The sequence below is a fragment of the Mastigoproctus giganteus genome, chromosome 1 (assembly GCF_048544385.1).
Source record: "Mastigoproctus giganteus isolate SK-2022 chromosome 1, ASM4854438v1, whole genome shotgun sequence".
Taxonomy (NCBI): Eukaryota; Metazoa; Arthropoda; class Arachnida; order Uropygi; family Thelyphonidae; genus Mastigoproctus; species Mastigoproctus giganteus.
Window position 1 is genome coordinate 66,397,835 of NC_143575.1, and position 214,208 is coordinate 66,612,042.

Consider the following 214,208-nt stretch of genomic DNA (forward strand, 5'->3'; position numbering starts at 1 on the left):
TTATTATGTAATAGTCGTAATAAAATGCGTAAGTATTTTATTACGATTATTTATTGTGTTTGGTAATGTTTTGGTTACAAATGTGTGTTCAATCTTGGGTAGTCGGCACCTAACCCCATTTTTCCCATAGGGCCTGTTGTTTATACTGCACGATTTTGCATTGCACGAGGGTTTCTAGGAACGCAACTATCGTGCTATACGAGGACTGACTGTATATGCAATAAAATATTTTTTTCCAAAATGTGGGTGCATCTTATCATCTGGAAACTATAGTAATTCATTACTTACAATTTCTTCTATTGCAGGGTCTACTACTTCCACTCTGTGTAACATGACATGTCAACTGGTGTTGTGAAGCTTGGGCTAGTGCATAGCTGTATATCTGCAGTATCCCAAGCTGTAGCATGGGATAGCGTACATGTACAGCCATACACTAGCAAGGATAGGTGTTGTTCAACATCTGTCCCCATTCTTGTCTCCCTCAGGTTCTCTGACACAGTTTAGCTGATACAATATATTGCCGTCTGGGTGCAATTCCCATCAATGACGAGAAGAATTTCAAAATTCCTCTTCAACTCTCTTATTCCTCTTAAACTCTTTCATGAGTTTAAGCAGTGGTGGCTTTGATTTCCTGTTACACTTTTCAGTAGCATTTCAGAGCATAAAATTAACATTACAAACGACAGCAGATTCATTAAGAGTTGCTAACCAAGCTTTGGGTGACTATTAGTTTTATCATGTCCTTTAGCGCAGTACAATATGAGTCTTTTACATAACGAGATTGTTGAAGTGAAATAAATATAACGAAATATTTTGTACCTTACAAGTTATCCCTTTCAAAATAATTGCCTTGGTCTTGCCCACACTTTTTCATACATTTCTTCCAAACAGAAACATTTTTGGAAGTTATCTTCTGTAAGCCCTTTTAACAGTCTGTTTTTTTGTTTTTTTTTAATGAATATAAAAAAATTCATAAAAAAAAGTAGTGCATCTACATCCACAGGGATTTGTTTTTGGCCAGAAATTGGAAAACAGAGAGCACATTGTGTGGCGGAGCTTTGTCTTAACGGAACATCCAACCATTTTTCCAAAATTTAGGTCTTTTCAAAATTTTCCTACAGCCTTGTTAGAACTGAAGTGTAGTACATCTGATTTGGCAAGATGCATTGAAGCATAATAATTCCTTTAAAATCAAAGAAAACAAGAAGCACAGTTTTCATTTTTGATCTTGTTTTTTTTTTTTTTTTGTCTGGGAGGGATTGTTTTATCTTCCATTGCATTCACTGTCTTTTAGTTCTGGGTTGTAATGCAACAACCAGCTTTCACTGCAAGTAATTAGAGTACTCAGAAAGTCTAGCTCTTCTTCAGTTTTTCCCATAATATCTTCACAAACTCTGGGTCTTATTCTTTGATGTTCATTCAAATTTTTTGGCACCACCTTGGCGCACACTTTTTCTTGTGGCTTTCCGATGTAACCATTCTAATGCTTAAGCAGCAATCACTTCTAATTAATGTCCTTACTAAGTCCACATTTTCATCAGTTTTCATGGATACCAGATGGCCTGGTCATTCATTGTCTTTCACATTCTCTTCCTTCTAAAAATCTTTTTATGTCATTCAAACGCATGAGGCATTAGCATTAGTAGAGGCATATGATGAAAGAAAGCAAGCATAAATAGCATCAGCCAAAAAAAAAAAACCTACCCTCCCACTTCACCCATCCATTTGCTCCAAAAGTTTGTCCAGTTCTTCTTTGAATTTATTTAAGCTATCAACTTCCACAATAACAGATGGAATTTGTTCCAGCAATCAACTTCTCACTGGCTAAAGGCAAATTTCCATATATCTATTCTGCAACTGTCTTTCCTCAATTTTAAGTTTATGCCCCCCTCCGGTTTGTAATCTGAGCAAGAGGAAGAATTCCATTAGTATTGAGCCTTCTCAAACCATTCAAGTCCTTATCCACCTCAATCAGATCACCTCACAGGTGCCTAGTCTTCAGATGCTGAAACTTGCAGAACTTAAGCCTTTCTTGGTAAGAAAACTCATTTGTTCCCCTCCCTGTACTTGTTTTAGCAACACTACATCCTTCTAAAATGAAGCCTCCAGACCTGTATGCAGTAGTGAAGGTGTGGCCTGACCATTGCCTTATACAAAAGGATAATCACCCCCCTTAGCCCTGCTCAGAAAACTTTATATCTGATTGCATAACTACCCCCAGGTCTTTTTCATTCTCCACTACCCCAAGTGTAGTACCACACAGTTGATACGTTACTCTGTGGTTACTGCTACCTTTATGCAGTACTTTACATTTGTCAGTGTTAAACTTCAGTTGTCACCTCTCAGCCCATCTGCTCAATTTTTCTAGATCCTTTTGCAATAGCATACTGTCATTAACTTTGCCAACCTTTGTATTGTCTGCAAACTTGAACATTAAGCCTGATATACCTTCATCAATAAATACAGCAAATGACAATGGGCATAACACCAAGCCCTCGGGGACTCCACTAATAACATTAGTCCACGTTATTTTTATTTTATTTTATTTTTTTTTTTTTAGGAGCATTAGCAACTAAGGCCATATTGCTCTGGGATATGCGGTGGTCATTCCCTGACCTTTCCGCATCCTCCGTATTTGGTGGTGACGGGCTCGAACCCCGGTCTAATCAAGAAGCGTGTGCTATGCACTGCTGCTCCTTCCCACCTGGCTACGGAGGCGCCTTTAGTCCACGTAGAGCAGTGTCCATTGATTACCACTCTCTGCCTTCTCCCACTCAACCATCCTTTTATCCATTGTAGCAAGTTGCTCTTAATGCCATACTGCTCCAACTCGCACAGTAGTCTTCCATGTGCAACAGTATCAAAAGCTTTCCAGAAATCCAAGTATATGACATCAAAATTATGCAATCAAACATGAAGAACCTTGTTTGATTGCACTAAAGGAATATATTTTACATTACATTGTCCTGGTATGAACTTCCTGCTTGTCCCAATGTTGCATAACATGTTCTTCTGTCACACGGCTGTCCAAGAAGCACAACCACAAAAAACAATATTTTGTGGTTGTGCACAACCACAAAAAACAGCAAAGAACCCTCCCCCCCACAAACAATAAACCTTAAGATCACTGTGTATGCTCCAATGATAATCCTGATATTTTATAGCATGCAAAACCTTAGAAATGCTTTCATGACTTTCTTCAAGTTCAACTGAATGAAATATAGAAGCTGATGGAAATCTGTTACCATTATGAATCAAAACTGCTTTAAAACTTGATTTTGAGGCATTTAGCATTAGCATTAGTAGAGGCATTTGATGCAAGAAAGCAAACTTATGCAGCATCAGCCAAAAAAAATTAAATAAAATAAATAAATAAACAAATAAAAAAAAAATAAATAACCACTTCACCCCTCTGTTCATTCAAAATACTTGTCCAGCTGAGCCTTAAGCTTATTTAGGCTATCAACTTCCACGACAAGGGATGGAAGTCTGTTCCACCAACCAACCATCCGCTGGCTAAAGGCAAATTTCCGCACGTCTATCCTACATCTGTCTTTCCTCAATTTGAATTTATGCCCTCTCAGGTGATTATTCTGAGCAAGAGGAAGAATCCCATCAGCATTGAGCATGCTCAAACCATTCATGGCTTTATACACCTCTATCAGATCACCTCGCTGGTGCCTAGTCTCCAGACACTGTAATTTGCCAAACTTAAGCCTTTCTTCGTAAGAGCACCCCTTTGTTCCATTCACTACTCTTGTTGCCCCTCTCTGTACTCGTTCCAGCAGCTCTACATCCTTCTTGAAATGAGGCCTCCAGGCCTGTATACAGTACTCTAGGTGTGGTCTGACCATTGCCTTATACAAGGGAATAATCACCTCCTTATCCCTGCTAGAAAAATTCCTATATATCATTGACAATACACCATGAGCTACTCTTGCAGCCAGTCTACACTGCTCAGAGAACTTCATATTTGCCTGCACAACCACCCCCAGGTCCTTTTTATTCTCTACCACTGTCAGTGTAGTACCACAGAGTTGATACGTTGCTCTGGGGTTGCTGTTTCCCATATGTAGTACTTTACATTTGTCAATGTTAAACTTCATTTGCCACCTCTCAGCCCATCTGCTCAACATTTCCAGATCCTGTTGTAGCAGCATAGTGTCAGTAGTGTCCTTGACAACCCTGCCAACCTTCGTATAGTCTGCAAACTTGGATATTAAGCGTGATATACCATCATCAATATCATTTATAAATACAGAAAACAATAATGGACCCACTACTGAACCCTGAGGGACTCCACTAATAACATTTAGTCCACGATGAGCAGTGTCCATTGATTACCACTCTCTGTCTTCTCCCCCTCAACCACCCCTTTATCCATAGCAGCAATTTGCCTCCAATGCCACACTGCTCCAATTTGTGCAGCAGTCTTCCATGTGCAAAACAGTATCAAAAGCCTTTTTAAGATCCAAGTATATAATATCAAAGTTATTCCCTGCATCCAGTTATTTTGTGACTGCATCATAGTATCCAATCAAATTGGTCAGGCAAGACTTCCCCCTTAACAAAACCATGCTGTGTCCGAGCTATAACTGAAGTCTTGTCTAGATGATCCTGCAGTGCTTCTTTAACCAGTGCCTCCATTAATTTTCCGGGAACAGAAGTTAAACTCACAGGTCTATAATTACTTGTGTCAGCCTTTGATCCTCCTTTGTGAATTGGGGTCACATTTGCACATCTCCAGTCCATGGGTACCTCCCCTCAGTCCAAGGAAGCGCTCATAATTATGGCTAAGGGTTTGCTTACTTCCTTTGCTGCCTCCTTTAATATAACTGGATAGATCCCATCCACCCCAGGTGCCTTTCTTGTGTTTATCTTCAACAATTTCTCCTCCACTTTACTCTCAGAGATTACAAGATTCTCTAGCTTACTGCCAGAGTTGAATACACCTCTGGCATTCCCCTCGCTGAATGACTCCTCATGTGTGAATGTCGATGCAAAATATTCATTTAGTTTGTTAGCTACCTGAGCAGGATCATCAACAGTTGACCCATCGATATCAAGTGGACCAATCTGATTCATCCCCTTCCTTCTAGAGTTTACATAAGTAAAGAACTCTTTGCTGTTTTTCTTTGCATCCCTTGCCAAAGATTTCTGGTAATCTGCCTTCGCCTGCCTAACCTCCTTTGTAACTTGGTTACAGATCAACTTGTATCTATCATAGGCTTCTGTGTCACGTGTTAATTTGTATGTATCCCATGCATTTTTCTTCTCTGCCATATGTCTCACTAGTTCATCTGACATCCATTTAGGCCTAAACCTTGAACAATATTTCTTAGTTGGTATGTAAAGCCTAGTAGCTTCCAAGATAAGTTCCTTGAATGCTTCCCATTTTGAATTTACTGTTGGTAACATCATCAATTGGTCCCACTGTATAGAATTTAAATACTGTCTCAGTCCATCGTAGTCGCCTTTACGAAAGCAATAACCCTTCCCTTTACCCCTAATGGTAGTTACCTCTTTGAGTAAATCCCACTTCAGCACACTGTGATCACTGCCACCTAGTGGTTCATATATCTGCAGATTCTTAATGCATGAAGAATCACTACTGATAATCAAATCAAGAATATTACTCCCTCTAGTTGCTTCCTGAACATGCTGATGTAGAAAACAATCATCCAATAAATCCACAAAAGCCTTGCTAGTGTGTGAGTGACCAGCCCCCAAATACCAGTCAGTATCTGGGAAATTAAAATCCCCCATTATACATAAGACTCTCTGATCTGATTTACTGGTCCACTCTATTTCCCTGTACAGTTTCTTATTATACTCATCAGAGTCAGTAGGCCTATAGCACACTCCTACTCTCAATTTTGATCTCCCAATGCTTATGTCACACCAAACTGACTCGACACTGCACTGTCCAGCGATGTCGACTGGCTTCACTTCCTTGGATTTTATGTATTTCTTAACTAATAGCATAACCCCTCCTCCCTTCCTATCCTGTCTATCCTTTCTGTAGACATCGTACTCCCCACATTCCAGTTCTGTATTCCTTATATCTGTGTGACACCACGTCTCTGAAATCCCAACAATATCTGTCTTTGATGTTTTGAGCAATACCTCAAATTCATCAAATTTATTTACTAAACTCCTAGCATTTGTGTACACGCAAGTATACATGCACCTGTTCTTTTTCTTAGCTACTCTAACACAACCCATGTGTTTACTTGTACCCCAATGATTCCCAGCAGTCTCTGAAATATCCTGCATCTTATTTTCGAGGCTGCTCCTCATTCCAATAGAAGCAGTGCAAGAATCACTTTCACCTCTGCCAGTGGCTTCTGTTAATCTATTAGTCCTTGTATCCCCCCAATCTAGCAGTTTTCCGACCCACCTAACACTGCCTCGATAGCATCAGCAAACATTTTTACACCCTTTCTATTTAAATGTATCCCATCCCTGTAGAAGCAGTCTCTCCTGTGAAGCAGTTTCCAAGTATTAACTGATTGTTACATGTTCTCAGAGTTGTATGCCACATATATTTAGTACTTCTAAAAAAAAGCAAACACCCTATAATATATCCATTCCACACAGTGACGATTTGTCAGTACCAGTGCCCCCCAAAAATTGGGATAACAGTAGTGGGCAAGATAATAGTGATTAAGTTCTCTGATTCTTCATGCCTTTATGAATAAACACCATTCATCTGACTTATGTACAACACCTAGTTCTTTCAGTAGTTCAATAATGTTTCTGCAAAAACACATTGTCCTCCGCAGAAAAATATTTCGAAAACTTTGTCTTTTTCGAAACACTGAAATCTTTGTTCCTGCTGCGAGTATATTCCACTGCTGTAATGTAGAACCTAGCAGTTCAGTTTGTTCTTTCAGCAAATTTAAGTCTCAAACCAAATCATTCAACTCGTCTTGTTTGATTAAATGTACCTCACTACCTGAACTTAATGGCTGATAGTTGACATCTTGTGAAGTGAGGCTTCCGTGGAATCCTCAACTTGAACTTGATCACTATTATCTTGCCCACTACTGTTATCCAAATTTTTGGGGGCCACTGGTACTGACAAATCGTCACTGTGTGGAATGGATATATTATAGAGTGTTTGCTTTTTTTAGAAGTACTAGATATATGTGGCATACAACTCTGAGAACATGTAACAATCAGTTAATACTTGGAAAATCTTGGCACAGCCTACAAAAATCCTCACCAAAAAACACTGTATGCTCTCTTCAAATTGTAAATTTGACCTAAGAACCATAGGTAGAAGTCTGATTATGATTATTACAAGAAAACCAAAGCTAGAATCAACTGCTAAAATTAAAAGAATTAACTTATATATCACTTAAAATAAATCAGTATGTTATATACATTACCGGCTAGATTATGCAAAAATGGCATAATTTGGTAACTGTGACATGACGTGAAATTATCATGGTGATTGTCGAAATGTACACATAAAAATTGGTTAAAAACAGCATTTAAGTTCTTGGAGGTAAAAATCATATTGGCTAGCGCAATCAGAAATAATCTTTTGTAAAATGATGGATTATTTCTCTCTTTATCTCCACTACAGCTGGCAAAGAAGAGCTTGCTCTTGTTCTCTCACTCGGCCAATTTCTCCTTTATAGTGAGTTGATATTGCTCATAAAGCTGCTTTTTCTAATGTAATCAACTTTTTTTTTCATTTTTTTTTTTCTTTTAAGAATGTCTCAAAAGATTATCTAATTAGTTCAACAGGACCTGGACCAGGAACTGTTATGGACCATAAACAGTTTTAAATTCCTGAGCCAGGAATTGTTTTGGACCTTAAACAGTCTTATTTGTCTAGGTACCAAATCAGTGTGTTAAAGCCAAAAGGACATGATTCACATGGATTAGGACAGCTTATCACTGTTTCTATTTTTTGTTTTTCTCTGTGTTTACACACAATATACAAGCTGTTGACTATAGCTGGAGCGTGTTTAGTCTGTGATGTACTAACCTTTTAAGTGTATGTCTTTTCCTGATGAAAAACAGATATAGAATCTAAGTAAATTAAAAAAAAGTAGTGTAATTGTACATTGGAATCCAAAGTATTCTTTTGCTATAGCAGTAATATTCCAGTAGATGAGGATGAATGAGTGCACATAATTATTCATTCCACATGTGAATCCTCCACTGCTAATATTCTAGGCAACCAATGGGGTTGCCTAGAATAGCACACACACATGACCACTAATATGCATGTTATGAGATTGAATCCATACGAAATTACAAATATTCCATAGTTAACTGTGTTGCTGGTATATCAGCTGTCTTAGTCATATACAAGGAAGATATGACTTATGCAATATAGTGAAGAAGTTCCTGGACTCAGTGCATAGCACTGCGGTCAATATTTGCAACTCTTTTCAAATTGTATGTTTCCGCTTACATCTATGCATATGCAGAAATATGATAACCATTCAGCACATATTTACAGTTTTGTTGCAGTGTGCACCTGAAGTGCATTATGTTATGTTTCTGATTGTGAAAAATGGAAAATTTGGGCATCACATAAAAATCAAATTTTGTCAACACTGGGAATATCTGCTTCTGAAACACTGGAAGTGATGCATCAGGTTTAGAGAGATGATTCTCATCTCATACTACATGTTTGAATGCATTTAAACAAGGAGTACAAATCTACAGTATCCATGCTTGAAGACCTTTGAAAAAATTGAAATTGTCAGACAACTCATGAATCAAAAATAATGTATGACTCGATAAACTTATAAAAGCTTTAAAAAACTCACATAGACGCTGTCATGGAATTTCAAGTGATGATTTGAACATGTATTGGGTTGTTCAGCATATGGTGCCTCAGATGCTTACTTGTGATCAATGCAGTGAGTGGATGGCAAGTTGCAGTAACCATAATGGCATCCGATAACAAACCATTGTTCCTAGAGTCATCACCAGGGACAAGACTTGGTGTTTTCACTTTGACCCACAAACAGTGTGAATAACTGACCTGGAAATTGCATAATTCACTCCAGTAAAAAAGCATTTCACTTAAGACAGGTCAAAAAAGAAAGTGATCTTAGTTTTTTGACCATCATGGTATTGTACACTATGAATTCACTTCTAAAGGTGATATCATTTGCTTTAAATAAATAAAGTCAATTTTCTCAGCTGTTTGTTTTATAGCAAGTACCATCTTTGTCCATAATGTGCTAATAAATCTATATACTGCCCTACCATTAATATCAGACACCTGCATGTCCAGAAATAATCTTTATTTAAAGGAAAAGTAATGTGTTCTGAAACCTTCAGCCTCTAGCCTCTGAGGAACACTCTCCACCAGTTGGCCCTTCAAAGTGGTGACCAGTTCAACTGTTTTTTGGGTGGTGTCTCCTCACATGCAATCTGGTGATCCAGAGGTCAGGACCCTGTGCTAGTCATTTCAACTTCTTGACTCTCGTGCCATCAAACCAGTCTGTTACAACACTCCATGTCATACTACTCACATTGTGATAGACTGGTTCGAGAGCATGAGTGCCAAAAAGTTGGAATGGCCAGCACAGGGTCCTAACCTCTGGATTATCAGATGCATGTGTCCTGCTGATACAGTTATGGGCTTTCCTTGACATGCTGCCACAATTTAGCTAATGCATTATTGTCCAGGATGTCTAGGTGTATCACAGGATTCATGGTTTTGTCCAAAACAACAAATGGTCCCAAGCTAAACCATGAAAAACAGCCCATACCACAATGCTGATTCTGTCAAACTTCACTGTCAGGATGATACAGTTTGACAGATAGTTTTCTCTGGGCTCCACATTCAGGTATAACTGTAGGACCACGTAACATGACTCATTGTACGAAACACAGCTTTCCATTGGTGTCTGTGGGGCATGCACCAGGCTAGACAGCATCTGGAATTAATTGGAGCAATTAGTAGTTATGGTAACCCACATCATTCACCACTGTAGTGATGCCAGTATGTGTCACAACTGTCTCACCCAGGGCAGTGCGTGCTGTGACATTGTCGACCTGCATTCAAAGCAGATTATTCTTTGCAGAGCAGCAATTCTTTGGTGAGTCTTCTCACATTCAGTCAGCTTCAGAGGTTTTCTGGATTGCTTTGTGAGGGTTTTAGCACCAGTCTGCTTCCACTTGCAAATCACATCACCAATCGTTGACCTAGGGATCTTCAGTGCTGTTGAAATGTCACATACAGACCAACTGCTTATGTGACACCCTATTATCATTCTGTGCTAGAATCTGTTAACTCTATTGATTGCAGCATTTTGCATTCATAGTCGTACTATTGTCTCCTAGAAGGCCTATGAGCATATTTATACTTGTTTTGGACACAACTATAAATATATGCACACCCCAGCTATAAATATGCTCTGAGCATATTTATAGTTGGTGCTTGGGTGGGGAATTAAATCTCATTTGCCATTTTGTAGCCCATCTACCTGTTTCATCTAGATCTGCTTGACATATATCCTGATTAATGATATTAACCAGGCCATTCTGGCCATCTTTTCATCAGCAAATTTAGACATCAAACCTAATTCTTATATCAATATCATTAATAAATATTAAAAACAGTAAGGGGTAAACAGTGCCTGTGGTATCCCCCTCCTAACATTAATTCATGAAGGGCATTGGGCATTTATAGCTACTCTTTGCCTCCTACCACTTAACTATTAATTCACAGTAGTAAGTTGTTCACAATGCTGTAATGTTCTAATTTTTACTACAGTCAGTCATGTGAAATACCAAAGGCTTTACTGAAACCTAAAGTATGTGATGTCAAACTTATTCTTTGTATCCAGTTCCTGTGTGACAAACTCATAGTAGCTAATCATAATGCTCAGGCATGATTTTAACTTGTCCATACTGTTATTGCCTTATAGGTTCACTCATGTTAAAATGATTTCATATTGCTTTTTTAAACATTGAATCCAATATATTCTCAGGCATAGAAATCAGTCTTACAGGTCTGTACTTCACCCTTTGAACCAGCCTTGTGAAGAGGACCTACATTTATATATCTCCAATCTCTAGAGACTACTCTGAATGCACAGATCCTCTCAGTATTCTAGCTAAAAGTTTGAATGCCTCTCTTGCTGCTTATTTTAATATATTTAGAGAAACTCCATCAGCCCTAGGTACTCTGATCACATTCCACTGCAGCTATTTCTATTCCAGCTTTCTTTCAATTATCATAAAATCATTTAACTCCCAAAAAGTGTTACATGTCTGAAAATCTAACAACTTCATGTATGAATGTAGAAGCAAAATATTTATTCAGTTTGTTAGTAAGCCTGTATATGTACTGCATTCAATTTATAAAAAAAAAAAAAAAACTTATAATTAGACACTGGATTATATGTGTGTATTATGGCTACTTTAATGATTAGTGCATATAACAGGAAAATTACTAACAACACTACATATATTATTAATTTCATTATGTTTTTGGGACATTAAACTTGGAACCATGATTTCAATCATTGCAACCATCACATATTATAATAAAATAAGTGTGAGAAAATGTCAGTAGTGGTTTGCCATAATTCTTGTACCATCAGTGATGTTGGATGAAAGTACATTCTTTGAATATGTACAGTTAAGTTTTGCTATAAAAAGATTTACAGAATCTGAAGTTGGAACTTACATTTACAAATCAAATTTGTCACTAAACTTGGGGAATTGTGAATTGCCAATCATAGTAAACACATCACTATGGATTGCAGCACTTTTTTTTTTTTTTTTTTTTTTTTGTGCTTTTTTTTTTTTTTTTTTTTTGTGCTTATGAAAAGAACATTCCATGCAGAAAAAAAATTCCACATCAACCAACATGTGAAAGCTAAATTTCACATTATATCCAAATAAAGAAATAAGCAAGGAAAAATTGCCAGTCAGTTTTCAGTAAGTTAAGCAATCCACTTTTCAAACAATTCTTGAAATAAAACTTATCTTAATGTTATAATGATATTATTCATGAAATTCATCAAGACATCACAGTAAAGTGCACTTGGACATCTGTTGCCAGTCAAGCAACAGATGCTCACAGTTGTTATATTGTGCATTCATGGGAGAACCTTCTTGTTTGCATTTGCTTGTTTGTAAGGTTCTGGAATATGCAAATTGGTAAAATATTGCAAGGTCTATGAAAAATTCTTTGCAATTATTATGACCAAAAGCAGCTTTACTTGCTTAGCATGGCTTACATAGGCTGGGAGAATTTTGGCAAAGTTAATTCTTATGTAAAAAAAATCTTTGTAAAAGATCCTACATGCATAGTTATATTCAGAGGCATGCAGCTTAGCCTTCCTCTTCTATCAGAGCCTATTTTGACTTTTGACAAGCTGGTGAACATATCTACATTATTTTATGCCCAAAAACCTTGGTTTTATTAAAAAAAAAGTTGATGCTTTAGCTACTGGTGGTCCTAAGACACTTCTTTCTGATTCTTTCATTAGAAAATGTTTGCTGTCCGTCAAAACCCATTTTGCTTGGTTATCCAATTCTCTAAATGAAATTGAAAAAGTGAGGATCTTTACTGAGCAGTGAAATTGAAAAGATAGAGAAAGTCCGATTAGAAATTTAAAGCCATCCTTGCTTAAGATAAAGGAAAGAAGATAAGAAATAATTTTTTATGTTTATATAAAAAAAAAAAAAAAACCCTTTGAATTTCATATTTTAAGGGAAATAGCTGACTTTGTTAATGGCAATGAACAGGAACTTCCATTTCAATTGGAAGCCTTAAAAGCTGAATTTTTAAATTTAACCATCTCTGCCATTAATGTGGTGCATGTTTGTGTTAATTGCCAATGCAGCTAAGGCTGTAAGGCATCAATATATCGTATCTGTATCCTTCAGTCAGTTTGCTATACAAAAAAAAAAAAAAAATCCTGAAGATCTGGGGGGTGGGGGGCATACAACCCTTGCCTGAGAATGACTGACTTAACCATGTTGTGAAATAAGCCCATAAAAGTTCCTTGCATCAATTCAAGGGATTTGAACTCGGGCCTTTTTCCACTTGGTCTGCAAGGAACATTCTTTGCTAATGAATTAAAATCCACAGATTTATATTGGACCACACTGAAAAATTTGGTTTACTGTAACAAAGGTTATTTCACAAACAACTTGTAAGCCTTATTCTAACACTTTAAATTAAGAGGTTTGTTACTTTTAAGTACTGAATATAATGAAATTACAATTCACTAACTATGATAAATTATTAATAAATGTCAAAAATGAAACTTCATATAACATGGGTGGCCAGCTACATGACCTATGGGAGTCGCAATAGTGGAATGCATATTGGAAATAGCAATATAATAAAGTGCGTATATCTCCACAAGCCGACAGTACCAAAGCTTGATATTTCTTTATTCTCAAAATTCAAAAATTGTTACTTTTCTCTAGCAGTTTGAAAACAAATTCAGGGTAATACAAATATTGATTATTTTTTTAGTTTATTCTTGATTGTTAGAACTTGTTGTCATTTTTGTTATTTTTCAGAAATCCCCAGGAAAAGAAAAAGAGCGAAGCATCACAACAACTTACCCAGCTATACCACAGAAAACCCCATTTACTCGCATTATTGCCAAACGAATAGATAAAATCAGTCGGGTTGCTTTCCCTTTAGGATTTTTTGTATTCAACATGGTATACTGGCCTTATTATTTATGTTAGATGTGCTTCAAGTGCAAATTGTAGATATCCATTATTAAATTATCTACATCAGAGCCAGAATACAACCCGTATTATGAATTGTTGAAGTAAAAGTTACAAAATGTGTTATTATTTACTCTCTTAAGGATGAAATAAAAAAACCTGGAATTTAATAACATAATGTCTGTTATGACTCTTCATATTGAATTCATTAATTTAACTCATCTTCACACATTTCTAAACCAAACAGTAGAAGCCATATAACTGGTTCCTCTTAATAATATTTCCCTGAAAAAAAAATTTAACTTCAGTTAAGTTTTTGACCATCTCCCATAATGCAGATGCTACATTTTGTATTACGTTTCTAGTCACACAATAAGTGCTACATCTTCCAACACAAGTGAAGGTGTGTATTTGTTCTCAGGAAACCTAGCATAAATGTTTTCAGTCAATCAATGTGATGGGTAGGGGCAAAAGGAAAATTCTAATAGTGATTTTCCTGAATAAGTTTACATGGTTATGTAATTTATTTATCCAATTCTTTGTGAACTGTATTTCACCTATCTATAATGCATGACTTGATTCTGGTAAATAATGAAAATATGGAAGTACTAGTGACAAAATTTATTTGAAGCATAACATTACCAATCTCAAGAGTTTGAACATACTGAATAAGAAAAGAATGCAATCCTCTGATATAACAACATATATCAGAATAAGACTTTTGGGAATCTTGAAATATAGCCAGGCCTCGCATAACAAGAGTTCGATTAACGCGATTTTCAGTTAACGCTATTTGAAAAATAATACCACTTTTCACAATGAAAATTTCCAGTTAACGCAATTTTTTTTTATAATGTGATAGTTGAAAAAGATTTGAATCGCGCGTTAAGCTTACCGCAAGTCGTACGGTCAATTAAGAAACATTTGCCTGCTGCCCACCTTGGTGTGTTCCATCAACCATCGGAAGATGACGTGTTACTTGTTTGTCTCCTGTTAATAAAGTCAATGCACATTTGCATAAAAATTCAAATTTTTAAATGAGCCAGATAAAAATAAAAATTACCACGAAGGAGATAACGGTAAAAGAATTAGATGAAATCTTTCGTATCGCATAGAACCTCAAACAAAACATTTGAGGTTCTCTGCGATATTTATTTCGCCAAGGCCCAGAGAAGATTGTTGTCGGCTATCGGAAATTGACTGATGAAAAGAGAAAGTCAACACTGTTCAAATATTTCCGCAACAGTCATTTCTTCATTGTGTATTTTATGTCAGAGTTTCCCAAACTTTCTCGGTTCACGGCGCCCTTAGTGTCTCAGTAATTTTTTTCAAGGCACACCCAGACCAAAAGAAATACCTAACAGTTCTGCTTAGTGGTTAGGTCCAAACAGCTTAATAAGAAATGTTGAAACTGTGAACTATCTCGAGCTAGTAGTTCGTGCAGTTGTCCGACAGATGTCAAGTATCGCTGTGTTTCCCTCAAAAATTTAAAATATTCTGCAGCACAGTTTGGGAACCACTGTTTTATGCAATAAACATTTAATTCCATAATTATTTTCATTATCTTTTACATTGTATACAGTTAAAAAGTTATTTAAAAGGTATTTTTAAAATTCTTTATGGACATTCCGGAAGGTCGAGGACCAATTATAATTTTTCCTATTGATTATTATATCCGATTAACGTGTTTCCGTTTTGCACGATGCGCTTGCGGGACGAATTAACCGCATTAATGTTAATCGAGGCCAGCCTATATATGCTAGTTGAGAGATCATCAGCAACACAAGGAATGTTTTCTTGACCTTGCATATTGGTCCTCTGGGGATCATTAATTTGATGATCATAAACAACAGAGCCTGTTTCTCAAAGCTTTTAATGTACATCTAAAAATAGCACACAGAGGATTCTGCCTTTAGGAAATTAACAGCAATATTCTCTTTTAGCACTTGGGGAATGGGTTTTGTAAAATGAGCAGATATTATGATCTGCTCATGCACTAAATAAATTTAGTCAAAACAACCAAAGCAGTAATTGGTGTAGATAAAACATTCAAACTTCAAGAGGCTTTAACTCAGAAAGATGTTTTTGGATCTGTGCTTAGGATATTTCTTTATTACCGATTGTCCAAGATGCACTCAGTTGTGGCCAGAAAATTTGAATCACTATGTACAAACATGATGATGTTTTAAATCAACTTTTATTGTTACTATTATGTACATCTTCTATTTTGAAATACCAACACTATCGAACTGTTTCCACTACATATTTGGAAATGAATAATCCTTTATAAATGATTCATCCTGTTGACTTAAAGAATAACGTATTTCAGACATCAAATAAGGAACTCTCTCATGGTCCAATAGACTTTTCCAAATTTGTACATCTATCTGTGAAATAAAGGATCAAATATATACAATCTTAAAATGAAAAGAGCTTTAAAAAGCATCAGTTCTAATAAGCATAAAACATTTTAAACAAAATTATTTAATGCCTTTATTTTTCTCAGATTGTGATACTATCACCACACATTAGGACAGGGGTGTTCCTAGGGAATGGGGCACAAGGGTGCCAATTGCAATTTGGCACCCCCCTCAAAAATATTTATTATTTTGTTGTACTTTTATTCATATAATGATAATTAATAACAAAATTAAAACAATTATAATTATTAACAACAAAATTTACATAAACACAACTCATAAGTATAAAATAAAAATTAATTAGAAAAGAAATAGCGAAGTAAAGGTTATACATACAAATGTACTATGTTTATACATATAAATCATAACAAAGAAGAATACAATATCATAGTAAATAACTGTTTTTCTTGATTTTCTTATTGAAAAATCATTGATAATTTCAGAAATATTGAAACTGGAAAATATCTTTTTTCAATACTAATGAGACTCAGATTTGTTAATCTTTCTTGCATCATTGTTGATCTTAAATAGTTCTTTACCATTTTTAATTTGGAAAAAGCATGCTCTCCATGTGACAGGAAGAATGAAAAATATTCATATTGCAATAGAAAAATTAGGAAACATAGCAAGAAGATTGTTTGAAAAAAATATACTGTAACACATCATATGCTTCCATGTTTGGCTGTATAAAAATTGACAAATTTTCTATTTCTTCACACAAGTCAATAATAGCGTTGATGTAACTTTCTTTTACAGAAGGATCCGACAAATTAGTTTGTAAGTACATACAATTCTTAATTTTGGTTTCTTTGTTTAGAGATGGAAATGAATAAAGGTTCAATGAAAAATTAAAACTATTATTATTAGCATTAATAGAGACATATGATGCAAGAAAGCAATCTTATGTGGCATCAGCCAAAAAAACCCCTCCATTCATTCCAAATGCCTGTCCAGCTCAGCCTTAAATTTATTTAGGCTATCAACTTCCACAACAAAAGATGGAAGTCTGTTCCACCAATCAACTACCCACTGGCTAAAGGCAAATTTCCACACATTCACTCTACAACTGTCCTTCCTCAATTGGAATCCATGCCCCCTTAGGTTCGTAATCTGAACAAGTGGAAGGATCCCATCAGAATTCAGCGTGCTCAACCCATTCAAGGCCTTATACACCTTAATCAGATCACTGCGCAGGTGCCTAGTGTCCAGCCACTGCAATTTGCAGAACTTAAGCCTCTCTTGTAAGGATCCCTTCATTCCCCTCACCAATCTTGTTGCCCTTCTCTGTACACACTCAAATTAATCTACATCCTTCCTAAAATGAGGCCTCCAGACCTGTACGCAGTACTCAAGGCGTGGCCTGACCATTGCCTTATACAGAGGGACAATCACCTTCTCCCTGCTAGAAAAATTTCTATATATCATTGACCAAACCCCATGACCTGCCCTGGCAGCCTGTCTGCATTGCTCAGAAAACTTCATATCTGACTGCACAATTACTCCCAGGTCTTTTTCATTTTCTACCACCTTAAGTGTAGTACCACACAGTTGGTACGTTTCTCTGGGGTTACTTCTACCCATATGCAGTACTTTGCATTTGTCAAGGTTAAACTTCAGTTGCCACTTCTTAGCCCATCTGCCCAAATTATCTAGATCCTGTTGCAGTAGCACACTGCCATTATTGTCATTAACAACCCTGCCAACCTTTATATCATCTGCAAACTTCGACATTAAGCCTGATATAACTTCATCAATATCATTGATAAATATACAAAACAACAGTGGACCCAACACCGAACCCTGTGGGACTCCGCTAATAACATTAGTCCACGAAGAGCAACACCCATTGATTACCACCCTCTGTCTTCTCCCACTTAAACTCCTTTTATCCATTGTAGCAACTTACCCTTAATACCATTCTGCTCCAATTTGTACAATAGTCTTCCATGCGCAACAGTGTTAAAAGCTTTCCTGAAATCCAAATATATGATATCAAAATTATTTTTTGCATCCAGTTCCTTTGTAACCACATCATAATATCCTATCAAATTCGTCAGACAAGACTTTCCCTTAACAAACCCATGCTGTTTCTGAATTATTGCTGCAGTCTTGTCTAGATGATCCTGCAATGCATCTTTAACCAGTGACTCCATTATTTTACCCGGAACAGAAGTTAAACTAACTGGTCTGTAATTACTCGTGTCACCATTCGACCCCCCTTTGTGAATTTGGGATACATTTGCCCATCTCCAGTAGGTGGGAACCTCCCCTGAGTCCAATGATGCTCTCATAATTATGGCTAAGGGTTTGCTTAGTTGCTTTGCCACCTCCTTTAATATAACTGGATAGATCCCATCCACACCGGGTGCCTTTCTTATGTTTAACTTCAACAATTTCTCCTCCACTTTGCTCTCAGTTATTACAAAATCATTAAGTATCCTGCTACAATTTTCAAACCTTAATAATTCCTCATGTGTGAATGTAGATGCAAAATACTCATTCAGTTTGTTTGCTATCTGAGCAGGATCATCAACAGTTGAACCATCGATGTCAAGTGGTCCAATCAGATTCATCCCCTTCCTTTTAGAGTTTATATAAATAAAGAAATCCTTGCTGTTTTTATTAGCATCTTTTGCCAAGGATTTCTCGTAATCTGCCTTCGCCTGCGTAACCTCCTTTGTGACCTGATTACAGACTAGCTTATATCTGCCTTAGGCTTCTGAGTCGCTTGATAATTTATATGCATCCCATGCATTTTTCTTCTCTGTTACGAGTCTCATTAGATAACCATTTTGGCCTAAACCTTGAACAATATTTCTTAATAGGTATGAAACTTTTAGTAGCTTCCACAAATAATTCCTTGAATGAATTCCCACTTAGAATTTACTGCTGGTAACATCGTCAGTTGATCCCACTGTACAGAATTTAAAAACTGTCGGAGACCACTGTACTCACCCTTACGGAAGCAAAAACCCTTTCCTTTACCCCCTGATGGTAATTAAATCTTTAAGTAAATCCTACATCAGTACCTAGTGGTTCCTTTATCTGCAAATTCTTAATACACGAACGATCACTGCTGATAACCAGATCAAGAGTATTACTCTCTCTGGTTGCCTCTCGAACATGCTGCTGCAGAAAATAATCATCCAATAAATCCACAAAAGTCTGACTAGTGTGTGAATGACCAACCCACAAGTTCCAGTCAATATCTGGGCAGTTAAAATCCCCCATTATAAGACATTCTGATTTACTAGCCCACTCTATTTCTCTGTACAATTGTTCATTGTACTCATTCGAGTCATTAGGCCTATAACACACTCCTACTCCTATTTTTGCTTTCGCAGATGGAAGAAACATGACCTCACCCATTTTGCCTTTTCATGCACAATACTTCTTGACATTTGAAATAAAATCATCAGTAAACCATATCAGTGTTATGTTTAGTTAGTAATGTATGTATATTAATTAAGTTATGTATGTAAGGGTAATTAACTTGTAGATAATATTCTTCCGATTTTCACGTATCATTTCATTTTGTTAATTGATAAGGTAAAAAAAGCATAAGTTTGCTTTACATCTTCATTTTTATAGCCTTTGGATAATATTCATCTGATTTTCGCTTATTAGAATTGCCATTTAATAGAATCAAATTCAATTCGCAAACACAATGACTGGTGCTTAATGTAATTATTTTATGGCACGCACCAGCACTAAAAAAAAAAAAAAAAAAAAAGCTGGCTCGTTTGGATTATTGACGTTCAGATTTCCAACGATCCACTGTAATACCATATTACAAGAGAACAAATAAATGTATAAGATTTGATTTTTGTTATTAATGATTCAGCTACATTTCTAGAATCATCAATGTTAGGAAATATCTGTATAGATATTGTATAGAGCATTATATATTTTAACAAGATTGAATTTAAGGACTTTTATGGCCTCGATTCTATATTCCCTTTGCGCTTCACAAATAAGTTGAGTGCCATTGTTGGAAGTTCCTATTTTAAGACACTCGCAAAAATATGTTGATGCTGAAAAGAAAACTTTAATTTCATGGACAATGCTAAAAAAATTCCTGAAAAATTTCCTAGAAAGGTACTGTAAACAGCATTTTTGGAAATTTTTTTTTACCAAGAAATTACAACCAAGTAAAAAAAAAAAAAAAGCTGTAGTCCACCTGCACCTTGAGCAAGTAATGAAGGGTTAATTTATATAGTAAATTTTAGAGATGAAAGCATTATGCACACATCAACAAAAGGCCAGTAACATGTTTTAAAATTTTCTTCTTATGTGTATGTGGTTTCAGGTTTTTAGGCGCCTCTTAAACGTTGACACCCGGGTGCACCCCTTTGCACTCTCGGGATGGCCTGCCCCTGCATTAGGGCATGAATATGTAGAAAACAAGTCAGTTTTCTAGTTTGTTTGTTATTTGGTTTTTAGGAGCATTAGCAACTAAGGCCATATTGCTCCGGGGATATGCAACGGTCATTCCCTGACCTTTCTGCATCCTCCGTATTTGGTGGTCATGGGCTGGAACTCCAGTCTAATCAAGAAGCGTGTGCTATGCACTGCTGCTCCTGGCCACGGAGGTGCCCAGTTTTCTAGTAACTGATACTTAAGAAGCTTTAATGACATATTGAAGTTAACGAGAATACACATGGTATTAGTAACTATGGTTTTTGGTATCCCTACTTGACAAACAATATTCAAGAAAGGATATGGAAATGTGTTGGCAAGAAAAAAATATTTTTAAATTAGGTAATCTCACTCTTTGTGTCCTTTTAATTCACTAAAAAATAACATTTGGCAAATTTGTGCATTAGAATTTATAGGGCGTGAACTAGTTCTTTTTCTATTCACTTAAAAAAAAAAATGTACCATTTTCTAGGTCTCTGATTATTATGATTTCCCCCCTGCACATACAAGAAAAATTTTGGGTGCATGCCTGCACCCAGAATTTTTCTTGGGTGCACCCGGGTGTCAACGTTTAAGAGGCACCTAAAAACCTGAAACCACATACACATAAGAAAATTTTAAAACATGTTACTGGACTTTTGTTGATGTGTGCATAATGCTTGTCATCTCTAAAATTTACTATATAAATTAACCCTTCATTACTTGCTCAAGGTGCAGGTGGACTACAGCTTTCACACATGCAGAATGGCATATTTCTATTGGTTTTAATAAGCTTCTATGTGTCTGTAGTCAACCAGCTTTCTAAATGTTCCTACCTTTAATGATGTTAGTTGCCTTAGTGTAGTGCTACAAATAAACAGTGATAGCAGTGTACTGTGGCCATGGTTGCCAATGTGCCAGTAAACCCACAACAACGTTTATAAGGAGAAGGAGCATAATTTATCTGTAATGCAGTGACAATTAAATCACACATTGGCTAAAAATATTAGCTAAAAAAATACCACTAAAAAGCTTCACATCCACATTTCAGAAATGAAAACAAAGCCATAATTTAATATACTAAGATACTATAACCAAAAATTGCTTTGGTGTTATATTACAAGCAGCACTTTCCTTCTTAAAGGCATAATTTTCACTTGTCTGTAAAGGTTGATTACTATCGCTCCTAAGAAAACAGACTTCTGATTTCAATTGTTATTGGGAATATCAGTGCTGTATTAACAAGCCTGGCCATCTAAGGTACTGGCAATAACCACAAAACCAACTCTGAATGGTTATTTGGATATTAAATTACAAGAAAGAAATTATAATTATTGTAAGGAAAGAAAGTAATTCATTTATAGAACAATATGCAGCAATAACATCACAACTTCAGAGATCTCAAAACTGTCCTTCCATTACCCATGGGTAACAACACACATAACAAATAACATGCTTATCTAAGGAGAAGTATATTGCTATTCATGAGATGCACTGGACTAGACCACTTCTGGTGATTTTGTTTATATCATTATATTGTTCAAGGTTTAGGCCTAAATGGATATCAAGACCCATGGCAGAGGATAAAAATGCATGGGATGCATATAAACTATCAGGTGACACAGAATCCTATGGTACATATAAGCTGGTCTGTAATCAAGTCACATAGGAGGTTAGCCAGACAAAGGCAGATTATGAGAAATCCCTATCAAAAGATACAAAGAAAAACAGCAAACAGTTCTTTACTTATGAAAACTCTAGATGGAAGGGGATGAATCAGATTGGTCCACTTTATAGCAATAGTTTGATTGATAACCTTGCTCAGGTAACTGAAAAACTGAATGAGTATTTTGCATCTACATTCACACATGAGGGGATATTCAGGGAGGGGAATACCAGATGTTTATCAAACTTTGGTGGGAAGCTAAATGATTTTGTATTAACTGAGAGAAATGTGGAGGAGAAATTGAAGTTAAACATAACAAAAGCACCTGGGGTGGATGGGAGCTATCCAGTTATATTAAAGGAGGCAGCAAAGGAAGCAAGCAAACCCATAGCCATAATTATTAGAGATTCCTTGGACTCAGCAGCAGTCCCCATGGACTCCAAATGCACAAATGTGTCTCCATTTTACAAAGGATGACATGAGTAATTACAGACTTGTTAGTTTAACTTCTGTTCCGGGGAAATTAATGGCACTGCGAGAACTGAGGAAGAGAAGAGATTATCAAAAAGTTAAAAAGTCGCGTAATATAGCATGTGATGGCTCACAAAATAAAAAAATAAAAATAATACTGTAACGCTGTTTACTTGAGTAGTCTAAGTAATGTAAAATATAAACTAGAATAAATTTTGAGCAACTTTTTTTAATTTACAGTTTTCATCGTCATAAAATATCGAGGAAAAAACGGAAATTACTGTAAATGAAATCCCCAGGGGCTCACATCTGGTGAGTATAGCCTTGGCACACCCAGGGTCCTGAGCTGGATATCATAATTATTCTCTTTCTTGATGATTCTCTTCTACTTCTGACACTCTCTCTCTCTCTCTCTCTCTCTCTCTCTCTCTCTCTCTCTCTCTCTCTCTCTCTCTCTCTCTCTCTCTCTCTCTCTCTCTCTCTCTCTCAGTGTAACTGGGAAATTTTTTTTGGCTGGTGTAGCATAAGCCTCAGGCTTCCTTGCACTATATGGCTAGTAATAATAATAATAAGAAGAAGAATGCAGTTATAGTTTAGACACAATATGGGTTTGCTAAGGGGAAGTCTTATCTGACAAATTTTATTGGATACTGTGATGTGGTCATAAAGGAACTGGATGCAAAAAATAATTTTGATATCCTAACCTTGGATTTTAGTAAAGCTTTTGATACTGTTGCACATGGAAGCCCACAGTACAACTTGAAGCAGTATTAAATTAAGGGCAAATTGCTGCTATGGATAAAGGGATGGTTGAGTGGGAACAGACAGAGAGTAGTAATCAATGGATACTGCTCTTCGTGGACTAATGTTATTAGTGGAGTTCCACAGGGTTCAATGTTGGGCCCCATTGTTGTTTTCTATATTTATTAATGATATTGATGATGGTATATCAGGCTTAATGTCCAAGTTTGCAGACAATACGAAGGTCAGCAGGGTTGTTAATGACACTAATGCCAGTACGCTACTGCAAAAGGATCTAGAAAAATTGAGCAGATGAGCTGAGAGGTGGCAACGAAGTTTAACACCGACAAATGTAAAGTACATGTAGGATTCGGTCTACAGCGTGGTTAGGTTACTGAGATTTCTAGAATAAAATGAAGCAGCATAAATTGAAGCAAAATATAATGGGAACATATACTGAGTGATCACTGAATTATGACCACCTAACTAATACTTTGTAGGTCCTCCTTTTGCCCTCAGTACAGCAACTATCCGATGTGACATTGATTCAACAAGATGTCGGAAGCATTCAGGGAGGTATGGCTAACCAAGCTGTGTGTAATGCGGTCAGCAATGCAGGTATGGAGGTGATTAGTGTATACAGATGCCTGATATGCCTTTCCATAGTGTCCCACAAGTGCTCTATGGGATTGATATTAGGGGAGTTCGGAGGCCAATTGATATGCTGGAAGTCAGAACTGTGTTTCTCAAACCATTCCTGCACAACAAGTGCCCGATGGCTCGGTGCATTGTCATCTTGGAAGACACCATCACCATTCGGGAAAAAGTGTAACATAGAGGGGTGTACACAGCAAGCAGTTGATGATATGTTGTATGTATGTTATTTGGTTTTTAGGAGCATTAGCAACTAAGGCCATATTGCTCCGGGATATGCGGTGGTCATTCCCTGACCTTTCCACATCCTCCGTACTTAGTGATGACGGGCTCGAACCCTGGTCTAATCAAGAAGTGTGTGCTACGCACTGCTGCTCCTTCCCACTTGGCTACAGAGGCGCCAGTTGATGATAGTGGAAACCACTGATACGCTGTTCCACATGCACCAGGGGGTCCAAGTTCCTGCTGGTGAAACATGCCCCACACCATACAACCACCTCCACTGGCCTACACTTTTGATACTATGCACGATGGATCAAGAGCCTCATGTTGTTGATGCCAAATCCGTACATGACCATCCATGATGTGTGGAGTAAATAACGTGACTCATCCGATCAGCACACCTTCCAGTCTTCTAATGTCCAACTTGCATGCTCCTTGCACCAGGTGAGTCTTTTACGCCGATGACCTTGGTTATGAGAGGATGCTGTAGGGATCGTCTGCTGGTATAGCCCATACGTGCGAGTATGTGACGCATGGTCATGGCAGATATCGTTCTGGGTTGGCCCATGTTGTATTGGGTAGTCAACTCTTCAACAATGCTGTGCCTGTTAGAGTCGTCGGACCTGGTGTTCAACTTTATAACTTCAACCTTTCACTGACCTTTGAAGTTTTGCCGTCCGGTCACTGTTTGACCATTTTGACACCAGTCCTGGTACACTTTAACTACGGCAGCTCTCGAACATCCCACCATTTCTGCCATTTGGGAAATCGAGGCACCAACTCGTAGAGCACCCACAATCTGTCCTTTATCAAAGTCCGATAAATCCTTCCTTTTAGCCATCATGCTTGGAATTTTACTACCTACTAAACACCGACACCTTATCTGTGCTATGTAGGTCGACTAACTCCACACTCTCGTACCTCACATGATCAGTGGATTGCATTCAGTTTTCATAGGGGTGGTCATAATTTAGTGATCATTCAGTGTCAGTGTATGTAAATACATTAGGTTGCGTTCCAATATTTTCAGTAATCAACACAAAATATGTACACTTGAAAAAATGTGTTATTTTATGAAATTTACATATTGAAAATTATATAATGTTTTAAGAATATGAAAGAAAATTTACTGCTTTAAAAATGATAGAATAGACGTCTGTTTGGTTTTCTTCTTTTCTGATAAGTTATAGTATGTAACTTATCAGATAAGTTGTAGAACTGTCTCAATTCCTCTCTTGGGGTAACAGTTGAGCTCCCCTCCCAGTTGGAGTCTGTGCTACACAAGATCTCACATCCCTTATTAATAAGAGCAATAGCCTCTTGCATTGATTTCACTGTTAGTGTTCTAACCTGCATTGCAGAGTCAGCTTCACTTTCCTTTGTGTCTTCTTTGGACAGTTGTTCAGATAACTGTTGTAAATCTTCCACTGAAAAAGCTCTTCATCATGATTCTCAAGGTTCATGTTGTTTATGTCACCAACTTCTACGTCATCTAGTCCTATTTCCTTTGCTATCTCTGTCATATTCTGTTATTGACACAAGGGTAGTGTCGTGATCTTTCGAAACCAGAATGCAGTCAGGCTAAAGCTTATGTCAAATGCCATTCATACATGATTTTGATACCTCACTCCATGCCACTGGAATGTTGGAAATCCCTTTTAGGATGCCGTATGACTTCCCGTCAACATGACATTATCGAACACTTGAATAGCCTCAGAAATTCACTTGAGTGTTGTCCGTAAGTAATAAGCCTGGAAGGTGGATATTGCTTCTTGATCCATGGGTTGTAAAAGTGAGGTTGTGTTTGGTGGAAGGAAGACAATCTTGATCTCTAGGCCATTGGTATTCAAATCACTCAAACCTGGAGGGTGACCAGGGGCATTGTCCAGCAGCAGCAGCAAAACCTTGTGAGGAAATCTATTTTTCGTACAGAACTCCTTTGCTGCTGGACAAAATTACGACATGTACTGGTCACTAAAAATTGTCAGGCCCTTTTGTTGGAATGCCAGAAGACAGGAAGCTGTGTTTTCACGATTCCCTTCAGAGCACATGGTGTTTCTGAATGGTAAACTAATATAGGTTTTAATCTGAATGTTCCTGAAGCATTGCCACCCAACAACAAAGTCAAATGGTCCTCGGCTGCCTTGAACCCAGGGGCAGAGCATTCTTCACAAGCAATTAAGGTATGGTTGGGCAGCTTTTTCCAGTAGAGGCCCCGTTTTGTCTACATTAAAAATTAAGTCTAGAGTAAGCTTTTCTTCATTGACGAGTTTTTGAAAACAAATAGGAAATTCATTTGCAGCTGTAATATCAGCACCAGCTGCTTCTCCTGACATTTTAACATTATGGATTTTTTTTCTGTTTTTGAATCTAAAAAACCATCCTCTACTAGCAGTAAAATCATTAAAACCATCCTCTTCACCACTTAACTCATCAAACAAAGATTTTGCTTTATACCTGATAAGTGATTCTGTTAGAGGAAGATGACGCTGGGTCATGTTGTCAATCCACAGGACAAGCAGCTTTTCCATTTTTTCGACTGTTTTATTCCGGGAATAGGTATAGTAAGAGGGTCCTGCACCAATATTCCGCTGATTGGGAAGATTGCTTTGTGGTCTCAGCATTTTTCATTATAGTTGTTACAGTTGATGGTGCTAAATTGAAGGCACGACACACATCTGACTAAGTTTCACCTTTCTCCATTCGCCGAATAACTCCCATTTTTATTTCGATTGTCAATGATTACACTGTTTTTTAGTCTCTTGTCCAGATGCACTTGATAACACACATTTTTGGGGCATGGTGTTAGGTACGTACAGTATCTGTATTTGAAAATACATATTAATAAGAAAGAACATCTTGTACTCTAGACACCACAGCATGTTTGTCAGTTCGCTTGCAGTTCTTAGTCCGTCGTTAATGTAATTTGCTTTTTCTCATTTTTTGTTTAATTATTTAAATTTTAGGCTGTAGTTTATCATGTAGTATTATAGTTTTATTACAATGTCGGGACCATCTGTGTCTAGGATGTCGGGTGGAGTCATGACTCATCACCCCCTCCAATTGTGATCTATGAGAAGCACAAAAGTGAAGCAGTATAAACCGAGTCCTGCTTGTATTGCATAAAGGTAGCAGTAACCCCAAAGCAACACATCAACTGTGTGCTACTACACTTAGGGTAGTGGAGAATGAAAATGACTTGTGGGTAATTGTGCAGTCAGATAAAGTTTTCTGAGCAGTGCATTAAGTCTGCAAGAGCAGCTAATGGTGTCTTGTCAGTGATGTACAGGAATTTTTCTAGCAGGGATAAGGAGGTGATTATCCCTTGTATAAGGCTGTGGTCAGGCCACACCTTGAGCACTGTATACAGGTCTGGAGGCCTCATTTTAGGAAGGATACAGAACTGCTGGAATGGCTTAAGTTCTGCAAATTGCAGTGTCTAGAGACTAGGCACCTGCGAGGTGATCTGATTGAGATGTATAAGGCCTTGAATGATTTTAGCAAGCTCAATGCTGATGGGATTCTTCCTCTTACCCAGATTAATCGCCCAAGGGGATATAAATTCCCTTGGGCGATTAATCTGGGTAAGAGGAAGAATCCCCAATTTGAATTTATATCAATTCAAATTGATATAAATTCAAATTGAGGAAAGAATTGTAAAATAGATGTGTGGAAATTTGCCTTTAGCCAGTGGATGGTTGATTGCTGGAACAAACTTTCATCTGTCGCCGTGGAATTTGACAGCTTAAATAAATTCAAGGCAGAATTAGACAAACATTTGAAGTGAATGGATGGGTGAAATGGGAAGGTTTTTATTTATTTTTTTTTTTGCTGATGCTGTATAAGCTTGCTTTCTTACATAATATGCCTCTACTAATGCTACTAATGTTTAAAGCATTGCACAGAAAAACTTCCTTTTGCTACATACACAAATGAGGCTTTTGTCAGTTTGTACTTATGAATATTAAACTACAAATTTATGTTTATGTATCCCAATGCACAAAATTTATTTCAATACAAAAAAAAAAAAAAAAATTGAGCTATAAATTTTGTATTTTAAGTAGGATAACAAAACAGGAGAAATAAAAAAAAAATTGCAAAAAATGTCTGAAAATTTTCAATAAAGTGACATCGTTAAACTCCAGAAGAATCCTTCTAATACATCGGCCAGCACATACATTTTTGTATGTGCTGGCCGAGTATTAGTGGACATGGGACACTAACCTCCCTTAAGTTTAGTCTTGTGATATGACCATTTATGAATATTTCTCATATGTATAAGTTAGTGCAATGCATCATTCTTATGCATAGCAAGTTAAAATAACACAAAAACTAGATTTTAAAAATGGCATTCTTATTATACATCTCATATTATGAAATCCTTCATATGAGATGTAAATAGCAAGAATATTTATCTATTTATTTTTTGAAACAACTATTTCAGAACCAAAGTAGATTTTATGGCAATTTTTATATCACAATGTTAAAAGCCTATAATGAGTCATGGTAATATTTTAATGAAAACTTAAAACAATTCTCAAAATGTTTACAATGCACTGTGTATGTATTGACTGCATTACAAACATTTCTCAGTATGTTTTTCTCGAATGGCCAACAATACCACAATCATTGTATAAATCAAATATCATGTTGATTTTTTAAAATAATATATTTTTCATAATAACATTCTATTCACTTTGAGCAGCTTCATACATCATTCTGTCACAAAAATTCCTCTTCCTCTACATGCATTATATACAATAGACTGTCGAAATAACAGCACCCCAAATAACGGAACATTTGAACTAACAGCACCTTGAGGTCGGATTTTTGCATACTGCGCAGATGTCTTGCAGTGCCAAAAGAAGAAAACAGCAAGTCATGTGATTACTGTATTTGTTTACATTCGCCATTTTGAAAGTGAATTGAATTCTGTAGTGATATCACAGATTATACTGCTGTTTTACATTTATTTTAAATTAAAACCCCCTTATTATCCTGAAGATAAACCTCATACAGAGAAGAAAAGAAAAACATCAAAGCTTAGTAACAAACTTGATGTAATCCAAACTATTACATTAGGGTCACCCAGAAAGTTAATTCATATACCCATGTGTACTGTGTCTTTAAATTGTGTGTGTGTGTGTGCTCTCTGCTCAATTTGCCTGTTTTGCTGGACAAAAACTCCAGTTTCCAGGAGAAAAAACCTTGCTATCTACACCTGAGACCAACTAACTGAGCCATGGAGTGAAAAAAGCTCATTAAAGTTCTTTGTGTCATCGACAGGATTCGAATCCAGGCCTTTTCCACCTGGTGTGGGTAGGACGGTGACGACGTGTGCAGACTAAACTTGATGTAATAAAAAAATAGAATGGGGCTTAAGTAGGAGTGTATTAATGGCAGAATATAACATTGGATCGTCAAGATGCTTATGTTTTATATGCAGTTAATAAAATTGCATTCTTAATCTCTTTATTTCTTATTTAGTCTCATTATTTCTGCATTAAATATATTAAAAATAACACTTTCCAGATAACAGAAAAATCGAAATAACGGCACCTTGAATCCCGAAGGTACCATTATTCTGAAAGTCTACTGTACAACTAATTCACAAACCTGTCATAAGATGACATGGAAAAATTAGTGTGTAAACTCATCATATCATGCAATGATTGTGAATAATTATAATTCTATTTTGAATAAAACTCAGAGAACAGCAGATTTATCACATGATGCAATGGTCAATATATATTCAATCCTTATTGAAAAGCCAAATTCACTTATTAAACCTTTCATACTGTAACAATTTAAATTAAAAAATTTATAGAATTACGATCGGGGTGGGGAGACGGAAGGAAGTGTGCAGTTAATTAAAAACTCAAAGGCACTGTAAATCTGGTGTACTCCATCATACGATAACATGTCACCTCAATTAGCAACCTTGCGTTCGATGATGAATAAATGTATCAAATCTAAAAGTGCAGCCAAGCACTGTGCGGAAGAAAACTTCTGATTGAAATACTCAAATTCACTTATTAAAACTTTTTGTTATGTGTATAATATAACCCCTATTACTGAGCTGTGGTGGCTCAATGTAGCATTTCAATAAAAAGTGGGGTACTAGGTCAATGAAACTGAAATAACTTGAGAAAACAAAGTGTTGTTTTTCTGACAGAGGGTATTATTGTCTCTCCAGTGAGAGACTGCTGTCACTGGAGGGATAATGCACTGAAATTCAAATCAAATAACTCTGATACAATTACAACAGCACCTTTGAGTTTTTAAGGAATACAGTCACCATTTGTACATTATTTTTGAACACTAGAAGTTCTAGAAGTTGTTGTTGAGGAGCATTAGCAACTAAGGCCATGTTGCTTCAGGAATATGCGGTGGTCATTCCCTGACCTATCCGCATCCTCTGTATTTGGTGTAGTGACGGGCTCGAACCCCGGTCTAATCAAGAAGCGTGTGCTATGCACTGCTGCTCCTTCCCACCTGGCTATGGAGGCGCCCTTTTGAACACTAGTAAAACAATTGTATTATTAATCTAATGGTTCAAATTTTATCTTGATAAGTCAGTTATGGTGCACAATTTGCTCATTGACTTTTGTGCTCATTTTTTATTTTTTATTTTTATTTTTTTTTTTTGCTGGTGCAGACTTGGGCCAAACTTTTTATCCAAAATACTCCTGTTTTCTCCGACCATTTCTCTCACTGATGTTCTTTTTTTTTTTTTCCCCTAAAAAAGTTGAGAGCTTCAGAATAATTGCTTGTTCAAATTCCTGTGCATTTTCCTTAATGTCTTTTTGCTCACCAATTTGGATTGCTAGTTCTCACTATTACTTGTACTTGCTTTATTGGATGCAACTGATAAAGATTTTAAACAATGTACACTGAATTTCTATGTTGAAAATTTTTTTAATCCAATGTACTTGTAAGATAATACATTCAGTTCTGCTATAATGCACATTTTCGCAATGCGAACTTGCTCCAACGTGACTGATATTATTAGGGAATAATGCGATTTTCGTGTTGGCTCATGTGCGATTTCGTCTGCGAGTAACACCAGGTGAACGCAAAACCTGGCACCACGTGCAGCAATGCAATACAAGTTTACGAAGCTTAAAAAATGTCAGATGTGTGAGAGTTATATTTCTCATTTACTATAGTATTGTTCAGAGACACACTGTTATCATTTGCTGCATTCACAAGATAACACATGATATCGTGGGCCGACTCATGTTTTCAGGAGTTCAACATTTTTCTGTTCAAACAGAAATTTCGTGAGGCGTGATAGCATGAGCAGAGGAACACATTTCTGGAGGTCACCACCATAAAACAATAAAAACAATTTGCAGTTCTTGGTTTATTGGGCTTTTCAGTTAGTGCAAAAAAAAAAGGTAAACTGCAGCCATTATCAACCCACTGCAGGATGGAAGCCTCCTGTTAGTGCAATCTAATTATAAATGGGTAGTAAACTTGACCTTACTGCAATTGCAATAATAACGATAGCTGCAATTCTGTGGGTTTTTACGTTATTATGGTGAAATGTGTTTCCCCTACACTGAAATCTTCAATCATACAAAAAACATAAATAAATGTTCAGAATCTTCTCTTCATTCCTATTTTTTAAGCTTCGTAAACTTGTCTAACTTGTGCATCCCATGTTCTTTGTTATTGATTGCTTATCTTTTTTACTGTTTTAAATTTTACAATCCAAAAAAAGAAAATGTCAGTGAATAGAAATATCAATCAAGCAAACTTCATATCTTGTCAAGGTAAACTATTATATTTACTGTAATATTTATTTATTAGAAATTTAAGATGTTTAAACCTGTGTTAGCAATTTTGTTGGGTTTCTAACTTTTTTTAGTGTTTTACTTAACATACTGATTTTGTTTTTTTTTTTTTTTTTTTTTTTTTGAGTGCTCTACCCCTATCCTAATTTTACCCATAAGCCCTGTTGTTTATAATGTGCAAAATACCATAAAATTTTTAGGAACACATGTACCGCATTATAGCAGAACTGACTGTAACTGATACTAATAACTACATCAATATTTGGAGATTTATTGTATTTCTTATGCTTTACTTCTGACTCAGCAGACTAATAAAGACTGACAGATATTATTTCAGGTATTATATTTACTCAAAGGTGAAAATCTCTTCTTCAAAAATGGATGACTGTTACCTTGTGAATTCTGCAAGGACTTGACTTGCTTTGGTTCTGATTTAGGATTTATTTTGACTGATACTAATGTATCAATAATGTGCTTATGCTGTGATTGAGTGATAGTTTTGTTGGGGTATATGATAATATGGCTAATAATAATAATATCTGAATGCTAAAATGTAAATTAAATATGATGTAATCAACTAACAATATAATAAAAGTAAGCACTAATTTCTTATGGGGAATGAAAATGTGGTTAAATCGTTTCAGATTAAATTAAAAAAAAAAAAAAAAAAACATTTAAACCACAAAAAATTACAGAAAAATAATTAATGTTGTAGACAGGGTTATATGAAAAACAAGGTACTATTTTGCTTCTATGACCCCATACCGAAACAAAAAATAAAATAAAATTTTATTCTTTAGGTTTTTATGTTTATTTTTTGTTTTATTGTAGGAGGGGGGGGGGGTTCATGGGATAAGATAGCACCTTGCCTTAACTATAGGCAAGGTGTTGTTAGCCTATCAACAGCATTAATTACTTTTCTGCATTTTTTCATGGTTTAAGCGTATTTTAAAATTTAATCTGAAACAATTTAACCACATTTTTCTACAATAAACTGGTTACTTTGATTACTGTGATGAACATTGTCTAAATCTTTATATTAGCATTGAGTTGATGTTCTTTTGGATCTGTTGATTGGAGGAGTCGATGTCTGAATCTGCATATTGTTTGTTCTGTTTCCTTATTTATTCTATAAAGGACAGTAGCTATAGTGTATTTTATTTTGTTTGGCTTGTTACTTCTCATAATGTTCTGGGCATGTTGGGGCATCCACCAATAGTTTGCTAAGATAGCGATCAGTGATTGAAATATGACCCTTTTTTGGAGTTCATAAGTGCTAATATCCCTTGAAAATACAGTGCTTGTGAGCTCTTTGTTTCTTTGTGGTTTTCTTTTAGTAGTATATTTCATTTTGTAGTATTTCATTTGATAGTGCCCGTACCTCAGGGTGTATACACATGTCTCTTTGGGCAAGGAGTCGTGCGTTCATTTTGGGGGGGGGAGGGTGAGAATGTTGCCTTCGTTCTTTTTTATTCTTTACATTTTTTATGTTTGTTTTATTTTTTGTTTTGATATAAGGCCGGTAAAGTTCTGAGGAGAAAAACAGCACCTTGCCTTACCTGTAACCCTATCAACAGCATTAATTGTTTTGTGGTTTAAGTGTTTTTTAAAATTTAATCTGAAAAGTAAACACTATTATACTGCAAACAAAAAATTGCTGCAAACTGCAACAAATAATGCAAGAGAGGGTTTAGCTGCAACCTGCACACAAGCAATAAAATAAAAATAAAACCACATTAAAACTATGTAATGATAAAATAAAATAAAACACTAAAGTTAACAAGCAACCAGAAAATTTATATTTTGTTTATTCAGTTTGTTTGAGTTGACTTCCTAGTTATTGGGATAGTCATAATTAAGATATATTTTCTGTTGAATCTGTTTTTATCACTTTCACCTGAGTATTCAATGTCATTTTGCCAAATTTAGCAAGCCATAACAGAAGTTTTTGGGAATTTTCACAGTATCTGATGCCTCTGTAATGAAGTCATTAACAATGAATAATGAAATGCTGCAGACCGAACTGAAGGGTTGCATTTTTTTCCCCTCAGAAACTTGAGTTTTTCCTTCAACAAACCAACCCAAGGATACATCCTTAACCTGAGTGAACTGAATGTTACTGTGGTTCCCCTAAATTTTCTTTTGAGTCATTTTTCCTCTTAGTAGGTGTCTGTATTTTCCGATAGGATGATGCACAGAGGAGGATTCCTTGAGTTATTTCAGGCAGCAGACACACTATACTATTTTCAAATTCCATGCTGCTGTTTTCCCCTGGTAAGTATAGGTTGAGTTCTTGCTTATTAACTTTGGTATTTTTATTTTATATTTTAATTATGTAGTTTTAATATGGTTTTTTGTGGTTATAAGTTGCAGTTCTACCCTCTCTTGAATTATTTGTTGCAATTTTTTATGTGGTTAAATGTTTAATTTTTGTAACATTATTAACATTTGTATGGTTTTGTTAGCTGTGTTCCCGATTTTTTTTTCTCCCTTTTGCAAGGTAATCTTTATTTTGTAATAACTCCTCAGGGATATCAGTACCAAGTTATACAAATTATACTTATAGGTTTTTATTTTTCATTATGCTCAAGTAGGAAAGTATCTTAAAAAAAAAAAGGGTTCCATTGTAACCTTGCTCAGGAACCCTGAGAAAATTCAAATGAAAATTACTAAACATCACAGGACTTATTCTCAAAGAAATGTAGGATAGGGTTTTTGGCAAATGTTTACTGCGTACTTCCAAGAACTGTCAGAAAGCAATCCATAAATAAACAGAAAAATCAATTTACTGCTTAATGAAACGCATACAGATATATACAACAAATTAAAACAAGGAGTGTGGCTCATAAAATTGTTAAAATATTAGCAGAACGGCTAGTGTTGTAACAATTTTAACATAAGAATAAATTCATCATCATCATGTTAACTTTACACCACACTGAAACTTATTCCATAACACATACAGCTGAAACCCATTAAAATGAGATTCATTACAATGTGATTCCACTTATAACACAATGCAAGCATGGCTCCCATTTTTCATCAGTTGAAACATGTTTTTAGTCACTGAAGATCAACATTTTGGATTCCTTGTGAACACATACCGATATTTTCAGTTTAATGCAACTCCGCAATACACATTATCCTTTGATTTCTGCAAGAACGACTTGTAAATAATAAAAGACTTGTAACTTTACTTGTTGACTTGTATCATGGAGGCACTTGCTGGTTTGAAAACTGGAATTTCTTGAAACAGAAAAGGTAGATTCCCTTTCAATTTTACAGTGCACTCACTGGTTTGAAAACTGGAATTTCTTGAAACAGAAAAGGTAGATTCCCTTTCAATTTTACAGTTAAAACGCCATATTGATATTGCTAAAAAGAAATGCAATGAAGCAGTCAACCCTTGATACAGTTTTTTAAAGAAAATTAAAGACTTGAAAGAAATGACTAAAATGTGCAAAAGTTTGTTCGCTAATGTCTACTTAGTAGTTGAAAGAATATGGATATTATGTTTTCTTTTTCTCTCGAATTTTCGATTGTTTATTAATTTCAAAACACGAATGTAACAGTCAATACAACCATGTGGAAAAGCAGTTTTTGTGAGTATTAATATGTTTTTGTGAAAAAAGGTGAGAGTTTATGTATATTTAACAACATGTATATTGGTTTTTCAAATACTTTTTTGTACAATGCATCAATAAAAGATTGAAACAATGCAATTGCATATTATTTCCATTATTTTTTTGAGTGATTTTTCTTAGATATAGTTATGCAACTATCATGCAAAACAAAAAACGAGCAAAACTGATAGTACATATGGAGTTTGAATGCTGAAAAATGGCTAGAATTTTTTTAACGCAATCCCACTTATATCACGATATGATTCTTTGAACCCCAAGCATCGCATTATAACGGGTTTCATCTGTAGTACCTATTATATAGATGGCAAAATGTAACCAATTCCCTATTTTCCTTGCCTTGCAATTATCATCATGAAATTTCAAAGTCAAATACTTAATAGAGTTAATATTTTTCTATTAGAATCATGTTTTCAGCACAATTTGTTGTATGTTGAAATGTTAAAATGCAGAGGATTTGTAAAGGACAGAAAGAAATCAGGATTCTCTGGAACCAGTACCAAGGTATTCATAAAATATAGCATTTGAGAAGAATTTTAGGCAGCAGTTTTACTTTTACTGATTACTAAAATTTTAGTGATCACTTTTCATGCAGTTTATTTCACATTTATTTATTTTTTTATTTTTTTGTTATTCTTGAGATTGCATTTTGTGTGTATACACCATGTCTGAATCAGTAGATATGTCAGTAGTTAGAAACTTCTGTGAAACAAAATTTGTTACATTTTCTACTTCAATTTAACGAAGTTCATTAATTTTTCAATTTGAATCATTAGCATTTATTAAAACACTACTAGCATAGTTCAGACATGCAATCATTATGATTATTTCAGAAAAATGAATTTCCTTATGTATAATGCAAAATTTAAATACTGCAACTTAAGTTTTTATAATAAAAAAAAAGCATCACTACAATTTTAAATAAACTTACCACTACAGGACAGCAATCTAATTTGTTCAATGTCTGAAGCTTCAAATTCATCCATCCTTTAAGAACATGGGGATGTTTACAGTAACAGTTTTCACCTGATAAAATAATGCCCACCCTGTAAAACAAAAAAAAGCATATGTTAAGCTCACATAAATGCCACAATACTAAAAGAGTGTGTGGAAAATGCTATGACATAGGTTAAAATATGACTGTCTTCATAATCACTGATTTTCAACTTATATTGATTCACTGCCCACTTTTACTATGTTTTGCTATCTAATATAAGTTCACTGACCACTTTTCATATCAACTTAACAATAAAATTTTTGATAAACTGTCAAATGGTGCCCTTTTCATTTCTAGAGCCATAATTAGAAAGAGAATCAGGAAAGCTCTACTCCCATGTTAATGACATTAAAGCAAACATTCGATTCACCCCCTGAACTTGAAAACAATCATAGTATGCCCTTCTTTAATATGCTTGTCGAGATCTCTGATAAGTATTTCAACACAGCTGTTCACAGGAAACCCATGGACATCAAATTGATGAGTGAGTTTCAGTACAACCATCCAAATAGCATTAAAGCCATCAAAAGTGAAAGGAATGGCTGTCATCCCCTCCACATAAAATAAATATTAATTTATTGGTCACAAACTCAAAAATATTCAAATGCATAACAACAAATGAAGGCAACCTGCCCTGGATGTCTTACGGAATAGTGAAATATGATCATAAAAAAATAAAATCAATTATAAAATTCAATTACATTTATACAACAGAGATTACCAGACATATATTTGTCAGCAGATACACTTATAAATTCACTTATAAACAGACTTATAAATTCACTGGTAAATATAGTAGAAAAAGATAAATGCAAATATTATACCAGTTTTAGAAGACCTCACATCAAGATAATAATCTAATTGCTCACTTTATAAAAATATTCTTTAATCACAAAAATCTGAAAACATCAATATCATAATTATTTACTAATTTCATCAGTGGGTAAGGAAAAAATATCTGTCTAGAGATTTAATTGTTTTGCAAAGGAAATGCTTGATCAAAAATTTTTTCAGATTCTGAAACTGATCTTATCCAAAACAGGAATAAAAGGAATAACTGATACAGCATCTCAAGTGATTTGATAACAGTTAGGTTAGAAATTGTAGCCTACTCAAAAAGTTTTACAAATATCAGATCTAGAGTAAGTGAAAGAAAAACCAACTTTAATATTAGCCCATTTTAGTTAACAAGTTTGTTAACGTATGCAGTGCATTACATTTCAAATGTATTAGCAAACAGCAATAATTCATGATTTATAACAAAATAAATCTTGAATTATTAATGATTTTTTAATCAATTTAAACCCATTGCCATGAAAATTTTGTTAAAAAGATTTCTGAAATATTCTAAGTATGCATTATAATTTTGAAATAGATCAGAGCTCCTGTTCCAAACTCATCATTTCTGTAAGGAAACTTGGGAGGGAATGCTATGAAATCAGATGTGAACTTAGAACCATCCCAGGGACAAATGGAATATACATTGAAAATTTAGTAACAATCTGCATTTTTATTGTTGAATAATGCAAAAACACACTTTCATTTATGCTGAGGTGTGTGTGTGCGCGCGTGAGGGAACAACTGTGAGGTTGTTGTGAAATCGTAACTGGACCTGAAACTTTCCCAAGTACCAACAGAACATAGGTTGAAAGTTTAGCCTCAATCTGACTTTTCTTTTTGTTCTACTCTAATATGTGAAACATACTTTCATTTATGTAAACAGATTTCTGTGATCGGGGAAGGGAATAGGGAAGGCTATGTTTAATCTTAAATGCTCTCCAGGGACCAACAAAACATGCTGAAAATGTGATACTGATTGAGCTTGTCTAAACAGCTAATAACACACTTCAATTATACATTAATTAATATATGCAGTGTGTTACATTTCAGGTGCATTCCATTTTTCGCTTAAAATTGATTTTTTTTAACGTACTTTTTTAAATATTTTGTCTCTTATCCTCTATAATACATCATCATCAGTAGCTCTGATCTCCCCTCACCTCAATATTATGTAACAAAAGCTTTATGTCCCAAACCTCTTGTAACTTACATTCATTTCTTATCATCATCATGAACTTGGTCCAGCTTAGGTCTTTTAAGACCTGTTTCGTTGTAGCTCTTCGAGGTGGTCTTGATCTTGCCATCATTGTCTTGGTCGACCCACATCTCTCTTGCCTGTAGGTTTGTAGTTAAAGGCTAATTAAATCTCGCAAGCAATTTCATCCCTGTACATAAAATGCTACAGGAACTGCAGGAAGAGAATTTTCTTCTCAAGGAACAAAACAGTAGAATATTGCACACCCTTAAACGACTGGAGGAAAAGCTAGGATGCTTTGAATCCATCCTCATTGCATAAGGTGCCTCAGCGGCCCCTGTAACCGACGAATTGTGCTATACAAGGCAGAGCTACTCAAAGAAAAGTAGAAGTGAAATGCATGGATTGCACATGAGGGTAGAAAGCATTGAAAATCACAAACAGAAGACAAGAAATGAATGGAATTCGGGGGAAAAAACATATCAGACAGAATAGCAAATCTACAAGACAGCCAAATAATATGTGAATTTCAAGCCCAGCTGCGAACTGTCTGTTTGCGGCAGGACCTTGCAAGCAATAGCATCAAACCCAGTGAAACTTTAGGGGCAGCACAAGGAAATGACCTCACAGATTCCACTAGGAAAAGTAGAAACCAAAATAAAGAAGGATCAGAGAAATATTAAGACTACAGGAATCCACTGAAATGATTGGGGCATGCATGTATTCCGAGAGTACATGCCTTCTTTACCTCTTCCCCCTCAGATCACATTCCTGCAAACCCACTCACCTATGCACACATTGCTAAGCTACCTAAAATGCATAACACTTCTGAGGGTAGAAAAACCCGCCCATCCCAAAATTTCATTCCTGCTCTCACCGAGGACGTAATCCAGTTCACAGAGAAAGTATTAATATGTCTTCCTGTAACACACCTGAAACAAACGGTGTTTTTCTGAAATCTACATTACTTCTGTTGCAACCAGAGAGCAAATTTTTGTAGCAAGGCTGGGCCCACAACACAGCCCAGAAACATTAAAGCCATGTGTGAGGGGTGAACATGGGACAACTATGGAAGTAAAGCAAGTGAAAACACGACACTCAGCTTACTCCTCCTTTATAATCTCTTGTCCCAAATAAAGCAACTCGCCTACAAGATGTAAGCGCCTGGCCAGTAGGTACCTTAGCCAAGCCCTACACAGACAGATGGGCCAGACCACTGGTTAAAAACGATGCAAGGAATCGGGCTCAATAGCAATCAAAAGAACTCCCCCTAGCTGGGGATGCAGAACATCATATCCACTTGTTTGCACAAAATGTGAGGAGCATCTCAAATAAGCTCCACACCTTACAAACGATGATGATGTATGAGGACCTGGATTTCATTTGCCTAATCAAAACCTGGGATGGGAAATGGAAAACAGTTAGATTGGCTAACTGCAGCAGCAAGCTACAAATGTGTGGGAACTGGAAGAATAGATAGAAGAGGAGGGGGAGTTATAATTTGCTATCAAAATAAATACCAGCCTATAAGAGAACAAACAACCAATTCAAATAATTTGGAAGGAATTTGCGTTACCTTTTTAAAAGAGTACGTTAAAAAAACAATACAGTTATGCATCATATACCTCCCATCTGAGCACAAAAAGGAGACAAAAAATGAACTCTATGCGTGGCTTGCTGCAAATCTAAAGCTATCAGTTGACACAATAATAGCGGGAGATTTTAATTTCCCTCTTCCAAAACACAAGGAGGCCAAGAAAGAGCTGGATGCTACATTAGGCGCATTGCACTTACCACAGCTTTCGACACCAAAGACAAGGGGAATGCAGCAACTCGACCTATTGTACCATAGTTCATAAGACATAAGGCTACCGCAAAACTTCATAAAATTTAAGTCGGATCACAATCCCATTGAAGTAGAATTGAAGATCCATAAATACATGCAGGGTAAGCACATGAACCGGGAAAAGCAAAGTAAGTATCTTTTTTGTACGTGAAGTATATTAATGCAGAAGTCATTCTCAGTCATCTAACTAGTTACAACTGGAATGACCTGCAAGAAAAGCCAGTAGATAAAGCTTTAGAAATGATCACTAAAAAGCTATACCAAACAGCATTGAAAGGAGCAGCAAAAGAAATCAAAATATCTGAGAGAACAAAAGAATGATTCAACCCACAACTGAAAGCAAGTTTCCTCAGGAAGCAAAAACTGTATAGAAAATGGCAAAGAACACAGATTGTTCATGTCAAGTCATGGTTGTTATTTGGTTTTTAGGAGCATTAGCAACTAAGGCCATATTGCTCCGGGATATACGGTGGTCATTCCCTGACCTTTCCGCGTCCTTCGTATTTGGTGGTGACGGGCTCGAACCCCGGTCTAATCAAGAAGCGTGTGCTATGCACTGCTGCTCCTTCCCACCTGGCTACGGAGGCACCAGTGTCAAGTCATGGAAGGACGCCCTGAACGTTCAGCATCTTCGACAGATTCACATCTTTATTGGAACTGTTCTGCCCAATTGAAAATGTGTGGTTTTGACATAGTATCATTTCCATAAACTCTGGTCAACTTTTCAGAAATATCCGTTGACGATTAACACCATAATTAAGAAATTACTGATCATGCACAAAAGGTTAAAATTAAATAATCCAAACACCAAATTTCCTTATGTACATTGGATACCTAAGTTTCACAAATAGGATTTAGATTTACCACATCATGTAGGAACAGCTATCCCAAGCTCCCACATAAAAAACTGGAATCTCTACTCAACATTATATTAAGTAATATAAGTGTATCTAGGATCATTCTTAACAACACCCAATCTTAGAATGTTTAAATAACAACTCAATAACATAGAACATTTATAAGTACATTCGATGTTAAAAATTTATTTACTGGTATTTCCCATAATTTAAAATCTGTATTTAGTAATTATTATAAGGAGACCAAAACATATTACCATTCCAACAGAATTATTGGGACTGCATAATTAACTTATATCTATTCAGTAGCTACATATCTAATGATGACAGCATAAGTGACCAACTTAATTTGTGATGCAATCTACTTTTTTCCTTCAAATTGTGCCGCGATCGACCATCTCAAAAATTTCATTGCACAAAGTGCACAAATCGAGGGATGACTGTATATTTAAAATTCGTCATGATCAACTGAAATTAAATCCGTGATCGACTCATTGGCCACCCCTGAGGTATAGCAATGGGGGGGCCTGCAGCTAATGCTTAGTTGCTAACCTTTATTTGCATCATTTTGAAAGAAACTTAAATAAAAGCATAATACTCTACCGCTACATGGATGATCTAATAGTAATAAACGAACCCAACTTTCTTAATTGTTTTCCAGCTAATTCTGGGCGCTTTCGTAGCCAGGTGGGCAGGAGCAGCAGTTCATAGTACACGCTTCTACTAAACCGGGGTTCGAGCCCATGACCACCAAATACGGAGGATGCGGAAAGGTCAGGGAATGACCACCACATATGCCTGGAGCAATATGGTCTTAGTTGCTAATGCTCCTAAACAAAAAAAAAAACCTGAACCGAACCAGCTAATTCTATTGCAAAACATCTTCACAAAGACATTTTTATTGCTGTTAATAAATGGCACAATAATATAAATCCAAGTTACATCATAGCTAAAGTATGTTCTAAATCAGGCCTGGGCAAACTTTTGGGCTGAAGGGCCACAACAGGAATTCAAAAAGAAGGTGGGCCGCACGTAAAATACTATTTTTAGATATATATATTATTTGTTATTATGAAGAAGAAATATAACATAAAAAAATTATTCTCTAATAACCAAGGATTTAATGAGATGAATGGAACTGTTTACATCTTTTAGATTTTTTTAATTTCGGGTGTTAATTTTGTAGTTGAGATTCTTAAAACTGCTTGTAAATGTTCATCGGTGATGCTTGATCGTAAAGAATTTTTATTTAGATTCATGATGGAAAATGTTTGTTCACATATGTAGGTCGATCTTTTTCGAAGCGATAAGCGGTTAACCAAAAGAATGATTGCAAAAAAACTAAACATTAATCCGAAAAGTGTTAGATTAATTTTGACTGAAAGTTTATTGATGAGGAAAATGTGTGCAAAGCTGGTACCAAAAAACCTCTCTCATGAGCAGAAAGAAATTCGGTTGCAAAATTCTCAGGAGATGTTGAAAAGCATTGAAGATGTACCAGATTTATAGGGGATGAAAGCTGGGTATTTGTTTATGACCCCGAAACAAAAAGGCAAAGTCAACAATGGAAGGGAGCTTCCTTGCCAAGACCCAAAAAAAGCGAGAATGTCAAAGTCAAAAGTGAAAAGATGTTAATTTGCATTTTTGATCGGAAAGGAATCATCCACAAAGAGCTTGCTTGTTCCACCTAATGAAACTGTCAATCAACAATTTTACCTTCAAGTTTTGGAAAGGCTTCACAAGCGAGTCAACCGAGTTCGACCTGAAATTGCTTTGTCATGGATTTTGCATCATAAAAACGTTCCTGCACATTCTGCCATTGTAGTGAAAGAGTTTTTAACTTTGAAATCGATCACAACATTGCAGCACCCTCTGTATTCACCTGATTTGTCTCCTTGTGACTTCTTTTTATTTCCTCAACGTGAAAGGAAAGCATTTTCAGTCAGTTTCTAAAATTCAGAGTAATGTTTTAATGCAGTTATAAATGCATTAAAACATAAATCTATTTTAATGCAGGCATTAAAACAGATACCAGAAAGTGAGTACCAGAAATGTTATGATCAATGGATCCTATGCTAGAATATGTGTGTACAGTGTGAAGGGAACTACTTCGAAGGCAATGGCCTCACATCTCTATAAATTTCAAAATAAAATTTTTAAACGAATTATTCTCGAAATTTTATTGTCACACCTCGTAATGCTATAACTGTTGGCTGCTTTGTCTATAGTTGTTATTATGAATTTAGTTTGCAAATCCTTTAATTGCTGTTTGATTATAGACATATCAAATATCTTAGTAGGTTGTGTTTTGTTTAGCATAAAGCCTATATATATTTTTCTATAGCTTCATAGGTGAGAGTAATCCACATGTGGAAAGCTTCCAATGGTGTTTTATGTTTGTATGCCAGTTTTAAGCAAAACTGTATTAGGTCAATGTGTATTTGCTTATTAATTATATTTAATCTACTTTTTGTATACTAATTTGAATCCATAAGATAACAGGTTGCATAATTCTGTGTGAGAAATGATACTCAAATCCCCGGTAATGATGTGTTTGTGGTACTTTGAATACAGGAATTTTGCCATACAGGGAAAAGGAGGTGATTATCCCTTTGTATAAGGCAATGGTCAAGCCACGCCTTGAGTACAGGTCTGGAGGCCACATTTTAGGAAGGATGTAGATTTGCTTGGGCATGAACAGAGAAGGGCAACAAGATTGGTTATGGGAACAAAGGGGTCCTCTTACCAAGAAAGGCTTAAGTTCTGTAAAGTGCAGCATCTGGAGACTAGGCACCTGTGAGGTGATTTGATTGAAGTGTATAAGGCTTTGAATGGTTTGAGCAGGCTCAATGCTGATGGGATTCTTCCTCTTGCTCATATTATAAACCTAAGGGGGCATAAATTCAAATTGAGGAAAGACAGTTGTAGAATAGATGTGTAGAAATTTGTCTTTAGCCAGCAAATAGTTGATTGCTGGAACAAACTTCCATCTGTTGTGGAAGTTGATAGGTTAAATAAATTTAAAGAGGAACTGACAAACATTTAGAGGAAATTGTTTTGTAAATTTTTTTTTTTTTTTGGCTGATGCTGCATAAGCTCATACACTTGCTTTCTTGCATCACATGCCACTACTACTAATCCACGTAAGTTTTATATTGAGGCAGATGGCAAAAACATTCTGTCTTAATATCACTTTTCACTAGGTTGCAAGCCACCTGCTTGTAATTGCATATTGTTAGTCCTATAGGTTTATTGTAATTAAAGTGAGTACTGATATAGGAGTTAGTAATTGGTAGGGCATATTTAAATTTCTTGATAATTTGATCCGTTAGAATATTATCCAATACTAAGTTTCGGAATTTAAAAATGAGATATTCCTTGGTGACCTTAGACGTGTTATCTAATTTAAATTTTGAACATATTCAGTAAATGGTTTAAGTGTATGTTATTATAGCTATATGTAATACTTATTTTCAGTAATTAGTGCCATAATTATAAGATATAAAAGTGCTTAAATAAACAAAAAGCTCTGAAAATTTTTTAAATATAGAATCTTTCTTGCTCAAAAATTTAAATGGTTTTCGTAATGCTCACATAACATTAGATGAAGAATGGCAAAAATTAAGAGAATTTTAGTTGAAAGCTGCAAAAACTATGTGGGGGTATGATTTATGAGAGACGTATGATTTATAAAGACAAAAAATTCAGAATTCCATGGTGGACCAAGACGTTAGAGAGGCAGATAAATTAAAAGAAGCTTTGCTAAATCATTTAATCAGTTATAGAAACAAAAAATAAAAACATTTTTGGCAAATACAAGCATAAAAGAGGCTGAAGAAAAACTTTGGAAAGCTTTTGGGAAAGCTATGGAAAAGAAATAACAGAATGGCAGAAAAATATCAGAAGGGGAGGGAAACAATTAAGGTAAACAAATATTAATGGCAAAGTTAACACAAAAGAGAATGTTATTTTAGAAGTATGGAATAAATACTCTGAAGAACTGCTAAACAAAAGGGGCTGAAGATATCACTGAAGCAAAGAAAATGACAGAAATGGGAGAATTTTTGAATACTGATTCTGTTTACAAAGTAGAAGAGGTCATGAAAAAGGAACAGGTGTAAGTGAAATCATATATGAAATGATGAAAGCTGGAGGAAAAAACAGCATCATTATACATCACATTATGAAGAAGAGATTGTTTTTCCAAAGGTAAAGTTCAAAAGATTGAGTAAAGTATTAAATGCACCAGTATATAAAAGGGAAATAAAGTTTAATATGGAAAATAGAGAAGAATTTCATTCCTTAGTGTACTAGGTAAAACCTGTGTAAGTATTTTAGAGGACAGGACTATAAACACTGCTGTCAAGGAAAAAATAAGAAACTGTGCTTAGGACTTGCTGATCTTGAAAATGTATACAATAAAGTACCTAGAAATCTGCTCTTTCAAATTTAGGAGATATATACCATAAAGGACAATCTTTTAAGAGGGGTTAAAAATTTATATAAAAATTGTAAATTTGCAATGAGACAGGACTGCATCTTACATACTAACCCATCTGGTTTATAATTTTCACTGACCATTTAATAAAAGAATGTAAGTTATGACAAAGTTTAGAGAAGGAGATGCAAAAATCAGATCATATAGTGCTGTTAAATGACAATCTGCAAAGTATTTGAGAATTACTGAATAAATTATAAAAAATTGTAGAGAATTTGGTAATATTAGTTAGGTAAAACAAGTTATAATGCTAAGAGAGAAGGGAAATTTAAGAGTGTAGGCTAAATAACCAAAAATTGTAACAAGATAGTAATTTGTGTAAGCAGTGTTCAATAAAGTCTTTATTGAATTGATTCACCGTTCAATGAATTCTTTCTTATCATGGATAAAATGTACCAAAATGGTAGTTTATCCATGATGAGAAAGTTTCTTGCCTCCTTTATTCAGCTATAATGCACAGCAATCTCTCTCTCTCTCTCTCTCTCTCTCTCTCTCTCTCTCTCTCTCTCTCTCTCTCTCTCTCTCTCTCTCTCTCTCAAATAATAGATGTTTCATCCATTTCCCTTGAACTTTGTTGGCAGTCTGATTGGGCAGAATTTCATCAGATGATGAGTTGATGCTTTCCATAATGTCAAGTACATTGGTGATTTCCAGGAAGTAATCAATGCTACCATTATGAGTACTAAAATGCAGTCTTCATTCACATACATGTACATCACAAGTTAAAGAAAGTTTAGAGAGTTCCCAAAGTCCGAGAGCAACAACAGGAATATATACTTTGTGATCAGAGATATAAATATTAAGGGAAGCATTTGGGGAACTAATCACAGAAACTACTTTGCTTTTAATACCAATTAAAAGATACTGTTCAAGGATTAGACTTAAACAGATGTCAGATAAACTGATGAGACTAGAGGCAGAGAAGAAAAATGTATGGGATGATTATAAATCATCCCATGCATTTCAAACTATGTATAAACTAGTTTACAATCAGGTCACTGAGGGAATTAGGTAAGCCAAGGCAGATTATGATATGTTGTTCGCTAAGAATTAAAAGGAAAGGAATGAATCACATTGGCCCACTGGATATATATATGGGTTAATTACTGATGATCCTGTTAAGACTGCCGACAAACTGAATAAATATTTTGCATAATACATTCACATGAAGAAGTTTTAAGGATAGGAATACCAGAAGAATACCTAGTTATAACTGGAAGCTAAATGATTTTGTAATAACAGAGAAACAAAAGAAATTGTTGAAGCTAAAAGTAAATAAGGCACCCGGGACTATTGGAATCTATCCAATTATATTTAAAAACAGAAAAAGAGATAAGCAAACCATAATTATGAGAGTATCTTTGCATTTAGGGGAAGTACCTATGGTTAGAGATGTGCAAATGTCTCTCCTGTTCACAAAGAGGGATAAAAGGGTGAAGTGAATATTTACGGACATGTAAGCATGAATTCCGTTCCAGGGAAAATAATGGAGTCAATGATTAAAGAGGTATGTACTGCAGGATTATCTTGGCAGGAATGCAGTTATGTGAAAATCACAGCATGGATTTGTTAAGAGGAGATCTCATCTGACCAATCTGATTAGCTACTATGATGCAGTAACAAAGAAACTAGATACAAAAAAATAAATTTTCTCGTCATACTGTCCTCAATGTTGTGGTTCAGATGATAAAGGAGCAACAACAAACTAAAGAAAATGAAAACTGACTGCCAACAAAATAAAACAGCAATTTCAGAGTTCATGGGTGGTTCCCATTAAATGTTTACAAGTTCCAGTTCTCTAAATTCTGGTGTCTCCGTAGCCAGGTGGGCAGGAGCAGCAGTGCATAGCACACACTTCTTGATTACACCGGAGTTCGAGCCTGTGAACACCAAATACGAAGGATGCGGAAAGGTCAGGGAATGACCACCGCATATCCCCAGAGCAATATGGCCTTAGTTGCTAATGCTCCTAAAAAAAAACCAAAACAACAAAAACAAAAATCTCTAAATTCTCCACTATTAAAGCTGTCAGTATCAATTAAGAGGCAAAGGAAATCATTAAACTGGAGAGAAAAAAAATAAAAAAGACTATACAATTGCAAGAATTACTTGTATATATATATATATATAATATATATATTTCCCTTGAAATTAAAATCAGTGAGTTTAGAAATGTTTGCCTTCAAAGCTCTCTTTTTTTTTTTTAACAAAAAATACATTCATTATTCCTCAACCTTAATAATCAGTTCGAACAATTGTTCTATCTATAATTATCACTGTGAACAGTAATTAACATACAAAATTCAAACAATGTTTTGCATTTACACTTGACAATTGGCAGTGACATGATAAGCCTTATTCATAGAAGAAAACAAAATTCCTTTTTTTCAAAGAATACTCAAGTATACCATTCTAGTTTCAATAAAAAAATTTAAATATCTTCAGAATGATAAGGACAGTTGTACTGACCATTGTCTTTGTTCATCTAACAGATAATGTAACTGCATCCATGTTCAACCTCATGGAAATCATGATGAATATAGGTACAACTTTTTGACGAAGAAGAGCGGATATCATCTTTTAAGCACACAAAAGGTGATATAGTTGTACACGTTGGCACTAATGATATCAAGAGTAGGAGACTGGCAGAATTACTTAACAAGTACAGGTCACTGTTGAAAAAAAGCCGTGAATTAGGACTGAATTTGAAAGTGTCTGCAATTCTGCCCAGACACGATAGGAGGGAGTATATGATGAGAGCCTTTTCGATCAATTCGGCCCTGGAAAGATTGTGCAAGGTTCAAAGGGAAGAATTTTTTTCAGCCTGGACTGTATTTGTTAACAGGAGAGACTGCTTCTACAGGGATGGGATACACATAAATAGAAAGGGTGCAAGAATATCTGCTGATGCTATCAAGGCAGTGTTAGGTGGGTCGGAAAACTGCTAGCCTGGGTGGGAGACAGACTAATAGATTAACAGTAGCCACTGGCAGAGGTGAAAGAGATTCTTGCACTGCTTCTATTGGAATGAGCAGAAGCCTGAAAAACAAGATGCAGGATATTTCAGACTGCCAGGAGTCATTCCAGTACAAGTAAACACATGGGTTGTGTTAGGGTAGCTAAGAATAGAAACAGGTGAATGTATACTTGCGTGTACACCAATGCTAGGAGTTGAGTAAATAAATTTCATGAATTTGAAGTATTGCTCAAAACATCAAAGGCAGATATTGTTGGGATTTCAGAGATGTGGTGTCACACAGATATAAGGAATGCAGAACTGGATTTGGGGGATACAACGTCTACAGAAAGGATAGACAGGATAGGAAGGGAGGAGGGGGTTATGCTATTAGTTAAGAAACATAAAATCCAAGGAAGTGAAGCCAGTTGACATTGCTGGACAGTGCAGTGTCGAGTCAGTTTGGTGTGACATAAGCATTGGGAGATCAAAATTGAGAGCAGGAGTGTGCTATAGGCCTACTGACTGATGAGTATAATAAGAAACTGTACAGGGAAATAGAGTGGACCAGTAAATCTGAGAGTCTTATTTATAATGGGGGATTTTAATTTCCCACATATTGACTGGAATTTGTGGGCTGGTCACTCACACACTAGCAAGGCTTTTGTGGATTTATTGTATGATTGTTTTCTACATCAGCATGTTCGGGAGGCAACTAAAGGGAGTAATACTCTTGATTTGATTATCAGTAGTGATTCTTCATGCATTAAGAATTTGCAGATAAATGAACCACTGTGTGGCAGTGATCACAGTGTGCTGAAGTGGGATTTACTCAAAGAGGTAACTACCATTAGGGGTAAAAGGAAGGGTTATTGCTTTCGTAAAGGCAACTACGATGGACTGAGACAGTATTTAAATTCTATACAGTGGGACCAACTGATGATGTTATTACCAACAGCAAATTCAAAATGGGAAGCATTCAAAGAACTTATCTTGGAAGCTACTAGGCGTTACATACCAACTAAGAAATATTGTTCAAGAAATACTGTTCAAGGTTTAGGCCTAAATGGATGTCAGATGAACTAATGAGACATATGGCAGAGAAGAAACATGCATGGGATACATACAAATTTATCTGTAACCAAGTTACAAAGGAGGTTAGGCAGGCGAAGGCAGATTACAAGAAATCTTTGGCAAGGGATGCAAAGAAAAACAGCAAAGAGTTCTTTTCTTATGTAAACTCTAGAAGAAAGGGGATGAATCAGATTGGTCCACTTGATATAGATGGGTCAACTGTTGATGATCCTGCTCAGGTAGCTAACAAACTAAATGCATATTTTGCATCGACATTCACATATGAGGAGTTATTCAGCGAGGGGAATGCCCGAGGTGTATTCAACTCTGGCAGTAAGCTAGAGAATCTTGTAATAACTGAGAGTCAAGTGGAGGAGAAATTGTTGAAGATAAACAAAAGAAAGACACCTGGGGTGGATGGGATCTATCCAGTTATATTAAAGGAGGCAGCAAAGGAAGTAAGCAAACCTTTAGCCATAATTATGAGAGCTTCCTTGGACTCAGGGGAGGACTTGGACCCACAGATTGGAGAAGTGCAAATGTGACCCCCAATTCACAAAGGAGGATCAAAGGCTGACACAAGTAATTATAGACCTGTGAATTTAACTTCTGTTCCAGGAAAATTAATGGATGCACTGGTTAAAGAAACACTGCAGGATCATCTAGACAAGACTTCAGTTATAGCTCGCACACAGCATGGTTTTGTTAAGGGGAAGTCTTGCCTGACCAATTTGATTGGATACTATGATGTAGTCACAAAAGAACTGGATGCAGGGAATAACTTTGATATTATATACTTGGATCTTAGAATGGCTTTTGATATTGTTGCACATGGAAGACTGCTGCAAAAATTGGAGCATGTGGCATTGGTGGCAAATTGCTGCTATAGATAATGGGGTGGTTGAGGGGGAGAAGACAGAGAGTGGTAATCAATGGACACTGCTAATCGTGGACTAATGTTATTAGTGGAGTCCCTCAGGGTTCAGTATTGGGTCCATTATTGTTTTCTGTATTTATAAATGATATTGATGATGGTATATCAAGCTTAATGTCCAAGTTTGCAAGACGATACGAAGGTTGGCAGGGTTGTCAAGGACACTACTGACACTATGCTGCTGCAACAGGATCTGGAAAGGTTGAGCACATGGGCTGAGAGGTGGCAAATGAAGTTTAACATTGACAAATGTAAAGTACTACATATGGGAAACAGCAACCCCAGAGCAACGTAGCCGACCGGGCTAGCCGAGTGGGTAAAGTACCTGCCCGGCAGCCCAAAGGTCGCGGGTTCGATTCCCGCCTCGGGCTTGGATCAAAGTACTGCAAAAACCTTGGGAGGTGCAATATGGCCACAGAAGCCGATGCGCCAACAACTACCAAATAAAAAAAAAAAAAAAAAACAGCAACGTATCAATTCTGTGGTACTACACTGACAGTGGTAGAGAATGAAAGGGACCTGGAGGTGGTTGTGCAGGCAGATATGAAGTTCTCTGAGCAGTGCAGACGGGCGCAAGAGTAGCTCATGGTGTATTGTCAATGATATATAGCAATTTTTCTAGCAGGGATAAGGAGGTGATTATTCCCTTGTATAAGGCAATGGTCAGGCCACACCTAGAGTACTGTATACAGGTCTGGAGGCCTCATTTCAAGAAGGATGTAGAGCTGCTGGATCGAGTACAGAGAAGGGCAACAAGATTAGTGAATGGAACAAAGGGGTGCTCTTACGAAGAAAGGCTTAAGTTTTGCAAATTACAGTGTCTGGAGACTAGGCACCAGCGAGGTGATCTGATAGAGGTGTATAAAGCCTTGAATGGTTTGAGCATGCTCAATGCTGATGGGATTCTTCCACTTGCTCAGAATAATCACCTGAGAGGGCATAAATTCAAATTGAGGAAAGGGAGATGTAGGATAAACGTGCTGAAATCTGCCTTTAGCCAGCGGGCGGTTGGTTGGTGGAAAAGACTTCCATCCCTTGTCGTGGAAGTTGATATATATAATTATCATAAGGTGAATAAATTAATATAAGGTGAATACAATAATCTGTCTTCATGCCGAACAATTTTCTTAGCATTCAAAAGCTTTCTTTAGGCATTAATGAAAATGATAATTGACAAAAGTAGCTAAGTAGATTAATTAGTGTACAAAATAATTATATATCAATAATGCTTTTGACAATGATCTCCATGAAAGACCACAAATTAGAGATTTGTACAGCAGTCTTTCATATGAATCTCTCAAGCATAGTGGCATCTTTCAGGGATTAGAGCTGAACACCCCTACATGTCCATATCACCTTAAATTTTTCTCACTTGCCTTTGATTGGATATTTGTTAGCCAATTTTTTTTTTTTATGTCATTTATAATATGGCCTTGCTATTTCTTCCATCTGTTAATATAAATTATTTTTCCTAAACGTCTCATTTCTGAGGATATTAATTTTTGATTAATTCTTTATTTTATACTCAGCTCCAGTTCCATAGTTTAAAACAGACTTACAAAGTGAACTATAAACAACTAAATTTGTCTTTTGGATAATTTCTTTTGCTCCAAATAAATTTGTTTAATTAGCTTTCCATACTTCCTGCTTTTCTTATTATATTGTTAATTTCCAAGTATAATTTGCATATCCAATTCTTGCTATCATGTTTTACCAGCCACTAGAATACCATCTTACACTGCAGTGGGTACCACTTGAAGAAGCTGCTTCATATTAAATCACTGAATAATATGTCTAAACTCTTTTCTCATGTTTTGCAGGCCTCATCTATATACGATAAAGACAGATTGCATGTCCCTCTCCAGAAACAGCATTACCATTAGTAGAGACATATGATGCATGAAAGCAAGCTTATACAGCAGCAGCCAAATAAATAAATAAATAAATAAAATAAAAATACCTTTCATCCATCCAATCACTCCAAACGTTTGTCCAGTTCTGCCTTGAATGTATTTAAGCTATTAACTTCCACAACGACAGATGGAAGTTTGTTCCATCAATCAACTATCTGCTGGCTAAAGACAAATTTCTACACATCTATTCTACAACTGTCTTTCCTCAATTTGAATTTATGCCCCCTTAGGTTCATAATATGAGCAAAAGGAAGAATCCTATCAGCATTGAGCCTGCTCAAGCCATTCAAGGCCTTATACACCTCAATCAAATCACCTCACAGGTGCCTAGTCTCCAGATGCTGCAATTTGCAGAACTTAAGCCTTTCTTGGTAAGAGGACCACTTTGTTCCCATAACCAATCTTGTTGCCCTTCTCTATTCATGCCCAAGCAAATCTACATCCTTCCAAAAATGTGGCCTCCAGGCCTGTATATAGTACTCTAGGTGTGGCCTGACCATTGCCTTATGCAAGGGATAATCACCTCCTTTTCCCTACTAACAAAATTCCTGTATATCATTGACAAAACCCCATGACCTGTTCTGGCAGCCTGTCTGCACTACTCAGAAAACTTCATATCTGACTGCTCCTTTATCCCAGATCTTTATTCCATCAAAATACCAGACAGAAGCTTGCATTAATTTCTCTCTCTCTCTCTCTCTCTCTCTCTCTCTCTCTCTCTCTCTCTCTCTCTCTCTCTAACAGAATCTTCCCACTTGTCAAGTTCTTTGTGCCTCCTTTCCTAAAATTGATTTGGAACCTTAATACTATAAATTTTCTGTTTATACTCCGGCACGAAACCAAGTCAGTACAGTTTATAATAAATCGTCAATACAAATATTTATCGTATTTAGTAGTCACGGGCTTGAACCCCGGTCCACTCAAGGAATGCATGCTATGCACTCTCGCTCTTGAACACTGGGCTAGGCATTCCACGGAACTCTACGTGTCGGAATTTCCCCTGTGCTTGTGCACCAATGTGCTCACTGAATTGATTGAATCAAAAAAGAAATGTTCAGCGAACGAACATGTGAATAGAATTAATTACTGTATTTATTCAATTTTTTATCTCATGCGCAGGAAAAATTACAAAAGCGTGCAATTAAAAAATTAAAAAATTTCAAAAAAAAAAAAAAAGAGAGGAGACAGACAATGTCAGTAAGTTTTACCTCTAGAGCATCGTTGCCAGAATTGATGTCTTCAGCTGATAAGTATGCCACAGCGGAGGTTGAGGGCTGTGGAGATTTAGAAGGGGTCAGCCGGTTGTTCTTACGAACGAACATATTAATGGATGACTGGATGGTAGCTTTTTTCTTTTCATCATAGATTTCTTTGTAGCAAGCAAGCATATCGTTCACCCCTCTGTTATCTTTTAAGAATCGTTCACTGTCAGGATCCATCTTCTCAATCCTCACCATTACCAATGCAATTTCACGAAATGCCATTGCCATTCCTCTGGTGATGAAGCGTCTCGGCTCCTCATTTGATACATCTTGAGTTTCGTCAGCATTTTCTTCTTTCACTATCACTGCCTGCAAGTCAATAAGTTCTTTGTTAGATAATTCCTTCTCTTCTTCTAACTCCTCCACGTCTTTGTCAACAACCTTCAACTGAAGTATCTCTGCAACCTTTACAATCTTACCTGTAACCTCTTCATATGATTCGTCTCTTTGAAATCCTTCGAAGCCTTTTACGTGCCATGGGCATATTTTCTTCATTGCGCCATTTAAACAGCTTTTCAGTAATTTCCGCCCAGGCCTTATTAATGTTTAAGATGGCATGGTAAACATTGTAAGATTTCCAAAAGTCTCTTAACGCAAAATTTTTCTCACCGTCTACTTCATACAATGCCTGAGCAAATGTTGTGCATAAATAGTATGCTTTTAAATTCGAAAAGTATGCCACTCATTCAACCTGATTCATAGGTTGAATGAGTGGAGTCATGTTTGGTGTTAGAAATATGACTCTTGCGTTCGAATTGAAATCATCTAGATGTGTAGGATGTCCAGGAGCATTATCTAATAGAAGCAAAATCTTGAAAGGAACATCATTGTCTTTACAATATTTTTCAACCTCCAGAATGAAGCAGCATTTAAACCAATCCTCAAATAGATATATTGTTATCCATGCTCTCTGGTTCGATCGGAAATGCATGGGTAGGGTGGCTTTATTGATGCCCTTAATTAATCTGTAATCACCCAATTCATTAGCCCCAAGTAAGAGCATAGCCCTATCTTTTGAAGCCTTGAAACCTGGCATTGTCTTTTCCTCTTTGGCATTGTACGTTCGATCTGGCATTTTTTTCCAATACAGAGCAGTCTCATCAAAGTTAAAAATTTGCTGCATTGAATAGCCACCTTCATCAATAATATTTTCCAACACATCACAAAATTTCTCTGCAGCTGCAGAATCGGAACTGGCGACTTCACCGCATACTTTAACGTTGCGGAAACCAGCGTTATGCTTGAGCCTATTAAACCACCCATTGCTTGCAACGAACATGGGTTGGGGTTACCGTACTTATCCTTAATATCTTCATATATACTTCTTGCTTTTGCTTGACTGGCCATTGGACTCAGGGGCACTTGCTTCTGAATCTGATTTTCCATTTGTATTATTAATAGCTGTTCCATCTTCAATATAGCACCTGAACGATGTTTTGTGATCACTGTTGATTTTATGTGCGTTGATCCTTTGACGCGTTCTTTTATACGCAACACTGTCCTTTAAAATAGTATTCACTGTTGAAGCAGCGAGACCTAATTCCGTGCAATAGATGACAAACTTTGTCCTGCTTCGTACTTCTTAATTAATCATCTTCATTTTTAAATCAATTTTATTTCATTTCATGGCACTACCACCACTTGCACTTTTCGTTGGTCCCTCACCCTTCACCATTGTAATAAGTAAATAGGAATGAAGAGAAGTTTCTGAAAATTTATTTATATTTTTTATATGATTGAAGATTTCAGTGAAGGGGAATGCATTTCACCATAATGCTGTAACATAAAAACCACAGAATTTCAGTTATTGGTAATCGTAAATGCAATAAGATTGAGTTTACTACCCATTTATAATTAGATGCACTAACAGAAAAGCTCAATAAACCGGAATGTGCAAACTGTTTTTATTGTTTTATGGTCGTAATCTCCAGAAACGTGCTTTAGAAAAATATCACAAAGGCGTTCGAAATTGATTCTTATAATGGAACATATGATAATGATGAAAGGGTAGTGCAATTTCCATTATAAATATGACCTTTTAGAGAGATAAATAGCTTAGTAATATAGCAAAATTTTCAACTTCAAGGACTTTGAAAGAATTTTAAAAAAAAATGTGTTATTGGGTTCACATTATGATATTTTCACAATACCTCCATTTCTCCCTACAGATGTAAAATACGCTTCCATATTTTTTTCAATTTGCACCAGCCAGCAAAAACTTATGTAAAGTCAAATTTGCGCAAGTCGAGTATTACGTAAGTCGGGGAGTTTCTGTATTCTTATTTTCAGAAGACCACCAACAATGCAAAGAAATTACTGAAGCCATTCTTTCTGCTAACCTGTACTTACAGTCACTCCTGTGATTTTAATTATTTATTTTTGACATGAACATGATTTATGTAATTTTTTTTAATCTCTTGGCCTTGGACAATGCAAGGTAAATTGTTACCAGTTAATACTCATAATTTTTCTTGAATAACTAATAAACTGATATTTATTTATCCCACCAAAATTAACTGTTGGCAATGGCCACTCTACCAGGACCCCCAAAAAAAAGTGAGTCCTTCAGTCTGTGAACATATTTGGCATGCTTCAAGTCGTTCATAATATCAGTTTTTTCCAATGTGTGTTATGTTAATATCATATTGACACAAACTTCAAATGCAAACTTAGTTCCCTTTTCACTTGGAAATAAATAGAGATACAGGCAACGTGGTACTTCTACAACAGTTTCGCTCTAACATGATTGATAAACTGCAGCAATCCTCACACAACAAGGTTTTGCTCTAACATGGTTTGAGCATTGCAGGAAATCTCTCATAACATGGTATTTTTGAGCTTTTATGCTGGGAAACTCCTGCTATTATATTAGATGTAATTTTCAATGTTTCCATTCCTTTTTGTGAATCCCTGCTGTTGACTTGCTAGTTGTTATTCCGGTTTACTGGTCTTTTCTGCTAGTGTAATCAATTATAAATGGGTAGTAAACTTGATCTTCTTGCATTTGCTATAGTACCGATAGCTGGAATTCTGTGGGTTTCATGTTATCATGGTGAAATGTGTTTCCCCTTCCATGAAATATTCAATCATAAATAAATTTTCAGAAACTCATTACTCCGTATCATGTTTGTTGCAACTTGTGCGTGCCATGTTCTTTGTTATTAATTGCTTATCATTTTTACTGTTTTAAAATTTACAACAAAAAAAAAAAAAAAAAAATGTGATTATGTACCAGGTACATAATGAGTTGCAGCCACTCTACTCTGATAGTGTCACTGATAATGTCACAGCGGCAGCCATTAAAAACGTCTTTACTGCAGGAACTCATTATGAAATTAAAATTATATGTAAAGTTACCATTTTTCGTATATGTTCATGAAGACATGTTGTATTATAATTCCGATACTGAATTATTTTAGGAAATTGTCTTTTCACCCATCCCCCATTTCCTTTGCAATAATGAGCTTTATAATTGTGCAAGAGTTATATCTTTTAATGTTTCGCCCCATTTTTCATATTTATCAAAAATACTATCTTTCCATATATCCAAAGACTCACTATCAACTTGTTTTTGATTTACGTAATTTTTGATGCTCATGTGGCCATACCGTTGGCACACAGTCAATCACTCTTGAAGACAAGGATATTTATTGGGTATCATAATAAATACCAAGCTGCCTCGTGTGAATTAATCTCCATAGAATTCAATACATCTACACTTAATGCTTGTGTTAAATCAGTTATATCCATATCTGGATATTCTTCTTGTAGCTCTATAAATTTCCTTTGCAGGTTGCTTATTCCTGTTTGTTTTATTCACATATTCAACTACATATTCTTCTATGATAATAGAAGAATATGTAGTTGAATATTCTTCTATGATAAATTATAAATCCAAATTAGACTTGAGCACTCCTAAAATCCAAGGATTTTAATTATTCATAAATTTCTCTTCTATCTTGCATTTAAGAAATACACATCGTTTGATACCAGCCCTCAAAATATTTAAATATTCTTCTTCTGATTGGCATTGATTTGATTTAAAGAATTCTTTGAAATTAACATAATTATCCAATTCAAATGAGTTGTGCATTTTACGATATTTTTATGATAAGCTAATCTTCGATTGTCATCTGTGGCCATCGGTATTAATATACGAGTTTGCACCACTGGCCAAAAAGGTGCTTCAAATCGATATTCGCATCAGTCTGCGATATTATTTTTATAACAGGTAAAAGTATGTTTATGTTGCTGTAAATATGAATAATCTGAAGTTTTCTCTGTAGAACATAATGCATCTATCATTTGGATTGCTTCTTCCATCCAACCTTCTTTTTCTTCTAATGGTGCAGAGGGTGCATTGTTCATCCATAATAATATATGTGCATGTGGACTTACTCAATGTTGAAATTCAATGCATTTAAAGAAATTCACAACATAATATTTCCCAAAAGGACTACAGGTTTTTGATTTTAAAATTTTGAGTATACTCTCAACAATTTTATTAACGTATATGGCACAAGTTACGAGGTCTTCATTTATTAATGTAGCTCTTTACATGTAAGGTAGATCCATAACTTCATGAGTTGTAATTTCTTGTTTATATCTGAATTTGTATAAGATACATAGTAATATGGGCCATATTGGTTCACATGCACTCAACGTCAAGAAAATTGTAGGTTTACCTAATTGACAAATCATGGCGAATCACATCTCGTTTATATTGACTCCAATAATATGCTGAATTCGGAATTGATTTTAGAAATGCCAAGTTAGACTCTAGTGACTTGTTTATAAATTCTTTTGATTCCAATATAGAACGAGTAATGTTAGTTGTTATTCCTACTGATTTAAATGCAATTTGCAAATTTTCTGCAGTATGCATTCACATAATTTTCATTGCCATATACAGCAAATGTTGGGGAGTTACTCCACAGCGATCAGATCTACAAATTTCACTCAATGCCATCATAAAGGAAGTAATTTTCAATACATTTTTAAATTTTCATGCATGTCCCAAATATATAGCTGGTAAAAAAAGTTCTTCTGCATGTATATCAAATATGAAACTTGTTGGAGATGATTTCCGACCCGGTGGTATACATAAATATTTATCTTCAGATCATAATAATTTTTGTTATTGTCATTGACAGGTTCCACAATTTCATCTGAATGTTCCTGTTCACTATCATCATTTGTCCCCAAGAATTGTCACTCACTTTTATGCCACAAAATTTATACAAAGGTGAATTTATCAAATACCGTAACCATATTTTCACTATTTTCTTCTGCACACATCCTTGTAGATATGATGATTTATGTATGAGTCTTCGTTTTATATGTACATTAATGGCATTCATTAATTCTCTAGGTAATTGATGAGCCATCATATTTACATTAACTAGTACATTTATTAGTACTAGTTAACGTAACTTGTCCAACGATCCCATATTGTCCATATTCATAACGTAAACAATGAATTTGCATAAAGGGTAATCGTGGTGATATCAAATGCTCAGTTACAACATCCAGTGGAGGCAAATGAGTAGGACATGTTGGATATATAAATCCATTTGACGTGGCCATAGTTGGTATCTGTCCATCTTTTAATAAAGTATGACATGTATTACATGTCATGGAAGTACTCATTTCTTGTAAATGAAATTCATTTTGAAGTAATTCATATGAAGTTGTTGGAAATGGTTTCAAATCTAACTGAAACCATAAACGATCACAAACATTACAACTAAATCCAAATGGGTTTTTGTACACTAGTTTTTCAAACTCACTATCAGTTCATGTAGACACTATAGAGATGTAATCAGGAATTTCATTATTAGCCATTTCTAATTTTGCTTTTTTTCGTGCACAATATTCCTTCATTCATTCTGCTGGAGTTTTAGATTCCTGATAAGTATCAGGCATAGTAGAACTCTGTGGTTGAATTTCATTATGATTCGGAATAGTTTGAATTTCTAATTTCCCTTTCTTCTGTTCACGATATTCCTTCATTATTTCAGCTCGAGTTTTTTTTGGTGCAGTTTGAGAACTCCCAGGCATAACAAAACACTTGTTGAATTTCATCTGGATTCACATTTCTGTCCATCTTACTTTTCTTTCTTTCATGATATTCCTTCAAATTCTGGACTGTAGATTTTGGCACAGTCACCTACATATTAATCGATATGCTGGTATAACGGTGTATTTATAACGTAGTGCATCACTGCTCAATTGTACTTGTGTCACTACAACTTGTTGCATCACTGCACTTGTTGCGTCTGTCCATCTTACCTTTCTGTCCAATTGAGTTTTCTTGGGCACATACGTTGTACTTGTTTCGTGACTGCACGCAACAAGTACAACGCATATGCATCAGGTTTCATGACAATTTCTAGGTAACGTAATGCCTGTTTCCAAATAACGCCGGTAAAAATATTTTTACCGTCAAAAAAAGTCAGTGAACAGAAATATCAATTAGTTAATATGTACATATTACAATATGTATTAATTAAGCTATGTATGTAAGCATAAATTTATTTTTATTTTGCTAACAGGAAAATATTCTTCCGATTTTCACGTATCATTTAAAGCGGAGGTCCACTGTATTTTGTTGGGAGATCCATGAATTAGGTTCTGTACTATTGAACTTGTGCTTATTTGAGATCATAAAAAATAATCAACTTCGAAAAGTGCAGTTTGTGACTTTTAAAGAGAGCAGAAGGGACATAAAATCTAGATGCTGCAGAAGAGACTGTGCTTAGCAGCGATGAAGAGGAAGAAAATTAAATGAACGTACATTATCTCACATATAAGTATCACAGTTTGTAAAGTAAGACATTTGTTCAGTTATTACTATTTAAGTTACTACTATTATAAAAATAAAGTTATAATATTAAGTTATTACAACTATAAAAATTGAGTTTCTGATAGTTATATAAAAAAAAAAAAAGCCATATTTTTGTTAGCTTTTGGAACGTAACCCCCCCCCTTTTTGTACTGGTTCTTCATCCCATATAACACGGTTTCGCATTACACAAGATTTTGTAGGAACCAAACTACCATGTTATACAAGGGTTATCTGTATATCTATAAATCCAAGGAGCTCTGGGACTTTTAAATCCTCTTTTTGTAACATAGCCAAGTGGTCAGGAGCAAGAATGAAGCAGCACATGGTCTTTGAGCTGACCTTGGTTGAAGATCGCATGACTGAGAAATGTGATTAATAAATGTATTCATGATTTATTGTAAACTCCTTTGATGGTGGTTGAGCTGGAATACAAACAAGAACACTGTTATTTATATATTAATAATTCAACTGTTCACAAGTGCAAAAAGAATATATGATTCAATAAACAATTTGTAAGACTTTAAATGGTAAAACATGCTGAATGAAAAACATATAACCCTCTTTGCACCTATATAAGGAAAGCACCCCAAATGTACTATACATCTGAAGAAACAATATTCACAGAAAAGAAACTGGTTCTCAGGCAAGCTGCAAATTTTCAAAAATAATGATGATGATTACCCATTCACCATTGAACAAGTCACACATCACCTGCAGACACAGCTCACATCCAAGACAAAGAAACTGAAAGCATGTTATATACTGATATATAATTGACATTCTCGTATAACTGACAGTGATAGATAACAATAAGAAACTGAATAAGAACATTAAAAGTTATATGAATTTAAAACTATCTGCATAATAACATGGATAAAATTTAAAAAGTTAAAATGTGTGATTCCTTCCAAATATTGTCTGCACACAATATTTAGAAGAAAACCATTACAAAACTACACTCGTTCAGAACACCTAAATTATGAAAGAAACAAAAAATCAACATAAAAAAATTTTGAAACACATTGTCAAGGTTGAGCTTTGTATATTTATATCACTGATTATATAAAATAAGTTTCAAAAAATATGTACTTACAGTTTTGAATGAGAACCACAGTCAATGTCCTCCATATATTTTATGCATGTAGCACCCTCTGTCTTGATAGGTGCTGGAATACAACCTTTTCGCATTACCAAAATAAAATCTGAAATAAAAATATTCAATATCTTAGGCATGAAACAAAAATTTCATTCAGGATAAACATCAAGTGGTTTAATCTGATTTTTATATACCAGAATTAAAAACTGAATGCAAAAATTACAAATCTTCTCCTATAATAGGATCATCAACACTTTTTTAATTAGCTTACCAAACATTCTGGCTTATAAATTGACCTTTGAAGCACTAAAAAATCACCTAAAATTTTAAGGCCACATATAAAAGGTGTGGCAATAAAGTTCCCAGACTTTGAACCTGAAATGAAGTCACAATCAGCTCAGGTGGAAGCAACCATCTTTTCCATGCCACCAGCAACACAAAGGTAAAACAAATGGTCACCATTGCCAATGATTATGAGGGTATTACTGCTACTGATCATACCACCACTTGGAAGATCACTAACTGAAACACTACTATGCAACATTTCTTTGTCAGAAATTAAGCCCAAAAAATTCATGAGAATTCACAGATATTGGAAGCTAGTGTGCATGAACTCCATAACAATGCAAGGCCTCATAACATACAATCTGTACAGTTTGTTTTCATTGATTGCAAATGGGAAGCATTACCTCATCCCCCACCATGGTTCTAATATGAGTCCTTGTGATTACAATCTATTCCCCAAACTCAAGGAAGTACTGCAAAAACAAAGGGTTCTGTCTTTAGAAGCACTGAATACAGCCATAAATGAGTGCAGCATTATTGGATAGCATGTTATTTAAACAATATTATTTAAATAAATAACAGGCAGTTTTAAGAATATTTAGAACTCTCAAATGGTGTAACCGGAATCAGCATTAGCTGCTTTCCAGTTTTACCAATTATTTGGTTTTATCATTATCTTCTATACTGTTTACACTTCTATGTAAATATGCTTAAATGTATTTATTTCAAAAATACCTATTATTATTACTATTTATTGCTTGCTTATTATTATTATTTATTCATTACTTAATTTAGAAAATGCTGTGGCACTGCAGATCTGCAAGATTAACATGACAATCAATGAATATCATGTTAGCTAATCATGAAACTTGTCTGTAAGACCATTAGCCTTAAAGCAGTGAAGGGTTTAAAACTTAAATATACTGTATATATTTTCATTTATTATAAAATAACCCTGTTTATTGTGGATTGTTAGGAATGTGGCATTGATGCTATTTACAGTTTACAATTAGACATTATATGCACATGATCTGACATTGTTTTATGGTCCTGATATATATATATATATATATATATATACACACACACACACACACACACACACACACACACACACACACACACACACACAGTTGGACCTCAAAATCGATTGTTCCCTTGAAAAATGCTGTAAATTCAGAAATATAGTAAAAGATGGGAAAGAAGTGGGAATGAATAAATTTTCTAACGTTTTTCTAATACGTACATATTAAGAAATTACAACTTACACGATGCCCACAATTTATTAGTACGCTTTTAAGAATTATGTTGTAAAATATATATATTTTTTTTTTTGTTGTACACTGGATTCTACTGTACACCGTTCATAAAAATGTTCGCATTTGTTTAAACTTTAAACACTCAGATATATTTTCTGTTACATTTTCTTTTCACTGAAGGCCTCGATGAAAAGTTTCAAATACTGCCAACATTTGTTTGGAAGGTTTAATATCATCATTCTTCTCTTTCTTGGTGATTCCTCTCTCTCTCTCTCTCTCTCTCTCTCTCTCTCTCTCTCTCTCTCTCTCTCTCTCTCTCTCAGGGTAGCTTGGGAATTTTTTTTGGCTGGTGCAGAATAAGCCTCAGGCTTCCTTGCATCTTATGGCTAATAATAATAATGCCTTAATTTTCATCCAACTCATCGTCGATATTGTCACTAGTTCTTTAAATACGCTCCAAAATGTTGGAGTCACTCAGATATTCTATGATAATATGATATCATAGAATATCTGAGTTGATAATGATATCATAGCTACTATGATATCATTATCAACTCCTAAAAATTATCAGGAACAATTTCTCCACTGATCAAACCTCGCTTGAACTCTTCCTTCCCAAGATTGCTCAATGTCTTCTAGTAGTTCATCCCTCTCATCTCTGTTAATTAGCATTTTAGCAAAACCTGCTTTTGCGAAACAATTCTTAATCCTTGTTTCCACCACATCTTGACTCCACACTTTTGCCAACTCTGATATGCACATCCACAAATCTAAAACAGAATCTATAGGGTGGCTGTTTTCTATTCTCAGTATAATTTTTTTCAGTATGTGACTTTGGTAGTGCATTTTCAAATTCTTGATAATGCCCTGGTCCATTGGCTGCAGTTAAGATGAATTATTCAAAAGGAAGAAAACATGCTTTACACTTGCAAATTTACCGGGGTTCGAGCCCGTGACCACCAAATACGGAGGATGCGGAAAGGTCAGGGAATGACCACCGCATATCCCCGGAGCAATATGGCTTTAGTTGCTAATACTCCTTAAAACCAAACAACAACAACAACAACTTGCAAATTTCGAAAATCAACACAATTTTTCTGTTTTCTTTCATTATCTTTCTATTGAAATTTAAAATCCACTGCTCAAAAATTTTGCTTGTCATTCAAGGCTTTTTGTTGTAGTCCAACTCTAACAAATTTACTCCTTTGAAACATCGGGGTTATTTACTTTTGCCTAATACCAAAAGCCTCAGTTTTTCATTACCAGCCATATTTGCACCAACCAAGAGTGTAATTCTCTCCTTACTATTTTTACCACCTAAACATTTATCACCTTTAAAAGTCAGTGTCTTGTTCAGCAAACATTTTAAAATAGACGTTTCATCAACATTGAATATGTCTTTGGACTCGTAGTCTTCCATAATTTTTTTCAAACTGTTTCTTTCTAATGGGTACAGTCTTCTTCGATTGCAACTCTACTTTCATCAGAAATAACTTTTTTGAGCAAGCCATAATGCTCTTTAAATTTGTCCAGCCAACCAGAACTGGCTTGGAATGTTTTGTGCCCCAGAAAAGATGCGAACTCCATAGCCTTTTCTTTTATTAATAGCCTTGATATCAGAATGTTTTGGTCTTGAATCAACTTCACCCACTTAAAAACTATTTCATCTACATCTTCCCAAAGGCATAATTTTGAACGCTTCGACTGGGTCACATTTCCTCAAAACAGTTTGAAAATCAAAATTGGGTTTTTCAGAATGGTGGACACACTACTGGTAGGGACATCAAATTTCTTTTTTTTTTTTTAATGCTGCAATCTACACTATTAAGCACTTCCACTTTTTCACACTACACTTAAGGATTTCCTCTTAGACACTATATGGTTACTTGCACAGCAGTTAAAACAAAGCTTAAATTAGAGACCACTTGGTAGTTACCATATAAACAAAGACAAGTGAAATTTAGTGAAAGTGTGGATAACTCATTTCTTCGAACCAACAGATGAATTTCCGAGATAAAGTAAAATCACTCTCTCCTAATTCTCTAATAGGATATTTATGATAGAAAATAGGTTGACCAGAGCCAATGCCTGCATCGGGAATATGCCTTAATCTTTGCCAATGGCTGTGGACAGCTGACCAGCGGGACTTCTCAGCATAGTAGTGTATAAGTTGTATATATTTTACTTCTTTTCAGCCATTGCTGACCCACTTTGCTGGGCAAAGGCCTCTCCCAAACTTTTCCATCTTTTTCTATCCCACGCCGTGGTTGGCCAGTTTCCTCCTGCAGGGTTTTACAGGCACCATTAAATTGTAAAATGTTTTAGCTCTTAATTCTTGGAATTAAAGCCTTTAGCTATTAAAATGGATTAATGCTTAAGCCTTTTAGCTCTTAATTCGTTCTTTCTACAGCATCAGCTTTATTGGCTGAAGGCCAGAGGTGCGAACAATGCATGCCCGGGTCTCTGGAAATCAGTTTGTTATATGGAAATTTTCTTCGTTATACGGAAACTATTTTCAATGTAATGACCAAGGAGAAATCAAAAAAGTTCGCTACACAGAAAATTTCACTATAGGGAAGTTCATTAAAGAGAGGTCTGACTGAATATATACAGGCAGTTACAGCTTTACGAGTTCCCGGGATTATGAGTTCTTTTTTTTTTTTTCAAGTATCAAGTAACAACATTAATTGGAATAAATAAATGCTAAACCTTCATGAATATGGTATTTCAAACCACATGTGTAGCTATACAATGCAGTACAACTATGCATGCGTTTGTTTAGGCAGAAGAGAGTGTCTCATTGCTCACATAACATAAAGTAGTTACCACACTGACATTACAAAGAGTGGTTGTGTTGCTCTTCATTTTCGCTGTCTTGTCTTATTTCAAATTTATAAGGCTCATTAAGGGAGATAAATCTGAAGGGTATTTGGAATAAACTCTTCCTTGGTTTATTCATAATTTTGAAGGATTTCAAGAACCAGTAGAGATCGTACAAAATGAAACAGAAGCAGCAGTTAATATTGCTAACCAATTACAACTTAAGCTTTCTACAACTGACGTCACTAGTCTGCATCAAGCTCACAATGGAGGGCTCACAAATGAAAACCCCCTCGAAATGGCAAAATGTGAAGAAGCTGAGGAAGAAGATTTAATAGCTGAAACTCCTGTTCATTCATTCGTTCATTCACTCTCGAGGGGCTTGATGAAGCCTTTTTCAACACACAGAAAAAGCAATTGAGATTTGAGTTACAATATTCAAATTTCGAGCACACTAGAAAAGTTGCTACAGATTTAAAAAAAGCAATTTTAGATTTTTGAATTTCGAGCCCACTACAGATTTAAAAAAATTCTACTACATGCTATTGTGAAATTTATAAAAAAAGAAAGAAAGACTGTCTTGGAGAAAAACGACTCTTGAAGCATTTCTGAAGGATTTCTTTTGCAACAAACCAGCGAGTGCCAAACCAGCAATGAGTGATGAACCATCAAATGTGCATTTAGTCGATGATGATGAAGAATAAACATTCTTTAACATTTGTGTGACATAAATAATTTCATTATTATAATTTGCTTACTTTTAAAGGCTATGTTTTCATCTCGTTGGATAAATAAACCATTGTTTATGCATAAACTATTGTTTTGTTGACCTTTATTTAACATTACTATGGTCAAATTTCATTTCTGTGAATGTAACCCGTTTTGAACATTACGTCTATGGGAAATAAATTCCCGCTTTATGAGTGCATACTAGGAACAAATTAACTCATAAAATCAGGAACTACTGTGTACATATATAAATATATATATATATATATATTTTGTGTTCTTATTGAAGATTATAATAATGATATCTGGTAAAGTTTACAGTGTTAGGTATTTGTCAGTTGTGCAATGTTAATACTATTGTACATAGGGCAATTGTACCAAGTTAGTAAAAGTAAAATAGCTTTAGCCTGGGTGGCCTATATAACTTTATATTAATGAAATGGAAATAAAAATAAAATAAATGTAAAATGATGCTAAAAAATGAAAATATCAATAAAAATTATAATAAACAATGAAAATTGCAAAAAGCAAATAACATTCCCTCACTTGGCCATCAGTCTGCTACTTCAACGGGGGTTTTGAGCAGATCGATAGCCAGACTAAAGGAATGTCTAATACCTACCCGTTTCTGTTGTCCCCATACCAGTTTTGCCAGTTATTAATTTTTAAGTGATAGTATTAAAATTAAAGGAAATTAAATGTGAATAGATAATATGTTTAATTTAATTTTCATAAAATTTTTTAATTTTAAATTTTAAATTTTGTGAACATAGTGTAAGAAACAGCAAAGTAGAATAGGCGACACAAAGCCCAATAGGTATGTATCAGAATATATGAGAAAGGTTCTTACTTTCTTCTTTTTCTGTGGTGGTCAGACTGAAAAGGGGTCAATTCCCACCATCTGGTTGTTTTATGTGTTGATTAGATTATACTGCACAGACGTGCCTTTCATAGATTATGGTGTGATGGTGAAATTGCTGTAGGCAATATATCCTGTGTCAATGTGAGTGTTTTGAAAGCCATGAGAGGGTTTATATTTGTGCTTGTGGGGGGGGGGGTGCTTCTGATGTCGGAAGGAACCTTTATAAATGAAATGATGTGTTTATACCACTACAATATGTGTTGGTATGATTAAATACAAGAACTATGTTAATAAATTGGGGATGCTAACCCCTGGACAGGGCTGTTATAGCTTTTCTAAGGCATAACGACCCGTGTATGTCCGGGGGAGGGTAGCTATGTACATATTTACAGCCTCCTTCAATGTGAAAATTTCACCCTGTATCAATAGGTTTAATACTGTATTTAAATGGGGGGATATAAATGTTATGTGTATAAAGTATACCTTAAGCACAATTATTTTGTTGTTGGGTGTTTGTTGCAGGTGATAATTTCCCTTTATTTAGATTGTCTGATTTAGGAAGGGGAGAAAAATTTTTGGTAGTCCGGGTTACGGTGCGGTCAGACGACGAGCCTCTTCTGAGAGCAATAAACCCGGGGATCACAAAATTGGGAATTTTAATCTTAATTTGATAATGGACACAGATTTTAAGACACCCTAGTAATGGTAGTCTACGGGCCATTTATTGTTCTAAACTGTTTCAGTGTATTTTCAATAAGTGTACAGTAAACCCCCGCTATTCGCGGTATCTGTATTTGCGGTTTCGCGTATTCGCGATCGCCGATTTAATATAAAATGAAACCTAAAAAAATGTGAATTTTAAAGCGCCGTGAATATTTTCCGCCATAAAAAACATGGGCGTGGCTAAAATTATCTTTCCCAGTCAAAACAGCGCTCAGTGGGTGGGGGGGAGATGAGTGACAAAATTGCGAGCGTGGATGTTTCTCGCTAATCCTTGTTCAGTATGTGTTATGCGTTTGTCATGGAAGGTTTCGTCGTTTGCTTTTAATTTATATGTTTATAAATTGAATAAATTTATCAATTTATAAATTGATATGCTTAGAAAAGTGATAAATCTACCGTTTTGCAGTGTAAAACAGACTTTTTCGAGTGTGTTAACAGAAGAAAGTGACTTTATTGTGGACAAGTTCTTTCTAACCCCTACAAAAATATCGCTACGAATAAAAAGAGAAATGTGAAAATATCAAAGAAGGTGATGACATTAGCGAATAAAATTGAGTTATTAGACAAAATTTCTAATGGTGAAAGTGTCTCCTCAATGGCAAAACATTATAAAATCAATGAGTCAACGGTACAATCAATCAAAAAATTGGAAGAAAATATCCGCCGTAGTGTCCGTGAAAACGCACTAATTGCTTCAAAAATTGCTCTGTAACTCGTGATGTTAAATTAGAAAAAATGGAAAAGGCTTAAAATCTGTGGATAGAAGACCGAACTCAAAATAAAATTCTGTTAAGTTCACTCATCATTCGCAAAAAGGAAAAACTCCTTTATCAACACTTTAGCGAAACTGGTGATAGCACTGGCGGGATGTTTTTTTTGCTAGCAAGCAAAGGCGCTGGTTTGAAAGATTTGTTTGAAATTTCTAATAAATATTACATTTAATATTAAATTGTTTCTTATTTTCATTTCGATGCCATATGCTTGCATTTCACTATGTACTGTCTATGTACATAGTCATATTATGAAGGTACACATAATACATACATAGACAAAATTTTAGACTAGTTTTTCTTATATATTTCATACTTTGGAATGGAACCCCTTTATTACTATGGGAGCCATAACTCAGTATTCGCGTTTTCGGTATTCGCGACATTTCTCAGGAACGTAACCCCCGCTATTCGCGGGAGTTTACTGTATAAGGATTCGCGTTAGGGTGGTGTATGTTGAGGTTCGTATGAAAGTAGCAGACTGATGGCCAAGTGAGGGCACATTATTTGCTTTTTGCAATTTTCATTGCTTATTATCATTTTTATTGATATTTTCATTTTTTAGCATCATTTTATATAGGCCAACCAGGCTAAAGCTAGTTTACTTTTACTAACTTGGTAGCTTGGTCCATATAACCTAATTCCCTACAGATAAATACCATTTAATTAAATAAAATTGACCAATATGTATATATACACACACACACACATATATACACAGTGGGGCCTTGACTTACGATAACATCAACATTCGATATTCTCAGGAAAACCGATATACCTTCCATACAATCTTTTACTTTAAGGACAGATGATATTTGCAGGAACCCATGGTTTTTCGATATAATTGGAACAACACATGAGTGGAAATTTTCAGATGCATGGCATGTGGAACAGGCACCTCTGTAACCAGGTGAGCAGGAGCAGCAGTGCGTAGCACACGCTTCTTGATTTGGTGGTCACAGGCCCGAACCGGGGTTCGGGCCCGTGACCACCAAATACAGCGGATGCGGAAAGGTCAGGGAATGACCACCGCATATCCTCGGAGCAATATGGCCTTAGTTGCTAATGCTCCTAAAAACCAAATAACAACAACACGTGGAACATCACTTGTACGATTGTTCTCAACCAATTAGCACCTTTTTTATTGTTCAACAAACATTCCCACGAGTTACAGTACTTTGGAGAGTTTCTTTATCTTCTGTTTGATGTGCTTGTTCGGTGTGTTTTTGTTAATTATATGTAATTACAGTAATTTAATTATGGTTATTTTTGAATTTATTAATTAAATAAATAAAATTTAAATAACCATGGCTCCTAAAGCACAAATTAAGATTTCTATTAAAGTGAAGCAAGAGATGATAAAAAACAAGAAGGAATAAAAATTAGTGCAATAGTAAGTGAGCATGGTTTTCCTTAATCAACCGTTTCTAGAATACTTAAACAAAAGGATATCCTAAAGAGTGTTAAAGTTAGAGATTATTCCACATCGGTGCATAAGGGAAGAGACTTTATTGTGGAAATGGAAAGGCTTTTGTTGATATGGATTAGGGAAAAGCAGATCTATGACTATCTGAACTTAAAACTCTATCAATCAGTGACAGTGCTATGCACTTTGAAGACTTTAAATTTAGCAGAGGCTGCTTCGAGTGCTTCAAAAAAAGTGTGAATATCAAAAGTGCTGAAAGTCATGGAGAGGTATCCGGTGCTGATAAAAAAAAAAAAGCAGCTGGGGCCTTTAAAATTGAATTCCAAGAGTTTGTTGATCAGGAGTAATCTTCCCCAGCAGATTTTTAACAATAACGAAACCAGCTTCTTCCTTAGTACATAGTACATCACTAAGGATGAGGCTAGTTTACCTGGGCATAAGGCTATGAAAGATAGGCTCGCTCTCCAGTTGAGTGCCAATGCCTCTGGAGATTTCATGATGAAGCTTTTGCTTGTGTATCACTCTAACACCCCCAAAGTATTTAAACAACAAAAGATTGACAAAGTCATTCTGGGAGTGTTTTGGCGCAGTAACAAGAAGGTCTGGGTTACAAGATGTCTTCAATGAATGGGTGGATGAAGTTTTCTGTCCTTCAGTGAAGATCTTGAGAAAAAGAATCTTCCTGTGAAGGCACTGCTCCTGCTGGATAATGCCCCAGGTCATGATCCCACTCTTGTTAAATCTCTTGAGTCATAATTTGACTTTGTTCAAGTCAAATTTTTGCCTTGAACATTGATTTTTGGAGGTTGAAGTTCAACATCCTGGGCTGTGTGAGGCTGATTGTAAGTTCTTGGAATGATGTATCCACCAGGTGCTTAAATTCAGCCTGGAAAAACATCTGGCATTTAATTATCCATAACATTGAAGGATTTGAAGATGATGGTGATTTGATAAATGATATTGTCACTCTTGGTAAATCAATTTATTTTTACAAAATTTGATCCGGTTTTATATTATTATTATTTTAATAAAGTTTCAGTTATAGATGGTTGGTGTGTTGCATTGTAGTTATTATGAGTGAAAATATACCAATTGGTAAGTTTTCTTAATGCTTAAAGACTGCAACTGCATTCCCATATATACTCTTAGTTTCCATGGTCTTTCCTAGGCTTATAAACTAGAGTTATTTTTCTTGTAAAAATAATTTTTTGCATCCATAAATAGTCTTTTTTGCTCTCCTTTACTCCCTTTCAAGCAAGCCAATATCTTTCTTGAAATAAGTGTTGCAGACTTGTATATAATAATCACATTCTGGTCTGACCACTAAATTGTACAATGTGTTAGTTGTCTGATGGCACCAGGGGTTTCCACCATCTCCACGCACTAATTTGTACAGTGAGATAATAATCTCTTTATCTTAACTAGCATCCTAACCTCTTAATCTCTTATAAATCTCTTAATAAGAGATTAAACAGCAAAATATCACTATGTATATATCTATTACTGAAGGAATCCTGTGAGCTGTTGTAGCAGACACACTAATGAGCGAACTTCACAGACTGTATTACAACCACCAGATTCTTTTTATCATTATCATCTAGAGCTGTGCTGAGTGGGTTAATTCCCATGTTAATAATTTCATTTGGGATTACCTTTCATTTACAAGCATTAATGCTTAATTACAATTCTTTATTGGGATTATCTTTCATTTACAAGCATTAATGCTTAATTACAATTCATTAGGCCAGTTATATGATTTGTCTATCCTTCTGTAGCAACATACCCTGGTTCTTGTTCAACACCTCTGATTACCTTCTCTTCATCAAAAAATTCTCATATAATAATACTTGTAATAACATCAGCAGTATCATTTACGAAAATCATAAACAACAACAAAGGCTTCAGCATAGAACCCCGAATGACCCCACTTAATTCCCATGTCTCAGAAGCACAACAAACAATTTAACAGCTATGGTCAAATATCAGAAATGCACCTTTGTTTTCATAAAAATAATTATAAAATAAATGAAAATAAATTATAATTATATTATAATATTAATTAAATAATTTTTATGAATATTCCAAACATGAAAGGTATTAGAATCTATGGTACTTAGTCAGTGTTTCTCATTATTGTTATTGTTATTTTTTGGTTTTTAGGAGCATTAGCAACTAAGGCCATATTGCTCCGGTGCGGTGGTCATTCCCTGACCTTTCCGCATGCTTGTATTTGGTGGTGATGGGCTCGAACCCCGGTCTAATCAAGAAGCGTGTGCTACACACTGGTGCTCCTTCCCACCTGGCTACAGAGGCGCCCAGTGTTTCTCAACCTTTTCGTTGTTGGGGCACACTTTTCAAGATGCTAAAATTTTGCAGCACACTTTTAAAGATGCTAAAATTTTTGTGGCACACTACTATCACTATTACACCCATATATACATTTATATATGGGTGTAAATTATATTATAAATATATATAAACATTATAAATATATATAAATATTATAAATAAAAATTATAAATAAAGATAAATATAAATAATATATATATATTATAATATTCATAATATATATATTATAATATTCATAATATATATATAATACATATATTCACAAAGTGGAAGTTATTTATGTCGGGTATATTTAATAATACAGGCAACCCCTGTATAACACAGTACTTCTACAACATGGTTTTGCTCTAACACGACTGATAAATTGTGGCAATCCTAGCACAACACAGTACTTAAGTTTTTGCACTAACACAGTTTGAGAATTGCGGGAGATCTCGCATAACCTTACTATTATGTTAGATGTAATTTTAAACATTTCCATTCCTTTTTATAAATCCCTGCTGTTGACTTGCTAGTTGTTATCACCTTCATATTTTTCTAAAGCACATTTCTGGAGGTAACTACAATAAAACAATAAAAACAATTTGCAGTTCCTGGTTTATTGGTCTTCTTTTCTGGTAAGCATAATCAATTATAAACGAGTAGTCAACTCGATCTTCTTGCATTTGTTATAGTACCGATAGCTGAAATTCTGTGGGTTTTCATGTTATTAAGGTGAAATGTGTTTCCCCTTCCATGAAATATTGAATCATATAAAAAATATAAATAAATTCTAAGAAACTCATTACTCTGTATCTCACTTGTACATATTAAACGAACGTATATTATCTGACATTTAAGTATCACAGTTTGTAAGGTAAGACGTTTATTCCATTATTACTATTATAAAAATAAAGTTAAAATATTAAGTTATTGCTACTATAAAAATTAAGTTTCCGATAGTTATAAAAAAATGGTATATTTTTGTTAGCTTTTGGAATGTAACCCCCCCCTTTCTGTACTGGTTCTTAGTCCCATATAACACGGTTTCGCATTACATGAGATTTTGTGGGAACCAAACTATCATGTTATTCGAGGGTTACCTGTACACTTATTATTTGTTTTAAATGCTTTTAATATCTCTTTTTTAAACATACATGAATTGCATGAAATTTAAAAGAACATACATGAAATTTAAAAGAAAATTAACATAATTATATAAAATCAAAAAAATATATAATTATAACATTTTAATCAATGAGACAGTTGGGTTTGATGGGAGGCACACAGTTTTTTAACACAAGGATTTATTGCAGATAAGCTTACTCTCAGCTCCTCCTCTACCAACTTTAGTCTCTCTCTCTCTCTCTCTCTCTCTCTCTCTCTCTCTCTCTCTCTCTCTCTCTCTCTCTCTCTCTCTTTTGTTTAATCTCGTTTAAAGCAGAAAACCCTGTTTCGCACAAGTAAGAAGTGGAAAACAGCAATAAAATTCTAATTGACTTTTCCGAAATTTCTTGTTGCAAATGGGTCTCTTACACGAATATTTTTTTTGGTATCAAGGGATGGGAAATAATGCTCAATTACTGTCTTTAATAGCTCTAATGTTTTGCTTATTACATTAATTATTTTAGTATAATTCGTTTTGGCAGTCAAGGGAAACATTTCTAACCCTTTTTCATTTACATATTTTTTCCATATTTCTTCAACTTTTCTTTAAAGGTCAACAACTTGTCAGTAAGAGTGAGTAAATTTTCCTCCGAGCCTTGCATGCTGATATTTAATTTATTTAGTTGCACGAATAAATCTGCTAGTAAAGCTAATTTACAGCACCAAATTTCATCACTTAAATAATCGCAAAATTCTGATTGCTCCAGTGAAAAAAATATGAGCATTTCCTCACGCAACTCGTACATATGCATAAGTACATTTCCTTACGATAGCCACCGAACCTCATTTTGCATTTTTAAAGAAAAATGATAAGACTCTAGTTCCTTGCAAAATTTTCCAAAAATACATATTTTTTGTAGTCTAGTTTTGATATACTTGACCATTTTAACCACTTGATCAAGTACAAGTTTTAAATCGGGTACAACTGTCTTCGCTACTAGCACTTCTCTGTGTATAAAAGTGTTGTAATAATATTTGAATTGTGTCGTTTTACTAAGTTTACAAATCCTTTTAGTGCTCCTGTCATTGCGGGAGCATTGTCGGTACAATTGCCAACATGACTTCCACAAAATACCACACTTTTGTAAATAATTATCCATTACTTCGAAAATATCTTGGCCAGTTGTTCTTTCAATGAGTTCTTTACAACAGCAACACAAAAAAAAAAAAAAAGATTAATAATTGTGTCATTTTCGATAAACCTGACAAATGCTATTAATTTGGCTTTCCTGCTAATGTCTATAGAATTATCTACTTGTAATGCAGTAACCCCAAAATTATTAATATGTTGAACAACTTGTTCTTAATATCATCGGACATTTCTTTTATATGTATGCCTGCTAATTGTGCTGTTAGAAAGTGGCTAAAATTTTTGTGGCACGCTACTATCACTATTACACCCATATATACATTTATGTATATATGGGTGTTTTTTTTTTCCTGCTTTATTTTTTTTTATTTTTTTTTCCTGCTTCCTCTCCCAAAATACTTTTCACGATTACCTGACATCATTAATAAAATCAGACTTTCTGCAATCGGGTGAGATTTTTTTTTTTTTTTTTTTTTTTTGCCACCAGTTCAGCTACTAAATACTTCTTGTGCTTTATCTGATATTTTAGCTATATTATAAATTCTGTACTTTACCTTGTTTTCTAGTAGAGGCCAGCAGTCTTTTAAAATACTTCACAGTTTTGGACAATAAATTCTCGTATTTCGTACAAAAGTGATGCTGCAATTTACTTGGCACCATTGGTTCATTTGACAATTTTAAACCACACAAAATCCAATCGCTAAATAATCATCATCATATTTACGACAACATGTTTTCTTCTTTTTTGATGTTTGCTCATTTTTGTTTTTGTCATTTTCTCCAAGCTCGTTGTTATCAAGTTGCCTCTTCTGATTTTCTTTCACTAAATATTTATCCATCGCTAATGATTTCTAAAAAAATTAAAGTTACTTCTAGAAACTAACATAGTTAATTGAAAATACCTGTTCTATACGAATTAACTGACTATGATGTTTTAGAGTTAAAAACACAAAGGAAATTTCTTACTATGCTGCTTACAAGCTGCGCTTAATTCGTAGTCCTATGCTTTACGCATAGGACTTATGTATATATATATATATACAACCGCAAAATGCACTGCAGGGTGCTTGGGAGAGACTAATAAGTGATAAGAATAGCCGAATAAGGGCGAACAATTCTAGTAGTAAGAATCAAAAGGTGAATAAATGTGAAGAGATCTAGTACCAGGAATTAAACGTGACATCATATCGATCACTGGAAGGAACTAGGATCGGTGCAGCATAAATAAATAAATAAATATTTTATTTGAATTAATTTTTATTATAAAACTTAGATTTATTCATTTTTTTAGTTGCATTTTCTGCGGCACACCAATGTACCATGGCACACAGGGTACATTGGGTTGAGAAACACTGTGCTTAGTATGTGTATAAGGTGAAAGCTGAGAAAACAGCAAATATTTGATAACATTAGACTTGAATTTCTGTAGATCGTAATTTTTGGGAAATGTTTTTTTTTTTTTTTTGTTTGGTTTTTAGGAGCATTAGCAACTAAGGCCATATTGCTCCGGGGATATGCGGTGGTCATTCCCTGACCTTTCTGCATCCTCCGTATTTGGTGGTGACAGGTTCGAACCCCGGTCTAATCGAGAAACATGTGCTACGCACTGCTGCTCCTTCCCACCTGGCTACGGAGGCGCCTACAAGGTATTGTAGCCTGAGTGGAGGTCAGAGAGGTAGTAAGTGACATGAACTCATCAATCTTCATCTGGTTCGTATGCTTTATTTTTCTCTTCATAAATTTTGCAATAAGCAATCTTGAACTTTTCTTTCTATTTTCAAGAAACATTTGGCATTTTCTTCCATTCCATCAAACATAGAGATCTTCCTGAATTTTACAAAATTCTTCTGCCATTTCCTTTCATTTGAACTGTTTCATGGGCTGCTCCAGTTCCTCAACAGATTCAGCTCTCCCTTGTTCCTCAACTATTTGCTCATCCAACTGGGCTAGGTCTTCTGTTTTTAAATCTTCATCTCGTTCATCCACAAGCTCATCTACATCTTTGTTCTCCAGGACCAGCTGGAACTTCTGGACTAAGTTTACAATTTCTTTTGGTAACGGAAGATATCAGCTCATCTTTGTTGAAGCCTTCGTTGTTAAGCTTGGGATTTTTTAGACGATTTTTCCAAACTCCGCTCATACAAGTTTCTGTCAAATCATTCCGGGCTCTTGAAATGCTACGTATTCCATTAAGGATATTAAAGGGCTAGAGTGTAATTCTCCGAAGAAATAGCCAATCGAACACAGTCCATGTGGCTTAAATGTTGTGGGGGGGTTTCTCTGAAGTGCTTAAATGTAGTTCACCTGTCTCAAACACATGTTGTCGAATATTTCTTCAGAGTTTTTAAAGCAGAAAATTAAATTTATTTACCTAGATTCTAGTTATGCCGCAGGTTATTATCCAACATAGTTTGTATAGGAATGAAAATAAAAACTTATACCTATTGTTCTTCATTCGACTTCTCTTAAAAATTATACAAAAAGTATCTTTTTGATTTTATCAAAAAAATTTATGTAAGTCTGAATTTACATAACTTGGGCTTACATAAGTCAAGGACTAACTGTACTGTGTAAATAATATATTTATTTTTACACTGCACTAGTAATTGAGGGACTGAGTGAAATAAAGGCCCATCCAAACTTTAAAAAGTTTTGAGGAAAAAGAAATTTTTGTTAGATTTTATTTTGTACCAAGTTTATGAATGTTACATAAATGACAATGAAAATGGAGCAAATTTGGTCCAGGGCCAACTTGCCCCCTTTTCTAAAACAAAGATTAATTTTACAAATATTCAAACCAATAAATTTCAGCTCAACTAACAGCATATGAAAATTACAGAAAATATCAAGAGATTTATATGAAACAAATGTAATTACCAGAATATGCAAATGTATCTTTGACATTCTGTGCTCAGTGGAGAATATAATTATTTGAGATTACTAATTTGTCCATATAAGCATAGCTCACAAATGTGACTACTCTCTCATTTAACAGTGAAAGGAAAATACATTCTCATTACATTACACAATCTACTGTGCTGCCATAAGTATTCTTCACACTTACAATCCTAATTTAATTATGAATCTTTTTCTCTACAGTGGGTGAAAGTTGTCCCCCAGAGACCAACCACAGAAGACAGTAACTAAAAGTGTTCATGATTCATTAAACTAAAGCATATTCTTCTTTCCAATTATTCAGTCAAATCAATGTTGTAATACAATGAATGTTTTTCAGTATCCTGCAATAACACTTTCTATAAAAGAGTAATATACATGAAGAAGCATATGCAACACTACTTTTCTTTCTTACCTAAAAAATGTCCATACTTAGTCCTGATCCTGCTTAAGAAATAAGGTGCTCCACCCAAACCAATCTCCAAACATTTTTCTATGGAGACAGAATCACTGCACTGATTTTCCAGATCAATATTTATTGCTTTATTCAAGAGATTATCTGGAATGCCAGGTCCTAAATAGCTAGTTTCAAGTTTAAGAGCCCAGTGTAGAAAACACAAGCTCTGCAACAGGTTGTTTTCTTTCCCTAAGTGAATCCAAAACAGTTTATGTTAATTTCTCTTTTTTAAGTATTAATTTTAATGTAGTAACTGATTTATTTAAATCAGAGTTATTCATTATCTATATTTTATTATTTTATTTTATTTATTATTATTTTATTATTATTAGCTATATGGTGCAAGGAAGCCCGAGGTTTATGCTGCACCAGCCAAAAAAAATTTCCCTAATTATCCTGAGAGAGAGAGAGAGAGAGAGAGAGAGAGAGAGAGAGAGAGAGAGAGAGTCAAAAGTAGAAGGGAATCACCAAGAAAGAGAAGAATGATGATATCCAGCTCAGGACCCTGGGTGTGCCAAGCCCATACTCACCAGATGTGAGCCCCTGGGGTTTGATATAAAGAACTATAGTTATGGCTTAAGCTAATCATACTTCCCACGAACAAATATGATGTGAATTTAGACCTCAAAACTGTAATTGGTACAAATTTTAAAACTAAAAAGAAAATTTCACAGTTACATAATATATTAATAATTGCATTTTAAATGCATCATGCACCTGCTATTTTCATGTATATCTCTCAGCACATAACAACTTTACTCCCATAATCAGATTTTAATGATATTATATATTTGGATCTTTCAGAAAGATTTTTCAAATAGTCTTAAATTTCACTGAAATTGGAACAATGGAAATCTGACACTTCCACCACTATCTCATACACATCTTGTGTTGTCTATGTATTTAAATGGAAATGCACTTTTGATGTTCGGGCATTACTTGGTAAGGAAATGTTGTACCGACACCAAAATTTTTAGCATAATGTTCTTCTAGCCCCTGAGAAAATTTTGGAGTCCAAATGCAATTTCATGTGTCCCCCCCCCCCACAGAAACCTAAAGGGTGGTTATAAAGTCCTTACCTATTTTTAGAAAAAAAAAAAAATACTAAAATACAGAGCCTATTAGAAAAGAACTTTTCATATAGTCAGGTACAGTCAGTCCTCATATAACGCGTGTTTACACTACACGAATTCAATCATACACGATTTATAAATGGGGAAACGATATCGTACATAACACAAACCGAATTCGCTTATGCACAATTCGCCTTTGTGTTTACAAGAAATGGCAGTCGAACGCAGAATCGCCCCAACTGAATGCAACACGATAGGAATGAAGAGAAGATTCTGAAAATGTATGTATATTTTTTATATCAGTGAAAGGGAAACACATTTCACCATAATAACATAAAAACCCACACAATTCCAGCTATCGGTATTATCACAAATGCAATTAGATCAAGTTTACTACCAAGTTTATAACAGATTCCACTAGCAGGAACGCACTGGAAATTGTTTTATGGCAGTTAACCCCCAGAAATGTGCTTTAGTAAAATATGAGCTAGTGAGGTCTTCATAGTGTGTCTCTGCCTTTACGGTGTTGTTTATTTAGTTGCTACACGCGCACAGCTTTGTTTATGCATATCAAGCGTGCCTCCTCATTTTGTAATTGTGCTTTATTCCCTAAAAATGAGTAAAATACTTAAAAGGTGTGAAAAGGAAGCATCCTGGTGAAGACACTACAGATTCAGAGAGAAAAAGAAAAGCAATATCGATAAACAGAGGTGGACTGGATCAAAAATTCTTACCTGGGAAAATTTGTAGTGGCATCATACTAGCATTTATGGCCAAAATCACACCGGCTTCCGACCCACCGAGGTTCCCCCCGGTAAGGCTTATGGCCAATCTGCCTCTGTCGATAGAGAAAAAATATGAAATTGTAAAACGTTTTGAGCGAAATGAAAGACCATATGATATTGCACGTGCTACAGGCACGTGCAATATCATATGGTCTTTCATTTCTATCATATGAGGCAACGCCGAGAATTACAAAGGATGCAGAGAAAATAACAACTTTCATAGCAGGAACAACTGTGCCATTAAAATCCATTAGAATAAGACACAAATAATTGGAAGAGACTGAACTGCTGTCATCTGTTTGGATAGAAAATCAAACAAAAAACAAGTCTGCTTAAGATAGAAGGAAAAGCGTTAGAAATATTTTATTACGTCAGAGTCTTAATAAAATACTTACGTATTTTATTATGATAATTTATTGTGTTTGGTAATGTTTTGGCTACAAATGTGTGTTCAATCTTGGGTGGTCGGCACCTAACCCTATTTTTCCCATAGGGCCTGTCATTTATATTGCACGAGGGTTTCTAGGAACACAACTATCATGCTATACGAGGACTGACTGTACACAATTTTAATACAAAACTACAGAAGGCACCATTAGGCAGTACATAAAAGATGATTTATAGGTTCACCTTGTTGTTCTATAACTTTAAAACAGATGAGGAATAACACTGTTGACACTCGTCCACAACAAGTCTATAGAGATAGCAGAAACCTCATGTCAAATGTTTTTCTCTAAATAAAGAAGATTATCTCTATAGAAACTGAATGAGTCGGGTCTGGAAATTACGAAGCCCTGTTGGGAAAATTCCTAACTGATTACTTTGTTGTGTTTGTTTCATGCAGTAAAGTGGAACTAGTCAAGTAATAAGTGGAGGCACTCCATGCATAACGATTGTGTCTTGAAGACATTGGCATCCTTGCAAATGTGGTATAATCTCTTCGAAGTGGGTTTTACAGTACTGTCCAGTAGCAGTCATGGTTTCCATTCTGCTAGAAGTTGGTCTTTTGAAAAAGAATGGGCAGGAATATGTGAAGTGATAAAACTATACCACACAGTCACCTTTAGAGAATGGACAGGGATTCCTAAAACTGATGTGGATGACTGGGAGACAAAATGTTACAGTGTTCACTGACCCATTCAAAAAAAAATGAATTAGCATTAGCAGAGGCATTTGATGCAAGAAAGCAAGCTTATGCAGCATCAGCCAAAAAAAAAAAAAAAAAAAAACCCACTTCCACTTCACCCCTCTGTTCGTTCAAAAAACCTGTCCAGCTGAGCCTTAAACTTATTTAGACTATCAACCTCCACGACAAGGGATGGAAGTCTGTTCCACCAACCAACCACCCGCTGGCTAAAGGCAAATTTCCGCACGTCTATCCTACATCTGTCTTTCCTCAATTTGAATTTATGCCCTCTCAGGTGATTATTCTGAGCTAGAAGAAGAATCCCATCAGCATTGAGCATGCTCAAACCATTCAAGGCTTTATACACCTCTATCAGATCACCTCGCTGGTGCCTAGTCTCCAGACACTGTAATTTGCAAAATTTAAGCCTTTCTTTGTAAGAGCACCCCTTTGTTCCATTCACTAATCTTGTTGCCCTTCTCTGTACTCGTTCCAGCAGCTCTACATCCTTCTTGAAATGAGGCCTCGAGACCTGTATACAGTACTCAAGGTGTGGCCTGACCATTGCCTTATACAAGGGAATAATCACCTCCTTATTCCTGCTGGAAAAATTCCCGTATATCATTGACAATACTCCATGAGCTACTCTTGCAGCCCGTCTGCACTGCTCAGAGAACTTCATATCTGCCTGCACAACTACCCCCAAATCCCTTTCATTCTCTACCACTGTCAGTGTAGTATCACAGAGTTGATACGTTGCTCTGGGGTTGCTGTTTCCCATGTGTAGTACTTTACATTTGTCAATGTTAAACTTCATTTGCCACCTCTCAGCCCATCTGCTCAACCTTTCCAGATCCTGTTGCAGCAGCAGCATAGTGTCAGTAGTGTCCTTGACAACCCTGCCAACCTTTGTAACATCTGCAAACTTGGACATTAAGCTTGATATACCATCATCAATATCATTTATAAATACAGAAAACAATAATGGACCCAACACTGAGCCCTGAGGGACTCCACTAATAACATTAGTCCACGATGAGCAGTGTCCATTGATTACCACTCTCTGTCTTCTCCCCCTCAACCACCCCTTTATCCATAGCAGCAATTTGCCTCCAATGTCACACTGCTCCAATTTGTGTAGCAGTCTTCCATGTGCAACAGTATCAAAAGCCTTTCTAAGATCCAAGTATATAATATCAAAGCTATTCCCTGCATCCAGTTCTTTTGTGACTGCATCATAGTATCCAATCAAATTGGTCAGGCAAGACTTCCCCTTAACAAAACCATGCTGTGTGCGAGCTATAACTGAAGTCTTGTCTAAATGATCCTGCAGTGCTTCTTTAACCACTGCCTCCATTAATTTTCCTGGAACAGAAGTTAAGGACACAGGTCTATAATTACTTGTGTCAGCCTTTGATCCTCCTTTGTGAATTGGGGTCACATTTGCACATTTCCAGTCTTTGGGTACCTCCCCTGAGTCCAAGGAAGCTCTCATAATTATGGCTAAGGGTTTGCTTACTTCCTTTGCTGCCTCCTTTAATATAACTGGATAGATCCCATCCACCCTGGGTGCCTTTCTTGTGTTTATCTTCAACAATTTCTCCTCCACTTTACTCCCAGTTATTTCAAGATTCTGTAGCTTACTGCTAGAGTTGAATACACCTCTGGCATTCCCCTCGCTGAATAACTCCTCATGTGTGAATGTCAATGCAAAATATTCATTTATTTTGTTAACTACCTGAGCAGGATCATCAACAGTTGACCCATCGATATCAAGTGGACCAATCTGATTCATCCCCTTCCTTCTAGAGTTTACATAAGTAAAGAACTCTTTGCTGTTTTTCTTTGCATCCCTTGCCAAGGATTTCTCGTAATCTGCCTTCGTCTGCCTAACCTCCTTTGTAACTTGGTTGCATATCAACTTGTATCTATCATAGGCTTCTGTGTCATGTGTTAATTTGTAAGTATCCCATGCATTTTTCTTCTCTGCCATATGCCTCATTAGTTCATCTGACATCCATTTTGGCCTAAACCTTGAACAATATTTCTTAGTTGGTATGTAAAGCTTAGTAGCTTCCAAGATAAGTTCTTTGAATGCTTCCCATGTTGAATTTGCTGTTGGTAACATCATCAGTTGGTCCCACTGTATGGAATTTAAATACTGTCTCAGTTCTTCGTAGTCGCCTTTACGGAAGCAATAACCCTTCCCTTTACCCCTAATGGTAGTTACCTCTTTGAGTAAATCCCACTTCAGCACACTGTGATCACTGCCACCTAGTGGTTCATTTATCTGCAGATTCTTAATGCATGAAGAATCACTGCTGATAATCAAATCAAGAGTAATTACTCCCTCTAGTTGCCTCCCGAACATGCTGATGTAGAAAACAATCATCCAATTTATCCCTGCTAGTGTGTGAGTGACCAGCCCCCAAATTCCAGTCAATATCTGGGAAATTAAAATCTCCCATTATAAGACTCTCTGATTTACTGGCCCACTCTATTTCCCTGTACAGTTTGTTATTATACTCATCAGAGTCATTAGGCCTATAGCACACTCCTACTCTCAATTTTGATCTCCCAATGCTTATGTCACACCAAACTGACTCAACACTGCACTGTCCAGCGATGTCGACTGGCTTCACTTCCTTGGATTTTGTGTTTCTTAACTAATAGCATAACCCCTCCCCCCTTCCTATCCTGTCTATCCTTTCTGTAGACGTTGTACTCCCCAAATTGCAGTTCTGCATCCCTTATATCTGTGTGACACCACGTCTCTGATATCCCAACAATATCTGCCTTTGATGTTTTGAGCAATACCTCAAATTCATCAAATTTATTTACTAAACTCCTAGCATTGGTGTACACGCAAGTATACCTGCACCAATTTTTTCATCAAGCCAGAATATATTTGCCAGCCAAGATGATTGTTTCCATTTTATGCAGCACCCAGTGACAAAGGATATGTGTTTAAGCTTTCTGTGGCAAAAATGAGATGTATATATGTAATTTTATAGGAATACTGGTGCATGTAAACACAAAGAACCATTCTGACATCTCCAAAAAACATCAAAAGTTTGAGAAGCCATATGAACATATGTTTCTTCTGATCTTGTTTCCTGTTCCTGTATCTTCTAATCTCTTCTTTTTTTTTTTTTTTAGAATTACTTGAAGAATACAATGCAAGAAAGCAAGTTTATGCTGCATCAGCCAAGAAGAAGAGAAAAAAAAAAAAAATCCTCCCATTTCAGCTTGTCCAGCTCAGCCTTAAATTTATTTAACTATCAACTTCCACAACATGAGATGGGAGTCGGTTCCAGCGATCAACAACCCACTGGCTAAAAGCAAAGTTATGCACATCTATTCTACAATGTCTTTCCTGAATTTGAATCTATGTCCCCTCAGGTTCTTAATCTGAGAAAGAGGAAGAATCCCATCATCATTAGCACTGAGCATGCTCAACCCATTCAAGGCCTTATACACCTCAATCAGATTACCTCACAGGTGCCTAGTCTCCAGGCACTGCAATTTGCAGAACTTAAGCCTTTCTTGGTAAGAGCACTCCTTTGTTCCCCTCACCAATCTTTTTGCCCTTCTTTGTACTCATTCCAGCAACTCTACATCCTTCCTAAAATGACGCCCCTAGACCTGAACACAGAACTCAAGGTGTGGCCAGACCATTGCCTTGTACAACAGAATAATCATCTCCTTGTCCCTGCTAGAAAAATTCCTATATATCATTGACAAGATTCCATGACCTACTCTGGCAGCCCATCTGCACTGCTCAGCAAACTTCATATCTGACTGCAAAATTATCCCCAGGCCTTTTTCACTCTCCAGTTCCCTGAGCGTAATACCACACAGTTGGTACATTTCTCTTGGGTTACTGCTACCCATTGCATTTGTCAATGTTAAACTTCAGTTGCCACATCTCAGCCCATTTGCCCAACTTATCTAGATCCAGTTGGAGTAGCATACTGTCTTTACTGTTGTTAACAACCTTGCCAAATTTTGTATCATCTGCAAACTTGGACATTAAGCCTGACATACCTTCATCAATATCATTGATGAATACACAAAACAACAATGTGCCCTGCACTGAACCCTGGGGAACTCCACTAATAACATTAGTCCATGAAGAGCAGTGTCCATTGATTACCACTCTCTGGCATCTTCCATTCAACCATTCCTTTATTCAATGTAGCAACTTGCCCTTAATGCCATACCACTCCAATCTGTATAGCAGTCTTCCACATGCAACAGTATCAAAAGCTTTCCTGAAATCCAAGTATATGATATCAAAATTATTTTTTGCATCCAGTTCCTTTGTGACTGTATCGTAGTATCCAATCAAATTGGTCAGACAAGACTTTTAACAAACCCATGCTGTGTCTGAACTATTACTGAAGTCCTGTCTAGGTGATCCTGTATCAACTGTTTAACCAGTGACTCCATTATTTTCCCTAGAACAGAAGTTAAACTAAGAGGTCTATAATTATTTGTCATCCTTTGCATCCCCTTTGTGAATTGGGGATATATTTGAACATCTCCAGTCCAAAGGGCCTTCCCCTGAGTCCAAGGAAGCTCTTGTAATTATGGCTAAGGGTATGCTTACTTCCTTTGCTTCCTCCTTTAGTATAACTGGATATATCCCAACCACCCCAGGTGCCTTCCTTATGTTTAACTTCAGTAATTTCTCCTCCAGTTTGCTCTCAGTTATTACAAAAACACTTAGCTCCCTGTTAGAGTTTGATAAACTTCTGGAATTCCCCTAATTGAATAACTCCTCATATGTAGAAGCAAAATGTAGAAGCAAAATACTCATTCAGTTTATCAGTTACCTGATCATCAAACCATCTATATTAAGTGGACCAATATGATCCATCCCTTTCCTTCTAGAGTTTACATAAGTAAAGAACTCTTTGCTGTTTTTCTCTGCATCCTTTGCCAAAGATTTTTCATAATCTGCCTTCATCTACCTTTGTGACTTGATTACAGACTAGCTTATATCTGCCACAGGCTTCTGTTTCGCTTGATAATTTATATGAATGCCATGCATTTTTCTTCTCTGCCACGAGCCTCTTTAATCCATCTGACATCCATTTAAGCCTAAACTTTGAACAGTATTTCTTAATTGGTATGAAAAGCCTTTTCGCCTACAAGATTAAGTCCTTGAAGGCTTCCCATTTAGAGTTTTGCCGTTGGTAACATCTTAGATGATTCCACTTACAAAAGCAAAAGCCCTTCCCTTTACCCTTGACAGTAGTTAGTTATATCTTGAAGTATATCCCAATTCAGTACACTGTGATCAGTCACCCAGTGGTTCCTTTATCTGCAAATTTTTAATGCATGAATAATCACTGCTGATAATGGGATCAAGAGTATTATTTCCTCTGGTTGTCTCTCGAACAAGCTACTGTAGAAAATAGTCATCCAACAAATCCACAAAAATCTTGCTAATATGCAAGTGAACAATCCACAAGTTCCAGTTAATATTTGAAAGTTAAAATCTTCCATTATAAGACATTCTGATTTACTGGCCCACTATTTCTCTGCACAATTACTCATTATACTCATCAGATTCATTATGCCTATAACACGCACTTGCTCTTCTTTTCCCTTTCCCAGTGCTTATGTCACACCATACTGACTCAACATTGCATTGTCCACCAATGTCAATTGGATGCACTTCCTTAGATTTTGTGTGTTTCTTAACTAACAGCATAACCCCTCCTCCCTTCCTCTCTTGTCTATCCTTTCTGTTCACATTGTACTCCTCAAATTCCAATTCTATAGTGCTTATATCTGTGTGACACCACATCTCTGATATCCCAACAATATCCACCTTTGATGTCTTGACCAGCACTTCAAACTCATCAAATTTATTAACTATATTTCTAGCATTGGTGTGCAAGTATAAATGCACCTGTTCCTACTCTTAGTTACCCTAACACAGCCCATGTATTTACTTGTTCCACTATGACTCCCAGCACCTTGCTCTCCAGGTTGCTGCTCATTCTAATAGAAGCGGTGCACACAGTACAACATAATAATGTTAAAGGTCACTTCCTACTTTTGATATCTATATTGTAACTTTTTCACAAGTGAGTATGTAAGTTTCTAGAATGCACATGGACTCGTGCAGATGAGTTCTCGGAATGTGTATGAGCCTTTGATGAATGAATTTTCTGAATGCAGGTGGACCACAGGTAGCGGGCTCTGTAGAGCGAGAATGCATTTTTATTTTGACTTATTTTGACATTAGAATGAAATTATTGTAGACCACATCAAAAAAAATAAAAATTAAAAAAGCAAGAAACTTGAGAAAAAATAAATAAGCTCATTACTTTTATTTTTCAATGCAGTAATATCTTCTACATATATTTATATATCACATAATTCAGTTTCATCAATTAACAGATTAAAATTTCACATTTTATTTACCCAAATCAGATAACTGCTACTAACACATATAATCTTTTGATTCTGAAAGCTATTTTCTTACTATCAATTATTTATAAAGTACAACCACAATTACTTAGAAAGTAAATGCGGATATATTTGAAAGATACGATATCACAACACCTATCTGAAGATTTATAGATAATTCATAGATATAGATAATTCATTGACACATTATATGAAATGACCCCTTAAAGCATATAAAGCTGTTCCTTCTATAATGTACCACACATTACAAAAAATGGCATATAGTAGATATACATGCTATAGCATGTATATTTACTTGTAACAATCAAGGATGGATTCCATAACAGCTATAAACTGTCATTACTTACCCTATTTTAAAACTTATTTAGCACAAATAACAGCCCTTATTCGCCTAAACTAGATGTCTGAAAGTATCTGCAGCCATGCTGCCTGCTTGTCTTTCCACAGTGTTGTAACAGATGATGTTTTGTTCATACGCCTCACTTTCCATTTCAAAACATCCCACAGGTGTTCAATTAGAACGAGGTTGGATGAGTTTGGAGACCAATTCAAGATTCACTGTGTTCCTCAAACCACTCATGCAGGCTTAATGACATGGTGCATCATTGTCTTGGAAGTCCATTTCTGTCCAGAAACAAATGCATCGTGGAGGGTGCACAGTGCACATGGTCTCCTAAAAGCTGGCTGTAGATCTCACGAGTGAAATGTTGGTCCATACACACCAAGAGGTTTTCTAGTTCTTCCCAGCAAAACATGCCACATATTAAGCAACCACTGCCACCTGCCTGGATAGTGAGCATCATGCATGATGGGTCCATGGCCTCGTGTTGCTTGTGCCACACAGACACACACACAAAGGTGTCTGTCAGCATGTTATACCAGGTATTTGGACTCATCCAACCAGCACAGTTCTTTCCAGTGTCCAACTAGTATGTTGTTGATACTACCGCATTCGCCATCAATGATGATGATTGGCAGCAAGGAGAAGGTGGTTCTTGAATCATCTGCTGTGGAACCTCCATATGTTTGGGCATGCAGCGCATCATATTTTCATCATTTGGGATATTGTTCTTGCATTCCTGATATTGTATTGCAATGTCAACTGTCACACAGTGACGTGCCATTGAGCCTGTAAAACATGCTGCATCTTCACTCACCACAAACATTCACCTTGCATAATTCTTTACAGTTCTGTCAGGGCAAGCGAGTTTGACCCATTCAACACCATTCTTTGTACCCCTTAACCACAGTGGGTATGAGCAATGGACAAGATGTGCAGTTTCCAATATGGAAGCACATGCCACCATAATTGAGCACAAGCTCCCATAATTGTGTGCTTTTGAAATTCCATGATAGCTTTACAGTGTCTCATAACTACTACTTTATCACTTTGACTTGCAAGACCATATGCAAATTATCACTACTCTAGCATATAAAGCTGTTCACACTTTTTATATGCAAACTATGCAGCATAGTCCATTACAGATGAGGTGTCCACAGTTCATATCACTGAGTGCATATTATGTTATGATTGATAATTAACATATTAAAAATCAAAAGTTGTTAAATAAAAATTAATTGAAATAACACATACACAAGCAATAAAAAGATGGCTAGCTTTTCAATCGGGAGGGGGGAACTTCTTATATTGGGACAGTATTTTAAATGAAACAATGTAAGGCTGGTTCTTTTTTTTTTTTTTTTTTAACCTTTTCTAAAATAAATCTGTAACATCCACTTTTCTTTCAAATGTGCAGTTTTTCCCAATGTCTAGATCCATTTTGAAAATCATTTTCACCAAAACTTTAAAACTTGCATTTTTATTTCAATATTTAATGCGTTCTGGCTTTTTCCCTCCCACTCTTTGTTTACAATAAGGATAGTAAAAACATATATTTATAGGAACCATATATAAATAATTTTTACACACACAAAATATGTAACAGATCAAGTATGCAACAAATGCTCACAGACAGCCATACACCAAAATGACACTAGTGAAAAAGCTTGTAACATGGCAGCTGTAGGTTTGTGTGCACAACTTCATATTTTTGTGCATGTAATGGCAGACAAGTACAGTAAATATGTGTGTGACTTGAAATGTGCATTATAAGATAGCACATTATAGCAGAATAATATTCAGCTGATTTTAGAGGAGACACTTTCAAATCATTTGAGAAATTGCTGTGATCACTCATTGAGCACTTGGCCTTTTTTCCTTACATTAACTTGTAAAATACTAGTCTCTGGATAGTCAAACCTCATTACAACAACATAGATAGGTATTAAAGTTTATTGCAGTTCCATTATGTTTACAGTAGTTTTGAATTTATTTTGAAATAGTATTGTTTTGTTCTTGATCATAACTTCTTACCATAAAATCAATTTAAGTGCAGTTCAGTGAGGGGGGGGGGGGAACCTTACAATTTTTTGTGCTATTAAGCAGTGGCAGCTCGTGACTCTGATGTTTTGGGGGGGGGGGGGGGGGGCTGCAGCTTAAAGTTACATTAAATTGCCTTGGTTATAAGACATGTAGACATACACAGTAATAATAATAATAAGCAAGTTAAAAATACTACAAAACATTAACTAGACATTTACCATTAACAGACTTGAACTTTTATTTAAAAACAAAATCCATTCTTTGGTTTTGATTTGTTTAAAATAGATTAATAACTTTTTCATTCAAGTTTGGTGCACTGTTGAGCAAGCTTTTCTCTATTGAAAGCATTGCTTGAACATTTAGCCTTTCCTGATTCATAATGCTCCTTAAAAATGTTTTTATTCTTTTTATTGATGAATGGCAGCGTTCGGGCTCTGAAGTAGTCATCGGAATGGTCAAAAGAACTTTTATGAGTTTTGTAAGTTCACCAAGAACTTCAGCTAGATTATTTTCTGAGATAAATTTGAGCAAGTCAGCTAATTTGCAATAATTGTGTAGATCATGTCTGCTATAGAAAATATGTAATTCCGTAAGAAGTTTTTCTCTTTAAATCATGGGATATGCCTCAGCAGTCTCCCTCAGTAGGCATTTTTGTACGAAAAATAACAAAGTTCTCCATGTTAAACAATTTAGCAGCAATTAATTGTTTTGTAAAAGAATATCTCTCACCTATGTCAACACTTATATAGTCACATACTTCCTTCACTTCAATCATGAGTGTTTTTGAAGGATTTTCACAGTACATTGAATTCCTGATTTTTAGAATGGCATTCTTAAAGTTTCCTATATATTCGTGCATTTTAACTGCCTCAATTTCTTGAGATTGCATTCGATTATAAATAACTTCCACGTGAGGCATTATCTGATGGAAAAGTTCTAACCAGAACTCAAATTTTTCCTTACTCAAGATGTGCAAAATTCCAGTTGCTTCTGAAATCATTTATTGCGTTTGCTGTCGCTTGTAGTTCCTCCATGAACTTTTTTAACGATTCCAAATTTTCATAAACGCTGTTCACGGTGCGTATATTGATGTTCCATCATGTAGGGGAAGGTCCGGAAACATGGCTGTCCATATGCTTTCTGAAAACAGAGAGACGCTGTGGTGATCACGAGAAAAATGTTGGTATCAACATGAGGTTTTAAAATAATATTTTTGAATCTCGGGTACTACTTGCTGCATTTCTCATCATCAGATTCAGTTTGTGTGCATAGCAGTGAATGAAATGTTCATTTTTGTACACTTCTTTTATTTTAGACTGAGCTCCGCCTTTCTTGCCTTTCATCACACTTGCGCCATCAAATGTCTGAGCAACCAGTTTTTGAGTATTTCCTTCGAGGATCGGCAGATATTCCATCTGCCGTTTGGTTTTCTGGAGTGAAAAAAACCCCTGAAAATGCTCAAAAATGTCCCCATTCAGTTCATACCTCAGAACAATTGCCATTATTCCCACATCTGGGGCAGTGCCTCCAAAACCTCTCTCAGGCTTCTAAATTCCATTCAAAAGAGGGCAGTTAGGTTAATTATTGACTCATCTGTAACAGAGTCTCTCCACTCTGTCTCATGTTCTGTTTCTGCTGCATGCCTTTCTATAGATACTTCCACAGGCACTGTTCTTCTGAATCAGCTTCTATAATTCCCGCTCGCTCTTTCAAAACAGTTCAAACACGTGTTGCCACCAGCCAACATCCATTTACTGCCCAACTTAAAACTTACAGAACAAACTTTTCATCTTCCTCGTTTATTCATTCAACTGCCGTTTTATGGAACAACCTTCCGTCATACGTATTTCCTAAAAATTACAGTCTCCAGAAGTTCAAGTCCAATGTCAACAAATATCTTTTTTCGTCTGCTCAACCTCCAACCCAAGCATGGTACTAAGTACTATAGGTTCTAATAAATCTTGTGTTTGGGGTTTGCATTAAAACAAAAGAAAAAAAAAAAAGTTCAGTCATGTAGAGATTTTGTCATTTACTGGGTGTGGGGAGGCAAATGGGCTGGTTATATATTTGGGCTATTGATTTGGTACAGGGACTGATTGAAGAGCCTGTCGCTGCAAGTTTTGGCAGATTTCAAAAACATTTTAAGCATATTTGGTTAAGGCCTTGTAAAATGCCTCCATGATGAATTGGTGCTCTTGCCCCCTAGGAAGGGGTCCAATTTCTGTAATTAACTGCCTACGTTGATTACAGACTACACAGTCATATAGAACATGTGCCTAATCCTCACTTTCATTACAGGCATGGGTGCTGGTAGCATGATGGGTGCAAGTGCACCACCTTTTGATTTCAAAGTAATATACAATTTTTAATATTTTTCATTAATTTATTGAAACATTAAAATGATACAAATTCTACAACAATACGCTCGCAGTCTGCGCTGTACTTTCTCCCACCAATCATGAAACGTTGGCTCGGCTGTACATGTAAATCAGTCAAGCTTGACTTAATTAAGATATTGCATCTGTTCTAAAATTTGGTGAACAAAAAATTTATTCTCACATGCACCACCTTGCAAAATATCCTGCTGGTGCCCATGACCACAGGTACAGTAGGGTCATCGACCAGTCCCAAAGAGTGCAATTTAGCTTTAAGGGATCCATGACCTGTCAAATAGCAATGTGGTATCAAGTCCTGGAGCATACCACTTAGGTGGTTTTGGGCTAACCATAGCCACCTGTGTAATAAAACGTTTTGGTAGTAGCACCTTTAGTCTTTTGCTCCCATTCAGTTTGCCATATCTGATGTAGTTGTGTGCAATTTGTTGTCTCTCTCTCTCTCTCTCTCTCTCTCTCTCTCTCTCTCTCTCTCTGCCTTGATGTCATTTGACAAGGTTTGGGGGTTATGCTTAGGAAAGCCATGGGATTCCTTTTTTAAGTCTATAATATAGCCCTTTTTTTGGCAATTTCAAGGTATAGTGGTAGGACACCAGGCAACACTTGCAAGGTTGGGATACTAACTGTACAGCATGCTCCAGTTATTGTTAATAAGATTGTTCTTTGAATGCTATTTAATTTTGTCTTGTTTCTAACTATGGCTGTCCAATGGAACCATACCCTGGCTCCATAGGAGATTTTTTTTTTTTTTTTTTGATTTGGTAGTTGTTGGCGCATCGGCTTCTGTGGCCATATTGCACCTCCCAAGGTTTTTGCAGTACTTTGATCCAAGCCCGAGGCGGGAATCGAACCCGCGACCTTTGGGTTGCCGGGTAGGTACTTTACCCACTCGGCTAGCCCGGTCGGCCTCCATAGGAGATTACATGTAAAAACACTGTTTGGTAAATGAGTGGCAGAGTCCTGCCCTTGAGACCCCAATCGGCTCAGCTTATTTTGGCAATCATTCCGGCATAGTTTTGGACTTTTTTGGCCAAGTATGTCAAGTGTGGATAGAATGTTAATTTGGAGTCTAGAATTATGCCTAAGTATTTCAATCCTTGGACCATGTGAATTGAAGTATCGCCTATTTTTATCACTGGTGGTCATCTTATATTTAGATTTCCTTCCAGTAGGATACATTTAGTTTTTTTCTACTGAAATTTTGAGCATGTGGGTTAGTGTCCATTCCTGCAGTTGTTTGAGCACTACATTTGCTCATTCTTCCACCACCCTTCTGGTGTTGCCTTTGACCAATAAGCTGAGGTTATCAGCAAAGGCAACCCTGTCTGTAGGGCTTAAATCTTTTGTCAGGAATTCAAATAAAAAAAATAAAAAATAAATGTAAACTGCAGCCATTATCAACCCACTGCAGGATGGAAGCCTCCTCAACAATTCATGCTGAGGGAAATGGACCATAATCTGCAATGCTGGTCCAGTGCAGGTTGGCAGATCAACCGTATTTAGCAGTCGGGGGATTGAACCCCTGTCTACTCAAACAGCGTGTGCTACTGCACTTCCCCTCCTGACCACTCAGCTACAGAGGCCTTCAAGTACTGAGGTCCAAAAGAATGAACTTAGTACTGAACCCTGTGGGCAATGTTTTGCAACTGGGCATTTTATTTCTTGGAACTGTGTGCATACTGCTGCATGTCTGTTACTACAATATATGTTTATACATTGATATAGATTTTGTGGCATTTGTCTGGCAGAGTCTCTTGAAGATACTTGGCCACCAGGGGGTGTCAAATGCACCAGCAAAGTCAATAGACATTGCCAACATGTTCTTTTGAACACTATTATTTACTGTTGTTAGGATGCAGTGCATGGCATCCTCAGTTGAGGACCTTACCTTTGACCAATAAGTTTGACCAATAAACCTAGATAAAACCCTTACTTGAAACCAAATTGCTGTCCCTTGCTTGAAACCAAATTGCTGTTCAGAATTTAGGTTGGCTTCAGTATAATTGGCCCCAACTGCCAATGCGCCATTAAACAACAAACAACCATAAATCAATCAATCAATCAATCAATCAATCAAAGCTTCAGTATAATATAAATTAAGTCTATAGAGGAGTAGGCTTTCCATTATTTTTTCTAGAACAGGCAATAAAGCTATAGGTCTGTATGATTTAGGTTCAGTAGGATTTTTTCTCAGATTCTTTAAAATTAATCTAATTATAGCTAGATAATTAGATTTAATTATCTAGTTAATTAATTATATTTAATCACTGCTTGGCTAATTATAGCCAAGCAGTGATTAAATAAGTTCAGCAGGGTATCAGAAATTTCTGCTAATTTTTTAATGGTTTCTATTTCAATTAAGTCAGGTCCAGGGCACTTATTGTTTTTGGTTTTTAAGAGTGCTGCTTGCAGTTCTTCCATAGTGAAGGGTGGTTCTGTTGACATATTGCTATATGTCAATTGCTGGCTATTACGAGGGGATATCAAGAAGTTTGTACCCCAACCTAGATAAAACATCAGTAGGAAGATGCCGTTTTTAATATAAGTTGTCTACATATTCAATAACTAACATGTGAAATTTCATTCCTGTAGGTCAGGGGTCGGCAACCTTTTTTGAGTGAAGAGCCAGTTTTAATCTAATTTTAAAAAAAAGAATCCGAAGAGCCACACCTCAGCTCAAGCTGGGAGGGGGGGGGGAATTTTTAAGAAATTGTATAGAGTGGGAAGGTGTTTTATTAAAAAAAATATATTTTTTTTAAATATTATTTATTAATGCTCGTGATGCACATGAAAACAAAACTGAGAAGTGTTTGCTGCTTGGGCTGAAACTAATGTTATATTCATGTCATCGCCCACTGCATGGCATTCTTGTCATACATGTGAGCTAAAAATTAAAGAGCTGCAGTTATGTGTTCAAAAAACTGCATGCAGCTTGTGAGCTGCAGGTTGCTGACCCCTGCCATAAGTGATCGCACACTAGATTTGGAGCCTGGAATCTGAGGAAGGATGCTGTGGTTGACAAAATGGAGTCTTGCATTTGCAGGGCAAGAAAGCTCAGGAAATTGACAAAGGAAATTAGTCGTACAAGTGTCTTTGATGAGCCAAGAGAAGGAAGGCCATCAACATCCACAGACAGTCATAAAGGTTGAGCAGCTAGTGCTGAGTGACAGATGTGTAACATTTCATTGCAAATGCAGTGGGAATTAGTTATGGGTCTGCCCACAGCATTTTACATGACATGACCATCTGCATATGTCTAAGGTCTCCACACGATGGATTCCAAGATTTCTCACGCCTTTGCAGAAGCAATGTCGAATGCAATGTTCTTGCCAACTGTTGGATTTGTGTAATGTGAACGTTGAGAACTTTTTTGATCGGTTGGTGACAGATGATGAATGCTGGGTGTACAATGAAGAAACCATTGTGTGGACACTGCTTTGAGTCATCTCAGTAAGTCATCAATGAAGTGGAATCGTGGTTTCAGGCAAAAAGTGCCGACTTCTATGATCAAGGCATTAAACAACTGGTCCACAGATGGGACAAATGTGTTACTATACATGGAAAGTACATAGAAAAGGATTAAAGTTCCTGTGAAGTTTCACCTTTCTAGGGCTATTATTCTAGGTAAGGGTACAAACTTTTTGATAGCCCCCTCATAAGTCACTCTGAGCCTGGGTTAACACCTGGTCTCAGTCTGGATTAAATGATTTAATATATTATTTATGAGTCTGCCCAAGTGAGAGTTTCAGTTCCATCTGCCTTAATTGTGGAGTTCACCACTTCACCTCTTGGCAATTTGTTTGTGACAAACCTGTAGACCACAACACAAGGGTGGTCATTACCGAACTCTGTCCCCCACCAAGATTCCTTCTTTTTATTAGAGCAGTATATGAGTTTCTGAGAGTCCTATAGGAATCTCTCAGTGCATCAATCTCATTCTGGGGCCAAGTTACGCTTGCTCTCTGTAAGTGTTTTCTGGCCTGGTGCATCCTTTGCTGGAGCATATCAAGTTCGGGGCACCACCAGGGAACAGCATTTTTCCTTGGTTTTCTTTTGATATTTGATATTTGGTATTTGGGTATTGCTAGGTTGGATGCTTTTTGAAGCATAGTTGTCACATTTAAGTTGTGTTCATCTGGACTATAGTTGTTGTTATGGATCTGAGTCTGCTGCTGTTCTATTTGGTTTTGGATTTCATCTGCAAGGGTCTACCAGTTTGCTTTCTTTAAGTTGTATCTGATTATATAGGAAGGATGTAGAGTTGCCAGAACGAGTACAAAGAAAGGCAACAAGATTGGTGAGAGGAACAAAAGGGTGCTCTTTCCAAGAAAGGCTTTAGTTCTGCAAGTTGCAGCATCTGGAGACTAGGCACCTGTGAGGTGATCTGATTGAGGTGTATAAGGCCTTGAATGGTTTGAGCAGGCTCAATGCTGATGGGATTCTTCTGCTTGTTCAGATTATGAACCTGAGGGGGCATAGACTCAAATTGAGGAAAGACAGTTGCAGAATAGATGTGCAGAAGTTTGTCTTTAGCCAGCCAGTTTTTGATGGCTGGAACAGACTTCCATCTGTTGTTGTGGAAGTTGATAGCTTAAATAAATTTAAAGCTGAACTAGACAAACATTTGGAGTGACCGGATGTGTGAAATGGGAAGGTTTTTTTTTTTCTTTTGGCTGATAATGTATAAGTTAGATTTCTTGCAACATGTGCCTCAACTAATGCATGTACACTCTCATGTACACATGAGAGTGTACAAATTTAAACTGAGGAAAAATGGTTGCAGGATATATGGAGAAATTTACTTTCAGCAAGTGGGGTGTTAGAACCAACTTCCATCTTGTGTTAGTGGGTTGTTTGAATAAATATAAGAAAGAACTAGACAAATTATTACAGGGAATGGATAGCTGATGTGGTTATATATATATATATATATATATATATATTTTTTTTTTTTTTTCTTTGATGCTTTATAAGCTTGCTTTCTTGTGCCATTTGCACTACTAATGCTAAAACAAAAATTTGTAATTATACATTGATCATAAAATCTTATGATTTGCACAATAGTTCTTCCTCGTTGCACAGAGAGTAGATTTCTTAAAAAAGTAGCACTGCATATGATAATCATTTAGGTACTGACTGTAAATGCTTTATGGCAAATCTGAAAATGGAAAAACATCAAGATGAGCCTATCATGTTCTTTACATTCCAGTACATCCTTTTGATTACATAGGCAAAAACATCATCCGGTATAGCAAATATTGACATTTTTTTCTGTATCTGTAATCCAGATTTTATCCATTAATCCAATTTTCTGTAATCCATTAATCCAATTTTCTGTAATCCAGAACTCAGAAAAACAGATGACTGTATAACAAATTCTGGGCCCAAGTGAAAATCATATTTGTTTATGAGAGAGAATTTTCATAAATAAAATATTTACAGAATGAATTAATAAAAGAAATAAAAAAAACCCTGCCAAATATAATGTTATATGCAGGGGACCGGATGCATGACATTTTACCACCAGTGTTATTCTATTATTATGCTAATGAAAAAAAAAATAACTTTGTAAAATCTATATTCATTAAAAATGTGCTTGAGATTGTGTTTATCATTCTCAATAAACAATGCAAATAGTCTGGACTGGAAATCTTCATAATAAATTACTTGATTAAATGAAATAAAAATGAAGCCACATTTATATCACAAGAATACTGACTAATAATATATCTAAATAAGAAATTTTAGCATAGCTCCAACAAACCTTTTTGTTGATGCATTAAAATATTCTGACTTAGGAAATCTTTACATAAGACTGTAGATAGTAAGTTCTCAGGATAATGTCCTAATATTGCTAAACTGCTGGCAAATTTCACGTATAAAATAGGGTATGATGTCTGCAATAGCATAAGCTTTTCATTATTCTTACATAAGGTATCCCAAAGTATGCTACTGTTATCAGGCTGATATCCAATAAGTGCAAATGCTTCTGCTAATGTCAAAATAGAAACATATTTGTGATTAATAATGTTCGGCTGATTTCTAATAATTTCTGATGCATAGTACAAGAGTTCTTTTGATACAAACTCAAACCTAGTAAATACACGCAATACAGAATATAAAGATAAGAAGTCCCACTTCTCTGACAAAACTCTATCTGAAACAGCAATGAACAGTTTTTTAGAAAAGAAGTTCCTTTTATATAAAAATCTGAGTACATGCACAATTTGTAGAGCTGTCAGTTCATATATGTTAGATGTAACAATGGTGAGAGCTGTGTCAAGCAACACTGCATAGCCTTTCACATCAGCTGGCACATGTAGTAATGAAATTATCACCATATAGGCTTGATGAACTGTCAAAAAATCTGATTTTTGTAATAATTCTTCAACCAATCTCTGTAATGAAAATATACATTTAATGAGTAACCTGGAATGTATAGTACTTCCAATAAAAATAATATAAAAATAATATAAAAAATAAATAATATATTAAAAAAAGCATAAATATTCTGCCTAATAAGAGGGAGGGAATTAGTATGGACAGTAAACTAAAGCACAATCCACTTACTCTGCACAAAGAAATGTAAATAATTTAAACATTAACTATCCGTGTTTTGTATAACAATTAGAATTTTAAAAAAAATTCTCAGTAGAAAACCTTAAATAAATAAAAAAATAAAAAATACACACAGCCAAGATGATTAACTTATCAACCTACAGGCCTGATCTGGTCACTGCCTTATATGCATTGAACAGATCAGGCCTTAACAAGGGGATATATAAGTTAATGCCTATTATAATGCTAATACTATAATGAATAATCTGATTCAGCCTTGGAACAATGATAGTGGTGAAGAGTAAGCTACTGATTTCCATATAACCTGGATGCAGATCTACCAACTTTCACAGTTTTTCCAGAAAACTTCTGGTATCCATGCATCTTTTATCATTTTTATAATAAGTTTTTATAATTTTTCTTTTCCTCTACATTTCAGTTGTGTGTGTGTGTGTGTGTGTGTTTTAATGCAATACTCAAAAAATGCAGCACAACCACTAGGTCAAGGGAATTTACAATTAATTATTTCACAATGAATACAATTGTTAACAATATATAACAATCGTGTGGGCTTGAGTGATGGCTTACTCAAACGTGTGCTATTTATACTCTTTTAATTGATCACTTGGCTTCACTGGACTCAATTTACAACATAATGTAAGGGAAACAAAGTTTATGCAGAACCAAAAAAAAAAAAAAAAAAAAATTACCCACTTTATTTGCCGATTCCTTTTAATAATTTGTCCCCACCTTTAAATTTATTTTAACTGGCCAGTTCCACAAAACAATGGGTGGAAGTTTATTCCAATAATCACTCTCTGACCAATGATTCCATGCATCTGTTCTGCAACCATGCTTCTTTTTTTTTTCTTTTTTTTTTATCTCTTTCTTAGCTCTTTTAAAGCTTTGTACACTTAAATTAGGTCACCATGCAGATGCCTAGTTTCCACAGCCTACAATTTACAAAACTTAATCTTTCTTGGTAAAAATATCCTTTGTGCTCTCAACTAATTTTGTTTCTCTCTCTGCATCTTTTCCAGATCTATGTCATTCCTGAAAGGGAAGAACACAGATCTGTTTTAAAAGGGGCACAGAAAGAGATAAAAAGGTTTTAAAATTTGCATGCAGTATTCCAGATTTGGCCTAACAATTGTCTTATATAATGAGACAATCACCTCTTTGTCCTTGCTGGAAAAGTTCCTGTACATCACTGGCAGAACCCCACGAGTTGTTCTAGCAGCATGTTTGCACTGTTCCGAGAATATTGGGCTGTATAATTACTTCTAGGTCTTTTTCCTTATCACATACCTTGATAAGGAAAAGGACTACCCAAATGTAAATATGCATATATCAGATATTCCACTGTATATAAGTCAACTTCTGAAACAATAAAAAAAAAATCTACAATTTTAAGGCAACTATATATACCAGAAATAAAATCCTAATCTTGAATTAAAGGCACATGCTTAATGTCAGAAAGACTTGAAATTTACAATTATATATATATATATATATATATATATATATATATACATACACTGTATATTTATTTATTTATCACAAATATGCACTGTTGCTCATCTTTTAAAACAAAAGAATTTATTCACTTTCCTCATAGATGAAAAAGTCAAATTGGAGATAGTAAATTTCTCTATAGGAAACATTCTTCAATATTGATTGTGGCATTGTTTAAAGAAAAACCAATTTGAAGAACAGTATGGCTTGATATAATCAAAGCCTCTCACATACACATATAGCAAGGGCCAGATTTATGCATAAGCTAGACAAGCTACAGCTTAGGGCCTCACATTACAAGGGGACTCCGCATCAGTATAGAAAAAATAATAAAAAATAAATAATTTATAAATAACTAACATCAGTATACAAAAAAATGAAAATTATTGTTGTTATTATAGACTTTTTGCCCTTCTGTTTTTACTTGTCGTAAAAATCAATTTATCGTAATATACTTTTGGTTGTTTTTACAATGCACGCCTATTTTTAGAATCAATAAATTACGAATGTGCCACTGGTAAGTGTCAAATTGGAGAAAGTTCACTTACTTAAATGTAGCTAATCTTTTGTCAGACAGTTTGCTTTCAGTGTTTTATGTTAATATGTATCTGTGATCTCGTTAAAGTGAGCAATACTTTAAGAATAGTTTATAACAATAATATACATATTATTAGCAACAATATTATTTAATGAAATAATTATCTTTATTTAAATTGTGAGATGAGTTAGAAACATATTTTATATAACACAATTTACGGATAAAAATAATCTATCAACAATAATAAAATAATCAAATTAATAATACAAATAAATAATTAACTCGCATAATGTCATTTTCAATATTGTAATAAAAGCAATAGTGCATGATTATTATTTACTAAAATTTGTTTAAAAATTTTTTCGTTTTTACATTTTTTTTAACTTATCTAAAATAAATTTTTCTTATCATTAAAAATGAAGAGATGTTTGGCAAATGGATATCAAAAGAGAAAAAATAAGTTATTACAGGTTCATTTAACTAGTTTACCCAAATTTGACACTTATCTTCATCAACAGGATGTGTCTACTGTTTTATATGCAAACTTTTTTCAAATTCAAATTGTGCTTTAGCCAATGATGGCTTTAAGGATTGGTGAAACCCCGTTTTTAATTAAACAACATGAGAATTCAACTGATCAGCTGATAGAGCTGCTTTGCTCACATATTTATCAAGAAAAGGTGGACCACTTTAGATTCAAAATTAGATAAATTATAAAAGAACAAAAATATTGGAGGCAGGTGCTTCAACATATTGTTGCAGTTGTATATACTTTGGCAGAATGAGGATTGCCATTTCGAGGTGATAATCAGAAATTTAATTTGCCTCAAAATGGAAATTTTCTCGGATTATTAGAACTAATTGCTGAATTTGATCCTTTTCTTGCTGATCATATTGGTTGTTATGGGAATTCTGGTTCTGGAAAGCCATCATATTTATCTAAAGCAACATGCAAAGAAATTATTGATTTAATGGCTAAAAAGGAAAGAAAATCTTTCCTCAGGTTTATAAGATGAGCAAGAGGAAAAATCCCAACAGCATTGAGCCTGCTTAAACCATTCAAAGCCTTATACACCTCAATCAGATCACCTCGCAGGTGTCTAGTTTCTAGACACTGCAATTTGAGAACTTAAGCCATTCTTGATAAGAGGACCCAAACCCTCTGTTTCCATCACCAATCTTGTTGCTCTTCTCTGTACTCATTCTAGCAACTCTACATCCTTAAAAAAAAAAAACAGAGGCCTCCAGACTTGCACACAGTATTCAAAGCATGACCTGACCATTGTCTTATACAAAGGAATAATCATCTCCTTTTCCCTATTAGCAAAATTCCTGTATACCATTGACAAGAACCCCATAACCTGCTCTGGCAGCCTGTCTGTGCTGCTCAGAAAACTTCATATCTGATTGGACAATTATCCCCAGGTCTTTTTCATTCTCTACTATTCTGAGTGTAGAGACTTGGTACGTTACTCTGGGGTTACTGCTACCCATATGCAGTACTTTGCATTTATCAATGTTAAACTTCAGTTGTCACTTCTCAGCCCATCTGCCCAACTTTTCTAGATCTTGTTGAAGTAGCATATTGTCATTATTATCATTAACAACCCTACCAATCTGTATCATCTGCAAACTTGGACATTAAGCCTGATAACTTTCATCAATATCATTGATAAATATACAAAACAACAATGGGCCCAACACCAAACCCTGGGGGACTCCACTAATAACATTAGTCCACGAAGAGAGGTGTTCATTGATTACCACTCTGTCTTCTCCAACTCAACCATTCTTTTATCAATTGTAGCAACTTGCTCTTAATGCCATACTGCTCTAATTTATGCAGTAGTCTTCCATCTGCAACTGTATCAAAAGCTTTTCTGAAATCCAAGTACAGTTAGTCCCCAAGTTACGTAAGCCAGAGTTATGTAACTATGGACTTATGTTAATTTTTTGGTAAAATCATAAAGATACTTTCCGTATCATTTTTAAGTATGAAATTTAATGAAGAAACAATAAGTTTTTATTTTCGGTCCCATACAAACTATGTTGAAAAATAACCTGGAGTGTAACTAGAAACTAGGTAAATAAATAGAGTAAACATTTCATTTTCTGCTTTAAAAATGCTGAAGAAATATTCGACAACATGTGTTTGAGACAGGTAAACTATGTTTAAATACTTCAGAGAAACCCCCACAATGTTCAAGCCTTGTGGACTGTGTCCAATCAGCTATATTTGCAGCTTCATCTCTACGTCCCTTCCTTCCTTTCTTTCTGGATTGTAGAGTCAGTTCAGTTTTGTTTAAGAGCAAAGAGGGAGTTTTTGTTTGCATTTTGTATGTAATATTTGTTATACATGTCGGGTTATTGCGGTGAGCCCCCTGGGATATTATAACCTAACCCTGTGAAGTTCTTCACAGAAAATTTCAGTTTGACCATTATCATGGTGCCACCTAGGAGAATAAGTGACAGCAGTACTAGTAAATCTACCAAGAAAAGGAAAGAGATCAATTTAGATTAGAAAATTAAAATAAAAGGATGTATGAAATTAGTCAAACATTAACAAGTATTACACAGAATTTAGATTTGTGAGTGTCAACAGTGAACACAATAATAAAAGACAAAGACAGATTATATGAAGCGGTGAAGGGGCTGGCACCAATGAAGTCAACTATAATAACCAAAGCTAGGACAGGACTAATAAGAGAGATGGAAAAGTTACTTATTACGTGATTGGAAGACCAGATCCAGAAACACATCCCCTTAAGCCTTCACCTCATCAAAGCAAAGCTCGTGCCATTTTTGAGGATCAGAAGATGAGCGATGATACTGAAACCACCTTTCTTGCGAGTCATGGTTGGTTTGATAGGTTCTGTAAGAGAAGTGGATATTATAATTGCCATAAGTGGTGAAGCAGCAAGCGCAGATGGTGAGGTTGCCAAAAAATTCAAGGGCAAATTGGATTAGATTTTAAGTAGTGGTGGTTATTTGCTGCAACAAATATTTAATGTGGATGAGACTAGCCTTTCTTGGAAAAAAAATGCCTAGTAGGACTTATATTTCTATTGAAAAAAAGTCGATGTCTGGGTTTAAAGCTGCCAAAGACAGGGTAACGCTCTTGGTTGGGGATAACATAGCGGGTTATAAACTTAAACCTTTATTGGTTTATCACTAAAAAAACCAGTGGGCTTTTAAGGGCACTGACAAGAAATTGCTTCCTGTACACTTCACAGCTAACTCAAAGGCCCGGGTTACAAAACTATGTTCAAAGAATGGTTTCTAAATGCGTTTGTCCCTGAAGTTGAAAAATATTGCTTACAAATGTCAGTGCCTTTTAAGATACAAAGGGTACTAGGAAAGTTTTGCAATATGACGCAACAATGAATCACAGAAAGCTGCTTGTTGCTGCATGTTGAGACATGTTCATACGTGCATAGTAGCCGCCGCGCCAAGTCAATGGGCTCAGTTATTCATTAGTAGTGAGAGTGTAAAGTGCTTGCGATGGCATCGTGGTCACGAAATGAGATAAGGACAGTTTTGCGGTATAATTTCGTGCGTGGTTTAACCATAGACCAGTGCTTACAAGAAATGACTCTTGCACTAGATGGTGATTGTCCACATCGTACAACGATATTCAGGTGGTATAGAGAATTCCAAAGGGGAAATTTCACTCTGGAGGATTCTGAGAGGCCGGGAAGGCCACGAACGTCAGTTACGGAGGAAAACGTTACTGCTGTGAGGAAAATGCTTGATGAAAACAGGCGAGTGACCTACCAACAGATAGAGGATACTTTGGGCCTAAATGCACCAGCAATTCGTTCGATTCTGCAAGATCATTTGCACATGAAGAAACTTTGTTCTCTCTGAGTGCCGCATCAACTGACTGAAGAGCAGATGACACGACGTGTGACTTGGTGCCGGGAGATGTTAAAAAAGTATGATAAGGGACAATCTCGGTATGTGAACAACATCGTGACAGGTGACGAGACTTGGCTGTACTATTACGGTCTGCCGACCAAGGCTCAAAACAAAGTTTGGGTCTTTGATGATGACGACACACCCGTAATTGTCAGAAAATCCCGATCTGTAAAGAAGAAAATGATAGCTGTATTTTTCAAATCGAGTGGAATTGTGGAACGTGTCGTTTTGGACACGCAGAAGACAGTCACAGCTAAGTGGTATACTGAACAATGCCTGCCTAAAGTCATTGGATCTATGAAGAACCTGCGGCCAAAGTCAAGAATGGACATCTGGTACCTCCATCACGAAAATGCTCCAGCTCACCGCGCCAAAGCCTGCACCGAATATTTGACCACGACAGGACTGAAACTTCTCGAGCACCCTCCCTACAGTCCAGACCTTGCTCCCTGCGACTTTGCACTGTTCCCGCATGTGAAAATGAAGCTAAAAGAGAGGCGGTTTACCAGTGATGAGGACCTTCTACGGGCTTGGGACAACGAGTGTGCTTTACTCCCTAGTGAAACTTGGCAGAAGTGGTTTAAAGATTGGTTTCGGAGGATAGAGAGGTGTATTGAATGTAGAGGAAATTACTTTGAAAAAATTAAATAAACAAAGCTGTATTGCAAAACTTTCCTAGTACCCTTTGTATTAATGCTCCTTGACAGCGGCTCCGGGTCATCGTAAATGATCTGCATGACATCAAGGTGCAGATTCTCTAGATATTTACTTCCCTCCAAATAAAACAGCTTTGATTCAACCAATGGATCAGGGAGTTATCTGGGCATTCAAAGCTTATTATACGGACAACATTTTTTGAGGCTTTAACTGCAACAGCACAAGGGAAAATGGATATGAGGCAATTATGGACATTTAATATCTTTGATGGAACATGCAACATTTAAAGAGCCTGGAATGATGTGATAACAACTTGTATGAGCAGAGTTTGAAAAAACGTCTAAAACATTCTGGGCTTAACAATGAAGGCTTCAAACAAAGATGAGCTGATGTCTTCTGTTGCCAAAGAAATTGTAAACTTAGCCCAGGTGCTGCAGCTGGTCCTGGAGGATGAAGATGTGGACAAGCTTGTGGAGGAACGGGTTGAAGATTTAACAACAGAAGACCTAGCCCAGTTGAATGTAGAGCTGAGGAGAAAGGAAGAGCTGAATCCATTGAGGAATTGGGCAACCCAAGAAGCAGTTCAAATTAAAGGAAATGGCAGAAGCATTTCGTAAAATTCAGGAAGGTCTTTCTATGTTTGATGGAATGGATGAAAACAGTGAATGTTTCTTGAAAATAGAAACAAAAGTTCAAGATTGCTTATTGGCTTATTGTAAAATTTATGAAGAGAAAAAAAGCATATGAAACAAAAGAAGATTGAAGAGTTCATATCATACTACCTACCTGACCTCTACTCAGCCTACAACACCCTGTAATTGATGTTTTATTAATGCTTCAGGTTAGCTTTAAATTATCTTCAGTTCATCACTTGAAGTGTATAGACTTTGATTTATTGTGTGGTATAGACCAATTTTCTTAAATATGTACACTTTCATTTTGATTCCTTTAGTAGCCCTTATAAAATCTACACAGCATTTAAAGTACAGTAATGCGATATTTTTTCCTTTTGTGTTTTCTTTTCTTATGTGTCACTCCGGCTACTTCACCACTGTCCCCAGATAAAGTTTTTAATTGTTATGGTATATAACTATTTTTCTTCATTCTTCTGAGGATATTATGTAGTTTTTGTAATTCTGGATTATCAGGGATATAGTAGCAATATTTTATTAGTCATTCCCGAGTTACGTAAAAATCATCTTACATAAGACGTACTGTAACATATCTCTTACATGTGTCGGGGACAGACCGTATATGATATCAAAATAATTTTTTGCATCCAGTTCCTTTGTTACCACATAATAATATCCAATCAAATTGGTCAGACAAGACTTCTTTCCTTTAACAAACCCATGCTATGTCTGAATTATTACTGCAGTCTTGTCTAGATGATCCTGCAATGCTTCTTTAACCAGCGACTCCATTATTTTCACTGGAACAGACGTTAAACTAACAAGTCTATAATTACTCATGTCAACCTTTGATCCCCCTTGTGAATTGGGGAACATTTGCATATTTCCAGTCTGTGGGGAAAGTCTTAGACTTTCTTGCCGATCTTCACCAAAAATCCATCTCAACAGCCAGTAATTTATTTTTTTGTCTTTCATTTAAGGTCCAAGTCTCACATCCATATAATAAAACACTTTGTAATATTGCATTATATATTTGATGTTTAGTTTTATTAATGATATTTTTATGCCACAGTACAGAACTGAGCATTCATATGATCTTTCTACCTTCACTCAATCTTCTCTCAATTTCACAGATGATCCATCAGCCTGAATAATTGCACCCAAGTATTTAAACTGCTGTACAGTTTACACCTGTATTCCATCTAAATCCAGAGCATCCCCACTTCAATTCATGTACTCCGTGTTATTAATATTTACTGTCAGTTCCCATGTTTTATATTCTTCTAGTATTGACCATGGTCTTAGAACAACTTCCAGGTACAGCTTATACAGCTTAAACAACGTAGGTGACAAACAGCATCCTAGAAGTAGTCCTTTGGAAGTTTTAAATATTCTTGATAGTTTGGAACCAATTTTAACACAGCATGCATTGTTCTTGTAGATTCTTCTAATTATATCAATTAATGGCTGGCTATAATAAAATTATATAAAATAAAACTATAATAAATTGATTATAATAAAATTAAAATAACTAAAATTAAAACAAATAAAATTAAAATTAAACTAAAATTAAACTCAAATAATAAAATAACTGATTATAATAAAATTATCAAATAATTAATACAAACCAAATGGCAAATTAAATTAAAACACAATAAAGGCCAAAGGGATGGTCATGAGCATTCAACTAATGAAAAGAATGAGACAGAATAAATCTACAAATCAAAGGGGAATGCAAATTCCTAATTAAAAATACATATTTTAATTATGTATTTTTAATTTCAAATTTTTCAAAGTATGTATACGGAAATAAAATCCCTGTTGTGATTTTCATCCAATTTGGTGTTTGAATTATAAGAAATAATTTATGAATTTAATTAAGGTGTACATATTATTTCTTCACACAATCCATTCTAATATTAATTTTCAAATATTTAAAACTAATATTAAACCGTTTATTTTAAAACAAATTTTGTTTGCCTACTGTTATTTCCAACTTATGTTTGGAAAAATTGTACTTTTAAAATCGTGTTTAGAACTCATTTATAAAAATATAAATTGATTAAATATATGATTTATATATATTTAGTCTATATTTGCTAATCTATAATTGGCTGTGTATAAATGATGCAAGTGCACTAAGATATACATAGTATATGAGATATGCATGTATGTTTATCAGTTATTCAAAATGCTTGACTAAATACTAATACATGTTATCTAACATAATAATAATAATATTAATAAATATATATACATATATATACATCACTTCATTTTATTAAAATATTTTTAATTTTTCAGTTTTATTTAGTTTATGTATTTTTAATTTACAATTTTTCAAAGTATATGAGGCAAGAAAGCAAGCTTATAGAGCATCATCCAAAAAAAACCCCTTCCCATTTCACCCACCCGTTCACTCCAAATGCTTGTTTAGTTCTGTCTTGAACTTATGTAAGTTGTTGACCTCCACTACAACAGATGGAAGTTTGTTTAAACTATCAACCACAATGATAAGCACTGGTTTATATCAAGTGGAACAATCTGATTCATCCTCTTCCTTCTAGAATTTACATAAGTAGTGTTTGCTGTTTTTCTTTGCATCCTTTGCCAAAGATTTTTCATAGTCTGCTTTCACTTTCCTAACCACTTTTGCGATGATTACAGACTAGCTTATATCTACCATAGTCTTCTATGTCACCTCATAATTTATATGTATCTTATGCATTTTTCTTCTTTGCCATGAGTCTCATTAGTTCATCTGACATCCATTTAAGCCTAAATCTTGAACAGTATTTCTTAGTTGGGACAAAAAGCCTAACAGCTTCCAAGATTACTTCCTTGACTGCTTCCCATTTAAAATTTGCTGTTGGTAACATCATCAGTTGGTCCCATTGTATAGAATTTAAAAACTGTTTGAGACCACTGTAGCTAATTTTATGAAAGCAAAAACCCCTCCCTTTACCTCTGATGGTAGTTACATCTATGAGTAAATCCCATGCCAGCACACTGTGATCACTTTGACCTAGAATCTACAGATTCTTAATGCATTAAGAATGACTGCTGATAATCAGATCAAGAGTATTACTTCCTCCAACTCTCTCTTGAACATGTTGCTGTAGGAAACAATCATCCAATAAATCCACAAAGGTCTTGCTAGCATGCAAGTGACCAACCCACAAATTCCAGTCCATATCTAGAAAGTTAAAATCTCCCATTACAAGACATTCTGATTTACTGGCCCACTCTATTTCTCTGCACAACTGTCCGTTGTACTCATCAGTCATTAGGCCTATAACACACTCTTACTCTCATTTTCCCTTTCCAAGTGTTTATGTCACACCAAACTGACTCAACATTGCACTGCTCATCCATGGCAACTGGATGTACTTCCCGAGATTTTATGTGTTTCTTAATTAACAGCATAACCCCTTTACCTTCCTATCCTTTCTGTACACATTTTACTCCTCAAAATCCAATTCTGCATTCCTTATATGTGTGACACCATGTCTGATATCCCAACAATATCTGTCTTTGATGTCTTGACTAGCACCTCAAATTCATCAAATTTATTTACTATACTCCTAGCATTCGTGTATATGAAAGTATACATGCACCTGTTCTTACTTTTAGTTTTCCTAACACAGTCCATGTCTTTACTTGTTCCATGATGACTCCTGCAGTCCTGGAAATCCCCAGAAATTTGCTTTTCAGGCTGCTGCTCATTCCAACGTAAGCACTGCCAGAATCACTTTCACCTCTGCCTGAGGCTACTGTTAATCTGTTAGTCTGTGAATCCCCCATCTAACACTGCCTCGATAGCATCAGCAAACACTCTTGCACCCCTTCTATTTAAGTGTATCCCATCCCCGTAGAAGCAGTCTCTCCTATTAACAAGCACAGACCACGCTGGGAAAAAAATTTACTCCATGAACCTTGCACAATCTCTCCAGGGCTGAACTGATTGACAAGGCTCTCATCATATACTCCCTTCTATCATGTCCAGGCAGAATTGCAGACACTTTCAAATTTAACCATGACTTGCAACTTTTTTTCAACATTGAACTGTACTTGTTAAGTACAGTCTGCAGATCTCCTACTCTTAATATCAACAATATCACCCTTTGTGTCCTTAAAAGACATCTGTTCTACAACATAATCAACTTTTTAACTTGGCAGACATACCTTGGTCCTATTCCACCTATCCTGTTTGCACAATATATTTCCCGTTTCCCTAACAAATGAGTCACTGACAATAACTAGCTCCTGTAGGACCAGAGCATTCTGCCCTGTAGATTGCCACTGTGTTGTGTGATGCACAAGATTGAGTTCTGGCATTGAGTTTGGCAGCTGAGAGCTTAATGTGTCGCCCATTTTAATTACTCTCCAAATTCTCATAGACGACCATCAGAATGCTGAGTTGGTGCCTAATTTCTTGACACTCTCTGCACCAGGCATACACAAAGACATCCTCCTTGGTTAGATCATGTTCTGTTCCGGAAAGGTATGCAAACGTTTCACAAGATGTACATTTTTTTTTTTTTTTTTTTTAGGATGTGATGCATTGGAGAATCGTCCCATTCAGTTCTCCTCCGAGCCACAGCACTCCCTCTACAAGTTGGGGCATGAATCCCATTTAAATACCATTTAATTGATTAACAATGAAAATTAATATAGGTTTGTAAATTTAATTGGCAATACTATGCTAAGCTAATAAAATATATATTACGCTATCTAGTTCTTACGTTATACCTTACGCTATCAAGTTCAAGATATACGCTATCAAGTTATGCCATACCACAACGATCACAATGTTAAATTAGTTATATCCTTAGCTATACAAAAGATATATGCTCAACTAGTGATTAAAACCTTCAAACTACTTATTTGTCATGATTAAAACCCTACTATTCTTCTGCACTATTGGTTATGTTCTACAATATTTGTGCCAAAACATCAATAAAATAGCGGTACGAGCAGCGAGTCATAACTTACAACAATCATTAGTTAAATTTTAAAAATAAGCTAACAAACACTACTAACCATTTAATAAGCTAACAAACACTACTAAGATATTTAATATCTTTGTAAAACACAATTTAATGTGCTAATTAATCAAGAATTGGTAAAAAGATAATATTTATCTGTTTGCAGGAGCTTGAAACTTTACATCTTGGAGCTTCTAATCTCTTTCCCAAATCGAGTTTTGGCAAGAGACCAGAACGCTTGACTACCATATGGATAAGAAACAAAGTTTTCTTCACTTATCCTGTTCGAAATCTAGTTTGTACTGATTAATAACTGCTTTTCAACTGTTGTGAGCTTTTGTGTAGGAAGACTGCTGCACAAATTGGAGCAGTGTGACATTGGAGGCAAATTGCAGCTGTGGATAAAGGGGTGGTTGTTGTTGTTGTTTGGTTTTTAGGAGCATTAGCAACTAAGGCCATATTGCTCCGGAATATGCGGTGGTCATTCCCTGACCTTTCCGCATCCTCCATATTTGGTGGTGACGGCCTCGAACCCCGGTCTAATCAAGAAGCGTGTGGTACGCACTGCTGCTCCTTCCCACCTGGCTACAGAGACGCCGGATAAAGGGGTGGCTGAGGGGGAGAAGACAGAGTGGTAATCAATGGACACTGCTCGTCATGGACTAATGTTATTAGTGGAGTCCCTCAGGGCTCAGTGTTGGGTTGTTGTTGTTGTTATTTGGTTTTTTAGGAGCATTAGCAACTAAGGCCATATTGCTCCGGTGCGGTGGTCATTCCCTGACCTTTCCGCATGTTCCGTATTTGGTGGTGACGGGCTCGAACCCCGGTCTAATCAAGAAGGGTGTGCTACGCACTGCTGCTCCTTCCCACCTGGCTACGGAGGCGCCTCTCAGTGTTGGGTCCATTATTGTTTTCTGTATTCATAAATGATATTGATGATGGTATATCAAGCTTAATGTCAAAGTTTGCAGACAATACAAAGGTAGGCAGGGTTGTCAAGGACACTACTGACACTATGTTGCTGCAACATGATCTGGAAAGGTTGAGCAGATGGGCTGAGAGGTGGCAAATGAAGTTTAATATTGACAAATGTAAAGTACTACACATGGGAAACAGCAACCCCAGAGCAACGTATCAACTCTGTGGTACTACACTGACAGTGGTAGAGAATGAAAGGGACCTGGGGGTGGTTGTGCAGGCAGATATGAAGTTCTCTGAGCAGTGCAGACGGGCTGCAAGAGTAGCTCATGGTGTACTGTCAATGATATATAGGAATTTTTCTAGCAGGGATAAGGAGATGATTATTCCCTTGTATAAGGCAATGGTCAGGCCACACCTAGAGTACTGTATACAGGTCTGGAGGCCTCATTTCAAGAAAGATGTAGAGCTGCTGGAACGAATATGGAGAAGGGCAGCAAGATTAGTGAATGGAACAAAGGGGTGCTGTTACGAAGAGAGGCTTAAGTTTTGCAAATTACAGTGTCTGGAGACTAGGCACCAGCGAGGTGATCTGATAGAGGTGTATAAAGCCTTGAATGGTTTGAGCATGCTCAATGCTGATGGGATTCTTCCACTTGCTCAGAATAATCACCTGAGAGGGCATAAATTCAAATTGAGGAAAGAGAGATGTAGGATAGACGTGCGGAAATTTGCCTTTAGCCAGCGGGTGGTTGGTTGGTGGAACAGACTTCCATCCCTTGTCGTGGAAGTTGATAGCCTAAATAAGTTTAAGGCTCAGCTGGACAGGTAATTTGAACGAAGAGAGGGGTGAATTGGAAGTGGTTTCTTTTTTCTTTTTTTTTTTTTTTTTTTGGCTGATGCTGCATAAGCTTGCTTTCTTGCATCAAATGCCTCTACTAATGCTAATAAGTACATGCATCTTGAGGATAAACATAAAAAAAGGCACCCAGGGTGGATGGGATCTAGCCAGTTATATTAAAAGAGGCAGCAAAGGAAGTAAGCAAACCCCTAGCCATAGTTATGAGAGCTTTGTTGGACCCGGGGGGAGGTACCCATAGACTGGAGATGTGCAAATGTAACCCCAATTCACAAAGGAGGATCAAAGACTGACAAAAGTAATTATAGACCTGTTAGTTTAACTTCGGTTCCAGGAAAATTAATGGAGGCACTGGTTAAAGAAGCACTGCAGGATCATCTGGACAAGAATTCAGTTATAGCTCAGACACAGCATGGTTTTGTTAAGGGCAGGTCTTGTCTGACCAATTTGAATGGATACTATGATGTAGACACAAAAGAACTGGATGCAGGAAATAACTTTGATATTATATATTTGGATCTTAGAAAGGCTTTTGATACTGTTGCGCATGGAAGACTGCTGCACAAATTGGAGCAGTGTGGCATTGGAGGAAAATTGCTGCTATGGATAAAGGGATGGTTGAGTGGCAGAAGACAGAGAGTGGTAATCAATGGGCACTGCTCAACGTGGACTAATGTTATTAATGGAGTTCCTGAGGATTCAGTGTTGGGTCCATTGTTGTTTTCTGTATTCATAAATGATATTGATGATGGTATTTCAAGCTTAATGTCCAAGTTTGCAGACGATACAAAGGTTGGCAGGGTTGTTAAGGACACTACTGATGCTATGCTGCTGCAACAGGATCTGGAAAGGTTGCGCAGATGGGCTGAGAGGTGGCAAATGAAGTTTAACATTGACAAATGTAAAGTACTACATATGGGAAACAGTAACCCCAGATCAATGTATCAACTCTGTGGTACTAACGCTGACAGTGGTAGAGAATGAAAAGGACCTGGGGGGTAATTGTGCAGGCAGATATGAAGTTCTCTGAGCAGTGCAGACGGGCTGCAAGAGTAGCTCATGGTGTCTTGTCAATGATATACAGGAATTTTTCTAGCAGGGATAGGGATGTGATTATTCCCTTGTATAAGGCATTGGTCAGGCCACACCTTGAGTACTGTATACAGGTCTGGAGGCCTCATTTCAAGAAAGATGTAGAGCTGCTGGAACGAGTACAGAGAAGGGCAACAAGATTAGTGAATGGAACAAAGGGTTGCTCTTACGAAGAAAGGCTTAAGTTTTGCAAATTACAGAGTCTGGAGACTAGGCATCGGCGAGGTGATATGATAGAGGTGTATAAGGATTTGAATGGCTTGAGCATGCTCAATGCCGATGGGATTCTTCCTCTTGCTCAGAATAATCACCTGAGAGGGCATAAATTCAAATTGAGGAAGGATGGATATCAGATAGATGTGCGGAAATTTGCCTCTAGCCAGCGGGCAGTTGGTTTGTGGAATAGACTTCCATCACTTGTTGTTGAAGTTGATAGCCTAAACAAATTTAAGGCTCAGCTGGACAGGTATTTCAAATGAACGGAGGGGTGAAATGGGAGTAGTGGTTGTGTTTTTTTTTTTTTTTTGGCTGATGCTGAATAAGCTTGCTTTCTTGCATCATATGCCTCTACTAATGCTAATGCTAAAAATGAACCTGGAGATTTAGAAGTAAACTAATTGCGATATGCAACATTCTTAACTTGAACAGCCTTAATGCATTTATTAGAAAACCAAGGTTTTGATAAAGGACGAGATTGTAAGGTGGAGTGTGCAATAAAAGATTTAATCCCTACATGAAGAATTTCACTGACACAATCCAAGCAAACATTGACATCAGAAGATTTAAAACACTAATTCAACCAATGAAAAGAAGAATAGAAATCATGCAAATTATTCCATTTTGCATTCTTGTAATGTCAAACAACATCAGGTTGAGAATGGCCAGAACAGAAAGGCTCCATTGGAGAAGAGACCATCACCAAGTTGTGATCTGAGGTGCCTAGAAGACCACTCACCTCAACCATGTACTTAGAAGGGTTGTTCGTGAGAAAAAAAATCGAGTGTTGTTTTTGTGGTTAGAATTGTCTGGTATTCTGGTAGATAAACAATCTGTGTAAGATCATAAGTAATTTCAAAAGCCTCAGCAGCTCAGGCTTTTGCAATTACTAATGACTCACTTCTGTTTACAGGCACATGGACCCTTGTCCAGCTGGGTCCATGTGCCTATAAACAGAAGCCATCTTCCATTTTATAGTGGCACGGATGGTGAATTCAGGGTGAATTCTAATTAAAAACAATAACATTGTAATATTTTTAGGAAATTTTTTGCCAACAGAAATTGTTACCAATAGAAAAATCTTATAAAATCATTCTGAACATAACTGTATTATCTATATAATATTGGTGTAGATACACCATAGTTTACCCATAAATCTGAACTACGTATGTAGTGTAAAGGCATCGTTTTAATTGTATCTCATATTGTGAGTACCTTCACAACGAGATGGCTGATATTGCACTACTTCAAATAAATAACATTTCTCTAGTATAAAAAACTACTGTTATTTATTTTCAGTGGATACCACCGCCCAGACAATAGTTTCAAAGCTAGTGGGCTTCATCATTAGTGGATGGGCAGGTACCCTGGTATTGCAAATAAATAACGCTTTTAAGTTTTCACAACTGTGATGACATGCATTACCAGGGTACCTGCCCACCCACTGATGATGAAGCCCACTAACTTCGAAATGATAGTCTGGATGGTGGTATCTGCTGAAAACAAATAACACAGTCTTCTCTACTAGAGAAGCGTTATTTATTTGAAGTAGTGCAATACCAGCTATCTCATTGTGAACACACCCACAATATGAGATACAATTAAAATGATGCCTTTACGCTACATATGTAGTTCAAATTTATGGATAAACTATGGTGTATCTACACTGATATTATATAGTTAATTACCTAAACCCATAAGAAATTATGCCATGTGCATTTATCTTCTAATACATTATTATTACCTACACCATTTGGCATCTCTCATATTGTGGAAATAACTTCGCAACTATGATGCCATGTTGCATTACCAGGGTACCTGCCCACTCGCTGATGATGAAGCCAAATAGCTTTGAAACGATTGTCTAAGAGAAGAGGCTTGTTTCTGATTTGTTTCGTTCAGATGTGTTCTACTCGTTCTGAAGGTTGAGGAAAGTGTCCGATTGTCTCAAGAGGTTAGTGGCGGTCCTTCCAGCTGAGGTAATCCCCTTGTGGGAAACCTCCTTTAGAAGGGTAGTAAGTGATTGTTTTTCATTTGTTTTACATTTCTTTGAAATTTATTTCTGCCAAGTTAGGTGTTTTCTTTTTTTTGTTTTGCTGGTGTCAGGCAGGACACAAGATTTGTATTTATTCATTTTCCTTAAGGAACGAAGTCTAATTATGGCACAGTTCTTTTTTCAAGAAAGGACAGTGGAGTTTCAGAGTACAGAGGTTTGTCCAATTAGAGAGGTAATGCAGGGAGTGACTCAGATTGTTTCAGTTCACGAGATAAAAGGATTAACTCCATTACCGAGGCAGAAATATCAGTTGGTCTGAAAACAGTAGAGGCAAGAGAAAAGGTTTTGAAAGGGTTTTCTATTAGAAATGTCATGATCAAACCTGTGTAAATTGGTAACACATGCAAAGTGGTTACTATTGACAGGTTTCTGGTAGAAAAGTCTTGTCAAAAGCTTTTTTAACAAGTTTGGTAAGGTTAAGATTCACAGGAAAGAATATGAGGAATGGCTAGGAGTAGAAACAGGTACGGTGCAAATTCATATTGACGTTCATAATGGCCGTGCCAAACATAATTGATTTGATGGGTCACAGGTTATTAATTAATTACCCAGGAGTTCAGAAAGTTTGTTTGAGGTGTGGAGGTAAAGACCATTTGGGAGCAGAATGCGAAAAATCACGTTGTTTTAATTGCGATGGCACAGGTCATATTACGGCCAACTGCCGTAATAATTGTAAAAAATGCGGGGCTTCCATGCATAAATTCATTCGATGCCCAGAATGCACGTTTGCCGAAAGAGTTGCTGGTGGAGGAGGCCAGCAGAAAGCGAGTGAGCTGCCAAAAGATAAACCTATGCCTAATGTTGAGAGTGCAGAAACTATAATAGCACAGAGAGGTGACACATATTAAAGAAATCACACCAACATTTACAATAGCATACGACATGTCGTCAACACAGTCAGAACACACGGAACTGACCGAGGACATGGAAACGGAAAATACAGTACAGAATGTACATAAGTAGGGGGAGAAGGAAGAAACAAGCGATAAAACTAAAAGAGCAAAAGGGAGAACAGAGGAAATTCAAGAAGAAAACGAAACAAAACAAAACAAATAGAGGGAGAAGAGGTATCAATTTTGTCAGGCAGTAGGAAAGATTGCAAAACACTTTCGAGGTCAGATTTGGATTTCCAGTATCATTTCCAATATTAGAAATAAGACTGTTGGAGATCTCACCATCTTGCTCACCAATAACAAATTAAAATTAAATGCTGAACATAGGAATATCTTAGCAGAAGTTCTAGTAAAGTTCTGCTCATAATGTCTGGAATAACATTTATGTTGTTAAATTTATAGGGTCTGGGAGCAGTTAACAAACAAAGGATATGAGGGAGTATATGATGAGAGCCTTGTTGATCAATTCGGCCATGGAGAGATTGTGCAAGGGGTAAAATTTTTCTCAGCCTGGTCTGTGCTTGTTAACAGGAGAGACTGCTTCTACAAGAATGGGATACACTTAAATAGAAAGGGTGCAAGAATATTTGCTGATGCTATCGAGGCAGTGTTAGGTAGGTAGGAAAACTGCTAGATTGGGGGGATACACAGACTAATAGATTAACAGTAGCTGCTGGCAGAGGTGAAAGTGATTCTTGCACTGCTTCTATTGGAATGAGCAGCAGCCTGGAAAACAAGATGCAGGCAATTTCAGAGACTGCTGGGAGTCACTGTGATATAAGTAGAGACATGGGTTGTGTTAGGGTAGCTAAGAATAGGAACAGGTGCATATTTACCAAACTCCTAGCATTGGTGTATACACAAGTATACACCAATGCTAGGAGTTTGGTAAATAAATTTGATGAATTTGAGGTGTTGGTCAAAACATCAAAAGCTGATATTGTTGGAATATCAGAGACGTGGTGTCACACAGATATAAGGAATGCAGAACTGGAATGGAATTTTGGGAGTACAGTGTGTACAGGAAGGATAGACATGATAGGAAGGGAGAGGGGTTATGCTATTAGTTAAGAAACACAAAATCCAAGGAGGTACAGCCAGCCAGTCGACATCGCTGGACAGTGCATGTCGAGTTAGTTTGGTGTAACATATGCACGGGAAAATCAAAATTGAGAGTAAGAGTGTGTTATAGCCCTAATGACTCTGATGAGTATAATAAAAAACTGTACAGGGAAATAGAGTGGGCCAGTAAATCAGTGAGTCTTATAATGGGGGATTTTAATTTACCAGATAGTGACTGGAATTTGTGGATTGGTCACTCACACACTCGCAAGGTTTTTGTGGATTTATTGGATGACTGTTTTCTACATCAGCATGTTCGGGAGGCAACTAGAAGGAGTAATACTCTTGATCTGATTATCAATAGTAATTCTTCATGCATTAAGAATCTGCAATTAAAGGAACCACTAGGTAGCAGTGATCACAGTGTGCTGAAGTGGGATTTACTCAAAGAGGTAACTACCATCAAGGGAAGGGTTTTTGCTTTTGTAAAGGCGACTACGGACGTCTGAGACAGTATTTAAATTCAGTACAGTGGGATCAACTGATGTTACCAACAGCAAATTCAAAATGAGAAGCATTCAAAGAATTAATCTTGGAAGCTACTAGGCTTTACATACCAACTAAGAAATATTGTTCAAGGTTTAGGCCTAAATGAATGTCAGATGAACTAATGAGACATGTGGCAGAGAAGAAAACTGCATGGGATACATATAAATTAATGGGTGATTGGAAGCCTACGATAGATATAAGCTGGTCTGTAACCAAGTCACAAAGGAGGTTGGGCAAGCAAAGGCAGATTATGAGAAATTTTTGGCAAAGGATGCAAAGAAAAACAGAAAAAGAGTTCTTTACTTATGTAAACCGTAGAAGGAAGGGGATGAATCAATTTGGTCCACTGGATATTGATGATTCACCTGTTGATGATTCTGCTCAGGTGACTAACAAACTAAATGAGTATTTTTCATCTACATTCACACATGAGGAGTTATTTAGCGAGGGAAATGCCAGAGGTGAACTAAACTCTGGCAGTGAGCTAGATGATTTTGTAATAACTGAGATTTAGTGGAGGAGAAATTGTTGAAGATAAACATAAGAAAGGTACTTGGGGTGGATGGGATCTACCCATATATTAAAGGAGGCAGCAAAGGAAGTAAGCAAACCCATAGCCATAATTATGAGAGCTTCCTTGGACTCAGGGGAGGTACCCATGGACTGGAGATGTTCAAATGTGACCCCAATTCACAAACGAGGATCAAAGGGCTAAAATAGTAATTATAGACCTGTTAGTTTAACTTCTGTTCCAGGGAAATTAATGGAGGCACTAGTTAAAGATGCACTGTAGGATCATCTAGACAAGACTTTAGTTATAGCTCGGACACAGCATGGGTTTAAGGGGAAGTCTTGTCTGACCAATTTGATTGGATACTATGATGTGGTCACAAAGCAACTGGATGCAGGGAATAACTTTGATATCATATATTTGGATCTTATAAAGGCTTTTGATACTGTTGCACAAATTGGAGCAGTGTAGCATTGGAGGCAAATTGCTGCTATGGATAAAGAGATGGTTGAGTGGGAGAAGACAGCCTGGTAATCAATGGATACTGCTCTTTGTGGCCTAATGTTATTAGTGGAGTCCCTCAGGGTTCAGTGATGGGTCCATTGTTGTTTTCTGTATTTATAAATGATATTGATGATGGTATATCAGGCTTAATGTCCAAGTTTGCAGACGATACAAAGGTTGGCAGAGTTGTTAATGACAATAATGACAGTATGCTGCTGCAACAGGATCTAGAGAAGTTAAGCAGATGGGCTGAGAGGTGGCACATGAAGTTTAACATTGACAAATGTAAAGTACTACATATGGGAAGCAGTAACCGCAGAGTAAAGTATCAACTCTGTGGTACTATACTGGCAGTGGTAGAGAATGAAAAAGACGTGAGGGTAATTGTGCAGGCAGATATGAAGTTTTCTGGGCAGTGCAGAGAGTCTGCAAAGGTAACTCATGGTGTCTTGTCAATGATATACAGGAATTTTTCTAGAAGGGATATGGAGGTGATTATCCCCTTGTATAGGGCAATGGTCAGGCCACACCTTGAGTGCTGTATACATGTCTGGAGGCCTCATTTTAAGAAGGATGTTGAGCTGTTGGAACGAGTACAGAGAAGGGCAACAAGATCAGTGAATGGAACAAAGGGTTGCTCTTACGAAGAAAGGCTTAAGTTTTGCAGATAAGTGTTTGGAGACTAAGCACCTGCGAGGTGATCTGATTGAGGTGTATTAAGCCTTGAATGGTTTGAGCATGCTCAATGCTGATGGGATTTTTCCTTTTGCTCAGAATAATCAACTGATAGGGCATAAATTCAAATTGAGGAAAGACAGTTGTAGGATAGATGTGCGGAAGTTTGCCTTTAGCCAGCAGGTAGTTGATTGGCAGAACAGACTTCCATCTTTTGTTGTGGAAGTTGATAGCCTAAATAAATTTAAGGCTGAGCTGGACAGGTATTTGGAACGAATGGAGGGGTGAAATAGGAGCTTTTTTTTTTTTTTTTTTGGCTAATGCTGCATAAGCTTGCTTTGTTGCTTCGTGTGCCTCTACTAATCCTATAGTCCAAATTCCACTTTAGAAATGAAAACTCTGTTTCAGGGACTAGGCAACTATTTGAGGGGGGTGCAGTGAGTTGTAATGGCGAGCGACTGGAACTGCGTTACTGACCCCATTACAGACAAAATTCTGGGAAGGGGGATACACCACATCATGGTACAGGGGAAGTTAGTGAATTAATCAAGATTTGTACTAAATGGGACATGGTAGACATCTGGAGGGAAAGAAATGAGCAGCCACCAGAATAGCTAATAATGTAGGAACTAGAATAGATCACACTTGTGCAACGAGACAGTTGAAGGATAAGATAAAATGATACGGCATGTGAGGCTTGCAGGAGATCAACAAGTTTCAGATCACATGGCAGTAATGTGGAAGGGAGATTTATTTATGGATGTTAGTCTGGGAAAAGGCTATTGGCAGCTCAACCCAGCAGTTTTTGAGAGAGAGAGAGGACTGGGACTTTACAACAGTTATTAAAAAGATAGTAGAGCAAGGCAGAAATGAGGGGGAAAATTAAAGAAAGTGAAAAATTATTTTATTATACAAAAATTAAGGAAAGAAACGAACAACGTAAAAATAGAGTGAAAGATCTCTTACAAGAAAAATGAAATTTACCAACAGTGCAGGGACGAAAGGGCAATAGCAGAAGTACAAGCGGTCACTGACGCTGTAATATTGGAAGAAGAGAAAGAAAAAGCGTGAAAAATAAAGCTGAAATTTAGGGAGGCTGATAGTCCAGCTGCATTTTACCAAAGAAGACTAAGGCTAAATAATTTAGCCAAAACGGTTCAGGAAATTAAAGACAATGACAACACATATTCAACAATGCTCACTATTATGAATTGTTTTGTAAATTACTATGAAAAAGAGTTTGCTTTGCAAAAAAAAAAAAAAAAAAAAAAAAGAGAGAGACGACTCCATTTAGACAATTCACACCCAGGCAAAAAGCATTACAGGAGATCTAACTGTGGCTCTAAAATCATGTAAATTGCAATGCGTGCTGGAACCGGATGGTTTGGGGGTTGAATTTTATAAGAAATTTTGAACTTGTTAGTGCCTATTCTTCTGGCTGTCATTAGCAAATTTTTTCAGGAAGGGATTGTACCCGATGGCTTTTTAAATGTCAGTACAGGTCAATTATCATATCACTAATCTGGCCACCGGTAATCTGGTTCCACTGCTAATTCGGACAATTTCCGCAAATGTAATTTCAAATTTTCTGCCGCTACTGTTTTGGTGGCGTTAGTTGCAGGATCAGCTGTTGGCGCGAACTCGTAAACACAGAAGCCATTTCCACTTGTTTTTCTGCATTTATTATTATTATAACCTGCTCACATTTAGCCCTAGCCATGGTTCCAATGCATAAAGGAAGTGCCTCTCGTAGTGTAAAGCACAAACACCATACATTGCCCATAACAGATAAAGTTGAACTTATAAAAAAACTTGACATCGGTATGTCCTGTGAGAAGTTTAACTCTGCTTAATTGTAAATTCCAGCAATTTCTCTCAGGTCCTCTTATTTTAGTCATTTTCTTTTAGCCATTCCTTTTTAGATTTTTTTTTTTTTTTTTTTACAACACACTTGAACAAACTTGTGGAAAAACACAACACAATATGACAGATAATACAACGTGCTAACAAACTTGTTTTCACAAAACTCTAACAATACTGAAAAAATTATTGCGACTTTTGAGAGTTTATTTTATCGCAATTAGTTTTATTGCAGCGCTCGGCACACATGCAATAAACTAATCACAAACGACCTTCTATGTATACCATAATAGCGTCACATGTATGTGGCTGACATGGCTTCTTAAGAAATAAAGTAACCTACTGAGCCACGTCGGCCACACATATGCAACACAAAAAAAAAAAGACTTTTTTTGATATTTTAAGCGAAAAAACAACAACACTGACATTACAATATTTATTTTAGAACTACTAATCAAATTATTTGCTAAATATTTTTTGGTTCTGGGGAATTTGTTTCTTAAACTGGCTTGGCAGTCAATGTGTTAAAGGTAGGAGGTGGTGGTTAGCTGTTGAGTAAACTGTATAGGCGCTAAAATAACCACCAGTGATCCGGCAAACTCACTAATCTGGCACCCCACAGGTCTCAAAGCTGCCAGATTAGTGACGGTCGACCTGTACTACTTTCATTCTGAAGCATGGATGGGATTTAATGAAAATTGGTAACTGGAGACCTATAACATTGGCTAATTGTGACTACAAAATATTTGCAAAGATTTTGACAGCTAAGCTAAAACGCGACGTAACCCAGTTAGTCCGAAGTACACAGTGCTACGGTATACCGGGAAGGCGGATAGAATATAAAATTTGGCTATTAAAGGATATATTAGATTATTGGAAACGAAAGAGTTACAATTTAGCATAAGTAGCAATTGATCAAAAAAAGGCTTTTGACAGAATCGACCACAACTACCTTTTCTCTATAATTAAGGATACGAACGTAGGCTCTCAGTTGTTTACAGTGCTGAGAAATCTATATATACTTAGTAGCACAAGACTTTTGATAAATGGAGAATTTTCGAAAAACATTAAAATTGATAGGGGAGTAAAGCAAGGATGTCTGTTAGTCCTTTGTTATTTATGTTAGCACTGGAACCACTACTGGGAAAAATAGACAGAACTGAGGCCATTCGGGGGATACCGTTGCCAAAGCCGACAGGACAGTGTAAATGTACACATGAGGAGTTATTCAGTGAGGGGAATGCCAGAGGTGTATTCAACTCTAGCAGTAAGCTACAGAATCTTGAAATAACTGGGAGTAAAGTGGAGGAGAAATTGTTGAAGATAAACACAAGAAAGGCACCCGGGGTGGATGGGATCTATCCAGTTATATTAAAGGAGGCAGCAAAGGAAGTAAGCAAACCCTTAGCCATAATTATGAGAGCTTCCTGGGACTCAGGGGAGGTACCCATAGACTGGAAATGTGCAAATGTGACCCCAATTCACAAAGGAGGATCAAAGGCTGACATAAGTAATTATAGACCTGTGTCCTTAACTTCTGTTCCAGGAAAATTAATGGAGGCACTGGTTAAAGAAGCACTGCAGGATCATTTAGACAAGACTTCAGTTATAGCTCGGACACAGCATGGTTTTGTTAAGGGGAAGTCTTGCCTGACCAATTTGATTGGATACTATGATGCAGTCACAAAAGAACTGGATGCAGGGAATAGCTTTGATATTATATACTTGGATCTTAGAAAGGCTTTTGATACTGTTGCACATGGAAGACTGCTACACAAATTGGAGCAGTGTGACATTGGAGGCAAATTGCTGCTATGGATAAAGGGGTGGTTGAGGGGGAGAAGACAGAGAGTGGTAATCAATGGACACTGCTCATCGTGGACTAATGTTATTAGTGGAGTCCCTCAGGGCTCAGTGTTGGGTCCATTATTGTTTTCTGTATTTATAAATGATATTGATGATGGTATATCAAGCTTAATGTCCAAGTTTGCAGACGATACAAAGGTTGGCAGGGTTGTCAAGGACACTACTGACACTATGCTGCTGCAACAGGATCTGGAAAGGTTGAGCAGATGGGCTGAGAGGTGGCAAATGAAGTCCAACATTGACAAATGTAAAGTACTACACATGGGAAACAGCAACCCCAGAGCAATGTATCAACTCTGTGGTACTACACTGACAGTGGTAGAGAATGAAAGGGACTTGGGGGTGGTTGTGCTGGCAGATATGAAGTTCTCTGAGCAGTGCAGACGGGCTGCAAGAGTAGCTCATGGTGTATTGTCAATGATATAGAGGAATTTTTCCAGCAGGGATAAGGAGGTGATTATTCCCTTGTATAAGGCAATGGTCAGGCCACACCTAGAGTACTGTATACAGGTCTGGAGGCCTCATTTCAAGAAGGATGTAGAGCTGCTGTAACGAGTACAGAGAAGGGCAACAAGATTAGTGAATGGAACAAAGGTGTGCTCTTACGAAGAAAGACTTTTTCTTACGAAGAAAGTTTTGCAAATTACAGTGTCTGGAGACTAGGCACCAGCGAGGTGATCTGATAGAGGTGTATAAAGCCTTGAATGGTTTGAGCATGCTCAATGCTGATGGAATTCTTCCTCTAGCTCAGAATAATCACCTGAGAGGGTATAAATTCAAATTGAGGAAAGAGAGATTAGGATAGACATGCGGAAATTTGCCTTTAGCCAGCGGGTGGTTGGTTGGTGGAACAGACTTCCATCCCTTGTCGTTGAGGTTGATAGCCTAAATAAGTTTAAGGCTCAGCTGGACAGGTATTTTGAACGAACAGAGGGGTGAAGTGGAAGTGGGGTTTTTTTTTTTTTTTTTTGGCTGATGCTGCATAAGCTTGCTTTCTTGCATCAAATGCCTCTACTAATGCTAATGCTAACGTATAGTGTATGTGGATGATGTTACCGCCACTCTCAGTACGAGTTATGCGGCGGAAGAATTTATGTCACTCATCAGATCTTTTGGTAAAAGTTGGAGTTAAACATAAACGAAGATAAAACTAGGATAAAATTGTTAGGGGAATGGGTACATCGGCCTTTAGCACAACAAGAAGTGGAATCGGATAAATCGATTCAAATATTAGGAGTTCCATTTAGAGAGAGTCCCATGCTACCTGTAGGAGGTAGCATGGGACTCTCTCTCTCTCTCACCACTAAAATGTGGGAAAGTTTAAAAGATTGGGAAGTGGGACAATTTTCTTTTGAGAACAAATCCATCATTGTTAGAACCGTAATTCTTCCTATAATCTTATATACTGTGTTTATAACGGGAAACACAGCTAGGACAATGCGACAATTTTATGTTCCAACATTTCAATTTTTATGGGGCGGAAAACAGCAAGAGATAGCGCAGAAATTTTTATTTTTACCTTGGGAAGAGGGGGGGAATAAGTATACCAAAAATTTATTTGAGGTGTAGCTGTAAGAGACTGCTGGACGTGGCTAATATGGTGCAATCTAACCATTTAGTAGGGGTAATGATAAAATATTTTATGGGATTTAGTACGGCCTTAATTAATGGCGGCAATTATCTAGGGCCAAAAGCAAGACAATTCCTATATACTACAAAAAAATTCAGGATATGTGCACGCAGTTAAGGGAGAAAGACAGATCCCTTTAAGGGTGGTCTAAAACGACTCTACTGGACACTGTTTAACTTAGAAAATCCAGAAAAGCCAAATTTAGGAAACCATAACATGCAGTTGTTTTTAATAATCTAAAAATTGGCGGAAACTACCCATCGCGTATTGACTTTTCATGGAGGATTGGTTACGGGAATATTATTATTATTATTATTAGCTGTATAGTGCAAGGAAGCCTGAGGCTTATGCTGCACTGGCCAAAAAAAAAAAAAAAAAAAAATTCTGAATTACCCTGAGAGAGAGAGAGAGAGAGAGAGAGAGAGAGAGAGAGTCAGAAGTAGAAAGTACAAGGGAATCACCAAGAAAGAGAAGAATGATGATATCCAGCTCAGGACCCTGAGTGTGCCAAGCCCATACTCACCAGATGTGAGCCCCTGGGGTTATACCAGTGAACGATATCACATATAGATTTAGTCAGACAGGCAACATTATGTTGTCTGTCAGATTATGCCAATTTTGTACCAAAATTGAAACAGTGTACCATTTATTTTATTACTGTCGATTTGCACAGGAAGTTTGGAAAAGAATTTGTAGGCGTTTAAGAAGACAGTTCACGCTGGAAGAGATAATTTACTTGCAATTCAATCATCCCTTGGGCAAGATTTTTATTTTTAATTATAGAGGCTAAATATCATGTGTGGAAGCTTCGAAAATGGAAAACGGAAAAACTTGAAACAAACTATGTCTGCTTCCATGCAAAGGTTTTTACAGTTGGAAAAATGGTGTTTAGGGTCTGATAAGTTTCTGAAAAGGTGGGGAGAGCCACCTCTTCTGTGCAGTTTGGTTGGAGATGAGGTTTATCTAAAGTACTGGTTTTAGTTTTTTTTTTTTTTTCTCTCATTTATTACAAATTTCAGTTTTCTTGATAAAAATCTAGATTTCATAGGTTCTCATATTCTTATCAAAACAGTTCTGTTCAAAGGCTGAATTAATATTTTCCATGATATAGGTTTGAATTTTATAATTCAAAAAAAAAAAAAAAAAACGAATGGTTTTTTTTTTCCACATTAAATTCACACTAGCTTCGAAACGATTGTCTGGGTGGTGGTATCCACTGAAAATAAATAACAGTAGTCTTCTCCACTAGAGAAGCGTTATTTATTTGAAGTAGTGCAATACCAGCTACCTCATTGTGAAGGCACCCACAATATGAGATCCAATTAAAACGATGCCTTTACACTACATACGTAGTTCAAATTTATGGGTAAACTATGGTGTATCTACACCGATATTATACAGTTAATTACCTAAAACCCATAAGAAGTTATGCCTTGTGCATTTCATCTTCTAATACATAACTGTATTATATATAGCTGAAAGTGGGGGGGGTATAAATAAGCATTTGCTCTAAATTCAGTATGAAATGCATTTTGAATATCTGTCAGTCTCTGTAATCTCTGTTTAAAATTAATTTGCTTTTACCTGATAACAAGTAGAAAGTTTTTTTTTGGACACATATGATAAAGAGTTTATAACTTCTTTTAAATTATCGGGATCCAGCTGTTGATGGAGCCGTGCTTGAAATATTAAAGGTAATGCTATCAGTAAACTATCAACAAGAAGAGATGATTTCTGTTTCAACAAAAGATGATCCAAAAAATCAAGTTGATGCAAAGTCAAATCATTCATCTTATGTTTCAACATCTGCAAAATTGCATTCGATAAAGCAGAAGTAGAGGGAACTCTATAATGACAAAGCAACCTAAAAATAGTAATAAGTTCATCAGTATCAAAATTACGGATCCTTTTTATTGCCTGCTGGCACAGCCTTGAAAAAACAGGATGTGATGATGATGGTTCTTCACACTGCTCAGACTTCTGCCTAGGGGGGGAAAATGTGAACATAAACTAGACAACTGTATAAAGGAAAGCAGACTTTTAAATTTTGAACTTTATTTAAATTACTGTCAAATTATTATAAATTGCATTTTAAAACAAAACTAAAATCATGTTATGTATTTCTGTTGTTTTTTTTTTTTTTTTTTTCCAGAATGGTTTGAAATAAGTGGTGGCAAAGTACATTTATTAATGAAAATCTAATCACGAAGTTATTCAAAATTAAAAAAGCAGTATTTCTGATATAAGAGATCTTTTGAATCTAACAATCACACAAGAGAAACTAACTGAACTTAAAACACCAACTGTAAATTTAAAAAGAAATACTGTGCAGTAATATGGACTACATCACACCTATTATTCCATGGATTTTCTTCTTATGTGCTGGCTCTTTAAATGAGGTAATTACAGAATTGGTTGCCCACAAAAAAAAAAAAAAAAAATGTCGGCTTAACTGTAGTAAGCCCCAAGGTACACTGGCTACACCAAAAAAGAATGATTAAAATTTAAATATCTACCAGAATTACATCAGAAAATATAATTCCATTTCTGTCAAGATGGCCTTGCACTACTACTTTAACTATTGACTTCATTATTTTCCTGGAATAAGAGTCAAACTCTGAGTCTATAATCACCCACTTCACCCTTTGGGACCAACCTTATGAAGAAGAAAGATATATATACATCTCTAATCTATGAGGAATTTCCCTGAATTGAAAGATGCTCTTATTATTATGACGATATGTTTGATTACCTCTTTTGTACTTCTTTTAATATAACTGGATATATTACTTCCATCTATCCTGGTGCTTGTTTACTTTTAGCTGCAACAATTTCTTTCAATTTCTACTGGGAGTAAAATCACCTAACTCCCAATAAGTATTAAACAGCTCCTGGTATCCCCCATCTCTTTGTTCATGAAAGTAGATGTAATATTTATTTCATCAAGAGAAAGTGAATTAGCCACATAATTACACCACAAAACTGGTTCATTTTTACTATTACGTTACAAAACCTTTGCTAATTCCTTGATTGCATGCACTGATATTTCATACAAGAAACAAAGAACAAAAATACAATTTATAACTATTTAATAAATTTCTGCAAAGTACTGATGTCATACCAACTAAGTCAACTGTCACACTGTGACACAAAATTTAGCTTATAGAAAATTGCATGTGTTGTTGTTGTTATTTGATTTTAGGAGCATTAGCAACTAAGGCCATATTGCGCCGGCGATATGCGGTGGTCATTCCCTGACCTTTCCACATCCTCTGTATTTGGTGGTCACGTGCTCGAACCCCGGTCTAATCAAGAAGCGTGTACTGTACTATGCACTGCTGCTCCTGCCCACCTGGCTACGGAGGCACCGAAATGCAGGGGTAAACAATTATAACTGGCACCTGAATAGCCCACCAAAATATCTATAATATAACTATTTTTCATTTTATGTGCAATTATTATATTTTCTAAAGTAAATGGCATCTTATTTTTCTTTTAATAAAATCCCTTTCATTCTCCACAATAGTGAAATTATTTTTATTAAAAACCTTTTTACAGGTATATGTGTGTTCTGCAATTTCGGAAGTTTTATTCTTACCCTACTAATGTACGGAGCAGGCTGGTTACATGAAGACTGTTGCCTCCCAACAAAGTTAGAATATAAAAAATAACTTGATGAACAACACATTGCAAGCTAAAGACACTGACAATATGATTATACATTACTCTGACAAAAATAGATAGATACAAAATAAGCAAAATCAACTATTATCCAGTATATCAGCTGTTATAAAATAAAATTAAATTAAAGTGAACATGTAGACTAACCATCTTGGAACTATCAGAGTATAAGACCTGCATGTGCACTAGAATGAATGCAATATCATCAGAAAAGCAGTCATGGCACCACATATTAAAGGTTGTGAAAAAACAATAAGAATTTGCAAAACATATGACTAGAAATTATTTTCAAACCAGTGAATACGATGGGAAACTATTTCAAAGAACAGATTAATTCTTTTGAAAAAAGACATTATTTACAAAAATTCATAAGGATGTAGTAAACTATAATATAAATAACACGTAAATATTTTTAAGATTAGGCATGAAAAACACACTGAAAAACATAAAAATATACTGAAAAATATAAAAATAAAACTTCTGAAATTGCAGAACATATGTATATCTGCAAATTGACTTTTAATAAAAAAATAATTTCACTACCAAGGATACCACTGGTTTACAGTGTATCTGGGGTTTGAGTAAAAGTTTGTAAATAATATGGCAGTTATTTATGCATGTTTATTGATTACTAAACCAAAGTCTGTTTGTTTCTATCACATAAAGATTTTTTAAAATTCATTAACAAAATATTACTTAGGTATTATACGCAATTGTGTACATAACTATAGTTTCTGCAATGGTTTACAAGTTTTATACCCCTATATTCATAATCAGTATCAAATATTTGCCTCAAATACAACAGATTGTGCATGTTTAACCCATAACTACACACACACGGCAGGGTAACTGACCTTGACCCGGGAAGGTAGATGGGCCCCCACTCCGCTCTTCCGGCCCATCTGATTCCCAGAATTTTATTTTCCAAGTGGAGTCAGGGAGGCTCTTGTATGTAGTTACAGGTTAAACTTGTCTGAGCATGCACTCACTTGTTTGTACAGTCCACTCAACCACAGAGCTTATATAAGTGGCACATCCCTTATCGGTCACAGCACTCCTGTAAAAACCATCATGAGCTCTCATTCTATGTTAGTTTTCTTTAAGTATGGGAACCAGAAAGTATATAAACAGTCCCGACATATTTTGTTACATATGTGGTTGTTGTGTTCCTGTAAAGCAGAGGCGAAATATTACCGATTTTGTAAAAAAAATTGTATTCTACATATTTTGACATAAAACTAGGTGATCAGGATAAATCATGGGCACCGCATTAAGTATGCCATACATGTGTCGAACATCTTAGAAAATGGAGTCAAGGAAAAAAGATGTGCTTGCCATTTGCTATTCCTATGGTGTGGCACGAGCCAGTAAGCCATGCCGAATGTTACTTTTGTGTATGTGATGTTAAAGGTTACAATTCAAAAAATACAAAGGACATCAAATATCCAGATCTACAGTCAGCCATAAGACCGGTTCCGCATGGATCTGATCTGCCTGTAAAACCTCCACCAGAAACTTTGGAATCTACATCTTCTTCCACCGAAACAGAAGCTAAAGAGGTTAGTGAAGAGGAATGGTTATCAACCAGAAAATATTTTAATGCCACAGCAATTCACGCAAGTCAAACTGAACGATTTAGTAAGGGACTTAGGTCTTCCAAAGTATGCCGCTGAAATTCTGGGATCCAGACTTCAAGCGAAGAACTTATTTGCTCCAGGTACATAATTTTCCTGGTACAGAAATTGTGAAAGGGAGTTTATACAGTATTTTTCCCAAGACGGTCCTCTCGTATATTGCAGTGATATCGCTGGTTTAATAAGAGCCTTAGAAGCTCCATCAATATGTTCATAGTGAATGGGGTGCCACCGTAGCCAGGTGGGCAGGAGCAGCAGTGCATAGCACACGCTTCTTGATTATACCGGGGTTCGAGCCCGTGACCACCAAATATGGAGGATGCGGAAAGGACCACTGCATATCCCTGGAGCAATATGGCCTTAGTTGCTAATGCTCCTAAAAACCAAATAACAACAACCTAGTGAATGGAGACTATTTATAGACTCTTATAAGACTAGTTTAAAAGGTGTTCTCTTGTATAATAGAGATAAGTACACAGATAGATGTGTATTTATCTCCATTGTACCAGTTGATCATTCAGTCTACTTAAAAGAAACTTATGACAATCTAAAGTTGCTTCTGGAGAAAATTAAATATCTAGATCACAAATGGCAACTATGTGGAGACTTAAGAAGTATTATGTATGTTGTTGGGGCAACAGAGTGGGTACACTAAAATGCTATGCTTTATTTGTGAATGGGATAGCAGAGCTAAAGCACTGCATTGGACAAAGAAGCAATGGTCTCGGAGGCACAATCTTACACCGGGGTCAAAAAATATTAGCATTAGCATTAGTAGAGGCATTTGATGCAAGAAAGCAAGCTTATGCAGCATCAGCCAAAAAAAAAAAAAAAAAAAAAAAACCACTTCCACTTCACCCCTCTGTTCGTTCAAAATACCTGTCCAGCTGAGCCTTAAACTTATTTAGGCTGTCAACCTCCACCACAAGGGATGGAAGTCTGTTCCACCAACCAACCACCCGCTGGCTAAAGGCAAATTTCCGCACGTCTATCCTACATCTGTCTTTCCTCAATTTGAATTTATGCCCTCTCAGGTGATTTTTCTGAGCTAGAGGAAGAATCCCATCAGCATTGAGCATGCTTAAACCATTCAAGGCTTTATACACCTCTATCAGATCACCTCGCTGGTGCCTAGTCTCCAGACACTGTAATTTGCAAAACTTAAGCCTTTCTTCGTAAGAGCACCCCTTTGTTCCATTCACTAATCTTGTTGCCCTTCTCTGTACTCGTTCCAGCAGCTCTACATCCTTCTTGAAATGAGGCCTCCAGACCTGTATACAGTACTCTAGGTGTGGCCTGACCATCGCCTTATACAATGGAATAATCACCTCCTTATCCCTGCTGGAAAAATTCCTGTATATCATTGACAACACTCCATGAGCTACTCTTGCAGCCCGTCTGCACTGCTCAGAGAACTTCATATCTGCCTGCACAACCACCCCCAAGTCCCTTTCATTCTCTACCACTGTCAGTGTAGTACCGCAGAGTTGATACGTTGCTCTGGGGTTGCTGTTTCCCATGTGTAGTACTTTACATTTGTCAATGTTAAACTTCATTTGCCACCTCTCAGCCCATCTGCTCAACTTTTCCAGATCCTGTTGCAGCAGCATAGTGTCAGTAGTGTCCTTGACAACCCTGCCAACCTTTCTTTCGTCTGCAAACTTGGACATTAAGCCCGATATACCATCATCAATATCATTTATAAATACAGAAAACAATAATGGACCCAACACGGAGCCCTGAGGGACTCCACTAATAACATCAGTCCACGATGAGCAGTGTCCATTGATTACCAATCTCTGTCTTCTCCCCCTCAACCACCCCTTTATGAATAGCAGCAATTTGCCTCCAATGTCACACTGCTCCAATTTGTGTAGCAGTCTTCCATGTGCAACAGTATCAAAAGCCTTTCTAAGATCCAAGTATATAATATCAAAGTTATTCCCTGCATCCAGTTCTTTTGTGACTGCATCATAGTATCCAATCAAGTTGGTCAGGCAAGACTTCCCCTTAACAAAACCATGCTGTGTCTGAGCTATAACTGAAGTCTTGTCTAAATGATCCTGCAGTGCTTCTTTAACCAGTGCCTCCATTAATTTTCCTGGAACAGAAGTTAAGCTCACAGGTCTATAATTACTTGTGTCAGCCTTTGATCCTCCTTTGTGAATTGGGGTCACATTTGCACATTTCCAGTCTATGGGTACCTCCCCTGAGTCCAAGGAAGCTCTCATAATTATGGCTAAGGGTTTGCTTACTTCCTTTGCTGCCTCCTTTAATATAACTGGATAGATCCCATCCACCCCGGGTGCCTTTCTTGTGTTTATCTTCAACAGTTTCTCCTCCACTTTACTCCCAGTTATTTCAAGATTCAGTAGCTTACTGATAGAGTTGAATACACCTCTGGCATTCCCCTCTCTGAATAACTCCTCATGTGTGAATGTCGATGCAAAATATTCATTTAGTTTGTTAGCTACCTGAGCAGGATCATCAACACTTGACCCATCAATATCAAGTGGACCAATCTGATTCATCCCCATCCTTCTAGAGTTTACATAAGTAAAGAACTCTTTGCTGTTTTTCTTTGCATCCCTTGCCAAGGATTTCTCGTAATCTGCCTTCGCCTGCCTAACCTTCTTTGTAACTTGGTTGCATATCAACTTGTATCTATCATAGGCTTCTGTGTCATGTGTTAATTTGTATGTATCCCATGCATTTTTCTTCTCTGCCATATGCCTCATTAGTTCATCTGACATCCATTTTGGCCTAAACCTTGAACAATATTTCTTAGTTGGTATGTAAAGCCTAGTAGCTTCCAAGATAAGTTCTTTGAATGCTTCCCATTTTGAATTTGCTGTTGGTAACATCATCAGTTGGTCCCACTGTATAGAATTTAAATACTGTCTCAGTCCATCGTAGTCGCCTTTACGGAAGCAATAACCCTTCCCTTTACCCCTAATGGTAGTTACCTCTTTGAGTAAATCCCACTTCAGCACACTGTGATCACTGCCACCTAGTGGATCATTTATCTGCAGATTCTTAATGCATGAAGAATCACTGCTGATAATCAAATCAAGAGTATTACTCCCTCTAGTTGCCTCCCGAACATGCTGATGTAGAAAACAATCATCCAATAAATCCACAAAAGCCCTGCTAGTGTGTGAGTAACCAGCCCCCAAATTCTAGTCAATATCTGGGAAATTAAAATCTCCCATTATAAGACACTCTGATTTACTGGCCCACTCTATTTCCCTGTACAGTTCCTTATTATACTCATCAGAGTCATTAGGCCTATAGCACACTCCTACTCTCAATTTTGATCTCCCAATGTTTATGTCACACCAAACTGACTCCACACTGCACTGTCCAGCGATGTCGACTGGCTTCACTTCCTTGGTTTTTATGTGTTTCTTAACTAATAGCATAACCCCTCCCCCCTTCCTATCCTGTCTATCCTTTCTGTAGACGTTGTACTCCCCAAATTGCAGTTCTGCATCCCTTATATCTGTGTGACACCACGTCTCTGATATCCCAACAATATCTGCCTTCGATGTTTTGAGCAATACCTCAAATTCATCAAATTTATTTACTAAACTCCTAGCATTGGTGTACACGCCAGTATACCTGCACCTGTTTCTATTCCTGGCTACCCTAACACAACCCATGTGTTTACTTGTACCGCAATGGCTCCCAGCAGTCTCTGAAATACCATGCATCTTGTTTTTCAGGCTTCTGCTCATTCTAATAGAAGCAGTGCAAGAATCTCTTTCACCTCTGCCAGTGGCTACTGTCAATCTATTGGTCTTTGTCTCCCCCCAAGCTAGCAGTTTTCCGACCCACCTAACACTGCCTCGATAGCATCAGCAAATATTCTTGCACCCTTTCTATTTAAGTGTATCCCATCCCTGTAGAAGCAATCTCTCCTGTTAACAAGTACAGTCCAGGCTGAAAAAAATTCTACCCCTTGAGCCTTGCACAATCTTTCCAGGGCCGAATTGATCGACAAGGCTCTCATCATATACTCCCTCCTATCGTGTCTGGGCAGAATTGCAGACACTTTCAAATTCAAATTCAATATTGTGCACAAAAGTTTGGTGAAGCCAGATAAAATACTTTTACCTCCACTGCATATCAAGTTAGGTATAATGAAGCAATTTGTTAAAACACTGAATAAGGATGGCAACTGCTTTAAGTATCTTTGCAGTAAATTTCCCAGATTATCTGATGCAAAACTTAAGGAGGGTATCTTCATTGGTCCCCAAATTAGAAAATTGGTTTTAGACGGTCAGTTTGAAACTACTGTGACTGACGTTGAAAACAAAGCCTGGATTGCTTTAAAGGTGTAATGGAAAACTTTCTAGGAAATCATAAATCACAGGATTATGAGAAAATTGTTCAAAATATACTAGAAAAGCTTTGCTATATAGGTTGCATTATGAGCATCAAAATTCACTTTTTGCATGCCCATCTTGATTTTTTCCCCGAAAATCTTGCACAGATGAGCAAAGAATAAGGGGAAAGATTCAATCAGGCCATAAAGGAAATGGAGCACAGGTACCAGGGAAGGTGGAATACAAGCATGATGGCTGACTACTGCTGGTGTTTAAAAAGAGAGAAACATGGCACTGTACATAAAAAAAAAAAAAAACGATTAAACGTTCTTTTCAAACAAAGAGACAAAGGTCTCATTAATGAAAGTTTCAGAATTTTGATTACAGTAAACCCCCACTATTTGCGGTATCTGTATTCGCGGTTTCGCAATCGCTGATTTAATATAAAATGAAACCTAAAAAAATGTGAATTTTAAAGCGCCGTGAATATTATCTGCCATAAAAAAACATGGGCGTGGCTAAAGTTACCTTTCCTGGTCAAAACAGCGCTCAGTGGGTGGGGGGAAGAGGGTGACAAAATCATGAGCGTGGATGTTTTTCGCTAATCCTTGTTCAGTATGTGTTATACACTTGTAATGGAAGTTTTCGCCGTTTGCTTTTAATTTATATGCTTATAAATTGAATAAATTTATCAATTTATAAATTGATAAATTTATAAATTGATATGCTTAGAAAAGTGATAAATCTACTGTTTTGCAGTGTAAAACAGATTTTTTCGTGTGTGTGAACAGACGAAAGTGACTTTATTGTGGACAAGTTCTTTCTAACCCGTACAAAAATATGGCTACGAATAACAAGAGAAATGTGAGAATATCAAAGAAGGTGATGACATTAGCGAATAAAATTGAGTTATTAGACAAAATTTCTAATGGTGAAAGTGTCTCCTCAGTGGCAAAACATTATAAAATCAATGAGTCAACGGTACGACCAATCAAAAAATTAGAAAAAAAATCCGCTGTAGTGTCCATGAAAACGCGTTAATTGCTTCAAAAATTTGCTCTGTAACTCGTGATGTTAAATTAGAAAAAATGGAAAAGGCTTAAAATCTGTGGATAGAAGACAGAACTCAAAATAAAATTCTGTTAAGTTCACTCATCATTCGTGAAAAGGCAAAACTCCTTTATCAACACTTTAGCGAAACTGGTGATAGCACTGGTGGGATAAGTTTTTTAGCTAGCAAAGGTGGTGGTTTGAAAGATTTGTTTGAAATTTCTAATAAATATTACATTTAATATTAAATTGTTTCTTATTTTCATTTCGATGCCATATGCTTGCATTTCACAATGCACTGTCTATGTACATAGTCATATTATGAAGGCACATATAATACTTGCATAGACAAAATTTTAGACTAGTTTTTCTTATATATTTCATACTTTGGAACGGAAATCCTTTATTACTATGGGAGCCATAACTCAGTATTCGCGACATTTCTCAGGAACGTAACCCCCGCGGATAGCGGGGGTTTACTGTAATACTTGTTAGTATTTAAGTATTTTTTGATATATGAAAATGTAATCCTATCAATTTCTCATTACTAAATACAATAAAGTTATATACTTTCATAAAAAACAATACTTTTTTATTTCTTAAATTGTGATGTTTCTGGATGTGAGAGAAAAAAATCTAAGTCATATCTGAAATCACAGCAACATATTTCGGTAGTAGGACCTATTAAAATTCAAACCCCAATGAACAAACTTAAATTTGTAAACTAGTGTAATTAATGAAAGGGTTTTATCGAAAGTTAAAAGAGGTTATTTTCATTAGAAATTTAATAATTTCATAATAAATAGAAATAATAGTACAGATATTGAAAATATTTGTAATTAAAATACCAGTTGTAATTGTTTTACACATGCAGTTCCTATAGGCTAAATATTTGTGTCCACAGAGTGACAACTGGCTTAACCGTTACAACATCAGAACCAATATACAGTGTACAAACTAAACTAACAAACTAAATGAATATTTTGCGATGGGGGAATGCCAGAGGTGTATTCAACTCTGGCAGTAAGCTAGAGAATCTTGTAATAACTGAGAGTAAAGTGGAGGAGAATTTGTTGAAGATAAACACAAGAAAGGCACCTGGGGTGGATGGGATCTATCCAGTTATATTAAAGGAGGCAGCAAAGGAAGTAAGCAAACCCTTAGCCATAATTATGAGAGCTTCCTTGGACTCAGGGGAGGTGCCCACAGACTGGAGATGTGCAAATGTGACCCCAATTCACAAAGGAGGATCAAAGGCTGACACAAGTAATTATAGACCTGTGAGTTTAACTTCTGTTTCAGGAAAATTAATGGAGGCACTGGTTAAAGAAGCACTGCAAGATCGTCCAGACAAGACTTCAGTTATAGCTCGGACACAGCAATGGTTTTGTTAAGGGGAAGTCTTGCCTGACCAATTTGATTGGATACTATGATGCAGTCACAAAAGAACTGGATGCAGGGAAAACTTTGATATTATATACTTGGATCTTAGAAAGGCTTTTAATACTGTTGCACATGGAAGACTGCTGCACAAATTGGAGCAGTGTGGCATTGGAGGCATATTGCTGCTATGGATATAGGGACATTTATGGACATTTATAGGCATTAAGAAATTGATTAAAGATAATCGATCTTTTGTAGGTGAACGGGTGATAGCTATTATAAATATTCAACGACAGAATCTGCTTTGGACTCAGAAATACAAATATTAACTAGCAGATTCTTAAACAGGGGTTATTCCATTACCACAATAAACCGAATTAGGGTACAAGCTAAGGATAGGATACAAAATACTACAACAATCAACAATAGTAACATCAAAAAATACTTTATTTCTGTCCCATATGTTGAACAGTGGCACAAACAGCTTAACAGATTCTTTAAAGATACCGAATTTAAAATTGTAGCTAGGCCAATACGGAAGTTACACACTATATTGAACAATCGCTCGGTTCTTTCAGCGTTTGCAACACAAATTAATGATCTGGTATACAACATTTCTTGCGGTGATTGCGACTCGTCTTATCAGGGTTCGACCCGATTTTCTCTTAATATTCGTGTAAATCAACATGAAGCCTCAGTTCGTGCTTCTCGTTCAGCAGCGTCAGAATTAGCCTTTCATGCCATTAACGAAAAACATACTTTTTTATTTAACGAAGCCAAAATACTTAACGTTCAACGTAATTATACGCGACTATTAATTGCAGAAACCGTTGAAATTAAATTACACGAGAATTCTGTTAATGTTCGGCGGCCATATTTGATCTCCGATTCGTGGACCTTTACGCGCATGCGCGAAGACAAATAATCTCTATTTAAGTAACAGGTTTAACCTGATTCGGTAATTTTCATTCCTGTGATCACGAAATACGGTCGAAAAGCGTTGTCAGCTTCAGGAAGGAAAATCGTTTTGAATATTTTCGTTTGATTATTTTAATTGCGTTATTTTGATTTTTAATTGTTTTAAATTGATTTGTATTGTGTTAAATTGATTATTTAATTATTTATTTTTTACTCTAATGTACCGGTAAGTTTGCCGATTTTTTCGTTTTTTCCGTTTTAATTTCTGGAGGGTATCATATGGAAGGGTTCTACGCACTATATTGAGGTATATTCCTCTTATTATTTTACTAATATTATTATCAACGTAGAACATATTGAGTAGCACAGCTCTGATTCATACTATATAAATTATTACTAAATAATATCGGTGTGTAGATACACCATAGACAACTCTTAGAAACTACAAAGTAGTTGTAGGCATCATTTGCTCTTTCTCATATTGTGCTCTGCCTTCACGATGAGTTGCCATGATATTGCACTACCTCGAATAAGTAACGCTTCACTAATAGAGAAGACTATTGTTACTTATTCTCAGTGAGTACCACCACCCAGACATGTTTCAAGGCTATTGGCCTATCATGAGTAGGTGGGCAGGTACCCTGGTATTGCAGACATGACGACCCAGTTGTGAAGATAATCACACAATATGAGAGATGCCAAAAGGTGTATATGACAATATTTAAAATAACTAAATGCACAAGGCATAATACATTAAGAGTTTAATTTCTATATAATATCGGTGTGTAGATACACCATAGACAACTCTTATTTAAATTAAATTAATTAAACTCTTAATTTAAGTGCCTGGTGCATTTAGTTATTTTAAATATTGTCATACACACCTTTTGGCATCTCTCATATTGTGTGATTATCTTCACGACTGGGTCGTCATGTCTGCAATACCAGGGTACCTGCCCACCCACTGATGATAGGCCAATAGCCTTGAAACATGTCTGGGGAGCCTGGTGTTCACGGAGTTTCCGAGAATGGGTAACAACAGTCTTCTCTACTGGGGAAGCGTTACCTATTCGAGGAGTTTATGAGTTTTGAGTGGTGTGAGTTGAAGGAGTTAGTCCCTTTCATTCTTCTACATGTTTCTTTTTCCTCTTCCACTCCTACTATTACTTTCCCTCTACCTTTTTTGCTTTCTAAGTCTAATAGGGACAAGTGGATAGTAGAGCTATTATCCCATACATATACAAATAGCCTTGAAACATGTCTGGGTGGTGGTACTCGCTGAGAATAAGTAACAATAGTCTTCTCTATTAGTGAAGCGTTACTTATTCGAGGTAGTGCAATATCATGGCAACTCATCGTGAAGGCAGAGCACAATATGAGAAAGAGCAAATGATGCCTACAACAACTACTTTGTAGTTGTTGTTGTAGGCATCATTTGCTCTTGTAGGCATCATTTGCATTAGTAGTTTCTTAAGAGTTGTCTATAGTGTATCTACACACCGATATTATATAGAAATTAAACTCTTAATGTAATATGCCTTGTGCATTTAGTTATTTTAAATAAATTATTACAGGAAACCATACATCAAGTTACAAGGGTTAAATTTAAAGACCAATTGTTTTTCTTTTATGTGGAATCTTTTATCACTTTAGCCACCAATGGTTCTTTAAATTTAACTCTTGTAACTTGCAAAATAGCTCTATGCAAAAATTTCTATCTATATATAAAGGAATATTTTGGATTTTCACGTGCGCACTTTTTGCTTTCCGCAAAGCAGGGCTAACTGCTATTGCGTCATACTACAACAAAGTGATTGATGGGTCTCTGCAAGGTGGGGGCTAACTGTTAATACATCATACTACAATGAAGTGATTGACAGGTCTGTCTCAAAGACGCTTTTATATATAGACAGTGCAATAAGAAGGATAGCTACATTAACTTTTACGAACTCTTAATTGTTTACAGTCTTTACATTTTATAAAAGAATATTTTGAATATAAAAGAATACAGGCATAACTCGGTTAACGTTACCTCTGATAACGAAGCTCCGATATAACGAAGTCCACAATTTCAAGCCCCATTTAACATAAAAAAAAAATATTCCAGTTTAATCACCTGAAATCTAAACAAACTGACGAAATTACGGAAACCTTTTGGGCTTCTCGTGGTTGGTTCGAGAAATTTAAAAAACGGGCCAGGGTTCATAGTGTAAAATTAACAGGAGAAGCTGCAAATAAGTTTTCAGAAAAACTAAAGGAAATAATTAAACGTGAAAATTTTCCACTAAATTTGGTGTTCAGTGTTGACGAAAGCGGTATGTTCTGGAAACGGCTACCAACAAAAAGTTTTATTTCTATTGAAGAAAAACCAGCTGCTGGGTTCAAAGAAGCCAAAAACCGTTTAATGTTACTCTTTCGATTGAATGCCTCTGGCGATTATAAATTAAAATTGTTATTAGTTTACCATTCAGAAAATCCGAGGGCGTTAAAAGGTAACATAAAAATGAATTTACCTGTAATATGGAAAGCAAATAGAAAAGCGTGGGTTACCAAGGAGTTATTTACTGATTGGTTTGTTAACCACTTTTGTCCTGAAGTAAAACGGTATTGTCAAAAAAACAACTTTGAAGAAAAAGCTCTTTTGTTGTTAGACAATGCTCCGAGACATCCTACTGATCTTAACACGTTGGACATATGCATTCCGGTCAAAGTTGTGTTTCTTCCAGCAAACACAACTTCTTTGATTCAACCATTGGATCAGGGAGTGATAGCATCATTTAAAGCTTATTATCTGCGTCGAACATTAAGCAATTTAACTGAACTAGAGGATAAAGAGGAAATGACAGTTAAAACTTTTTGGAAAAACTACACCATTAAAAAGGCAATTGAAAACATTGATAGTTCTTGGAAAGAAGTCACTAAGAAATGCTTAAATGGAGTTTGGCACAAAATATGGCCAGAAGTTGTACTAGAAGAAGAAAATAGCATCCAAGAAATTAGAAATGAAGTTATCCAGATGGCTCAATCAATAGGTTTCGAAAATGTCGATGAAGAGGATGTTAGAAATTTATTGAATGCAGAAGATGATGGTTTTTCAGTGGAAGATTTAGGAAACCTTGTTAGCAACGAAGACAAAGATAATGAAGACGAAGTTAAAGAAGTTCCTGCCGAAAAAGTGTTAACAAACAAAGATTTAAAAAGCTGCTTAAATGACATTGAAAACGTTTAAATTTTTTTAGTGAAAATGATCCTGATTTAGGAAGAAGTTTTATTGTTAAGCGATCAGTGTTAAATGCAATAACTCCGTATAGACAATTGTTAAATGAAAGAGAAAAAAAGCATAAGCAATCAACTTTAGACTCATATTTTAAAATGTGATTTCACTTTGTATGTAAGTTGAATGTTTATTTAATAAAACTTTTCTTTGTTCGAAAAAAAAGCTTTTCATTTTCTTTACGTAGGAACATATCCCTATTCTGGCCATAGTATTTTTACCTCTGAAAACGAAGTTTCGCTTAACGAAGTAATTTCGTGGAACGCATCCTATTCGTTATTCGAGGTATGCCTGTATATATAAAAGGATATTTTGGAAAATAGTGCTTTTAATTTTTACAGATACGAAAATTTTAGCTGCAACAAATAAATGAAAAAATTTTATCCGAAATTAAAATTCCTGGAGAATTGAAAATAGTTTATTCATCAGACTAACTTATGCCAGATAGTTGTAATGCTGAAGAATAGAACTCTGTAACACCCGAAACACTTCATTCTCTGGGGCCCTCGGGTTTACCTTACTATTAAAGGTAAATGCAATTGTTATGGTTTTAAGAAACTTAGATATAAAAAATGGAATTTACAATAGTACAAGACTATGTAAGGAAGAAATGTTTGGTTTGTGAACATGTCACAGAGCTGAATCGAAAGCATATATTCCAAGGATTCTTATATATTCAAACAAAGGGGAATGTAACTTGATTTTCCACAGTTTCCTGTGAAATTGGCTTTTAGTAATGACAATAAACAAAATTCAAGGTCAAATATTATCTAAGGTTGGTACTGACTTAACATCACCATGTTTTTTGCATGGATAGTTGTACGTTGCATTTAAGTAGAGTGAGAGAAGCTAAAAATCTCTTTGTATTAATGAAAACAAATCAAAAATATTGGACAAGAAATTAGCATTAGTAGAGGCATACGATGCAAGAAAGCAAGCTTATGCAGCATCAACCAAAAAAAAAAAAAAAAACTGCTCCCAATTCACCCCTCCATTTGTTCCAAATACCTGTCCAGCTCAGCCATAAATTTATTTAGGCTATCAACTTCCACAACAAAATATGAAAGTCTGTTCCACCAATCAACTACCCGCTGGCTAAAGGCAAACTTCCGCACATCTATCCTACAACTATCTATCCTCTATTTGAATTTTATTCCCTCTCAGGTGATTCTGAGCAAGAGGAAGTATCCCATCAGCATTGAGCATGCTCAAACCATTCATGGCTTTATACACCTCAATCAGATCACCACGCAGGTGCCTAGTCTCCAGACACAGTAATTTGCAAAACTTAAGCCTTTCTTCATAAGAGCAACCCTTTGTTCCATTCACTAATCTTCTCGCAGTTCTGCCAAATGTTGTTTATAATCAAATATATAAATGATGGTTTTTTATTAATTTGTTTTTAGATAATAAAATAATATATAATTTTTGTACATCTTTTGATTATTAGAATGGGGTGTTGGGGGTTTCTCCCACTAAAAAAATTAAAATATAAAAACGTATAATTCTATTAAGTTAATAAACTTATAATTTTGGTCCTTGAGGTTGTCACAGACATTCTCTCAGATATGGGAGTCTAAAAAATGCTAATGGAACTGATATTTGGGTGACATTCAAGTCAAATGGATCCAATTTCGGCGAAGTCCGGATGGTCTGCCAAATCCTTTGCTTGCACCTTCACGATGGTGGGTCTGTTAGTAATCCTGGGTATAACCTCCATGCACAAGCACATTGTGGGTGACCACCCAGGTGTGAACCAACATAAGCAGGGTTCAAGGTGTAGCACCCACACCTCATGGAATGATGCCACCCCTCTGTGTTACCAGGCAATACTAGGTGGTAGATGACTCTTATCAACTGGTGCAATACCACCACTTTGCTTATTGGAGGCTTGAAGTGGTGGAACTCATGTTTAGTCTCCGGAGCTAAGTTCCAGTCAACTCTTCCCCATCTCTTCCATCATGCAGTATGACTGATGACTTTTGTGGTTATGATGACCATCATGGCGAGATCCAATCTTCCTTACATTTCGAGGGTACAGCTCTAAAACGGTGTTTGCAGGCCAGCCGCTAGTTAGTACACAGACCGAACCTATTGGTAACTCTTTAGGAGGCTTCCGGATCAGCTAGTATATAATCTTGCTACCTCTACTCTGGCAGATAATGACTGGAGGGAGTCCGAGTAGTGTGTATGCGGGAGGCATTGTCGAGGTAACGTTATGTCAAGGATCCGGATATATTCTTACCATGTGTACGCCATATCCAAAAATTTCATTACTTCATACAGCATATCCCCCTCCCACACTTTCTTACTATTGAATACACACACCGTGAACTGTGAAATGAACTTCCTAGTTCATTTCACAAATATACGTGGTCTCAATTCTAATCTCAACGATGTCCATTTCCACTTGCAGTCTGCCAAACCCCATGTACTTTTCTGACAGAATCTCAGTTATCAGTTGATTCAACTACTGCTCATCTCAGTTGACCAAATTATTTGCTGTACAATTCCTTCTGCCTCAAAGGTGATACTTGTGCATATGTCCGTTCCAATTTCACTGTCAGAGACTTGGTAATTTGGAATCTCCTCTTTTTGATCTTCTCTGGCTTAAAATCTCTCTACCCCATTGTGTAAAATTCGTGTGTTGTCTCTACCTTTCTCCTAACTCCACTAATCACTTGGAGCTCTTTGACTTCCTCTCTTTGCAACTGGACTAACAGTGAGGTAATTTTCCTTGGTGATTTTAATGTTCACAACTCCAGCTGGATTCCGCTTTCTAGTCACACCAACTCAGCTGGTCGAGATGCTGAGGCTTTTGCAATTACTAATGACCTTGCACAGACTGTTCATTTACATACAAGAATACCGAACAATCCTAACCATACAGCCAACATGCTTGACCCTTTTCTCGCAAACAACTCTTCTAAGTACATGGTCAAAGTGAATTGTCTTTTAGGTACCTCAGATCACAACATGGTGATTGTCTCTTCTCCAATGGAGCCTTTATCTCATGGCTATTCCCGACCTCGTATTGTTTGGCATTACAAGAATGCAAAATGGGACGACCTTCAAGATTTCTTTTCCTTGGTCGATTACTGTTTCAAAACTTCTGATGTCAACGTTGCTCAGATCGTGTCAGTGAAATTATTCTTGCAGGAATGGGATCCTTTGTTCCACACTCCACTTTAAAATCCCATCCTTTATCTAAACCTTAGTTTTCAATAAATGTGCTAAGGCTCTTCAAGAGAAGAACGTTGTATATCGTAATTGGCTTGTTTCCAATTCTTCAGTTTCATTTTCCGCCTACACCAAAGCTTGCAACAATTGTACAGCAGTCATTAGTTCAAAATCAGACCAAACTAGATTTTGAACAGGCTAAAAGTAGAAAACTTGCTTCTTGCCCTAATTGTAGCCGAGAATTCTGGTCTCTTGCCAAGGCTATTGGCCGCAACTTTTGCCCGCCTCCGCTCCCACCTCTGCCAAAACCAGATGGTTCTGTTGTCGCTTCAGCCAAGGATAAAGCTGACCTGCTAGCATCTCATTTTTCTTCCAACACATGTATTAATGATCTTGGTAAAACAACTCCCACCATTCTCAACACACTCCATTCGATGTCTCCTGTGGTCTTCCCTCAAAAGGATGTAAGAAGGATTTTGACAAATTTCGATGCTAAGAAAGCTAAAGGGCCTAAAGGTATTTCTCCACTTGTTCTCAAAACCTGTGCTCCTGTTCTTTGCTGCCTTTTTTCACTTTCTTATTCCAAAGGTGTTAAAAATTACTGGAATAAATTACCTACACGGGTGGTAGAGGCTGACAGTTTGTTGAAATTCAAAGGTCAAATGGATAGTTACCTATGGAAGGAAATGCATAGGTTGTCTATTTTCTTTTCTTTTATTATTTATTTTATTTAATTTTTAATTATTTTACTTTTTTTTTTTCTTTTTTTTTTTGGCTGGTACATAATACGGTCATTTCTAATACTGTTTTGACAGTTTCAAGCGCATTGCCAATGTGGTTGTGTTCTCGGTTTTCATAATTTTAATGGAAGGATAACTTACTTACTTTTCTTACTTCTACAAGAAGGAAGTAAGTAAGAGTTATAGAAATAAGAAGCAAGTTTATTCATTCAACTGCCGTTTTCTGGAACAACCTTCCTTCATACATACATATTTCCTGAAAATTACAGTCTACAGAAGTTCAAGTCTAATGTCAACAAATATCTTCTTTCATCTTCTCAACCTCCAACCCAAGCACGGTACTAAGTACTATAGGCTCTAATACCTCTCGTGTTTGGGGTTTTCATTAAAAAAAAAAAAAAAAAAAAAAAAAAAAACTTAACACTGACTTTTTTTTTTTTTATCGCTGATCATTATACAAAAATAGAGTTACATAAAAATAGTTTATATTTTATTATTTAATTCTTTGTAGTTATTCAACCCATCATCAATAATGTCAAGTGCTGAAAAGAAAAAAAGTGTTTATAGCATCTGGATGAATTTGCTACAAGAATACCAGACAATCCTAACCATACAGCCAACATGCTTGACCTTTTTCTCACAAACAACTCTTCTAAGTATGCGGTCGAAGTGAGTTGTCTTTTAGGCATCTCAGATCACAACATGGTGATTGTCTCTTCTCTAATGGAGCCTTTATCTCATGGCTATTCCCGAGTTTTATTTCAATAAAACCATAAGCATAAAGTAGCACAAAGCCCATCTGAGTAAGAGGACAGCCCATGTGTCTTATGTATAATTGTTCTTTTTCAAATGATGCTATGAAACCATCAAGTCTTTTAGATCACTTAAAAAGGAAACATCCTGATAAAGTTGGTAAACATATCGAATATTTAAAAAAATTAAAACAGAATTTTTAGCAACATAACACTGTTACTTCCTTATTTAAAAAGAACACACAAACAAATGATGGAATGATTGCACCTTATAAAATTGCAGAAATCATTGCAAAAACTGGTAGTGCACATACAGTTACTGAGACTGTTTATGACTTGCATTAAAGACTATAATTTCAACAGTGATGCATCAAAATCACTTCCAGTATTTTAAAAGCATTGCCATTGAGCAACGATTCGAATCGATGAGATGTCAGTTAAAATTGAAGAGCAGCTAATTGACAAAACTAAAAATGAGAATTTTCTATTCAGATTGATGGATCCATGGTTACTGACAATAAGGCCCTTCTAATGGCATGTGTTCGTTATTTCAATGATTATAAATTGCAAGAAGAGTAAAATCTATGGAAACTGACTATACTGGAGCATCCTTTTTTGTGGCTGTAAAAACATGATTTGATGAAAAAGAAGTACCACTGGAAAATTTGGTATCCTGTTCTGTTGATGGTGCTGCCTCCGTGGTTGGAAGACAAAGGTTTCGTAGCCCACCTAAGGGAAGTATGTCCCGAAGTGAAGTTCTTACAATACACTGCATTGTGCACGACATCATTTGGTTGCAAAAGATATTAGTCCAGTGCTTTATCAGTCTCTCAGTATAGTTATTAAAACCATCAAAAAGTTACATAGCAAATATGATTGCCTTTTCAGAAAATTTTGTGTTGATAATGAAGAACAGTATGCGAGGTTTCTTTTACATACAGAAGTAAGATGGCTTTCGAAAGGAAACTGTCTAACAAGATTTGTAAACCTTTTTGATGCAATAATTAGTTTTTAGAAAGCAAAGGAGACATATATTTAGCAAAGGAGATCAGCAAACACAAAAACAACATATACTATGTGGGTTGGATTTTTTGAAAACTTAATGAAGTATCACTTCAAATGAAATTAATTATGGTGATAGACTGTAAATGCTTATTAAAAGCCATCACTGAAAAACTGGAAAGATTTGAAAGCAATTTAATGAGAAAACAATTTCATGGTATGCAAGATTTAGCTGAAATCAATGAATCTCTCACTGAGAATGATCTTAAAAATTATTCAGTTCATTTGTATTCTTTAAAAGGTGAAATGAAAACTAAATTTTCAGATTTATTTTCTTTTGAAGTGAAGCCATGGATGTTAGATCCAACTGGATGTGATTTTGTGTCTGCTATTGAAGAAATTCAAGAGGAACTCATTGAATTAAAATGTAACGAAGAATGTAAACAAATTCGAAAAAGGTGGAATGGCTAAGCTGTGGGGATCAAAAACAACTAAACTTCTTTATCCAACAATGTGATCTGAAACAGCAAAAGTACTTTTGTTTTCCAACATCTTATATGGTTGAAAGTTGTTTAGTTCAGTAAATAAAATATGAACAAAGAAAAGAAAGAGAATTGATATATGTTCAAGAGGAGACATTAGAATTAAACTTACTAACATCTCTTGATATTTTAAGGAGTCCTTATGTGCTATGATGTAATGACTAGATTGTAGGTATAGCTTAGCTTAACTTTTCAGCACTCACCTCATAGTAATCTGCTTAGTTGGTGGAAAGTTTTATCACATACATAGTGGTTATGAGATTCTAATAACTTAAGGGGATTATAAATTTAAAAACTAAGTTATGGGCTTTAAAAATTTTCCTAAGAAAGGAAAGTGCACCTTCCAATCTATAGTTGTCTGATTAAAATAAATTAAATGAAGAAAAATAAAAGCTAATAGCCATGCACGAGCGACTTTCGAAATCGTCTTCAGTTAGCTATAGTGGGGAGGGAAGAGCGCACGAGTGTGTTATATACGGGTTGAGTTCCTGGAATGCATTTCAGTGCACGTGGAAACTTAATACGTGCTAAATTCCAAATAGGGGAGAAGTTGGTGGGAACCTTTTTGTTTAATACGTTAAGTGATGTGTGCCGCTTAAACCACTCAATGATGAGGGCTTCGTTTTGAAGGATTTTATAGCTGGAATTTAATTTAACTATTGTGATTGCTGAATCGATGAGTGGGTTATGATTATAGGATTTAATATGTTGTGTTAGTTCTGTACTTGTTAATTAGATTTGAAGCTGTTAAAGTGGTAGTATACACACGTGTTAGAAATTTTTAATGTCCCAAATTTTGCTGTTGTACTGCCTATGTAACATGCTTGGCAATCTGACTGGCATCTAATCAAATATATAATGTTGTTATGATCTTGTGTTCCATACTCGTGTATTGTCTTGTATGAATTGAATTTGGAACTTAATTTGTTATAAAATGTGAATATTAATTTGATATCTGTATTCTTAAAAATCTGTTGAAGTCTTCTTGAATTGAACACAACGTGTTCAATCCTATAATCATAACCCACTCATCGATTCAGTGATCACAATAGTTAAATTAAATTCCAGTTATAAAATCCTTCAAAATGAAGCCCTCATCATTGAGTGGTTTAAGCGCCACACATCACTTAACATATTAAACAAAAAGATTCCCGCCAACTTCTCCCCATTTGGAATTTAGCACATAGTAAGTTTCCACGTGCACTGAAATGCATTCCGGGAACTCAACCCGTATAATAACACACTCGCGCGCTCTTCCCTCCCCACTATAGCTAACTGAAGACAATTTCGAAAGTCGCTCATGCACGGCTATTAGCTTTTATCTTTCTTCATTTAATTTATTTTAATTAGACAAACAGAATGTAAGGTGCACTTTCCTTTCTTAGGAAAATTTTTAAAGCCCATAACTTAGTTTTTAAATTTATAATCCCCATAAGTTATTAGAATCTCATAACCACTATGTATGTGAAAAAACTTTCCACCAACTAAGCAGATTATTATGAGGTAAGTGCTGAAAAATTAAGCTAAGCCATACCTACGAACTTACTAACATCATACCGAACATCGAACTTTTAGCCACGAAGCATCAGGCTCAGGGATCCCATTGAATAAAAGGAGTAAGTATAAAGTATTTTCTTGTTTAAAATTTCATGGGGGGCAATTAGGATAAAAAAGTGTCTGAAAAAGCCCTTTAGGGCATGATAATTAAAAAAAGGTTGAGAAACACTGGTTTAGAGTACAGGCAACCCCCGTATAACATGGTACTTCTACAACACAGTTTGAAAATTGCAGCAATCCTTGCACAACACGGTATTTCTACAACAAGGTGTCACTCTAATGCTGTTAAAGAATTGCTGGAAATCTCACATAACACAGTATTTTTGAACTTTTGTGCTGAGAAAACCCTGCTATTGTGTTAGATGTAATTTTCAATGTTTCCATTCCTTTTTGTAAATCCCTGCTGTTGACTCGCTAGTCGTTATCACCTTCGTGATATTTTTCTAAAGCACATTTCTGGAGGTCGCTACCATAAAACAATAAAAACAATTTGCGTTTCCAGTTTATTGGTCTTTTCTGTTAGAGTAATCAATTATAAACGGGTAGTAAACTCGATCTTCTTGCATTTGCTATAGTACCGACAGCTGGAATTCTGTGGGTTTTCGTGTTACTAGGGTGAAATGTGTTTCCCCTTCCATGAAATATTAAATCATATAAAAAACAAATTTTCAGCAACTCATTACTCCGTATCATGTTTGTTGCAACTTGTGCATGCTATGTTCTTTATTATTAACTGCTTGTCATTTTTACTGTTTTAAATTTTACAACCAAAAAAAAAAAAAAAAAGTCAGTGAACAGAAATATCAATTAGTATGTACATATTACAGTACATATTAATTAAGCTATGTATGTAAGCATAAATTTATTTTGCTAACTGGAAAATATTCTTCCGATTTTCACGTATCATTTAAAGCGGGGTGCACTCTATTTTGTTGGGAGATTCCTGGGTTAGGTTCTATGCTATTGAACTTGTGCTTGTTTGAGGCCATAAAAAATAATTGTGACTTCGAAGGTGCAGAAGGTACAAGAAATCTAGATGCTGCAGAAGAGATTGTGCTTAGCAGCAATGAAGAGGAAGAAAATTAAATGAACGTACATTATCTCACATATAAGTATCACAGTTCACTTATTACTACTATAAAAATTAAGTTTCCGATAGTTATAAAAAAAATAGTGTATTTTTGTTAGCTTTTGGAATGTAACCCCCCTTTTGGTGGCAGTTCTTAGTCCTGTATAACACGGTTTCGTATTACACAAGATTTTGTAGGAACCAAACTACCGTGTTATACAAAGGTTACCTGTATTTCATTTTCATTGTGAATAACTAGATCACTTACTAGTTTTACTCCATATTCATCGTTTTAGCTCTCAGAGAATTCTTTTAATGTATTCAGGTAATCTAATGCATTGGCATATTTTTTTCCATTTGGGATCACTGTTGTTCATCCTTTTCAGGTTCTTCATGTTCCTCTTCCTCCATAAGTTCTTCATAAATTCACTTACGTCTTTTAATTCAGTGTTATGCCTTCCATCACTACATTAGTCTACAGCAGAGTTCCTAACCTTTTTAGACTCACGAACCCCTTTCAATGTAATATTTTTATCACGAACCCCCCTTTCAATGTAATATTTTTAATGCGAACCCCCTTTCAACGTAATATTTTTAATGCGAACCACTAAGCCTATATTCTCTGAAATCATATAATATTTCTGAAGTTTTATTATAAAATATTTCCAGTAACACGTTTTTATAAGCGACACTGTGTAATAATAAAAATTACTATTAAGTATTATTTATACTTTGTAAAGCAGTTATTAATCAGTACAAACTACATTTCGAACAGGCTAAGAGTAGAAAACTTGTTTCTTGTCCAAAATGGTAGCCAAGGACTCTGGTCTCTTGCCGAAGCTTATTGGCCACAATTTTTGCCCATCTTTGTTCCCACTTCTGTCAAAACCAGATGGTTCTGTTGCCACATCAGCCAAAGATAAAGCTAACCTGCTAACAGCCTATTTTCCTTCCAACTCATTTATGGTCTAGGTAAATCACCTCAAACCATTCCCAGTACACTCCAATCAATGCCTCCTATGGTCTTCCATCAAAAGGATATCAGAATTTTGATGAATCTAATGCTAAAAAAGCTCCAGGTCCTGATGGTATTTCTCCACTTCTCAAAACCTGTGCCCCTGACCTTACTCCTGTTTTGCATCATCTTGTTTCACTTTCTTATTCCAAAGTGTTTTTCTTTCTGCTTGGAAATTTGCTCACATCCAGCCAGTTCCTGACAAATCCCTTCCATTCAATTATTGTTCCATTGCAGTTACTTATACTCTTTCCAAAGGTAATATCTGGAAACCTTTTATCTGATCAACAATTGCCGGTATAGATTCCATCAGTGTCATTTCACTGGTGGTATTCTGGCTTATGTTACCCATTTATGGACAAATACAATGGAAAAGTTTGGTGAAACTGAAGCCATTGCTCTTGACATTTCAAAGGCTTTTCATTGTGTTTGACATAAAGGTCTTCTAAATAAGCTTCCATCCTATGGTTTTCCAGCTGTTCTTTATAATTGGGTATCCAGTTTTCTCTTTGACCGCTCACTGCAGGTGATAGTAGATGGCTCTCTGTCTTCTAACTTCTCCACTAATGCTGGTGTTCCCCAAGGTTCAGTTCTTTCTCCCACACTTTAATGACAGACCTTCTTCCACTGACTGGAAGTTCTATCCATAGTTTTCCTGATGATAGCACATTTTGAGTGGAAATTCTATCCATAGTTTTGTTGATGATAACACATTGCATTCCACCTTCCAGTTTGAGAAACTTTGCCCTGCTCAAACAGGTTCAACTTCTTGAGTATCCACTGCCAAATCCTTAAACACTGATCTCCAGTGGGGCAAAGATAACTTAATTTCAATCCTTCTAAAACTCAGTCGTGTCTTATATCTCGCAAAAAGGATTCTACTGCCTCTGTACTTATCTTTGACGATGTTCCGATTTCTAGGCAAGATCTTGGGGATTACCCTGACTTCTAATCTCTTTTGGCACAAGCACATTATAAATAATGTTTCCTCTGCATCTAAAAAACTTGGTTTTCTCTTTCGCTCTCAGCATCAACCAGTGAAATACCACCACTTTGCTTATTGGAGGCTTGAAGTGGTGAAACCCATGTTTAGTCTCTAGAGCAAAGTTTCCGGCATCCCCCTCCCCCATACTTCTCCTTCAACCCATGCACGGTACTAAGTACTATAGGTTTTGATACCTTTCGTGTTTGGGGTTTTCATAAAAAAAAAAAAAAAAAATTACTTTTCTTTCAAACAGCTGTTCACTCTGTACAAATCGCAAATCCACTCTACCATGGAATATTGTTCCCACATCTGGGGGAGTGCCCCTAAAACGTTTCTCAGGTTTCTATATTCCATTCAGAAGAGGGCAGTTAGGTTAATTAATGACTCATCTCTAACAGAGTCTCTCCACTCTCTGTCTCATAGACAGACTGTTTCTGCTGCATGCCTTTTCTACAGATACTTGCATAGGCAATGTTCTTCTGAATTGGTTTCTATAATTCCAGCTGTCTCTTTCAAAGAAGTCTGAACACATGCCGCCACCAGCCAACATCCATTTATTGTTGAACTTCAAAACTCGCAGAACCACCTTTCTTCTTTTCCTCATTTATTCATTCAACTTCTGTTTTCCGAAACAATCTTCCTTCATACATATTTCCTGAAAATTAATCTACGGAAGTCAAGTGTAATGTCAACAAGCATCTTTATCTTTTCGACATTCAACCCATGAACGGTAATAAGTACTATAGGTTCTAAAAAAAAAAAAAGTATCTATTCATAACAATGATCCTTGAGAATGAAAAAAAAATTTAGCATGGAAAACATTTATTTAACATGATATTCTATAAGACAGTAAACTAATTATAAGAAATTGTGGGAAATGCAGTTTCTTTCTTTGGCAATTCTTTACTTTTTATTTAATTTTATTTTACTTTATTGTTTATTATCAGTTATATTTTGTAGTTTACAATAATATACCTATGTAAATCTAAACAGAGCCCATTACAGAATTTTTAATGCAAACCCCCTGGAACACTTTTGCAAACCTCCAGGGGTTCGCAAACCACCGGTTGGGAACCATTGGTCTACAGAAACATATTCATCACCACTCAGTGAAGAATTTCCTAGTGTACATAGCAAGTCATTAAGTACAGATGCAGCAGCTGCTTCTGCAAAGTCACCATCACACTGACTAACACTTCAATCAAATCCTGCTTTGTGGAAGCAGTTTTTAATTGTAGAGGCACTGCATTCCATGCTGCATGATTATAGTTTGTAGTACATCCATTGCAAAGTTTTGAACAACTTTTTTAATCAAGTTTTGAAATCAGATGTTTTAAGAACCATTTGTCAGTATTTCACCTTAAAGTTTGTATTCCTTGATCTAGTGGCTGAGAAGCAGATGTAACGTTATAATTGGGTATAGCAATAAACACCATTTCAACATTATTCGGTTTAATATGTGGGAGATGTGGCACCGTTAAGATATAAAATAACTTTTCTATTCTGGCAAATAATTTTTTATCCGACTAGATCGGCAATTCTGTCATTATCTCCATAGTCATCTAAGTCCTATTGTTTGATTTCCAATGTACACAAAAGTACAGTTTGATGCTCCTTTGCCACTTTACCTCTGGCATGTTCCCCCTCTAAGGCACATTGTTTTAAGACCGTTTCATCAGCATTCAGTATGTTTTCTGGTGAGTATGCAACAGGTATTGATGGCAGTCTTTTTTTTTCACTCAGCAGCAGTTTCCAAATTAACATCAGTAGACACCCCACAAGCTTTGAAGGAAATATTGTAATGTCTATAGAACTTACCTAAAAATAAGTAAGTGTCTAATAATCTCTATTAGACACATACTTTAAAGTCAATGGCGCCAATTTCTTTAGCAATTTCTAAACCTCCAGTTTTGAAATGATCACTAACTTACAAACTCCACACTTTTCTTTTCTAGAATATTCTACCACTTCTTAAAATGACCAGAATTAACTGTTTTTGAGACACTGCAGTACAGAATGAGAAGGTAAATGTAAATTCTTGCCTGGGCCTCTGCACAGAATTTCACAATCGTCCAGATTCTGTCCACTTGAAATTTACTACAGTACTGTAACAACCCCACACTCTGAGGAAACAAAACTGATCCTTAAAGAATAGATAGATGGTAGTGCCAGATATGCCAGCTGGTTTTTTTTACTTTTTGATCTAGACATACCAAATGTTTAGTGGTATGTCCAGACAGACAAAGTGTCCGATTCAGTTTGACTGACAGTTTTATTAATGTAACATGCATTTGTAGGGGACTCTAATGCAAATTCATTAGAGCCCATTTGTAGGGTGTTAATTTTTTTTTTTTTTTTTTTTTTTTTAAGTTTTTGCACAGTACTGTATTACAAGTGTATTCTCACATTCATACTAAAACTCTCCCCTTTCTCTCTCTCTCTCTCTCTCTCTCTCTCTCTCTCTCTCTCTCTCTCAGCAACAGCGTTTCTCAGGCTTACAATAAAATTGTAAGCCTGAGATGATTGCTAAGTGATGCACATAGCAGTGAACTGCTTCACACAGTCAAAATGAAGTTTGTAATTCTATATCAGCAGTGGTGAGTATATTAACAAAATATTCTGCAATCTACTTCATAAGTAAGTAATCCGCGGCTATCAGAAGTCTAATTAGTAAAGTCAAGGTCATTACAGAATCGCTACTGTAATGACCTTGACATTCACTTGCTTTGTGGCTAAATGAAGACCTATGAGAACACATATGTGTGTCACCAGCAATGAATGTGTTCCTCCAAAATGTTACCCTTGAAAAAAATCTAAGTGTCCTGCAGGGAGGTTGAAAAATCAAAAATGACAGCTATCACATAGTGTCTGCATCTGTATTAGAGAGAGTCCGCTTTAGAGAGGTTGATTAAAGGCAATTTCAGGACCCAAGCCTCAGTGTCCATAACAAGGGGTGTCCACTTCAGAGAGGTGTCCATTAAAGGAGGTTTCACTGAAGCTGCAAACAGCTGAGGCAACTTTGACCAGTTCTGCTATGGCCATTGTTTAAACATTTCACTCGTAAGCATAGCATGAGAGCCAATACATAAGGATTTAACCAATGACTGTTGACCACAGGTAATGGACACATAGAGCAATTTATTGTTACGCCTAAGATGAGTGTGTATGTAAGGGGAGGGGACACTTGGTCAGAAATATATTGGGCAATATCATGGCCACGAGAATGGTGAAAAACAACACAATTCTAACAACATGAAATGATGAAGTAAATATACTGAATTTGAGAATTCTCAATAGATCACCAGGTGGCAAATTATTGTGGCTGTAAACGGACAAGTATGCAATAACGTTCCACTATCAACCCAAATACTATCCTCTCTATTGTTTTTTGGTTTATCGTCACAAAGACTGAAATTATAGATAAGAGCAACAGTAATGTTAATATGCAATATATTTCTATTAACAATAACCTCTATAATGATCAGTTGCATGTCGGCATCAAAATTCAAAGTATAGATGCCAAAGATCTCACAGAGATCAGTAATGCTGATATGAAATATTTCTATTAACAATAACCTCTGTAATGGTCAGTTGCTGTTTGTTATTTGGTTTTTAGGAGCATTAGCAACTAAGGCCATATTGCTCCGGGATATGCGGTGGTCATTCCCTGAATGACCTTTCCGCATCCTCCGTATTTGGTGGTGACGGGCTCGAACCTCGGTCTAATCAAGAAGCGTGTGCTACGCACTGCTGCTCCTTCCCACCTGGCTACGGAGGTGCCCGTGTTGGTCAGTTGCATGTCAGCATCAAAATTCAAAGTATAGGTGCCAAAGATCTCACAGAGATCAATATAACAATGCTGTGTAGAAAGAAGTTTTCAGCATTGTATCCACAGGATAAGAAATAGGTTAATAACATTTATAATTTCTCACTTTCTTCTGGCTTTTCGATTAACCACTATCCAAATAAAAATTAAAACTGTTACCCTAGCTAAGGATAAAGATCTAATAGGAAATAAGTGGAAGTCTGACAATACAAAAAAAAAAAAAAAAAAAAAAAAAACAACAACAACTTGCACTTTCACAGCAACCATTACATTCACCTGCGTATAATATTTCTAATGCACTTCAACAAGTATTATTTAAATTAAAAACTTTATTCTAAAACTATTTCTGTCTACTTACTTTGAAAGATCATATAAAGAAGTAAATGCTACTGCCAACTGCTTATTATTCATAATACTGTGATGCATAGATATCAGTTCATATATCCTTCTTATACTACTGGCTTTCTGAAGCTGTTCTGTCAATATATCTAAATGAAAAAATTTATTGTTTAAAAATTTTTAAAATTTAAATGACTGCAAATTTCAAGAATTCCTACATCATAAAACTATAAAAATTATTCAACATCAACAGACATATACATATTTAAGTTGAGCTTCCTAAAATTAGTAAAAAAAAAAACTAGCATTAGTAGAGGCATAAGATGCAAGAAAGCAAGCTTATATAGTGACAAAAAAAAAAAAAAATTTCCCATTTCACCCATCCATTCACTCCAAATGTTTGTCTAGTTCTGCTGTAAAATTAAGTTGTCGACCTCCACTACGACAGATGGAAGTTCATTCCAACTATCAACCACCTGCTGGCTAAAGGCAAATTTCTGCACATCTATTCTACAATTGCCTTCAATTGTAGAATAGATGTAAATTTTCGCACATCTATTCTAAAATTTGAATTTATCTGTCCCCTCAGGTGGGCAATCTGAGCAAGAGGAAGAATCCCATCAACACTGAGCTTACTCAAACCATTCAAGGTCTAATACACCTCAATTAGATAAACCTCGCAGGTGACTGGTCTCCAGAAGCTGCAATTTGCAGAACTTAAGCCTTTCTTGGTAACAGCAACCAGTTGTTCCACTCATCAATCTCGTTGCCCTTCTCTGTACTCATTCTAGCAACTCTACATCTTTCCTAAAATGAGGCCTCAAAACCTGCAAGGTGTGGCCTGACCACTGCCTTATACAAGGGGACAATCACCTCCTTATCCCTGCTAGCAAAATTCCTGTATATCATTGACAAGACACCATTAGCTACTCTTGCAGCCTGTCTGCACTGCTCAAAAAACTTCATATCTGACTGCACAATTACCTCCATGTCCTTTTCATTCTCCACTACTCTGAGTGTAGTACAACCCAGTTGATACGTTACTATGGGGTTACTGCTTCCCATATGCAGTACTTTACATTTGTCAATGTTAAACTTCAATTGCCATCTCTCAGCCCAGATCCTGTTACAGTAGCATTACTGTCATTAACAACCCAACCCTGCCAACCTTCATATTGTCTACAAACATGGACATTAAGCCCAATATACCTTCATCAATATCATTGATAAATACCGAAAACAACAATGGGCCCCACACTGAACCCTGGGGGGACTCCACTAATAACATTAGTCCACAAAGAGCAGTGCCCATTGATAACCATTCTCCATCTCCTCCCTCCCACTCAACCTTGCCATACTGCTCCAATCTGTACAGTAGTCTTCCATGTGCCACAGTATCAAAAGCTTTCCTAAAATCAAAGTATGATATCAAAATTATTTTTGGCATCCAGTTCCTTTGTGACCACATCGGAGAATCCAATCAAATTGGTCAGACAAGATTTCCCCTTAACCCATGCTATGTCTGAACTATAACCGCAGTCTTATCTAGATGATCCTGCATTGCTTCCTTAACCAGCGCCTTCATTAATTTCCCTGGAACAGAAGTTAAAACTAACAGATCTGTAATTACTCATATCACCCTTTGTGAATTGGGGACACATTTGCACATCTCCAGTCAATGGGACCCTCCCATGAGTCCAAGGAAGCTTTCATAATTATGGCTAAGGGTTTGCTTACTTCCTTTAATATAACTGGATAGATCCCATCCACCCCAGGATTTTGACAATTGTTCAATTTTGACAATTTCCCCTCCACTTTGCTCTCAGTTATTACAAAATCATTTAGCTCATTGCCAGAGTTTCATACACCTCTGGCATTCCCCTCCCTGAACTCCTCATGTGTAAATGTAGATACAAAATACTCATTCAATTTGTCAGCTATCTCAGCAGGTTCACCAACAATCGAATGGTCGATATCAAGTGGACCAATCTGATTCATCCCCATATTTCTTGACACTCTGTGAGTACGCACCTAGCACACGCACAAAGACATCCTCCTTGGCTAGATCATGTTCTGTTCCAGAAAGGTCCACATACATTTTGTAAGTTGCACATTTTTTTTAGGGTGTGATGCGCTGGAGAATCACCCTCTTCAGTTCTCCCCAGAGCCATAGCACTTATGCTACTTTGTGCATGTTGCTTTGCTGCTCTAGTCAGGGGCATGATTTCCACTTAAATATGACAAAATTATTTAACAATGAAAATTAATAAGGTTAATAAATTTAATTGATTAATCTACTATACAATACTATACTAAACTAATGCAGTAATATGTATTCCGCTATATAGTTTTTCCTTATACCTTAGCTATCAAGTTTGAGATATACGCTATCCAGCTATGCTATATCATAATGATCACAATGTTAAATTAGTTTATATCCTTAGCTAAAAACAAAAGATATATGCCCAAAAAGTAATTAAAACCTTCAAAATACTTATTTATTACAATTTAAACCCTACTATTCTTCTGTGCTACTGATTACACTATGATATTCCTGCCAAAAACACCGATACGATAGTGGTACGAGTAGCTAGGGCTTACAATACCGAGATTCCAGGATTCCGGTATTTAAATCCCGATATTGATACAAAAATACCTGTTTTTCGGTACTAATTTAAAAAATAATTATCCATGATTTATTCACATAAAGGTTATAAAATCAACATCAATAAATCATTAATACTGCTGAATTTGCAAATGAAGGATTGTTATACACGTACAAATGCAATGGAAACCTGAAAATGTCATGAAACTGTAAGACATTAAATCTTACAAATATATTTCTCTTAGTAAGTATAGTGTGTGTGTGTGTGTGTAAGTAAAGCACTTAAGGAATAACGAAAACATCATTACAGAAATATTTCCATTAGTGGGAGTAGGTGTGGTAGTGCAATTAAGGAATATGGTGAACACTGGTATGGCAGGTGCAGAAGGGTTAAAATTAAAAGCTTCTGAACAATAGTTTAATCCCTCTATTACACCTCTACTTGAAGATGCAACAAGCAACATTTAGTGCATTTTGGGAAAGGGTGTCGGTATGGAGCAGTTCAAAATGTATTGTGAACAGCTGATCTAGAGGTAAAAGATGAAAGTGTTTCGTTGTGTGGGGAAAATATTCTGTTTTTCCCACCAAAGGAAGAATAGTGAGTTTAAAGAACAACATCATAATTGGGTCAGGTTTAAATTATATAGGAGGAGATACGTAAATGTGTGCAAACCCCTCTGGGATTTGGACATAAGCTTGCATATAAAAAAGTAGTACAGGGGGCGATTGTAACTTGCAATAAATTCAATAAATAAATAAATGAGAAGGAAATAAATAAGGTGCTCGCACCAAAAGAGGGGTTTGTGGTTGTTGCAGGCTTCCTGTTGGAGGGGTTGCAGACTTCCAGTGGTAGTTCTGGGTTCAGTTCGGGTCCAGTTCTGGGAATGTCCAGCTATATAGTGAAGGGTTCTGCTGGGCATGTTCCTGTGCTAGAAGTTAATCCGGAAGTTGAATAACAAGCCAGTCAGATAGTGCCCTGGCTTCTACTACTGCTGTGGCAATTTCCTTCAGTATTAACAGAGAACTGTTCTCAAAATCCTGAAATAAGACAATACTGGAAGAGCTATATAGCAGAGATGCAGAGTTCAACTAAGAAGAGAGAGACATCACCGTACTCCGTGGAAGGAACCCGCACAAAGAAATCCAACCGTGAAAGAGAAGGAAGGTAAATCCTCTGAACTGTGTTGTTTTGGAAATGGTACTTAGATAAAATGGGAGATTATTTTAGAGTAAGGTAGAAGAAACACGAGAAATAAGGAAATGTTTAGTTTTGAGTTGGTTTATTGGTTGAAGCTGTAAAGAAAATTGATATTGCTAAATTAAGAGAGATTATATGGAATTGTTGGCATTAAGTTTGTGACTTAATGCTAACAATTCCACTTAATGCGAAGAGAATTGATATTGATGATTAAGAGAAATATGAGGAAGTGATTAAGATTGAATTAGTTAAGTGTTTGAAGCTGTAGACAGAGTTGAGATTGTTAATTGGGAGAAATTTTATGGAAATGATAGCATGTATTAACAGATTAAATAAGAAAAATGAAGGATTAGATGTAAATGAACACAAGTTATGTATTGTAAGTAAACTTGTATGATAAATGACTTTTGTTTTATGTTTGTATCATTGCTCTTGAGAAACTGACAGCTCACATATAATATATCATATATATATATATATATATATATCGTATATATATATATATATATATATATATACACGATATATAATATATATACTCGTGGGGGAGGGAATATCCCTCACCTCCTGGAAATTCTCATTTTTAATACAGTAAGGTAGCTTGTGGGGCTTAGTGCTTGAGAGGAACTGCTGTACGAAAATCATAATTGCCACTGCGGCAATACTAAGGTACGGGGAAATAAAAATTAATACCCCCCCCACCACAACTTAGATTTGGCTTCCTCACCAAGCTTAAACGTCAGCCCCTTTCTTTCATTAATATAGGTATAGTGCTATAAAAAGTCAAAAAGGAAATTTTTTTTTATTTTTGATAAAAAGGAAATAAGATTTTTTGAAGACGAGGGAATGGGGGGGGCTAAACTGCAACTCATCTACGACTATCTCAGTACAAAGCATCAACCAGCACAGAATCCAAAAGGAAGTTTTCTGCCGCTAATTAAATATGTACCAAAATTAGATCCAGTTTAAACGATAACACTACTGAGTTTCTTAAGAGCTCACTTTATTCGGACAGGTAGTGTGGATGCTTATTTTTGTTTTTAGAATAACTGTATGTTTAATAATTTTTTCTAGAATATTTATTATTGTAATAAAAGTTTATTTAAAACATGAATTCAAGTAATTACTTGTTTTTTTCCTTATTTTATTGCACCTAATTGTCATAAAAATTAATTGCAAAAAATGTTTTTTTTTGGAATACCAGTATCCCAGTTTCATAAATAAAAAATAGCGAAATACTGGTATTAAGATTTTCACCGGTATTGTGAGCCCTACGAGTAGCGTGTTGTAACTTACAAAATCACTAGCGACATTTAAAAAATAAGCTAACAAATGCTACTAAGCCTAATTAATCTATTTGTAAAACACAAATTAACATGCTAACTAATCAAAAATATGATAAAATTTCAAAGAAAACTTATCTGCTTGCAGCAGTTTCCCAAAAATATAGTTAATAAGTGTAATAACTTTTGGAAATAATTAAACTGATATAAATAACACAAAAAACTATTCAAACAAACCTTTGCATAAACCCTTGAATATACTTAGTAGGTTTATTTGTTCTCTTTCTTCCACTAATCCTGTAAACTCTTGCAAATATTGAATTTGAATCTTCATTATCAAACATATAAACACTGTTTTGTGGAATAATTACAAGTATTATCCAATTAAAAGGTTTTTAAAAAAATTTTTAAGAAATATTTTAATGTTATCTTTAACACTCAAACAAGCTTCTCACTGCTTAATTAGTGTATATTAATCCTTCTGAAACAAAATTCTTTCAGCTGTAGACAGAACCATTCTTTGATGACCATTCCGACTTCAGAGACCAAAAAAAAAAAAAAAAAGAAAGGAAATCCTATGGTGATAAATCCAAACAGTGTCAAAGTGCCTTCCAGTGTACCTTTTGAAGTAATGCTGAATATGGGAACATGTTACCATGAAGTAGGATGATTCCTTCTGTCAGATGTCCCTGTTGCTTGCATCTGACGCAATGATATGAGTGGTTCAAAGGGTAAGCAACCTATTCCAAGTTAGTGTTATCATCAAGTTCCTTCAAGTCTTGTAGCAAATGACAAGTGGTTGAAGAAGATGGTTACTACACTATTTCCTCTATAGAAATATTCCACTACTTTCTTCACCGCTCTATGACAGCAGATTTTAAGTAACAACCTTCACAAAGTACAACACAAGTTGTTATAAATTTCTTGTGATTCATGTATTTCGGCAGTTAAAAATTACTACTGAATTACTAGATTCTGATCGATTTCAGTTACAATGTCTACCTAAAATGGCATAAAAAGTTACACATGCAACCATAACAGAAATCAAACAAAATGAAGGTGTTGTGATAAACTACCATGCTGCTACGTTGGTTTAAGCATCCAGTTCCTTCACTCTACCAAGAACAATCATGCAATTGAACAATCCTTTCGTAACCAATCAATATCAATCTATATTGATCTGTAAAAAGAACAACAGAAAATTAACACTCCACTGCACTGAATATGGTACAGCTACTGAATGGATTATCCACAAGGAAGCTAAAATGTTTAATAAGACCACATCTGGTGACTGAGTTTTGTTTTGTTTTTTTTTTTTGGTTTTTAGGAGCATTAGCAACTAAGGCCATATTGCTCCGGGAATATGCAGTGGTCATTCCCTGACCTTTCCGCATCCTCCGTATTTGGTGGTGACGGGCTCGAACCCCGGTCTAATCAAGAAGCGTGTGCTATGCACTGCTGCTCCTTCCCACCTGGCTACGGAGGCACCTGGTGACTGAGTTGACCCGGTGATCCAAAAAGTATTTTTAAAAATCAATGAAATGAAAATGACAAAGACAGCAATGTTTAGGTTAGCCTGAAAAAAATCTCTGATACCTATCTATAAAAGCTGGGGTGTCAAAATCAAGTAATCACCACGTCTTAAAGAAAAACCATATATTTAACATCTATATAAACTAAAAATTCTTTAGGCAAAGTGGGGATGATCCTGATTGTTGCATGGAGTTTTATGAATGGGCATTCTACTCAGGAGCAATAAAAATCCCGGTTTCAGAACAATCATGCTTTTCAGTGATGAGACTTTTCTGTGTAGGATGAGGTTAATCAGTGAAACATACCCCACTGGTCCAAATGTGACCCTAACTGGATTAGCCTATATAAGGAACAAGGTGGTAGCCATGTTATGGTATGGTGTGGTCTCTGGAAAGACAATGAGTTGTTAGCCCATTATTCTTCAAAAACACAGTGCCAGAAGAAGTTAACTTTATATGTTGAAGAACAAAATCTGCAAACATTATCAATGAGTAAGGCAAATATCTGGAATAGATGAAGAAAGATGGCATACCAATTCATTATACCTATGCAGTCAGACAATGACTGGATGAACAGTTTCTTCAACAAGAGAGCTGCTTTCCAATCCAATGGCCAGAGGTGTATAGTCAGATGGCTATCATAATCATTTGAACTTAGACCTCTGGAGATTCACATCTGGGGTCATCTGAAAGCCAAGATGCATGTCTTGAAAATACATAATGTTGAGTAGCTTAATGAATGAAATTTCATTGCATGTAAGACAACTCAAGTAATTCATACAGTTAGTATTGGTAATAGCTCATATGGTGCAAGCAAGCTCCAGGCTTTTGCTGCACCAGCCAAAAAAAATAAATGAAATAAACTATTTATGTTTTTTCCTGCTCATGTACAAGGGGTGTTCAATAAATTATCTAGCTAAAGTACTTCCCACAGTTATATTTCAATGATTTCTGATTTTGGGCCAAATGCCATTCATGAAATTATGGTGGCTGTGTGGCTGGTCAATTACAGATTCATTAGCTCCAAATGCTGCATATATTTCAGAAAATACGAGTGGGTATCAAAACGTTCATACCCTGACCTAGATAAAACATCAGTAGGAAGATGCCATTTTTAATATAAGTTGTCTACATATTCAATAACTAACATGTGAAATTTCATTCCCGTAAGTGATCATACACCAGAGGTGGAACCTGGAATCTGAGGAATGGTTGACAAAGTGGAGTATCGAGCAGTGATCAAGTTCCTGCATTTGCAGGGCAAGAAAGCTCAGGAAATTGACAAAGAAATGAAAGCTATGTATGAGCAGAATTGTCCATCCTATGACACTGTAAAAAAGTGGAACCATCTCAAGGCAGTAAGACGGTTGCAAAGGTTAAGCAGCTGGTGCTAAGTGAAAGATGTGTAACAATTCATTTCGTCGCAAATGCAGTGGGAATTAGTTATGGGTCTGCCCACACAGCATTTTACATGACCATCTGGACATGTCTAAGGTCTCCACACAATGGATTCCAAGATTGCTCATGCCCTTGCAGAAGCAATATCGAATGGAATGTTCTTGCCAACTGTTGTATTTGTCGGATGTTAAGAACTTTTTTGATCAGTTGGACAGATGACGAATGCTGGGTGTACCAGTATGATCTGGAGACTAAAGACATGTCAAAGCAGTGGAAGCAAACCTCCTCCCCACCTCCGAAAAAGGCAAAGACCACCCTATCTGCGAAGAAGGTGATGATGTCCGTATTTTGGGTCAGAAAAGGGGTTATCCTGACAGATTACCTACCTCATGGTTCCACACTTACTGAAGAATACTACAGAAATCTTTTGAAAAAGTTACGCAATGCTTTGAAGGTGAAAAGGCATGGAATGTTAACCAAAGGTGTCTGTCTTCTGTCAGACAATGCACAGGCTCACACGGCCATTGCCACCACCAACTTTGTTGCCCAGTGTGGCTTCGAACTACTGCAGCACCCACCCTATTCTCCTGATCTATGCCATCAGACTTCTTCTTGTTTCAAGAAATGATTGTGTGGATGCCACTTTGATTTGTCTCAGGAAGTCATCAATGAAGTGGAATCGTGGTTTTAGGCAAAAAGTGCTGACTTCTCTGATAAAGGCATTAAACAACTGATCCATAGATGGGAGAAATGTGTTACTATACATGGAGAATACATAGAAAAAGATTAAAGTTCCTGTGAAGTTTCACCTTTCTAGGGCTATTATTTCTAGGTAAGGGTACGAACTTTTTGATACCCCCCTCGTATTGATACGCATTTACTAAGTAAACATACCTAAACACAATCTATATATGTGCAAAAACACACATCTCAAACTAATATAAACTCACATAAATCAAGAGTCACTTGTAGTAGATAGGCTGAACATGTTTGTTTTATCTTATGCTGTGCATTTATTATCTCATCAACAAGCGACCTTATACATAAACATTTAATCAGAAGCACTATTTGTTATTTTTAAGAATGCCATTATTTTTTACTTCAAGTCTGATGATTAAGTTTTGCAGGTGTCACTATTTGAAAAAAATAAAATAAATAACTGCTGTGCCTTGGTACTGCAGGGCACAACCTCTTACTGTCCTATGTATTAGGACAGTAACAGGCTGTGCCATACTATGTATTAGGTTTCAACTTAAAAACCCTTTGTTTGTATCTAACCTTGCATCCATATACAGGTCAACTGTCACTAATCCAGCAGCATTGGGACCTGTGGGGGTGCCGGATCACCGGTGGTTATTTTAGCACATACAGTTTACCCAACAGCTAACCACCTCCTCCTACCTTTAACACACGTTGACTGCCAAGCCAGTTTAAGAAAAAAATTCCCCAGGGGCCAAAAAATATTTAGTTTTTTCGCTTAAAATATATATATAAAAAAAGAGAGACTTTTGTTATGTTGTATATATGTGGCTGACGTGGCCTATAGATTACTTTATTTCTTGAGAAGCATCGTATATGTAATGCTATTACAGCAATACATATGAAGGTCATTTATGATTAGTTTATTGCATGTGCGGTGAGCACTGCAATAAAACTAACTGCGATAAAATAAACTCTCAAATGTTGCAATAAGTTTGTCAGCATTGTTAGAGATTTTTTCTGAAAATAAGTTCATTAGCACGCTGTATTATCCATCATATCGTGTTGTGTTTTTCCGCAAGTTTGTACAAGTGTGTAGTAAAAAAAAAAAAAAAAAAAATCTGAAAAGGAATGGCTTAAATAAAATTAGTAAAATAAGCAGAACTGAGAGAAATTTCTGGAATTTACAATTAAGCAGAGTTAACTTCTCACAGGACACACCGCTGTTGTGTTTTTTCAGAAGTTCAACTTTATTTGTTATGAACAATGTATGGTGTTTGAGCTTTACACCATGAGAGGCACTTCTTTTATGCATTGGAACCATGGCTCGGGCTAAATGTGAGCAGGTTATAATAATAATAATAAATGAAGAAAAACGGTAATACTCCAGATCTTGGGTACAAGTCCATAATTCGACTAACGGTCAGAAACAATGAAGTGATTGACAGCTGCCACTCGGTGCTTTCCATGCCCACATGTAACACGCCAAAGTCACGTGATATCGTAATCAGTGTTGCCAATTTAGCGGTTTTCCCGCTAGTTTTAGCAGAATTGCTTCAGGTTTGGTGGATTAAAATATGTAATAACAGATAGCGGATTTTTTAGCAGAAAGAGTATAAATGTAAAAATTTAAAATATGTTACGCATTTTATATATTTTGGCAATGTAACATTTAAATTAAGAAATATTTATTTAACAATATAAATATTTCATTATTGAAATGTTTTATTGATATACATTGTGAACATAGTAGGAATATCTTATTTCATTGGGGTTTTTTTTTTTTTTTTTTTTTTATAAAGCGAAGGATCGGTTTTATATTATTCAGGGATTCCTTCCCCTGAGGGGAACCCAACAATTTCAATATGTAGTTATACTCGCGGACAAACCACAGAGTAGTAAGATACTACTCAGAGTAGTAAGATATAGTATCTTACTACTCTGTGGGACAAACGACATGACCATTGGGTCATGGCTTTAAATTGTTGAATCAAATCGAAAAATGTGGATATGATACAGGCTCAAAAGAGTTGAAAAGTGTTGTAAAAATTATGTTTTACCTGAAGAAGTGGCTTCACAAAATAGGTACACAAGAAGCATATGATCAGGAGGTATTGAATTTCGACTTTCATTTAGATTTTTAGATATTTATTTGTATTAAAAACAGAAAATAAATAACTATTTATATATAATATATATTTTTCAATCCCTACAAACAAATGAAGGCTAAATCCTATTAATGGGTGCCATAAAAATTAATGCATGCCATAAAAAAATATAGGCTTAAAAAGTTAGAAAAAATTTTTTTAATAAATAAAAAATTAGGGAAAATCAAAAATTCTATTAAAACTTTCAAAAATATAAAAAAAATTTACCTTTCTAATTTATTTATTTCTAAAATAAGGTAATTAAATAATTTTTCTTTATAAAATTTTCTTCTAAATAGAAACTCATATAGATAACCTTTTAGTAGACTATTCTGTGTTCCAAATTGGTATTTTAATTTTCTTTTGGAATGTAACCAAGTGTTTTTCAATGTTTTGAGTATGAACACTTGAATCACCTGGAGAAAAACAAAATTATAGCAATGAATAACCTCATCATGGATATAATTAATGTCTCAGTAGAGATCTTTATATGCAGGCCATCCATCACTGGTGATTCTTGTAATTGATAATAGAGTTGTTTTATCTCTGTTTTCTACCGGAACTAAAAAAACATCCTTTGGTAATTCTTTCGAATGCACCAAAAACCCATTGTGTTCCTATTAGTCGTCCTCTATTATATTTTCATTTGAAAAATGCTGATTCATCAATTTTTAAGGTATCCATTTTCTGAAATCCCCCCTAGTTAACTATCTGAATCAATTATTGATATCATTCAGATCTCCCTCAGATCTTTGCATTTTTCAATAACAGTGTTTTTATTGATATCTAAATCAAGAGAAATGCGATCTTGAGACCAATATTGGGACCAGAAGTATAGAAATAATAAATTTTGAGATAACGATAATCTACTATCATCAAAAAATGATTTATCTCTAATACTCTTTGTTTTACAGCAAGGCTTCTTACAACCCCATCTAAACATATCAGTTTTACACTTACTTTTTGTAAGCCACATTTCAAGATTTCAAACTTCACAAAAAGCTGTATTTTGCAAAATGTGATTTTTTTTTGCCAACCAAGAAATCAAGTGATCAATACTGCCACCGCGCAAATTTATCAACTCCATTAAACGGTGGTTGTTATTTTTGACTTCTTCCTCAGAATAAACTGCATTTGATATGCAATTCGGAAGTTTTTGTTTGGACATAATGTAGGGGTCTTAAATTTTTAAGGCGCCCATTATTTTTTATGGCACCCATTAACACGATATAACCCAAATGAAAATTTAAAAAGTTGGCGGGTTAAGTGTTAAAAATAACGGATTTTGAGCATGCGGCTTAGCAGGAAGTATTATTAAGAGTTGGCAACACTAATCGTAATACATCAAAGCCTAAATGAACATAAAGAGAAACTACAATACATTATTAAAATAAGTGAAAAATAATTATAAATTTTTAAAAATAAGTCAGTTTTTTAATTAAATCCTCTGAAGTTTCATAAAAACCTAATCTTTGGTTTAAATATCTTTTACAGGCTGTTTTTTAAATAGGGATATCTTTTTTTCACTATAAAACAGTGGTGAGGAGGGGAATGAAAAACCTGACTAAGATTCCAGATAGCAAGGGCTGGGCATAATCTTTGGTTAGAATATCTTTTATTGCTGTTTTTAAATAGGGAAGTCGTTTTCCATTTTAAAAACAGCAGTAAGGAGGGGGATAAAACAGTGATAAAGATATCTGTAGTCTTAGATAAAACTAAACAAGACTACAGATAGCGAGGGCTGAGCACAATCTTTGATTAAAATATCCGTTACCGCTGTTTTTAAATAGGGAACTCTTTTTCAGCTACAAAAACAGCAGTATGGTGGGGGATAAAGACCACATTCACTCGCTCCATTGGGACTAAACAAGAAACAACAAAAAAAAAAAAAAAAAGGGAAAAGAATATGTGACGGCAGCAGAGAGTAATATGCATAAATGGCACAATAATGAAAGCAGAAAACACCTAACACAACAAGCAAAAGGCAGCACAAAATATACTAAGAGCACCAGGGAAACGGAGACAAAAAAACCAAACGCACATGTGCAAATGATAACTTTGTACTTCCCTCTAAACCAAACTAAATTTACATCCAATGAAACAATCAGAAGCAAAAATTATGCATTCACAGTAATCACCCAATCACAGAACTCGACTCGACTATATACTCTATTAAACCACGCAGTGGGCGTGGTTTAATAGAGTATATAGTAGAGAAAATTTCACTGCACAGAGAAAACTTGTACTCAAATTCTGGATATAGCCAGAAAAACAAGTGGGAATGGCTTACCAGTGTTTATGAGTTCACACTAACAGCTGATGCTGCAACCAATGCCACCAAAACAGTAGCGGCAGGTCGGTGCGCTGACCTGGGAAATTTCAAATTACATTCGCAGAAATTATGTCTGAATAATTAATGACCTTCTTCCATTGACTGGAAATCCTATCCATAGTTTTGCTGATGATAGCACATTGCATTCCACTTTCCATTTTGAGAAACCTTGCCTTGCTCAATCAGCTTAAACTTCTCAAATATCTGCTACCAATTCCTTAAATGCCAATCTCCAGGTAATTCTCCAGTGGGGCAAAGACAACTTAGTTGATTTCAATCCTTCTAAAACTCAGTCTTGTCTTACATTTCGCAAAAAGGATCCTTCTGCTCCTATGCTTATTTTTGGTGACACTCTGATTTCTAGGCAAAATGATATATCTCTTTTGGGGATTACCCTGACTTCTAATCTCTCTTGGCACAAGCACATTACAAATATTGCTTCCTCTGCATCTAAAAAACTTGGTTTTCTCTTTTGCTCTTGGTGTTACTTTTCTTCTAAACAGCTGTTCACTTTGTACAAATCGCAAATCCGCCCTACTGTGGAATATTGTTCCCACATCTGGGGCGGTGCTCCCAAAACCTCTCTCGGGCTCCTAGATTCCATTCAGAAGAGGACAGTTAGGTTAATTAATGACTCCTCTCTAACAGTCTCTCCACTCTTTGTCTCAAACATACTGTTTCTGCTGCAATGCTTTTCTACAGATACTTCCATGGGCACTGTTCTTCTGAATTGGCTTCTATAATTCCTGCTCTCTCTTTCAAAACAGTCTGAACACATGCCCCCACCAGCCAACATCCATTTACTGTCCAACTTCAAACTTGCAGAACCAACGTTTTTTCATTCAACTGCCGTTTTCTGGAACAACCTTCCTTCATGTTTTTCCTGAAAATTACAGTCTACAGAAGTTCAAGTCTAATGTCAACAAATATCTTCTTTTGTCTTCTCAACCTCCAACCCAAGCACGGTACTAAGTACTATAGGTTCTAATACCTCTCGTGTTTGGGGTTTTCATTAAAAAAAAAAAAAAACTGTAGTACACTGTGATAATATAGAACTCTGCAAAAGGCTAGAAAGATGCATAATGTTGTGTTTGTGCAGTGAAAGTGCTATTGTGTTGTTTAGTTGTTTCTGGCCACCAGGAAGAAGATCACCTGGAATGCCCAGTGTCCGTCTATACTGCAGGGAGGTGGGACAAAATTAAGTACGTACCGTAGCTCACCTCAACGATCTTGTATGCTGGTTCTGAAATGGAAAACATCCCATAACCCCCAGCAGAGGTAGTGCAATACCAGTGGGTGCCAGCCATCCCATAATTAAGATAGCCAAAGTTTCAACTACTAGCAAGAAAAGCAAAGAAAAAGAAATAAGAAAAATAAAAAAAGAAAAAAGGAAGAATGAAGAAGTTTGACAATATTACAAAAGAGAACATCTGCCTTGCAGGTGCAAATAAGCAACATTAACCAAACCAATATAGTACAATAAACAAATAAATTCATTAAGTCTAAATCAATGAAGTAGGAATTACAGTCATCATGTTTACACAAGTTATATACAGAGAATTGAGATATAGTCTGTGTCAAAGGAGTCACGTCATATGATTAGAAAGTATCAAACCAGTAAGCTCTATTAATAAAATTAATACTTTCTAATCGTGTGACATGAAACTAAAATTTTAGTTTCTATTATTGTAGATAAAACAGAAACTACATTGTAGTTTCTATATAAAATAGAAACTAAATTGTAGATAAAATTCAATAGACATCCCACGTCTTATATAAAAACTAATACCATGGAAAATGTCAGAGAAAATAAGCAGTAAATCAAAGGGCAAACAGCCATGAAGGACCTGCAGAGCTGGGATTGATACAGTTCTGTAGGCCTGACACATTGCCATAAGCATAGACTGCTGGATGGAAGATAGCTTATTCTGCACATTAAAGTTAGGGGCAAGCCAAAATCAGGCACTAGCACCATAGGTACAAATGGGGCGAATCCAGCATTATACCTGAGATGCAAAGAGCAACAATTCAAACCCCATGACTCTTTGGAAATGTGGATCAGCATTGATGTATAATTTTTTGATTTTTCACAAAGATACGCAAATTTTTAATAAAACTGAGTTGAGTCAATGATCATGCCGAGAAATTTATGAATAGCCACCAAAGTCAATAATTTATTTGAAAGTTTAACCACTGGAGGCCAGGAAGGATTAAGCAATCCCTTTAGCATAGTCATTGTAGTCTTGGTTGATGAAATAGATAACTTATTGATGGTACACCATTGTCATAATAGCATTTGCATCAAATTCACTTGAGGAATGAGAAGATCCTTTTACAAGCAGCATGAGATCATCAGCATAAGCCAGTTCAGAGTTATTATGAGCAATCCTAAGGAGCCACTCATCCAGGACAAGGTTTCAGACAAGTGGACCTAACACTCAACCTTGTGGACAACCACAACCAAAATACCCAATGATGGAGTTGGAGCACGAGAGAACAGTAACAGATCAGTCTTCAAAGCAGCTTTTAGTTGGGTTATATAAAGAGACTGTACAAGATGCCTGACACAATAAAGCAAACAAACTGGGCCACCAAAGTTGATCAAAGGCACCAGTAAAGTCAACGTAGACGGTAAAGACATATTCAGAGTCACAACCTTGGACGTGTGAGAGAAGCTCAACCAGAGGTTCCTCAGTGCTACGCCCTAGACAAAAGTACTGGTTGACAGAAATAAATGATTTGTCTAAGAAAAGAGAAGTGAACCCCATAGAGATCAAACATTCAAGAAGTTTGCCTAAGTGGGATAGAAAGGCAATAGGTCTGTATAATTTCATTGCTGTTGCATCAGATAATTTAGCATTTAATTTTAGCAGAGAAGGCTTTCAGACTGAAAGAAATAGGCCTTCGTTCAAACATTTATTATATAATGTTGGTAAGACAGTTGGACATAGTGTATGAAACCTCTTAATAAAAATTCCTTCAATAAGGTCTAAACCAGGTTGGCTGGAGCTATTCATTTTAGCAACAGCAAGATTAACTTCAGTTCGAGTGAAGAGATCAGAAGCAGACATGGAAAAATACATACAGTTATCAGTACAAATTTGACAATACTCAGGAAAATCATTATCTGTAGGCATTAGATTTTAGTCACTGATGGTTTTAACATAGTGCCTATTTATTTCCTGGTAGTTCTGCCTAAGGCGATCAACCTCAGAGGATGGCTAACTTCTCCAGTTTTGTTGGAAGGTCTTCTTATGCACAATGAACCTGTTCATTGTTCCACCACAGGGTAGGATGTTTGGAGAGCATCTTTTTCCCAGCAGTGTGGAAGCAGACACGATATAGAGAGGAAGTCAGAAAAGGATGTGAGATCAGTAGCAGACTAAGTATTCAGAAAACATAGAGTCAGAAGGAAGATCAGAATTACTAGATCCTTCAAAGTCAAAGTGATCACACAGAATCCATTTTAAAGAGAAGCGTCAGAAATCTTGATGAGGAGAACTAAATCTATTGTCATAGAAGTTATAGGTGACAGCTCAGTGGTACTAGAGCAAAGTTCCTCAACCACAGACCAGTCAGCAATAAGTGAGGAAATATACCGATAAGTGACAGTAATATCAATGTTGTTTTTTCCCCATTTAAGCAACTAAAAGTAGAGGGCATACCCGGTTGGTTTAGAACAGGAAGCTGATGAGATAACAAAAAGTCTTCTAGCTGAAGACCACTGGAGTCAGTAGAACTAGAAACTGAATTTAGCATTGACGACATCAACCATGATTAGTAAACAAGAAGTTCCAATGAGAGAGAGAGAGCACAATCCAGGTAATGCAGATATTAAGCAATATCAGAGGTAGGTGGGTGGGTAATAGAAGGATACAAGGAACAGTGAACCAAATGAGCCTGAAACATTGATGCAGACTGCAAACTGATTACTCAAACTACTAATTTTTACAATATACAGAGTGTTATTCGTTACAATAGCTGAACATGGGTCAGAATGATCTCACCGTGACTCTTAAACAAACCAAGTATCAAATCACATTTCCACCACAGTAGTATGGGGGCTCCTGTAGTGAGATTACATCAAAATGAACATCATCAAGATATTGGCACACTTCATCAGCAACAAGCCTGGAACGTTGGGCACTTAGCTATAGTATCTTAAGATTAACGTTACTAATCTTATTTGTTAATACCATACCAGCTTGTACAGAGGGATTAGATGTAGAATTCATAATCTGTTCTGAAGTGTACCAATTCCTGTGCACAAAGATAATGCTGTGCAACGATATATCGAAAGTGGATCTTTTAATAATCAGTTTTCCCCATATCAGGAAAAACGTGTGTCTATATTTCCTTCTTCCCTTCCACCAACTAGCAATTCCCTGAACTCTTAATATATCCTCAATGATACTTGAAAAAAACTCTTGTACCACCTTTGTTCAAATGAATACCCTCTCTACAAAATAGATTCCTTCTACCTACAAGTGCAAGCCACACTGAAAAAAATTTCTCCCCTAGAGCCTTGCAAAGTCCCTCAAGTCTTGAGTTAATCCACAACCTTTCAGCATATAATCCCTCTTATTGTGTGTGGACAGAATTGCACACACAGAAACACATACTCTCTGACCTAACTCATGGTTCAGGATGGTCCAATATTTATTCGACAAATAATCAGGTTGTGCTCATTTAACATAGTTAGTTCTCACACACATAATATTGTGATCCTCACCCCACTTAAAATCTGACACTCTGTTGGTAACACCATCAATTGTTGCTCCTGGCAAATACAGAGAGGGGGGGGGGTCCATTTATCTTTATTACAAAAAATGTTACCCATTTCTCTGACAACAGGGTTTCACAATAAAACTAAATCTTCTTAAATCAGAGCAGTACACACTTGATTACTCTGTTCTGGGACCCAAATCAGTGTGTATCTTGTCAGCGGCACGCCCGAGTCTCTGACAAGCTCCCAGTTACATTTGTATCTAGAGCAAGCACCCATGGCTCAAATTCTTCTACTAATGCACAAAGTTCTAATTTGACCTCAGTACACTTCTTACATCAGGTACAAAGAAAAGAATCATCAGTTGAGCTTTTGTTGTCTACTAGACCGACCTCAGAATACATACCACAAGCTATACAAGCAATGAACTCACGTCTCACTCCAGAAATGCCCACAAGCATTTCCATCTGAGTCATGATGTCCTTGGACAATGTATCAAAAGTGGTATTAACAACCATTATTTAGGCTGAAGCATTATTTAGGTAAATTTGAATTTAAGGAAGATTTCAAAATATAAATTAATAAAGTATTATTAAAATTTAACTGTTTTCAAAAGTTTATCCACTAGTCAAGTAAAATTAAGCTACTGAAGATACTGGGAAAGAATTTAACTTAGCAGATTGGTTGGTTATGGCAGATGAGGCTATAGTGCACCACAGCCATGCTGTAAAAGAGATAAAGGATTTTTGATAACCTTTCGAAAAAGGTTGAACAGCAAATTTTATCCCCGACTGCCTTAGTGCTAGTAGACATGCAAAAAAATTCCATTATGTAATCTTTTTCATGATGCATAACTGGCTAGCAGTAAAAGTACACTATGATTTATTATATATGGCTATATGTTATAAGCCTATAAAAGCTGGAATATAAAGAATATGCCATGCAGCCATTTGTGTTAGAATTTTTTTTTTAATATATGAGATATATGAGGTGTGATCAAAAAGTTCAGAGACTAACTTTGTATCATTAAATTATAGCAATGGCTAGCTATGACTTGTCACAATGTACTTACAACTCATCTAAGTAATGCACAAATCATACCTCTACTTGCAGTTAATTTGAATTAATGAGCATTGAATAGAAAGTGTTTTATCTGTTTTGTTGATTTTTAAATGAACGATTTTACTCAGCAGTAAATTTCGTTTCGAGGAAAAGTGGAACAGAAACCCATGAAATTTGAAGTGGGCTACTTAGCCATTGAAGACGATCCTCACTCTGGCTGCCCATCAACTTCAAAAACCAACGATTCAATTGTGCATGTGTATATTTGTGAACTGATTATGAGTGATCAGTGTAAACTATCCTCAAAGTTGCTAGTGAAACTGGTATTTCTTATGGGACATGTCTTCTTGTGTTAAAACTAAATTGTCATACAATTTTAACATAAGATTTGGGAGTATGATGCATTTAAGCCAAGTTTGCACCCAGCACCCTCATCAATAATCATAGAACAAAGAGCTCTCTAAGAAACAAAGGCTATCTCCTAAACAGAAGATTCCATCTTCTCCAAATTTCAAATACATAAGCAAGGCAATCTTAATCAAATTTAAAGGTCATGCTTATCATATTCCTTGACTTACAGGGCATTGTTCATTATGAATTTGTTCCATGTAGTCAAACAGTGAACTAGGACTACAAAACACTTTCAGGGTGCTGCATGATGCCATCCAGTAATACAGAAAGACATATGATACTGAAACTGAAGAATAGCGATAGTGTACTTATAAATAGCAGAGAAGGCATGATTCAAATAGTAGAAGACTACTATAGAGAATTATACAAGGAGCGAGGGAATGATGCCAGCAGTGGGGAAGATGGATCGCAAATTAGCAACACATATGACATACCCGATATTCTTCCTGATGAGGTAGAACAGGCGTTGAAGAAAATTAAGAATCAGAAAACCCCAGGGGAAGATGAAGTTACTGTAGAATTGTTAAAATTGGGAGGAAGAGACATAACACAAAAACTGGCAAGGCTCTTCACAAAATGCATTAGAAAAGGTGTGATGCCTAAGCAGTGGAATAATGCAATCATAGTTTTGCTGCATAAGAAAGGAGATAAATCAGAAATTGGAAATTATAGACCAATTAGCTTGTTATCCCACATCTACAAGCTGTTCACAAGGGTGATTACTAACAGATTAGAAAGAATGCTTGATGAGAATCAACTGAAAGAGCAAGCTGGCTTGAGGACAGAATTCTCAACTATGGATCACCTTCACGTAATGTCACAGCTAATGGAGAAAGCAAATGAATATAAAACACCATTATGCCTGGAAATTTTGGATTATGAAAAGGCATTTGACTCCATACAGCATAAGGCAATATTTCAGGCACTGGAAAGACAAGGCATAGATACCCCATATATTATGATTTTGAAGAAAATATATAAGAACACTATCTCGTTTATTAGACTAAACAAAAACAGTAGCAAATTTAAAATTGAGAAAGGAGTTCGACAAGGAGAGACAATATCTCCGAAGCTGTTTACTGCTGCCTTTGAGGAAGCTTTCAGAAGATTAGACTGGTCGCAGAAAGGGGTCAATGTGAATGGAGAGTACTTACACCATTTACGATTTGCAGATGACATTGTGGTCATAAGCCACGATCCCAAAGAATCAGAGGAAATCTAAGTTAGTAAGGATTTTGGACTAAAGATGAATATGGCTAAAACAAAAGTAATGAACAAGTATGCCACAGAAAGGGACATAATGATTGAAGGAGCAGTAATTGAAAAGGTGGAGTCATACACTTATCTGGGACAAGTTATTAGCTGTAATAATGATAAATGGCTGGAAGTCAAGAGAAGAATAAATTTTGGATGGATAGCATTCAGGAAATACTGAAGAGCAATATCCCAGTTTGTCTGAAACGTAAAATAATGAACCAATGTATACTCCCCATCATGACTTATGGAAGTCAAACTTGGGCACTCACCAAAAGAATGGAAAAGAAGTTGAGAACTAACAGCGAAGAATGGAACAAATTATATTGAGAATCAGACTATTAGATAAGAAGAGAAACACATGGATTAGGCAGCAAACTCAAGTAAAGGACATTCTTATCAAAACTAAAGAACTAAAATGGTCTTGGGCAGGACACACAGCTCAAAGACATGACGACAGATGGACCAAGAAAATAACAGAATGGTATCCAAGAGGAGCTAGAAGAAAACCTGAAAGACAACAGCAGAGATGGATAGATGAAATTCATGAGTTTGTGGGTAGTAAATGGATAGCCATTGCACAAAACAGAAGGGACTGGAAAGTTGCTGGAGAGGCCTTCATCCTGCAGTGGATTGAAAATGGCTGATGATGATGTATAATATATATATGGTCGACTACCATTTCGTGGACCCCCTGGAACTGGTCTACGGACCACAGTTTGGGAAACACTGCATTAAGGTAATGTTTCAGGCATCTTACCGATACCCATCATCAGACCATGCTGCTGACACTCTTCTTGCTGATGCTCCCAGAAACCTGATGTGATGTGCATACCTCGAAATATGAAGAGGGCTACTTAGCCATTGAAGATGATCCTCACTCTGGCTGCCCATCCAAAAACCAATCATTCAATTGTGCGTGTGTATATTTGTGGTCTGATTATGAGTGACTGGTGTAAACTATCCTGAAAGTTGCTAGTGAAACTGGTATTTCTTATAGGACATGTCATGTCTTCTTGTGTTAAAACTAAAACTGTGTATGTCATCAGGTTTCTGGGAGCATCGGCAAGAGGCATCTGTCAGCAACTCAGTTAAGATACCTTAAACTACCTTAATGTATAATAGTTTAGGTGAATAGCTTAATAAACTATATTATTAATTTCACATGGTATAAGAGTGGTATTAAATATAGTAATATTATTAAAATATTATCCACAAGGTGGCACTTTTATAAAAAATTTTTTTTTAATTTATATACATAATAAAAGTTGTAATTTTTAAAATAAATTACAAATTTAGTTATTCTGTCTTTAAACTCCATTTGGGACTACTTATATCTCTGTATACTGTTATTAAAAATATGATTTTTTTTTTTATAAGCAGCCAAATTTATAGTTTCAAAACTGGGAAATCTCTCGCATTAAAATAAATGAAATAAAAGTAAACTACAAAATACTGGGTTAACTAAAACAATGCTCTCGCTCGCTCGCTCTCTCTCTCTCTCTCTCTCTCTCTCTCTCTCTCTCTCTCTCTCTCTGTGTTTAATATTTTTGTTTGGAGGTCAATAATTCAATACAATCCGTAACTCGTCTTTGATCTTAAAAATAGAAGCTTTTAGGCCATAATAAGGCTATACATTATAAAAATATATATTTTTACTAAGTGATATAAACTACTTTTCATTAGCATGCTGAACTCACCTCTCTCAATATACTTAGATGTACCACTATCCAACACAGGAGTGAGAGCTTTGTCTTTCGCTGTAAGCTGCATTCCAACCTGAGTATGAATAGTGGCTCTTGAAGGCAGTAATCCTAATATTGTTACTGGATGAAGGTTGAATCTCCCAAATCTGATAACTTCATAAAATAAAATCCTTCCCAACATTTTACGTCAAGATGCCCACTTGAAATAAGTTTGCAAATACAGTAATTATGGCAAGAAGTTCTGTAATGAAATCAGTTATAGAACATATATATACATATACTATGTGCATTTAAACAAGCTGCAATATAAATGAATGCAATGAAAACGTATCAATCTATTGCTTTCTCTATATGTGGACATGTGGACATGTGTTTTTGTAAAGGGCGGCTCCTAGAATGTGAGTTCAACTCCGCCTCGTATCTCTGTGAAGAACAGTATCACTACAAATGGGCCAGATGTGTGTGACATCGGTTTGTGTGTATTGTGTGTGTGTGTGTGTGTGTGTGTTCTGTTGTTCTGTTCTGGCCTCTTGGCTACCCAGAAGCATCAGTCACCTAGATAGATGATTCTGGGTACTCGTCCACACCACGGGAAGGTGGGCCAGTCCCAATGGAGCACATACTGTCTCGATACGAGACTCTGAACCACCTGATGTTGCCAAAAGGTGGGCCAGATTTTCTGGGGGCCCACTCCAGAGAGGGGAAAAAGAAATAAATAAATAAAATAAAAATTAAATAAACTAAAAACAGAAACAAAATGTATTTCCCGTGGTGCAAAAAAAAAAAAACAAAAAAAAAATAAAATAAATAAATAAATAAATAAATAAAATAAAAATAAACAAATAAATAATTATAATAATTCCCCGTGATGAAAAAGAAAATATATTAAATAAATAAAATAATGATGAAAAAAATAAAATTAAAAAATAAATAAATAAATAAAAAAATTAAAAAAATAAAAATAAATAAATAAATGAAATAAAATAAAATAAAATAATAAATAAATTAATTAAAAAATAATAATAATAAAATAAATAATTAAATAAAATAAGAAAAATAAAATAAATTCCCTGTGATGAAAAAAAAAAAAAAAAAAAAGGGAGAGCTGTCTGGCACCAATGATAGTCCACATCCCAGTTGTCAGAACAGAGCACGAGTAAAAAAAAAAAAAAATGAAGCTAAGTAAATGAAAAAAAAATAATAAATTAATTAATTAAAAAATATAATAAATAATAATAATTACAGAATAATTAAATAATTTTAATCCCACAGTGAAGAGGAAGATGTAAGTTGGGGTGCCAGTAGAGAGAGAGTAAGAGGGGAAAAAAAAAAAAAAAAAATGTGAGTGGTTATCTATCCTGCACAGAGGGAGAAAGAAGAAAAGGTGAGCCAAGGCTGGTTAGCCTAGTTCCAGGGCAGGACCCGGAAACAGTGCAAAATGCAGGTTTGAGGAAAAATAAAAAAGAATAAATAAAAATAATAATAAAATATGAACAAGACTATCAAAAAGGGCAAAGCATCATGAATAGTTGAACCATATACACGTTAGCTGGACTCTGTCATTATGACTGCAACCGCCATAGCCGAGTGGTCAGGCAAGTTGTTGTTATTTGGTTTTTAGGAGCATTAGCAACTAAGGCCATATTGCTCCGGGAATATGCGGTGGTCAATCCCTTGACCTTTCCGCATTCTCGCATTTGGTGGTGATGGGCTCGAACCCCGGGTCTAAACAAGAAGCATGTGCTACGCAATGCTGCTCCTTCCCACCTGGCTACGGAGGTGCCAGTGGTCAGGTACACAGGTGCATAAGTACATGGGCATCAAGTAACTGGGGTTCAAGCCCATGACTGCTAAATACAGTGTCTAAATACTGTCTATTTTGTGAACTTCCCCTAACCATTAGGTTGTCCTGGAGTATAAACAGAAAATTTATTTTTATATGAAGTGGCAGTTGCTGCCCTGTAATGATTCTGCTTCAGTGTCAGCACTGATCTTTCTGATAGAATTTTAATATTTTCTTTTAAGTTTGATTTTTTTTTTCTTTAAGAATTAAGTAAAAACTGAGCTTCTTCTGAATTAAAAAGGAGAGGAATTGTTTGAAGCAGTATGCTAACATGTAATTTTATAAAGGTCTAACTCTTTTCATGAACTAATCAGGTCTTGCTCAATCAGTAATTGATTGATCCAGCAAGACCTGTTTATTACCAATATTAACTGTCACGAAGACACAAAATAAATAAAACTTAAAAAATCAATCAAATTAGCTATTAGAATAATAGCCATGTGAATTTCATTCCTCCAGTATAGATCTGACTTCTAATCTGCATCATTAATTATGTTAAAATTTGAAAACAATGGATGCAAAAAAAAAAAAAAAAAAAAGCATCTCTCTCTCTCTCTCTCTCTCTCTCTCTCTCTCTCATTGTTGGCATAAAAGTACATCATTACCCACAAATAAAGCTTTTTTCAAGCCTATTAACTTTTTTAACCAACAAGGTTAAAATATTTTTAAAAATTTTCATTTAAAAATTTAATGTTAAAATAATGAAGAACAAACAATCACCACTATTTCACACTACCTTATTACAAGGAAAACTGAAGGAGGTGCTAAGTCCAACATGTGCCCACAAAGATGGCTGTCGATGTTGACGCACTGTTGCAATTTAAAACAAAATATAATTTTGTCATAACTTTCTATCTCTTACTAAAACAAACAATAGATGTGATTAATTATATACAAGTGCACAATTTTAAACAACTTCCAGCCTTTATTCGAACAAAAAAAAAAGAAAAACCGCACACAAATGAGAGAACTACAACATATACCAACAAACTTGATACTGTGACTTTTGATGCCACTTGAAGATTAATATTATTTATTTTTATCAGTCTGTTGTTCACACTCTAAATGGAACAAACACATTCACATGGAATTGATGAGACACCTTTTTTGTTTTAATTACAAAAAACGAATTTTTAGCTTTTTTACTGAATTTAAAACAATTAATTGTGATTTAAACTTAATTATAAAATACGAAACAAAAAAATAAATACCAGAAATTAGTAATAAAGAATGTTTTTATTTTTAGAATTTTCAAGGGTCACTTGAATTGAAACAGACACTCCTCTAGTGTCTGGCTGACACCACATGAACATCTTTGTTTTTGTTAGCTGTGTTTGGTCAGTAAAACCAAAGCTATATGGCAAAAGCAAACAACTAATGATAGCATCTCACAGATGCCATATGAGAATAAAAGTTGAGTACAAGAAAGAATGACACTTTCATTCACCTTCCATCTATTAAACAATAAACCAAAGTTGATTTCTAGTAATCCATAGTATATCAAAATTAAATAGAAAACATTGTATGATTATTTAGATAATACTGGTGAGGAAAGGTACATGGATTGGATTTCATTTCCAATTTTTAAAAAATATTGGAAAAATTTAAAACAGTGGCATCTCTCAGATGACTTATTACCTGTGGAGGTTTAATAATAATAATAATTAATAATAATTTATTAATTATTATTATTAATTAATATAATAAAATAGTAAAAATTTTATTATATTTTACTATTTTATTATATTAATTAAAATAGTAAAATAGTTAATTATATTAATTAAAATTTTAAAATAGTAAAAGGATGTAGGATTCAGTATGAATTTTGGGTAAAAAAACTACTCAAATGAATTGAAAGAAATGACTTGTGATGACTGGACCATAATTGTGTATAAGTTTTTCATGGTGGAGTGCTAGAAGGATTCTAATAAATTTACAATAAACAGTAAGTTATCGTATATAAATTTGATAATAGCACTAAATTATTCCATAATTAAAACTAATTTTAAAACTTTAAGCATTATGATGCCATGGTGCTTAAGAAATCCATGATTCAGCTTAGATTTGTTGTACTATTGATTTTCACAAACAGCTCTGGAAAATATGGGCACTGATCAAGCCTTAACTGGCCAATCAAAATGTGTGATGTGTGACATATAAACAAAACTGTTGCAAGACTGCTATCCAAATTGGACCACTAGCATTAGAGGCAAGTTATTGCTTTGGATAAAGGGATGGCTAAGTGGCAGGACAGAAAGTAGTTATAACTGGACAAATCTTCTTGGACTAATATTATAAAAACACCCCCAGGGGCTCACATCTGGTGAGTATGAGTTTGACACACCCAGGGTCCTGAGTTGGATATTCATCATTCTTGTCTTTCTTGGTGATTCCTTTCTTCTTTCTTTCTCTCTCTCTCTCTCTCTCTCTCTCTCTCTCTCTCTCTCTCTCTCTCTCTCTCTCTCTCTCTCTCGGCTGGTGCAGCATATAAGCATCAGGCTTCCTTACACCATATGGCTAATAATAATAATAATAAATGGAGTATCCCATGGTTCAATGCAAGGCCCACTGTTGTTTTCAATATTTATTAATGATACTGATAAAAGCATAACAGGCTTAATGTTGAAGAAGTTTGCAGTTGATACAAAGGTTGTCAGGGTGGTTAATGACAGTAATCGGGGGGAAAATTGCAACAGACCTAGGCAGATTAGCTGAGAAGTGGCAACTGAAGTTTAACATTCAAAAATGCAAGATATTACTACCAATGGGTAGCACTAACTCCAGAATAACATACCACCTATGTGGCACAACACTGAGTGTAGTGGTGAACAAAAAAGCCTGGTGGTAACTGTGCAGTCAGACATGAAGTTTTCTGAAAGGGGTTTTGTCAATGATATACAGGAATTTCAGCAGGGATAAGGAGGTTATTAACCTACTGTGTAAGCCAATGGTCAGGCCATATCTTGAGTACTGAATACAAGTCTGGAAGCTTCATTTTAGAAAGGATGATCTGTTGGAATGGGTGCAAAGAAGGGCAATGAGAACTAGGTACATGGGAGGAAATTTGACTGAGGTATTTAAGGCTTTTAATAGACTGAGTAAGCTTATGCTTACTCAGAGTATGCTTAAGGGCTAATAACATTCTTCCTCTTGCTCAGACAACACAAAAGAGAGAGAAAATTTAAATTAAGGAAGGATGGTTGTAGGACAGATGTGCAGAAAAATTTTTCTTTCAGCCAGTGGGTAACTGATTACAGGAACAAATTTCAATCTGGTGTTGCAGAGGCAGGTAGTTTGAATAAATTTTATTAGAGCAGCTAGACAAGTAACGTAGGAAGTGTGGGTATTTTTTTTTTTTTGTTTTTTTTTTTTTTGCTGATGCTATATAAGCTTGCTTTCTAGAATCATTTGCCACTAATAATAATACTAATCAAGATTTATTAATATTCATAGTACTGTAATGAGAACAAACAAATAAAAAAAAATAAATTCCTAAAAGTTCTTTGCAGTATCGCTCAAGACAAAAGTAATTTTAAAAAAAATTAATCTAAATCATTTTAGTGTATGCCACTAGAATGAGAGAAATTTTTACATTTCTACTGCAAAAATCCATTAAAATAACTTTGCAACTGCGATGGCATGTTGCATTACCAGGGTACCTGCCCGACCACTGATGATGAAGCCCAATAGCTTCGAAATGATCTTCTGGGTGGTGGTATCCTCTGAAAATAAATAACAGTAGTCTTCTCTACTAGAGAAGCATTATTTATTTGAAGTAGTGCAATACCGCGATCTCGTTGTGAAGGCATCCACAATATGAGATACAATTAAAATTATGCCTTCTATACTACTTATGTAGTTCAAATTTATGGGTTAACTACAGTGTATTTACACCAACATTATATAATTAAAATAAAGATACAGCCTTCAAAGAATTACACTAAATCAAAAAGAGAAATTGAAAGAAACAAACCTTTTTTATTTTTACACAAGGTCACTGCCTATGTTGGGTCTCACAGAACAGAACATAGACAGTACCAGTATATTTCCTAAACCAAATTCCACTTACAATTAACTGATGTAGGGGAAAGAGTACTAGGATTACTGACAAAACACTGCATAAAATGAGTAATGGACAAACAAAAATATAAATGTATGGGTTTATTAGACCCAACCAGGTTATATTTTAACAGAAATTGAAGTTTTTATGCATTAGCAAAGTTTATACATATTACATAAATGCATACCTGTACTGTGATATATATGAACTTACAGTATTTATACAGGAACCAACTTGCATAAGGAACTTACATAGCGTTCTGATTTATGTATCGTTCCGTGGAATGCCATGTAAGTCAGAATTTCCCTCATGGTTGTGCACCACTCGTAACTGTGCTCTCTGAATTGATTGAATCAAAGAAATGTTCGACAAACATGTGAATAGAATTATTTATTGTATTTATTCAATTTTTTTTATCTCATGCGCAGGAAAAATTACAAAAGCGGCAATTTAAAAAATTTTGAAATTATAAAATTACAAAAAAAGATAGGAGATAGGCATAACGTCAGTAAGTTTTAACTCTCAAGCATCGTTGCCAGAATCGACGCCTTCAGCTGATAAATAAGGTGCTGTGGAGGCTGAGGAGATTTAGAAGGGGTCAGCCGGTCATTCTTACGAATGAACATATTAATGGATGACTGGACAGTGGCTTTTTTCCTTTCATTGTAGATTTCTTTGTAGCAAGCAAGCATCTCATTCGCCCCTCTTAACTTTTTAGAATCGTTCGCTGTCAGGATTCATCTTCTCAAACCTCGCCATTGCCGATGCAATTTCATGAAATGCCATTACCATCTCTCTCTGGTGATGAAGCGTCTTGACTCCTCATTTGGTTTGTCTTGAGCTTCGTCAGCATTTTCTTCATTGACTATCGCTGTCTGCAAGTCAATAAGTTCTTCGTTAGATAATTTCTTCTCTTCTTCCTCTTGTCTGCAATTCTGGCTGCAGTGTCTATGATTTCACTATTTCGGAACTGGAGAAGACCTATATGATTTATCGTGTTCTTTTTTCTATTAACATATGAGAAAAATTCCTTATCCTCATTCTTAGCCTTTCTGACCAGTGATTTCTCATGCCTGGCTTTTGTTTCTCTTATCTGATCCACAATATTGGTACATATCTGCTTATAGTTCTATGTGGCAGAATCACGTGACAATCTGTAACTATCCCATGTTTTAGACATATAAGATCCTTCAACTCTCTTGTCATCCATTTTACCAGTCTCCTTTTGTAATACTGGAATGAATATGTCTGTATCTTCCAGGTTAATTTGTTTAACCATTTCCCACTGCACATTCATATCCAGCAAACTGAAATCAAGACCCTAGTTGACAGAGCCTAAGAAGATCCTAAACTGACTATAGCCCCCCCTTCCTCTTAAAACTGAAACCCTTTCCCTTTCCATTGACACTATCCACTTTACAATACTGTGGTTGCTACTTGTAGAGATTTTTGCATTGTCAAATCTTTGATTACACTTGGATCCTTAATTAGGACTAAGTTAAGGATATTTGGGCCTCTTGTACTTTCTCTGACATGTTGAAATAAGCAACAGTTGCTCAATGTCAGGTAAGTTAAAGTTTCCCATAATGAGGCATTTGCCCTTTCTTACCCATTCAAGTTGCCTAAACAGATTTTTATCATATTCCCCGGCAATCATCAGGCATATAAAATATCAACTTTACATTATTTGCAGACAACTCACATCATACTGATTCTTTTTCCACCTGAGCCTGATTGGACTCAGGGAACAGCCTAACTGCTTTCAATTCATGTCTGATAAGAGGCATAACTCTGCTCTCTTATACCCTCTCCTAAACATATTATAATCATCACAGTGAAATACCCCATCACTAATTTCAATATGACACCAAGTTGAAGTTAATATCAGCTTAAAACACTTGATCAGTAGCTCAATTTGTTGCAACACTCCTGATATTACTATATAAACATGTTATATTTTTTAATACTATTAAATACCAATTATGACTACTTAACTTGGCAGTGGTGGTAGGTCATCTGATAGGTCTCAACATAACTTTTAAAATTTATAGTTAAAGAACTATATCCCAAAACTGTCTACAGATATGGCATACACTGAAATTGTGTGTACACCTTATCTACAGATTTAGACTTTGTGCAACCCAAATTGTTAATTGTATAGTTTTTTCTTTGACAAATTGATGAAGTTTGATTCTGACTGGAACAGCGATACCATTTCTATGAGACTAAGTTTTGATGATAAGAAACATAATGGAAGACCTTCCTTGTTAACTGATGAATATTAAATACTAACTGAAATACAAGTTAAAATATATTGAGTCATATGCCTTTTGAATCACTCTGTAGTATCATTCGTGACTGTAAAGCTAAACCTGTTTGGTAACTTGGATTCTGGAAGTCACCCGGTCAAAAACCATATCAGTTATTGGACTACAATATGATCATTCAATAAATTCATGAAGGCCAATTTATTCATCAACATTTTTTCTACTATCTTAATATAATAAAGGATAGCACTTGAATAAAATTTCAAATAGATCCTCTGTGGGATCTATGCACAACTGAAGCAACAGTATTGAGGTGCACAGGTATGACAAAGCACCACAGGCTATCATACAATATGAGCTACTAGAAATGTTAAATGCTTGCTTCTCATTTTTTTGCTGTGAATCTGGCCAAGATGTTAACCAGACTTGGATGTTGACTTTTAGAAAGGGTGTCTTTCCAATTAGGATGCATTATTGTACATTAAAAAGCATTAATCCTCTCATAAAAAGGAAAGAAAATAAAATGAATCTAACCTGATCTGGATACATTATAACTAGTTAAATGTTTAGTCTTATATCGCATTTCTATCAGTATGCAAAATGTATACATTTTGTTAATTATTTTGGATGTTACTGGAATTGACAGATAAAAGTCTGGCAGCTACTCTACTGACATTCCTGTTCGGAAGATACAGTCGTTATAATATACACGCTTCTTTTTCCTCTTAAAATGTTCAGTGCAAGGCAGATGTAACCAGTTTTCTGTTTTAATCTGAACTGTAAAGTGCATAGAAAAGGCTATTATTATTATTAGCCATATGGTGCAAGGAAGCCTGAGGCTTATACTGCACTAGCCAAAAAAAAAAAAAAAAAAAATTTCTGAATTCCCCCAAGAGAGAGAGAGAGAGAAGTAGAAGGGAATCACCAAGAAAGAGAAGAATGATGATATCCAGCTGAGGATCCTGGGTGTGCCAAGCCCATACTCACCAGATGTGAGCCCCTGCTATTTAAAGGAATTTATGGCATACACAACTATAATTCAAGGACAAGTAACATGACTATTTGAAAACTTCATTCTTTGAAATATCACTACAAATTCCGTTCAAGTCCTACAATAAACTTTCATACCAACTAAGAAAACTGGAAATTCAGTCAACTGAATAAATGCTTAGACTTTGTAAACAAATTTTTTTAATGTAGTAACTGCAATAGATTTTTTTATAGACAAAATAAAAAAAAGCTTGTTGAAAACTATTCAAGCCTAAAGGAAAGTAAGGCTACTTAAAGTTGATAGCACATGCCCACTAATTAGGGCTGTTTTAGGGTAACTATGAATAAGTGCATGTATACGTGCATGTAAACCAATGCTAGAAAAGTATAGAAAATAAATTTAATGAATTTCAAGTGCTCGTCAAGGCATCAAAAGGGGGGAGGATATTGCTGGGATATCAGAGAAGTGGTGTCACATAGATATAAGGAATGCAAAATTGGAATTTGGGGAGTACAATGTGTATAGAAAGGATAGACAGGTTGGAATGGAGGAGGGATTACGCTGTTAATTCAGAAAAACATTAAATCTAAGGAAGTGCACCCAGTTCACATAGATGGACAGTGCAATGTTGAGTCAGTTTGGTGTGACACTTCGGAAGCAAAAATGACAGTAGGAGTGTGTTATAGGCCTAATGACTCTAAGGAGTACAATGAACAATTGTACAGAGAAACAGAATGGGCCAGTAAATCATACTGTATTATAATGGGTGATTTTAACTTCCCAGATAATGACTGGAAGTTGTGGATTGGTCACTTGCACATTAGCAAGACTTTTGTGGATTTTTTGGATGACTGTTTTCTGCAGCAGCATGTTCGAGAAAAAACCAGAGAGGGTAATACTCTTGATGTGGTTATCAACAGTGATTATTAGTGCATTAAGAATTTGCAGATAAAGGAACAACTAGGTGGCAGAGATCACAGTGTACTGATGTGGGATTTACTTAAAGATATAATTACCATCGGGGTAAAAGACTTTTGCTTTCATAAAGGTGACTACAGTGGTCTCAGACAGTTTTTCAATTCTATACAGTGGGATCAACTGATGATGTTATCAACAGTGAATTCTAGATGGGAAGCTTTCAGGGACTTAATCGTGAAGCCTACTACTAGGATTTTTCATACCAACTAAGAAATACTGTTCAAGGTTTAGGCCCAAATGGAGGTCAGATGAATTAATGAGGCTTGTGGCAGAAGAAAAAAATACATGGATTCATATAAATTATCAGGCGACACAGAACCTATGGCAAATATAAACTAGTCTGTAACCAAGTAACAAAGGAGGTTAGGCAGGCGAAGGCAGATTACAAAAAAAATCTTCAGCAAAGAATGCAAAGAAAAACAGCAATGAATTCTCTACTTATGTAAACTCGAGAAGGAAGAGGATGAATCAGATTGGTCCACTTGATATCAATGGTTCAATTGTTGATGATTCTGCTCGGGAATCTTACAAACTGAATAAGTATTTTGCATCTACATTCACACGAGGAATTCTGTAGGGAATTGGAGTCCAGAAGCTTATTAAAATCATAACAGGGAGCTTAATGATTTTTTAATAACTGAGAGCAAAATGGAGGAGAAACTGTTGAAATTAAACAGAGAAAAGGCACCTGGAACGGATGGGATCTATCCAGTTATATTAAAGGAGGTGGCAAAGGAAGTAAGCAAATCCTTAGCAATAATTATAAGAGCAGCCTTGGACTAAGGAAAGTCCCCATGGACTAGAGATGTGCAAAGGTACCCCACTTCACAAAGGGGGAACAAAAGGTGACAAGTAATTACAGACCTGTTAGTTTAACTTCTGTTCAAGGGAAAATAATGGAGTCACTGGTTAAAGAAGAATTAGAGGATCATCCAGACAAGGGTGCAATAATAATTCAGATACAAGATGGGTTTGTTAAGAGGAAGTCTTGTCTAACAACTTTGATTTAATAGGTGTATGCATACTTGCATGTACACCAATACTAGGAGAATAGTAAACAAATTTGATGAATTTGAAGTGCTGGTGAAGACATCAAAAGTGGATATTGTTGGGATATCAGAGATGTGGTCCCACACAAATATAAGCAGTGCAGAACTGGAATTTGAGGAGTACAACGTATACAGAAAGGATAGACAGGACAGGAAGGGAGGAGCAGTTATAAAAAACACAAAATCTAAGGAAGTGCATCCAGTTGACATTGGTAGACAATGCAATGCTGAGTCTGCTTGGTATGACATAAACACCGGGAGAGGAAAAATGAGAGTAGGAGTATATTATAGACCGGGGGTGGCCAACGAGTCGATCGCGGCTTTAATTTCGGTCAATCACGACAAATTTTAAATATACTGTATGTATATAAAAAATAGATTAGTCAAAATCTAAATGTTATTATTATTATGTGCCCCACTGCATAAGCTTATTACAAATCTGTTGCACATGACTACTTTAAGTAAGCTTTTAGCATTAGCAGAGGCTTAAATTTATTTGCGCTATCAACTTCCAGAACAAGGGATGGAAGTCTGTTCCACCAACCAACCAACTACCTGCTGGCTAAAGGCAAATTTCCGCACATCTATCCTATATCTATCTTTCCTCAATTTGAATTTATGCCCTCTCAGGTGATTATTCTGAGCAAGAGGAAGAATCCCATCCGCATTGAGCATGCTCAAACCATTCAAGGCTGTATACACCTCGCAATGGCCTAGTCTCCAGACACTGTAATTTGCAAAACTTAAGCCTTTTTTATAAGAGCAACCCTTTGTTCCATTCACTAATTAGCATTAGCATTAGTAGAGGCATTTGATGCAAGAAAGCAAGCTTATGCAGCATCAGCCAAAAAAAAAAAAAAAAAAAAAAACCCACTTCCACTTCACCCCTCAGTTCGTTCAAAATACCTGTCCAGCTGAGCCTTAAACTTATTTAGGCTATCAACCTCCACCACAAGGGATGGGAGTCTGTTCCACCAACCAACCACCCGCTGGCTAAAGGCAAATTTCTGCACGTCTATCCTACATCTGTCTTTCCTCAATTTGAATTTATGCCCTCTCAGGTGATTTTTCTGAGCTAGAGGAAGAATCCCATCAGAATTGAGCATGCTTAAACCATTCAAGGCTTTATACACCTCTATCAGATCACCTCGCTGGTGCCTAGTCTCCAGACACTGTAATTTGCAAAACTTAAGCCTTTCTTCGTAAGAGCACCCCTTTGTTCCATTCACTAATCTTGTTGCCCTTCTCTGTACTCGTTCCAGCAGCTCTACATCCTTCTTGAAATGAGGCCTCCAGACCTGTATACAGTACTCTAGGTGTGGCCTGACCATTGCCATATACAATGGAATAATCACCTCCTTATCCCTGCTAGAAAAATTCCTGTATATCATTGACAATACTCCATGAGCTACTCTTGCAGCCAGTCTGCACTGCTCAGAGAACTTCATATCTGCCTGCACAACCACCCCCAAGTCCCTTTCATTCTCTACCACTGTCAGTGTAGTACCACAGAGTTGATACGCTGCTCTGGGGTTGCTGTTTCCCATGTGTAGTACTTTACATTTGTCAATGTTAAACTTCATTTGCCACCTCTCAGCCCATCTGCTCAACCTTTCCAGATCCTGTTGCAGCAGCATAGTGTCAGTAGTGTCCTTGACAACCCTGCCAACCTTTGTATCGTCTGCAAACTTGGACATTAAGCTTGATATACCATCATCAATATCATTTATAAATACAGAAAACAATAATGGACCCAACACTGAGCCCTGAGGGACTCCACTAATAACATTAGTCCACGATGAGCAGTGTCCATTGATTACTACTCTCTGTCTTCTCCCCCTCAACCACCCCTTTATCCATAGCAGCAATTTGCCTCCAATGTCACACTGCTCCAATTTGTATAGCAGTCTTCCATGTGCAACAGTATCAAAAGCCTTTCTAAGATCCAAGTATATAATATCAAAGTTATCATCCAGTTCTTTTGTGACTGCATCATAGTATCCAATCAAGTTGGTCAGGCAAGACTTCCCCTTAACAAAACCATGCTGTGTCTGAGCTATAACTGAAGTCTTGTCTAAATGATCCTGCAGTGCTTCTTTCACCAGTGCCTCCATTAATTTTCCTGGAACAGAAGTTAAGCTCACAGGTCTATAATTACTTGTGTCAGCCTTTGATCCTCCTTTGTGAATTGGGTCACATTTGCACATTTCCAGTCTATGGGTACCTCCCCTGAGTCCAAGGAAGCTCTCATAATTATGGCTAAGGGTTTGCTTACTTCCTTTGCTGCCTCCTTTAATATAACTGGATAGATCCCATCCACCCCGGGTGCCTTTCTTGTGTTTATCTTCAACAGTTTCTCCTCCACTTTACTCCCAGTTATTTCAAGATTCTGTAGCTTTCTGCTAGAGTTGAATACACCTCTGGCATTCCCCTTACTGAATAACTCCTCATGTGTGAATGTCGATGCAAAATATTCATTTAGTTTGTTAGCTACCTGAGCAGGATCATCAACAGTTGACCCATCAATATCAAGTGGACCAATCTGATTCATCCCCATCCTTCTAGAGTTTACATAAGTAAAGAACTCTTTGCTGTTTTTCTTTGCATCCCTTGCCAAGGATTTCTCGTAATCTGCCTTCGCCTGCCTAACCTCCTTTGTAACTTGGTTGCATATCAACTTGTATCTATCATAGGATTCTGTGTCATGTGTTAACTTGTAAGTATCCCATGCATTTTTCTTCTCTGCCATATGCCTCCTTAGTTCATCTGACATCCATTTTGGCCTAAACCTTGAACAATATTTCTTAGTTGGTATGTAAAGCCTAGTAGCTTCCAAGATAAGTTCTTTGAATGCTTCCCATTTTGAATTTGCTGTTGGTAACATCATCAGTTGGTCCCACTGTATAGAATTTAAATACTGTCTCAGTCCATCATAGTCGCTTTTACGAAAGCAATAACCCTTCCCTTTACCCCTAATGGTAGTTACCTCTTTGAGTAAATCCCACTTCAGCACACTGTGATCACTGCCACCTAGTGGTTCATTTATCTGCAGATTCTTAATGCATGAAGAATCACTGCTGATAATCAAATCAAGAGTATTACTCCCTCTAGTTGCCTCCCGAACATGCTGATGTAGAAAACAATCATCCAATAAATCCACAAAAGCCCTGCTAGTGCGTGAGTAACCAGCCCCCAAATTCCAGTCAATATCTGGGAAATTAAAATCTCCCATTATAAGACTCTCTGATTTACTGGCCCACTCTATTTCCCTGTACAGTTCCTTATTATACTCATCAGAGTCATTAGGCCTATAGCACAATCCTACTCTCAATTTTGATCTCCCAATGCTTATGTCACACCAAACTGACTCAACACTGCACTGCCCAGCGATGTCGACTGGCTTCACTTCCTTGGTTTTTATTTGTTTCTTAACTAATAGCATAACCCCTCCCCCCTTCCTATCCTGTCTATCCTTTCTGTAGACGTTGTACTCCCCAAATTGCAGTTCTGCATCCCTTATATCTGTGTGACACCACATCTCTGATATCCCAACAATATCTGCCTTTGATGTTTTGAGCAATAACTCAAATTCATCAAATTTATTTACTAAACTCCTAGCATTGGTGTACACACAAGTATACCTGCACCTGTTTCTATTCTTAGCTACCCTAACACAACCCATGTGTTTACTTTTACCGCAATGGCTCCCAGCAGTCTCTGAAATACCATGCATCTTGTTTTTCAGGCTTCTGCTCATTCTAATAGAAGCAGTGCAAGAATCTCTTTCACCTCTGCCAGTGGCTACTGTCAATCTATTGGTCTTTGTCTCCCCCCAAGCTAGCAGTTTTCCGACCCACCTAACACTGCCTCGATAGCATCAGCAAATATTCTTGCACCCTTTCTATTTAAGTGTATCCCATCCCTGTAGAAGCAATCTCTCCTGTTAAAAAGTACAGTCCAGGCTGAAAAAAATTCTACCCCTTGAGCCTTGCACAATCTTTCCAGGGTCGAATTGATCGACAAGGCTCTCATCATATACTCCCTCCTATCGTGTCTGGGCAGAATTGCTGACACTTTCAAATTCAACCCTAATTCTCGGCTTTTGATCAGCAGTGACCTGTACTTGTTAAGTAATTCTGCCGGTCTCCTACTCTTAATATTATTAGTGCCAACGTGTACAACTATATCACCTTTTGTGCCCTTAAAAGATGATATTCGCTCTACAACGTCATCAACCTTTGCCCCTGGCAGACATACCCTGGTCCTGTTCCACCTATCCTTTTTACAAAGCATGTTCCCCGTTTCCCTGACAACAGAGTCACCAACAACTACTAGTTCCTTCAGGACCAGCGCATTCTGCCTTGGGGGTTGCCTCTGTGTCACGCGATGCCCAAGTGCAAGCTCTGGCGTTGATGTGGGCAGCTGAGAGCTTGATGGGCCCCTCAATTTAGTTTCTTCGAGGGCATCCACCCTGTCCTTCAAGCTCTCATATAGGCCCACAAGAACGCCGAGTTGTTGCCTGATATCGATACACTCCTTGCATCGCGCGCACACACAAAGACATCCCCCATGGCAGTATCATGTCCCGTACCCGATTGCTCTGCAAACATCAAGCAAACAGTGCATTTTATAAGGCTGTGAGTCAGAGGACAACTGCCCCCCTCAGTTCTGCTCTGAGCCACAGCACTTCCATTAGCTTGAGCCTTTTGCTTTGCTGCTCTGGTCTGAGTCATGATTCTATTAATTTATTAATTAATTATAATTAATTATGTTATGTTATTAATTATGTTAAATATAATTAATTATATTACGTTTGTAATCTAAGTCGTTATATGTATTTATTTAAACGTACAATTTAACTGCTAACGAAGTTCAACTAACGCTATCGTATCACAATGGCGGGAAATTTACGAACGGTAGCGGAGTTGAAACACGTGGAAACCCTTACCGATACTTTTATGCAATTACAAGGCCGAGTAAAGAATAAATACACCAAATTAATCAGAAAATCACAAAATAATGTTATATTACTAAATTTAAATAAAAAGTTTTAGAAAAACAATAATTTCAAATCAATAAATAAGAAAAATCCACTTAGCGGCTTTGAACACGACCGTCGCTAGTAGCCTCGTCAGCAGACTCCCTTGTTGCCCTTCTTGTTGCCCTTCTCTGTACTCGTTCCAGCAGCTCTACATCCTTCTTGAAATGACGCCTCCAGACCTGTATACGTATTCTATGTGTGGCCTGACCATTGCCTTATACAAGGGAATAATCACCTCCTTATCCCTGCCAGAAAAATTCCTGTATATCATTGATAAGACACCATGAGCTACTCTTGCAACCCATCTTCACTGCTCAGAGAACTTCATATCTACCTGCACAATTACCCCCAGGTCCTTTTTCATTCTCAACCACTGTCAGTGTAGTACCACAGAGTTGATACGTTGTCAAGGTTAAACTTCATTTGCCACCTCTCAGCCCGTCTGCTCAACTTTTCCAGATCCTGTTGCAGCAGCACAGCATCAGTAGTGTCTTTAACAACCCTGCGAACCTTTGTATCGTCTGCAAACTTGGACATTAAGCTTGATATACCATCATCAATATTATTTATAAATACAGATAACAATAATGGATCCAACACTGAACCCTGAGGAACTCCACTAATAACATTGGTCCACGATGAGCAGTGTCCATTCATTACCACTCTCTGACTTCTCCCCCTCAACCTCCCCCTTTATCCATAGCAGCAATTTTCTTCCAATGCCACACTGCTCCAATTTGTGCAGCAGTCTTCCATGTGCAACAGTATCAAAAGCCTTTCTAAGATCCAAGTATATAATATCAAAGTTATCATCCAGTTCTTTTGTGACTGCATCATAGTATCCAATCAAATTGGTCAGGCAAGACTTTCCCTTAACAAAACCATGCTGTGTCCGAGCTATAACTGAAGTCTTGTCTGGATGATCCTGCTGTGCTTCTTTAACCAGTCCCTCCATTAATTGTCCTGGAACAGAAGTTAAACTCACAAGTCTATAATTACTTGTGTCAGCCTTTGATCCTCGATGGTTCAACTGTTGAACTTGTTGTTTGTGAATTGAGGTCACATTTGCACATCTCCAGTCTATGGGTATCTCCCCTGAGTCCAATGAAGCTCTCATAATTATGGCTAAGGGTTTGCTTACTTCCTTTGCTGCCTCCTTTAATATAACTGGATCACATCCACCCCAGGTGCCTTTCTTGTGTTTATCTTCAACAATTTCTCCTCCACTTTACTCTCAGTTATTACAAGGTTATCTAGCTTACTGCCAGAGTTGAATACACTTCTGGCATTCCCCTCGCTGAATAACTCCTCATATGTGAATGTCGATGCAAAATATTCATTTTGTTTGTTAGCTACCTGAGCAGGATCATCAACAGTTGACCCATCAATATCAAGTGGACCAATCTGATTCATCCCCTTCCTTCTGGAGTTTACATAAGTAAAGAACTCTTTGCTGTTTTTCTTTGCATCCCATTCCAAAGATTTTTCGTAATCTGTCTTCGCCTGCCTAACATCCTTTGTAACTTATATCTATCATAGGCTTCTGTGTCGTATGTAAATTTACATGTATCCCATGCATTTTTCGTCTCTGCCATATGTCTCATTAGTTCATCTGACATCCACTTAGGCCTAAATCTTGAACAATATTTCTTAGTTGATATGTAAAGCCTAGTAGCTTCCAAGATAAGTTCTTTGAATGTTTTCCATTTTGAATTTGCTGTTGGTAACATCATCAGTTGGTCCCACTGTATAGTATTTAAATACTGTCTCAGACCATCATAGTCGCCTTTACGAAAGCAATAACCCTTCCCTTTACCCCTGATGGTAGTTACCTCTTTGAGTAAATCCCACTTCAGCACACTGTGATCACTGCCACCTAGTGGTTCCTTTATCTGCAGATTCTTAATGCATGAAGAATCACTACTGATAATCAAATCAAGAGTATTACTCCCTCTAGTTGCTTCCCGAAATGCTGATGTAGAAAACAATCATCCAATAAATCCACAAAAGCCTTGCTAGTGTGTGAGTGACCAACCCACAAATTCCGGTCAATATCTGGCAAATTAAAATCCCCCGATATAAGACTCTCTGATTTACTGGCCCACTCTATTTCCCTGTACAGTTTCTTATACTACTCATCAGAGTCATTAGGCCTATAGCACAATCCTACTCTCAATTTTGATCTCCCAATGCTTATGTCACACCAAACTGACTCGACACTGCACTGTCCAGCGATGTCGACTGGCTTCACTTCCTTGGATTTTGTGTTTCTTAACTAATAGCATAACCCATTCTCCCTTCCTATCCTGTCTATCCTTTCTATAGACGTTGTACTCCCCAAATTCCAGTTCTGCATTCCTTATATCTGTGTGACACCACATCTCCGATATCCCAGCAATATCTGCCTTTGATGCTTTGAGCAATACCTCAAATTCATCAAATTTATTTACCAAACTCCTAGCATTGGTGTATACGCAAGTATACATGCACCTGTTCCTATTCTTAGCTACTCTAACACAACCCATGTGTTTACTTGTACCACAATGACTCCCAGCAGTCTCTGAAACATCCTGCATCTTGTTTTCCAGGCTTCTGCCCATTCCAATACAATGCAGTGCAAGAATCACTTTCACCTCTGCCAGTGGCTACTGTAAATCTGTTAGTCCTTGTATTCCCCCACTCTAGCAGTTTTCCGACCCACCTAACACTGCCTCGATAGCATCAGCAAATATTCTTGCACCCTTTCTATTTAAGTGTATCCCATCCCTATAGAAGCAGTTAAAATGTAAAAAGTAACAGTAAAAAATAACAGCTTGTTATTATTATTAGCCATATGGTGCAAGGAAGCCTGAGGCTTATGATGCACCAGCTGAAAAAAATTCCTGAGCTACCCTGAGAGACAGAGCACAGTCAGAAGTAGAAAGGAATCACCACGAAAGAGAAGAATGATGATATCCAGCTCAGGACCCTGGGTGTGCTAACCCCCCACTCACAAGATGTGAGCCCCCTGTTGTTGACTGAAAATTCATGCAGTTACACTGTGGAGGGCATAGTGTGTGTGTGAAATTCTTATTTAGCTTACTTAATATTAATAACTGGGCAGTACTTAAAAGATAATTTAATATCCTTTGATTTAAAATAAATACTATGAAAAAGAGTAAAACATATCATTTTCATCAAGAGTGAGTGGGAACTAGAATACTTTTTTTGTATTGATAAAAGAAAAAATCTTGCTCTTTGATTTGCAATGCTTCCATGGCTATACCCAAAAAAGGAAATTTAGAAAGGCATTCCACGGCAAATACCAATCGAATTTTCTGCCTAGTAGTGACCTTAGAAAAAATAAATTAATTAAACTTAAATCCAGATTATTCGCGCAACATTTCTTCATGGCACCTAATTTGCCATGAAGCAATAACTGTAATATCATTTAAAATGAATCATCTTCTTGCAAAAATATGGTTTTCTGATGGTCAATTCATCAAAGACGCATTTTTAGAAATAAGATTCTTTTTATGAAAATTTTTTAAAAAAAATGAAATTAAAAGTACTCTTCAAGATCTGCAATTAACTCGAAATAGTGTGATGCGACACATCGAAAAAATGAGTAGAAGTGTGAGCGAACAATTGCAAGCTGATATTACTAATTGCGTGTCCTTTTCTTTACAACTGGATGAATCTATAGACGTCAGTGATACAGCTCTCTTGCTCGTTTTTATTCGTATGGTTTTCGATTATTCTGCCACTAGAGAAGAACGACTGGGTATGGTTTCGTTAAAAGAAAGAACTAGAGGTCTTAATATATTTAAAGCATTCAAAACTTTTATTGAAAAAATAAATTACCACTATTTAGGGTCGTATCAATAACAACGGATGGAGCTAAAGCAATGACGGGGCATCTTAACGGATTCATTGCATTGTGCCAAAAGAGTGATGAATTCCCAGATATTTTGAGTTACCACTGTATCATCCACCAACAAGTGTTAACCAGCAAAAGATTAAATACTAAAAGTGTTACAGACATAGCTTTCAAAATCTGAATTCCATCAGAGGACAATCTCTTCGAAGGAGACTTTTCAAAATGCAATTCAATGAAAAAGAACCAAATCTAATATTACACACAGATGTGAGGTGGCCGAGTTGGGGTAAGTTTCTACAGAGATAGATTTCTAAATTTGCTGAATGAAATTACCAGATGATTATCAGCAGCTACAAGATATGGAGTGGTTGTGTGATCTGGCTTTTTTGGAATATTTTACCAGTAAATTAAGTGATCTGAATATGAAATTACAAGGAAAAAATAAAAATGTGGGTGACATGATTAGTAGTATTTCTGCACATAAATATCAATTTTTGGCAATGGCTAAGGATCACGAAGGAAAAAAATTCGATCATTTTGCAAATATCCAAGATCATTTGCAAAAATATCCTGTTTTTAATTTAATAGTGAGAAATATGTTTCTGAAATTGAGAAAATTGTGGACGATTTTGAAACCAGATTCAGTGATTTTAAAACAATTGAAGACATTTTTCAATATATTTCTTATCCATTTAATGTCGATTTAGATACAAAACAAATTACAGAAAAAAATAGATGAGATTTTTCACATGGAGAAAATATTCCTTGAAAATGAAATTATTACATTGTGAAACGATATCTTCCTAAAAGCCAGATCATCAGAAAAAGACTTTTGGAAATATGTTTGCCAAGAAAAGTACCCAAATATAAAAAAATGCAGTGAACTTTTAAATTCCTGTTTTGATTCCACATATCTATGTGAATTGGCCTTTTTGTATTTGCAACAAACAAAGTATCGCTCTATTCTTGCGGACTTGTATACAGAAGACTCTTTACGGTTGGCCTTATCAGAGTATAGTCCCATTTGGAAAGCTTGGAAGATGACATGAAAACACAAACTTCACATAAATTAAAAGTTTAAATACGTATGAATTTAAAATAAGAATTCTGAATTGTATTGAATTTTAAAATTTATAAACAACATTTTTCAATATGTGTTGTTTAACTTTTTTAACCATGTGCAATTAAATTCTTGAGTTGGTAGATCGCGACACATTTTGAAGGAAAAAAGTAGATCGCATCACAAATTAAGTTGGCCACCCCTGTTATAGACCTAATAACTCTGATGAGTACAATGAACAGTTGTGCAGAGAAATAGAGTGGGCCAGTAAATCAGACCGTGTTATAATGGGGGATTTTAACTTCCCAGATATTGACTGGACCTTGCGGGTTAGTCACTCACACACTAGCAAGACTTTTGTGGATTTATTAGATAACTGTTTTCTTCAGCAAAATGTCCGAGACGCAAGAGAGGGAGTAATACCCTTGATCTGATTATCAGCAGTGATTCTTCATGCATTAAGAATCTGCAGATAAAAGAACCACTAGGTGACAGTGATCACAGTGTACTGATGTGGGATTAACTTAAATATGCAACTACCATCAGGGGTAAGAGGAAGGATTTTTCTTTCATACAGGTGACTACAGTGATCGCAGGTAGTTTTTAATTCCATACAGTAAGATCAACTGATGATGTTTAAAACAGCAAATTCTAAATGGGACGCATTCAGGGAATTAATCTTCGAGGGTACTAGGCTTTTCATACCAACTAAAAAATATTGTTCAATGTTTAGGCCGAAATGGATATCAGATGAATTAATGTGGTTTGTGGCAAAAAAGAAAAATGCATGGGATGCATATAAATTATCAAGCGACACAAGCCTATGGCAGATATAAGCTGGTCTGTAATCATTTCACAAACGAGATTAGGCAAGTGAAGGCAGATTATGAGAAATCTTTGGCAGAGGATGCAAAGAAACACAGCAAAGAGTTCTTTACTTATGTAAACTGTAGAAGGAAATGGATGAATCAGAATGGTCCACTTAACAGAGTTTGACTATTGATGATCACGCTCAGGTAGCTGATAAATTGAATGAATATTGTGCATCTACATTTACATATGATGAGTTATTCAAGGAGGGCAATGCCAGAATTTTATAAAACTCTAACAGGGAGCTATATGATTTTGTAATAACTGAGAGCAAAGTGGAAGTGAAATTGTTGAAGTTAAACATAAGGAAGACACTTGGGGTAGATGGGATCTATTTAGTTATATTAAAGGAGGCAGCAAGCAAACCCTTAGCCATAATTATGAAAGCTTCGTAGGACTCTGAGGAATGTCCCTCAGAGTCCTATGAACGCCTGGAGATGTGCAAATGTGTTCCCAATTCACAAAGGAGGGAATCATAAGGTGACACGAGTAATTACAGACCTATTAGTTTGACTTCTGTTCCAGAAAAAATAATGAAGTCAGTGGTTAAGGAAGTGATGCAAGACCATCTAGACAAGACTGCAGTTTTAGTTCAAACACAGCATGAGTTTGTTAAGGGGAAACCTTGTCTGACAAATATGACTGGATAATATGATGGAGTGACAAAGGAATTGGATGCAAAGAATAATTTTGAAATCATATACTCGAATTTTACAAAAGCTTTGGTTCCCATGGCACATCGAAAACAACTGTACAAGCTGGAGCAGCATGGCATTAAGGGCAAGTCACTACAATGGATAAAAGGATGGTTCAGTGGGAAAAGACAGAGTAGTTATCAATGGACACTGCTCTTCATGGACTAATGTTATTAGTGGAGTCGCCCAGGGTTCAGTGTTGGGCCTTTGCTGTTTTCGGTATTTATCAATGATATTGATATATAAGGATTAAGGTCTAAGTTTGCAGACGATATGAAATTTGGCATGGTTGTTAATGACAGTACGATTCTGCAACAGGATCTGGAAAAGTTGAGCAGATGGGCTGAGAGATGGCAACTGAAGTTGAACATTGACAAATGTAAAGTACTGCATATGGCAGCGGCGTAGCTTCCATGTAGGCAGGCAGGGCAATTGCCTCCAGGCCCAGTGTCTTTGGCTATCTCCTGTTTTTGCAATTTTCATTAATTAAGTAGGGGCACGAACATGTTCTTTGCCTCTGGGGCCGAAAAAGGGTAGCTACATTAGTGGCATATGGGTAGCAGTATGCTCAGAGTACCATATCAACTGGATGGTACTACACTCAGGATAGTAGAGAATGAAAAGGATTTAGGGTTAATTTTGCAGTCAGATATGAAGTTTTCAGAGCAGTGCAAAAAGGCTGCAAGAGAAGCTCGTGGTGTCTTGTCAATGATATACAGGAATTTTGCTAGCAGGTAATTGTCCCTTTGTATAAAGCAATGGTCAAGCCACACCTAGAGTACTGTGTACAGGTACTCAAGTTGTGGCTTGTGTTTATTTTCAACAGTTTCTGCTCCACTTTTCTTTCAGTTATTATAAAATCATTTAGCTCACTGCTGGAGTTTAATATCTTTGGCTGGCATTCCCCTCTCTGAATATCTTCTCATGTGTAAATGTAGATGCAAAATACTCATTCAGTTTGCTAGCTAATTAGGAGGATCATCAAGAGTTGAACCATCGATATCCAGTGGACCACTCTAATTCATCTCCTTCCTTCTAGAGCTTACATAAGTAAAGAACTGTTTCCTGTTTTTCATTGCATCCTTTGCCAAAGATTTCTCGTAATCTGAATTTGCCTGCCTAACTTCCTTTTTCACTTGCTTACAGACCAGCTTATATTTACCATATCTACCATATATCCCATGCATTTTTCTTCTTTGCCAGATGTCTCATTAGTTCAGGTGACATCCATTTAGCCCTAAACCTTGAACAATATTTCTTAGTTATACGAAAAGACTAGAAGCTTCCAAGATTAATTCTTTGAATGCTTCCCGTTTTTAACTTGCTGTTGGTAACATGATCAATTGTTCCTACTGTATAGAATTTAAAAACTGTCTTAGACCACCGTACTCAACTTTACAAAAGCAAAAACCCTTCCCTTTACCACTGATGGTAGTTACTTCTTTGAGTAATTCACACATCAGCACACTGTGATTACTGCCAACCAGTGGTTCCTTTATGTGCAGATTCTTAAGGCATGAAGAATCACTACTTATAATCAGATCAAAAGTATTACTCCCTCTAGTTGCCTCCCAAACATGCTGCTGTAGAAAACATCATCCAATAAATCCATAAAATCCTTGCTAGTGTGTGAGTGACCAACCCACAAATTCCAGTCAATATCTGGGAAATTAAAATCTCCCATTATAAGACAATCTGCTTTACTGGCCGACTATTTCTCTGTACAGTTGTTCGTTATACTCATCAGAGTCATTAAGTCTATAACCCACTCCTACTCTCAATTTTGCTTTCCCAGCACTTATGTCACACAAAACATATTCAACACTGCACTGTCCACCCATTTCAACTGGCTGCACTTCCTTAGATCTGATGTGTTTCTTAACTAATAGCATAACCCTTCCTCCCTTCCTATACTCCAAAAATTCCAATTCTGCATTCCTTATATCTGTGTGACACCACGTTCCTGATATCCCAACAATATCTGCCTTTGATGTTTTGACCAACACTTCAAATTCATCAAGTTTATTTACCAAACTCCTAGCATTCGTGTACACGTAGATATACATGCACCTGTTCTTTTTCTTAGCTACCCTCACACAGCCAATGTATTTACTTGTTCAGTGATGACGCCCAGCAGTCTCTGAAATCCCCCGCACCTTGCTTTCCAGGCTGCTGCTCATTCCAATAGAAACACTGCAAGAATCACTTTTACTTCTGACAGCAGCTATTGTTAATGTATTAGTCCTTCTACCCACCCGAGCTAGCAGTTTTCCGATCCATCTAACACTGCCTCGATAACATCAACAAATATTCTTGCACCCTTTCTATTTAAGTGTATCTCATCCCTGTAAAAACAGTTTCTCCTGTTAACAAGTACAGACCAGGCTGAAAAAAATTAGGCAAGTTGCTACAATGGATAAAAGGGTGGTTGAGTGAGAGAAGACAGAGAATGTTAATCAATGGACATCGCTCTTTGTGGACTAACATTATTAGTGGAGTTTCCTTGGGCCCATTGTTGTTTTGTATATTTAGTAACAATATTGATGAAGGTATACGTGGCTTTGAGTCCAAGTTTGCAGGTGATACGAAGGTTGGCAGGGTTGTTGATGACAGTAATGAGAGTATGCTACTGCAACAGAATCTCAAAAAGTTGGGTAGATGGGCTGAGAAGTGGCAACTGAAGTTTAAAATTGACAAATGCAAAGTACTGCATACAGTACTTTCCATTTGGAAGAAGTAACCCTAGAAAAATATACTAAATGCGTGGTACTATACTCGTGGTGGCAGAGAATGAAAAAGATCTGTGGGTAATTGTGCAGTCAGATATCAAGTTTTCTGCTCTGGCAGCCTGTCTGACAGTGCAGACAGGCTGCCAGAGCAGTTCATGGGTCTTGTCAATCATATTCAGCAATTTTGCTAGAAGGGAAGGGGAGGTGATTATTCCTTTGTATAAGGCAGTCAGGCCACGCCTTGAGTACTGTGTACAGGTCTGGAGGCCTCATTTTAGGAAGGATGTAGAATTTCTGGAACAAGTACAAAGAAGGGCAACAAGGTTTGTGAGGGAAATGAGGGGGTGCTCTTACAAGAAAGGCTAAAATTGTGCAAATTGCAGCACCTGGAGAACTAGACACCTGCAACATGATCTGACTGAGGTGTATAGTGCATTGAATAGGTTGAGCATTAGCATTAGTTCAGGCATATAATGCAAGAAAGCAAGCTTATACAGCATTAGACAAAAAAAAAAAAAAAACCTTCCCATTTCGCAGGCTCAATGCTGATGGGATCCTTCTTCTTGCTCAGGTGACAAACCTAAGGATGCATAAATTGAAACTGAGGAAGGAGAGTTGTAGAAGAATAGACGTTCGGAAATTTGTCATTAGTCGGCGGGTAGTTGATTGCTAGAACAAACTTCCATCTGTCGTTGTGGAAGTTGATTGCTTAATTAAATAAATTCAAGGAAGAGCTGGACAACTTTTGGAGCGAATGGTTGTGTGAAATGGGATTTTTTTTTTTTTTTTTTGTTTGTTTTTTTGGCTGATGCTGTATAAGCTTGCTTTCTTTCATCATATGCCTCTACTAAATCTGATGGAAAACACAACATAAAACAGCTTTACTGTTTATTATAGGGATGAAAATTTTAAAAACAATAATAATAATAATAAAAAACAAGTAAAAAATAAATAACAGAAATTTTAAAAATAAAATCGGAAAACAAGTTACTGATTTTAAAATCGGAAACCCGTTTTGAATCAGTGGCAAGAGATGGGTGGTATATGGGGCTAGGCATGTCAATCATTGCTACTAACAACAATCAATCAGAAGGGGTACCAGATTGTAAAGACTAACTGTTTTTTATACTCACATTTAAAAGAACCATCGCACAGAAGCTGATTAAAAAATATTCTACTTCTTTTAAAATTAATTCTCGGAATATTCAGATCAAAAACACCATTTTAGAACACAGCGCCCTCTAAACTTCGAAATCTAACGGCAAAAATTTAATATATCTTCTTACAACAAAATGGTCGTAGCAGTAGAGGCAAATTATACAGCTTGAGGGAAACAAAACAATAAATAAAAAAATTGAAAAATAAACACCAGTCAGGGGACAGACCTTGCTGTCATGCCACTGACCGACAAACTCGGCCACCGAGTGAAAAAAAACCATTAAAGTTCTTCGCGTCATCGACGAGAGGAACTTAAATGGGTTTTTTTTCAAGCAGTGAGGGCGAATCATCGCGATCAGAGCTTGAAAAGCCCCCCACGAGTTTCTGCAAATATTTTATCATTTCTGGAAGTTTCTTCTGAAATTGGATCCATTCTTCACATTTAATAAGAGAAACACAAGAATCTGATTCCATCTTAAAGCAGGGATAAAAATTCACAAATTCAATCCGAACACTCCATTTCGAAAATACAGAACTGGAAACTGTAATAACACCAACGTATAGCCGCCATGGCTAAAGGCAACTATAGTCACCAGCAACTTCATAACACTGTTAAACTAATCATAAAGTAGCTGCGAATAAGCATATGCCAAAAACAAAGTGATATCCATGACGTTTTAAAGTTTTTTAAATTCTGAATTAAAAGTCTTCATTAAGAATAATTTTTCAGATGATTTTAAATTTCTTCTTCTTCAAGAGGAGTGTTTCCATTTACAATGGGTTTCCTCAGCCTACAAGTTATTACTTGCTAGGAATTTTTTTCCACCATAAATTTTAAATTTATTAAATTTATTAAATTTAAATTTTGATTTTAAATTTCATTAGCAAATATTAGAACCCTTTCTTTAAGCTGTAATTCGTACGTTAATGTACATTAATCCTGTAATTAATATACCCTTGTCAAAATCCTCAAGTAGCTCGAATTTCTGAAAACCCCAAAAGTAGTAGCATCACAAGCATCTGTAAATGAGTTGAATTTAAACATAATGCTCTACATTTTTGATTGAACGGTCTTGTAAACGAGCTGAATATAGGAGAATAAAAATGGAAACATAGAAAGAGTAGCTGGAATTCCTTGAAAATTCAAACAGTAACGTCATAAGCATGAGTTAAACGTACGAAAATTCCTATATATTTTTGAATCAACAGTCTAACAATCTAATTAGCATTAGCATTAGCATTAGTAGAGGCATTTGATGCAAGAAAGCAAGCTTATGCATCAGCCAAAAAAAAAAAAAACCCACTTGCACTTCACCCCTCTGTTCGTTCAAAATACCTGTCCAGCTGAGCCTTAAACTTGTTTAGGCTATCAACCTCCACTACAAGGGATGGAAGTCTGTTCCATCAACCAACCACCCGCTGGCTAAAGGCAAATTTCCGCACGTCTATCCTACATCTCTCTTTCCTCAATTTCAATTTATGCCCTCTCAGGTGATTATTCTGAGCTAGATGAAGAATCCCATCAGCATTGAGCATGCTCAAACCATTCAAGGCTTTATACACCTCTATCAGATCACCTCGCTGGTGCCTAGTCTCCAGACACTGTAATTTGCAAAACTTAAGCCTTTCTTCGTAAGAGCACCCCTTTGTTCCATTCACTAATCTCGTTCACCCTTCTCTGTACTCGTTCCAGCAGCTCTACATCCTTCTTGAAATGAGGCCTCCAGACCTGTATACAGTACTCAAGGTGTGGCCTGACCATTGCCTTATACAAGGGAATAATCACCTCCTTATCCCTGCTGGAAAAATTCCTGTATATCATTGACAAGACACCATGAGCTACTCTTGCAGCCCGTTGCACTGCTCAGAGAACTTCATATCTGCCTGCACAACCACCCCCAAGTCCCTTTCATTCTCTACCACTGTCAGTGTAGTACCACAGATTTGATACGTTGCTCTGGGGTTGCAGTTTCCCATGTGTAGTACTTTACATTTGTCAATGTTAAACTTCATTTGCCACCTCTCAGCCCATCTGCTCAACATTTCCAGATCCTGTTGCAGCAGCATAGTGTCAGTAGTGTCCTTGACAACCCTGCCAACCTTTGTATCGTCTGCAAACTTGGACATTAAGCTTGATATACCATCATCAATATCATTTATAAATACAGAAAACAATAATGGACCCAACACTGAGCCCTGAGGGGCTCCACTAATAACATTAGTCCACGATGAGCAGTGTCCATTGATTACAACTCTCTGTCTTCTCCCCCTCAACCACCCCTTTATCCATAGCAGCAATTTGCCTCCAATGTCACACTGCTCCAATTTGTGTAGCAGTCTTCCATGTGCAACAGTATCAAAAGCCTTTCTAAGATCCAAGTATATAATATCAAAGCTATTCCCTGCATCCAGTCCTTTTGTGACTGCATCATAATATCCAATCAAATTGGTCAGGCAAGACTTCCCCTTAACAAAACCATGCTGTGTCCGAGCTATAACTGAAGTCTTGTCTAAATGATCCTGCAATTCTTCTTTAACCAGTGCCTCCATTAACTTTCCTGGAACAGAAGTTAAGCTCACAGGTCAATAATTACTTGTGTCAGCCTTTGATCCTCCTTCGTGAATTGGGGTCACATTTGCACATCTCCAGTCTATGGGTACCTCCAATGAGTCCTAGGAAGCTCTCATAATTATGGCTAAGGGTTTGCTTACTTCCATTGCTGCCTCCTTTAATATAACTGGATAGATCCCATCCACCCCGGGTGCCATTCTTGTGTTTATCTTCAACAGTTTCTCCTCCACTTTACGCCCAGTTATTTCAAGATTCTGTAGCTTACTGCTAGAGTTGAATACACCTCTGGCATTCCCCTCGCTGAATAACTCCTCATGTGTGAATGTCGGTGCAAAATATTCATTTAGTTTGTTAGCTACCTGAGCAGGATCATCAACAGTTGACCCATCAATATCAAGTGGACCAATCTGATTCATCCCCTTCCTTCTAGAGTTTACATAAGTAAAGAACTCTTTGCTGTTTTTCTTTGCATCTCTTGCCAAGGTTTTCTCGTAATCTGCCTTCGCCTGCCTAACCTCCTTTGTAACTTGGTTGCATATCAACTTGTATCTATCACAGGCTTCTGTATCATGTGTTAATTTGTAAGTATCCCATGCATTTTTCTTCTCTGCCATATGCCTCATTAGTTCATCTGACATCCATTTTGACTCTGATGAGTATAATAAGATATTGTACAGGGAAATAGAGTGGGCCAGTAAATCAGAGAGTCTTATAATGGGGGACTTTAATTTCCCAGATATTGACTGGAATTTGTGGGTTGGTCACTCGCACACTAGCAAGGCTTTTGTGGATTTATTGGATGATTGTTTTCTACATCAGCATGTTCGTGAGGCAACAAGAGGGAGCAATACTCTTGATCTGATTATCAGTAGTGATTCTTCATGCATTAAGAACCTGCAGATAAATGAACCACTAGGTGGCAGTGATCACAGTGTGTTGAAGTGGGATTTACTCAAGGAGGTAACTACCATCAGAGGTAAAGGGAAGGGTTTTTGTTTTCGTAAAGGCGACTATGATGGTCTGAGACAGTATTTAAATTCTATACAGTGGGACCAACTGATGATGTTACCAACAGCAAACTCAAAATGGGAAGCATTCAAGGAACTAATCTTGGAGGCTAGCAGGCTTTACATACCAACTAAGAAATATTGTTCAAGGTTTAGGCCTAAATGGTTGTCAGATGAACTAATGAGACATGTGGCAGAGAAGAAAAATGCATGGGATACATACAAATTAATGGGTGACATGGAAGCCTATGATAGATATAAGTTGGTCTGTAACCAAGTCACAAAGGAGATTAGGCAGGCAAAGGCAGACTATGAAAAATCCTTGGCAAAGGATGCAAAGAAAAACAGAAAAGAGTTCTTTACATACTTTAAGTCGAAAAGGAAAGGGATGAATCAGATTGGTCCACTGGATATTGATGGTTCAACAGTTGAGGATCCTGCTCAGGTGGCTAACTATCTAAACGAGTATTTTGCATCTACATTCACGCATGAGGAGTTATTCAGGAAGGAGAATGATGTAGGTAAAGTAAACATTGGCAGTGAGCTGGATGATTTTGAAATAACTGAGAGGAAAGTGGAGGAGAGATTGTTGAGGATAAACATAAAAAAGGCACCTGGGGTGGATGGGATCTATCCAGTTATATTAAAGGAGGCAGCAAAGGAAGTATGCAAACCCCTAGCCATAAATATGAGAGCTTCTTTGGACTCAGGGGAGGTACCCATAGACTGGAGATGTGCAAATGTAACCCCAATTCACAAAGGAGGATCAAAGGCTGACACAAGTAATTATAGACCTGTTAGTTTAACTTCTGTTCCAGGTAAATTAATGGAGGCACTGGTTAAAGAAGCACTGCAGGATCATCTAGACAAGAATTCAGTTATAGCTCAGACGCAGCATGGTTTTGTTAAGGGCAGGTCTTGCCTGACCAATTTGATTGGATACTATGACGTAGTCACAAAAGAAGTGGATGCAGGGAATAACTTTGATATTATATATTTGGATCTTAGAAAGGCTTTTGATACTGTTGCACATGGAAGACTGCTGCACAAATTGGAGCAGTGTGGCATTGGAGGCAAATTGCTGCTATGGATAAGGGGATGGTTGAGTGGCTGAAGACAGAGAGTGGTAATCAATGGACACTGCTCAACGTGGACTAATGTTATTAGTGGAGTTCCTCAAGGTTCAGTGTTGGGTCCGTTGTTGTTTTCGGTGTTTATGAATGATATTGATGATGGGATATCAAGTTTAATGTCCAAGTCTGCAGATGATACAAAGGTTGGCAGGGTCGTTAAGGACAATACTGACGCTATGCTGCTGCAACAGGATCTGGAAAGGTTGAACAGATGGGCTGAGAGGTGGCAAATGAGGTTTAACATCGACAAATGTAAAGTGCTGCATATGGGAAACAGTAACCCCAGAGCAACGTATCAACTCTGCGGTACTACACTGACAGTGGTGGAGAATGAAAAGGACCTCGGGGTAATTGTGCAGGCAGATATGAAGTTCTCTGAGCAGTGCAGACGAGCTGCAAGAGTAGCTCATGGTGCCTTGTCAATGATATACAGGAATTTTTCTAGCAAGGATAAGGAGGTGATTATTCCCTTGTATAAGGCAATGGTAAGGCCACATCTTGAGTACTGTATACAGGTCTGGAGGCCTCATTTCAAGAAGGATGTAGAGCTGCTGGAACGGGTACAGAGAAGGGCAACAAGATTAGTAAATGGAACAAAGGGTTGCTCTTACGAAGAAAGGCTTAAGTTTTGCAAATTACAGAGTTTGGAGACTAGGCACCGGCGAGGTGATCTGATAGAGGTGTATAAGGCTTTGAATGGTTTGAGCATGCTCAATGCCAATGGGATTCTTCATCTTTCTCAGAATAATCACCTCAGAGGGCATAAATTCAAATTGAGGAAGGACGGATGTCGGATAGATGTGCGGAAATTTGCCTTTAGCCAGCGGGTGGTTGGTTGGTGGAACCGACTTCCATCACTTGTTGTTGAAGTTGATAGCCTAAACAAATTTAAAGCTCAACTGGACAGGTATTTCGAACGAACGGAGGGGTGAAATGGGAGTGGGTGTTTTTTTTTTTTTTTGGCTGATGCTGAATAAGCTTGCTTTCTTGCATCATATGCCTCTGCTAATGCTAATGCTAATGCTAAATCTTGAACAATATTTCTTAGTTGGTATGTAAAGCCTAGTAGCTTCCAAGATTAATTCTTTGAATGCTTCCCATTTTGAATTTGCTGTTGGTAACATCATCAGTTGATCCCACTGTTAGAATTTATATACTGTCTCAGTCCATCGTAGTCGCCTTTACGGAAGCAATAACCCTTCCCTTTACCCCTAATGGTAGTTACCTCTTTGAGTAAAACTCACTTCAGTACACTGTGATCACTGCCACCTAGTGGTTCATTTATCTGCAGATTCTTAATGCATGAAGAATCACTGCTAATAATCAAATCAAGAGTATTACTCCCTCTAGTTGCCTCCCGAACATGCTGATGTAGAAAACAATCATTCAATAAATCCACAAAAGCTCTGCTAGTGTGTGAGTGACCAGCCCCCAAATTCCAGTCAATATCTGGGAAATTAAAATTTCCCATTATGAGACTCTCTGATTTACTGCCCCACTCTATTTCCCTGTACAATTTCTTATAATACTCTTCAGAGTCATTAGGCCTATAGCACAATCCTACTCTCAATTTTGATCTCCCAATGCTTATGTCACACCAAACTGACTCAACACTGCACTGTCCAGCGATGTCGACTGGCTTCACTTCCTTGGTTTTTATGTGTTTCTTAACTAATAGCATAACCCCTCCCCCCCTTCCTATCCTGTCTATCCTTTCTGTAGACGTTGTACTCCCCAAATTGCAGTTCTGCATCCCTTATATCTGTTTGACACCACGTCTCTGATATCCCAACAATATCTGCTTTTGATGTTTTGAGCAATACCTCAAATTCATCAAATTTATTTACTAAACTCCTAGCATTGGTTTACACGCAGGTAAACCTGCACCTGTTTCTATTCTTAGCTACCCTAACACAACCCGTGTGTTTACTTGCACCGCAATGGCTCCCAGCAGTCTCTGAAATATCATGCATCTTGTTTTTCAGGCTTCTGCTCATTCTAATAGAAGCAGTGCAAGAATCTCTTTCACCTCTGCCAGTGGCTACTGTCAATCTACTGGTCTTTGTCTCCCCCCAAGCTAGCAGTTTTCCAACCCACCTAACACTGCCTCGATAGCATCAGCAAATATTCTTGCACCCTTTCTATTTAAGTGTATCCCATCCCTGTAGAAGCAATCTCACCTGTTAACAAGTACAGTCCAGGCTGAAAAAAATTCTACCCCTTGAGCCTTGCACAATCTTTCCAGGGCCGAATTGATCCACAAGGCTCTCATCATATACTCCCTCCTATCGTGTCTGGGCAGAATTGCAGACACTTTCAAATTCAACCGTAATTCTCGTCTTTTGTTCAACAGTGACCTGTACTTGTTAAGTAATTCTGCCGGTCTCCTACTCTTAATTTCATTAGTAATAAAGTCATTAATATCATTAGTAACTCTTAATAATAAAGAGCTATGACATCATATTCTTTAGTTTTACATAATTTTGATGTTATCTTTTGGTTTTAATATTTTAATTCCTAAATAATTGCTAACAGCACCTTATTATTTAACATATTCTTTTTTATTGTACCTAACTTTGTTAATACACAACCACTTCATTCTATTGATTAATATGGTTTTGCTATCTGCATTGCACTAAATTAAGAATTCTAATTTTCAAAACTTCCGACATGAATGATCTGTTATTGCAACAAAAATGACAAAATTGAGATTTAATAAATTTTTCTTATTGCTGAAATTTGG

General features: G+C 36.2%; 2 protein-coding genes across 3 annotated transcripts in view; one reads left to right on the plus strand and one right to left on the minus strand.

The window, feature by feature from the left end:
* Positions 1-13,761, plus strand: part of LOC150090865 (glycine receptor subunit alpha-1-like) — a 300,163-nt gene extending 286,402 nt beyond the window's left edge. For both annotated transcript variants that reach the window (XM_090380406.1, XM_090380412.1), the window contains exon 8: positions 13,528-13,761. In XM_090380406.1, the coding sequence (XP_090236532.1) occupies positions 13,528-13,701 (174 nt within the window). In that variant the 3' untranslated portion in view covers positions 13,702-13,761. The remainder of the gene's footprint in view (positions 1-13,527) is intronic.
* Positions 13,762-15,941: 2,180 nt separating this feature from the next.
* On the minus strand, positions 15,942-206,835 carry LOC150090866 (uncharacterized). Its single transcript, XM_090375150.1, has 9 exons — positions 206,729-206,835; positions 180,148-180,394; positions 157,820-157,949; positions 128,110-128,509; positions 98,793-99,426; positions 78,780-79,010; positions 62,008-62,116; positions 36,627-36,741; positions 15,942-16,070 (listed from the first exon to the last, which is right to left on the minus strand). The coding sequence occupies exons 2-9, from the start codon at positions 180,332-180,334 to the stop codon at positions 15,942-15,944; spliced, it is 1,935 nt and encodes a 644-aa protein (XP_090231276.1). The 5' UTR covers positions 180,335-180,394; positions 206,729-206,835.
* Positions 206,836-214,208: the final 7,373 nt, after the last annotated feature.

Bases quoted from the DNA above. Each gene is read 5' to 3' on its own strand.
- LOC150090866 (XM_090375150.1), bottom strand. From the start codon at position 180,334: ATGTTGGGAAGGATTTTATTTTATGAAGTTATCAGATTTGGGAGATTC. The intron at 157,950-180,147 runs GTGAGTTCAGCA...TTTTTCATTTAG, and splicing joins ATCTAAGTATATTGAGAGAG to ATATATTGACAGAACAGCTT. The intron at 99,427-128,109 runs GTAAAAGCAAAT...TTTTCATTACAG, and splicing joins AACTTTCTACTTGTTATCAG to AGATTGGTTGAAGAATTATT.